The following is a 288,358-nucleotide window of genomic DNA, read 5'->3' as shown; positions in this document are numbered from 1 at the left end:
TGTGCACGTTTACGCAAATCAACTTTTCTTTGTATTTTATGATTTGGATGCCTTCCTTACGTAAAGAAAGGCATACAATTTTGCGGGCTAGTCATACAAAACGGGCATGAGATTAAACCAAAAACTGAATCATGAGAAGGGATTTGTTGTTCGAATTGGTGTCATAAAAAATGTTTAATTTCCGAAAATACGTGGGACTTAAAAACGCATCTTTTGCTCTAACGTTTACATGTGGCAAAATCTAGTACCAGAAATAGTTTTTTTCATATTTTTTAAAATATGTTTGTGTTTTTTTTATTTGTTAAGTTTGTTTCAAATATTAAAAAATGTTTTTCATCTTTTGTGATAAACTTTAGGATGGTGCAATATCTGGTACCGGAAATGGTTTTTTTTCATTAATTTTGGATCAAATTAAAAATATTGTTTAACATAATTCCGAAAATCATTTTTAAAAGCAAAATCAAATTTCCAATCGAAAATAACCAACAATTTTATTGATAAGATGCATCGTTTTCATTTTAATCATTTTAGTCCAATTTGAATAGCTGATTGCTTATGAAATAATAAAATGCATTTTTTTCAATATTTTGTCACTGCCATATTGGCCGCCATCTTGGATTACATAAATGATCATCACTTTAGCATAGTTGAGAGGTCATACTTAGCTCGGCAATCAAAAATAAGACAGCGAAAAAAAAATTTCGTGATTCGATTATCCGAAGTTTCGATTATTCGAAATGAAATTTTTCCGAGGTCTTCGGATAACGAGTCTGGACTGTATTACTTTTTAATTCAGAAAAAAAACGCTTGGTGCTTTCTTCAATAGCTTAAGAATTGAATTTATGGTTGAAAAAAGAAAATTATAGGTGTTCTTAGTTTGGACAGTGAAAATCTTTTTATTTAAATTCTTATAGAACATCTAACATTAAAAAAGATAAACTAAAACAAAATGTACTTATTAGGATGTAACAAAAATTACTTTTTGCCGGGCATTCAAAGGTTTGTTCCGATGGGCATACTAAGCCCAAATCCAAAATATGAGCTTGATTGGACGTAACAAGAGCTGGCGCTTTGTATTTGAATTTTAAACGGGATTTAACCCGTAAAAAATACTTTTCCAAAAATGTCCCTCTTGAGACATTTAAGCCACTGAAGCGTATATTTTCAACATCATTGGCGTGTAGGCCAGATCCTTGCGCATCTTTTGGTATATGTAACATTAAAATTTGGAGCACCCTGGAGCTCGGTACAGACCTTCAAAGTTTGTCATTTTTTCGAAAAATTAACCCCAGCAAAATCAAATGGCGTCTAGGGCGTCGCGAGGTGCGACGCATATCTTTTTTGCCGGGGTCGATTTTTCGAAAAAAAAAAGCCAAACTATGAAGGTCTGTACCGAGCTCCAGGGTGCTCCAAATTTAAAAAAAGTGACATTTTTGAAAAAATCTTTTTTTACGGGTTAAATTCCTTTTAAAATTCAAATGCAAAGCGCCAGCTCCTGTTACGTCCAATCAAGCTCATATTTTGGATTTGGGCTTCGTATGCCCACCGTAAAAAACCCTTGAGTGCCCGCCAACAAGTAATTTTTGTTACACTCTAGCACTTATGTTTATTTCTGAGCTCAACCTCACTTATAATTGAAAACAACTGATCTTTTAATTTGAAAATGTTTTGTGAAATTGCGGTATTTTGTGTTATTTTTTCAACAGAATTCAAAAATTCAAACACGTCTTCCAACACTGCTCACCACACAATGGACCTTTAAATACTTCATCTTTCGGATTGAATCGATGATGATGGGGCAGAAAAGCGCGTCCTCCCTTCGAACGAGAATCTGCTGGCTGACTGGCTAGCGCTACTGGCTGCTGGGATAAAAACGAATCTATCCCATGGTTCATGTCGCACGGCACATCTCCTCTGCGGACTCTCTCCAAACGATTCTTCTCCCGTAGTCGTCGTCGTCCTTCTTCACGCGTTGATCGCCGGTGGACCGTGAATGATTTGTAATGAGAATGAAATGCATGAGTAAGGAGAAAAATTGTTTGAATTTGCATAGCGAAATAAAGAAGAGTAACTGACTGTGTGTATAGAATCTGCGTCCCACTTTGCATACCGTCCAGGATTGACGTGACTGCGTTTTTCCAACCACCGACCGTTTTGATGGGAAAGATAAACCTGGGTCGATTCCCTGCGACCTCGCCCGGAGAGGAGATCCTTCCGGTTTATTCCTGGTCTTCTTATTTATGTGAAACTGAGAACGCCCCGGGGCTGGGACACTCCGGGAAAAAGTGATGACGATGATGACGAAGCCTGCCGGTATTTGCCTACACTCCTGCCGGTCGTGTAGATTTTCCACATTTTCCGGCTTTTATGATAATCTTGATGGTAGTATAAATAAGAAAGCGAAATGAATTGATTATGATTCGTCGTCAAAGTGGGGCTGGTGGTTGAGCTAAATTGAGTGCACGACACTCTACTTTTGGTGGGAAAATAGAAAAGAAAAAAAAGTTCCACAAGAACCACATTTTCCTCATTTCTCAAGTGTGAAACTTTTGATTAAGCAGCTGACATATTTCATTTGGCCTAATTTTCTCGCGTTTTCCCGCTCCGTTCGTGGTCTGCGGTCGATTTCGTCGGAAGAGAGTCTGCAATTGCAATTGGAATTGCACTCTTGCTGCTGAAGCTGCCAGCTGTAGAGATGGTGGGAAGAATCGTTTGGGAAACATTTGGCAGGACGAAATTAAAAAAAGTGCTTCTAATGGAAATAATTCAAGTGCACCCCCGGTAGATAATTTATAATGGAAATGAACTAATTTGTTCGCAACTCTGGCCCTAATGGAGTTTGGTGTAGTTTGATGATGTCGGGTTTTCATTTCTTGGAAAAATACACAATGTTAGGAAAAGTATTGCATTAAACAGGTTCATAAAATGTAAATACTGATCAGTGATGAGTACTTCAATAACCTTTAAATACGTGTCCTGGGAAAATCAAATATTTTATTTTAAAAAATATAATAAAAAAAATATTATTAAAAAATATTTTTTTGATATAAAAAAGAGAGACAAAGTTGAATTATTTTTCCAACAGCTTCATCTTACCAATAAAAATATCAAAAATATATTTCGAAGATTATATAGACTCAAAATTATTTAAAATGAACTAAACTAAATTAATTAACAAAAAATCAATAAAAACGTAGAAAATAAATTTTTAATTCTTCAGCTAACAATTGCTTCGTAATTTAAAAAGCAGGAAAAATATTTGCAGTTGAAAAATTCATTAAAAACATGTTCATGCGAATTTCAACAAACTTCTTCTTCTTTTTTTATTATGCCGTTCCTAAAAATTTAAGCATTCAAAAATAAAAGTTGCTCAACCTCCTGATTTGAAGAAAAATTTGAATTTCCAAAAAAATGGGCGTTAGCGGGTTAATATGACATTTCGGGACAAAATATATACATTTTTGTGTAACCATAGAGAATTTACAAATGTAGATATTGTAGGTATCCTTTTCTCATAATTTTCATGATTTTTTATCATGTTTGTTTTTTTTTGTAGCTGATTGTTATACTAAAACTTTACATAACTTGTTTCATGTTTAATTTCAATATTGTTAAATGCATTCTTTACTTTTTTTCTTCTAGCTTGTGTTCTACAATCTCAATCTGCATATTTTTTGCTTTTTGAAGATTTTTATTATTTTATTCATATTTTCACATTTTTTGCCAAATACCTTTAAAAAAAAAGTATCAACACTTTGTGTCAAAACATAGGGGAACAGCATCTAATTCCAGCGTGCCTCTAGTGTTGGCAGGTCAGAACTTTGACATTCAATTAAACTAATTAAAAGCGTTTTCAACTGAAATCGAGTGATAAATAGCTCAATAAGATGTGAGCAAGCAAGTTTCTATAAAAAGTTTTGCAAAATCAGTTGTTTAAATAGTGAAAATCAGCTAATTGGATGGAGTTAGGAGCGAGAGCTTAACCTGCCAAACATACGAGAATTTACCCTAGTATGGGACAAAACAAAAAAATGCTGCATTTTATTGGTTAAAAAATATTTGTTAGGACAATTTGACCTAACAATATCCAATCGCTGGCAAAGTCACATGAAACGAGGAAAATATTCAATTCCAAATTGTTTTTAAAAGTCACGAGCTTTTATTTTTAATGCTTTTTTCAATATTTGAAAGTTGGCAAAAGTCAATTTTAAAAATGTAAATTTTTTTTTGGTCAGAATTCTTGATGATAAAAATTAAGGCATCCAATTTCCTTAAGCTATTTTTTATATTTCCGGGACAGAAGATTAAACAAAAAACAAGAAAACTATCAGAAATTCTGAAACTGATTCGCTTTGACAATTGTTGTTAGAAATTGAAATATTCATAGATTTCTGAACGCCTCAAATTTTTGAAAATATTTTGAGAGATTTGTAGTATATTTTCCAGTATTTTTTTATTATCTTGAGTAAAACAAAACAATAAAAAATTATTAAATAAATTCATACACGTAATCTCGATAAATTGATTATTTAAGAATATCTATCGAAATGTATTTTTTGTCATTCAACAATTCAACGATTTGGATCTCAGGAAAAATAAAGAAATTTTCTTTTAAAGGATCATTGAAAAAATGTACAAAAGAACTAATAATAATAATTTGATAAAATTAAATTACAAAAAACAACTCACCACTTTTGTTGAAATCAAACACAAACACAATTCTTATTCATTGAAAACTTTTCCCATCCTAAAGTGCACCAAGAGAAAAATCTTAAATATTCCACCAGGTACAAACTCCGTTCGCATTGATCCTCTTTGCACCGTCGTCACCATTCGCTGCTCGATGCATTAACGGAAGCTGCTTCTCCTAGCCTGAAACAGCACACAGATAAGTGCACCAAACTCATCACCATCGTCGTCGTCACATTGTGCCATCGACGGAGCTTGTTTCATCAATAATTGAGATGCCCGAACCAATTGTAAAGTGTTTTTCCGTTCTCGATGAGGCTGCTACCGCTTGCTAATACGACCTTTTCGTCAGTTTCAGGAGCACCTGAATGGAGAGAAAGCGTCGTGACGCCACCTTTACTGGTAGAAGTATATTAGGGTGATACCATCGTGATTATTTTTTAATTCAATTTAGAAGTTTGTCATAATACATTTAATATAATGCAGATGTATCAAAAGAATGATCCACCCTAATATCACCAGACTCACAGACAATTGGATGGAGTTACTCCATTTCCTTTCGCCAATGAAGTTCAATTCTGCAATAAAGTAGAAAAGGGGTGAATCGAAAATGGAAATTATGTTGATATTGATGGTCCGGAACGTTGATTTAAATCGGACTCGATTTAAACCGTCTACCAGAAGGTGATGCGAAAAGCTTAAGCTAGAAGTGGGAAGTGAACGGCAAAAAAAGTGCTTCTCATCCAGAGAGCTGAGTCTGCTGCTGCTGCTGCAGCAGCAAGTGTGGCTCAATTAATTTGATTCATTCACTGCCGACGGATGGGGTCATAAATCAGAAAAACAGGGTTATTAATTAACATATGTTCTCTCCCCCACAATGGAAAGCCACGTGACATTCGTTCTAAATTGCCTTGCATGGCAGTTTGGCTTTTTGTGTGCCCTTCGGAGGTAGGTGTGTGTACAACATTTACTGTGACATTCACCCCCACAGAATGTCGAGAACCATATATCATAAAACTTCATCCTCCACCCCGTTCGCGACCCCCAAAAAGCCACTACAAATTGTGGTTCTAAGGGTGAAATTGGAATCCCCAGAAGCTTCCGGAGATAGTGTGCCACCGATTATCGGGATAAAACGTGTTCTTTATCCGCGCGAAATCGACGTCGAGGACGCGCTTTGGACTGAACTGAGGGGGGGGAGTCGATCGTCTCATGCTTTTCGATTTCAATTAGTTCGTTCGAGTGAAACCGACTTTCCGCTTCACGGAGCGTCTGCCGGTGTCTGATTTAGAGGACGATGGAGGGTCTATGACAGCGCTATGAATCGGGAGGACGGAAGCTGAATTGGCAATAAATGTTTTGGGAAGCTAAATGGGAATTGGCCTGCAGTTGGGGGCGCTGCAGATTTTGGTGACAAAGGCAAAAAGTTCTGGGGGTTTAAAATATTTTTAGAAGCATCAAAATTTGAAAACAAGGTTTTTTTTCAATGTATCTAATCTAATCTAATCAGTACCTAGCGCAGCCAATCTTTCGAAGGGATCCTGGAGAGTGCCTTAGGTTAGATGACGCCTAGCACTCTTCTTGTCATTTATTAACATTTGTAGTTCGCCATTGCATTGAAATGCATTGAAACATCACAAGCATTAAAGCGGCCAGGCCTACTGCGTAAAGCCGTATTGCAGAAATAATTCGTAATTGGGTTGAGTTTGAGCACTGAGTGTTCGAACAACAACACAATTCTGAATCGACAGGGAAGGAAGAAGCGTGGGGACACACCACCAAACGCTCCGAGATTTTGGTTTTATTCGTTGGGAGCACCATGCTAAGAAGGTTTGGTACTCCGTGACCCTCTGGGATGGGACATTGTATTTCCACAAATGCCCTGGACACTATTTGCCGTGGTTATAGCGCCACAACTCGCTCTGAAAACAAGGTTTTTTACAATGTATAACACTGAACTCGGGAGGTTTTTTCCAATAAAAATTTTAATTTTAATAACTTTTTTGCCCCCTTTTGTAAAAAAAAATGCAAGTTTTATTGATTTTTCACGAAAACGTGAAAGCCACGAAATTTATAAAATTAACTCTGGGTCAGAAAATTGAATTAGCACCGTAAATGTATACTAAAAAGATCGCTCTAATTTGTACAACTGAAAAGTAGTGAATAAACCTTGTTTGGTAAAATTAAGTTCCTCCCCTTATTGTATAATATTGTGTTGTTATTTTTATTGTAATATCCTTATTTTATATGAATTCAAAAAGATTCAAGAAAAAAACAAACAGAAAAAACAAAGATGCTGAAGCTCTCGAACTAATTTTCAAATGTATCCGATTCGAATAGAGTTTCAGTTCACTTAATACAAATTTATTTCAAAACGCTCTAATGCTGATTTTTTTTCTAAAATGTATCTTTCCCGTGTTTTGAGCAACTTTTGCCCTACGAAAATGTTTACTTCTTTTGTTCTATGTATTGCATGTTTTATTTTAAGTTTTTTATTTGCATTTATCTTGTTTGTATTTGTACCTGGCATATTTTACCACCTGATATCATTACCATTTGTTTATGTTTTTATACTTTTACAGCCACTTTTTCATTTTAGTTTTGTGCTTGTTTTTCACATTTTGACTATAGAATGCTACCATTATTATTGAAATTGTAAAAAAAAAACAAATGCATAGAGGCAAAGTTTGTGTAAGCGTTCAGTTACAAGATCCCTGGTATTATATGTTTATTTATGAATTTATTCTTAAATGTTCTTTGTGGTAAAGTCAAATAAAACAAGTCACACTTCTAACCCTAAAATTATCATACATTTTAGGAGTTTTTTTCCAACGATTTTTGAAGTTCAAAAATTGGTAGACAAATTGATCTTTGACGAATTTGGTTGGGTTTTCGAGGGTTTAAATACAACTTTGAATTTTCTAAAGTTGATATTGGAATAAAACAATAAACCTTTGTATATGTAATTCTTCCTTATCTGCTCAAACAACTCAAATTGTCGTTTATTTAAAAACTTTTAAGACATATATTTTCATTCAGCAAAATATTTTGTATTTTTTTTTGTAAGTCTTAAATCAGAAAATGATTACAAATTTGTCGTTCAGGATTTGTGGCGTTGTGATGATTCTGCGGCAAAAATTCAGATATTTCATTTGAAAGAAATCTTAAATGTTTGATTTTTTTTTAAATTGAGCTCATCAAAACTCAGTAAAATTCACAAAAATTATACTAATCAAATTTCGCAAAATGCATATTTTGTGTCACGATGCCACGTTTCGTGTCTTGGAAAAATGTCATTTTATAAAATAATTTTATTATTCTTTAATTTTCAAAATTAACACACTATTGCATTTATTTGACAATGTGTTTGGAAAAAATCAGTAAAAACCATGAGCACTTTTTTAGAGATTTTAGTGATTTTTCTTAAACACAAAAAACACAAAAAACAAATTGATAAGATTTCAAATTCATCAAAAACATGTACGATTATTTCAAAAATACATATACGCTGGTAAATTAATACCCGTAAAGGTGTTAAAAGATCTGTTTGTATAAACAGATCTTTTATCGCCCCTTGAAACAAATGTTTGAAAAATTATAAAAATTAAGATTTTTTGAATAAAAAGGGTTAATTAAAAACGCCACAAATCATATCAACTTTACTGGAGACATTTAATCGATCCGCAAATTTCATTCCAAGACTTTAGAATGTTTTATTCTACTTTTGTAAGATAGTTGCCAAAATTTTATGTAGACTCTTCTATACACGAACAACGATAAAAAATGCTTTTTTGATTATAAAAAACACCCCATAAAATTTATCATCAAAGTGGTCAATTTTGCATGGAGCTTTACACACCTGCAAATCTACGAAAGCCACTTCACCAAACAGTATCATATCCTAATCAAATTTCTTCCTCCCTTCAAAGGCCATCTCATTAGCAATGAATGAAATCAACATTCAAAAGCCAACAAAATGGGCAAACTCCACCACGAGAGTCGTTACGCATGTAAATTTCCTTTTTTGAAAATGGTGCAAACTCGTCGTCGCCCTCTCATCGTCATCAGTCAGTTCGTACGTTCCGTTCGTTTCTGCTCCCATTCAATGGCATGGAAAAGTGCAACACCCAAACTTTGCAAAACATCATCACCACCGTCGTTTCCATTCTGAGTTTGGTTGGAGTCTGAAAAGGATCCCCAGCTGCTGGAAACGACATGTGACTGAGGAGCAGGGCCACAAAAAATAGTGTTGATGTTATTGCAAGTAATTCGCCACACACTCCAAACAGACAGTTGAATATGAAAGGCACTGCTGGCTGGCTGCTGCTGTTGCATACATTCAGGCAACTCGAGAGGTACACCAACTTGGCTCAAGTGGAGCTTTTTTTTGTGAATTTTCATTGCAACCAGAAGGAAAGGTTCATGCACTCTCTGCACAAGTAAGGACCTCAGTTTTGTTAAGGGTACAGGAAAGAGCAGGATCGGCCTGGAAAGGAGGATCTCGCTGGTTTGCAACACTTCTCGTGAGAGAACTTTTCTTTCATTCGAGGATGATGCTTATTTTAAAGTCTAAGGCCGCTGCTCTTTTCATGTATGGAGATGAGTGTATGATAATGATGATGATGATTGTGTCCCTGACGACGTCGTTATTAAAATTTAATGTGCGATTATGATTACGATGATTACACTTTTCTTCGTGTGGGAGAAAAGTTTTCCTTCTTGGGGATGGATGGAAAAAGATTCTCGCACTTGGAAATATGTGTCACTATCTTCGTGCTGTATTCCACTTCTTACTATATGTAAGATCAAATTTGCAAAAGTTTAATAAAAATATGCTAATTTTCATTTTCAGAAAAAAAAATCCCAAAAAAATAAGTTTATATCAATACAATGAGAAAACTCTTGTTGAGCAAAAATGCATGAAATGAATACTTAGGTATTTACCTTTCCATTTCGTTTAAATTTTTATTTCACTGATGTTTTTTCTCTTGAGCAATTTTCTACCAAAACCGGAAATGAATGTTATTGGTATTTATTGATTAGACTCAGACTTTGTATGAGCCTTCCCTATGACCAAGGAAGTCACTTTATTCCATTGGTTCACCCATACCAGGCCCCATACAATTTGGTCAGCTGTTCATATAATAATGATACGTAAACAATCGAAAATCTGTAACATTTGAAGGAATTTTCTGATCGACGAAGTTGAAAATATCGATCGATCAGAAAATTCCTCCAAAAGATTCAGAATTTAGAATGTTTACGTACCATTTTTGTATGGACAGCTATCAAAATTTTATGGAGAGGAACACCCATAAACCCCATGGACACTTTTTTGTATGAAGCGTGGGCAGTCGAAAACCACTAAATGTTGCTTATATTTGGCTCATAGGCCTCAAATAGCCCAGAGAAAAAAAATTATCTTTTGACCAAAGTTTTGAACAAAAATCCCATATTCTGGGAACCTTAAAACACAAACATGATATTTTAGATATTTTATAAATTATGGAAAGTGACATGGGAACTCTTTATTCCAGTTTTGAGCAATGCAATACAAAACAGTCAAGTCAACATTATCCGATGTCCTAAAAAAATCACTTCAGTTCTTAAACTAAACCTAAATTTGACTTTAACAATTCATATAAACCATAGTGAAAAAGTATAAAAACTCACCTAACTACATTTTCAGAATTTAAATTTTTATAAAGCTTAGAAGGTTACCTGAGAAATAATCTTAAATTTCCTATGATACATATCGATTCAAATAAAAAGTAAACCTATTAATTGATCTATTAATTGAATATGAAAAATTTCAAATCGGTCAGAATACATTTAAAAAAATTACAAATTCAACTTTAAAGAACACGTGTTTTCAATACCGCCCTGTTCCAAGAATTCGTAGTACACTTGTTTGCATTTTCTGGTGAGATATATAACTCAATTATAGTGAATAAAACCTGAATTCCACAAAAAAACTGAAATCAATTAATTTAATGATCCTATCCAATAGAGCTTTATGGGGTCGTGCATAAACCACGTGGCCTTTTTTTGGGAATTTTTGACTCCCCCCCTACCCCCCCATGGTTTTTCGTGGTTTCTCGCCAATTTAATTTTAATTTTAAAACCTATTCTTGGCTGTTGTAATGTTTTTGTCAATTTTGCCATTCTTTCTAATATGGCAATTCTTTTTAAAAATACTACGTTTAAAATATTTTGCAAGTTTTTGATTTATTTATCAAAAAAAAATGGTTGGAATATTTTAGTGACTAATCCAATCTTCCAAATATAAACAGTTAAGAAAAATGAGAAAGTTTTGTTTCTTTAATATTGTTGCAAGTTTTTCATCCGTTCTCAATCTATCTTTCATGGTCACATAAGATCCTTAGAAAAATCTGACTTCAAAAATCGATCGCATTAATTTATTATTAAATATGAATTTTTCAAAAAGTTAAATTTGGCAAATGATTTATCCTTTTTTTTTAATTGAAAACAAAACTAGCTGAAAGATCAGGAAATTCTTTATAATTTTACAATTTTGATCATACTTTTGGTTGCTGAGATATTTATGTTGAAAAAAAAATGAAAGATGAGTTTTTTCAATATTAATAAATATTTCTTATTTATATTGATCGTTACATTAATATTTTATTCACGAATACTGCCCATGTTCGCAAAAATGTCCCACATGCAAAAACAGCATGCTGAGAAAAACGCTTTTGAAGTATGTCTCACACAAAAGGCTACGTGTTAAATTTTCGCGAAAAAATGGATTTCCTCTTGATTTCTAAAACAAAGTACTGGATATTGTAGGCTTTTTAGAGCGTTCAATTTCCCGGGGATTCAAATTGCCCGGGAAACGGGAAATTTGCAACAAATTTCCCGGGAAATCCCGGAAATTCTTGAGAAATTTGAAATTTATCCGATCCTGGTTCTGATTTATATTATGCAACAACATTGTACAGAATAGCAACTTAATTGGTTAGAATATGTGTGAGGATCGATGAGTGCCTTGACTGCTTGTAAAAAAAACATAAAAATATATAAAAACAGGAAAATATATAAATTTTCTAAATTTAAAAGCTGTTCTAAAATTCGTTCGAATGAATTGTTATAACACCCCAAATTATGTACTATCTCTTAAATCAAAATGCCAAGCTCATATTCACTTTAATCCTTTTCTCGGGGAGAAGAAAATGGCTTTCGCTCATACGAATGAATATCAATCAGAAAACAATTTTTCGGTGAATTTCAAAGTAGATAAGTATCGTTTGAAAAGAAAAATTGTGACGGGTTATTTTCTAATGTTAGGCAATTCACCTGCAAATGTAGTAGTGAAACCGAAATGTTGAGCGATAATCCTGAAATCCTGAATACAAGGTATCTTGAGATTGAAGTGTATGCATGTCATAAAATTTAATTAGCACAGTTTTTGATGTTTTTTTATAGAAAATATTTTTTTGAAAGGCCACGTGGTCAGCCGTCGACCCGCCCCCCTCCCCCCCATGGCTTTTCGTGGTTTTTTTCGGTCAGATTTTCAACCCCCTCCCCTCCCCCCTAGGGAGGCCACGTGGTTTATGCACGACCCCTTATGACGTTTCGCGTACGCACACTAGCGCACCATCTGATTTTGCTGGCCGGACAAAATTTAACCTCAATCTTTTTTGTGTACGTACACGCAATACATGCACACGTAGAAACCTCTATTAAGTCCATACACTGAAAAATTATTTCGACCATTTCAGCACTCTTCACGATCGCGCTTCGCCGAATCACCCCTCGCGCTAAAAACATTGCCCTGTCAATGTCAAAAAACACGGCCTGTCAAACTACGCTACCCTGCGCATTTCAGTGAGAGAGAATAACTTGGCAGACAGCAAGTTGCTCTGTTGCGCGAGAGTGCTGCACTCGGGCAAAATATTAAAACATCATCGAGAAGCCAACCAGTATGGCTGAACGTGATTTTAACAACAGGATTTCTAGTGTTTTAGCGTGGAAAACGTAAGCAAAACTCGGTTCCGTCAGTGCTTTCGGTCGTGCTCGTGCGGATTCACCGTGAGTGTTCCGGGTTGTGGTCGTTCGAGGGCCGCGATTTCAGTGCTGAAAGTGTGACGGGAAAATAATCGATTTTGGGTCTTTTTTCTTCCTCCGTTCGAAAAACAACACAAAATAGAGAGTTACGAGCTGTCGGTGGAGTTTTTGCGATTATTCACGGTGATATCTCGTGGGTTTAGTGGTGATTTCGATCGAAGAAGGCCACAGTACTGTTCCGGAATAGGCCGCTACGTGGTCGATTCGATTGCTCGCGGTAGGCCGTGACATTTGCCCCTCGTCGGCCTCTTATCCTGGCCTGCCTTGTTGGCCTCCTCCAAGGATTGCAAGCGCTCTCGGCACACTGCAATTTGTGTGAGCGCTGTTGATGTTTCAAGGGTGTGCGAATTCTAAGGTCCAAGGTAAGTGTTCGAACGAACGAACGGAAGCATGCAATTACAGGTTCAAAACCCAGACAACTGCTCGCATTTCCTTGAGAGTGACGGCGACGTCGACGACAACGGAGGCCACTTGGAGGATTTTCTAATGTGTCGCTTCCTCTATACACACTTTTTTTTATCTCATCGAAGGTTCCCATCTTGCGCTACTTTGTATTGGTTCTGTGTGTTTTTGCTACCTTCACGCAAGCAAAAACCAGAGTTGGGATTGTGGGAAAACATCGACTGGAGTGGTCAAAATTGGTAGGTTCGTAATTGCGCTCTCTTGCCCAGGGTTGTTAGGTTGCCAAATACATATTGGAATGCCAGATTTTTTAAGTGTCAGCTAGAATACATACAGATTTTTCATTATCTGTGCCAGATTTTGACATACAGTCCAGACTCGATTATCCGAAGGTTTGTATGGGACTTCGGATAATCGAATCACAAACAAAATCGTATTTTTTTATTTTCTTGCTTTTAACATAAAATTCGAGTTCTGCGACCCAATTCTAGTCAAATTTGAGTTGTTGATTGCCAATAAAAAAATAAAATGCATTTTTTAACATCATTTTAGCGTAGTCTAGGGGTCATACATAAGCTTGACGATCCAAAATTAGACAACGAAAACAAAATAGTTTTTCGTGATTCGATTATCCGAATTTTTGATTATCCAAATTTATTTTTTCCGGGGCCGAGTTCCGAATAATCGAGTCTGGACTGTATTTCGACAGATATTACATTTTCTGCCAATTTCGGACATCGGAGTTTAATTGAAAATCGAAAATTTTTACATGCATTTTATATAATGAAAAAGTAAACTCATCCGTTTTGAGACTGAAAACCAATTAAACCATCAAAATGTTTATCAGCTTTCGAATAAATTCAAGTTCTCCATTCATTATTGTTTTATTTTCGTCTGCCAGATTATTCATATGAAAAAAGAACTCCAGAAATGTTTTTTTTTTAATTGAAAATAATATTATTAGATTCTGCGATATCGGCATTTGAAAATTGTGTACTGTACTACAGCTTAAAATTAGAAAAATCTGGCAAAATAACAATTTAAAATCTGAAAAAAGAAACTAGCAGACGAAAATCTATGAATTTAAATTTTTCAACTGGTTTCAACAACGTGGAATTAACATTTTCTTAAAAAAAAACACATTCTATTTTTTTTATTAAATTTGTTTATTTTAATCAAAACACTTACAAAAAATCTTCAATTTTTTTTGTCATATTTGCGTTTGTGTATCTCGAGAACCAAAAGAATCTTCAATGTTTCTTCGACGAATTAATGGCAAATTTTCTCAGATTGATGTTTAGAGTTTAATACTCATAAGCTTTACTTTAAAAATCAATAAATTGATATTTTTCACAAAATCAAACTAAAAGTGGTTATAACTAAACGACGGTGCACTATTCCTAACAAAATGCAGTGTTAATACTATAAATTATTGTTTTAATTCAACTTAGATTGAAAAACAAAAAAAAACTGAAAAATAATGTATAACAATGATGAACGAAGATGATTTAGTGACCATTATCCTTTACAATCTTTGACCATAACAGAACTATTTATCCAAAAAAGCTTTATGGAACGAAAATAAAATAAATAGTCTCAATTGTTGTGGTACAAAGCGTTTGGATCTGTCAAACATTGGCCAATTTGTTTCACCTAGACAATCTCTGGAGCAACATTTGAAAGGGGCGGTACGACATTGCTCTTACGGCCTTTCGTCCCATTTAAACGCGTGTAATCAAAGGCCGTAAGAGCAATGTCGTACCGCCCCTTTCAAATGTTGCTCCAGATCTGTAATCTCGATTTCAATCTTCTTCTTAACATTTCTAAGGTAATTATTCAAAAAGACGTAACCTTGCTTGAAAACGTCCAAGGTTACGTACTACCACAGACAAACAGACGGGACACTCGAGTGCGGAACCATCGTCCTTCAATGACCGAGCCAAAAACGGTTATTTCAAATGCAATTTAGCTTCGGCATCCACTCACCCGGCGCTGATGGCGCTGCGGTCGTGACAGCTCGCCCGTCTTACCTCAGTGTGTGTGATGTGTTTTTGTTGTTGTAAAGTTAAGCGTGGAGCACGTGGCAGCAAATGAAAAAAATAAAAATAGGAGTTCTATCCACAATCCATTCTTTGCGGGACAAGATTGGGGCAGTCTCGGCAAGGGTCAGATGAGCGACTGACTAGCGAGGACATACCTTTTGCCCCACTATTAACCCGGTAGGCCTGCCGATGTCGAGGCTGCTGATGCGGCGTCCCTTCGGAGCAACCTGCTTATCCTTCATGGATTGCTGCTCAGATTGCTGCTGCTGGTCGTCCTTTTGGCGATGTTGCGTCGATCGTGAGTGCCACTGCCAATCTTCATCGACAGTTGTTCTGTTTCGATGTAAGATTTTGCGGCAGCGTTTTTTTGGAATCTTTGCGACTTTTTTCCATCTCATTCGCCACTTTTTGTTGTTGTTGTTTGACGCAACTTAACTGCACCGTGGACACGTTTCCCGCGGATGTTCCCAAACGCCCATCAAGGGGATCAATTCCGGTAGATTTGAATTGATTTTTTTGCTATTTTGGCGGCCACTACTGGTATTTTCATGACCCCTTATATCTTGGTTTCGAGGTTTCGGTGGAGAAGGAATGTTCGACAGAACTTGGAAGCAACGGGGAGTACCAGTAGTTTGGTCTCTGTCGTTGCGGTTGAGGTGCGTCGTTGCTTGTGCTGCCGCATGATTGGCTCATGAAGTTCTGCCATTGGGAACGGAACAGACCCACCGTCATCTTCGGCCGCCGGTGTTAATTTTTATTGTTTTCATTGAGTACTGACGATCAGCTACAACACAATTATTTCAATCAGCTGTTGATGTTTACAATCGTTAAGGCTTGATTGTCTCACGCATACACTGAAATGACACATGACAGTAATGGGTTTGTATTGGTATGTTTGGGCTCACCAGGCAGCGCTGGCATCGCTGTGATTTGGTGGTTTGATGAAGGACGATGGATTTCAAAAATAATTGGTATGGAGAGTCACGTCTGTTTGTCTGTGGTACTACTGTGAAGTTGCCTTAGATTTGTTAACTATGAATTCCTCAAGCGCACGGCTCGACCGACTTTTTATTCTTGACTCTTGTTTTACTGATTCTAGTTTTGGTGAATATTTCGTTTAGGATGTGCGTTTTGGCGATATTTTAGCAAATTAAATTGCTAAGATCTCGGAAATTCGGCTGATGAAAATTCAGTAAAGTTTTACAAAATAAGCTCATAAATTTCTTTTTGCTTTGAATATTTTTAGATCATGAACTACTTGCTAACCTCTGCTCACTTTCTCAGTAACTTTTCGGTACACAATTGTTATTAAATAATCAAAGAATAACACTTTTTTGTGTAATTTTAAGCAAATTTCATAGAACCGTTAAATTGCCGTAAAATTCCAATGTTTTGAAATTGGCATGCCACGAAATTTAATTTACAGAAATACGGTAATTTGAAAGTTATTAACATTATTTTGTATAAGTTTCTAGGTTGAATACGATCCTTACTAGAAAATACAATCCAAACTGGAAATGCGTTAACGTTGTATGGTATCCACCAACAAAACTCCCACTGTGCGCTGTGACTCACTCACTTCACTGCTTTGGGGAGCTATAATGTTGATGTGCTTCAATGAGCTTCAGCCGTGCCGTGCCGTGCCAAGCAACGTTGTGTGGGTGAAAACATCGCGCCAACATCAGAGCCGTACAACACCACCACCACAGACAGGCAGACCGCGGACCGAAAGAGAGCAAAAGTGGCCTGCCAAGGTGTCTGTTTCGAATCGGTCGACCAGTTTTTCGACTTGTTTGTGCCAAGTTAGACCCCGTGTGCAGTGTCAGTGCCAGTCAGGCCAGCCTACTGCGTGTGTTGTTTTCGTCGCTGCCTTTCGCGAACATCGAACCCCGCGAACGTCGGTCGTCCGAGAGTGCATTTCGAGTTGGCTTTCGATTTTTTTTAGTTAGTTTTGCCGAATCGTTTCTCCCTGAGTCATAACGTCGAAATTATCCCCGAAATCAGCTGCGAAAATGATCGCCCAGGTGCTTCCGGCGAGGAAAAATAGAAAACGGTAGGTGTGAGCAGGAATTTTCATCGCCCCGACATCCCGACAGTTTCGATGGGAGTTGGGAGGAAGGTCTGCCGCCGCCTGCCTGTGTGTGTCGATATGCCCGTCCAGCAGCATAACCAACACATCCTTGCGCAACCCAGCACGCACGCACACCCACCAATAGCCTACTGTGATGGTATTGGCGCTATGTTTACATTCTGCCAGCGCGGATATTATGTACAAATTAGGGCAAATCCATGCGAACCCCCCCACGTGTGAGAGAGTGGTAGTGTGAACGATGTTTCCTCTCCGGATGACAGTTCTAGCTGCAACAACAACAAAAACAATCATAACAACGTCACCGAGATGTCAGCAGCATACCTGACTCCTTGGACTATTTTTGTTGTGGTTTAGCGCTACCGACTACTTCGATTGGGGGGCCTACTCTACTTGTCTCTGGGGGAGGTGTCATTCATAAAATTCGACGTGTTCGATCGGTGTTTCAGTTTCGGCGGTGCTCTTCTTTTTACGTTGGCCAAGTTGTAACTTATCTAACAGTCAGTAGGGTAGCTTTCGTGCCAGATAGACACCCACGTTTCAAGGTTCCGAACCCAGGTCTCGTGTAACTGGTTTTGACGTTCGAGCGAACAGTTTGGCGATAACAGGTACATCTAAATGTGCTTCGAAAAAAGTACATTGTTGAACGAATTCTAAGCGTTTTTTTTTCTTCGTAAAATCTTCCTAAATCAGTTCAACCAGCATTCATGTAAGTCATTGCTGTTCATAATCTCAATATTTTTTATATAAAATTTGAAATTTTTACAAACTCGGAACAATTATAAAGATTCTAGAAAAATTAAAAAAATATTCTTATCATGTAGATTCCGACATAAAAGATAAAAAGTCAAAGAGTTTATGCCGTAGACATAACCGGAATGGCAATGAATAGGCCCAATATGAGTTCGAAACAACTATCCTGCTCACGTCAGTGGATGTTTACATTAGGAGTGTGTAGGAAACACTCTATGTTTACAAACTCGCATTGGCCCATTACATTGTTTTGCTTGAGATTATGTCAGTTTAGTTAATATCGAGAGGTAGGTACTAAAAATTAAATCATGTTACTGATTTTTGCCAGTTAAATGCATTTAGGGAGAGTTATTCCATTACGTAACGCATAAGTTGGTATTTTGGCCAAACGTCAAAAATCCAATTTTCAACCATTTTTTGATCTTTAAAAAAGCATTGGAAAGAAGAACTCCTAAAATTGAAGAATGGTTTAGGGTTGGAGGTTTGATTTATCTTATGTGATTTTTAAAATGTTTAAAAAATGACATCTTTGTCTGGGGTCAACTTTGGCTAGTTTTTTTGCCTTCCTCACCTAACTGAGGAAAGGCTGTAAAATCACTCGAACAATGAACTTCCTATTTCCAGCTCCTAGATGCACCTTCATGTATACATATCGACTCAGAATCAAATTCTGAGCAAATGTATGTGCGTGTGTATGTCTGTAAGTCCGTGCACCAAAAAAAAATCTCTCGATTATCTCCGGACTGGCTGAACCGATTTGAACCGTTTTTGTCTCATTCCATCCGTCTTGGAGTCCCATAAGACCCTTGTTAATGTTATAAAGTTTAAAAAAGTACTGCTAAAAGACGATTTTGGACAAAGTCTGGAAGATTGTAAAAAGGGTGGTTTTTGTAAGAAAACCCGTCTAGTTATACATTTTTAGAAAAGTATTCTATTCCAATGAGCCCAAAAGATGATCTCCAGATCCATTATGCAACCCGTCATTAGTTGGACAATTAAAAGCCTTTTAAATGAGCCTTAAACATCGAAGATCTGGTATCCTTATCAAAAGTTATGCGCACTTAAGTGCTTTTTGTACACTTGTCAGTAGCCGGATCTCAGATATTTTGATAAACAATTATTTTCGAATCAATTGAAGGATGTAAAGTGGTTTTCTTGAATAAGAAAAAAGATTTTTCAATACAAAAACCAATCGTCCCTAAATTTTGGGGACTTTAAAAAAGATTTCATAATTTGCTGTTCTTGGTAAAACAATTTTGTAAATACAACCTTATATACTATATGAATGTGAGAAAAGCACCGACCACTTTAAGGTGGATTAAGTAACGTTTTTCTGTTACATTTGAGCAATTCTCTACCAAAACCGGAAATGGTTTTTATTTGTATTTTTTGATTTGGCTCAAACTTCGTGGGGGCCTTCCCTATGACCAAATAAGCTGTTTTGTGTCATGGGTTCACCCATACAAGTCTCCATTTTTTTTAAATGGGCGTAATATTCAATGTTTGACCCTTTAAAAAAAATGGCCCTTGATTTAAAAATTTACAAAATATTTTTTTCAAAAAGATCGGAAAATTTCACGAATGTTTTATGTTTTAACATTAGTTAGTTGCTGAGATATCGACATAAGAAAATGGTGGGTTGTTTTTGTGAGACTTAGAAAACATCAATTTTCGTGTTTCTTTTTCTTAAAGCGGCTGTAGCTCAGCAACCCGAGGTCCAATCATCAATGTCTCTTAGACAATTTTATAGCAAATTTTGTGAACCTTTCAAAAAAATATTTTTAGAAATGGTCACTCATGGTCACTATTTTTAAAAATCGAAAAACTGCAAATATTTCGCTAAAATCAAACTTTCGGTGGCTATATCTTGAAAATAGAGTCCTTTATCAAAAAATCTGAAAAGTACTTTTCGATTGGAAATGCAATTTTACATTAAAAAAATTACGTCAAATTTGTATTTGCATAAAATTTCGATTTTTTCCAGAAATCACTATTTTTTCAAAAATTCATAACTTGGCGGTAGATTTTTTGACCATGTTTCTCTAAGGCTCAAAAGTTGCGGGTTTTTGTCCCCTGAAACATATAAAAAAATCTCGAAAATAAATAAAATACGTATTTTGGGAAATTGAGTTTTTGTGAAAAAAAGTTGATTAAAAAATCTGCAAACTTTTTTTCCGTGTACCTATTTTTTTCTCAATAGTCCTCAACAATACCTACAACTTTGCCCAAGACACCAAATTGATCAGAAAATTCACTCAAAAGTTACAGCTGTTTGAATATGTGCGTACCATTTTTGTATGGACAGCTGCCAAAATTGTATGGAGACTTGTAAGGGTGAACCAATGACACCAAAAAAAACAAGCAAAAGATTGAAAAAAAACATGAGAAAACTAAAAAGACAAAATAAAATGATAGAAGGAGGATAAACTAAACAATAATAATACTAAAATTATATTGAGAAAAGAAGTTGACCTCTTGAACAAGAGAAAATTAAAAATCTTTGAAAAAAAAAATTGAATTAGATGGTTAAGCTAACATTTTTTTAAACTAAACGTTAAGATCAGAACAGAATATTTTAAAAAGATATTGATAAGCGATTTAAAAAAAAACTAACAATAGCATGTTCAAACTAAATTTAAAAAATACACATAATTTTATACCCTTATTTTCAAAAGGATAGCAAAAGATCTTGTTTGTTGAACCAATTTTAACCAATATTCTTATAAAACGTTTCTTTGAAGCAATATCCACACGTATATTCTCGATTAATTTCAAGCCAAAAAATATTGTTTTCAGACGGGTTATGGCATGCGGTACCTAAACAAATTTGGCCAAAGATGTCCCATATCCAAAAATTCTGTGCTAGAGTAACAGCAAGTAGTTCCAATGATGTTTTACATAACAGTAGAAAATGAAATGATTTGAATCTTTAGAACAGATAAACTCAAAAGGCATGGAAAACCTGAATTAAAAAAAAAATCAGCTTTAAATTTTTGTTTTAAAATGTATACATTTTTTCAAAGAAACCAAACAAGTTTCTTCGAGCCCAACGAGTTCATCGCCAGCAAAAACACCACAAGTAGTTCAGCAAACTGGTTGGCACCCTCAATATTGAGTATTGTACACACCAGGCAACCAGCACTGACACTTTCATTATTTATAAGTGGTCCGCTCGCCGCCGCCGCCGCGCGATTTGTGGAGAGCTTTGTAATTTACACTTCTTTGGCTTTTGAGGCTCATCGGCTCAGCTGCCTTATAGTCAATACCCACAGTAGCAATGCTCGCCGTTTCGCGGCGTACGCCGCCAGAGTTCAAATTGAATCGTAATGAGCGAATCAATTTAACCGAAGCCGATTAGCTCAGCCGGCCTCAGCTCCTCGCGCGCTGTAAAACTCACTCTCGATCGATCTGTCTGTCTGTTGGTCCGTCTGTACGTTCCGATGAAGGAAAGCGATATTGGCGTCGATCGAGAGTTTTATTATATTGAGGTGTGTGCCAAGCAAGTAAGCAAGCGCAAACTCAAGAAATACCGCGCGAAGAAATCGACCTGCACGAAGAAACGGTATGGTACCGATCGATGCGATGCGTTGAGTTGAGGTATAGATGGTGTAAGGTTCAATTTTTCTTCATTTGTTTTTGGAATTGCGAGCAGCGTCTTCTCTACGCTTGCCTGAGGGTGGGAGGAGGTTTCTATTTTTGCCGGGGTGAGGCAAGAATGGCCTAGCCGACTCTGCCACTGGCCTGGCCGAGCATAACCAGATTACGCAAGATCCATGCCATGGGCTCTCTTTTTTCGTCTTTGCTTTGGTTATGATGTATGATAGGGATGTTTCCATTACTGGTCAATTGGATAGATATCCGGCGCCGGTGCTTGTTTGGTTGAGAGTTGTGATAATTTTAATATGAAAGCAGGTGTAGGAAAACACCTGAGCAACTGATTTTGTTTCTATTAGTTTTTGACAGGTTTGATTTTTTTGTAGATGTGAAAACACTGCATTAGTTTTCCAAGTATAAAAACGATTCTTTCGGCATGCTCTAGTAAGAGCTGAGGACGATTTTGACATTGTTTTACTAGATTTGTTTTAATGAATATATGGCCTCAGAAAAAAAACTTCATTCAATTAAACTAACTTTAAAAAAATGTACATAAAGCAGCTCTGTATGAGACCGTGGGAGGTTTTAATGAATTTAATGATGCAAAAAGCATCACAAAATTCTTCTTTATACATTTAAACAGTTATGTTAAAAAAAAATGCAAAACATCTATGAATTTATGGAAATACTTTCTTCCTGAAGTATTACGTCTTTCCCGATCTATTTTTTTTGTATTTCTCAACAACCTGGTCGAAACTTTTCGGATACCTTCCGTAAGCCCAAAAAAAACATTTTGCATCATCAGTTTGTCCATTCCATTTTACATAAAAAAAATATAGACATCTGTCCATAAAATCTGTATCTTTTGAAGGAGTTTTCAAATTATACCCCCAACTTTTTTGAAATTTTTCGATTTTCAAAATGGTGCCATGTTTGTTAATCTTAGGAAAACAAATTCGAAGCGCTGAGGAAATTCTCTACATTTGCTTTTTTGAACTTTGTTAAAACGGCCTTTGGTTACTGAGATATGTTCGTGCAAAAAAAAAATAAACAGGAAACAATATTTTTTTCAGTGTAGCCGAATCAGCTCTCGTTTTAAAAATAGTTTTTTTCTATAAAATTTTAGTGACAAAAAGTAATCTTTAAAATAAGCAAAAATAAATTTTTATTTTTTTGCATTTTATATTTTTATACTTATTCTGCCAAAACCATCGAATTGCAAATATTTTTCAAAGTTTTTGTCTCCTTCAAAATCGACTCAAAAATCGTGGGGCAAAAAAAAACATAAAACTTCATAAATCTTATTTAAATTCAAGTGTTATCAGTTGAAATGAATATATAATGCATTCCTCTGAGTTAAAAATCATATTTAACATGAATCAGGTTGTTAATCGTCGATAATATTATCGTCTAACCATAATGATAATGGCTATCGTTATCCTTATTTCGATAATTCTATCGGCGATAATCTTATCGTCGATAACTCATTTTAAAAATCTTTCTAAAATCGACTTAATTCAACCATATTATGTTAAATTTTCAATGCTTTCACTTAGACTATATTTTTTGAAAAAAGTAATAAGTTTCAAAGTATAAATACTTTAAAAAAATCACAAAATACCGTATTTTTTTTAGAAATACTTAAATTTTCAATGTTTGCAATATGGGTATCAAACGAAGCAACAATTCACTTTACAAGAGTTTTTCTGGAATATACCAAAATTTTCACAAAAAATGGTATTTTTTTTAAAGTAAAAAAAAAATCAAATTGGCTATATAGGTATAAAATGAAACGACATTTTGTATGCACTTTATTGGAGTTTTTTGTAAAACACTAAAATTTTCACAAAATATCGTATTTGTTCGTAAATCCTAAAATTTGCAAAATTTGCAAAATGTTATATGCTTTTTCACAAGGTTAAAGTTTTTTCTGAAATATACTAAAATTTTAACAAAATACCTTATTTTTTTCAAAAACACTCAAATTTTCCAAATATGCAATATTTGTATCAAACGAAGCGAAATTTTGCATACTACAAACATTCATTAAAATTTGGTATGCTTCATATAAAATTTAGCTTTTTGATACCCATATTGCAAATTATAAAAAAAAGTATTTTAAAAAAATAACGATATTTTGTGAAAATTTGTGTGATATACAAAAAAAAATAATAAAGTGAAAATGCATACACAATTTTGCTTCGTTTGATACCCATTTTGTGGGTCATGTGAACAAAATTTACTATTTTTTACATTTTGGATGTTTTTGAATACGCCTGACTCAATGCTGTTTCAAAAACACCCAAAAAATCAAATTGTAAATATTGTTTATATGACCTTAAAAAAAATAATCTCGAAATATGACTTATAACTATTGTCTGTTTTTTTAACGTGTTTTTCTAAATTGACCGCTAAATTTTTATCTCATCGCGGTTTGAACTATAGAATCTAGAGTAATTTACCGTTAGCAATAACCTTTCCCAGAAATTGGATAATTGGAGCCTAACATTTCAAAAGGGCACATACATTTTGTAAACAAGTGTGTATCCCTTTCACTGAAATGACAGTTTACATAAGGTCTACAAAAATTATGTGCCCTAATGCAACGGAAGGCATGAATTTTTTAGACCATTTCTTCCGATTTCGTTTGAAACGACAGAATTTAACAGAAACTTCCTCAGCAATATTCTGAAACTTATGGTTTAAAAAATAAAATTGTTTATTATAAACGGGCAATTTTAAAACAAACAACAATTCATCTTATTTTCTCTAGTGCAACTCTGAGATCATCTCTCGCAAATTTCACGATACTTTCAAAACTCAATCATAAACAAACCGTGACCATCTGGAGAGCAAAAGTGTTCGCCAATTTTTCTTTCCAAGCACAACAAACACTAAATTTTTTTTTTCGCGGCTCGATAGCCCACATACCGTTGTGGTTGTCTGGGGGGTAAAGAGTGGCCATATTCACATAAACCAATAAACAAGCAAACGCACAAGTGTGTTACACACATCGGCACGCGCCCATACGTGCCAGGTATTTCACTTGGCGACTTTGTGCCGCCTAACCTTTGCGAATTGCCCTCACACTCGGTTTCCTTTCACTCTCCACACATCTCACGCCGCGTCATCGTGTAAATACTCGGTGGGATTTAGTGTTTAGTGACTGCCACCTCCAAGTGTTGGTACTATTAGGTGTGTGTTAGTTTGTACTATAGGATCGACCTCGTTCCCTGCTTTTCAAGGGTCATCCGGCAGCCCCTTCGCGAAACCACCTCCCGCGCAAATCAAAAATTCTGAACTTGTGTCGCGCGCGTTCCAAAAATAGAACCTTTATGGGATGTTTATGTTTTCGTTCGTCGCGATCCCGTCGCAGTCGTTAAACCAAGCCGCGGCGATCGTATGTTATGGTTTTGATCTCTCGGTACGCTGTGTGACACTCGAACGATCGCTGGCTGTTGTCGTCAGACGGAGAAGGAGCAGCTGTGGTTGACGTTCCTCCCAATTCCGTGATCTATTGCGCACTTTGAGATCACTTGAAGTGGTTAAAAATAGGGGCTATTTATAATTTGTGAACCACCCTAAGAATTTTCAAACCAAGCAAAATCAAATTAATCAGTTTCAATAAATTTCAATTTTGACCACAAGAATCCCACCGTGCGAGATCGTGTGACTTCACGATCGGGAAGGTGTGTAACTTCGTCGTGGCACAGCACAGATTTTTATAAGTTGCTGAATGTTTTTCACGCGCGCAAATTACCTACGGTCAATGCCAGCTAGCCGCGCCGCCGTATCGTGATTATAAAGATAGACGGCCGCACAGACTATTTGGCGCACGAGAGGGGGAGGCGGTAAATATTCATCAAATGGGTTTATAAATATCGGGGATCGCCGTGCAAATAAAACCACTTCGTCGCGAGCATGCTATCTTGGGGCATGTCGCTTTTTAACGTTGCGAGGTTAATTCGTTGCAAAGTTCTATCCCGATTTTTTTTTGTTTTGCTGACAATTCTGAGAATTCAACAGAAAAATTGTTTCTGATGTTTCGTTTCTGAAAAGGTCTAATAAACAAAATTTTCATTTTTTGAGACATTTGCACATGCGACAAGATGCTTGTGAGTGCGAGGGAGACCGTGAACGTCACCGTGAAAAATAATCATTGAGCTTGAAAGTGAAGGGGAAGAGAGTACCGGTACTGGGGGGTAGATTTATAGATCACGGTGATATCTCGTGTTAATTTAAGCGTGAGGGTGGAAACGATTTTTTTTGGTAACGCGGATTGATGTAAGCATGTCAAATTTAAAGAAATCAAAACACATCGGTATCTTATGCTTTGGTTTGAACAAATTCTTGGGACAAATTTTATTTATTTTTTTTTTAATTTTCCGTACTTACTCTTATGTGCAGATCTGTATTGTTATAAAAAAGCTATGTATTTGTTTGTTATTTGTTTTGTTGTCTCCGTTATCTTTAAAAGATTTCATTCTACGTTTCTGTTCATAAACGCATAGTTGTACTGTGCGTAACTTATTTGGAGATACCGTGAAGATTTTCCCTTATCCCATTAAAAAAAGTGGAGCATCAATACTTCCTGTTTTCCAAATCCCTTTCCTTTTTACTGATGGAGATAGATGGCTGCCACATCACATGGCGAAGTTCAGTCTGCAATACGCTAAAATCACAGTCTTCTAGCGAAGCTAAGCGCATAATTGTACAGTGTATTTTTTGAATTTTTGAGAATGTTTTCTCCATTTATGTTCTTTAAAGATATAATAAGGATAAATTCAATTGAAATTTTCTTTCAACTCAAAAAAATATTTTTGATGCGAAATTTGCAATCAAAAATGACATTTAATGATAATTTTTTTTTCAAGCTTCAGCTATTTCAAGGTATTGTTTTCTACAAATGTTCACTTTTTTGCAATTTAAAAATACTTCATGAAGGAAAAATCCTATTTAAAAAAACCAAAAGCTGAGAAAAATTGACACAATTTTCTTTTTTTCTACTGAAGCAGTTTTAGGAAATTTCGATCACCCGCTTTTATTATTTTTTTTAAATCTAGTTTAAGCATTTTGCGTTCCTTCTTTATGCCTAAAAAAAGTCATTTTGCATCATCAGTTTGTCCTTTATCAATTTCCATACAAATTTGGCAGTTGTCCATAAAAATGATAAGAGAAGATTCAAAAATCTGTATTTTTTGATCGAAAATGTTGGAGGTATGGATAAGATAGTTGTTATAGTTCACCGAAATTGTTTTTGCAGATTTTTAAAATCAAATTTATTTTACTTAAAATAGATTTCCACAAAAACATTTTTATTTTTTATACATTTCAGAAGACAAAATGCCATCTTTTTAAAAAAAATCGTTATGGGCAAATAATGTTGACCAAATTATGAATGTGTTATTTTTTCAAAAACCAATTAAACCATATTTGTAATCATAAAGTTCTAAGTTTTGATAAAGTGCACCGTTTCCAAGTAAAACATTTTTGAAACAAAAAAAATAATTTGTTTTTTCTTGGTCGCTGTAATATACAAAGATGTTGATATGCCTTGCAAAGAAAAAAAAGGAAAAAATAGATTTTCTTAGTGTTGCCCAATCAGCACTAGTTTTTCTGATAACTCGGCAATTAATTATTCGATTTTGTGATTTTTTTGGCTCTTGGATAAAAATTATTTCGAAATTTTATAATCGAGAATAACTTTTCTAAGTGCCAAAAACACTTATTTTTGACATTGAAAAAGTTATTCTGGGCAAGATTTTAAAATTTCGAAGTTTCAGCCAGTTAAAAAAAATCAGATGGCCGTAATCTCAGAGAATTGTTCATCTGGAAACGATTTATAAAATTTGTTATTATTTTCTTTTTTGTTTTTTTTTACGATATTTTCATTTTTTCCGAAAATCATCATTCCAAAAAAATACATGTCTGACGATGCCAAAATTCAAAAATAAAAACTTTTTTGGTTTCAACTTGTACCAGCATAATCTTTTTGTTTTTAAATATACTTGATGACGTTTTTTACTTTAATTTTCAATGTAAAATCAAATTTGCAATCGAAAAGCTATCATAAAGTGCGTCGTTTTGAAAGGTTTAGCCTCACTGAGTAACAAAAAATAAGTTTTTCGATATTTTTCTTAAAAACATTTCATGAGTGGTCATTGTTTTAAATAAAAGAAGATAAAATAAAAGAAAACAAAAATATTGTTGGAAAATTTAGATTTTCTAAGTCTTACTCAAACAGCCCCCATTTTCTAATGCCAATACCTCAGCACCTAATGGTCCAATTCTAAAAGCAAAAAAAAAATTTGGTTTGAACCCTGAAAAAATGGAAATCATGACTATCATTTAAAAAGTGCGTTATATTAATTTTTTTGCTCTTTTTAAAACCTAGTCTTTTTTTTCTTTTAAATTTTTAATTTTTTTCGGAGGGGTCATTTTTTTGTATTCCTCTATAAGTCAAAAGATGCAGGTTTTTGTCCCCTGAAACATATAAAAAAAAAGTTAATTTAAAAATTTAATAAACAATTCTTGGCACTTTGCCGATGATATCAAATCGATCAGAAAATGCCTCCAAAAGATACAGATTTTTTTAAAAATATTTTCGTACCTTTTTTGTATGGACAGCTGCCAAAACTGTATGGAGCCTTGCCTTGTATGGGTAAACCAATGTCACAAAATGGCTTGTTTGGTCATAGGAAAGGCAGGATGGAATAATCGCAAAAAAAATCAATTTCGCTAGCGAACTTTCTTCACCCACGAAAGAGAGAGGAGGCAAATCACGCAAAAGAAAATTACTCCCGAAATTCTTCAAGAAAATCAATCTGCTGATGATTTTTTGTGAATTTCCTTGTCAGCACCAATTAAAAATATTTATTTCACTTTGTTTACACATATTGCCCATCTACAAAATGTGACAGGTCGTTTCTCAACGTGTGACGTTATACTTGCAAGAGTAGTAGTGAATAAGATGTTTCGCCGAATAATCGAGCTGATGATTTTTTTAGATTCTTTTTACCGATCTTTCGTGCGCGAGAGAGATGAGCCATTCTCCCTTCGGATTTTTTCCCCTTTATGGACGTCCAATGATTTTCTTTTGATGATGATTATTCCATCGCTGCAAGGCACCTACAAAGTTTGAGCCAAACTAAAAAAAATACAATTAAAATGCATTATTGGTGGAGAATTGCTCATGACCGGCCCGCAAAATTAAAAAAAAACTGTTAATGCAAAATGACTCTTCCTAACACCAAAATAAAAAAATAAAAAAAATCAAAAATCTTGAAATCGTGCTGGAGAATTACCCATTTGTATTGACCAAACTATCAAGAATGTAAGAATTGCGTGACCTTATTTCAAATTCCTGCGCCAGCATTGGCGTTCAATGTTGCCTCAAAGTTCTGAAGGTCCAACCTATCACAATCGCAAACAACGCAAATCCCTTCAGGCAATAACATTAAAAGAGATAAACGTTTCAACAAACTGCCTTTAACACACTACCCGTGGGACACCTGTTTGAAACAAATCTACTCTACACGGTGAAGGTAATTCAATCTGAGATTGTCATTTCAGCTCCATTGACCAGCAACGACCGAGTGTGAGTGTGGTCAGTGGTTTTTTGCCCCTGTTCCGAGTTCTCCCTTTTGGTTCAGTCCACACGATCATTGTTGATTTTAACGAACCTATCCGCTTGAAGTTCCGCCAATCTCCGCCCGTGAGGTCTAGCACATATTTTAGTCTATTCGCAGCATCCGTTCAGTCTATGATGGGTCAGTGTGCGCATTAAAAAAAAGACGCTGAAACTAAAACAAAAACAAGATCGCGTAAGTCGCGACTTCCTCTCCGCGGCGGCGTCGACTTTGACAAGGCTACTCTCCGGTGGGGCGACGGGGCCTGGCCACTGACTTGCCCGACTGCCTGCCTGCCGATGAATATGTAATTTTATTTATAGGCAAGTATGCAGCAGCGGCCTTTTTTGCTCCACTGACTTCCCAACGTCGTCGTCGTCGTCGCACTTTGCCATTTTAGGCGCGTTGCGATGCATAATCCTGTCCCGAGGTGTGTACGTAACTCCGTGGCCGTGTTCTACTGCGGCTTCCTTCGGTCACTTAGTAACTGCAGATTAGTGCAGTAACGTGTGGACGGGGTCAACGCATCCGGACTTGACGCGCGAAAAACTTGAACACCGTCCAAAAGCCAGCTGTCGGGGCCAAGAATTCATCTCGAAATATTTGGAGATTTCACGGCCAGACACGTGAACTCGGGACGGTTCACCACTTCCTTCCGCAGTGATCGAGCTCAAGTAAACACGGTTGAAATGAAATATTTTCGTGGAATTCGACCAAATACTCTGTACAGTATACATGAATCATTCCCAACTGGAAATCCGCTAATTACATCTGGTGAATGCCACACGACTCACGGCATCAAACTCAATCGTTTTGTAACAACATCAATCCAGCTAAAGGTTAGATCAATCGTGACTAAGTTGAGTGATTAACTCTGTCTGTTGTCTCATCAGAATTTCCGATTGAATCTTTTTACTCAGAGCTGGCTTTCCCGCTTCTTGGGCGCGGTTCAACAATCTGCGAAATGCCTTAAGAAATCGTAAGTTTCGCAAAGGACTATTCTCTTCTTTGTCACCCCCACATTCCCCGCGCCATCGCATTGTCTTGTGAATGGTTCTATTTTTAAAATCAGAAAAAAAATAGACTTAAATCGTTGTTGAACTAGTTTCTTTGTTGCTGTGCGAAAAAAACTTTCTGTCACTTTACATAAAACACACTTGAAAGTCAAGCGTCACCATCGTGATGTTGTGATGTCAGGTGTGTGTTGTGTACTCGATACTGGTTATCACCTTGATTAGCTTGTGCGTTGCTGTTGTTGTTATCGTTAAAGAGGACGGACAGGTTGTTGTTCGATAATATCGTCAAATGACCTGAAAGTTGAACCACGCACGTAGTCGCTGATGGGTGGGGCCAGTTTGTCTGCTAATTCCAGTTCTTTGATTTGCTTTAACAATGTACTGTTGCCATGTAAGATTAAAGATAAGCAATATATTAATTGTAATATTTTCCTGCTACAATGCATTACATTTATCCTAATTCCTAGAGACGAGATGCGATCTCCGAAATAAATCAATTCTTTTTACCATTTTGAATCTTTCTAAAGCATTAGAAAGAATAACCTTTGAATTTAAAAGTAATCTTAGGTTAAATGATTTTACTTGTTCCATATGACTTTTCTAATGTTTTGAAAAAATATATTTTTGTATTGTCTAGTTTGAATTTGTTAAAACTAATATTCCCTACTTTTTATGTCAAAATGAATATGTAGTAATTTTTGTTTTATCCTAGATTATGTTACATTTTTTTGCGACTTTGAAGCTAATGTTATCAGTTTTTATGAATAAATATAAAAATCGCTAAGAAATCGTCGCTTGATGAAAACATTAAACAAAATATTTACCAGCCAATGTTTCAAAATTTTAATGAAAAAAATATTCTAAAATGCTTTTTAACATCTGTCTAGTTGATTTTAAATTAACATTTAAAAAAAAACAAGTACAACGGATTTTTTTTTTGCAGAAAAAAAAACTTTTTTGCAGATTTGTACCTTGGAATTTCCCAAAAAAAATCAAATATGTTCAAACGAGCCCAAACATACTGAAAATGATTATTAACGCTAGATTTATATTATTATTCATCAAAGTATTTCTTTAAGTTTAAGTTTTCTTGAAAATATTTTTTTGCCTACTGATTTTCCGGCCCAAACTTGACATAAACTTTGAAAAATATTTGCAGCGGTCTTACACTCTTAAAAAAATACCAATTTTTTTATTCGACTTGTCACACAAAACATTGGATTGTGCAAAGTAACCATTTAAAAAAATAATAATATGTTTTAGATGTCAAAAAATGCCATCTTTTGAGCTATGGACGAAGCTGGTTAGATTTTTTTTTGACAGTGTTGCCAATTTTTTGGAAAATATCAGAGTTTTCCGAAAATATGGGAAAAAAGTCGAAGTAAATATTTTGAATTTATTTTTAGATGCCAGATCAAATTTGCATTGCAAAGTACTTTACATAAATTTCATTCAACATCTATAATTAAAATCCACATATTTTGATCGAATTTTTTTCACGATTTTCAAAAGTCATCTCTTTTGAGAAATTTGCAACATGTGAAAATAAATTTTTACCAATTTGTGTCATACCTCAAAATAAATTTCTTGACTTCGGAAACATATCCAAAAATGATATAAATTTCAAAAATGGTTATTTTGCGCAAATCAATATTTGTATGAAAACTCGAATAAAAAACCCAATGAATCAAAATTACTTCTATAGGACATTAGAAAAATTTCATCAAATTAAAAAAGAACAAAAAAAAATAATTTTCAAAATAAAGTTTATTCTTCGGTACATCTTCAGTTTATCCATACGAATCTCTTTCCTTTTTTGGGCTATTCTACAAAAGGGTAAATAAATATATTTTAAAAAAACACCATATGAATAAATATATTTTAAAAAAACACCATATGAAGGAACTTTCAGATCGATTTGGAATATTTGAAAAAATATGTATTGATTGAGACTATTAAAAAAACAACACTTCAAAAATCTATTTTATTTCATTTTAAAATTTTATCGCTGAAAGTTAAATTTTCAAAATATTTTTTTATTTTTTTTCAAATTGTTTAGGAGATTTAGTCTTTGTTTTGGTTGCTCATTTTAAAAAATAAGGGTTTTTTTAATGACAAAAAAATAATTAAAAAAAAATCAGATCTTTTTTATATCAACCTGGGCAGACGGTAATAACAAAATTCATGCCTTTTCAATAACAAATACTGTTAAAATAACAGAAAATGTTATGGATTCTTCTTGAAAAATCCATTTTTGAATGAGAGTTTAATAACAGTTTATGTTATCACCACAAAATTTGTTATTGGTCTGATATTGGTTGAGAGCCAAAACAACTTGGGAATAACATTTTTTTATGGAAGAATACCTCCAATTGTTATTGAGATGATCGGATTAGTTGTAAAAATAACAAAAAAATAATAAAAAAGATTTGTTCGAAGAAAAACTCAAAATGTTATAAATCTGTTATTACAATAACAATCCAATAACAAAAAAAAATCATAGCGACGAATAACAAATCTTGTTATAAATACCATAAACCATTGGCCTAGTATTTTCAAATAACAAAAATTGTTATTCCCAAGTTATTTCCGTCTGCTCGGGAAAAAAATTAATATGGGTCATTCATTCCTTCCAAAGTGAACACACGTCTGACATCGACCTTCACTAAATCTGTTCATATTTGGAATGGTAGTTGTTTTTGCCTTAAAAACAAAGTATCCCAAGTTTAGTTACATTACCCCACCTTCGTGGCACCCCCCTCTTTAAAAAAAACTTATTATTTAAAATGCATTTTTCTTAGAGAAAACTTAAGAAAAAGTCAACTTCTGTGTTAGCAAATTTGGAGAATTTTTGACATAGAATCAAAATTTACGTACAGCGTTGCCAAATATGAAAATTTGGCGTTTGAAGTTTTAGAAAGTACTTTAAACGCTCTGGATGAGTACTGTCTTGAAAACTTACAATTACACCCAATTGCAGAGAATTTTTTAAATTAAATTCACTTAAAACCTCTGGGTTATTTTAATAATTCTTGAGATATTACGTGTTTAATTTGGAACATGTTGTATTGCTCAGAAAATGTTTTAATATTCCATCCATTTTTTACAATACATTGCGTTAAAGCACGCTAGGCCGACAGATTCATGAAAAATAGTTCAATGCGAATTATGAATCATAAAAAAATAACACAATATTCTTTTGAGTCCAAACAGGCTTCAGAAATTAACTTCCATTTGCTGATTCGTAATGCTTTTGCCACAATTATAAAGAATACCACATTGTGATTAAAATGTCAACTTGATTACTAAAATATTTTTTTATTGAACAACTATGACTAAATGTAGTTGAATGAATTTTAAATAAATGTAATAACTGTATTATATTCCGAATTATTGACAACAAATCAGTGATTTAGCAAAATGAACCTCAAATTACCGAATTTCCGTGAATTTCCGGGAAATTGAAAAATTCAACTCTCGATTTTCGGGAAATTAAAAATTTCGGGAATGGTCATCCTGTAATCCGAATTGACATTTTACCGAGGACTTCTGATATTCACGGCAATAGATGAATGCGTGCTAATCGAGCTTAATCAGGCGATATGAGTTCGGTGTTTCATCAAGGTTATTGTTAAATCGATTAATTTTGCAGGAATTTTCATATTTGTAGATGTCATTTTAGTCAGTATTGAATAATTTTTTACTCTTGGTCTAATCACGTCACATGAACTTCAGTGCGCAGATAAACCATATTGAATGTATCCTTATTTGTACTGGATCAACCTACCTCAATTACGCCCCAACTATATCCTATTGTAGAAATACTTCCTAAACCTGACCCCGCTGTGCGCTACTCTCAGCCCAAGCAATTCCTATATTTGGCAATGTCCACAGCGCGCTCAAACCTCCAGACTCTGCTGCTGCAATTTCAACCCGTTTTTTTCCTCTTCTTTTGCGGAGGCTGCTGTTGACCTACTGACCAGGCTCTCTCGACCTGTCCAACCTAGTGGTGGGACGTGTTCTCATCGATTCTCCAATTCTTTGCTGCGATGAGTAATTTCCCTACACTCAACCGCATCACAATAATTACATCGACAGGTCGGTCACTTTCCAAAAAATCAAGCTAAAACTTGCAAGCGCCCCCTTCGAGGTAATGTGTTCAGTTCAACATGGTTACGCATGTGGATTTTCTATGAACTCATCACCTTCAACCACACGACCCGGCCATTGTCGGTTGTCGTGAGCCCCACAGGCACTTAGTCAGACACTGTGTGTTGGTCGTCGTTGTAGTTACGGACTTGCCTCAAGACACGCATCGCTAATCCAGTCACTGGCTTCTTTGGCCGGTTGGTGTCCCCTCATGACTCATAAGTCGTCGTCGACAACGACATTTGGATGACCGTGTAGAGTCCGGCTCTGACTCTTTGGACTGAGAGGCATGGCCCCAGCAAACGAAGAAGACCAAAATGAGATGCGTTTCGGTTGGCTGGTGCTGGCCAAATGGGAAATGCTCGCCTCGTGAGTAATGTTTATTGTTGCAGAAAGTGGCCACAAGAATGGAACAGCGTTTCCTCGAACGTAAACAGAACGAGATCGATTGTGCTTGGTGGGTTTTGAAACGATTATCTCACTCCGTTCCGCGTGCCGTGTGTTTCTGGTTGAAAAATTTCTTAAATAAACACAGACTTAACGTGGAGCAATTAAACGAATCTTCCAATTCGCACTCGTTGTTACACCTCCGCGCGCGCATAAGTTATCGACCTGCCCAACCCTCTGGGCGATGTGATAAGGAAGTTACTAACAGTCTGTGTTCTCTCTTTCTACCTTTCTGTGCATTACAGAGATGACGACGTCAACGAGGAAGGTCTAAGTCACCTCCGCAGCCACCACCAGCTTCGTGTGAGCCTGCTGCTGGTGCATTAGAACTGTCGCAGGTCAGAGACAACAGAGTAGCAGCAGAAACCGGTTCAACGCAACGCGACGACGATGTTATCGTACTACAGGTTAGTGTCCGCTTTTCAGTTTCCTGGCTAACGACTTGAGTTAAGTCTGTTGAATAAAGTCTAACAAAGTGTAGTTTCTAACACACTGTTTAAGTTGAAGTTAGTAAACGATCAGTTTTGTCAAGGTATCATAGTTTTGAGCTCCCTGAACTCCCTATAAATAAACGTGGTTGCGCATGGTTGCTTAAGGCGATTCCATAGCATTTATATCCAACACTTACAATTTTATTTATTAGCAGGGATCTCAATAAAATTTAAATCTGTCAATTATATTGTGTTCAGGAAGCCCAAATATATTATACCTTGACGAAACTGAAGCGTTTATTGACTTCGACTTAAAAATGTCGAGTTGTGGAATATAAACAAAACTGCATGATCCTGCTAACAAACCCCGTTGTTCCTGCTTATTCCGTAAAGTTCTGATGGCAACAAGCATGACCATCCGTTGCCATCGGACTCCTTGGAACCCAGTGAGTAATATCGCCTCAAACTCGCTTCAGATACTTTGATAACATCTAAATCGCGAGAGTCCTCGCGCATCTACCACCCAATCGAACGAACAAAATCCCTGCCAGCATGAGCAGTCAAAGGACGACGACGACGGCGTCGGCGCCTTCTAAAGCAACGATTGCTGCTTCCAGCAGCTCACCGGCTTCGACGACGACAACAGCAACCACGATGGCCAGCACGACCGTCGGTGCCAAAGTGACCGCGAAGCCCGTCGAGCAGCTGTCCACCAACAAGGAACGATGCCGATCGTCGTCAACGGTTCGCGCGTTGAACTTTGACGATCCAGAACTGGACAAGAAGACTACCGTCAGTCCAACGCGGGTGAAAGAGGAGCCCAAAGGGAAGACCTCCCCGGTAAAGGAATCGTCGGCAAAGCCGACGGCAGTGAAGAAGGAAGTCGTTGCGCCACCACAGCCCTCCTCGAAACCAATCTCTAGTCCTGCAGTGGTTTCGGCTTCGAAGCCACCACACAGCAGCAGCCCCAAGCAGACGGCTCTCGAATCGGAGGTCAACAAACCGCACGGAAGTCCCTCGCGGGGCAGTCTGAAAAAGATGCACCAGCAGAGTGCCGTCAAAGCGGAAGAGCCTCCCAAGCCAGCCTTGCTCAAGTCATCGTCCGTACCGGGACCATCGCCACAGGCGTCCGTTCCGAGCAGTTCCACGCAGTTACCATCCCACCCGATCAGCCAGCTGGCGACGCCCGTCATCACGACGGCCGCTGCCTCACCAACGGCAACCACGGCTCCTCCGGCCGCCGTAGTTCTGCGGCCCTCGTCCGGAACCAACCTGCAAAAGTCCGCCTCCTACCGGAAGTCGTCCTACAAGCCCCAGCACTCGCACTCGCTGCGATACTCGGGCAGTGGCAGCGACATCTCCAACCTGGTTCGTGTTCGAAACTCAACCCTCGGAAATTCGGCCCCAACGCTGTCGATCACCTCGAAGGAAGGTGGCTTCGGCCAACGCCGTTCGACGTCATCGTCGTCCGCACGTAGCGGTGCCGTCGCCCGGCATCGGCTCAGCTTTGTGGCCAACATTTCACCCCGATCTCATTCGCCCATTCCCGCTAGTCCGATAGACAGCCCTCGGATCAACTCGCCGAGCATCATCCACTTTCCGTTCATGCCGATCAAACGGATCACCAACAAGAACAGCGACAGCCGGCGATGGTCGGTGGCGTCGCTGCCAAGTTCGGGCTACGTGACCACCCCGGGCAGCTCCAACATCTCGTCCCAGTGCTCGAGCCAGGAGAAGCTGCACCAATTCCCGCCGGTTCCAACGAACGATGATCTGCACATGCTCTCGCTGCATTTTTCCAGCAACGACAGCAATCCCGGCATGGAAGGTCGCAACCCCCATCACCACCACGTATTTCATCACCATCATCATCAGCACCATCTACAGCAGCAGCAGCTCCACCATCACTCGTTGCAGCACAATCCGCCGGTGTCTCCGCTTGCCCCGCACTATCAACACTCGCCGCAACCGCTCAGTCTTCAATCGCATGCAACCCACTGTAACAGCCCACACTCGGTCAAATCCGGAACCGGAAGCTGCAAAGACGAACTGAACAACGTTTGCGGCTGCCGATCGCCAATCCATCGGCCACGATCACGCAGTCTCAGCAGTCCCTCGCACTCTCCAATAACCGACAACGAGATTTCCCTCATGAACACCTTCTACAAGGAACGCTTCCCCAAAGCAACGCAACAGATGGAGGAGCGCCTCTCCCACTTTATCAACGAGAACAAGAACATCATAAACGACAGCGCCCGCATCTCGCAACCGATCGTACGCTTCGTCCACCACCAAGTGCTCGAGATGGCCCGCGATTGCCTGCACAAGTCCCACGCCAAACTCATCACTTCGCGCTACTTTTACGAGATGAACGAAAACCTCGAACGGCTGCTGATGGAAACGAAGGAAAAGTCCCCGGAAGCCGCCCCAGAAATCACCGGAGTGATCAAGAAACTCCTGCTCATCATCTCCCGTCCTGCGCGCCTTCTAGAGTGCCTCGAGTTCGACCCGGAAGAATTCTACCGACTGTTGGAGGTGGCCGAAGGCCAAGCCAAGATCACCCAAGGCATCAAAGCGGACATCCCGCAGTACATCATCACGAAGCTCGGTCTCAACCGGGATCCGATCGCCGAACTGCAGGAAGAAATAATCGAATCCGCATCCCTAAATTCGTCCATCAACACCAACTGTGATTCATCGGATAATAACAACTCGACCTCGCCGAACGCATCCATTCTCAGCGGGAAGGGCACCCCGCTGAACCGAAGCGGATCGATCACGTGCAGCACACCGAAGAACGCCGGCTCGCTGAACAGCTCGCTCAACACGATCAACAACAACCAGTCGAGCGGCCAGAACGTCAACAACAACTCTTCGATTACCAGTGCAGGTGCACCCGGTGGCGTTTCCAAAAACTTCAAAGCGCGCACCAACAGTGCCATACCCAGTGAGAAGGACTACGACATACTCAAGCTGATCTCGAACGGGGCGTACGGAGCGGTCTACCTCGTGAAGCACAAGCAAACGAGGCAGCGATTCGCGATGAAGAAGATCAACAAGAACAGCCTCATGCTGCGCAATCAGGTTGAGCAGGTCTTTGCCGAGCGGGACATTCTGAGCTTTGCGGACAATCCCTTCGTGGTGAGCATGTACTGTTCGTTTGAAACCAAGAAGCATCTCTGCCTGGTGATGGAGTACGTCGAGGGGGGAGATTGTGCCACGTTGCTGAAGAGTATCGGTCCACTTCCGTCGGACATGGCGCGGTTCTACTTTGCCGAGACGGTGCTCGCGGTGGAGTACCTTCACAGCTACGGAATTGTGCACCGGGATTTGAAGCCGGACAATCTGCTGATTACGGCACTCGGGCATATCAAGCTGACCGATTTTGGGCTGTCCAAGATGGGGTTGATGTCACTGGCTACGAATTTGTACGAGGGTTATCTGGACAGCGAGACGCGGCAATTTTCGGACAAGCAGGTATTCGGCACGCCGGAGTACATCGCTCCGGAGGTGATCTTGAGACAGGGATATGGGAAACCGGTAGACTGGTGGTCCATGGGAATCATTTTGTACGAATTTATGATTGGCTGCGTGCCGTTCTTTGGCGAAACTCCCGAGGAACTGTTTGCCCACACGGTGAACGACGACATCGAGTGGCCGGATAACGACGACTGGCCGATCCAGGACGAGGCGAAAGATTTGATCACGGTACTGCTGCAACAGAATCCCAGGGATCGTCTCGGTACGGGAGGTGCGCACGAGGTTAAGGATCACTGCTACTTCTTCGGGCTTGACTGGAACAATTTGCTGCGGCAAAAGGCGGAATTTGTCCCGCAGTTGGACAACGAGGAGGACACGAGCTACTTTGACACGCGCGTTGACCGGTACAACCACGACATCTGCGGTGACGATACGGATGACATGGAAGATTCTCCGCTGTTTGGTTCGTTCAACTCGTACTCCCCTCAGTATCGCAAGCAGCAAAACATCAATGCAGCTGGTGGAGGATCACCCGCGATCATGGCCCAGCCAGAACCACCACTCGCATCGCCCCTCCCGGGCACGAACCTCCCCTTGGCGTTGACCAAGGAGAAGCAACAGCTGCCGTCGCTGTTCGAGGATAGCTTCGACGTCACCAGCAGCAGTCAGCAAAAGTCGGGTGACATCGGCAAGCTGATCATCACACCAGAGCTGCGCAAGTTCAACATCAATCCTTCCAAATACAAGATGCCATCGACGCCAGATCTGGAATACCTGCCAGAACTGGCCACACCCGATCGTGAAGATTTCATTAGCCATCTGAACCTGCGTCCGCACATCCACCAACCGGTGCCAACAACCCCGGAGACACCCGAGACCAACAAACGCTTCAGCGATTTCTACCCACTCTCCTCGCTGAAACAACTCTCCACCCCGGAATCCTCCCAAACGGACAGTGACGACGTTTCGCCGCAGATCCAGCGTAAGCGCAAGATCGTCCACAGCCGGGGCCTGCTGCCCAAGTTCTCCATTTCCATCGAGGACGACCAGAGTGGCCACGAGACGTCCTCGTCAACGCCGTCCCAGGTGGTGACCTCTTCTTCGCCGTCCAGCTCGCTGAACAACCTGAACAACTCGCGTCACATCGTCAAGAGTGCGTCAGCGCTGGGTCTTTCGCTGATGACCTCGTCGGACGACTCGTCGACGGCAATCACGACGATCGGAGGAGCAGGATGTGTTGGGCTGCACAACGTCACCACGACCGCCTCGAATCTGTCGTCGTCGTCTGGCTGCAGTACCGGCATCACCTCCACGATGCATTCCGCCGGCAACTGCTCGAGCACGGCCAGCTCACGTGATACTTCCCCGTGCAGGGAGCTCAGCCCTCTAGTCACTAATCTTAAGCCACCGCTGATCATCCGGAGGGGACCGCGCGGGTTCGGTTTTACGGTGCACACGATCCGGGTGTACTACGGCGATACGGATTTCTACACGATGCATCACCTGGTGATGGCCGTGGACGAAGGCAGTCCGGCGTTCGAGGCTGGCCTGAGACCGGCCGATTTGATCACCCACGTAAACGGGGAAGCCGTGCAAGGGTTGTACCACACGCAGGTGCTGCAACTGTTGCTGAGTGGAGCTGAGTTGGTCAGTTTGCGGGCGACTCCGCTGGAACATACCAGCATTCAGAGTGGAGGGAGGAAGCGCGAACCGTGGCAGAGTAAATTCGCCAAGAAGAGCACGCACAGCCGACGGAAGCAGAAAAAGGACAACGAGAAGAAGCGGAAAACGTCGCTGTTTAGGCGGATTAGTAGCAAACGTGCGAGTGCCGAGATGCAGCAGATGGTGGCCGGGATTCAGTCGCCGACGTCGGTTCCACCGAGCAGAAGCTTCCAGTCGTTCACCCGCTTCCAGGGCAGTCAACCCAACCTGGCTGGAGGCGTTGGAGGTGGTCCATCAGCAGCAGTTGTTGCCGTAGCTTCTGGAAGTGTGCTGCCTGCGGCCATCCAACCGGTGCCTTCGTCATCGCTGACGGCATCACCCGTCAACCGGCTCAGCCTTTCACCGCTGAACACGATCAACGCCGCTACGTACCAGCCTTCGCCGTCGTCTTCACCCAGCACTTCGGCCCCGAGCACGCCCACCGGGACGCTGACCTACAACGACGGAGCGCCTCTCTACCAGCGACCTTCGACGCTGCACGTGCTGAAACACAAGCTGCACTCGTCACCCTGTGGAGCCACCAGCAAGGCACTGCACACGGCTTCCGCCACGGGTCGTCCCAACCGGAGGAAATCCGCCGATCACATGCCGCTGTCGCCACTCGCCAGAACGCCTAGTCCATCCCCGTTGCCGGCATCGCCAACCCGTTCCTCCAGCCCGCTGGCCTTCCCCGTGGTCCACCCGTTAGGCTCCTCCAACACGACACAATCGTACAGCCCGGGCGTGCTCCCAAACGCGTCGAGCGTAACTCCCCCAGTCATGCCGGGTATCGTAACGCTCGGCGGCTCACCAACGCCACCCACGAAGAAAGGCTTCCCGCGGGCAAAAACCGCCGAACCCAGCTCACCCCTTCTGCGACGTGCCCTCTCCCCGGACCGGCTGCATCCACGAAGTGCCGAAAGCAAGTGCGTCCTCTCCCCCCTCTGCTGCAACACCCCACTAAAGACCCCGCGCCAAGTCCCCGGCATCTGGCGATCCAATCAAAACTCCACCATCACAACGGCCACGCCACCCTCGTCAACCGCTGGTCCGGTTACCGCCACTGCAAGCGCATCGTCGTCGTCGACGACTTCGACCCAACAGCAGGTCGTGACATCGGCCGCACCAACGCCCTCGTCAAACACCGCAACTAACACGGTCGCCTCGAAGGTGGTTAGCTCGGCGCCGCTAACGGCGACCACCAACACGGTATCGTCCACCGGGTCGTCCACGAAGCAGCTTGCCAGCATGATGGACAAGATGACCGTCAAGGAGGACAAGCAGTAAAAGGTACCGCGACCGAGTCCTGTTGTTCTTATCGACTTAAACAATTATATTTTATTATTTTGTTCCCAGATTGTTCGCTCGTAGTTTTAGTTATTGGTTATTGTTTTGGAAGAGTGCGGCGAGGGGCGATACGAATCCGCGCAAAAGAAAGCACGCAGGCTTATATTTATTTAATAATTCCGTGATACTCTATAGTGAGATGAGGAGAAGGTGAAGACGACCAGCTTGCGCGGGGGTAAGGTGAAGCGAAAGTGATTACGATGCACACAGAAAGTTAGTTAGCAAAAATTGCTGTTTTAGAAGAAAGTTTGGAACGAAAGGGAATGTGGAAAGGAACACAATTGTAGCATAGTTGCACTAAATTTTGAACATATATGTTGTAAGTTTTTTTTTCTGTCGATAAATTTTGAAGAGGGAGATAATATTAGTAAGCTTAAGCAACCAATTACGATTTATCGAGTTTAAGAAATTATAGGGTATAAAAGGCCCGCATTGAAATAAAAAAAGGATTTAAATTTGTGTGATATTTTGATGAAAAAAAATAAAACTATGTAAGATGTAAAAAAAACACTAAAGTTTACTGAACGTAACAAATTATAGATAATAAAAGTACACTAGTTCTGCAAGTTATGAATTAAAGCCACAACACACTTACACACGCTCTAAAGTCTACCGAAAAGCTACGCAAGAGATAATTTCACTTAGCCTATAGCGCATCAGCGGCAAAACTGCAAGCAAATTATTAAATGCTCGCATCTCACAACATTCCATGGTGAGTTTTTGATCGAGTTTGATTTGGAAATATTGTTTTGCAAAACTTTTGATAGAAACTTGCTTGCTCACTTCTTATTGAGCTATTTATCACTCGATTTCAGTTGAAAACGCTTTTAATTAGCTTTAATTGAATGTCAAAGTTCTGACCTGCCATTAGAGGCACGCTGAAATTAGATGCTGTTCCCCTATTTAAAAATATTCTTGAAAATACTCAAATTTAAAAATCTTCAATATGGATTTCGATCGATGCGGAATTTTGTTGTATTTTCATTTCACTTGAGTTTTTTTTTATAAAATACTCAAACGTTCACAGAAAACCGTTTTTTTCCAAAAATACTCAAATGTTTATAACTTGTTAATAAACGAAGCGAAATTTTGAGCTCATCTTAAATTTATTCAAGTGTTCCTCAAATTTTTGAAATAAAAATCCGTATTTTTTCGAAATCACTGTTTTTTTTTTTTTTTTTTGTAAAATACTCAAATGTTCACAAAATAGCTCTTTTTTCAACAATGCTCAAATTTTCATAATTTGCAATATGGTATCAAACGAAGTGAAATTTTGGATTCATCTTAAATTTATTCAAGTGTTTCCCAAATTGTCAAAAAAATACCGTACTATTTCGAAAACACTGAAATTTTTATTGATTTCAATACGGGTATCAAACGAAGCGAAAATTTCAATGTTTTATTTTCACTAAATTAGAGTTTTTTTTGCAATATACTCAAATTTTCACAAAATACCTTATTGTCAAAATCCGGATTTTTCCTTTAAAATTTGAGTAAATATTTTTTTAAATACAAATTTTGCCTAATTTAATACCCGTTGCATTGCGAATTATTTAAATTTGATTATTTTCGAAAAATACGGTATTTTGTGAAAATTTTAGCAGTTTACAAAAAAAATCTAATTAACAGAAAAAAAATCAAAAAATCAAATTATTCGCTCTTTTGCATTGCCTTGGCGTTCTCGATTGCGAGATTCCTACTCGAAACGAAACCTCTTTTGACACCTGAGCTTCCTTCCACCCCGGAATTCGAACTGACGACCAATGGATTGTGAGTCCAACTGCCTATCAGCGACTCCATCGAGACAGGACCCAGAGAGACGACTCCTGGACTGAGCTAACGACCTAACCTCTAGGTTAAACCGGGGCCAACCTTTACTTCCCCGTCCGACGGAAGGCGTGGTCAGACAAATCTTGTCTCCAAAATTGTCACCGGTACCGTCTGGGATCGAACCCAGGCCGACTGGGTGAGAGGCAATCGCGCTTACCCCTACACCACGGTTCCCGGCCATTAAAAGAAAATGCATACACAATTTTGCTTTGTTTGATAACCATTAACAAATTATAAAAATTAGTTTTTTTTCGAAATTTGAGTATTTTTGAAAAATTACGGCATTCTGTATTTTTTTTAAATGCATTATGCTTTGAAATTGACTATATTTTCAAAAAAAAATAATATATTTTTAATCACAGATTCTGTCATTATTGCGAAGAAAAGTAGGCACTTTCTTCATTCGAGAATGACAGGAAAAGTGAGAAGATTTTACAATGGAGTTGCAAAGAATCCTTTTTTTGCAATTCCGTTGTGAAACTACTTATTTTTCCTGTAGTTATAGAGCGACGAAAAGGCCTACTTTTCTCTACCAAAAATAAAAGAATTGAAAATAAATACCTTTCAATACCAGTGCTGAAAAGATCTTCTTTTCAGCACTAAAATGAGTGCTGAAAACTTGAACTTTTCAGCACTAGTATTAAAAATTAACATTTTTCAATATTTTTTTGTTTTTAACGGTGAATTCACTCAACACAAGGATGTTTGACATAAAATTCCATTCAAAAAGCGTTTTTTCGGAATTGCAATATAAATGTTGTGAGCCACTTGTTGCAAAAGTTGTTTTTTTTTCAGCTCTCGTCGTATTTATCCAACCTGGCAGAGCCTTGTTTTACGACTCTTGCTCATCATTTTCAAACTTGTTACAGAAACTATTATTTTGTACTCAGATTGCTAATACTTTTGAGTTAAAAATGAATGCAATATGAAAGGTTGTTTTTGTTCTTAAAATCGTCACATTTTCTAGTTTTCGAATTTGAGTTTATTGATTATCTAAATAAAACTTAATCAAAACACTCATCATAACCTAGAAAAAGACAAGCAAAGTGAATCTTCTGGAGGGCACGAAACGATATTATTATTTTTGATTTTCGTGTAGATTTGTACATAATTTATGCAAATTTTGAGAACACAGAAAATCTCAACCATGCCGAATCGAATCTAAATGTTAATGTTTTGTTGTCCTTTAGTCAGCTTTCAACCAATGCTGCTGGTAGTTGAACCCCCGAGAAACTGTTACAATTTTAAAGTTCTAATACTTTGAAAATATCACGTGCAATAAATCAGTCGACTATCGTGTGTTGTATAAATCACAACTCAGCGAATTTACAACTTTGATCACTCTGTGTGGTGCCCTCCGGGTGGGTTCACTTTGCTTGGCTTGGAAATAGTGACAAAAAGAAATAAAATACACTTCAGCTCTATATGTGTGGATGTTGCTCCCCCCAAAAACCCCCAAAATCCAAACGACAAAAAGACACTGCATGAAATGTAAAATTCGGATCCGAAACATCCCTTTTTTCCATCCCCCACTCCGCCCCGTGGAAAAACAGTACAGCAATAATAAATCCATACGTGTAACCGAAATCGCAAAATAATACAGTCCCTCGGAACCCCTTTTCTAGAAAGTTACAAGCGAGAGTGAGAGTCGTTCATCATAGATGCTAGGAAAACCGACAAATTATGCAAATTTTGGCAAATAGGAGAAGAAAGCTGGGAGAAGGGGGAGGCATAAATTTAGTAATCATCGTTTGCCTCCCTCACTCCGAACTCCACTCCCACTGCCTAATCATTAGAGAGCACAGTTTGTAGGAAAAGCGTGTCGGAAGCCCAAATCGGAAAACCCACCTTGCCCTCGGTAAAACGAGCTAGATTCTGAAAACGATACAAGGATAGTTGATAGTGTTCACACAACAGTAAACTAGAAAATTTGCACCGGTTTTTCTACCAATGAAACAAATTGCAGAAAACCATTCGATGTGAGAAGTAGGAAAGTATCTTTCTGATCGTTGTTAAAACCCACAAGCAAGTATTGTAGCCCCAAACTCCCCTAAACCGAAGAAATGCAGTGTTTCCAGTTTAATTTCGCGCAACGCGCCCAGCTCTTGTAGTGTTTGTTGCATACTTTAAGGCTTATTCCGAACCCTTAAACCTCTCCGTTTGCTGCTACTACTCAGCTGAAGAACAAACCTGTTCAGGGTTATTTTGTGATCTTTTTTATTCGTTCGTGTTCGCGTTTGCATCATTAAACTATTATTCTCTATTTGAAGTGATCTTTTTTCGCTAGCAAAAACTACAATAAAACAATACACAGAAAAGCAGAAACAAAAGTAAACAGTGAAATATAATAAAATTATAGAATATGTGGCGCAGTTAGCGAAATGAAAGTAAACTTGCACTAGAGAAGCGTACCTAGAGAGAGCGTCGAGCAATGAAGACAACCCTTAGTTTGTAGTAAGAGTTACACACACGGCCGTGGCGCAAAGAAGTAAAAAACGTCGAAGTAAAGAGAAAAGTATCCACAGTTGAACTATGAAAGATTTGATTCTATCGATAGTGTAAAAGGAAGCGAGTCATGATGGGAAACAGAACAGGGAGAAGAAAAAAACATAAACAGAGTAAGAAAGGGCAAACGGTCACACACAAAATACCATAATCACACTTATCAATGTTGCTGCAGTGTAATATGAAATAACAAAACAAAAACCCATAGTGAGAAGCGAAGCGAATAATAAAAAAATCATACAGACAGAAAAGAAAACGTTAATAAACCCGAATGGAACTTCGAAATGAAATGAAAAGTGTTTTTTAATTCTTCGAAAATCCTCTAATTACATCTTAACTATTCTATCGAATTTCAGGTATTAATACCTTTTTCCCATTCTAAGAAGCCGCAATCCTCCATCAATCTAAGAAAGGGAGATTCAAAGGAGGCGCTAGGTTTCTTAGAATGATTCCACAGCATTAATACCCTGAATTTGCTATGTTAACTAATAGCTATAAATTTACTAAAGTCTTTAAGATCCCCATATTAACAGATTAGATAAAATGATTGTACAAACTTCTAATTTTTATGAAAATGTTTTTTTTTTTGAAATTTGAAGGGAAGCGACAAAAAGTCGTAATAATGTTTTGTTCCAAAAATGCTTTAACATTTTCTTTGAAACTTCAGAATTGCCGTGGAAAAACAGTTTAATTAAATGAAAACTTTGTATGAAATTTCGGATAGTCAAATCATGAACAGATTTATTATTTATATTTTTTTTTTAAATATTTAATCCCTTTAAGTTCGACAATTTGAAAAAGGACCGACTATCCGAAGTGATTTTTTCCAGGGCCTTCAGATCGAATCTGGACTTAAGTGGTTTTGTTGAAACTACGGTCTACGGTAGATCTGTTTAAATCGTAGCGGTTATTTTAAACTATTTATCTCTTTGATAATCATAACTTTGTGAATGTGTAAGTATAATAAATTTTTATTTTTAAAATTAAAGTTTTACTTTGAAATATTGAAGATATTTTTGACATTTTTGAATATTTCTAGTTCCATCTTCATATTCTTTGGCCATTGAAACAATTCAAGAATATATATTCCATTTTGGTGATGAATCATGTCTTACATTCCGAAAAAATAGTGTCAGATTTCAAACACTAGTATCTCCTTCCGGACAAATCGAAATAGCATAATTTATGCACCATTCAATTCGAAATTGTGTGAGCACTTTTTTTTAGCAGCGACTCAATTGTCTTACTATTGAAGTAATTCAAAATTTCAAAATAATGTCCAGGTACAGGTACAGACTTGTTTCTCCTAAAAACGATTCTATGAAGGAACTTCGGATATTCGATTATGGACACAAAATGAATTTTAATTTTTTCAAGAATCAAGACTAACATTTCAAAAGGGCCGTGGCCCTTTTCAAACGTTAGTCCTGATTTAAAAAAAATCAAAATATTTTTCGAAAAGATCGGAAATATCACATTAGAAATGGATGGTTGTTTGGGTGAGACTTATAAAAAATCAATTTTTCTGTTTCTTTTTCTTTTATCCGCTGTATCTCAGCAACCAGTGGTCCAATCTTCAATGTTTCTCAGACGATTTTCTGAACTTTCCGAAAAAAAAATATCTGGAATGGCCAATCATGGACACTATTTGAAAAATTGTCTGCCTGTGTGGATCAATCGGACCGCGCACCGGACTCACAATCCAGAGGTCGCTGGTTCGAATCCCGGGGCGGACGCAAAAAATTCTAAGTGTAAATATAGGTATTCGGTGCCCTCTCCCCGTGCCCATACCTTCACACTTAGGAGACCCGGGAGGCGGAGTCTTGTCGCAAAAAGAACGATACACGCCTGTGGATCCGTTGACGAAACCGCAAGGTTTAAGAGGACCACATTATAAGGTGTTACGTCGATTCCGTCATTTGAAAAATTAAAAAACCAGAATTTATCGGACAAAATTTAACCTTCAATTGGAATATTTTGAAAAGGGTGCACTTAATCAAAAAAATTGGACACTATTTGAAAAATTAAAAAAACCAGAATTTATCGGACAAAATTTAACCTTCAATTGGAATATTTTGAAAAGGGTGCACTTAATCAAAAAAATTGTTGAGTACTTTTCGATTGCAAATTCGATTTTACATTTAAAAAAATCAGGTCAACTAACTTTAAGGACGAGATTCCAATTTTTTACAAAAATCACTATTTAAAAAAAAATCATAACTCGTCGGCAAAATTTTGGTTAAAACTTCTGAATGGCTTAAGGGATGCGGAGTTTTGTCCCCTAAAACATATAAAAAAAATTGGAAAAAAATATTTTTTGCGAAAAAAAGTTGATTTCAAAATCATTTTTTTCCTTGTACCTATTTTTGTCTGAATAGTCCACATCAATCAAAAAATTCCTTAAAAAATGGAATTTAGCATTGTTTATTGCTCAAATTTGCTTTTGGGATAAATATTGTTGTATTTTCAAAACAAACTGAACAAAGAAAAAAATTGTATTCGGTCATCATGGTTCTTCCAGCTTTCATTTTAAGGTCCTTTTAAAGAAAACTAAATTAAATTGCGGAAGCTTTTGTTTGACTTATTGATTTTTTTATCTTAATAATTTTGGATAATTACACCGTGAACGACTTCTGATTCATAATGATTTTCAGATTTTTTTGCTGTTAAACAATAATTGAAAAGATCATAATTTCGAGCCTTTCATTTTTGTCGCGAACCGAAAGAAAAATCTGAGCTGTCCCAGAAAACCTGCAACTTTAATCTCAACCTTTTAAAAATACATTTTAGAATGCATTAAACAATTTGTCAACAATTTAAAAATTGAAGCTGCAGATATCAACCTACAATCGGTTGAATATTACCTCTTTTATGAATAATATTACATAAAAAATGTGTTAAAAATGTGAACCTGATGAATCTTCATCAAAAACTGATGAAAAATCATCATTTTCTGGGGTAAAATTAATCATTTTTTTACGCAAAATTTGTCACCATTTCCTGATGAATATTACCATCATTTTTTTCTGTGTAGCCATTAAAAATAATGATAAAAAAAATTCTAAATAAAATGGTGCTGAGAACAAGCAAATGAATCCATCGAATGGCAATTGTTTTATATAGAAACATCAAATCAATTTTAAAATTCAGATTCTCTCCAGGTTTTAAAACGTTTAACTAATTTCATTTTCCAAAAAAAAAAACTTCTTTTCAAATTTACAGTACGAGCAGTACACATTTCACCACAAAAGGTCATGCCATTTTTTCGACAACGAGGTCCCATTTAACGCTAAATAAATTTTCCGCGCCAGTAAGTGATGTCACATTTTCCCACCCTTTCGTCCTTGCTGCTGCTGCTGCTGCTGCAACGCCATGCGGTGGAAAGTGATCCATCGTGAATTAACCCCACCGTTTATTCATGAACTGTCCAATCACATTTGGATTGACAGTGACCCCCCCGCCCCTGCTCTTGCATACCCTTTTCGCTACAATTTCCATCCGATATATTCGCCTATAAGTCGGCTATTATTTATCGCTTCAGAAGCGACGACCATCACTCCAACCCCTACTGGGTATTTTTTTTTCCGGGATTCCAGTGGAATTTGATGACGATGGACATTTTTATGGCACTCAACCCCTGGACCGGTGGCCACCACAATTTTCACGCCGCGCTCGCACAGCCCCCAAAAGCCAAAGCCTAAATTAATTGATTTATTCTCCTGTCATGCACGTGGGGGCTGACCAAGTTGGGGCGACTTTTTTTTTGTTATTTTTTGCACTAGTGAGGAATGGGTTGGAAAAACAGCGCGCTTGAAATTCAAAAACCGATAAATTAAAACGGAAAACGATTTTGTCAATTTGTTGAAACGTCACCTCTATCGGACTGGAAGAGGGGAAAGCCACCCACCAGTCAGGTGGAACGAAAGTGAGGGAGAAGGGTATTATCGAATCTCATCAGTTTTGCATCAATTTCAACGATAATGACACCCAATCAATAAAAATAAAGGTGTAATGTGGTGAAACGGGGACTCTTTTTTTAATCGAATCATCCCCCGCTCAAACGCACCTGAAAAAAGAAGAAGAGGGGAACAAATTATACACACTTCATCTATCAAATGGAATCGCTTGGTGGGTGGTCGTTTGGATTGGAATTGGTGGCAACCGAGGACGTCAATCGACCTGCCGTGGTGGGTGTATCGGAATCATTGGGGCAAATAACCATTTTAACCGATCATCAATTTTAACGGTGAAACAATTTGTCAGATTATCCCCTGCCCACCACACATGCTTGCGTACTTTTTTAGCTTAATTTAAGCCTGTTTACGTGTGATGGAATATGGGGAGGTTGAGTAGAGTTGGGAGTAGCCTTTTATCCTGCATTAATGAAACGCTTTGGTTTTTGCGAATGTAGAAACAGCACCTTCAGTATTAAAATCGGATAGAATTGCATTGCATAATTGTAATCGTATTGCAAAGACTTTACTTTTTTGGCAAATCAGTGCTAATCGCATCTTATTTTGAAAAAAAAAATCTTTTTTTGTGGGTCATTATCCACAGATTAGAATGTTTTATAACATAATAGAACTCATATTTTCGATATTCATATGTTAATAACATATTTTGTGTTAATGTTTAGGATGGTGCAAATCTGAATCTCGTATTAGGGAATGCCAAGGCAATGGTATAGAGCGAACAATTTGATTTGATTTTTCGCTGCCAAAAAAAAAAAACCAAAATAATTTCGCTTTTTGCCAGTTATGTACCAAATAACAATCATCCACATTTCAAGGCATTCTAAAAACTGATTGAAATAAATGCAAAAATAGTAGTTTATGCAACAAGTTGCATAAAGAGGATTTTTTCAGCACGAGAAGTGCTAAAAAATCAAGGTTTTGCAACGAGTTCCATACAACATTGTTTGCAATTCCAAAAAACACCCATTGAGTGAAATTTGATGTCAAATTTACATGTATTTTGTCAATAAATCGTTTAAATAAAAAAAAATGTTCAGTGCTGAACAGCGATGGCATAATCATCATTAAAAGAAAATCTCTGGACGTTCATCAAGAGAAAAAATCCGAAGGGAGCATGGCTCTCCTCTCTCGTGCACGAAAGATCGGTAATCGAAAAAAATCATCATCTTCATTATTCGGCGGAACATCTTTTTCACTACTACACTTGCAAGTGTAACGTCACACGTCGAAAAATTACCTGGCACATTTTGTAGATGGGCAATGTGTGTAAACGAATTGAAATAAATATTATTAAGTGGCGCTGACAAGGAAATTCACAAAAAATCATCAGCAGATTGATTTTCTTGAAGAATTTCGAGAGCGATTTTCTTTTGGGGGATTTGCCTCGCGGGTGAAGAAAGTTCGCAAGCGAAATTGATTTTGTTTTTTGCGATTATTCCATCCCTGGTGCTGAAAAGTAGAACTTTTCAGCATTTATTTTGAAAAGTGTTGCTATTCGATTCTGTTATTTTTGGTACAGAAAAGTAGGCTATTTCATCGTTCAAGAATGACAGGAAAAGTAAGTTGTTTCAAGACTGAATTGCAAACAAAGTTATTTAAGATTTTCAAAAATAATATGATTTGTAACGAAATCGAAATTTTTAATTAAAAATGAGAACAGAAAACAAAAAAAGTGTTTTTTAATCACGGGAATCATCCGCCCAAATAATCAAATATAGTTAAAATAAAACAGGACTCAGAAAAAATCTGAAATGTATTTAAAAGGCAATTTGAAAAAAATACTCTTCATTTTATTTAGAATAAAACAAAGCTGGATTATTTGAATTTCTATTGAAACAATACCATTCAAATAAAGTAGAAGCAAAATGTGTATTACAACGAATGAAAATATTACTAAATTGAGTTAGTTGTTATAAAAAAACTGAAAAAACTGAACAAATCAAGAGTTTTTTTTTTTGTAAAGGTCCAATTAACCAAATTTCTAGTTTTTGCCTTTTGGGTGTTTTTGAAACCGCCTTCCCGAGCAGGGGTAAATAACACGGGAATACCAAATTTTGGTATTACTTAGGCATATATCAGGGACCAAAATGTGCCCTTGGTTGCCCAGTAATAGATGGTAAAATACCATGAAATCATACCAAAGTCTTGTATGTGGAAGGGCACAACAATACCAAACCATGTTATTCCAAGGGTATAATAATGCCTCAAAATAAAACCATTTCAATACCAAGTTGAGGTCTTCTGGATTTTTGAACATTGCTTGAATACCAAAACTTGGTATTGCCATGGTTTAATTTTTAGGTATTCCCGCGCCCTTGGAAAATCAGATTTTGGTATCCTGTGGTCTTCCAAATACATGATTTTGGTATGATTTCATGGTATTTTACCATCTATTACTGGGCAACCAAGAGCACATTTTGGTCTATGTTATTTGCTCAAGTAATACCAAAATTTGGTATTTTCATACCATTTTTAGTGCAGCAGTTGCAGTTAGTGAAAAAACGGAAATGATCCATATGCAACAGCCAAATCTACTCACCTGATGATTCCATGTTGTTCTTGGTGATATTCTTCACCACATCGAATGCATTTGTCATTGATGAACGGCCTGTGCTTGAAGTTCTTGAAGATTCTAAAAAATAACAAGATTGAAAAATAAGTGTTATTAAAATGAAACTAGATTGAAATTCACCAAAATTTAATAATTTGTCGATTAACTCGTTTTTCGAAGTATTTGGTCATCCCAACGTTTTAAAAAAAAATCTTAGCGGATATATAAAAAAATTGAAAATCAGCTTTAACATTTTTGGGTTTAAAGTCATTTTAGCGCAAAATTAATTATCTCATCAAAATTTAAAAAAAAATCCCATAGTTTCAGAGGAATTTGATGAAACCTTTCAATACCAAAATTATACCAAAATGTGCCATACTGACTTAGAAAATTTTCCACAATTTCAAGTCATTTCTTTAGGGGGTATATCAAAAATGTTTAAAATCAAGTTTGAAATTTCCGGTTTTCAATGAAAGCATTCGCTTTGAGACATCATTTAAGCGCAAAATTAATTAATTTGGCCAAAATTTTCTCATAGTTTCAGAGGAGTTTTATAAAACACTTTAATACCAAAAGAATACTAAAATGTGGTGTTAGACCATTGACAAATTCTGCAATTTTGCAATATCAAAACAATACCTTAAACTTATATGATAATACATTTTGTTCTTGCATAATCCTTAAGACACATTTTAAAGGGTCCAGGAATACCAAAATTTGGTATTGATACCAGAGAAAGGTATTATTACGCATTTCCCTTGTTATTTACCCATGCTCGGGTTGAGTCAGGGGTATTAAAAAATACCAAATTTTTATTCCTATTTGAGTTTGATAAATTATTTTAAGAAATATCGTTACAGTTTAACACACACATACAATTTCACGGGATTTCGCGGAAAAAGCAAAATTTCACTATTTTTTTGTGGATGATGAAAACTAGCCCTTGGGCTTTTCAATACTCAGTAAAATTTTCATAGGTTCAATGTCAATGTATTCATTATTTGTAAATTTAATTTATTATTTAGGTTGATAAAACCAATGCTCACGATTTCAAAACACTCTTCTAATGAATTAACTGAAACGATTTTTCCTGATCCTCAATTGTTCCGTTTACTTCGCGCAAAGCTTCCTTAATGTTGTTTGCGTTGCAAATTTAGGACAATCACTGGAAATCCAGCATTCCGATCTTTTTTCCCCTGCCAAAAGTAAACCCAAAGTAAATTGAGCCCACGGCCCTGAATCCGTGTATGTTTTTCAGCCACAAGGCGTCTTTTTTTTTGGGGAGGCGTCCCAAATGTCGTGTACATCACCACCAAAAATGGCCCCGGAATCCCAATGAAGACTTTTCACCCCGTGGACGGCACAAACAAGGTGAAATCCGATGTAAAATTGCTCGTACGCGGGACTTTGAGGGACGAAATAATCAGAGGTTCAGGTGTGCACGTCCTCGGTGACGGTGACATTAGGATGGACGACACACCGAGAGCACGTTCGCATTTGCATAAATTTAGAACCATTTGTGATTTGTGTCCGTTCTCGTCGGAGGCATTCTACCCCGGGTGGATCGTGTCAACCAGGATGACAGAGGCCTTCGCGTCGCGTCGAAGTCTCTCTAGAGGAGGAGTGCACCACCGGTTTTATTGCACTTCTCAAGTGCGAGTGCGATGCTGTAAAATAGTCTCCAGAGAGAATGGGTCGAGCGGCGGAACGTATAATGTAATTACCATCCGGGGCCAAGTGATGATGGCTGGGATAATTGTGGGTTAAAATCGTTGAAAATGTTTAAAGATAAATATATTTTTTAAACATGTAACATTTTGTTTTGTGAATATTAGTTTTAATATGTTTTAAAAATAATATTCAAAGAATTTTTTTAAAAACTAAGCTAATGAATAGGCCAGAAATAATTGAGCCCGAAATTTTAAAGGTGTTTACGATTTTCTTTTCAACTAGTACAAATTTTCAAAATTTTCTCCCACAATGCAAACGCACTGAGTTCAACGACGACGACGACAGGGGCGATAATGTTCTTATTGACACGAACGACAATCCGTTCAGCGCGCGGATGTTCGTCGTCCCCTCCCCCTAGCGTCAGCAGGCCCGATTTGCAATTGGCCCCGGACGGACCGACCTCGCCGGCCCAAGGATGATATCTTATTCCTCTCACGCGACACAACGACGCGCTCTGGGCTGGCCTTCGCCGGGGATCTGCCACAGCTCCCACGGGCATCACTTTCTCGACCTCCCTGCTCCATTGGGGGGCCACATAATCATCATCAAAATTCATAGCAACTCAACCTCCACTCCGGGCCAAAGCCACCAACGACTCTGGGGAAATCCTTCATCGTACCATGAAAAGGATTTAATTCAATATTATTTAACAATTTAACATAGAAAGAGGATTATCTCTCCAGCCCCACGACTCGACTCTTTTTGTCTTGTTCTGGCTGACGTCGTCATCGTCGTCGTCGTCGTCGTCACTGAAGCAATACAAACCAGGAGGAACTCCGCCTTGCAGGAGTCGCAGATTGGAAGGGATCATATTAAATTTGAACAAAACCTCTGGCGCAGGGGGGTGAAATCGTACAGATGCGGATTCCACATGGCATGGCGAAAGGGCATCCTTCGAGGATCTAGAGTTGGAGCCGAGAGAAGCAGATATTGCACTGAAACTGCTTCTTTCGCATCCACAGATTATAGGGAAAACTGGGAGCAACTAGTCAGAGGTTTTTTTTTGTCTGGGGGTGGAAAGCTAGACGATGATGATACCCGAGTGAGATCTGTGTGTCCTTCTCCCGGGAGGAAGAGAGGGTTAGAGAGTCCCAGGATGGATTCCCGCTGGTGTGGAAGTAATTCCTTACAGCCAGAGCAATTTGCTGGCTTTGTGGGTTCCTGTTGAAGCGTTTGTGGAATTAAAGTAATAATTTGGTATGGTTTTCTGATCAGCAAGATGAAATTGTAAAATTTAGAGATTTATTTTGGATTTTTTTTTCACTTCAATGGCTATTGCTTCCTTAAGTACCAAGTTTAGACAAATAAAGAAAAGAATGCAATTTGAAAAAGATTCGGCTAATGACGTAAGCCGGATTTTTCAAGGCTATAAACCTGCTCTGAAAATGATTTTTTCTATAAAATGATCTGAGACCCACATTCCGAATCATCCGGATCTTATAAAATTTGATAAAATTTGTGTGCAAATAGTGAGGAAGGCATCAATCATATAAGTGAATTAAGTTAATTTTTAGATGATTCTTCAAATTTCCAATAGGTGACAGCACTTAGCTCGTAAGCCTAATCTTTTATGGCGTAAGTAAAGGCACCAAACACTGAGGTGGTTTAAGTAACGTTTTATGCCTTCCTCACCTTACTGAGGAAAGACTATAAAATCACTCGAAAAATGAACTAATTAATTTGACCTCGTAAACCCACCTTCACGTATACCTATCGACTCAGAATCATGTTCTGAGCAAATGTCTGTGTGGATGTGTGTAGGTGGTTTTGATAGAAATATTGTCTGAATCTTCCTTCGAACTATTGTTGGATAGGGTTTTTATCAGATCTTGCGAAGAGCCAGAAATATTGAAGGTCTGCGAACCCTATCAAAAGAAATTAGTAATAAAGTTGATTTGTCAAACATGTTAAGAGGGAATGTTGCTATTTTTACTGAATGTATTGACTAGAGCAATTCTCTACGAAATCGGTCTTTTTTCTTCAATTTTAATTTTTGTATTTTTTAATCCGGCTGAAACTTTTTTGGTGCCTTCGGTATGCCCAAAGAAGCCATTTTGCATCATTAGTTTGTCCATATAATTTTCCATACAAATTTGGCAGCTGTCCATACAAAAATGATGTATGAAAATTAAAAAATCTGTATCTTTTGAAGGAATTTTTTGATCGATTTAGTGTCTTAGGCAAAGTTGTAGGTATGGATACGGACTACACTGGAAAAAAATGATACATGGTAAAAAAAATTGATGATTTTTTTATTTAACTTTTTATCACTAAAACTTGATTTGCAAAAAAACACTATTTTTTTTTATTTTTGATATGTTTTAGAGGACATCAAATGCCAACTTTTCAGAAATTTCCAGGTTGTGCAAAAAATCATTGACCGAGTTACGAATTTTCTAATCAACACAATTTTTTTCAAAAAATCGAAATATTGGTCGCAAAATTTTTTCAACTTCATTTTTCGATGTAAAATCAAATTTGCAATCAAAAAGTACTTTAATTTTGATAAAGTGCACCGTTTTCAAGTTAAATCCATTTTTAGGTGACTTTTTTGAAAATAGTCGCAGTTTTTCATTTTTTAAAATTAGTGCACATGTTTGCCCACCTTTGGAAAAAATATTTTTGAAAAGCTGAGAAAATTCTCTATATTTTGCTTCTTCGGACTTTGTTGATACGACCTTTAGTTGCTGAGATATTGCAATGCAAAGGTTTAAAAACAGGAAAATTGATGGCTTCTTTGGGCATACCGAAGGCACCAAAAAAGTTTCAGTCGGATTAAAAAATACAAAAAAAATCAAATGACCGAAATCCTAGAGAACTGCTCTTTATGAATGTGAGGAAGGCACCAACCACCTAAAGATGGATTAACCTTCCCTTGGCATTAAAAAAAAATCACACATAAGGTATTGGGGTCCTTTTCGACCCCAAACTTTAAAAAAGCGTCAAAAATCCAGTTCTTGACCGGTTCCGGTTCTTTTGGTCACAAATGAAAGCTTAGAACATCCCCTTTCCGAAACCGACCTGGAAAACCGGATTTGGTCACTGTGGCCACCGGGAATCGACTACAACCGAAAAAGGACCTTTTTGAGACCCCAACTTTGACGACCTGTATCTCCGGAAAATTTCAACCAATCAGGATGCTCCGGTTTGCATTCAACAGGTATTTACCTGTACTTTGACCACAAATATTAATATCAGGGCCAGGTGACCTACCGGTTCCGGAAATCCGGAACATCCGAAAAGTTCATGTTTTACTGTTTTTCACATATATTTGATACCAATACTCTCATGATAGTTGAAATTGATCCATAAAACTTACTAAAAACACAATACACGATTGCCAGAACCACTCTGGAGTGTTAGTGGCCACTTCCGGGTAACCTGGAACCGGTTCCCGGGTATCCGATAAACGGCCAACTTGACTTTTTTGGTGAAAACCCATCATGTTGCACATCAAACTCCATGAAATTGAAAGATATGTCCATCTTTGGTAATGCCGTTCTTCACTGAGCCATCCTGGCCAATCTGGAACCGGTTACCAGTGGCCCCTTGGGGACACTTCCGGAATATGAGAGAAACCTTATCATCCGACATATCAAACTTCATGAAATTGAAAGATATGTCAATCTACGGTCATGTCATTGTTCGCTGACCCATTCTGGCTAATCTAGAGCCGGTTACCGGTGGCCCCTTGGGGACATTTCCGGAATATGAGAGAAACCCTATCATTCGACATATCAAACTTCATGAAATTGAAAGATATGTCATTCTACGGTCATGCTGTTGCTCGCTGATCTATTCTGGCCAATCTGGAACCGGTTACCGGTGGCCCCTTGGAGACACTTCCGGAATATGAGAGAAACCCTATCATCCGACATATCAAACTTCATGAAATTGAAAGATATGTCAATCTACGGTCATGCTGTTGTTCCTTAATCCATTCTAGCCATTCTGGAACTGGTTCCCGGTGTCCTTTGGGGACATTTCCGGAATATGAGAGAAACCCTATCATCCGACATATCAAACTTCATGAAATTGAAAGATATGTCAATTTACGGTCTTCGTCCCGCCCGTGTGGATCAATCGGACCGCGCACTGGACTCACAATTCAGAGGTCGCCGGTTCGTATCCCGCGGCGGGTGCTCTAAAATTCTTTGTGTAAATATGGGTATTCGGCGCCGTCGCTCCGTGCCATACTTTCATACACTTAGGAGCCCAGAGCGGCGACGTCCTTGTAGATAAAAAGGAAGACACTAGTGGTTGTTACTAGCAACGGTGGCCGACAGCTATAAAGTCAACTTCGTTTTCGTCAATCTACGGTCATGCTGTTGTTCGCTGATCCATTCTGGCCAATCTGGAACCAGTTACCGGTGGACCCTTGGAGACACTTCCGGAATATGAGAAAACCCCTATCATCCGTCATATCAAACTTTATGAAATTGATAGATATGTCAAGTTACGGTCATGCCGTTGTTCGCTGACCCATTCTGGCCATCATGGAACCGGTTACCGATGGCCCTTCAGGGACACTCTCGGAATATGAGAGAAACCCCATCATCCGACATATCAAACTTCATGGAATTGAAAAATGTGTCAATCTTGATAAGTTGGATGATAGGATTTCTCTCATATTCCGGAAGTGTCCCCAAGGGGCATGTCGGATGATAGGGTTTCTCTCATATTCCGGGAATGTCCCCAAATGGCACCGGGAACCAGTTCCAGAATGGGCAGAATGGATCAGGGAACAACGGCATGGCCGTAGATTGACATATCTTTCAATTTCATGAAGTTTGATATGTCGGATGATAGGGTTTCTCTCATATTCCGGAAGTGTCCCCAAGGGGTCACTGGTAACCGGCCCAGATTGGCCAGAATGGGTCAGCTAACAATACAATGACCGTAGATTAACATATCTTTCAATTCCATGAAGTTTGATTTGTCGGATGATAGGGTTTCTCTCATATTCCGGAAGTGTCTCCAAGGGTCCACCGGTAACCGGTTCCAGATTGGCCAGAACGGATCAGCGAGCAACGGCATGACCGTAGATTGACATATCTTTCAATTTCATGAAGTTTGATATGTCGAGTGGTAGGGTTTCTCTCATATTCCGGGAATGTCCCCAAGGGGCCACCGGTAACCAGCTCCAGATTAGCCAGAATGGGTCAGCGAACAATGGCATGACCGTAGATTGACATATCTTTCAATTCCATGAAGTTTGATATGTCGGATGATAGGGTTTCTCTCATATTTCGGAAGTGTCCCCAAGGGGCCACTGGTAACCGGTTCCAGATTGGCCAGTATGGATCAGGGAACAACGGCAATACCGTAGATTGACATATCTTTCAATTTCATGAAGTTTGATATGTCGGAAGATAGGGTTTCTCTCATATTCCGGAAGTGTCCCCAAGGGACCACTGGTAACCGGTTCCAGATTGGCCAGGATGGGTCAGCGACCAATGGCATGACGGTAGATTGACATATCTTTCAATTCCATGAAGTTTAATATGTCGGATGATAGGGTTTCTCTCATATTCCGGAAGTGTCCCCAAGGGGCCGCTGGTAACCGGTTCCAGATTGGCCAGGATGGCTGAGTGAACAACGGCATTACCAAAGATGGACATATCTTTCAATTTCATGGAGTTTGATGTGCAACATGATGTGTTTTCACCAAAAAAGTCAAGTTGGCCGTTTATCGGATACCCGGGAACCGGTTCCAGGTTACCCGGAAGTGGCCACTAACACTCCAGAGTGGTTCTGGCAATCGTGTATTGTGTTTTTAGTAAGTTTTATGGATCAATTTCAACTATCATGAGAGTATTGGTATCAAATATATGTGAAAAACAGTAAAACATGAACTTTTCGGATGTTCCGGATTTCCGGAACCGGTAGGTCACCTGGCCCTGATATTAATATTTGTGGTCAAAGAACAGGTAAATACCTGATGAATGCAAACCGGAGCATCCTGATTGGATTCGGAGATACAGGTCGTCAAAGTTGGGGTCTCAAAAAGGTCCTTTTTCGGTTATAGCCGATTCCCGGTGGCCACAGTGACCAAATCCGGTTTTCCAGGTCGGATTCGGAAAGGGGACGTTCTAAGCTTTCATTTGTGACCAAAAGAACCGGAATCGGTCAAAAACTGGATTTTTGAAGATTTTTTTAAGTTTGGGGTCGAAAAGGACCCCAATACCTTTAAAGTAACTTTTTTTATGGACGCTCCCTTAGGGTTCGTCCAAGGCTTGTTTGTTTTGTAAAATGTGTATTTATACTATAAATTTAATGTCAGAAAATTTCAAGGCTTTAGCATGTATATAGCAAAAGTTATGGCAAATTTAATTTTCAAAAAGGCCGAAAAGGACCCCAATACCGTAGGAAGGTTAAGTAACGTTTTTTATGTTACTGTGCTTGAGATTGGTCAGTATTTCATATAGAGGTATTACTGGTTAATTTTAGCACCTACAAAATTAAAGCCTCCAATTGCTATAACCGGAATTTTCATTATCCGTCTAAAAGACATACGGAGAACAACTAATTTTGTTTGTAGTTACAGTCTGAAAATTGACTTATCAATTTACAGGCTCCTGATAATTAGTTAATTTAACCTGAACTTATTTTTTTTTGTAGTAAATAAACTGCCAGCTTCTTGCATCATCGTTTAAAAAGCTTCTACCTCATCGAACCTATCCCAAGCCCAACCCACAAAATCTCTTCAGCAATATAAATACATTTTCATTATCCTGTCGTCAATTATCGCATCGATGCTCACCAGAAGCTACGGGATTGTTTCGTTTTGTAGCCAAACTCCCGGAATCCCCCTAATTTATCTACCGGAAGTCTAATGAGAATAAGATTGCTGTTGGCTGGCCCGTCGATGATCGTCTTTCCCATTTCTTCCTTTTACGTTGCTCCCCATGAGGAACAAAAACCATTCAAGAGAGAAGGAAAATCTAATTAAGATTTTTCTCCATTCTTCACCTGACTTTTGGCACCGGACTCGTGCTACTCCTCTTAAGGAGTTGTACAACTTGTCCAAACCTTTGTTCTTTTGTACCTTTTTTTCAAGTGTGTTTGACCGTGCTTCATTGAGTCGTAATTTCTGCCCGCTCCCCCAATTCATTCTCTGGACTTCATAAGAAATATGATTATTGTTATTAAATTCCTCCTACAACACATTATTATGAGCGGCGAAGAGTTCACTTGAAAATTTCCGCAAGTCGTATGAATGTGTGTGTAGTCGTTAGTTATACTTACCATTAGTGAGGAAGAGAAACGTGGCAAGACTGCATGTAGGACGATGCCATTGCTCTCTTGTTAGAGGGCGGCGAGTTTCCTCTTTGCCACGGAGACCGTAAATTTTTTGATGATGGGATTTAGGAAGTGAAGTGATGAGACATGAAAAGAAAAACTGCCTCACTGAGCTCGGAACGCTGCCAAGATGTTGCGTTCTGGTGAGGAATGCTCCCTAACGATCTCGTATATATGGGGTTTCTTCGAGAGAAACATATTAATCCTGCACACCTTAGTTAGTCTTGAGTCCTCTTGCGCCGAGTCCAAGCACTAACCCAACTTCAGCCAGGATGAAAAGAAATGCTAATAAATCTGTCTGAAGTACTTTCTCATTATTCTTCTGATCGTTTTCTTAGCCCTGCTTTGCCTTTTGCCCTTCCCACCCAAAACGAGCTCAAAGCCACTTCGTTTATCACAAAAGTCAAATTGGTTTTCTCTCGACTGAGTTCCCCCATTTTGAACTGCTCAATCTTTGCTCTGGCAAGAAAAAGGAATTAAAACAAATTTTATTCTTGCCCTGCTTCCGCTTCAAAATTTATACAATTTTTAAATGTCTCCTCGACCCTTTTCCTTGGAACTGCTCTACCCCCTTAATGATGACATCCTCGCCCAAAGACGGCATCATCTTCCGTTCTGGCAGTTGCAAGAACTCAAAGGCCTATTAGGCCGGAATCCTGTCTGTGTGCAGCATAATCGTTAGCGGCAGTCAACTCCAGAAGGAGTCTTACCTGGGCGTTCAATTCTTCGAGTTACGGAGAGTTGAGGGGGTGTGACACCCCCCCCCCCCCCCTTCACCATTATCAACTGTCACTCAACTGCGTCACCAAATTGGTGATGGCGTCGTCGTGATTTTCTTCGTTTCTATTGTTATTACGATTATGGTGATGATTATGACGATTATTATTATGAGTCTACTTTTTGACCTGCCTCGCTTTGCTTTTATATGGGGGTAAAGGGAAATTTTGCTGAATGATTCCTTTTTTTTCGTTTTGAGGACAATCAACAGAGCAAGAGGAAACAATTTGGAAGACAATTAGCATCATTAGGAGCACAGCTAAGCAGGCCATGGCAATTGTGCTTAAGGGACATTAGATTCAGTTTATTAATTTATTTCAATTTCGCCGTTGTAAGCTTCACTGACCTGAATGTGGATGTTCTGATGGATAAACCATTGAATTATATGCGTTAAAAACATATTGACAGCAAGACTGTATCGAAAAAGAAACGTATTTCGAGTAGTTTTAGATTGGAGCAATTCTCTACGAAATCGGTCTCTTTTCTTAAATTTGAATTTTTGTATTTTTTAATCTGACTGAAACTTTTTTGATGCCTTCGGTATGCCCAAAGAAGCCATTTTGCATCATTAGTTTGTCCATATAATTTTCCATACAAATTTGGCAGCTGTCCATCCAAAAAATATATATGAAAATTCTAAAATCTGTATCTTTTGAAGGAATTTTTTGACCGATTTAGTGTCTTCGGCAAAGTTGTAGGTATGGATATGGACTACACTGAAAAAAATGATACACGGTAAAAAAATTGATGATTTTTTATTTAACTTTTTGTTACTACAACTTGATTTGCAAAAAAACACTATTTTTTTTTTATTTTTTGATATGTTTTAGAGGACATCAAATGCCAGCTTTTCAGAAATTTTTCAACTTCATTTTTCGATGTAAAATCAAATTTGCAATCAACAAGGACTTCAGTGAAATTTTGATAAAGTGCACCGTTTTCAAGTTAAATCCATTTTTAGGTGACTTTTTTGAAAATAGTCACAGTTTTTCATTTTTTTTAAATTAGTGCACATGTTTGCCCACTTTTGAAAAAAATATTTTTGAAAAGCTGAGAAAATTCTCTATATTTTGCATTTTTGAACTTTGTTGATACGACCCTTAGTTGCTGAGATATTGCTATGTATAGGTTTAAAAACAGAAACTTGATGTTTTTTAAGTCCCACCCAAACAACACATTATTTTCTAATGTCGATATCTCAGCAACTAATGGTCCGATTTTCAATGTTAAAATATGACACATTCGTGAAATTTTCCGATCTTTTCAAAAAAAAAATATTTTCAATTTTTTTAAACCAAGACATTTTAAAAGGGCGTATTATTGAATGTTTGGCCCTTTTGAAATGTTAGTCTTGGTTTAAAAAATTTGAAAATATTTTTTTCGAAAAGATCGGAAAATTTCACGAATGTTTCATATCTTAACATTGAAAATCGGTCCTATAGTTGCTGAGATATCGACATTAGAAAATGGTGTGTTGTTTGGGTGGGACTTAGAAAACATCAATTTTCCTGCTTTTTAAACCTTTGCATGGCTATATCTCAGCAACTAAAGGTCGTATCAACAAAGTTCAAAAGTGCAAAATATAGAGGATTTTCTCAGCTTTTCAAAAATATTTTTTTTAAGTGGGCAAACATGTGCAATAATTTAAAAAAATGGAAATAAAAATGGATTTAACTTGAAAACGGTGCACTTTATCAAAATTTCACTGAAGTACTTTTTGATTTCAAATTTGATTTTACATTGAAAAATGAAATTGAAAAAAATTTGTGACCTATTTTTCGATTTTTTGAAAAAATCAGTATTAATTCAAAAATTTATAACTCGCTCAAAGATTTTTTGCACAACCTGGAAATTTCTGAAAAGTTGGCATTTGATGTCCTCTAAAACATATCAAAAAATAAAAAAAAAATAAAAATTGTGTTTTTTGCAAATCAAGTTTAAGAGACAAAAAGTTAAATAAAAAATCACCAAAATTGTTTTTACCGAGTATCATTTTTTCCAGTGTAGTCCATATCCATACCTACAACTTTGCCGAAGACACCAAATCGATCAAAAAAAACCTTCAAAAGATACAGATTTTTGAATTTTCAAACATCATTTTTGTATGGACAGCTGCCAAATTTGTATGGAAAATTATATAGACAAACAAATGATGCAAAATGGCTTCTTTGGGCATTCCGAAGGCACCAAAAAAGATTCAGTCGGATTAAAAAATACAAAAATTAAAATTTAAGAAAAAAGACCGATTTCGTAGAGAATTGCTCCCATGCTTATTGGTTGCTGTGAATTTCAACAAAAAACTTATAAGCAATTGAGATGCTACCGTAAAACCTCAATAAAACTAGGTGGTGGCTAGTTGGTTTAAAATGTTACTTGGGCTGTCCAGTTGTTTTGCAATCATTCCAAAATTTCAAAGAACATTTTATTTTGTGCAGGAAAAAATGTTTTTGCTTTGCTTTACATTGTAATTTCATTAAAGTTCAAAATATTTTTAAACGAACTCAAACTTGCTAAATATGATTGTCAATACAAAAAAGGCATTTTAGATTATACTTTGATACAACTTCTATTTATATTAAAATTTTGATTCTTTTTGAAAAAATATGTTTTTTGCCCTGATTTTCGGACTAATTTTGAGGAGGGGGGGGAGGGGGGGGGGGCTTTTGAAATGTTAGTCTTGATTCGAATTTTTGAATATTTTTGTTTTGAACAGTTCATAAAATTTCACAAAATTTGCTAATTGCTGGGATATTGGTATTTGAAAATGTGGGAATACTTTGGTGTGATTAAAAAAAAATCTTGTTTCTTTTTCATTTACTTGTTGTATTTCAGCAATCAGAGGTTCAATCTTCAATGTCTCTTAAGCAATTTTATTGGAAATTTTCTGATCCATTCGAATTTTTTTTTCCAAGAATGGACAATCATGAACACAATTTAAAAAAAAAAATCTAATACGGGAATTTTACATTTAAATTTAAACTTAGAGTGGCTATATCTTGAAAATGGTGCACTTTATCAAAAAATCTGTAAAGTACTTTTCAATAGCACATTTGATTTTTCATCAAAAAAGTAAGTAATTTTTTACTGAAATACTTCTCTATTGCTCACAAGTTGCAGGTTTTGTCTCCAAGAACATAACAAAAAAAAATCTATAATTAAAAATATGTTTTTTGGGAAACTTAAATTTTGTGAAAAAAAAGTTAATTTAAAAATCGTGAACCTATTTTTTCCCGGGCAGACGGTAATAACAACATTCATGCCATTTCAATAACAAAAACTGTTAAAATAACAGAAAGTGATATGTAATCTTCTTGAAAAATCCATTTTTGCATAAGGGTTTAGTAACAGTTTATGTTATCATAAACTATTATTGGTCTGATATTGGTTGATAGAAAAAACAGCTATGGAATAACATTTTTTGTTACGGAAGAATAGCTCCAACTTTTATTGGGATGATCGGATTAGTTGTTAAAATAACAAAAAATAATAACAAAGATTTGTTCGAAGAATAACTAAAAATGGTATAAGTTACAATAACATTCCAATAACAAAACAATCATAGCGACGAATAACAAATCTTGTTATAAATAACATAAAATGTTATTGGTCTAGTATTTTCGAATATCAAAAATGTTATTCCCAGGTTATTTCCGTCTGGTCGGGTTCTGAATAGTTCTCATCAATACCTACAACTTTGCCGAACTCATCAAATTTGTTCAGAGAAAAGTAAGGGTTTTTGAAGTCATGTTTCCTCATCAAAAATCATATTGTTGAATAAGGCAAAAGAATTATAAAGTCAAACATAAACATGTGAGAACATATCATGATTTCTCATCCCGCAGTTTTGAAAATCGAAATTGCTATCGAACAAACAACCGAAACAACTTTATTCGCGATTCATGGTTTGCTTACTTTCACAAACAACCGCTTCCTCCATGTTGCGTGTGCGTAAAAAGTGATGAACCATGCTGTACCAATGTTTGTCACTGTATTTTATTACACAAGTGTCACCCACTAGACACCACCATGGTAGGCGGTGCTTAATTGAGTTAAACTTGTTATGAGATTATTTTTGGCAAAAATCATGTTATTTTTCATTTGAATAAAAATTTGTCACTACCATTTTTACAAAACAAAATCGCTGTATTCCAGTCACAAAATGTCACTTTTTAAAAAATCCAAAAAAGAGTTGAAACGCGTCCATAAATATCGGGGCTGGCCCAGGCTGACGCTTCTTTTTTTTCCAGCTGGGATGTGCGCTCATGTGCCCTCGTCAGGTCGCCCACTGGTGTGTGTAGAGCAGGATTTATCAAAAAATGCAAAATGACATGATTTATTTGCAAAACTTAAGATATAAATTTTAAAATGGCAAATGCGGGTGAACCCGGGCATCGCCAGCATCGTCGTCGTCGAAAATTCCGTTGGACAGCAACAGTGTCTCTTTTTTTTTTAGTTTTTGTTCCAACCCGACCAATCCCTACGGCCACACACATCCAAACTTGTCGTTTTTTTTTCGTTGTTCTGACAAAGTGGCGGATTGTGGTGGTGGTTTCCCGAAGCCTGTCAAGAGAGCCCGGAAAAAATTAGTTTTTTTTATTATTTGACAATAACCGGTTGCACTCTTCTTTTGCTGCTGCTAAAAACTGTCAGAGTGGGTGGTTGAGGAAAAAAGAATAAAAAACACCAGGACGCGCAAATCGTAGCAAGCGGTGGAAAATTGGCTGCAACCGCCTCAAGAGGGTGTGTTGTCATGGCGCTTTGCATTTTCACGGGTGACGTGTGAAACTTTCCCACTGGGGGTCGTTTCGGGGGAAAAACTTTTAAAACCAAGGTGTGTGAGCAGATTTGGAGCTTGTTAGAAGTTATCTTTTGCTTCCGTGGAAAGCAATCAGTTTATTTCAGCAATAGAATATAAATATTATTTTACGAATTCAAAAACTTTTTCAAGGTCTAAAACATTAATAATGTTATGCTTTACAAAACTAAAATAATTACAATTTACTATTCAGTTTGAGCTGAAGCAATTCTTTACGTTTTTCAAATTATTTTGAAATCACTTTTTTTTTGGTTTTGAATTTTTCATAAATTTGTTTTTCGCATTTTTTCATTTCCATTTTAAGTTTTGCAAAAAACAAAATTATTTTGTGTTCATATTCGAAAAGAAATCCTTACTTCAAGGTGAATCGAATCATCATTATTTTTCCAAAGATTCAACTTCATTTGGGTTTTGTCGGTTGACGATGGCATGTGCAGTGCTCTAAAAAACTACACTTTGGAGAAAATAACAAAGTGCAGCGGGAAAATTTGCCTTTCCTTGAGAGACAGTTGCGCAAATTGCATAGGTGACAAAGGTGGCACAAAAATAAAAACACCCCCCGGTCTTGTTAGTTAGACTGTCGTGTGTGTTGGTGGCAGTTCCGGTAAGTGAGTTTGAAACATTTTCCAAATGAGATTGGCTGATGGTGTGACATTTAATTTTTTCGGTTGCAGATGGTTTTTAGTTTTTAATTTGTTTTTCAACTTCAGAGTAGATTCCAATGGCTTTTGAATAATTCAATCTAATCAAAGTTTATTAAAGCAATTCCCATTCATCAAATTAACTCAACCGTGATCAGACGGTAATCGACCGTTTGTAAATTGTTCTTCCAATTTTCCATTTAGCACAAAACTCACCTGCTCGATTCGCTTTCTCCGCACTACGACGAACGATGAATCAGAATTTAATTAAACGGGAATGAGATAAGAAGTTTGAAACTATGCAAGAAGCATTCCAAAGATGCTGCGCCTCCTTCCTCCCCCAACTTCATCCCTGACCATTATCTCGTGGAGGAGTCGAGGCCGGCAAAAAAGTAGCACGAGCGCGGCAAATTAAAAATCAAGTGTTTGAATCCAATTAATTCAGCCAGATCGTCGCTGTTTGCCAATATAATGGGTATAACGTTGAAGGTGAACTACCCCCTCTTGGCGCCGCCAAAGAAGCAATAGTTTTCCACCGAGCCGAAAATTCAGCTCATTGTTTGCCCTGCTTGGATTCGAAAACGAACCAAAAAAAATTCGAAAGCAAGCCATGACTCGAGGAAGCGAACAAACGAAGAAAACTCTGCCAATTCTGCCAAGGACTCCTTGGATCGTCGTCGTCTTTAATGGCCGGGGCCGTCGCCGTTGTTCTTCTTCCGGATAATCCAGCGCTTGCTTCGAGAATCGGGAATCAATGGCTTTTCGATTTCTAATTGTTCTGCCACCCCTCACTCCCCCCTAAAACAGGAGGTGTTGTTTGCACCTGGAATTTTGCCGCTTTTCGACGCTTTTAATTTCGTTTCTTTTGGTGCGACTGGAGGACGCAAGATTGCTCTGGTTGAACAAGAAGAAGGAGGAGAAACGGTTGGAATTCCGGGAACGTGGAATGTGCTACGGGGTCCGTTAATCGGTGAGGTGTGGAGGAAAGCAATTAGGCAAGTTCTTAAATTGTTCGCACTAAAGAGATGAAAGTTTGCTGGATTTGGGGATGGTGGGGGAGTTTCAATTGACAAACTAAGATGTAATAAAAAAATTTAAAAAAATCTTCAAAATTATTCAAACATTCAGCTATCAACTCTGAACAGAATTTAAAAGTTGAAAATGGATTTCTGTTTAAAAAAAAATGCTTGGATATTAATTTCAAGCATCAGATAAGCTATAAACTCATTAAATCTAAAAAGTATGCGCTACTATACATCATAATTTCACAACAAAAAAACATAAATGTTTCCAAATTAATCCAAATAGATTTCAAAACAAAATTCAATTTAGTTGTATGTTCTAAAAACTTGTTTGAGTTGGTTGCATTTGAGATTGGTTTCTAGAAAAAAATATTACATTATAATTGGGGATTCCTTCATTTTTTTAAGTTTTCCTTAGGTTGGTACAAATTTAATTTAATGTTTTTGTCTTTCAGCTCTGGTTGAAGTCAAGGGAGATGAGGGGGGCAGTCAAACTTATTTTCAATTTTGAAGCCAAATTTTCGAATTTTTTAAGTTCAAATTATCACTAACTGCTTTGAACCCTATCACATTTGTCAAAACTTTGCTAAATATCAATGAATTCATAGAAAATGTATGCTCCCTGATTTTTTTAGAAATAATTAAAGAGGGGGGGGGGCAAAACCTTTAAATAAAAATTTCATTTGCCTTATTTAACACAAATTTGCTTTTTAATAAGTTATAAGGCTGGTACAATTTATTTTTAAATTAAAAAAAACTAAATTACAACCCTCATTACTGCAACTTTTTTTCTTCAGCTTTTACGTCTTTTTTCAAAATGTTTAAAAAGCCTAAAAAGTCATTAATAGATTCAAATACTTAAATTTAAAATTTTTAATGTATTCTGTAAAGTTTACAATCGATTTTACAAGTTTTTTCATGGAAATTTTAAATTTTAGTGAATAATTTTGTTGGTCCTCTATTTTTTTCGGGAAAATTTTAAGGGCTGGAGCAAGATAATATAAACCGAGAATCGGCCTGAATCAAAATCTGTATAAATAAAAATATTCTATCGGTGAAAATAGCGTTTTTTAAAAAAAATAGGTTTTTGGTATGGATTTTTAACTGACCTGGTCTTGTAGGTGAATCAATCAATTCCAAAATTCCAAGTTCCGTGTTTAATTGATTCGCTTTCGAAATTTTATATATATATAGATACAGCTGACTTTTTTTATAAAAACTTTACATTTAAATTTTTTTTTTAGGAATTCAAAGAATAATCCAATTCTATCTAAAAAAATCATCAAATAAACTCATGTTGAAAAAATGCGAGTAAAAAATCTTCCTTCAAATATCAGGGAAGGGGAGAAGTTTATAATTAAAGTTGAAATTTTCATCGAATGAAGTTGTTGAGAAAACATTTTGCTCCGCTCACAAAAAAATCAAATTATTCGCTCTACAGCATTGCCATGCCGTTCTCGATTGCGAGATTCCTACTCGAAACAAGGTGTCCGAAGGCTTGATTGTTGAGGCAATTGCATACCTCTTTTTACACCGTAGCTTCCATCCACCCCGGGATTCGAACTGACGACCTTTGAATTGTTAGTCCAACCGCCTACCAGCGACTTCACCGAGGTAGGTCCCAGGGTGACGACTCCTACAGCTGGACGGAACTAACAACCTAACACCTCTAGGTTAGACCGGGGCCAACATTTACTTCCCCGTCCGACGGAAGGCGTGATCAGACAAATTTTGTCACAGAATTTGCCACCGGGACCTTCTGGGATCAAACCCAAGCCGACTGGGTGAGAGGCAATCACGCTTACCCCTACACCACGGTGCTCCGCTCACGATTGAACATAAAAAACGGATCCTGTTTAACAGCAGGAGCTACAATTTCAGAAACTGTATATAAAGCTGTACTTCTTTGTTTTATGTATTTATTATTTTAGTGTTTGGCGTTTATCTTGTGAGCAATTCTCTACGAAATCGGTCTTTTTTTTGGAATTTTAATTTTTGTATTTTTTAATTCGACTGAAACTTCAAAAATCTGTATCATTTGAAGGAATTTTTTGATCGATTTGGTGTCTTCGACAAAGTTGTAGGTATGGATATGGACTACACTGAAAAAAAAATTATACACGGTAAAAAAAATTGGTGATTTTTTATTTAACTTTTTGTAACTAAAACTTGATTTGCAAAAAAAAAACACTTTTTAACCAAGCTATGAATTTTTGAATCAATCTGATTTTTTCAAAAAATCGAAATATTGGTCGCAAAAAATTTTCAGCTTCATTTTTCGATGTTAAATCCAATTTGCAATCAAAAAGTATCTAAGTGAAATTTTGATAAAGTGCACCGTTTTCAAGTTAAATCTATTTCTACGTGACTTTTTTGAAAATAGTCGCAGTTTTTTCACTTCTTTAAATTAGTGCACATGTTTGCCCACTTTTGAAAAAAACATTTTTGAAAAGCTGAGAAAATTCTCTATATTTTGCCTTTTAGAACTTTGTTGATACGAACCTTAGTTGCTGAGATATTGCCATGCAAGTGTTTAAAAACATGAAAATTGATGTTTTCTATGAAGCACTGATTTACTATTTTCAAAAAATTCACCTGAAAATGGATTTAACTTAAAACGGTGCTCTTTATCAAAATTTCACTAGAGTACTTTTTCATTGCAAATTTAATTCTACATCGAAAAATGAAGTTGAAAATTTTTTGCAAAAAATCAGTATTCATAACTTGGTCAAAAAAATTTTGCCCAACCTGGAAATTTCTAAAAAGTTGACATTTTATGTCCCATAAAAAATATCAAAAAATAAAAGAAGAGAACTGCTCTTGTTAGATATTAGGAAATTTATTTGGCAAATTATATCTTCAACCTCTAAAACAAACATTGCCTTTTTAAGTTGTTCAAATTTGCTTCATTCGCTCGTTCTTTTTTGCTTGACTTTTACATTATATGTAACAAACATCCAAACCCATAAAATGCTTGAAATTGTAAGTTTGTCTTTTAGGGAGGAACAGCAAACAAGCAAGTTGTTGTCTTCTTATTCCAAATTTGCCAATTTCCTGCAAGAATCTGATTGTAAATAACTTTGAAGACAGTAATTTAGGGGATGAATAAAAATCATATCGATAGTTCCTGTAATTTTGAAGATACTTAAATGTCTGAAGCAAAATTCTGGGTGAAAGCTTTGGATGATGTGTACCGTTAAATGTTTTTTAAAGGAAGAAAATCAACATTTAAAAAAATCAAATCCGTCTTCAGTCGGCAAATCTACAAATGTTTGGCTAATTTCGAATAACCACCATGAAACTACAGTAAGTTGTACATAGTAATTTCAATCTCGAATATGGATTCCTGCGAACCCAGTGAACTGCTTCAAAGCCGCTATCAAAGCAAACCCGAATCATATTCGGAAAAATAAATGAAAAAACTTTCCCCTCAACGACACACACACAGATGAAGGGGAGAGGGGCCCACGCACACTCACTCACGTCCCAACAGTTAACGGACAAAGTTTTGGCGCAAAGCCGGCTTCCGGTGGAACTGATCCTCAGAAAAAGCGAGAAAAAAAAAGATTCCAGGATGAATTCCACCCGAGAGATGAAAATCGCCTAAACGAAGTTACTTCACTTGCGCGGATGATAAATTTAAATCTCCATAATAATTAATATGGAAATTTGCCATCAAATGGCATTTGGCTTCCAAACTGTGGGTGTGGCCGGATCACGCAGCACCGGTGGAATGTTTGGCCCCCCGAGGGAATTCAACCGGTCGACCGACCGCGAGTTAAACGACCGACGCCGAAAAAAAAAATCCGTGCCGCACACCGTGGAATTTGAGGTGGGAAATTTTGCGGCCACCGGAATATGGGGACAAAAACGTGACGAAAAAAAAACCTGCCTGCCGGGCGAGTCTCGTAATCTACTTAAACGTGAAAATAAAGCCAATTTTTTGGAGATGAAGCCCGGGAACCTTTTTGCGAGTTGATACTTGGTGTTTTGTGGAAGGATAGTAGTTGAAGAATTTGTTGGTTAATTTTTGCTCAATTGTTGCACTCATTTTTTCTTCTTTACAAAACATTGTTCTTAAGCTTTGGTACACACAAATTTTTGAAGATTGAAAGGGGAAAAAATGTCTTTTAGTTTTGAAATGTCATCTCTCCATAAATTTCAAAAAGGCTGACACAATTATCTTCATGAGTTCATATTAATCAAGAATTATTACGTTCTGACTTGGCAAAATCTTGCTGAAAATGCAAACCAGGCAAGTACGAGTGCTTCCACTTTCTCACATATGAGCACATTTTCTCACAATCATCACGCTTTCGGCGCGTCTTACAAGAAGCAGAGCACGGACAAATTGGACGCTTATTTGAGGCTCGGTGAGAGGTGAATTTATGTACGCCGTACGACTGATTTAATCAAGCTCAAGCGAACCCACTTTATGCGAAATTTACCGCTCAAATGCACGAGAATTGCATACAAGGAAATTCCATCTCGTTATACGAGATGCTGGGGTGAAATGAGTATCTAATGATAAATCACTTCCATTTGATCATTTGCATCCCCAATTTACGTTACGTAATCAGCAAACGACAAAGTGGCCAAGCAAGCGTTCACCTCCGTCTCCATTTAGTGCCAATTTGAAGCAGCCTCCTTCAAATGCATCACCATCGTTCATCAGCAATTCGCAATTGAAAATGAGACAATTGAACATTTTCGCCCAGCCTCGGTCCCAACGGGCGAACGGTGAAGGTTTCCATCACTAACTAGCCAAACTGGTACCGAATGTTCAGAGTTCTAACTCGCTCTCTCTCTCTCTCTCTCTGGGTTGGATGTTGAATTAACCCCCCGCGGGACATCTGCTTGATCTGCGGCTTTTCCAAAAGGCGAGCACCAGTGTCCTCGGGGGAGAAACGGGCTGCATTTGGTCCTGATGTGGCCAAGTGCCAATGGTTGTGCTGTTTTACACACTCCCTTTGGCCTAGGCTGGCTGACTGGCTGGATGTTGGTTGGATAGTTTATTCATCGCCTCCCCGTTGAGTGTCACACTTGGTTTGGTTGACCCTTTAGACGTAGGATAGGTCTATTTTTAGCTTGTTCCTCAAATGTTAAAATTACAGAAAGTATATTTTTGTCTTCAATAAATCCATGCCTGAACTAACATCCTGATCTGAGGTGAATAATAAACCCAATTTTAATTCTACATATCTTGTGAAAGTTTTGCCAAAATCTAAAATCTGAAATGAGGAAGATTATTAATTTGTATACTAGAGGTGGGCAAAAAAAGAACGAGACGCTCAAAGAACCGGTTCACTGAAAAGAGCACACGAACCGTGGCTCACCAAAAAAGAAGCGCGGTTCTTTTTAAACTCCGGTCTTTTGAAAGAACCATTTCAAGACGGCATGATTTTTGGCATGAATATAATTTATTGAATTTCCAATAAAAATAAAGCATTCAACTTTTTTTTGAGAATTGAAAATGCAATATCATTTATTTCAATGCTTATAAAAAATCATCCCAAAAGTAAATGATTTTCTAAACACAACAATACAAATTTGAGCATTTCAAATTGCATAATTTGTAAAATATTACCAAATTGCATAATTTGTAAAATATTACCAAAAATCTACTGAATAGTTTAGAGATTTAGGAAAAAATATTCTTTTGTCCGATTAAACTTCAGCATTTATAGAAAAGAGTTCATTGAATATTTTCTTCAAATAAAATATCAGCATTAGTTCAATTCTTGCCGAAATAAACGCAATTTCAAAATTAATTGCATTTTTTCCAGCATTCAATTACTCGAATGTTTAGGTTCCGGAAAAAAATTGAGATAGAGACCACCAAGACCTACACGGAGAAAAAAGAGTTCCCAAAATCGTGAACAAGCGTTCATGAAAATGGGAACCACGAACAAAGTGTTCAAATACCATGGTACGTTTTTGGAAATCGTACCATGGGATTTGAACACTTTGTTCGTGGTTCTCATTTTCATGAACGCTTGTTCACAATTTTGGGAACTCTTTTTTCTCCGTGTATGGTTTTCAAGGGCATCTTCTAGTTTCAGTTTTATTTTTTGTTAATCGAATAATTTATAGAAGTCCAAAGTGAAATAACTTATAAAATTACACGATTCATTAAAAACCCCCTTCCATCCAAATTTTGAAAAAGAGCAAAAAAGCCGATCCAAAGAGCGGCTCTTTTTAATGAACGAACGAAAATGAGCGGCTCCTAAAAAGAGCGGTTTTGCCCACCTCTACATTGTAAATCTTTCAAAGCTTGGCTATCAAATTATCAAACTATTTTTATTGATAGTATCAGAATATTCATTTTTTAACATTGAAAATTGAAACAATAGTTTTCGAGAAATCATCAATTGAAATTACAGGCTAGCAAGGTGACACTTTGAAAAACCAAATATCATCGATTCGAATGCTTTCTGTCCGATTTTCAAAGTCTCAGGGAAAAATTTGTAGGAAGTTTTCTCAGCTTTCAAATAATATTTTTCAGCGGTTGCTGTCACTCATTAAGTTGTTTTTCCAGAACAAAAATAAAATTTTCAAGAATTATAAACTGAAAGTGTATATAACTTCAAAACAGTGAAGTTTCAACAAAAACGTTACTTTTCGATTTAAAATTTGATTAAGCTCTAATTTTTTCAATGTTTTATTTTCGATATTTTTTAAAATTCTGAAACATAAAAAAATATTTTGGAAATTCTATTGATTCTTGCACTGTAACTTGGATTTGGCCCGCACTTTTCTCTCGCACTTTTGACAACAAAATTTCCAAAAACTAGGCAACCAGCAGTTATTTATCTACATTTCCAGTCGCAGCTCTCACCAAACTGGACATTCGCACTTTAAAATTGCGATTGACAGGTGATCAACATCGGCTCGCTTTGATCATTTTTTGAGAAAATTAAAATTTCCCAAGCCAGTTTGAAAAGTCGTAATAGTGCGAACGATAGCAATAATTTAGTGAGAAGTCCAAGTTAGTGAGAATTGCGCAATATTTTTCAGAAATCTATTGCGCAATTCTCACTTACTTGGACTTCGCACTAAATTATTGCTATCGATCGCACTATTGCGACTTGTCAAACTGGCTTGGGAAATTTTAATTTTCTCAAAAAATGATCAAAGCGAGCCGATGTTGATCACCTGTCAATCGCAATTTTAAAGTGCGAATGTCCAGTTTGGTGGAAACTGCGACTGGAAATGTAAATAAACAACTGCTGGTTGCCTAGTTTTTGGAAATTTTGTTGTCAAAAGTGCGAGAGAAAAGTGCGGGCCAAATCCAAGTTACAGTGCAAGTATCAATACTAATCCTACAAAATTACCTACAAATCTGCCGACGGTACCAAAAATCGATCACGGGCCCATTTTATATTACCAGACCACAAAATTGTATTGAAACTTGTATGGAAAAAAAATTATGCAATTGCTTTTTTGACATACGGAATGTATGGACAATGTTTCATCCAAATTAAAAAATACTAAGAAAAGTCGGTTTGCAAAATGCACAACCCACCATATTTCTTCTATTTTGGCCTTTTGAGGCAAGCTACATTTTCCAAGTCTTGTTTTCATTACTACATACTGCATTTTTCACTTCATCGAAAAAAATCAACTTAAGTTAGTTTATTACTTCAGATAGGTCCTTATAAGATTTCTGTACATTAGAATTCAATTCAGATGTTAAACAAAATTAAAAAATGTGAACAAAACACCATGTTTTTATTGATTTTATAGGTTTTTTTTTATTTTTACTAAATGTACTAAATTTTCTAAAATTGTTTAAATAAAAAACGAACATATTTGTCAAATTTCTCAACAATATGTCTTGAAAGACTAAAAAAAAAAGATATCTAGAGTTCTTTTCAAAAAGTCCTGCATGCTATTGTGCTGTGCTCAATATATTTTCATAAAAAAAGAGTATTTTTTGGTTAAATACTCCATGTTTTATTTCGCTGTCATTTTAAGCAAAAAAACGTCAAGTCGTCGCCATCGTGCTAACTTGTCGTACGTGTATTTTGGGCCAAATTGAGTTAAGAACGCCATTTTGTGCAGCTCACAATGCCTCATCTTTTGACCTTCACAGATCCCCAAAATTCGATTTCAATCCTGAGATATTCAACAAAAACCGAAAAAACTCCGTGCATTTTTGTCACTTTACATATGAAAGTAGTTTCAATCTTGTCGTGCTATCTTGTCACTCCATGAAAATTGATGTAAGTGCGACAAAAGGCCAAAGGGATTTCAGGTCAGGAAAGTCAGGATGCGTTTGTCGCACGTACAAGCTAGACTACCGTTAACATTTGTAATTATAACTCGGGACTCCAGCAACCAACTTCAACCAAACTTTGGGACAATGCACAGAATGGTGAGCCAAACAAAACGTGTTTTTTATTGTTTACATTGCGTGCTCTCGTTTTTGAATATTCAAGGTCAAACATTAAAACGCGTTTTTCTCGGAACGTCAAAATGGCGGGTGCGACAAGATAGCACGACGACGTCGAAGTAGTTTCGGCGAATTTGAAGATTCGGAAACGATCAAATGGACAGAAGCCGAAAAACCATGATTTGGTGAGATTTTTGGTTTGAATATCACAAGATTCTTACATTAACACTGACATACACACATTCCATTTAAGACAATCCACGCCAATATAACATTATAAATGACTAAAGTATCGAATAAATGTCTATATTGATGTCTTTGTGAGGGGAGAGTCCACTTTGCTCTCCATCCACATTGACTGTTTCTACGTCCTGTTTTTCTGTTCTTTTTCACTCTGTCTACCTTTCTGCCTCTTTTATGTCCTTGTGATGGGATCATCGATCCATCCGCATAGAGCTATCTAAGCCCGATCTCACGCACACTAGCTTACCATTTGTTTTTGCTGGCGGGTACAAATTATAACCTCACTTTTTTCGTGTACGTACACGCAATACATGCGCACGTAGATAACTCTATTGACAAGTTATCTTTTAATTTTTCTACTTGTCTTTCTTTACATTTTTCATTGCTTTTTTCACACTTGCTACCAGTCTTTGTGAGGGGATACTGAGCTCGATGTGCTCTCCTTCCGCATAGACCTTTTCTCATCCTTTTTTCTTTTTATCTGTAGTTAGAATCAATGCCGGCGATCGGAGAGAGAGCAAGCGATTCGCCTCGCAATATCTCGGGAAAGAGTCCCTTCTTTTAGGTGTATATTATCAGACTATTTTTTTTTTCTAGAACAACAGTTTGTCATTTAGGAAATTTTCTTTGCTTTCATTATAGATTTTATTTCAGCTTTTTAATGCTTCTAAAAGCTAAGATTACAAGTCGATTTTTAAATGTAAAAAAACTTTAGCCTGAGTTTTGCTGTTTTTAAATATTTTTTTATTTGAAATATTTAATTTGAAATTGCTACAATTCGCAATTTTTGCTTGAAGAAATTGACAATAGAGTAGATTGTATTTAAGAATTCATTGTAGGAATAGTTGTTAATAAACTGTTAATAAACTGAGCCTAAAGGGTTAAATTTTCTTTGCCAGCAGCATCTGTGTGCGGTGGCTAACTTTCGTTCAACAATCCTCAAATGTGTGCGAAGCACTGAAACACACCCCCAGAACACGAACACGAACATACACACTTTGAGTTAGCCACCAACACTCAATCAGTCGACTTAGGTCCCCCCTCGAACGGATGAACCAAAACCTCACTCACACCACACACCAAATGCATGCAACAGTACCCAGGCAGCAAGTTGATAACGAGTCCTCCCAGGCAAGAGAATAAATTAAATTTCCTAAACAATAAATTGCGAAATTTTCAATTAGAACTGCCCGGCTAAACCAGATGTTACACTGTATTTATCTAAATAATTTTTGTTTTCGGAACTAGGCTGGGAGAGTTTCTAAATGCTAAATGACACTGTGAAAAATTGGATTTGCAAATAAATTAAACACTCTTGGTTGAACTATTCCAAGTTCGAACTAAAAGCAAAAACAATTTTTTTTATTAAAAAAAACACTTACCTACTGTGTCAAAAACCCTTAAACAAGTGAAACCGGTGGACATTGTTTTTCGTCCTCGACCACGTTGTGCCCGGAAAATAAACGGCTGATGAGCTAAAACCGAGCCGTCGTCGGTCCTTTTCCGATCCCGCAACAACTGTCCCTTCTCACCCCACGTGTGTGCGCAATTCACATGGTTTGACCGTCCATCCTCAAAATGGAACTTGAGAGACAGAATGAGTTATAGTTTTTCAATTTTCGTCGCCAACGGCCTTGGCGCAAAATATGGTTGTCGAACGAAAAGGGACACCATTTGGGTCCTTGAGGGGAGTTCTGAAGCCAAAATCAGGAAGAATAAACATCACCCTGCACTGGAGGAGTGTGTGTCTCTTTTCGTATTGATTCAAAAGTTTGGCTTTGAGGTTTCTCGGTCTGCGGACAAATGCCAGACACTTCTGGTCCTGGAAGCTACCGCCGGAACGGGTCGGACTAGATCTGCCCCTCTTGCCTATTGTTGTCACCGCCCAAAAGTTTACACAATATTGGCGCAGGCTTGGGCTTCTGATTGCGGTGAGCGCGCAAGTTAGACAAACTGGGTGGTTTCTGATTTATTCCTGCACAAGTTAGTTATAGCGAGTTGGATCTTAAATTAAACCATCACCGCATAATCTGCCCTTTACCCAGCATGAAACCACTCTCAGTTGGTGGAAATCGCCGCGACCAACCGCTTAATTAAAAAGTCCCGCCCGAAACCCGTCAAGTAACCGATGGTCATTCCGGAATAGTTTGGAGGAAAAAAGGAGAGAAAATTTTCATATAATAACGAAACCAGCTGGCACGCGGACATTCCACAGCCAAGCTGTCACCCGACCTGACCAGCATCCACGACCCAGCGTGATGTAATATATCATAGAATACTTACAGCACAGCGTTAATTTAAAGCAATTAATCATATTAAAAAAAATCGTGGGTGTTCTTTTCGGAAGTTGAAGCTAATAACTTTTCAGCAAAAAATCCTAAAAATATGGTGTATTCGGGAAAATTGGAATTTAGTCTAGTAATGGAATTTATGATTTCAGGGGGTAGCCCCGAAAAAGGCCAGATTTGGACCACCCTAGTGTGTATACTATGAAAATGTGAAATTGTCATTTATTTGATACTATTATTATATGCTGCAAAATTTTCTATACATCAGAGTTTTAGGAACAAAATACTAAAATTTTCATTAAGGAACGTATTTCATAAAAAAAACACTAATAAAATGAAAATGCATACTACATTTCGCATCATTTGATACCCAATGCAAATTATGGAAATTTGAATATGATCATGAAATTCTGAATTTTGAGAAAATTTGAGTATAGTCCAGACCAAGGTTGTTAACGATATGATGATCAAGGCTCGATAATTCTATCGTTATCGTCGGGACGATAACAATAACCGATCGCAAAATTGTCCAAAAAATACTATTTTTTCGAAAATACTCTTATTTTATGAATTATAATATGGGTATCAAACGAAGCAAAATTTTGTTTTTTCACTTTTTTAGTTTTTTGAATATTAAAATTAACACAAGATACATCTTTTTTCGAAAATACTCAATTTTTTTAAATTTGCAATAGGGATATCAAACGAAGCAAAATTGTGTATGCTTTTTCACCTTGTTACTGTTGTTGTTGATTTTATTAATGGAACATTAACCCTATGGGTCATTCGCCCCCCGTTTTTCACCTTATTAATGGCAATTTTGTATGGGTTTTTCATTTTATCAGAGTTTGTGTTGTTGAAAACTAAAATTTCCACAAAATTTTGAAAATTTAGGTATTTTCTAAAAATACGGTAGTTGTGAAAATTTCAGTATTTAAAAAAAATATTATAAAAAAGGTGAAGAAGCATGCAAAATTTCGCTTCATTTGATAACCATATTTCAAATTATAAAAATATCAGAACTTTTGAAAAAATATAGTATTTTCTGAAAATTTTAGTATTTTTCAAAAAAGACTCTATAATTGGAAAATGCATAACAAAATTCTCGAAAAAACGGAAACTTACTAAAATGAGAAATCGTAGGCTATCATAAATAACGGCGTCATCCATAAAGTACGGCACGCTCTAGGAGGGGGTGGGAGGGGGGTGGTTATTGCAAGCGTGACAAAGTGTGACAAGGGGGGGAGGGGGATCTGTGAGACTGTGACGTCACGCTAGACTATTTCTTGAATACTGAAAATTCAGTATTAAAATTTATTTAATAAAAGTTTAATGATTGATAAACTTTACTCATAAAAGAACCACGATACAAGGATTTAAGACACAGAGTTTTTTTATAATAATTAAATCATCATATTTTGAAAAAAAAAAATTAATACACAACCTGTCAAAATAAAAAAAAACTTCCTCGATTGAACACCGAATTAAAAAATAATCCTACATTAATAAATCATGCAAATTTTCAAAACAACCTATGAGTCATGGGTTTTCTATGCAGATAGGACCTTTTGAAAATTCAAGCTAAATTGTACAAAAAAACAAGATGGGGGAGGGAGGGGGTCCGATAAAACATGACGTGTGACATAGGGGGAGGAGAGGGGGGTTAATTTTGGCCGATTTTAGCGTGACATACTTTATGGATGACGCCTAAGGTTATCATCGCTTACGGAAGAGCCGTATTTCAATAACGATGAAGATAATTATCGTTGTCGTTCCGACGCAATGATTGATATTTTTTCAAATTTGGTGATTTTTAAATTGGGCTTGAAAGTTTTATGTATGCAATAGAATTATTTATTTTCCCTCTGTTGTATGTTGAAATTATTTGTTGGTGCCCAAAACAAGATTTTGCCCTATAAGCTTATGTCTGCAAGAAAACTGCATTATCCGGGGGGACTTTCCAAAATTTGTTTAAATGAAAGCTTTCACAAAATTTCCATTATTTTCTATTATTTTAACAATGACAATTTTGTATCGTCACAAAAAAACCACAAAAAAAACCCGCACACTTGTTGTGACTCAAGCCAGGATCAGTTCAGCCAGGTCGTTACCTACCTGCCTGCCAGAGGAAACAACTGCAGGTCATTTACAATTACGTGTATTGACTGCCGTATGAGGCGGGTTAGGAGAAGATAAAAAGCGCTTAATGTAAACAGAGTAAATTGTTTTAAATACTGTCGAGAGAGCCCAAATTGCCAGACGCTATCAGCATCAACGAGGTGAGAGCAGTTTTAGTTGGTTTGTTGATTGGAGTGAACACGCACTGCTTAAAATGGGTGCGTTTTGGCGTAACAATTTCGGTTCAATTTTACTGCTAATGGCAGTTGTCGTAGTAGGCGTTCTGGCGGTGAATAATATGCCCAAAAGGCGATGCGAGCTGGAGCACTTGTTCCCGCTTACTTTGGTGCATTTGAACGACTTCCACGCGAGATTCGAAGAGACGAACCTCAAATCGAACAATTGCACCGTTTCGGAACGAAGTGCCGGAAGTTGCATCGCTGGAATCGCACGGGTCTATACGGTGATTAGGGATCTGCTGCACAAGTACAAGCACAAAAACGCCATCTATCTGAACGCCGGCGACAACTTCCAAGGCACACTGTGGTACAACCTGCTGCGATGGGAGGTTACGGCCGAGTTTATTAAGAAATTGCGACCTGCTGCGATGACGTTGGGTAATCACGAGTTTGACCACACGCCGGCCGGGTTGGCGCCGTATTTGGCCTCGCTGGACCGGGCACGTATTCCCATGGTGGTGGCCAACTTGGAGCTGAACGGGGAGCCTGCGTTGTTGAATTCTCAAATTAGGAGGTCGGTTGTGCTGGAGGTGGACCGGCGCCGGGTCGGCATCATCGGAGTGCTGTACGATAAAACTCATGTAAGTGCAAAGTTGAGTTAGAGTTAGTTTTTGAGATTCTTAAGGATGATTTTCTTCCTCAGACGATCGCCCAAACCGGAAAGGTGACCTTTTCGGATGCCGTCGAAGCGGTGCGGAACGAAGCGGCAAGGTTGCGCCAGCGTGGAATCAAACGGATCATCGTTCTGTCGCACTGCGGGCTGGACGACGATAAACGGATCGCTGCGGAAGCCGGAGACAACATCGACCTGATCGTTGGAGCCCACTCGCACTCGTTCCTGTACTCGAACGACACCGGAGCGCCGTACGATGCCAAGACGGACGCCATAGTGGGCGAGTATCCGGTTGTGGTTCAGAGCAACAACACCGGGAAGAAGGTAAAACACGTTTGGTTAGGCTGTGACTGGATTCATAATTGGTGTAGATTCCAATTGTTCAAGCGATGGCGTTCGGCAAGTACGTTGGCCGAATCACGGTCTACTTTGATGAGCGCGGAAATCTAAAGTACTGGGAAGGATATCCGGTGTACGTGAACGGCTCGATCGTACCGGATGCGCAAATCGTGCAGGACATGCAACCATGGCGACAGAAGCTGTGGGCTCTCGGATCGACCGTGGTGGGTGAGACTCGAGTGCGGCTGAACCGTGACACGTGCCGATCGCTGGAGTGTTCCCTGGGGATTGTGGTGGCGGATGCTTTCTCGGATTCGGTAAAATTTCTGTTCAAGAATTCGAAATCTTATATTTTCAACCATCTGAATTTTTAGTGGACAAACGCCACCTTTAAACCGCTGGCAATAATTCAAGCAGGCAACTTCCGGAATCCAATTCCGGTGGGATGTAAGTCCCGTAGCAATTGATCTCTTGAGAAGCTTATACTAAAAACTTCAATTTTTAGCAATCACCAACGGTCAAATCATCGAGGCGGCCCCGTTCGGATCCACTGCAGACATGGTCAAAATCAGCGGAAAGGACATCTGGTCCATGGCGGAGCACTCGTTCACGTGGGACATTGAGGGCCGCACTAATTGCTTGCAGGTGTCCGGATTAAGAATCCGGATTGATACCACCAAGCCATTCTACAGTCGTGTGGTTTCGATCGACGTTCGGGATTATTCCAACCCGAGCCAGGAAGTTTACAGCCCACTGAACCCTAGCGCGGATTATTACGCGGTCGTTCCGTCGTACCTGGCCGACGGCAAGGATGGCTTCGTGTGGATGAAGAACGCAACCCGGCGCTGGTCAGGTCCACTCGATTCGGATTCGTTCACAAACTACGTAGCGAAGGTGAAAGTCATCGACAATCTGCAAACTGGCCGAGTTCAGGTGTGTGGAGTCAACTGGGACTGTGTCAACAATGTTGCCTTACCGTTGAATGACGATGGAACTCCGAAAAAAGCTTGAAAATTACCTTGTTTTGTTTTCGTAAATTTTGTTCAAATAAATTCCCGTTTTGAAACTCAAAAGCACCAGACCCATATCCGACAAGCCAATTTCTCCCTCAAAACACATCATACCGGCGGTGTTAAAATTGAAAGCGTTGCCCAAAATTTGCATTTTAATTGAATCAAGTGAATGTTGCTACTATTGCATCTTTTGCCCACCTTCACCCTCCCCTTGGTGCATCTCATGTCGGTGCTCTAATCCTGGCTCTGCCAAAAACGCTGAAACTATCCCCTGTACCGTCGAAGTTCTAAATCTGCAGCGTTTAGCAAATCCCTTTCGGAATTCGGTTCACATCATAGTAGGCACCATGCAGGTCGAACAGGAAAAAAGCCGGGTCGAACCTCTGATAAATGAAAATGAAAATGGATTTGCATCATGGCAATCTGCGATGCAAGGGAAGGTTCTGTAGGTGGTGGGGGACGAACACCCCACGTAGGTACGGGAGGCAATTTTTTCAAACGTTTGAACTCGCTGCTCCTCACGTGGTGCGTCCGATATTTCATATTCATGCGATTGCCTTTATTTCGGGATGGTCAGCAATTTGTCGGTTATTATTAAAATTAGTTGAACCGTGAAAAATGTTGCATTTTGGACGGGGTGGGTGCGTGGAAAGTGCATACTGCAAAGGGGTTAAATTTTCAGGATTGGCGTTGAGTGATTGGAAAATTGCAATATTTTTAAGCTGAGCTTTCAATTACTTTTTGCTCTGCTGGTGATTTAAATTCAGATGCAATTTAATAAGTTAAAATCATAAACATTATTTGTACAGTTAACAATTTTAAAGTTTTTATTTCAAGCAAATAACCTAAATTAATGATCAACTACAAAAATGTTTGCATAAAACTCAATACCAAACACTGGAACAAGCACCGATCTGTTTTCCGCCTGGTGCTTAACATCGATTCCCACGCGGTACTCCCCGGGAGGTGCCAGTCTAATCAGCGTGTTGTTCGTATCGATGTGGAAGTTTCGAACCGCGTAATTACCCTAAAAGAGATGCGTTGATAACAACAACAGTTTCAGAAGCACTCTTTGTGCCGCTGCCAACACTCACCGTTTCAAAGGGGCACTCAATGGTCAGGTTTCTGTACTGGTTCATTCCGTCCATCATCATCGACACGAGCAAGTCGTCGGAGCTGTCCCGCGCGCAGACATCAACGGTTGACTCGAGCAGCGTTAGATACTGATGGTCGGAACCGGCCTCCCGGGCAGCCAGATCCATTCGCAGCTGCAGACCGGACGAGATGTTCTGGTAGATCAGTGCGTCGATATCGACCACCGTACTGCTGCGGCTGCTGCCGCCCGTGCCGTTCCGCAGCGTGATAAAGACCTTGGCGTAGTCTGCGTTGTTCTCAAAGTGAACCTCGCGGATCGCGATACCGATCGTGGCTTGCGATGGCGGCTAACGAAGTGTTGTGTGTGAGAGATAAGAGTGAGTGGTTGGAGTGGGTGTCCGAGATGTGTTCATCGTTGTTTGTATTTTACCGTTATAGACGCGGTGTGCCAACTTGGGATATTTGTCGAATAAGTAATAAAAATTAACTTGAAAAAATCTTAACAAATTCTGCTTAAACTAGGTAGAAGTAATCCCGAGAAGTTCAATTTTAGCACACTGATTGCAAAGTTCCCCGAAACCTAGTTGTGGTTTGTGGGTACCGTTCATTCAACTCACAAGCAGTTCGTGGACGTTTTGTTTTAACGGCCGCCTCTTCAGTGTGCTTCCTCATGATGCGTATTTCACAAACTTGCTGGGTTCCACCGAGCTCGGACGCACACGTGCGGGTTATTCAGCTGGCGACCACTCGATCAGACTGAACCCCGTTAGTCCATCTCTTGGTCGATTGTACGGCAGCATCTTGGTTCTCGTGAAACAGTCTCGAGTGAAAGTTTGACCGATCGTCGCAGAATGTGGAACGCGTTTGGTCTAGCGGCACTGGTGCTGCTCGCGCAAATCGAGCTCAATTTCTCGAGAATTGCACTCGAGACGTCGACGGTTGACTTTGGCGGCAGCACGAGCGAAGACTACGAGAAAGATTATGGTGAGTTGGGCAACCACTTGGTGTTCGGCAGAATTGATAAACGCAAATTTCTCCCTCCTTGTTGTAGGTTGCAAGATATCTATGAACAAAGATCTAAACCTCAAGCAGCCACTGTTTCTCGTGCCGGGGACGAAGCAGTTCATCACACCGATCACCAACACAACGGATCTTTTGTTCCACCAGGGGGAACAGTTGGAACTGTTCTGTACCCGAGGCTTCGGTCATACCGGGGACAAATCGATCGTCACTACGTGTGACGACGGCAACGAGTTTGTCCACAACGGTAAGATCTACAACATTTCGCAGCTGGTCTGCAAAGCGCCCGTTTATCACGTGGCCAGCCGCACCGAAGAAAAGTGCTTCAACAACGCTAGACTCGTGAAAGTCGGCTTCGAACTCGACGATCGCTTCCTCAAGCTGTACGAAGTATGCTTCGACGAAGAAACGCTCGGAACCCACTACGTGAAACACGCCCTCTACCCGTGGAACGTCAAACATCAATCCTCCAAACGGCCCAGTTTCATCCAGGGCGACTACTTCCCGGATCTTAAAATGTCCAAACTCTACTCGTACGACTCCCAACGGGACGCTCTCGCCAGAATCCTCGGATCCCCCGAGCACGCCGACACGTTCCTGAACAAAAAGAAGGACATCTTCCTCGCCCGCGGCCACCTCGCAGCCAGGGCAGACTTCGTGTACGGATCGCACCAACGCGCAACCTTCTGGTTCCTCAACGTGGCACCGCAGTGGCAAAAATTCAACAGCTTCAACTGGCAGCGGGTCGAAACGGGCGTCAAAGATCTCATCGCCCAGCGTGGCCTCGAAGTCACGGTCTACACCGGAACGTACGGAATCCTCGAACTGCCCGACGCCAACGGAGACATGCAGCAAATCTTCCTCGACTTTGATCCAAACAACGGCGGACGCGTTCCGGTGCCCAGAGTGTTCTACAAAATCCTACACGACGAGTGGCACGACGCGGGAATCGCGTTGATTGGCGTCAACAACCCGCACGCGATGCCCGAGCAAATCCAGCAGGATTACGTGTTCTGTGAGGATGTTTCCGACCAGATCAAGTGGCTCAAGTGGAAGCCGGAGAACATCTTGGGAGGATATTCGTATGCTTGTGACGTAAACGAGTTCAACGCGGTGACGAAGCACTTGCCGCTGGGGAAGGTTGAAAAGTTGCTAGTTTAGGATTCAAGTAAGACTTACGGATGATAAGGCCAGTAGAAAACCCGCTAGGAAATGCCGAAACATTGTGACTAAGCTGGACCGGGTTATGTGTTAGGTAGTACTGAACTAAACTGTTGGGTTCGTTAGTTGTCAGTTTTAAATAATCATTTCACGCTTGGAAAGACTTGAAGTACTATCTCAGATGTTCAAATTTTAATGTGTTTCTCGCCTCGTTACCTCTAGATAAATGTTTAGTTTATGTTTGTTGAGAAGTCATTTTTGGCAAATACATTTTATTTCTATTTATTTAACTCATTCACTTAAACGGACAAATAACTTGCTCCTGCTGTCTTCCTTCACAAGCAAAATAACGTTTGACGTTGCAGTTCTTGTCGTTTCACTGCCAGGTAACATTGAGTGTCGCATACTTTTTTTTTTTTTTTTTTCATAAAATTATTTTTATTAGGTCCTTTTCGGTACTGGGACCTGGTTAGGACCGAGTCGGCTTTTGTAATTACATTTGACTTAATAATTACAGAGGATCTTGTGTGTAAATCCAGACTTTTTTTTGATTAGGTCTTATAAACATATGAAACACAATAGCTTATAGGACCTTTTCAAAAAAAACTCTAGAAATGTTAGTGGGAGGGGAGCCGATTACCCGCGGCCTACTCGGGGTTAGTAGGGAAGGGATTGATGTTAAAGACAAGGCGTGGGAAGGGAAGGGGGATTGTGTAGGGGTCTTGGTTGGCTCTGCTGGCCTTTGCGTTTTGTCCTCAGCCGCAACTCGGTGTCCAGCTGCTGGGGCGTTCTTGCTTTGCTTCCGGTGCAACCAGAAACGACGGCTTTGTGCGAAGGCGAGTTATACTAACAGAAGGAAAACTAACTGAAGGAAAACTAACTGGAACAAAAACTAAATAGATATTTTGGAATCTAAGAGGAACTGATAGATCGGATAGAGAACATCAAGGTCTAGTTGAGATAACGCGTCTCGCATCGGAATTTCTGGTGGTCTTCCTCGGGCCCTGAGGGTATCTTTCAACTTAATTCTGTGAACATGGTGATCTGGACACGCCCATACGAGATGGTCGATGTCCTGATAACCATGCCCACAGTCGCATAAGTTCGTATCACTCATGTTGATACGGTACAGATGAGCCTTGGACGAGTAATGGTTCGACATAAGGCGGGACATCGTTCTGATGAATCCACGCGTCAAGTCCATTCCCTTGAACCAGGCTTTTCTTTGCACCTTAGGTCGTATGGAATACATCCAACGTCCTTTGGTGTCGCCGTCCCATTGTGTTTGCCAATCCAGAAGCGCACGCTGCCTCGGAAAACCATAGCATTCTTGTAGGCTAATTGGCCTTTCAAAAATGTCTCCACTCTCAGCACCCTTCTTGGCGAGCAAGTCCGCTTTCTCATTACCCGGAATCGAGCAATGAGCGCGGACCCATACCACCGTGATGCTGAAGAACTGAGCCGCCAGGTTGTTTAAAGTCTTACGTATTTCCGTGAGGAAAAACGTAGACTCCCTGGTCGGCTTCAGAGTCCGGATAGCCTCAACAGAGCTAAAGCTATCGGTGAAGATGAAGTAGTGGTCAGGTGGCATGGTCTCGATGATTCGCAGTGCGCAGTAAACCGCGGCTAACTCTGCGACGTAAACCGAACTCGGGTCCTTCAGCTTAAAGAACAGCTGATAAGATTCATGATAAACACCGAAGCCCGTACAGCCGTCAAGCTTGGAGCCATCGGTGAAGAATCTGTTGTTTGGAGGAACATGGTTGTACTTTGATGCGAAGATCGACGGTACAACCCCCCGCAGAAGATGGTTTGGGATACCGCGAGTATCGGCTTTCATGGACGTGTCGAAGCCAATCAGGGTGCTGCTAGTTAACGGAGGCGTGCGCTGTACCGTTGTGCTCGGGCTCCACTCCCACGATGACATAAAGTCATAATATAGAAGCATGCGCCGAGACTCAACGTGAAGGTTCAGCAACGTTTCAAAGTTGTCAATTACCAGTTTATTCCTGTAATCACACCGGATCAGGAACCGGTAAGACAGTTCGTAGTAACGAGTTCGCAGAGGCAACACTCCCGCCAAGACCTCGAGGGTCATGTTGTGAGTTGAGTGCATGCATCCCAAGACAATGCGAAGACTTCGGTACTGTATCCGCTGGAGAACCAACAAGCGTGATTTCGCAGCTGTTTGGAAGCAGAAACTGCCATATTCCAGCACCGAGAGTATCGTTGTCTTGTACAGTCGAAGCAGGTCAGAAGGATGAGCACCCCACCGGTTGCCAGAGACGCTGCGCAAAAAATTAGTTCTTTGCAGGCACTTTTGCTTCAGGTAGTTAATGTGCTTCCCCCATGTTCCCTTTTGATCGAAGATGGTACCCATGTACATGAAGTGGTCCGACTGCTCGATATTCTTTCCCGAGAGAGAAAGATTGAGCTGCGGCGGTTCATGCTTCCCCGTAAAAACGACCAGTTCCGTCTTCTCCGGAGAGAATTCAATACCCTTTCCAACTGCCCAATGGGCCAAGTTGTTCAGGGTATCTTGCAAGGGTTCTAGCAGATCGACTTCTTTCTTGGCAGCGATTGAAACCACTGCGTCATCTGCGTACTGTATAAGGGTGCAGCCTCCGGTCAAGCAATCATCGATATCGCTGACGTAGAAGTTATACATGGATGGGCTAAGGCGTGAGCCTTGTGCCAAACCCATGTAACTTATCCGGGTGATTGCCAGATCACCTTGCACAAAGTGCATGTGTTTTTCTGACAACAGGTTGATGAGGAAGTTGCACATCGTCGGATTGAGACCGCTCCGCCGCAGCTTTACTCCCAACACCTCGATGGAGACTGAATCGAATGCACCCTTGATATCTAGGAAGACAGAAGCCATTTGCTGTTTTTTACCACGGGCTATGTCGATTCCTGTGGCCAGCAAGGCTAGACAGTCGCTTGTTCCCTTGCCTCTCCGGAAGCCATACTGCGTGTCTGACAGCAAGTGCTCTCGTTCCATCCATGGTTCGAGGCGGTCGAGGATCATCTTCTCCAGCAACTTGCGTAGACACGACAGCAAGCTGATTGGACGATACGAGTTGTGGTCGGACGCCGGCTTACCGGGCTTTTGAATGGCAACCACCCGGACCTGTCGCCAATCGTGTGGAATTATGTTCTGCTCCACCAACGTGTTGAACAGATTCAACAGACGCTGCTTGGCGACGTCCGGAAGATTCTTCAGCAAGCTGAACTTGATCTTGTCCGGACCAGGAGCAGTGTTGTTGCCCGTCAATAGTGCTATGGAGAGCTCTACCATCGAGAAGGGAGGATTAGCATCGCTCCCAACAACAACGTCGAATGATGGTTGTGTCGGCACCGAGTCCGGGCACACCTTCTTGGCGAAATCCAATATCCACTTGTCCGATTTTTCCACACTCTCGTTCGGAACGGAACCTCTTCGCATGGCCCTCGCAACGCGCCACAGAGTGCTCATGGACGTATCTGCTGGTAATCCTTCAACGAACTCCCGCCAGTACATTCGCTTCTTCCGCTTCAGAGTATTACTGTACCTGCGATCAAGAGCTCTGTACTTTTGGAAGTTCGCTCGGATTCCACACTTGCAGAAGTCCACATAAGCTTCAGACCTGGCCGCCGAGAGATCCGTACACTCCTTGTCCCACCAGGGAAGAGGAGGGCGCGTTCGGATGTACGGTCCCGGGACGGGTTTTGTCTGAGCTTGTAATGCACTGTCATAGATCAAATTAGCCAGAAACGCATATTCTTCAAGCGGTGCCAACCCAGCTCGCAACTCAACTCCAATGGAGACTGCCTCCGCGTACTGTTTCCAGTCGATATTTCGCGTCAGATCGTAAGGCATCTCCACCGTTGTCGATTGCTGTGGGCCATGGCTAACCAGAATAGCGATCGGCAAATGATCACTGCCACGAGGATCTTGAAGCACGTTCCAGTCACAGAGAACTGCCAAACTGTTGGAACAGAGCGATAAGTCGATGGCACTCGCCTTCGTACCGGACGTAGTTGGCGTTGGTGGTGTTGCAATCCGCGTAACTTGCTTGTCCCTGTTTAGGAGGGTCATCTGGAAGTCGTCGCACAGTTCATGAATCAGATATGCTTGAGGGTCTGTCTTGTGACTTCCCCACTCGGTGCTGTGAAGATTAAAGTCACCCAGAACCAGTCGCGGTGCCTGCAACAGCTCAAGCATACCCCACAACTTTTGTCGAGTTAACGACACCTGTGGGGGAACATAGACGGACACAATGCAAATGTCCAGTCCTCTGATCCTGGCCTGTACTGCGACTGCTTCGATTCCTCCTAGATTCGGGAGCGTGACCTTTCTAAAAGTGTGGCATTTCCTGACCCCAATCAGTACGCCTCCACCTCTATTTGGCCCTGCCCTGCTCTCTGTGATGATGTTGTACCCCCGGAAAGCTGGCGTCTCATCTCCGATAAGAAACGTTTCGCTCAGCGCAAACACATCACAGTCTCGTTCGAATGCGAATTGTTGAAAATCGTTTAACTTGGGGGTTAAACTTCTGCAATTCCATTGTAGAAAGGAGATGCCGTTTTTCGTTTTTGGTGTATTACCCATCAAAGGAAATGAACGACAAGAGGGGCGTCGTGCTAGCAAGCTGTTTCCCGATGTGTCTAGCGAGAGGCTCAAACCGCTTTATGATTAAACGCGTCGGTTCACTCACAAAAGAGCACAGCCATTCCACGATTGTGGAAAAAGGAAGGACTCCTTTGAAGGCATCGGTGATCGGATTCGGTTGAGGAACCGTTTTTAGGGGGATCTTTGGCAGCTTGGGAACGGGCTTCAGCGGCTTGAGAGGAATCGGTGCCGGCTTCGGTGTCGGCTTCGGTGCCGGCTTCGGAGCGGGCTTACCCGACGGACCGAAAGGAAAATCCTCCTCGAAGTTCAACGAGTCACTTTCCTTACCCTTGCCGCCCGCGGCTTTTCTGGACTTGGAAGCCTTGTTGCGCTTCGGGTTTGGTCCGGAAGAGTCACTTTCCTCGTCTCTCTGGAAGAGGACCTCCACATCGGAATCTTCGTCCCCCGAATCTTCGTCCGCCAAAGGAGCGAAGCGATTGGGGTGGGTCACCTGACTAAGGATTTCCGCGAAGGACTTCTTGGAGCGTTCCTTCAAGGATCGCTTCATCTTGTCCTCGCGCTCCTTGTACTTTGGGCACTGTCGAGTTTTGTGCGGTTCCCCGCCACAAAGCAGGCATTTTTCAGCCTGCTTTTGGCAATCCACGTCCTTGTGGGGGCCGGCGCACTTTGAGCACTTGCTCTTGTTGCTGCAGTAGGTCTTGGTGTGTCCCAACTGCTGGCAGTTTTCGCAGCTCATCACTCGCGGAACGTACAATCGAACTGGAAGCCGAAGCTTGTACAGCTCAATGTAGTCCGGCAGAGCTGACCCTGCAAAAGTCACCCGGAACGAGGCAGAAGGAATGAACTTCTTCTGGCCACCCTCGGTGGTGACGTTGCCCAGTTGCCGGCACTCGAGTACCTCCACAGCTGGAAGTTTAGGGTTCTTGAAGCGTCCCACCGCCCTTGAGAGGTCGACAAGCGACAGACTGTCATCGGTCACCACGCCGTCGATCTCGACTTTGTGGGCCGGAATCCAAACACGGTACTCAATGCTGAACCGCAGATCAGTTACGATCTGATTAGCTTGCACCGCGGAGTTCACGATCACGCGGAGCTTGCTCTTGTTCAGCTTGGTACATTCGACCACCCCAGGATAGTGCTTCTGCAAATCCTTGGTGATCTGTACAAAGTTTAACGGCTTCTGTTTGGGCCGGAAGAAGACCACCCATTCCGTTTGCAATCCCTCTTGATACTGACGAGGACGAGGAATCGGTTTTTGGGAATGAGGATTCAGGAGCGGTGGGGGATTTGGATCCGGATTCGGCACCGGTGTTTTAGGAGGAATTGGATCTGGATTGGGAGAAGGAATTGGGTTTGGAGTCAAGGGGGGAATCGGGTCTGGAGTCAAGGGAGGAATCGGTGGTTGAGGGGGAACCGGATTCGGATCTGATTTAGGACGCTTTCGCTTCTTCCTCTTAGACCCGTCCGTGGATCCCCCTTTACCGTCAGCATCCTTATCCTTCAGGAAGTGGTCCCTGTTGGTGGTGTTTGAAGGAACTCCCGAGACAGAGTCCTTCATTTCCACGTCCTCGTCACCATCAATGGATGAATCGAAATCAGATTCCTCGTGTTCCGACTCGGTCGGATCCATGATTGAGGAAAAAACGGAAGAAAACTAATCAAACCAAAAATAAGACTAAAATAACGCAGAAGAAATGAGAAAAAAAATCTAACAGGAAAAAAAAAAAATATGAGAAAAAAAAAAAAACTAAAAAACTCGCCTTTCGCACTCACCGCCGAGCTGGCCGCACTGGCTGCCGCCCGCAGCGGGATGCGCGGGAAGCTCGTTTGCGCGCGCTTGTTGTTGTTGTTGTGCTGCCTGCTGCCAGCCACGTAAACAACGGGGTTGTCTCCGACCTGGCCTGGCCGAAAACTGGTCCGCCGACCGCAGTCGACTCTCCGGGGCCGATTCCACCGACCAACGACCGTCTCTCGCCTCAGCTGCCTCCGCGGCCGCTGCTGCTCACTCCTCCTGCTGCTGCTGCTCGGATGCAGGAACTCGTTCCTCTTCCGCTGCTGCACCGCCGCCGTGTCCACGACGACCAGATTGTGGCCTCTCTGACCACCGGAACGGGCTTGTCCGCTCGCACACGCCTCGGAATCGCCGTGAAAAACGCGCCAAACACACCGCGAAAAAACACGACTAACCGCTGAGACTTCTGCCGGAGCAATGGAGTGTCGCATACTTGATAACACCAAACTCGACGCAACTTTCGTTTCCTCCTTTGTTGTCCGGCTGGCGTGTACGGCCCAATTCGTCCAAACTAGCTGCTTCCCAGAGCCATGCCAGTAAAAGTTGCCCTCCTCCGCCAAATCACTTGCTCCCACCCAAATCATTGTGGTTTCTTTTTTGAAGATATCCGAAGCTACGATTGCCTGTTGCAATTTAGTCTCCACTTCCAGACTGTCAATCTCCGCTAGTCGCATTCCACGATGGTTGCAATACTCAACTGCTTTGAACTGCTTTGCTTTAGCCTAAAGGTATAACAAATAAAAATATTTTCAAAAAAAATTAAGCTTGTACTTACCTGATATTTTGTTATTAAATAATTAACTTCACATTTCACTATTTGCTGTAAGTTAAGCAAAACAACTAGATTCACTAACAGAACATTCGCTTTCTTCATCCTGTCTTGAGAAACGCTGGTATGAGAATGCCATTAATGGTTTAAAGTGCTGATTAGTTCTGTTTTGTTTTGTTGTTACAAACACAATCTCAATTCTGGTGAATTTTGGTGATAAGAGTGACGTTGTTAAAATTCACTAATTCAAAATAGATTTAAAATTGCTTACATAAAAAGAGATTTATAACTGTGTTTACAAACTGAATAAATGTTCTGACTTTGCCAATGCTTTGAATTTTTTTCTGGGGTCAACTTTAGCTGTTTTTTCATCTTATTTTCTTTCAAGCTTTCATCTTTCCTTTCCAAGCGCCGGAAATGTTTGCGGGTGTTGGTACACTCCGCATAGACGCCCTTGCTCCAAACCGCTTCAGACAAGCCAGTTTACAACCAAATGTGCTGATATTTGGCTTAAGAATCCCTAAGCAAATGCGTTGCTATAAAATTCATACCAGAAACCATATCTTTTTTAGAGTAGGTTTACAGCCTTTCCCCAGTGAGAAAGGCAAAACAATAAAAATAATTCACAGAATTGTATAAACTCATTCAACTTTCCTATAAAACCATATAATAATACACAATAAATCGGAAAACAAATCTCAAAATCACTTCTTCGACCCGTTACTCTCAGACTGCTGCTCCTGCTTCTTCCCATCCGAATCCCGAGGCACCTTAATCTTCAGGTTGAGCACGTACGTCTTGGGATCGCACTTGAGCACCAACGATGGCTTCATGCCGTCCCTCCGACCATCGCCATTATCGTTCAGGGAAGCCCGTATCCTTTGGGTGACGGTGGCAGTCGTCGTGGCGTCGCGTGCACCATCCCGGGACAATTCATCAATGCTTTGAATTTTTTTCTGGGGTCAACTTTAGCTGTTTTTTCATCTTATTTTCTTTCAAGCTTTCATCTTTCCTTTCCAAGCGCCGGAAATGTTTGCGGGTGTTGGTACACTCCGCATAGACGCCCTTGCTCCAAACCGCTTCAGACAAGCCAGTTTACAACCAAATGTGCTGATATTTGGCTTAAGAATCCCTAAGCAAATGCGTTGCTATAAAATTCATACCAGAAACCATATCTTTTTTAGAGTAGGTTTACAGCCTTTCCCCAGTGAGAAAGGCAAAACAATAAAAATAATTCACAGAATTGTATAAACTCATTCTACTTTCCTATAAAACCATATAATAATACACAATAAATCGGAAAACAAATCTCAAAATCACTTCTTCGACCCGTTACTCTCAGACTGCTGCTCCTGCTTCTTCCCATCCGAATCCCGAGGCACCTTAATCTTCAGGTTGAGCACGTACGTCTTGGGATCGCACTTGAGCACCAACGATGGCTTCATGCCGTCCCTCCGACCATCGCCATTATCGTTCAGGGAAGCCCGTATCCTTTGGGTGACGGTGGCAGTCGTCGTGGCGTCGCGTGCACCATCCCGGGACAATTCATCAATGCTTTGAATTTTTTTCTGGGGTCAACTTTAGCTGTTTTTTCATCTTATTTTCTTTCAAGCTTTCATCTTTCCTTTCCAAGCGCCGGAAATGTTTGCGGGTGTTGGTACACTCCGCATAGACGCCCTTGCTCCAAACCGCTTCAGACAAGCCAGTTTACAACCAAATGTGCTGATATTTGGCTTAAGAATCCCTAAGCAAATGCGTTGCTATAAAATTCATACCAGAAACCATATCTTTTTTAGAGTAGGTTTACAGCCTTTCCCCAGTGAGAAAGGCAAAACAATAAAAATAATTCACAGAATTGTATAAACTCATTCTACTTTCCTATAAAACCATATAATAATACACAATAAATCGGAAAACAAATCTCAAAATCACTTCTTCGACCCGTTACTCTCAGACTGCTGCTCCTGCTTCTTCCCATCCGAATCCCGAGGCACCTTAATCTTCAGGTTGAGCACGTACGTCTTGGGATCGCACTTGAGCACCAACGATGGCTTCATGCCGTCCCTCCCGTCATCGTTCAGGGAAGCCCGTATCCTTTGGGTGACGGTGGCAGTCGTCGTGGCATCGCTTGCACCATCCCGGGACAATTCATCTGAAAATCATTAAATTACGCGCGCTCAAATTTTGTGCACTCGCGCTCTCTCCCCGATAAGCTAGACAGATCATCGACTCACGCTACGTGACACAATGGAGACGCGGGGTCTCCCACCCTCCCCTCTAAAACAGGTGACAATCATTCAACTTACAATTTATCGTCCTCTTCCGGCCGGCGTCGTTAGTCCCGCGAGGGCTTAGCTGATGCTCGAAAATCTCCCGCCACTTTCTTGGCTCGTTACTGTCATTACTCGCAGCACGACCCCCCGGTGTCCTAATTGGCACCGACGATTGCCGCATATCGTCAATTACCAGGATGCTGCTGCAAACGCTGCTCTCGCTCGAGTCCCACGCGGCAGCAGTCTTGTAATCGGACTCCTCGTGCGCCGGTGTCGGTGGTCGATTCTGGTGCTGGCCACCACCCTCGGCCACTATTAGCCGCTCGCCCAGTGCATTTTTATAAATGACGACCGTTGAACCTCGCTCATCAATTTTCGAACCGCCGCCACCGGTTTTTGGTTTTTGTGGCTTCTCGTCGTCGTCGGCAGCTGCAGACGGAACGGATGCACTTGGACCAGGACCAACTTCCGATGTGGGAGAGAGGGAAAGAGTGCGAGAGAAGCAGCAGCAATATTGATCCCTTTTATTAATGAGCAACGATTAGTTGAAAAATGAGGCTTTTCCCGGGGGGAAAATGTGCTCATGAGTGTAGAACGATTAACCCAATTGCCAATAAAAAGACTAATTTGTTTTAAAAACGGTCGTTAAAGTGTGCTCACCACTCGTCGTTTGGGAAGATTTTCTTTCTGCTGAACTGGCCGGGACAGATAACGACGATGCTTTCTTGTGGCTGTTCCGGATTAGACTCTTCCGGAACTCTTCATAGCCTTTCTCTTGAGGTTTTGCTTGACCGTTGAGTGATTTTTCTTCACTACTTTCCAAAACCGTCGATTCTAGATTTGTGCTTGGTTCTGCTTCAAACAAAAATGTAAAAAATGTAGAATAAAACTTAAAATAAAATCACTTTGAACCGCAATACCATCTCGTAAAATCGTCGGCACTTCCAACGCGCCAGGGGTGCTCGCCTTGGAAAAATCCAACTCGGGCAGGGTTCCCACACGATTGAAGAAATAGCTACTAGCCTCGCGAACCAACAAATCGGGTGAGTTTTGAAGAGACCCCGCGACTGGCTTCAAAGGACTTGGAGTTTTTGGTAACCTTGGCTCACTTTTTCTTCGTGAAAAGGAACCAATTCGAGTTGGCACAGTTAGTCTTGAGGTATCTAGGCATAATTTATGATAGGGATAAGTAGTGCCCCAATATTTTAATCAGTAAAAAGTACCTTTCTGTGGAATTTCTTGCAATTTTCTGTTTGAGTTTACATTGTCTTTCTTCAAATTTGATCCGTTAGGGGTGGTGACCATTATTTTAGGATTGCTTGATTTTTTTCCCGTTTGGATATTTGTTGCTAAAGTAATTCCAAACAAAATAGACGCAATTAAAAAAAAAAGAATTCGTTGCTAACATTTCAAATAATGTCACGCGATATTTTGAAATGTAAAAGGAGAATTGTCAAGCGAATGATAACTAAGTACAGTCCAGACTCGCTTATCCGAAGCCCCGATTATCCTATGTTTCTATTATCCGAAAGTTTGTTTGCGACTTTGGATATTTTTCATTTTCTTCGAGTTCTGCGGCCCAATTTTAGTCCGATTCTTGGATTAAAAAATTCTAAATCATTCTTAAACTCGAAAAACAAAAATATGAAGTTCGATTATCCGAAGGTTCGTATGGGACTTCGGATAATCGAATCACAAACAAAAAACATTGTTTTTTGTATTTTTTTTCTTACGAGTTCTGCAACCCCATTTTAGTCAAATTTGAATAGTTGATTGCCTATTAAATAAAAAATGCATTTTTTTCTTCAATAATACAACACCGCCATTTTGGCCACCATCTTAGATTAAAAAATTCTAAATCACTTTAGAGTAGTTTAGGGGTCATTCTTAAGCTCAATATTCAAAAATAAGACAACGAAAAAAAATCGTGATTCGATTATCCGAAGTGAAATTTTGCCAAGGCCTTCGGATAATCGAGTCTGGACTGTATTCAGGATTACACTAAGATCTGCGTGTTTTTCAATGGTCAGGCCTACTGCGTTAAATTAACCCCGACAATTTTAATGGACTAAGACTGGAAGCTTCAACAACGACTAGGGTACTGTAATGATTCGTAGACTGTTAGTATGTGATCTGAGAATGCGTTATCTAAAAAAATATCAAAGTGATCAAGGATGAATGAATCGGAGATGACAGCTTATACATTTTGATAGCTATTTTGGAATGCCTATTTTCAGATAACATTTGAGCATTTTTTGAGCCATAATAATCTCAGTTTAGACTCAATTATCTGAAGGCCTCGTATAAATTTTACTTCGAATAATAATATCACGTATACAAAAAATGATGTCTTTTTTTATTGTCGAGCTTAAGCATGAACCCTAAACTTCTCTAAAGTAGTTTAGAATCATTAAATCCAAGATGGCGGTCAAAATGGCGATAACTTAATATTTAAAAAAAATCTTGGAAAAAATGGATTTTGCTATTTTTAAGGATTCATTCAAATTTGACAATAATTTGGGTCGCAGAAGTAGAATTGGATTTGACAAGTACGGCCGTTGCAAATATTTTTTGAAGTTTATGTCCCTCGACTCTGGTCGGGATCGAGGGGGGGGGTCAAAAAAATAAAAAATATATAAAATTCAAATAACAAGCCATGGTCTCAACATTTGAATGAAAAAAGTGTTTTAAAATGCATTTTACACCTGCTCAGTTGTTTTGCAATCATTAGTTTTCAAAATATCCAAGTATTAAAGAATTTTTTTTTTTCGTCGAAAAAAAAAAACTTTTTGCGGTGCTGTACATTGGAATTTAACAAAAAATAAAAATATTTTTGATCGATCACAGACATGCTAAATATGGTTTTAAACGCAGGAAAATGCATTTCCAATGGCTTTCAGTGGGCTAGACTTCTATTTCCTTTAAAATTTTGAAGTTTTTTGAAAAAATATTTTTTTTGCCCCCTGATTTTTTGGACCGATTTTGAAGGGGGAGGCGACATAAACTTTGAAAAATATTTGCACCGGCCAAAGAAAATAAAAAAAATGTTGTTCCTAAGTCCCATACAAAACATCGTCATCGAAATTCGATAATCGGATTCTGATATTCGAGTCTGGACTGTTATAGGACAATGCAAATGCTGTGAATTTTCCAATGATTCGATTATTCTAAGAGAAATTTCCATTGAAGACTTCGGATTATTGTTACCGCTAATAAAAATAACGTACTTTTCGAGTTGACATTTGATTGCTGTCGCAATATAGATCCATTTTTCATATCCGGCGAAACGTTTGACAAGTTGATAACACTAATAACTGATGTGTCGGATGAGGATGGTTTTCGGCTGTTTTGTCGCACAAGTTTATTTTTTTCTGCTGAACAAATAAAAACAAATTTAGAAGTTATTTCAAAGTTGAATAAATTACATCCGCATTACCTGGTTGGACAATACCGGGTTCAATGGATGAATGTCGTCTTGCAGGTTTGGAGGAAGGCATTTCTTTAGAATTTTTTAGGTCCACATTTGTATCTGGACTTTTCGTTTTAGAAATGAATTCTTTTCTTTCAGAAGAAAACCTTCGATCTTGAACAATGTTTTGTGGAGATTTTCTTGTTTCTTGAATTTCTAGAAAAGATTTTTCAAATAATTTTCATAATTTAAATAAATTGGACGCTTGATATTTAAACAAGACATACTTTCAAGTGACTTATTGGAGCTCTGAAAATTCGAGTTTTGAGAGTTCCGCTTTTCATCTAAATACAAAATTAAAATCCAATGAAAGAAATTTAACAAAAAAATGCTTTTAAATGAGGTTCAACCTGTTAAACGATTAAGCGTTGCATTGCTTTTACCTTCAATTGATTGTTTTCTTGATTGTTCTTCTGGAATCTTGTTTCCAAGGGTGGAATCTTTTCGAATAGGACTCACTAAATTCATATCCGAATTTGCAGGTTCGACAATGATTGAAGAAGATTTCCTTAGACCCGTTAGAATTTCTTGAGAACTTTGATTATGCTTTGTTTTACCCGACTTTGAAAAAAGCCTTTTTCGAACACCTTTTGCATCACCAGCCTTCGAAGGTGACGGATAGTCGAAAATTTTCCAACCGGGAGGTGCTTCCGATTGCTCTGGAAATCACTTTTTTTAAAGAACTAAATAATTTAAGATTTAACAACAAACTTACCTGAATCGATTTGAGTGTTGCGATCGCAACTTCGTTCGTCCGATAGAACAATCTGATTCCTATCGAGCAACACTTCGATATCGCTTGATGGAACAGGTACGAGCTGATTCTGATCGCTACTCGGAGCCAAGTACTGTCCCATCAGTCTTCCAGTTTCAGATTCTGTGTAAATCTTGCCACTTGCATCCAACATCCAACGAGGATAGCTAGTATCGCTTTTCTCACTAACTTGAATGTCCAGCTCACCCTTCTCCGAGTGAGTCGAGTTTAATTGAGGGCTTTCGGATACTCGAGGATCACATCTTGAGGACACGACACTTACCGCACTGGACAGCGTGCTGAACGACTTCTGCACAGCGTTCAAATAAGACTTGATTCTTGTGGTAAAATTGAGTTATTTTTATTAATCGTAGTAAAATGGAATAAAAGTGGCAGTGCAACCGCTCGAGATTGTCGCTTAAATTACTAAAAAGTGGAATACCTGTTGTAATCGTCCTCCTCTCTCGACTGCACCTGCGCAAACCGATCGTCCGTAATCATGCGGCGCAGTTCCTGCAGCTGAACGCTGTACTCGTTCGCGGTGACTTCGCTCCGCGTGGCGCGATCACGTTCCTGCTCCAACTTCCGGCTGAGATCCGAAACCTGCTCCTTCAATGACTTCACCTGCTGGTTCAGCTGGCTCGTCACGATTCGCTGCTGCTCAACCTCGGACCTGCTGGCGGCCAACAGCTCCTGCAAACCGTCCACGGCCGCCTTGTCCCCGGTGGTCGCCAGCGTCAACTGTCGCTTCAGGGTGGCATTTTCCCTGTTGAGCTGCTCGCGAATGTTGGAGTGCTCGTTCAACTCCTCGTTCAGCTTGTCCTTTTGCAGGTCTAGCTTGTTACAGAGGTCCTTGGTCGCTTCGAGGTCTTCGCGCAGGTGTTGGTTTTCCTCCTTGAGGCAGTCCACTTCCGACTCGAGCGCAACAATGTTTGCGGACAGCTCGTTAATCTGCCTCTCGTATGTCTTAATTTCCGACTGGCGCAAGCCCACCTGCTCCTGGAGACCGTTGATGCGACCTTCCGCTTCCTGGAGTAGCTTTCTGCGCGAGTGGGCAGTGGCGAATGTTTCCAGAGGTGGAAATTCGTTTATTTTCACGAGAAGAACGGGAAATTGATACGGGAGAGAATGGTGATATAAGTATAAAAATAAATTGGCTATAAAACAATAAACGCTGGAAAAACTAATTATCTTCTACGGCTGTATTTATACCACCTACGAGGGAAGGACCAACCGTACGAGTGGACAGACAGGATGTGTGGGCGGATTAGAAGGAAAAAAGAGAAAAACCAACAACCACATAGTGTGGGAGAGGGCAAAAAGTTAATTCCGGTTATTTTCTAATTTATGACACCAAAGTGCAAAAGGGTTAGTGTGTGGTGCATCTCCAAGTGAGTGGCTGCAGCTCAGAGCAGATGCAACTCTTGTACGGCCACTCCAGCACAAAAGTTGCTGCCACCACTCACTGCTAGGTGTACAATAAAACATGGTGTTTTCTAAAAGAGTTTGATAACGGACGAGTGTACTCACTTGGCCTCAGCACTCTCAACTTCCAGCGTTTGGTTACTAACTTCCAGCATGTTGACGCCCTCCGACAGTGACTTGTAGTGCTCGAGCATCTCTTCACGTTCTCGTTCCTAAGAAGAAGAGTTGGGGCAAGGGTACAAATTAAAGTCACAAAATTAGCCAAATAAACAACAACTCGTTGCCCGCGAAAAGAAAACTACCAATTAAAATTAGACAAGTCTGTCTCAAGGAGGTTAAGATAAACACTCCCACCCCAACCAACTGTGCGAGCTGTCTCTATTTATAAAATCAACTCAACAGGGCGGCGACGCAGAAATCTAATTACCTTAACACACAGCAACTCCTCGGCGCGCTGAATCTCCTGTACGTACTCGCGTAATTGGGACTTCATCCGTTCCACCTCCTGCTGGCAGTCGGCGAGCTTCCGTTTCGTTAGCGTCAGCTCCGACCCGGCGTCACTCAGGTCGTTCGACAGGCGGCTGACGGGGAGAGAGGGTGGTTGAAAGAAAAAGAATGAGGTTGAATGCTAAGTAGAAGAGAATTTGAAAGACTAACGAGATGGACTAATGGAGGTGCATGGTGGTTCAAGTCATATGCAATTCTTAGACTAGCGCTTAAAGACGATTCATGATGCAGCATGAAATTTTCAGCTTATCCCTCCAAATTAAAAAAAAAAAATAATGCTGGTGCACCTCCAAGCTGAAATAAATACAAGTTTTCTTCCTAATTACCCACCCAACCCTTAAAAACGAAAAAAGTAACGTTAATTTTGATTTTCCCTTTGTGTTCTAATTGAAAGAATACATGCGAAACAATGAGGAACAGGTGGAAATATTATTTGAATATTTGTTTAAAATAAACTTCAAAGTTTTCTAATATTTCAGTATAAAATCTTGGAAAAGTCATTTTGGGGTTCTTACAAACATATTATGTGAATTATTAAATTATCTTTTTCTTGGCGGATGGGATTGATTTGATTTTTTTTTATTTTAAGTTTTCTTCGAGAATAAAACTCGGAGGAAGAAGAATTTGTAGACTCAATTGGTCAACCATCAATGGGAAGTCATTTTGGGGGTCCTACAAACATGTTCTATATAGATATAGACGATGGACGTGCGTTTGGTCATCTAAAAACCAAAACAGTATCGAAAATGATTACATTTCGATACAAGTGCTGAAAAGTTGAGCTTTTCAGAACTAAATTTGTGCTATAATAAACTGTTCAGCATTTTATTGTTCAGCAAAATCTGACTAATGAAAGATTTTTTTCTAAATATTGTCTTTTACTCCGTCAAAAACGTTACTTAATCCACCCTTAGGTGGTTGGTGCCTTCCTCACATTCGATAGAAAGGTCATTTAGTTACCAATGCAAAGATAGGTCACATGATATATTTGGACATCGTTTTCATCAAAATATCTGCGATCCGGCCTCCAAAAAGTGCATAAATAACACTTAAGTGCTTACAACTTTTGATAGGGTTGTCAGATTTTCAATGTTTTGGACGCGTTGGAAAGGTCTTTTGATTACCTGTTCAACGACAGGTTGCATGATAGATCCGGACAACGTTTTCATCATGATATCTGAGATCCGGCTTCCAAAAAGTACATAAATAACACTTAAGTGCTAATAACTTTTGATAGGGTTGTCAGATCTTCAATGTATTGGTCGCGCTGGAAAGGTCTTTTAAATACCTTTCTAAAAATGTATAACATGCCAGGTTTTCTTACAAAAACCACCCTTTTTACAATCTTCCGGACTTTTGTTAAAATCGTTTTTTTAGCATAACTTTTGAAGTACTTAACTAAAACGCATAATTTTTAATAGCGACTTATGGGACCCCAAGCCGGATCGAATGACGCCAAAACGGACAAAATCGGTTCTGCCAATGTCAAGATAATCGAGTGACAATTTTTTGATCAACATCCCACCACACACACAGACATTTGCTCAGAATTTGATTCTGAGTCGATAGGTATACATGAAGGTGGGTCTAGGAGGTCTAATTGAGAAGTTCAGTTTTCGAGTGATTTTATAGCCTTTCCTCAGTAAGGTGAGGAAGGCAAAAAGTTAAATGCATAACTCCACTCTACGCTTCGAGAGTTACGCTTAGTCAGCAGTATGTGATGCTTACCCGTTCTCTGCAACGGCGTTGTCGTGCGAACACTTCAGTGTCGCCACCTGTTTTCTCAGCGTGTCGGTCTCGGTGGACACACTGCGCAGGGTGCTTTCTTTTTGGATGTTGTCTGTGCTAGCGTTTCTGCAAGAAAAAAAGAAGGAGAAAATCAGTGGTGATTTAAATGACCGAGGAGTGATGAACTGAAAATGATAAAAAAGAAATAGTTTGAAGTTTAACACAGAAAGCCCATAATATTACCTACCACATATTAATTATTGTTTTTTAAGGTTGTTATTATCTATAATATTTCATTTCAAATCATAAATTTTTATGAACTCAATTAATCTGTCAGGGGTTCTGCTCAAAAAAGCAAAAGCGTTTATTGATACTGCCAAAGATAACTATAATTTCCACCAATTTCCCCTGTGCCCATCGTCAATCATTTTGACGAATCCATCGAGCTCAGGATATTATTCAAATTCCTTTCAACTCCACGTCCTAAGCCCGCAAAACAAAGGAAGCACGCATCGCATGCTCAAGAGGGATTTCCCAGCAGTTTATCCACCTTCGCGGTGGCGCGGAACTCCTTCGGAATAACTAATTCAATCAATTTTAATCGCCTGCATGCTACGCCACCGTAATGCCGCGATCAATGACCGAGCGAGCATCCAACCAAGTGCCACCACAAACCGTCACCACCAAGGTCAAAGCCACTTCCCCGTAATCTATTGCGCAAGCCTACAAACTTCCTGTCCTCGACCGTGGATCACGAAAACCGATGTCGTCATCGTTCGGCACGTCCAAAGTTGTTGTCATTGACATTGTGGCCATCACCACAACAGCACCGGTGAGCACCTAAAACCACGCGAAATCAATCAACCCAAGATGACGACGACGACGCCATGGGACATCAAGCGTTGCAAGTTCATTGCGAAAAAAGTTAGCGTTTTAAGCGGAGAGAGAGAAAAAAACGATCACGCAAAAAAACACGACGCGCGCGAACGTTGGCGCGTGGTTTGATCGTTATCATATTTGTCACATCGTTTAACGCGGACGAACGATAGTGACTTTGGAAGTGAGTAGCGGCTTCTGGTTCAGCTTACGATGGAGTTTGTTTATGCATGGCTCGTGTGACTGACACGTAATTGTGGCATATCAGTGCAGCATTGAACTCTGCGTACAATCAAAATCGTTTAAATTACGACATGTGCTTGGATTTAATCTGCAAGTGATTATGCGATTATTAGACGCACGATGAATGTTTTGAACAGCATTTCTAGACTTTTTTTATCAGGTCCTATACTGCCCATGTTCGCATAAATGTCCCATATGCAAAAACAGCAAGCTGAGAAAAACGCATTTGAAGTTTGTCCCATACATAAGGCTACGTGTTAAGTTTTCGCGAAAAAACTGGATTTCCTCCGGATTTCTACACACTAAGAAAAAAACGTGTAATTTTCGGTCAAATTAGATGCACATAACTGGAGCATCTAATCAGACCTAAATTTGTGTTAAATAAGACGTAAAATTACACGACCTACAATCATCTAAGTTCGTGTAAAATTACATTAACATACTGTTTGGTGGAGAATGATTCTAATAGGAATCTTGTTGGATAAAAAGAAACGTTTGTTTATCTGATGTTTATGGTTTTATTGCAACACATTTCAATTCATCACACTATTTCACTCACAGTCACAAATCGTCTTATTTTTCTTCCTCGCATTTTCACTGAAATTTCATCTATGGCTTTGTTCCATTAAAAATTTTCCGGCATGCCGTTTGTAGTGTGTTGGCCACACAACTGGAGATGTTGCCATGCTTGAAGGAACTCACTTCTTGGGCACTACGATTTTGGTCCAATTCGGGAAAATCCTCTTCAGTGGACAGAACTGGAACTGGAACATCGCCGATTTTTTCTTTGAACTCGATGATTTCGACATCCTGCGACAAACCGCAACGAAACGGAAAACGTCAAAACTATTAGTGATCTATTTGGCCACCTCAAGAATGCTTAAACTTACCTTTCTCGTAGATTTGAGTGCCCAAAGCAGGTCCAGGCCAGTAAAGAAAAAAAAAATAAGATAATCTTGACGAAAAACGCTGATGCAACAATATTTTTTGCGGCGTTAAACATGGCGAACGTTTTGACGTTTCGCCACTCAGACAAAAGTGTAACGGCTAAAGCGCCAACCTCCTGTGGCCGAATGGTTACGGGTTTCGCCTCATAAGCGGAAAGTCATGGGTTCTTCTCAGGGTGGCAGCCTTAGGTTTAAGTTCAGAGGTAGCAGCAACCGCATGAGTATAAAACGGTTGCTTCACGTGCTCTTCAAGCATGTGATCGATCTTGGGATATTCCTTTGCGCCTCTTCCCAAAATACTTTCCTCGTGTCTTCGCATGTAAATAATGCCCAGCCGATCGGTATTGCACTGCAGTCCAGTCGCATTGTCCAGATCAGAGCAAAGGGAACACCGCAAGAGTAGCACTGCAAAAAGACAATTGTCTTTACAAGAACCCGCGCGGCAAATAATAGCTGCTGGGAAGAGCTTGAAAAATGACACGTAAAAATTGTCACCGCGGTTCTAGCGATACATAGCGCACAAGGCACAAGGAATGGAGTTTACAGCATCTGGATGGAACAGCACTTTTCCTCTCAATAGGAACTGTGTTATAGATCTGGAAATGCTTAATAACAGTAAAAATGGGTAACACGATACAATAGTCCTTGTAATCAGGATTCCGTGTCTTAATACTCAAACAGAAAAAAAACGGCTAAAGCTCGTGAAATTAGGTTTCGTTTGATGTAGAATTACATCAAATTTGATGCTCCAGTTATGTGCATCAAATAAAACGTGAAGTTGGGTTATAAGTAATGTAATTTTAAGTTTCGCATGAGGTTATGGTATTCCAACGAGAATTTCGTCAGTTTACGTCAAAATAAACATAATTTTACATCAAATATACGATTACATGTTTTGGTATTAGGTTTAATATACGATCACGTCAAATGTAAAATTCCAAATTTTTTAGTGTGTAAAACAAAGTACTGGATGTTATAGGCTCATTTGAAAGAGCGCACAATTTTGAACCAAACTGCATCAATAACTCGAAATCGATGAAAATGCATATGGGACATTTATGCGATCAGGGGCAGTATACTGCCCACCATTGAAAAAATGGCTAATATCCACTTTTGGCAAAAACGAGATATTAGCACCAGGCGGTAAAGGATGTTCCAACGCATCTTCTGAAACTTGAATTTCATTAAAATAGTGTTCAGATTTGGCTGCCCATGCGAAAAACCAAACGGCTAATATGCCAGTCTTATGGCCTGACGAAGATTCGATGACAAACACTAAAACGCGTTTTTCTCGGAATACTTGATTTGGCATAATAGCCGAATTTTCAATTACGGCAGTATAAGGCTGGTACAAATTGTATTTACAGTTTTTGTTATTTTGTCAATTTTGTCAATTTTGTCAATTTTGTCAATTTTGTCAATTTTGTCAATTTTGTCAATTTGTCAATTTTGTCAATTTAGTCAATTTTGTCAATTTTGTCAATTTTGTCAATTTTGTCAATTTTGTCAATTTGTCAATTTTGTCAATTTTGTCAATTTTGTCAATTTTGTCAATTTTGTAAATTTTGTCAATTTTGTCAATTTTGTCAATTTTGTCAATTTTGTCAATTTTGTCAATTTTGTCAATTTTGTCAATTTTGTCAATTTTGTCAATTTTGTCAATTTTGTCAATCTTGTCAATTTTGTCAATCTTGTCAATTTTGTCAATTTTGTCATTTTTGTCAATTTTGTCAATTTTGTCAATATTGTCAATTTTGTCAATTTTGTCAATTTTGTCAATTTTGTCAATATTGTCAATATTGTCAATTTTGTCAATGTTGTCAATTTTGTCAATTTTGTCAATTTTGTCAATATTGTCAATTTTGTCAATTTTGTCAATTTTGTCAATTTTGTCAATATTGTCAATTTTGTCAATGTTGTCAATTTTGACAATTTTGTCAATTTTGTCAATTTTGTCAATTTTGTCAATTTTGTCAATTTTGTCAATTTTTTCAATTTTGTCACTTTTGTCAATTTTGTCAATTTTGTCAATTTTGTCAATTTTGTCAATTTTGTCAATTTTGTCAATTTTGTCAATTTTGTCAATTTTGTCAATTTTGTCAATTTTGTCAATTTTGTCAATTTTGTCAATTTTGTCAATTTTGTCAATATTGTCAATTTTGTCAATGTTGTCAATTTTGTCAATTTTGTCAATTTTGTCAATATTGTCAATTTTGTCAATTTTGTCAATTTTGTCAATTTTGTCAATTTTGTCAATTTTGTCAATTTTGTCAATTTTGACAATTTTGTCAATTTTGTCAATTTTGACAATTTTGACAATTTTGACAATTTTGTCAATTTTGACAATTTTGACAATTTTGACAATTTTGACAATTTTGTCAATTTTGACAATTTTGACAATTTTGACAATTTTGACAATTTTGTCAATTTTGTCAATTTCTTCAATTTAGTTTTTTTTTTAATTCATGTCATGTTATCATTATCTTAAGCTGGACTTTGGAAAATATGAAAATTTAGAAGTAACAAGCCGTCTGAATGCCGAATTAAATTTTCATACAAACTTTGACAAAGGTGGTATTCAATAATGTATAGCCATAGTTTGTTTTAAGAATGATTTCCGTTTCAAATCTGTTTTTGCAAAAATAAACAACTGAGCGTAAGATAATAAGTTTAATTTTTCCAGAAAATCAAGGATTTTTAGGTGAAAAAAATGTTTTCGATAGTTCATTTGCAACAAAAAAATGATTTTAATAATCTTCCAAGGTAAACCAAAAAACATCAAACTTGCATCAACGTTATCTGGTTTCCAAGTTGAGTAACGTATCAATTTCCGACTTGATTTCTACTTCCGAAGTGACCCTGTAACACGGAAACCCAATACAATAATTTTCACTCCATCCAAATCCGACAGGCAGGTAATTAAAATATTACATCAATTCCATACGAGCCCCAATAACTAGCAGGGCTTCCGATCCTTATTGTTACCGGAGGCCGTAAAATCATCGCCCGATTGAATCCTGCGTTAACCAGTTTAGCCGGCATAACTTTTCACTAATACAGTTTCTTTTACAAATCAACACCGCGAAGGAAGGTAAAATACGAAACGGTTACCACTGGTCTGTGTAAGAGGAGTTGCACGCAAACCCATATTCAAAAGAGCACCAATCAAAGCTGATCGATCGATAACACCACCAACCAGAGAAAGATTGAAGAGAGGGAGACTTGAACCACCGGCAAGTGACGAACCACCAAATCTTCAAATCTGTACCATTATGGAGCAATTACATCATCCAGCTGCAGCTTCATTGCAAGAAAATTGATGTCAACGCTGAAGATCCCCCCCCCCTCATCCTCGAAAAAACCAAACACTCATTAGTTTGCAGTGGCGACCTCTACGCGTCGCGAACTTGAAACTCGAACCTGGCCAATTAGTCACGCGCGGTGCTTAAACTGCGCACTGCTAGACCTCCAATAATCGAAACAAACAAAAACAACGACCACGCGGAGTCCATTAAACGTAGCGGAGAGCGCTCCTCATTATGCAACCGGCGCGGTTCTGTGTTCTGTGTACGCCAAGGACGCTTCCACACGATCAAGGCAAAGAGTCAACAGTTCGTTTCCTTCGGAAAGAACACTTCTGAAGCGGCGAATGCATCGTGCCGGTTCTCCGAGGTTCCTCCGGCGTTGGCACTCTCTGCTTTCGACTCTCCTTCTCTCATACCTGCATACGATCAAGGTGCGATCGCTCGATCTGCTCCGCACTCAAGGCATGCCTCTCACAGATCCCAAAACAGTCTACCAGCGTCGAGTCGAGTTAGTTTGTTTCGGTCTTTCGTTTGGTTCGGTTCGTTAAGGTGCAACGTGACTGGCTGATCGTCGCGAGCAGGTCGTTAAGAATTTTCAAGGTTTCCACTTCCGAAGTGGATGCGGAGGAGCTTCAATGAAAGGCAACTCCTAATTCAACGCGCATAGCGGATCGTGTGACAAGTGATTTGAAAAAAAAACGAGTGACACAAATCACACCGAGGAAGAATCCACTTAAGAACCAGCTCTGATTGATGGAGTCCTGAAACTGGTTTTTCTTTGTTCTGTCTGTACGGGCGCGTTACGCCTCCGAGGTTCTCCCCAAGTGTACTGTTGGTGTGTGTGAAGTTCTCTACTTCTTGGTCGCCGCTCTGCATGAAGACGACGAATCAATAAACGCAGTTCTAAGCCTAGCCTGGAAAACCTAGAAGAGGTATGGTGGACGGTGTGCACTTGCACTGCACCAACAACAACAACAACGCACCGATACACATCTTAAGCCGGAAGAGCACACAAATCAAGAGTCTACGAGCGTGTTCGAGCCAAGCCCAGCAGATCAGCATCTTTTCTTGGCCAGCTAATGTTTATGAAAACTGGTAGGTAGAACCCGGAAGAATCGCAACCTACAGATCATCCCCACACTGATTGCATGACATTTCTAGCGCTCGAACACGCTCAATTTTCAGCGAATCGCGCACATCCGCTGACCTTCTGGTCAGATTACGAGGCGGGTTTTCCGCCCTGCTGTTTATTGGAGGGGTTAAGACAAAAGACAATGGAGATCTTGACCAGCACGGTCAGTGGCGGCAAGATTTAATTAGTTGGGGCGCCCCCACTGACTGTGGGTATTGTAATGAGCTTTGAACGAACGGATGCTGTACACCGTTAGACGGAGCAGAACGTTGTGATTAACACTTTGAGAAGTATTGTTTTAATTACAGACGGTGAATTGCTGATTTTGGAAACTTTAGAGGCTTTAAACTATTATTGTTGTAGAATACTCCCAACAAAGAGAGCTGCAAATTACAAATCTTTTAAACTGGTTTATTAAAGTTTTAAAGCACAGGAAAAGGAAAAAAATACTAAATGTAATTAGTCTGAACGTCCATCAATTTTAAATGCCTTTGAGCAATTATTACAGAAAGAACAGATCTAATATTATGGTATCTTACATTTCTCGACTTTTTTTGATAAGGTCCTATAAACATATGAAAGACAATAGGTTATAGGACCTTTTCAAAAAAACCTCTGGATATGAACAACTCGATACAACTCGTACTTAAACCATTTTTTAATTTTATGAGTTTTATCCTCTTTTTTTTGCTCCCGAAAAGCTTTTTTTTTTATTTATTTATTTATAACTTTTTATTTGGATGAAACTTGGTCTATGCATTTCCTGTCAAAAGAAATCATTTTGCATTGAAAAGATTTTTGATATGAAAAATCTCGAAAATTAAAAAAAATCGTACTTTGGTAATTCATTTTTTTTTTTTTTTGATAAAAGGTTAACTAAAAACGTTACTTAATCCACCTTTAGGTGGTTGATACCTTCCTCTTATTTATAGAGTGATTTCAACCCTAAAGTGTCCATATGGTTTATGGTTGCCCTCAACGTGATCGCAGCATCTAAGAGGTCCTAATAAAAATAAGTGATGAGAAAAAAAAGGAATACCTACATACTTTTTGTCAGGATTGTACATACACCGCCGTGGGGAAATAGATTGAGGTTATGTTAATTCAGGCCATTTTTAAACTGCTTGTAATTTTGGATAGGTAAGTCAGATCTTTAAAATTCTTAATCCACAAGAAAGGTAATTTCAGAACCTCTCAAAAATATGTAATATGGCAGGTTTTCATGCAAAAACCACCCCTTTTTGCAAATTGAGAAATTTATATGCAGCAGTTTTTTAAGCATAACTTTTGATGTGCTTTACTAAATCTTATAAATTTAAATAGGGACTTATGGGACCTCAAGACGAATCGAATGAGGCCAATACGGTCAAAATCGGCTTAGCCAGTGTCGAGATATTCCAGTGACATTGATTTGGTACACATGTCTACATACAGCCAAACACACAGACATTTGCTCAGCTGGTGATTCTGAGTCGATATGTATAAATGATGGTAGGTCTAGGAGGTCTATTCAAAAAGTTCATTTTTCGAGTGATTTTATAGCCTTTCCTCAGTAATGTGAGGAAGGCAAAAACTCTGATTTTTTTTACGTGTGCCAATTTTTTTTTTTTTTTTTTTGGGTTCTAATCGTAACGTACAATTTTGCCCAAGGCACCGATTCGATCAGAAAATCCCTTCTAAAGATACAGAATTTCATAAATTTACCTAGGCTAATAATGCAAAATGTTGCATAATGTTTCATATAAATAACAAAAATTAAAATGCAAAAATCGTGAAAAAATTAGAAGAAAAGATCCTTATTAATTTTTACGTTTTTATGTAAAAGTTACAAAATGGCAAACCATGTGACGTTTCATTCAAATGTCCTTAACGACGTCTCTCAAAAGAACAGCGCAATTACCAAATCTGCAGTCATCAAGGCCCAACAACAATTTAACAGCTGTGGCTAAAGGCCAACACCAAATACTGCATGCAGCAGTCCACCAACTCTCCGGATGCCGGTTATTATTCAACCCCTTCTAGCCACCAAGCCAAGTCAGTGCCAACGAACCTAACTGCAACCAAAGTGGCCAAAGTGGGTGCCGGGCGCGCGCGCGCAGAAAGTAAACTTGCTAACCTACATTTCTAGATCTCTGCGCAAAAACGAAATGCAAACAAAAACGAAAGGGGCACCCCTCCGCCGCACTCTCAAAGCCCGCATGTCAACTTCAACTATCCATACCACGTGCACGGTTGTCTCAAACGAATAGCATACACATTTTGTAAGTCACCTTACAACATTTTCAGCTGGCTTGGCCAGCTACCCTACTGACCAGAGCCACTTTGGTCCACCGCAGATCGGACAGGTCTTAAATTTCAGCATCAACCAGTTTTGCCTTCTCCACACCTCCACACCTTCACAGAAGAATGCAGGCAAAATGCATTTCCAGCTGATGGATCTCTCGGCAATCTGTGGATCTAAGCCACAAACTTCTGTCATGATGACAAAATCCCCCCTTCCAACCTCCCCTACTTCTTCTTTCTATGCACACTAAATGATGATGCAGGGTTAAATCACACACAAGTCGTGATTATGCTGCAATAGCACTACACCAGCAGAGTACAAGAAAAAGAAGGAAAAAAATCATATTTGATAAAGAGCCTTGTCGCGCGGGAGTGAATAGAGCTTGAAGGTGCCAACCAGCCGAAAGGTGCCCCCCCACACCGATAAATGACATTTCGCCGCAATTGCATAATTCTATCTCGGCTCAAGTCTGACTGTACTGAATCGCCGTTTGCTACTAGAGTGTAGAAGTATAGCCAAAAGGCATCTATAATCGTTTGGTGAGCAACTACCTACTTCTTCTGGCTGCTGCTGCTGCACTGCCATTAACTTCTGTACTGGTCCAGTACGGGGCATGATGAAGACCATGGTAATGATTGTTATTCCAATGGGGGAGGGAGCTTTTGCACCTTTATTTTAAGATTTGATAGGTGATTTTTCCGTTGTCGTCAATTTAATACATTAATGTTGAGCAATGTTAATAAAACTGATTATTAGAAAAATGATGAAAAAATGAACCACAATAAAATGAAAAATAAACTGAAACGATATTTTTTTATTATTAAAAACAGGTAATGATAAAATCTCCACGATTAACTTTCAAAAGTTAAAGATCCCTTCTTTTCTTGGAACCCAGAAAAAAAAATTGCAACATTATTTATTTCGTTTTTAAACCATTCCTATTCGAGCAAGGTATAGGTTTTACTTTTAGCAAAAATATCACTTCTATTTGCATAAATAAAAAATTTCACCGAAAAAAATCGTCGAAAACTCGCACTACATCGTTTTTCAATTATTTAATTTAAAACATGTTTGTGAAGCTAGATAATTATTTATAAAGAGTAACTTTTGGAGATTTTAGCCAAGCATAAATTCTAATATTGATTTCTTTTTCAATTTTTTAAAAAACCTTTTTTTTACTAAAAGTTGATGTTAAAAAAATGTAAAAAAAAATCATTCTGGTGAACAATAAATAAGAAAAGAAAGATTAGTAATCCCTGTATATATTTAAAAAATACAAATTAGCTAGGAATCAAGACTAACAATTCAAAAGAGCATATATTTGGATTTTTTTTTAATTGTGATTTCAAAATAATAAAAAACTGATGATCATAGAAGTTTGGACCATTAGTTGCTGAGATATTGACATTATAAAATGGGGGGCTATTTGAGTAAGGCCCAATCTTCAATGTTTGTGAGATAAATTTATAGAAATTTTCTAAACTTTTCAAAAATAGATATTACAATAGATGGACAATTATAGACCCTTTTTTAAATCAAACCAACTTAAAGCAGCCTTATGTCGAATACGGTGCACACAAACAAAATTTCATTGAAAATTATGTCAAACAAGTAGAAAAAATTTTTATTTTTCCATAAAAAATCACACTTTTTTCAAGAACAAACATAACTAGACGACACTATTTTTAAAGTTGTAGGCTCCATGAAACATATTAAGAGGCAGTATTTGTAAATATTGCTCGGTTTGTTCTAGAGGTCGTTGGATGTTGTTTGTTATAGAAAAATCAAAAAACTATGAGAAAAACTGCGATTGGCCAAAAAGTTAAAACCGTAGGCTTATAGTCCATGAAATTACCTATCTTTTGACCTAAAGGAGTATGGGTGCTGGAGGCTGTTGGAAAAAGATATTAAGTTTTTAAAAAATCAATTTTTAACATAAATTTGCAAAAGCTAAGAGAAAAAGTCAAACCAATCTGGATATCTATGACTCATTTTGAAATGCTTCAAAAGACCTTTCGAATGCATCTAAGAGAGTTGGAATTGATGAAGTTTTACGGAAATGCGAGCAATTTTAAGATTTTTTATGTTTTTTCGACCTTAAACTTCAAAGCCCGTTTTACCCTACTTCCCTTTGTCGTAGAGGACTCATATTTGGAGCACCTCGATACGACCTGTTACACATTGGTGAACTCGCTCTTAAAAAAATTAAAATAAGTTGTTTTTTCCGTGTATCTTCTTTCTGAATAGTCTTCATCAATACTTCCAACTTTGCTGAATATACCAAATCGATCAGGAAATCCATTAAAAAATACACATTTTCGAATAGTTACGTAACATTTTTGTAAGGACTGCTGCCAAAATTGTATGGCTGACCAGTAACACAAAATGGCCTTTTTGTCGCCACTAATTGTTATCGAAATTTAAAAATACGCAAAATTGGACGACTTCGCAGAAAATCTTTAGAGAATACTATTCGGCCTTCGGACTTTTTTTGCAGAAATTCAAAACACTCTGGAGACTTTCTTATTAATGAATCTTGAATTAAGAAGGTGCAGACATAAAATGTTGGACAGTGTCATTTTGTTTTTATCCCATTCTATAGAATACCATCCTCTAGAATTCCATTAGCCAGATTGAACCATTTGTTAGATTTCCATTCCCTAGAATAACCCAAACACCAAAATGTGGAGGGGTTACACAATGAATTATATCCCAGAAGTGTGAATTTTTGTTGTTTTATCAGAAGAAATAACGTATTTTCAACAAAAAATGGGAAATTCATAAAGATTTACCCTTCTCTTGGATAAGATTTGAAGATATCAAAATGAATGGCAACGAGAATAATGAAACTCATAGAGATTTACCAATCTCTTTAAATATTTTTTTTACATTTCAGAAAGGGAAGATTTTTTTATATTTTACCTAGTATTATAAAATTCAGGAAATGCATAGAGATTCACCCTTATACTTATTTTTTATGAGATTTGAATGAATGAATTTAATTGTTCTAAAGACATCAAAAAGGGTATATTTGTACGCGATTTATAAAATTCATAAAGATTCCAAGTTCTTTTTAATAAGATCAAACAGAATGGTATTTTTTTACGAGAATTATGAAATTCGTCGAATTCAACCTTTTCCTTTAATAAAATTATAAGATTTATTTTTTTATCAAGTGTAAGAAGGGTAAATCTTTTTGAATTTCAAAATTCTCATAAAAGTTTACGCTTCTTTGGTGAAACAGTACAAACAATATTTCTGGGGAATGGTGCTGTCTGAAGAAGCCATTCTGGCGAATGGATTTCTGTGGAATAACATTCTGGAGAACGGTCTGTTCTGGGGAATGGCATTCTAGACAATTGATTTGTAAGGAATGGTCATAAACCCTTTTTTTGGCATAACATTCAATGTTTTAGAGAGATTTGAAAAATAAGAGATGATTATAGATTTACTTCTACAAGGTCTACATTTTTGTGAGTTTTTTGCCATAAACTCGGCTGTAAACAATTAAACCAATTTGAGAGATTTTTCAAATGACTTAGGAAAGTGCTAAATGGCATAAACTCTAAAAACTTTTAACAAAAAGAAAAATCTTGTTTCTGTTCACCGTGTACCAAAACAAAATTAAAAAAATATTGCCGAATTGCATCATCCTCTTATTTACAGCTAATATTTTTGCAAATGAGTAATTCTCGCTGAAAGTGGACCACTATTTACACAAGGTGCTCAAAAATCAAAAGCAATGTACTTTTCCAATAGCCCCCACCAAGTTATGAAAGAAACCATGTTTGGTTGGTTGAATCTGTCCTCACCTCGGCGCCACGAAGCTAAAACTTTTTTTTTAATTGGTAATTTTTTGACTTAGGCGCGTCTACAAAATTGCTAATAACTTTGCAAAACTTCAGCGAACCCTTGATGTTTAGGGGTGTTTTGGAAAGGAAATGAGCAGAGCTTTCGAATGCACTTGTCAGAAAAATACCGTTCCATACATTTTTTAGCCATAAAACAACAATGTATTTTTAAAAGTCATTTTTGAAGGCCGGCGCCCCGCTTTATCGAAAAACTGACAAATCCATTCGAAAGCTGAGACGATTTCACATAAAGGATCAATAAATCTAAGGTGTATGTTCCTCCTATCTTTTTTAATCTAATTTTGACTCTGAGAGCGCAGCGCTCCGTTCGTATTTCGGGCGCCCAAAATGTTGCATTAGCTTGCCCCAATTTAAGGTTTTGTCAAACTATATAGGTGCTCACTTTTTAAATGATAGTTTATTATCCAAGGATCAAGATGCACTATCGATAATTGACCAATATTTATGTTTTTGGGTTCTGCCAGGCAATGTAATGTCGAAAAGTTGTTTTTGTTTACTTTTTTTGTTGTTAAATGCTTATTTACAATTGGGTGGACATTTTTACAGTAAAACTAATGAATGTAGCATGTAGGAAATTTCACCACGAACATTTTTCTCGAGGAGAAAACGTAATTATGATACTCCAACGCAAAGATATTTGAGTTTTAGTGAGAAAAAAGTGCCAATTTTACAAATTTCTCAGAATTATTGGCCTATTATTTACATGCGGCATATGTTTTGAAACCCAAAGTATGGTTTCTCATAGTTATTTAGGTCGCTTAATTCGGATCTGCAATCAAATTTCAGATAAACAGTGAAATTTCGAGCCACACCCAAAAGTTATTTGCGGTAATATGCTGTAATTTAAATCGCTAGTGAATTCGGTCATATTTCATCTTTTGCTCACCTTTAATTGATATTTTACTCACGGATTTTTTTTATGGAGAATGTTTTCTCCTCGAGAAAAATGTTCGTGGTGAAATTTCCTACATGCTTCATTCATTAGTTTTACTGTAAAAATGTCCACCCAATTGTAAATAAGCATTTAACAACAAAAAAAGTAAACAAAAACAACTTTTCGACATTACATTGCCTGGCAGAACCCAAAAACATAAATATTGGTCAATTATCGATAGTGCATCTTGATCTTTGGATAATAAACTATCATTTAAAAAGTGAGCACCTATATTGTTTGACAAAACCTTAAATTGGGGCAAGCTAATGCAACATTTTGGGCGCCCGAAATACGAACGGAGCGCTGCGCTCTCAGAATCAAAATTAGATTAAAAAAGATAGGAGGAACATACACCTTAGATTTATTGATCCTTTTTGTGAAATCGTCTCAGCTTTCGAATGGATTTGTCAGTTTTTCGATAAAGCGGGGCGCCGGCCTTCAAAAATGACTTTTAAAAATACATTGTTGTTTTATGGCTAAAAAATGTATGGAACGGTATTTTTCTGACAAGTGCATTCGAAAGCTCTGCTCATTTCCTTTCCAAAACACCCCTAAACATCAAGGGTTCGTTGAAGTTTTGCAAAGTTATTAGCAATTTTGTAGACGCGCCTAAGTCAAAAAATTACCAATTAAAAAAAAAGTTTTAGCTTCGTGGCGCCGAGGTGAGGACAAATTCAACCAACCAAACATGGTTTCTTTCATAACTTGGTGGGGGCTATTGGAAAAGTACATTGCTTTTGATTTTTGAGCACCTTGTGTAAATAGTGGTCCACTTTCAGCGAGAATTACTCAAATCAAATAGGAAACACTTACAAAGTTTTCACAGATATTCAAGACGTTCGTTCCTGTTTCTCCAAAATACTCTCAAAAAGGGGAAAAACTGCAACTACAAATTTGTTTTCTCTCAAACCAAACCAATCTGTTCCACCACATCGACGGAAAACAAAAGTGCTATTTATGAAAATTTGCAACAAGCGAAAACAGTCAAGATTAATGTGTATTTTCCCCCAACACCGCTAATCGATGCGTTTTTCCTACCACTCTCAGTCTCAGAATAAACCACCCGCTGGTTTTCGATACGGCCCGATGATTATCTAATTGGCCAGTAACGACCCGGAGCCGTCGATTCAATGTTTATTGGTTTTCTTTCCAACGGCGTGGCCACACTAGCCACCACCGAAACCAGCAGAGGAGGAACAAGCCTCACCGCGCGCAAAAAACCGGCGAAAATTTCCATGTCTTTGAAGATGCTCCTCTACCAAGCAGCAGCAGCAGAAGGGGGCTGGTCAACATTCATTAGAGCTTACACCGCTGGCAGCATCCCCGCAGCGGATCAAACCAGCACATTACCGAATAATTGCAAAATCGGTCTCGCTAACAGAGCAAAAATAAGCACTAGACAGAAGAGCATTCAATTAAGCCGTTTTCGCGCGCGGTTTTTTTTCTGTTGTTGCTCTAAACGAGATGCCTTCGCGAGACACAAACCAAAACATTGGCAAAAGTGCACTCCGGGGGTGGATCCATCCAAAATGACGAAAAAACTCTGTATAAAATAAAAAGACATTTTAGAATAAAAAACAATTCTGCCACAAAAAAAAATATTTTTGCAAATTTCAACTAAAAAACTTGTAACAATCTTTTGCAATTTTCTCTGGAATTCCCTCGCAAAAAAAAAAGTGAAGACGATCCGCTACAACATCGTACCAAAAACGCAGACCAAACATGCAACTGTGTGTACAATAGAGGATGGAAAAAAAAAAACAAAAACACCAAGTCGAGCGTGTGCAAATTTGAAACCTTCAAAGTGGACCACAACGCAGCAGCAGCAGCTGATGCAGAACCGCAAAACGGTTAAACGGAGCGTCGCCGCCACGGAGAAGAGCGCCCGAGAGAGATGGAAGGCTAACCACTTTCGATGGACGCTCACGAAAATGATGAAAGTAAATCGTGCATCCGCGCGCAAAGCAATGAAATCGATAGTTTAACGAAAAGTGAAAACCACGCCAATGTTTCGCGACCAAAGCGATTGTGGGGGTGGCGGTGGCGTGTGCGGTTATGGTCGATTTTGGGTTGGTGGAAAATGAGCCGTCACGAGAAGGACGGGACTCGGAGCTAGGGCTTGCCGCAGAGTGTTTTGTCTTGTCTTGTTACAGCGAGATTGACAGGGATACAAAGTTACAATGGGTTTGGACCGTCCATTTACGATAAATTGTAATACTATGTATTTTAAAAACAAATTTAAAATTATCAATATTTTTTAATTTCAACTCCCATTCTTGAAAAAAAATATTTATCGTTGTTTTACCAAAAGACTAATACTTATAGAGGTTCAAATCATCATCTTCAATTATCAATGTTTAATCTTCCAATCTAAATCTTAATTGTAATGAATATCTTAATTCATCCTTTTTTTGTCATAAAATTTTATTGAAAGAATGTGGGTAATCTGTATTAATTTCATAGTTCTCGTCCAAATAACCTTTTTTTTTTGTTGGTCCCATAAACAAAGTATAAAAAGAAGGGTGAATCTCTATAAATTCATATTCTAGTTAAAAATCTACCCTATTTCACTTTTTGTCACTAAAACTTGATTTGCAAAAAAAAACATCAAATGCCAACTTTTCAGAAATTTCCAGAATGTGCAAAAAATCTTTGAACGGGTTATGAATTTTTGAATCAATACTGTTTTTTTTTTTTCAAAAAATCCAAATATTGATCGCAAATTTTTTTCAACATTTCATATTACGTCCTTTTGGAATGTTACTCTTGATTTAAAAAAATCGATTTCGGAAAAAAAAATTCACGAATGTTTCATATTTTAACATTGAAAATAGGACCATAAGTTACTGAGATATCGACATTAGAAAATAGTGACTTGTTTAGGTGAGACTTAGAAAACATAAATTTTCCGGTTATATCATTGCATATCAATGTCTCAGCAACTAAGGGTCGTATCAACAAAGTTGAAAAAAGCATAATGTAGAAAATTTTGTCAGCTTCTCAAAAATATTTTTTTCAAAAGTGGGCAAACATGTGCACTAATTTTAAAAAATTAATAACTGCGACTATTTTCAAAACAAGTTACCTAAAAATGGCTATAACTTGAAAACGGTGCACTTTATCCAAATTTCACTAAAGTACAATTTTTGATTGCAAATTCGATTTCACATTGAAAAATTAAGTTGAAAAATGTTTGCGACCAATATTTCGATTTTTTTTAAATCAGTATTAATTGAAAAAATCATAAGTAGGTAAAAGATTTTTTGCACATTCTTGAAATTTCTGATAAGTTGGCATTTGATGTCCCCTAAAACATATAAAAAATTAAAATTGTGTTTTTCAAATTAAGTTTTAGTGACAACGAGTGAATTTTTTTTACAGTGTATATTTTTTTTCAGTGTAGTCCTTATTCATACCTACAACTTTTTTGATTTTTGAATTTTCATAAATCATTTTTGTATGGAGAGCTGCCAAATTTGTATGGAAAATTTTATGGACAAACTAATGATGCGAAATGGCTTCTTTGGGAATACCGAAGGCACCAAAAAAGTTTCAGCCGGATTATAAAAAACAAAAAAAATCGAATGACCGAAATCTCAGAGAATTGCTCAGTAAGAATTTTTGAACCAGCGATCGGAAAATGAAATAAAACCTCAGGAAAAAAAACATAGATTCAAAAAATTTTAGATACTTTTTGCTACAACATTTTGAAAGTTTGGCTTACAATTTTAAATTTAGCTTTTATATTTTTTTTTGCTTAAAAATTTTGGATTCGCTTTTTTGAGTTCGACTGAAAACTACCATCGTTCAAATTATTATGTTATTATCCACAATAAAAATTGATATAATAATCTAGAATTGCATCATAGGGCCGAATCTCAAAACGCAGAATCTCGAAAAGCCAAAAAATATAAGGACGTTTTTTTGTGCTTTGTTCGGAATGAGGTGAATCAGAGGGAAAAGCCGTAACAGTAAACTTTTAACTTTGGCAAAAAAATTAAAAAATCTGAAAATTGGGAATGAAAAAAAATAACAATTTAAAAATTCAATCATTAATAAATTCTGATATTTAGAAATTCATCATTTAAAAAACATATATTCAAATAATAGAAAATTTATAAATTAAGAAAATCAGAAACACAAATCGAAAAAAAAATGTTAAATATATAAAATTTTAAAATTCAAAGATCAGGGAATTTCAAAAATCGCAATATTCAAAGATCAGGGGATTTGAAAAAAAAATACAGTTCGTACGCGATTATTTAAAAAAAAATAACCAAAATTTCACTGCAAAACATGACACTCTAATTTTTCTCAATTTTTTTCTAAAGCTGGTACAAATATTATTTATAAAGGTTTTGTCAAATCTCTCGAATTTTTGAAAATTTTCGATGTACAGTAACGCAAAAACTTTTTTTCACATTTTTTTGTCAAATCTTGTTTTTTTTTTAAACTAATGATTGCAAAACAACTAAACTAGTATAAAATGCATTTTAAACACTTTTTTCATTCAAATTTTGAGAATTTATTTATTTTGGACAGTTTAAGAAAAATGTTATTAACCACAAATATTTGAAGGAATTTAAAAAAATATATTATAAATTAGATTGCATTCTCATCCCTAAAACCCCCAACTCACGGTAAACCAATCCCCAATTCGATTCGACCTCTTCTCGCAAGATGAAAATTGCGCAACTTTGACGTTCTCTCAAGACATCTGCTACCAAAAAGGTAGAGGCTCTGTTCCACATTTGAGTCGTGCGCACAATGCGAAACAACCTTTGTCGCTCTAAAGGAATATCGCAGATCAACTCCCACTCCCACTTTTAGGTGTATGAGACACCCTCGAACTTCTCGGTGGTGCTAACAAAGTTGAATGAATTGTTTATTGACACCTTCTTCGCTGTGATGCTTCTTTCAGAGTAGAAAAGAACCTCCTCAACATTTGCGTTGGTTCGCGACGACGAGAGGACCGTTACGAGGTGTCTGCATAGAAAGGTTGGGTGGGTGAAATCACTGAGCCAGCAGCGTGCAAATTACATGGAAATTTATTCAGAACTGGTGCCGGATGATGCGTTGTCGCTTTTTATCGCATTCTTTGTGGTCGGACTGTGGCGACTGACGACGGCGACATGTGCGGAATATATCCGTACCGGTGGGCGGAGTGGTCAACTCCCCTTTCGTTCTTTGACCCAGGAAATTCCAAATGGTGGTATTGTAGTGAAATTGTTGGTACTTAGTCAGCCTAAAAAGGGATTTCAGGTTCATTAGTTTACCGTTGTGTAAAGTTTTGAGCATGTCGTTAACCTGAATTTGAAAAGCTTCTAACTGATTAGCATTTAAATTACGAATTTTGCTTCCTTAAGCATTTCTCATTGAAAAAAATATACAGAGATAAAACTGCAGAATCACGCGACTTTACATAACATAAAGTGACAAATGACCGTGTAATTTTTCACAATTCGTCAAGAAGTGCACCGAATGCTACCTCAAAACCCGCGCGGAAATAAATTAAAGGGCTCAAACCGCAGACGAAAAAAAAGCAATTTATACATTCAATTGTACGCTTCCATTATTCGATTTCGCGGCTGTCATACTGAATGTCGCCCAGCGACCGCTTCCTTCTGTCAATTTTGAAGGTACCTATACCTGCCTCAGTAAATATTGTCACACCTTGTAAACTGTACTTGCGCGAGCCTGCACAACACTTGTGTTTACACTTATGCTTGCAACCGCCGCCGATATTTCCAAGGTACGCGTGACAATTTGCACACAGCCATGTAGCATGACAATGAAAAATTTGACTCAAAACAACCACACAAAACGGCGGTTGTTCTTTGTTTGGTTTGTGTTTTGGTTAGGGTAGTTCACGATTTTTTTTAACAATCATAAATGTATCTCATTCATTAAAAAAGGCTTGATTTGTTGTTTAGTTAGAAAACATACTATTAATTGTATTTACTTCAAGACCCATCTCAATGATTTTAGATGAAAATTGAATTGGTATCTGCTACCGAGTAATTCTCTAGTTTTTTTTTCATGCAAGGCTCCATACAATTTTGCGGACTGGGCATGTGAATATTCAAAAATCTGTATCTTGAGAAAAGATTCTCTGATCGATTTGGTGTCGTCGACAAATCTCTAGGTTATGATCAGATTTTTTCTGAAAAGTAAAAATCTAATATTTTTATTTGAATTTTTATAAATATTATTTATTATTTTGAAAGTTTTCTTTATTTTTAAATATACTTGGAGACTAGAAAAGGCATTTTTTGCGCTTGAGTTTAGAATGGTGCATAATCTGGTACCAGATATGTGAATTTTAAAAAATGTGACTGAAAAAAATGGGAAGAAATATCGAAAAAAAAGTTTTTCAATTTCAATTCAATTTATTTTGTTAGTAAATAATCAATTTACAATTCCGTATTTCTTATAACCTAATAGAGTTTTGGAGTTCCTTTCAACTATGATTTGAACTATAATTCATTTTGATGTAATTGGATATTCTAACAACGGATTTGGCAAGAGAAGGAAAAATTAAAAAAAAAACCTTCTAGATTTGCTAAGGAAAAGGATAGAAATAGAAAAGCTTAAAACTAAATCACAGTATGTTTTGTCTATTGACGTCGAAAAACTTCGCTGCATAAGGCAGCTTATCCGTTGTAGATGTACTTCATCATCAGCTCACTGAGAGCTTGGAATTGTTCTGCCTTGTTCCGGCAGGCACGAAAGCGCGTGAGCATCTCTCCAGCAAGGGCGAAAAACTCAGGAAGCGTGAAGAGATCATCACCGGTAACATCAGCTTGTCCCGGGGGAGAACCGCCCCCAGAAGCGGCTACTCTAGCGTACGAACCTCCCCAACCGGGAGGGAACGCTGGGTTGGTCGATGGAACCGCTCCGCCGCCAGCTGCTGCAGCGGTCGAGCTTGAAGTCTTCGGAGGTTGGCGGGACGCTGGCGCTTTCTTCTTCTTGTCCTGCTCCTCGATGTACTTTTTCCGCGCGGCACAGCCACGGAAATTCGCCGTGTGGTTTCCACCACAATTGGCGCACTTGACACGCGCTTTGTGCTGCTGGGCGTTTTCCCCCAGTTGGTCTTTCCGCGGAAGACTGCACCTTTCGGTGAAGTGGGTCTCACCGCACTTTACACACCGGGGTGGGAGATTGCAGTTTCTTGAGCCGTGTCCGAATTTCTGACAGCGGTGGCATTGGGCTGCGTCGGCCGGATTCTTCGTGTAGAATCGCCACGTCACAAAGAAGCCGTCCAGTGCTTTGATCCGCCGTAGGTCCTGGATTTTGACGGACCCGCGATCGAAGTACAGGAGGTACAAGGTGTACGTACCTGTCACCGTAGTCGATTTTGAGAGCACCTTTATCTCTCGAGGCTTAACCTTGACGCCCGTCAGGTGTTCTTCCAGGTCGGAGATCGGGCGGTCCGGATATCCCTGAAGGACGATCTTCACTGGGACCTTCTCTGCAGGGTCAAATGTAAAGAATTTGAAGTTTCGCAACTTCAACTTCTTCACCACCAAGTCGAAATGCAGCTTTTTGTGGGTAATCACTTGCACAGAAGTTTTGCTAATTTTGAGACAATATTGGAGTCCCTCAAGCAACTCGTCAACATCGTCCACCAACGTATCCAAAACAAAAACTGGAGGTGGTCGTCGTTCCTTCGGAGAGTTACAATTTTTCTGCTTTCCTTGCTTGCGCGCAAGTTCATCATCGTCGTCGCCAGCACTGCTGCTGTCACTGGCGGTGTTGTTTTCTTCTCCACTCAGCATCTCAAATTCGTTGCTGGTGGGAACGTTGGAAGTGGTTGTTGTCGTGGTGCTTGTGGACGGCTGCTGCTGCTGCTGCTGGCCGGAAGTGCTTCCGGATGCCCGGGTCGATTGTCTCGTCCGTACAGGGGACTCACGTGGACGGTATGACACGTGTAAAAATGAAGGATCGGTGACGTCACCGGGCACGCTCCCGTGCGCGATGGCGGTCGATGCGGCATTGGTGTGTTTACCTTTCTGCACTCTGCCGGTAGATGAACTTCGCGGGTTTTTCGAGGCCGCACTCGAACTGCCTCGGCCACGGCTGGCCCTTGGCATGCTGGAGGAGCAAACTCGCGGGTAATCACGGTAAATTACGGCGAAAAAATCGATAAGTCTGAAGAGCTCCGAACACTTGACTGTTGCTGGCTGGTGTTGCCAGTCCCGATGAAAAAAAAAAAAAAAAAAAAAAAAAAAAAAAAAAAAAAAAAAAAAATTTTTTCAAATTAAAAAAAAAAACAATTAAACAAATATTTAATAACTTTGAAAAAAAAAACATTTTCGAGAAAAATATTTTTTCTAATAAAAGATTCTTGAGGAAAAAAATCTGAGATAAAAATATTATTCAAAGAAATATACAATTTTTACATACCTTATGAGATGATGGTCGACCCTGAAATTATCTTTATTTTTTTTGAAAAAGCGAAAAAAAATCCTTTTATTTTCTGTTATTGACCTTGCTGATCGGACTGCTAATTGCTGAGATAAAGACACCTAATGTTTAAATTTTATGAAAAACAAGCAAAACCCGACAAACTTCGTCCTGCCCTTTTTTGGTTTCCTGACGTTTCTTGCTTGTTTACTAATTCAGCCTCCTGTGATCAAAATTTTATTTTACGCAGCTTTTCCCATACAATCTGCAGATTTTCCGGAATCGGTTCCAGAGTGGCCGAAGTTGTCACTTTTTGGCGTAAGAACCTTCCTTGGACTTTTACGAACCCAACGCAACAAAAAGCACCTCGAAACGACGCTCCGTATTGAACTGAGACGCGTCCGAACAAAACCACGTAATTTTTTATTTTATGAAAAATATTATTTCTCCGAGAAATCAAAATAGCTCTTAGTTTTAAATTTTCTGCCTTTTTCATAAAATACTTTCGAAATTTAAAAATTAAGCCCTTTGCCTTTTGAAATCTGGATTTTTTTAAAGGTAAAACTAACCAATTTTTGTTTTTTTTTTGTGTTTTTTGTGTTTCCGGTTATAAAAAAAAACACCCAAAAAGCTAAAAATTTATAAAACTTTGTTCATTGGATCCTTTAAAAAAAACTCTGGGAACAGTCTAAAGCCTTTTCAAAAAGCATGTCTTGATTGAAAAAATGTTTAAAAAAAAGGCAGAACATTTTCCATTCAATAACATTGCAAGTTTAAAATATCGCGATTTCCAAAAATTAAAGCTCATATTTACAAAATTTTAACTTTCAGAGGCCGAATCTTAGCAGATCAACAAAGTTTAAAACAGAAAGGTGTAAGATTTTTTTAAAGACTCCGAATATATTTTGTGCAGGGGTTCTTTCCCTTTATAAAGTATTTTTAAATTGCAAAAAAATAACATTTAAAAAATACATAAAATGGCCTACAACGGAAACGGCGAAATTTATCCAAAAAAAAATGATTGCAAAATTGAATTTTCATCTAAACATGGTTTTTGAATTTTTCATGAAAATCGAGAGTTTTGCTTGTTTTGCGCGATCAGTAAATTTTTATTTCAATTTAGCACTTTTTTGTGCGCGATTGAAGTAAAATGACCCATGAAATTACCGTATTTAAGGGGTTACATTACATGAAATCATAGAATTTCATATTACAAAAAAATATTGAATTCACTAAAAAGCTGATTATCAATCATTCCTGAAAGTGTCATGCAGATATTTCATGATTAAACTGAGTAAGAGACGATTTAAGCTCAAAATTTTACCATGCGCAAAGCGGACTGTCAAACTGTCTGAGCGTTTTTCTCGAAACACCGAGTTGATCTCGAGATGGGATGTACCAAATTGGCTGAAATTTTAGGTGAAGACTCTCAAGATATATCCCGTGTGCATGACGAAGCACGATTTTTAAATTTTGCTTATTAAAAAAATATAAAAATCAAAAATTATCGAATTTTTATACGAAAAACATCAAAAATATTTTTATTTTTTTTTAAATAAACATTTTGAAAATCGCCCTTCGTCATGCACACGGAACTATTTTAACGAGTCTTCACCAACATTTTGAGCCGATTAGGTCAAAGTAGTGTTGAGATATCGTGGCACCCGTTTATTAAAACTGCAAACTTCAAATAGCTATATCTCGGCAAAGATTCAACCAAATGTGTTCAAATTTAATTTATTGATAGATGAAAAGGTATATTTTAATGCCCTGAAAACAGACTAAAAAAAAGCTTAAGTGTGTGCTCAAACCAAACTCTAACAATTTTGACGATTTACATGTATGTAACTCCTTAAGGAGTTTAAGTTAAAATCAAATTAAAAAAAAAATATTTTAACTTAGGCTGTTGCGAACATTTTTCAAAGCTTATGTCAAATGTTTTTATATTTTATTTATTTTTTGGATTATTTTCGGATTAAAAATCTTTAATTGGTACACTTTCTGTCAAACATGTACCACCCTAAACCCGATTCAATGGCGTGATAATTAGAAGTAGGTGGCGTGAAGCTAATTTTATTACCGCTTACTTTTACAACCAACAGCCAAAACCAGCGAACAAACTTCCAACAAAACCGTTTTTGTTTGCTTCTTTTCTGCTTCAAAATCGATTTGATCAACTCGACGGCAAAGACAACCCACTCATTTTATCGCGTGAGTAGCAGCAGCTGGTTTTCAAGGTTGGATTTTATTATTGTGGCACGACAGACTCGATACGCCCTTTCAAACTGGGTACAATCACCTTTCTGGTTGATCGAGAGACTTTTCGGTGCATCATAATGAGATGCATGCAGCGACAAATCGTCATCTTTGATTGTGATAAAAAGGCTTGTTTTTCTGGAAGGGACTTATCTTGTTTTACATAAGTCAAATCTTTTAATAGGCGTCAATGCATTAGTTTGACACACTAACCTAAAGCCGCGAGCCGTTCCAGCCGTGGTGGCCCAGTGCCCTTTATGCTTCATTTAAGCCACTTCACTAAGGCAATGTTTAGCAGAAAGCTTTCGACGTGCAAACAATTTGCAAACACAATTTCGCCTTTTCCAATCAGGTACTGCTGCAGGCTGAGGCAATAAAATACACACCAAGTTTGCAATTGCCTCTTCTCTGTGGAATTTCGCATGAGTTTGCACATTTCTGCCGGCCAAACAAGACTGCAATTGGATGCAGTTCACCCGCGCGCCGGAGCTTTTTCGCGCCAAAAAGTTGCACCACCACGTGCTCGTTGGCGACCGGTGCTTCCACTAGCAATTAGCCAATTTCGTGGAAAATGCGCGATTTTTCTCATCTTCATTGTGTGCGCTGGTTTTTCGACACAAAACAACAACAAAGAATCGCCGAAATGATTCACCCGCCCAGAGCAAAGGTTGCTGACGAAAACCAAAAAAAAATACATTAATAAAATTTGCTCAAAAAAAACTTACAAACTTTGAGCCTTTGAGGATCGACATGGTTTGTTGTGATCGTGAAACCGGTTCTTCGGTTTGCTGAGGAAGACCATCGAGCATACATTTCGAATGCACTTTTTGCTCCATCACCGCTTGCGCGCCCCCCACAGCAGATCAGATCTTCAGAAGGTTGCTCTTGTGGGGTTGGCCGAGTTAGATTAGCTTTTAGCATCTCTCGATCTCTCAGGGCAAGCAAACAAGTTGAGCCATCTCCCAGCATGGTAGACAAGCAAGCACTGGGAGATTGTATACGATGAAGACTTGGTGGCATAGATTTGTTTGATTTAGCACTTCAACTTTGGGCAGGCTTTTATTTATGCGCGAAGCGGACTAATGTTTGCGCTGTTTTGGTTCTGCTGGTAAATGAAGTGAATGTTTGCATAACTGTTAATAGTTCGTTGGAAAAATATGAGTTATTTAAACTAGTTTAACTTATATTTATTTGAATCTATTCTTAAATATTGTTCAAACTTTGAGATCCCAAAAGAGGCATTTATAGTCTAAGCATCGCTATAAAATTAGAAAAAAAAATCCTTTCGACATATTCCTTAACAGTTCTCAAACTTCACCAATGAATTATCAAACCGAATCAACCACCTGAACCCGACTCGAATTGCGCCTGGCATCGAGTTTCACTGGGTCACTGGGAAACCACAGACCGACCACAGTCAGCTGATGTGTCTCGTTTTGGCACATAAGTCGAGTACAATTACGTTAGTTCAGCCTAATCTCGTTTTTTAGCCTGTATTACGTCACCGGCATCGGCAAATGCTCAACAACAACAACAACGTGAGCTGCTGCTGAACATATGCACCAGCAAAGGCTAAAGCCAAGCAAATATCTCCCCGTGAGGGAGAGAGAATATTGAATTTTATAAACACTAACAGCGGTGCTTGCAGGAGAGGCAGAAAAGACCAAACACAGAGCGTGTAAAGCGTGGAAGATTTTTAAACCAACTTAGGAGGATTCGATTTTTCGTGCAGAGAAGTAAGAAGAAAAAAAGATCAAACTAAGTAAGTGGGCATGAAGGAAGCCCAAGAAACCACCTCGCAGAAGAAGGTTATGCAAAACCACCACTAAACCGCGCAGAAGCGTGTCAAAAGATCGACGACGACCACGTGGAGCGGGATTTTCGGGGGGAGGGTGATGTAGAGATTGAAGAAGTTTAAAAAAATGGCAACAACTATAAGCATTCAATTACACAGCTGCAGTGGCCTCGGGTACGGTGGTGATGGTTGCCGTTTTTTTGTACAGGTACGATACAATTCGTACTTGAAGATTTTATAGCCACAAACACACACACACTTTGTGGCCTTAACATCAATGCAAACATCATTACTATTCCCATTCTTGTTTTTGTTGCGGCCTGTTACGGGGTTAATCGAACGCAACGCGTCGTCGTTTTTCTCGTTGGTGGGTCAAGCGTGTGACCCGACGATACACCCAAACAGGGAGCCACCAGACTTTGACTCTTCGTCAGAACAGCATGATAGCAGGCAGTAAGCCTTCACTTGGGTGTACCAACTGCAAGCACTGATGCATTTGCACTGGACATTATTGGCCAATGCTGTGCAGTAAATTTAGTGAATGACACTTTTTGACCCGCTGGTCCATTAAGTGTCGTTGATTGGTCGTTATGACTCCAGCAATAACATGTTTGGAATGCTGTTTTTTTTTAAATTTACTTCTTTTATATTTCCAGCTGACGAACAAATTGCACAATAACTCGTATGTTTGTTCAACATGAATAAATGTTAGTAAATGTATGACAGTTTTTCAATATTTCGATGCCGGTGTGCTCTTTTGAACTAAGCTTGCTGGGATTCCTATCTAGATAGAACATGAGAGCACACGGGCATCGATTTGTTGACGAAATTAAGTCGAAAAGATGTTTCGAAAATAAGCACCACTGCTTATGAAAGGTTCTCTACCTTCCCCAGAATTCAAATCCCCTTAATGCCATTCCATAGAAATCCATTAGCCAGAATGGACCACGGCCCAGTTCTTTTTTTTTCAAAACAAAGTTTCCTTTTATGAGAACAATTACACTCATAGAGATTTTATTTTCTATCAGTTTAAAGAAATCTAAAAGAATGATAATTTTTTTTCGAGACGTAAGATAAACCCATTCTTTTCTATACAAAATTAAAGATATGAAGGTATCAACGAGAATTTTAGAGATCATAGAGATTCTCCCTTCTTTTTGTTGTAAGATTTGAAAACATTATAAAGAAGGGTACATTTTTAGAAAAAAAAAATATTTTTAATGGCAAGCGGAAAAATTTGTATTGAGATTTGAAGGACAACAAGTGATGCAACAAAAACAAAACATGATATTCGAAGTTCAGAAGAATTACTCAGATTGCATTTTACTGCCAGAAGGGGTGAAATTGCATCGATAGTTCGTCTATAAAACCTACTTGCAATTTTGGAAGTTGTCCATACAAATACTATCGTTATCTTGAAAATTGATGATTTTATTTTTCTAGATGTAACCAAAATTGATGTTCAGGATTATTAAATGAATGAAAATGTTTTCTTTCAAGTTAAAAATCCATTTGAAAGTGATGAGATTTTTTAACAAGTCGTAATTTTCCAATAACGTCTGAAATATAGTCAAACCATTTTTTTACTTAATTTCCAAAAAAATAGGAATTATTTTTTTCCTTTTATGTCCAAAATGTGAAAAGTGAATTTTGTCCAGAAAACCTCATAATCAAAAAAACTCAAAAAAACATATGTTTTTGAAAAATAATACAATATTTCTAATAAATTTTAAATTGAAGTTTTATAAATACTTTCACCGCAATTTGTTTTATATATTTTGACATTGAAATCAAAATGCATCACAAGTTTTGATGGGTATTTCGTATTTTAGTAATAAAATTCTCCTAAAAAAAATATTGCAAAATATCAAAAACACCAAATATTTCAGAAATTTTAAGGCCGTTGCAAATATTTTTTGAAGTTTATGTCCCTCGACTCTGACAAAAGTCGAGGGGGGCAAAAAAATAAAAAAATGTATAAAAATTGAAATTACGAGCCATTGTTTCAACATTTTAATGAAAAAAGTGTTTTAAAATGCATTATACACCTGTCCAGTTGTTTTGCCATCTTTAGATTCCAATATTTCTAAGTATTCACGAAAAAAATATTTTTTGCGAAGAATAATTTTTTTTCGGTGCCGTACATTGGAATTTCATAAAAATTCAAAACATTTTTAAACAAGCCCAAACATGCCTGATTTTTCAGACCAATTTTGAAGGGGGGGGGGGGCGACATAAACTTGAAAATATGTTTAAGAAAATTACTTATAAAAAAAAGCAAATTCAAAAAAAAATAATAAAACAAAATATATAAAGCAAGAAAATTGATGTTCTCTAAATTCCATCAAATATTTTATTTAAAATTATATAATGCAATTATTTTTAAATTAATATTTAAAAAACGTTACTTAATCCACATTAGGGTGGTTAATCGTTCCTTTCTAACGACGGGTCGCATGATGGACCTGGACACCATTTTCATCGAAATATCTGATATCCGGCCTCCAAAATGTGTATAAATAACACTTAAGTGCTAATAACTTTTGATAGGTTTATCAGATCTTCGATGTTTTGGGCTCGTTGGAAAGGTCTTTTGAATATTTTTTTGAAAATGTATAACATGACGGGACTTCCTCAAAATGGTTTTTTTTGCAATTCCGTCATGAAACTACTTACTTTTCCTGTCATTCTTGAACGACGAAATAGCCTACTTTTCTGTACCAAAAATAACAGAATCGAATAGCAACACTTTTCAAAATAAATGCTGAAAAGTTCTACTTTTCAGCACTGAAATGGGTGCTGAAAAGTTGAACTTTTCAGCACTTGTTTTGAAAAGTAACACTTTTCAACATTTTTTTGATTTAAACGATTTATTGACAAAATACATGAAAATTCGACTTAAAATTTCACTCAATGGGTGTTTTTCCAAATTGCAAAAAATGTTGTATGGAACTCGTTGCAAAACTTGATTTTTTCAGCACTCGTCGTATTTATCCAACTCGGTGAACCTCGTTGGATAAATGTACGACTCGTGCTGAAAAAAATCCTCTTTTTGCAACTTGTTGCATAAACTACTATTTCAGCATAACTTTTGAAGTACTTTACTAAACTTGCTGATTTTAAATAGAGACTTATGGGACCCCAAGACGGATCGAATGAGACCAAAACGATCAAAATCCGTAAAGTCAATCCGGAGATAATCGAGTGACAATTTTTTGTCCACCCACCTATACACCTCCACACAGACATTTGCCCAAATCATGATTCGATAGGTATACGTGAAGGTGGGTCTACGGGGTCGAATTAAGAAGTTCATTTTTTGAGTGATTTTATAGCCTTTCCTCAGTAAGGTGTGGAAGGCAAAACATTTTTTTAAATAAATATAATTATTTTTCGGTTGTGAATAATGATTATTGAATTCTACAAAGGGTTGATTTTTTTCAAATTTGATTCTTACTTTTGAAACCCAAATTTGTTGGTAAATCTACTATCTTATTAGAAAATTCGTATTGAAATTTTAAAAGCTATTTCACAGTTCCAGAATTATTCATTTAGAATAATCATAATTAGATTTTTGTGAGAAAAAAAAACACACATTAAATTCATTTAAGAAAATTTGTCTAATTTTGACTGAACTTACAAAATAAGTTTTCGATTCCCGAGTTTTCCCGGCCAGTGGGATAAAATTCCTGTCTCAAACTTCACCATATTTCAAGAAAATGTTGATAAAATATCTTATAACACTGCCACCATAAAAGATCTTTAATATTAAACATCAGATATTTCAAGTCATCCACTATTTCCACAATTAAAACCAAATAATATCTGTTGCGATATACAGTCCGGACTTGATTTGGATTTGGACTTGAAGGTCTTGGCAAAATTTCACTTCGGATAATCGAATCACGAAAATAAAAAAAAAATCGTTGTCTTATTTTTTGATTGTTGAGCTTTTTTTTTAACTACTCTAACGTGATTTTCAATTTCAATATGGCGGCCAAAATGGCGAAGATGAAATATTGAAAAAATGATTTTTTTTTAATTTACAGGCAATCAACCATTCAAACTTGACTAAAATGGGGTTGCAGAACTTGAGTTTAATATTTAAAGTAAGAAAATTAAAAAAATACGGAAAAAAATTGGTTCGTGATTCGATTATCCGAAGTCCCATACAAACCTTCGGATAATCGAACATCGGATAATCGCAACTCCGGATAATCGAGTCTGGACTGTACATTGATTTTGCAGTAAATGCAACATCCATTTTCTACTGCCAAAAGTCTCTTACACAATCGAAACCGTTTAATTTCAGTTTGTATAACTTTTGACCTGCACGCAACCTTTTGTTGTGATTTTTGAAAATTGTGTCACTATACTTCATTCCCCCCAAGTTCCTCTACCAACTGAAGCCCCAATTATCCAAACGATGTGTCAGAGTCTCGTCGAGTACAACAAAACACGGAGCTCTTCGGTAATTGTGTATGTTTTGCATCTGCACCAGCACGTGAATCAAGCAGCAAGAAAAAAGGGACAAAACCGTGCGATAAATCTCTTGATTTTCGTCAAATCGCACTTTAAACAATGAGCAACGAATTGTGTTGCATGACCCAGAAAATTGGCCGAACCTGTCAGTTGAGAGCATGCCTTTTGCGTGTGCTCTCGTTTAATCATATCAACCTTGCATAATAACTAGGGCCAGGAAATTTTTGCGTTCGCGTTGTCACACGACAAAAATTTGCGCACTAAACATTTCGAGACTCTTCTCTGCGCAGCCTATGGCTGCATATCGAAATCAGCCCCGTATTGGCTAAAGACGGTGTGAACTGGGTTTACTCGCTGTAATTAGAGAACAATGGTGGTTTATGGGACGGGGCCTGGAAATCGTGAGGTGTGCTTCAAAGTTGAGCGGCGAAGAATCACGAAACGTTCGATTGAGCAAATCCTGTGGATGCGACGACGGTTTGCGGCAAGAATTTTGAATCGTGAGAAAGTTTGTGGTAAAACTACTATTAAAGTTACAGCGATGAACAGAAGCGTTGAGTTAACCTTGAACGATGCATTGTTTGATGGCGTTCTAGGCCAGGGTGGCGTCTAGAATCTGTACATTGGGGTCAATCAGCATGTTGAACTCTTCTTCGCTTGATTGCTCAAGGTAACTCGTAACTATTCGCTGAAGGTTTCACCTTAGTCACGCCTAACGATAAATTGCTGCGAGATTTTTCTTTTCTGAAGTCTTCTAGTATTTCACTCGAAACAATTAGTAACGAAGCTAATTGACCTGCCCCTTGGGGCTGCAACGGCCAGTCAATGACCATGGTAATTGCAACTACCCCGCCTTTGGGCAACGACATTGTCTTACACTCCGCCGATTGACTGTGTGAAATTCTCGTCGCAGCAGCTGGGCGTTCGCATGCACCCCCAAACACCAACTCTACCACCATCCACCAACGGATGGACAGTGACTAATTGGAACCCATAAATTATCACCCCGGATCGGCTGAGCCACTAATGGCTTAGTTTGTACTTGCGCACGATTACAATCGGATTTAATTGCGGCACTTCTTGTTCGTACGCGAACCAATTGGCGCGTAAATCAACGCAAACAAACGCCGAGACTACGACGATCTACGGCCGGACCTACCGCTGTGAGATTAATAGTTGAAGGTGTAAATTAGAAGGCGATTATCGCCTACCCAACTCGCAGTCTCCTACTGTGCAACATTGGTTGGATGCAAAAATGTCGCAAAATGTGACCATCGCAAAATACAGGGTCCTTGACTCATTCGATTAGCGCGAGCTGCTGCTCAACGACGCGCTTATCACCATTGAAAAAATCTCACCAAATGTTAACGTTACGCAAGCGCCCAAAGTCGAACCTGCCGCCAGGGTCAACCGGCACCGCACTATATGGGTCAGTAAACTATTGGTGGCTCACACTCTCGCGCGCAGATCTCCGTCAACCCCAGTCAGCGGGTCAACACCACCAAAAGACGGGTTGTTTGTTGGTTTTGGAGACCGGCAAAATTCGCCATTTATTTTGGTTTCTGTCTTCCACACACACCTCGAACCTCGAGAAGAGTAAAATGACCCGCGGTGAAGGTGGTTGTGGTGGCATTCGGCGACGACCGGCCACTGTTTATGCATGCATTTGAGCGGACATTGGCCTTCAAAGAGATTGAAAAGAAAACTCGTCCGTCGTCGACGCCGCGGCAGTCGTCGCTAACAGCTGAAATTGGTGGAAGAAGTGGGGTGTGAGAAGCAAAACAAGCGAAATTTCTTGAGGCAAAATGTAGGTGATAAGATAGTTGCACCCACAGACACAGACGGCGCGTGGCTTTTGGGGCAAGATTCAGAGCAGCTTAGTCGATTGCGTTTTGTACCCTTTCAAGATTATTGTGAATTAGTGCATAATTATCAGTTTCTTGTGGAAACTTAAGTGACATTTCAGCTTTGGATATCTAGAGCATATGTTTTGTGTTGCTTTTTGGGTGTTTTTAAATGTCTCTTACTTAAAATCTGTTCTAAATGTAAATTCGTTCAACAAAAACAATTTCCAGATAATATTGAAAAAACTGTGAGTTAGTTACAGATTCAAAGTAGTATCTAAATATTCTAGAATATAAATATGAAAAAAGGAAAATTTTGATCGATTTAGTGTCTTCGGCAAAGTTGCTGGTATTGATGAGAAGTATTGTTGTTTTGAACAAAAAAAAAGATTGACGAGGGGATCGTCAACGCTTAAAAATTATTTCACAATTAAAAAAAAATATCTAAGACTAACTATTTAAATTTCGACGGTAACATTTCAAAAGGCATCATGTACATTTTGACACTTTCTGGGTTATTGCATATTCTGAAAGTACTCCTAATAAGCTACCTCTCCACCAAAAATGAGCAAAAGTTACTTCAGTAAAGACTGTTTAATCATGATTTTAAATAAAGTAACATAAACGAAATCTCTGCCATCAGCAGTCCCTGTTTATATAGCCCTGTCAACCTGTCAAATAAAAGACTACATGAATCTCGTGACGAAAAAAAAGCATCATGAAAAAAGCGCCATGTACATTCGGCGAAGAAAAACGAATCATAACAAAGCGTCCCCCTCTATGACAGCAGGGTGATATAGACGTTGGTGATTTCAAAAGAAGTTATGTTTGTTTTTCTCAAATAAAATTACAGAAACAATGTTTTATTGAATTAGGATGATCAAGTATCAATAAAAGCAACGTTTCTCATCGTTTGTTACCATTAGAACATCTTATTTAGCTTTTATATTAAAATGGGAATTGAAAATGGATGCTCAACATTCAAATGCGTTTTTCTCAAAACGCATAGTTTGTACATGATGCTTTTTGAAATGTTGGCATCGATTTGCTTTGAAGCTGACAGGTAATTTCACAAAAACCTGAAAAACAAAATTTCAATTTGTTGATATCGAATTTGGCATCCACTAACCCCTTGATCATTTGTCTTTGTTATTGTTATTTGAGGTTTGACTGTTTTTAAACATGACTACAGCCAAATTATCGAGCACCCAGTTACCAAACAAGTACTCTGCCCATGTTCGCATAAATGTCCCATATGCAAAAACAGCAAGCTGAGAAAAACGCATTTGAAGTTTGTCCCATACATAAGGCTACGTGTTAAGTTTTCGCGAAAAAACTGAATTTCCTCCTGATTTCTAGAACAAAGTACTGGATGTTATAGGCTCTTTTGAAAGAGCAAACAATTTTGAACCAAACTGCATCAATAACTCGAAATCGATGAAATATATGGGACATTAGGGTGTAATATGGTTGTATGGAAAAAAATAAAGTTGTCCAAATTTAGCGAGCACAACCATTTTTCAGTTCCTTTTTGGGTCCTAAACAACTCCCCAATGTTTGGGAACGATTGGTTTAGTCCTCACTTTGCGCAAAGCGATTCAATTTTCCATATAAATTTGTATGGGAAAAACATCCACGTTTCACGCTGTACTAAAACCGGATTCATATTCGGATGCTCTGGAAGTTGCTCTACAACTTTCCCGAAGAGATTATGGTGCTAACTTGCTCCTATAAAAAGATACAGCGTGTTCAAAACTCGTCTAAAACGTGTTTTTTGCTCGAAAATCACGTTTTAGACGAGTTTTGAGGACGCTGTATCTTCTTTCAGGGACAAGCTAGCACCATACTCTCTTCGTGAAAGTTGTAGAGCACATTCCAGAGCATCCGAATATGAATCCGGTTTTAGTACAGCGTGAAACGTGGATTTTATAAATATCAAAACTCAAAAAAATGTGTTTTCCCATACAAATTTATATGGAAAATTGAATCGCTTTGCGCAAAGTGAGGACTAAACCAATCGTTCCCAAACTTTGGGGAGTTGTTTAGGACCCCAAAAGGAACTGAAAAATTGCTGTGCTGGAAAATCGATTTTGATATTACACCCTAATGGGACATTTATGCGATCAGGGGCAGTAACTGTAATTTACATTATTTTTTTGTAATTTTTGTTCAAAGAAGCTTCAGGAATTTCTGGGTGATTTTTTAGGTTTTTTTTTGTCTAAAACTTGATGATTTGGGTTGAAAAAAAGCATTGAATTGGAAAGCAAACCTATACCAACAAACTATATTATTTGCGATAGAATATATCTTCCAGCCAAATGTAGAGATCCCAGAAGATACAGTCCAGACTCGATTATCCGAAGGCCTTGGAAAAATTTCGCTTCGGATAATCAAATGACGAAAAAAAAAATTATTTTTTTTGTCTTATTTTTGATGTTTGACTCATAAACTACTCTTAAATGATGAAATACAGTCCAGACTAGATTATCCGAAGCCTCGATTATCCGAAGGTTTGTATGGGATTCGGATAATCGAATCACAAAAAAAAAAGTTTTTCGTGTTTTTTTTTTTTACTTTCTTTCTTTTAACATCAAATTCGAATTCTGCGATTCCATTTTAGTCAAATTTGAATGGATGATTGCCAGTAAAATAAAAAAAAAATATTTTTGCCTTTCTTACTAAAGAAAGGTATAGGTTTTACTTTAACCCTCTACTGCCCAAATTTTTTTTCCGAAAATATTTATTTTTCCCGTATTCAGGAGGTCATTTTGAGCAACTTTTGTTCTACAAAAACTTTACTTCTCTTGTTTTATGTTTTTCTTGTTTAATTTTTATTATTTTAATTTGCATTTATCTTGTTTAGTTTATGTTTGTTTTTGGTAGTATTTGGCCTACTCTACCACCTAATATAATTACATTTCGCCTATCTAATTTTTTCATGTTTTTACAGTCACTTTTTCATTTTTTTGCATGTTTTTCACATTTTCTGCTATAGAATCGCACCATTATCCTTTAAATTGCAAAAAAATGCGTAGAGGCATAGTCTGGGACACCACAAAAATTACTGCATACTTCTTTTTACTGAAAATATAGGAAATGTTAGTAAAAAACACAGCCAAAGTTGACCCCTAAAAAATGATATTTTTAAAATCATTGGCAAAGTCACTTAAAACAAGTTAAACTTCCAACCCTAAAATTTTCTAAAATTTTAAGAGTTCTTCTTTCCAATGCTTTTTAAAGATCAAAAATCGGTTGGAAAATTGATTTTTGGCGATTTTTTAGATCGAAGCCCGTCTAAAGGCGGGGTTAGGTTGTAGAGGGTTAAGGCAGGACGTCATTTCCATCTTCGTAAATATGTCGATTCAGCATCAATTTTAATCGGAAAAATCGACAAAAAATCACACTCCATCGATTTTTGACGCTCTATCGATTCAGCTTGACAGAACTCGTCTATCTCCAACCCTCGAATTTTGAGAAAATAAATTCCGTGGAGGTCGAGTGATGTTCGTATGTGGTAAAATTTTGCAAAATTTTGTGTCGCGCCGTTCTCAGCTCCCATATATCCGATTTCGATTCTTCTAAATGTAGATGAAAGCTAGTTTGCTGAACCTGGGCGAGTTGCCGCGCAAATTTCGAAATATCCATCTGTTTTCGGATGCGGCCAGACTTTTCAACAAAATACACAGTTTTCAAATGAAAATATGGTAAATTTTGTTCATTTTCATATCTTTTATTTATCTCAAAAATTGCATTTTCGAGCCCTACAACCTCCCAAATTTTTATCCAGATTCATTATATGGTTCTGGAGTTAGAGCCGTTTGATTGACCTACCATAAGAAAAAAAATCCCTAAAAAAAGGTAAAAGCCCACCTGGTGCCTTCGCCAACATTTTTCATTTCTGATTTTATTCGAAATTTCTTGCTACATTCATAGTACAGACCATGAGTGAGCATCTGAAACAAATTCGACATCGATCGGCAATCCCGATCAATTTTTAGAACGATTTACTTTTTGCCTTTCTTACTAAAGAAAGGTATAGGTTTTACTTTAAGGCAGGACGTCATTTCCATCTTCGTAAATATGTCGATTCAGCATGAATTTTAATCGGAAAAATCGACAAAAAATCACACTGCATCGATTTTTGACGCTTCGTCGCCAAGTCGACAAGTTGTCAAGTTGAGCTTCGAATACTGGCGCGAGAATGCTGGCGCATATATTTTGTGGCTCGACTTATACTCATTTTGTAGTAGCTTGTCTACCGATGTTTCCTTCAATATGTAAGATATCGTAGCTTTTCGGTTTCTTTTGCCCTGTCCGTTTTTGCATAACTGTCCAATGTTTATGCAAAAACCTTTGTGACATAGGACATTCATCCGGCTACAATCATTTTGTTTCCCGTGCGCTCCTAAAATCGCCTAAATGTAGACTTCATTTTTTCGTGATTTCGTAAGTTTATTTAACAGGGTTCATTGGATTTCAATAGGAGCTTTCTAAGCTTTTCATCGTTTATATCGTTTTCAAAGTGTTCAATGCTGGCGACTCCAATGGCTTTCTTCCTAAGGTTCTCGCGATTGAGTGTGTAGTGGTGCGGTTGTTAAAAATAGCTATCTCTGACTCTGTCACTTTCGTAGAAGCTGAATGGCTAGCTTCCATGCACCGTGCGGCACACGCGGTTCACTTGTACCGTAAACCGGGGTGACTTTGATAGGATTTCCATTTGTTTTTAGCATATTTTCCAACAGGTAAGGTTTTTCTCAAGATTGTTATTTTTAAAACATGTACTGGGGTAGACTACACAAAGTCCATGCACTATTTCGGAATAAAAGTTTTTTCAATAATGTTTAAAAAAATAGTTACGTTAAAAATTCTTAGTTTTAATTCCGGGGTGACTTTGATAGTCATAGTTTTTCTTGTTAAAATCATATTTAAGATGTTCAAACTTTATTTGTACCCTAAATGTACCATCACTAAAGTAGCTGATATAGTTTTTAAGAAAAAAAAAACAATGTTTATATTTAGTTAACTAAGTGTATAAGCTTTTAAGCAAAATACATATAAATTTAAGGTAAAATTGTTAAAAAGTCGAAATTTCGCCTAAAATTTGTTAAAACTGGTTTTGTTTATAAAATTATCGATTTATTTTGCATTTTTTACAGAATTTGAAGCACGAATCACAAGTTTTCACATTTTAGATGAAATTTATTTAACTGAAATTGCTTATAAATTTGGAGATTTTTTTTAAATGGTGTTTCAAAAACACATATTATTTATTATTTACAAATTTATTTAACCTTCTCCTAGTGGAAAATTGTCCAAAGAATCCGAAAATGCATTCCGTTTTCCGATTCAAAATCATGTTCATTGAGAAAATCATGACACTTTGAGAAGTTTAAAATAATGACTTTCATCAACATTTTCTTAACTATAGTTAACTAACTATTTAAACTTGTTAAAATTTTATGAAAAGTTCTTCTTGAGATACTTTGAACACTTCTCTACCACGGTCAGTATGTTTCTAAACCATTCCTTACGTATTTTAATTGTACTCTTCATTTTGCGGAAAAATCGCAAACCTATCAAAGTCACCCCGGCTATCAAAGTCACCCCGTTTTACGGTACCTCGGTTTTGCTAGTCTTGGTGCGCTGGTACGATGAACCAAAGCACCAACACAGTCACACAAAAGGGCTCGTACCAAAACTAGAAAACCACAACCGCGGTGTGCGTTGTTAGGAAGCTTGCTATGATCGCGTTTGTCATAAACGCTTGTTTGATTAGAAACGTACAAACATATTGTACGATCAAAAATATTCTTTTGGTGAAAATTGCGTTTTTTATTTCTTTTGGAAATCATATCATTCATAATACTTCATATAAGACTAAATAAACAAAGTCGATGTTTTTAATTGAAAGAAGTTCTACCATTGTTATATTCTTTAGTAAGAAAGGCTCTTTCTCACCCCAGGTGGGATTAAATCGGGTTTTTTCAATATTTCATCATCGTAATCTGGCCGCAATCTTGGATTTAAAAATTCTAAATCACTTTGGATTTATTTTGCCAAGGCCTTCGGATAATCGAGTCTGGACTGTATAGATTTTTTTTTGTAATTTAAAAGGCAATCACATATTAGAATTTGACTAAAATTGGGTCGCAGAACTCGAACTTGATGTTAAAAGTAAGAAAATAAAAAAACCTCGAAAAGTTTGTTTTGGTCATGAATCGATTATGCGAAGTTCCATAATCGGATAATCGAGTCTGGACTGTACTTCCACACCAAGCCAATACTAATCCACACTCTTCTCCTTTCCCCTCCCCCTCTCCCTAGATCTGTGATGAGGCATGCATCCGTCTGGGTGTGCATCCTGACGTTCTACAACCTGCAGTCGTCGTCGCTGGCCGCAATCGTCCCCCCGCCCTGGAGTGACCCCAACAAAAATCCCTGCGCCAGCCAACCCGGCGGCTGGCAGCTGCTGTACTGGCCACCGCTCAAGAAATGCTTCAAAATCTTCCAACTGGGCTATCCCTGCCCGGACACGATGGAGCTGAGCCCGGTGGGCTCGGGGACGCTCGGGGGCGGTTCCGGAGCGGAGTGTCGGTGCCCGCCGACGACGGCGCAGTCTCCACTGACCAAGCGCTGTCATCCGCTGTTTGAGCGCGGGCCGTGCGACTTTGGCCAGTACTTTGCGCCGATCGCCGACTCGGAAGTGAAGAGTGCCATGTAATTGCTGGGTTGGGTTGTTGTCGAAAGATTGTATTGAAGGGGTTTTCTTTTCAGACCAAAGCAACGCTGGGGAATCTGCAAGTCGACGGAAATTTGCCAAAGCGGAATGGTTTACTGGCCGCAGGACAACAAGTGCTACCAGCTGCATACCAAAGGGCCGTGTCCAAAGGGGAAATTGCTCAGCTTGGACAACGATGGGATCGCCAAGTGTAGGGTGAGTGTTCTAGAAGGTAACCGAGTTCAAACTAGTTCATCGACGCTTGCTCTTTTTAGTGTGAAAATGAGGGTGAGCTGAGCAATTACTTCTACAACGAGACGGAAACTTGCCACGAGTTCTTCACCAGAGGACCATGTTTGCGGACGGGGGAGTTGTTTCTGCCGTCGAAGAAGTGCGCTTGCCACCAGAGATTGCCGCACTTTCACAACGAGACGAACCAGTGTTACGAGCTGGGGACGATTGGACCGTGTCCGATTGGTCACACGTTCATCATCGCCGACAAGCGGGGCCAGCAGGAAGTGAGCTCGATGCGGGCCGAGTGTCGATGCAAGGACAATTACGTACCCTGGAAGGACGGCTACTGCTACAAACTGTACACGCAAGGGCCGTGTGAGTTTGGATCGTTCGTAACGGAAGCGAACGTCTGTACGCCGAATCCGTGCGAAAAAGGTCGACTTTACTTCGCAAAAGAGAAGACCTGCTACCGCATAGGATCGCAAGGTCCCTGCAGTCTGCACCAGGTTGTGATATTTGACTTTACCACGCGGCCTTCGCTGGACGGAATCTCGTACAACGGCATCTGCGGTTGCTCCGGAGTGATTCACAACCTGGACCAATCGTGCTCCGAGGACGAAGTCCCGAAAAGTGCCTGCGACAGCACTCCGGACATGGTCGAGATCAACAAGCAGTGCTTCAAACTGTACACTCGAGGTCCTTGTGGGCCCGGCCAGTGGTTGGAAACGAAGAAGGGTCCCGCAAAGGTACGGGGCGCCATTTGCGTTTGCCGACCTGGTTTCACCCCGTACGAATCGCCGCTGCAGAACGGCGTCATCGGATGCCAACCGCCGGCCGTCGGATTAGCCAGGTATTTGAACGAGCTGCTTTCGTTCAGGATCGGCAACTTTACGCTTGCCCCATTCTTCCCAACTCTAACGTAGTAGCATCCACAACCAATCACTAACTACCTTACCAAAACCTGCGCGCGCTAACTTACTCCTTCCCTACCCGATTTAACAGCATGAACCCCGCAGCAAAATTGGTACTTGTACTAAACAACCTCATCTAAATTCGATAGCAACTAACCATCTCTCATTTTCAGGTGGTTCATGAGCCTGTTGGGATTCGGACCGACCGAACCGGAAGAGTACTAAGTTACCAATTGACCAGGAAACATTCACAGTATCAATGGTTCCTGCCCCCACCTCCCCCCCAACGAGAGCGACCGTAGAATCGTGAAATAGGCACGCACGCAGTAGGGTTAGTGAATAAGTATTGTGATTGTGCCATAATCGCGCGGATGGTTTAAGATTACAATAAAGAAAAGAAAAACACTAGTAGCACGTAAGAGTTTGCAAGTAATGCCACAATGCCGACTGAGTAGGTTAAACAGTATTGTATCGTAGAGTAAATAAATGCAAATAAAGATCGAAAAATACAGGGTGTACTTACTCGAGTTTTCGTTGAAGCCGATCGATGGTGTCCCTCATGCCGGATTTGCTCGCCTTCAGGTTGCCCAGCTCGGTCTCCACCGTGAACAGCTTCTCCGTTTTTTTGTCCAGTTCGATCTGAAAGCCAGAACACTCAAAATTTTGACGAACCTACTTTACTGAGAGCATTCTTACCAACAATTTGTCCTTCTCGCGCTGCAGCGCCGCATTCGAAGCCTTCAGCACGCAGACATCGCCGCGCAGCTTGCCAATGTCCTTGTTGGCGCAATCGATCGTTCCGTCGACCTGGTTCAGCTTGGCCTCGGCACTGCCCAGCTGGCTTTCGTAGCACATCAGGCGGTCCTGGTGCTGCGTCAGCGCCCGTTCCGTTTGCTCCTGCAGAATCTTCAGCTGCGAGTGCGCCACCCGCAACTTGCTAAAGTGACTCTCGACGTCCTTCAGCCGCTCCTGCAGGTCTCGGTTCTCCTCGCGCAAAAGATGCACCGTCGTTTGGGACGAACTCTGACCGCACAGCAGATCGCGCTTCTCCGCCTCAAGCTTCGCAATCTGACCGCTGTACCCGATGATCGTCTCCTCGTGCTTGGCCTGCTCGTCGATCTGGCTTTTGGTAGCCAACTTGAGTTTGTTCCTCAACGAGTCACGCTCAATCTCCAACTGCTGAGCTTCCCGCTTAGCTGCGTCACGCTCTCGCTCGACCCGGTGGAACGCGGCCTGCACCGAAAGCGACGTCTGTCCAGACCCCGTAGAATCCGCCGTTCGCAACCGTCCTGTGTTCGAACTCGTACTTGCCTTCTTGTGCAGACACAACTCACTTTCCAACTGTGTGATTCGCAAGTCCTTCTCCGTATTTTCACCCCTCAACTTGGCTATGCTATCACGTAGACGTTTCGACTCTCCACAGCAGCGATCACGTTCTTCCTGAACCTCCCTCAAGCGACCCTCCAAGCCCGCCAGCTTCTGTTTCATCTCACCCAAATCCGCACCCTCACCAACAACATTTTCAGCCCCAAACGCAATCTGGCTCGACAATTTAACCTTCAACTTGGAGTACTTTGCCTTAACCTTTTCGTAGTCACACAGCAACGCATGTTCCCGCTGCTTCAGCTCGTTCAGCTGCTTGTACAGGGCACGCTTCTCCTCGTTCGCTTGCTTCAACGCGTTCTGCAGCGTCGAATCCAGCGAGCACGCCGAAGCCGACGAACTGATCGGTGTAAAACCCCCAGAACTCTTAACCTCCAGTATCGTCTCCAGCTCTTTAATCCTCATGCTGGACTGCTGAAGCCGGATCTGCAAGTCCGAGTTGACCCGCTCCTTGTCCAGAATGTTCAGATTCGCCTCCGACTCCACACTCAGCGCCACGTTTTCAATTTCCTTCAGCTCGTGCTCCAGCTGACGGTTGCGTTCGGACAGTTTTTGGAGCTTTTTGCTCGCGCTCTCCTGGCTGGCCATCGCCTCCGACAGTTTGTTCTGCATGGCCAGCTTTTCCTCCTGCAGCTTGCCAACGTCCTCGTTCAGCGAGTTGACACTCCGGTAGCAGCAGTCCTTGGCCAGCGCCGCTGCGGGACGACCCCCGGCAAATAGGGCGCCCAGGCGCTGGATCTCGCGATCCCGGTACTCGATCTGGAAATGGATAGTGAAAATTACTCTCAATATTTTTCAATCTTATTATTAGAACCTGAATAAATGTCATGACCGTCGTGTTTGCCTTATTAGCTCTCATTACGTGTCATAAAGCTATAGTTTTGATAACAACCAGAACTTGGTGTCCTACCTTAATGAAGCAATGGGTCGCAAAATACCCGATTTTCGGTATGTTTCAATAAAAGTTCGTTTTGAGCAATTGATACATTTTTTTTTACAGATTCATGCGTAAAGGTCAGATTGGATCATACAAGGATGAGCTACCAGAAGAATACGTAAACAAGTTAAAACTGTTAGTTAATAGTGAACTGAAAGGAACCAATTTTTCATACAATGAATAAAATCATTATTTTTAATATGTGACAACCAGAGATTACTTTAAAACACGAGACGAATTAGCTTGCGCAGCTACCTCACAGTTGATGACATTGCATTGTGTACATGCAACGGCCTCTCCATGATCAACACCATCGTTGGCCTAGGCTAGTCACGCGATTGATAAGATAGTAGGGAGGAGAGATTTTCAATGGAATGGGTTACCTTTGTGTTTACAATTTATTGAAAGCATCGATGACAACATCGCTAAGGTAAAGCATGATAAGTTTATCCTTAAATCCGACAGTTATCTTACTTTGGTCGAAATTACTCACCCTACCTCAACATGACTAACGGAGAGATTGCAAGCGGTTCGACACAACAGAGTCTGTTTACTTTGCGCAATCCTTCAAACGCGGAAATGAGTTGCAGGACGACAACCTGCTGCCAACGCCAGGTAACGATCAGTGTACCGTTGACCGCGCTGGACACGCGACACAAAATGTTCTCCTACAGAGTGATTGATTCGCAACTCACAACGGACCTGCACCACCAGCAGATCGAGATCCGACTCAACGATACGTCCGCCATTCCGGACGGGCAGCAGAAACGAACTCCGGCGCACTGTGTCATCACGCCCACGTACCTGGATGCGGCCGCAAGGATTCGGAATCTGACCGTGTACGAGGATGACGTGTGGATTGTGACGTTCCCCAAGGCGGGGACGACCTGGACCCAGGAAATGGTTTGGTTGATCGATCATGACCTGGATTACGACACGGCTAGCAATGTGAATCTGCTTGAACGATCGGTGTTCTTGGAGTAAGGAAGCATCGTGAAAGTAATATCCCCGATATTGATCGATCAATGCTACTTTCAGACTTTCTTGGGTGATCCTGGGATGTCCCGGTGATACCATTCAGCAAGTGGAAGATCTACCGAGACCTCGTCACATCAAAACACACCTCCCGTTGGCCTTTCTACCCTCCCAACTGTGGACCGTTAAGCCCCGGATCGTGTACTGCGCTCGGAATCCCAAGGATGTGGCCGTGTCCTACATGCACCACTATCACCATCTGCACGGATTCACCGGACCAAAGGAGGCGTTTCTCGACGGATTGCTCGCCGACAAGGTGCTGTGGTGTCCCCAGGTGAAGCACGCGCTGGACTTTTGGAACGTTCGCCAGCTGGATCACGTGCTGTTTTTGCACTTTGAGGAGATGAAGAAGGTTGGTATTGCGTTGGTATTGAACTCGATCAACACAAGTAAGTTACGTTTTTTCTTCAGGATCTAACAAGCGTACTTCTTCGAGTAATCAAGTTCTTCAACAAACAATACAACGAAGCACAGTTGGAACAGCTTGCGGATCATCTGTCGTTTGATACCATGAGAAGTAAGCGAAGCAAAATCATAGATTTTATGTAAAACAGTCAAGAATATGTTTTTCAACGCAGAAAACCCATCCGCCAACAACATGGCACTGTGCAAAGGGATAGAATCGATTTCGGGACGGAAGGTTGAGTTTGAGTGAGTTTACCAGCTTGTAGACTATTCCAAAGATTGTATCAATAAATGTTTTGTTTCCAATAGGTTCATGAGGAAAGGTCAAGTTGGATGCTTTAAAACTGAGCTATCGCCCGAATATATCGATCGCTTTCAACGCTTCATAGACCACGAACTGGATGGGAGTGACTTCCGATACTATGAATAATTTAGTACGCACTGATAAACGTAACTGTTGATTTTGAGAGTCTCTTTTTTTACAAAACGATTAGGTTCCGTTCCATTTTATCTCTGTTTCAAGATTCGCTCTTTACATTTATATTCGTTTCAATCAGTCGTGGTTTGCGGCTAGTCCATCGTTCTACTACCCCACGAACAGTTACTCTTGACAAGGTCGTTAGCAGCAGTCACTGGTTGTGTCGTTTCAACTTTTGCTTTCAGTCTGGTTCCGCGAGTTCACGACGAAACAAGTGCGTTTGAAAATGTTTGACTTTAAACCTTTAGAATTTGACGAGGCCGACTCGCTCGGCTGCCCTGGAGCTCCCACATTCGTCGAAGTCCAGCTGAAAGACTCCCCAGAAGAGGCTAAACCGTGCGTCCTGCCAGCAAAGTTCGTCGACTACGCCGACCGAATCCGCAACTTCCAAGTGTACGAAGATGACGTTTGGATCGTGACCTTCCCCAAGTGTGGCACAACGTGGACGCAGGAAATGGTTTGGTTGATTGACCACGACTTGGACTACGACACGGCGAAGCAAGTCAACCTAAACTCGCGATCGGTGTTTTTCGAGTAAGTCTCCCCATCATTAATCAGCCCGCCAAGCTTCTCATCGAATCTCTACCCACAGACTCGGTGCCGTGGGTCACAACATCCCAGTGGACACCGTCACCACGGTTGAAAACTTGCCCCGCCCTCGCCACATCAAGTCCCACCTTCCCCTCCCGCTGCTCCCCCAGCAGCTGTGGACCGTAAAGCCTCGCATTGTGTACGTCTCGCGTAACCCAAAGGACGTGGCAGTTTCGTACCTGCATCACTACCAAATGATCATGGGATTCCGCGGGTCCAAGGACACCTTTCTGCGCCAGCTGGCGGCCGACAAGGTCATGTACTGTCCGCAGGTTCAGCACGTGCTCGAGTTTTGGCGCGTCCGCGCGGAACCGAACGTTTTGTTTCTCTCGTACGAGCGCATGAAGCGGGACTTAAGAAGTGTGGTGGCGCAAGTGTGTCAATTTTTTGGCAAGGAGTTTACCAAGGAACAGTTGGATACTCTGGCCGAGCATTTGTCGTTTGATCAGATGAAAAGTGAGTGGGGTGAAATGCGTATTTAAAATGTATTTCAAAATGAACTTTCTTTTGCAGAAAATCCTTCGACAAACAATGTTCAAATGACCCAAAATGCCATGCGGATGAATGGAAGAGCTGGTGAAAACTTCGAGTTTGTATTGCTTACTTATTAGGAAAGCTTATCATAATTAAACTCCTTCATATTTTAGATTCATGCGAAAGGGGCAGATTGGAGACCATAAAAATGAACTTTCTGATGAATTCATCAAACTTTTCGATGAATACATTGAACGCGAACTGAGTGGATCCGACTTTCAGTTTGATACTTGAAGGCCATGTAGTGTGCTGGAGATATTTTTACGAAATAAATTGAGCAATTCTGCCCGAATTCCGGAATTGGTTTTTCTGTGTATGTTTTGATTTGGCTGAAACTTTGTGGGGGCTTTCCCGTTGACCAAAAAAGCCATTTTGTGTCATTGGTTCGTCCATACAAGGCTCCATACAATTTTGCCAGCTGTCCGTACAGAAATGGTACGAAAATCTGTATCTTTTAGAGGAATTTTCTTAGGTATTGATAAGTACTATTCAGAAAAAATAGGTAAAAAGAAAAAAATTGCCGATAAAAATTCAATTTTTCTTTACAAAAATTTTGATAAAGTGCGTTGATTTCGACTTTAATCTATATATATAAAAAATTTCGACGGTTTTGTTCGAACGCGAATCAATTCAACACGGAACGTCGGATCGAGGTGCTCTTTGTTGCGTTGGGTTCGTGTAAGTCCAAGGAAGGTTTATATGCTGAAAATTTGCCACTTTTACCACTCTGGGACCGATTCCGGAGTATTTGCAGATTGTATGGGAAAATTTACGTAAACTCAAATTTTGATCACAGGAGGCTGAACCAGCAAACAAGCTATACGTCAAGACGAAGTTTGTCGGGTAAGGCTTGTTTTGATCTAAAAAGAAATCTTGTTTCTGAGAAACAACGAATAAAATAAGGAGATTTTAGACATTAACAAACAAACAAACAAATTCGCGCTTTTTGACAGTTTGATTTGTTTGCATACATTTAGCTTTGTTTGCAAGTTTGCGAGATTGGCAAACTGGCAAACACGAACAAGAGCGAACTTGTTTGTTTGTTTTTCATATTCTAATGCCTCCTTAAGTCTTACCAAGACAGCCCCCCATTTTAATGTGAATATCCCAGCAACTAATGGTCCAATTTTAATGTTAGGAAAATAATCATTTGTAAAATGTTCAGATCTATTCGAAAAAAAAATTGAATTTTTTAAATCAAGACTAACGTTTCAAAAGGGCGAAATATTCAATTCAGTCCTGACTCGATTATACGAAGTTTCGATTATCCGAAGGTGTGCACACAATATGTTTTAATATTTATTTTATTTTCTTATTTTAAACATTAAATTCGAGTTTTGTGACCCCATTTTAGTTTGATTGCCTTTTACCATACCAAACACATTTTGGCCGCCATCTTGGATAAAAAAATTCTAAATAACTTTAGAGTAGTTTGTAGGTCAAACTTAACCTCAAAAATAAAATAAAAAATTGAAAAAAAAATTTCGTGATTCGATTATCCGAACATTTGATTATCCGAAGTGAATTTTGTCCAAGTCCTTCGGATAATCGAGTCTGGACTGTATTACATTTTTAGACTCGATTATCCGAATGCCTTGGGTAAATGTATGATCAATTATTATGTTAAAAGTAAAAAAATGAAAAAAAACACGATAAAATTTGTTTTGTTCGTGTTTCGTTTTCGAGTTCAGCCATTTTCAGAAAAAATCCCTCAATTTTCAATCCATGATTGATCCGATTTTTGATGTTAAAAAGTGAATCCATGTGAAATTTTCTCAACCTTTTGAAAAAAAAATCGGATAAAACGAATTTTTGGCCCTTTTGAAATGTTAGTAAATATTTTGAAAAAAACACAAATTACTTTTTCAAAAAAAGAATTTTCTGAAAATTTTGAAAACTACCACGAATTAAAAAAAAGTCAAGGCCCTACAGTTCAGCAGCTAAAATTTTGAAAAAAAAGAAAATATTTTTTTCATTTTTTTTTCCTAAAAAATTTGAAAAGTGCCGCGAATTTAAAATAAAGCTAACAATACTTTCAGAAACAAAACCAATAATTTGACGTTCAGTACCTCTCGGTATTACTTAATTGGCAGGAAAAACGTTATGAGCAATTCTCTACCAAAACCGGAAATGGATTTTATTTGAATTTTTTGATTTGGTTCAAACTTTGTGGGGGCCTTCTCTATGACCAAAGAAGCCATTTTGCATCATTAGTTTGTCCATATAAATTTCCATACAAATTTGGCAGCTGTTCATACAAAAATGGTACGTAAATATTCGAAAATCTGTAACTTTTGAAGGAATTTTTTGATCAATTTGGTGTCTTCGGCAAAGTTGTAGGTATTGTTAAGGGTGCACAGCAACGAAGGAAGTTGTTGTCTTCTTATTCCAAAATTGTCAAACTTACGGACCCAATCCTGCAACAATGTGATTGTAAAAATAGTCAAACTTTGTTGTAAACTACTTTGTGGACAGTACTTTAGGGGATGAATAGAAAAATTATTTCGATAGTACCCGTAGTTTTGAAGATACTAAAATGTCTGTGACAAAAATCTGGGTGCAAAAGTTCAGGTTGATGTGCACCGTTAAGGACTATTTAGAAAAAAATAGGTACACGAAAAAAAAAATTTCCCGATTTTTTTATTAACTTTTTTTCCAAAAACTCAAATTCCCAAAATACGTATTTTTTTAATTTTTGAGATTTTTTGATATGTTTTAGGGGACAAAAATCCGCAACTTTTGAGCTATAGAGAAACATGGTCAAAAAATCTGCCGCCGAGTTATGATTTTTTGAAAAACTGGTGATTTTTGGAAAAAATCGAAATTTCATACATAAAAATTTTTTGACCTCATTTTTTTATGCAAAATTGAATTTGCAATCGAAAATTACTTTACAGATTTTTTGATAAAGGGCCCCGTTTTCAAGATATAGCCACCGAAGGTTTGATTTCAGCGAAATATTTGCAGTTTTTCGATTTTTAAAAATAGTGACCATGAGTGACCATTTCTAAATTTTTTTTTTTGAAAAGTTCAGAAAATTTGCTATAAAATTGTCTAAGAGACATTGAAGATTGGACCTCTGGTTGTTGAGATACAGCGGCTTAAAGAAAAAGAATCACGAAAATTGAAGTTTTCTAAGTCTCACCCAAACAGCCCACCATTTTCTAATGACGATATCTCAGCAATTAATGGTTCAATTTTCAATGTTAATACATGAAACATTCGTGAAATTTTTCGATCTTTTCGAAAAAAATATTTTGAAAAAAATTAAATCAAGACTAACATTTTAAAAGGGCCAAACATTGAATATTATGCCCATTTAAAATGCTAGTATTGATTTAAATTTTTTTTCTAAATAGTCCTTAACAATACCTACAACTTTGCCGAATACACCAAATTGATCAAAAAATTCCTTCAAAAGTTACAGATTTTCGAATATTTACGTACCATTTTTGTATGAACGGCTGCCAAATTTGTATGGAAATTTATATGGACAAACTAATGATGCAAAATGGCTTCTTTGGTCATAGGGAAGGCCCCCACAAAGTTTGAGCCAAATCAAAAAATACAAAAAATAAAAATGGTCGAAATCGGCCGGTTTTGTAGAGAATTGCTCTTATGCAACGCTTTTCCAGTTACGTCTATGGCATAACTACTTTTACTTTTTTACTATCCAACAATGTTCTTTGTCGCTCTGGTCATGTCTGTAACATAGCCACCTGCACAATTTGTTGCTCATCTTTGGCCTGAGTTCTTATGTTTCGACTTACTAAAACTGTATTTTTTTATTTAAATTTCCTAATACTCAAAAAGCGGTTATCAACACAAACTTAATTATTCAACACTGAAAGTTGTTTTTTCCCTAAAAGAAAAACGGTTTTGTTTAAGTAATTTAAGGAAAAAATGCAATTTAACTCGACCTCCATTATAACCCAATCCAAATTAGAAAGCCAAGTTATTATAGCCTGAAGAAATTTTACATTTTCACATTCTACTCACGTCTCAATAAATAAGCAAAATCGATTCTAGTTCACTTGCCTCTAGGCACTCATCTCAACACCAGCACTGTGCAGCAAGTGGTGAGTGCAAACTGCATTCGCGACATAAAAACTGCAACTTGCAGAAGGAGAAACCGCGGCTCATGTTATTCTATCGCCGATCGTAGTTGCGTGCAGATGTTTTCTCTCTATTCCGACCATGTTCCACTTTGAAAAGCTCGCCAACGAAACGCTCGACCGGATCGAGTGCCCTGGAACGGAACACCACTACCGGGTTACGCGACCCGGTGGATATCCGGATGAGGCACCGGGCTTTCTCAGGGACCGAGGTTCGTCGAGGTTCAGCGTGATGATCGAGACGTACTTGCCGCTGGCCGAGCGGGTTCGAACCTTCCAGGTGTTCGAGGACGACGTTTGGGTGGTGACCTTTCCCAAGTGTGGCACGACCTGGACGCAGGAAATGGTTTGGCTGCTGAACAACGGACTCAACTTTGAGCGCGCCAAGAAGCTGTCGCTGGACGAGCGATTCCCGTTTCTGGAGTGAGTATGAACCGTTAGAGAAGTGATGAAGGTTGGTTAAAAGCAACCGGTTATTCAGGCTAACCGGGGCTTTGACCCTGTACGGAGGGGACACCGTAACGGACGTCGAGCGGCTACCCCGGCCACGTCACATCAAGTCGCACCTGCCGGCAATGCTGCTGCCGGACGCCGTCTGGACCGTGCGACCAAAGATCATCTACGTCTCGCGTGGGCCCAAGGATGCCGCTACCTCGTTCTATCATCACTACCGGAACATTGTCGGTTACGACGGACCCCGGGAGGACTTTTTCAACGCCTTTCTGAGTGACAACTTGATCTACGCGCCGTTCGGGGGCCATGCTGCGGACTATTGGAAGTTGCGCGACGAACGCAATGTGCTGTTTTTGAGCTACGAGCAAATGAAACGTGATCTGAAGAAAGTGATTGCGAAAACGGCTGCCTTCTTGGGGAAATCGTACAACGGGCAGCAAATTGCAGCACTAGAGCAGCACTTGTCGGTCGAGTCGATGCGTGGTAAGTGCAATGACTTTTAAACGATGGGTTCTTAGGAAACCTGTTTAGTTTGTGGTTGAGAATTGTGTAAATTTTGCACAATATAAACTAACTTGAAATTGAATTAAAACATTAACTTTCAAAATTTACAAAATTTAAAATTTGTGAAAAGGAAATGTTCTATCAAATAAACCTGTCATATTTGTTTAAAATAGTTCCATTTTTTTCAAATTCGGATTTTTTTTTCTTTCAGCGAACAAATCATGCAACATGGATAACTTAGTCCAGTGGGCACGAAAAACCAACTACAGTTACGAAAGGAAAAGGAATGATGCTAACCAGTTTCAGTAAGATGCTTTTGAACAATTCTCCCGAAAGCCGAAAATTGATTCATATATGTATTTATTCATTTGGCTAAAACTTTATTGGGGCTTCTCTAAGACCAAAGGGCAATTTGCACCATACAAGATGTGAATATTCAAAAAAATCCTTTCTCGGGAAGAAATGTTTTGATAGATTAATTGTCTTTAGTAAGTTGTTGGTTATGATAAGGACAATAATTATTCAGAAAAAAATACAGTGTGGACTCGATTATCCGAAGTCTCGATTATCCGAAATTTCGATTATCCAAAGATTCGATTATCCGAAGCCTCGATTATCGTAAGTTTCGATCAATCGAAGCCTCAATTATCCGAAGTTTTAAATAAAATTTCGGATAATCAAAAATACGATAAAAATATTAGAAATTCGATTATCCGAAGAATTATGAGAATTCGGATAATCGAATCATGAACAACATTTTTTTTTTTCGTCGTAGAGAAACTCTAACAAAGTTGATGCAAAATAAAAATATTCATGAAATCCGACGATTTTGGAGAGAATTGTTTTTTAACCTTTTTCTACCATTTGATGCAATGCTACGCTCTAATTTCAGATTCATTCGCAGCGGAAAGATAAACTCCTTCGAACAGGACATGAGCGAAGACTATGTGAGCCGATTTGATGAGTACGAGAAGACGATTACCGAGGGAAGTGATTTCAAGTTTGACTTTTAAACTGAGAGTGATAAAGTATAAGATAAAACAAATGTCTCAAGTTATTCTTTATCACACTGTGACTCTTCAATCCAATCAAGTTGAACGAACTGGTTCACCTCGATAACGTTCCGCTATATTGTAGTGTAAACCGTGGAAGATAAGAGAGAAATTGCGATAGTTGCTTGTGCGTGAAGCATCCCTGTTAAGCGCACAGCAGAAGATAACACCTCAATTAATCTGGACGCTGCTGCACTGCCGGTCAATGAACAAGACGCGATCATGGCCAATTGCAGCTGATTGGAGAATTGTAATTTCAGTGCAGTGCAAGGGGGGTTAGTTTGTTCTTTTATATAGTATTTTTTTGCAAGTTAAAATATAAATTAGTTCCAAGAAAGCTTAACAAAGATAGATAAAATGATTTGCATAATGATAACAAGATAGTAAATAGTTTGCGAAAATTAAACCAAGTCCACAGCTAAGCCTATTAGTATCAAACCAACCACTGCACAATGAGCTACGAGTACAGCGAAATCACCGATCCCACCTATCTGGCGACTCGCCAGGAACGAAACGAGCCCGACTACGTCTTAGTGAGACCAACGGACTGTTCCCAGGTTCCCATCCGGGATCCAAACTGGAAGTCAAAGCCAACTGTGCTGACATCTGTGTAATACTTATAAGTTAATTCATTTTAGTTTGATTTGGATGATTAGCATAATTTCCTTTCAGTTTCAAAAACATTGATTCCGCGCTGAAAAAGTTTCAAGTCCTACCGGACGATGTATGGGTGGCGTCGTATCCGAAAAGTGGAACCACTTGGTGCCAGGAGATGGTCTGGTTGATCTGTAACGATCTGGACTACCAGCGAGCGGCCGATGTCAACTTGGTGGAGCGATTTCCTTCCATGAAGTGAGGAATCTGTTTGATACGTGATGATTCTCAAGATAACTCTGTAGTTCATTGACAGATTGAGCGGACTATTTAGTCGTCCTGACGACCATCGTCCTTTTAAAGAAGTGCTGGAGATGCCTAGACCACGGTTCATCAAAACCCATCTGCACGTTGGACTACTTCCGGAAGCGATTTGGACGGTGAAGCCAAAGATTGTGTACGTCCATCGGAACCCCAAATCGGTCGCAGTGTCCTTCTACCATCATTCGGCGTCGTTCACCGGATATAAAGGAACGCTGGAGGATTTCACCCGCTCATTCATGCGAGATTTGCAACTCTACTCCCCCTACCATGAGCACGTTATCGAGTACAGCCAGCTGAGTCACCTGGATAACGTGCTAGTTTTAAAGTACGAAGACATGAAGCAGGTATCAACGGACTAATCGGACTATCAACAATTCACGATAAATACAAATATTCTTAAATTACAGGACCTACTTCCAGTTCTGAGAAGAGTCTGCACATTTTTCAACAAGCGCTTCAGTGACGAACAGTTGGCAACTTTGTCCAAACATCTATCCTTCGAATCAATGAAGGACAATCCGGCGGTTAACTTTAGCCGAATGGTGAATCCGCGGACTGGTTTGAAGGTACCATCAATGGATGCTCTTCCTGAGAATCAACGGTAAGAAATGGTGTAAATTGAAACAAATTTTCAAAATACTTAAACAAGGTTACGTTACAGATTTATGCGCAAAGGAAAAGCGACCAGTTACAAAGAGGAACTTTCTTTGGAACTGCAGACAGAGATCGATGAATGGACACGAAATAAGATAAAATTCTCTGAACATCTTAAACTATTCGTATAATCCAAGGATATTAAATTAACCTAAATTAATTATAATAACAAAAGTGTTTTTAAATCAATTGGTCCTTTCTAATGGATCTTAATAATAGAAAAAAAAAAACATTACCAACACTTCGAAACATCTGAAAATTTCAACAGGGGCAGCTTACAAATACCAACGCACGAACTAGTTACAGGCAGGGACTAGTGGACTACCTCTTTGCTTTGTCGTCATCCCCTTGGTTCGTCACCAAATCTTCGTTAAGGTAATTTCCCATTAGAATTTCATATGAGTTGTTTGGTTTTTCGCTTCGGTCTACACAAAAGTGAGCATCTCTAGACTCTCTGCTCACTTATTGTTAAACTGCTGCGCACCCTCCCTTATCTTGTCGACAGCTACAACTACAACCACGACAAATTCAGACAAATTTACTACAATCCTGCTCAGTACCAAACTAGCCAGCACACGATGAGCTTCGAGTACAGTGAAATTACAGATCCCATTTATCTTGCGACTCGGCAGGAACGCAACGAGCCAAACTATGTCCTAGTGAGGCCTACGGATTGCTCCAAGATTCCCATCCGGGATTCTAGCTGGAAGCCGAAACCAAGCTGTCTTACAGAAGCGTAATACGTCATAATGTGAGGTGATTGTTATAAAAAGTATCTCTTTCGTGCAGTTTCAAATCGCTTGACAACGATTTACGAAAGCTGGAGATTCTTCCGGACGATGTTTGGGTGGCGTCGTATCCGAAAAGTGGAACTACCTGGTGCCAGGAGATGGTTTGGCTGATCTGCAACGACTTGAACTACGAACGAGCAGCGGAAGTCGATTTGATGCAGCGATTTCCTTCCATAAGGTGAGAAAACCTCGTATCATTAGCTAATCCAGTGCTAATTTATCAATTCCCCAGCATAAGCGGACTCTTTAGTCACCCCGGTAAGCATCGTCCTTTCAAAACAGTTCGGGAAATGCCCTTACCACGGTTCATAAAGACTCACGTGCCCGTGGGACTTCTTCCGGAAGCAATTTGGACTGTAAAACCAAAGATTGTGTACGTCCATCGGAATCCCAAATCGGTCGCAGTGTCCTTCTATCATCATTCAGCTTCGTTCACCGGATACAAGGGAACGCTGGAGGATTTCACCCGCTCATTCATGCGAGACCTTCAGCTCTACTCTCCCTACCATGAGCACGTTATCGAGTACAACCAGCTGAGTCACCTTGATAACGTGCTAGTTTTAAAGTATGAAGATATGAAGCAGGTATCAACGATCTAAACCGACTGTCAACAATCCATATAATTAAAATTACGTTGCAGGACTTACTTCCAGTTCTAAGAAGAGTTTGCAAATTTTTCAACAAGTGCTACAGCGACGAGCAGTTGGCAACTTTGTCCAAACATCTATCCTTCGAATCAATGAAGGACAATCCGGCGGTTAACTTTAGCCGAATGGTGGATCCGCGAACCGGTTTCAGGATACCTTCAATGGATGCTCTTCCAGAGAATAAACGGTAAGGAATTGGCATAAAATTTGACAACTTTTTAAGTAAAAATATTTTTAAATGTTACAGATTCATGCGCAAAGGAAAAGCAGACAGTTACAAGGAGGAACTTTCACTGGAACTGCAAAAAGAGATCGAAGAATGGACTCATGATAAGGTTAAATCCCCGGAACAACTTAAACTATTCCTGTAATCCTAGGATATTCAAAATAATTCAACAAAAATCATAAAAGTGTTTAACTTTAACTGAGTTAGTTATTAGATATAAGCATGGATATTTTACAAATTTGTATTATTTTGTGTACCAATATCCAATCGGACTGATCGGGTCGTTGCATTTCTCAGTGGGTGGTAGCGTTCATAACTCGTCCAACGAAGAATATACAGGTTTCCATCATCAAGGATTACTGACCAGTCTGAGTGTAATAACCAGAATTACTAGAAATATGTCACGGATTACTTTTGATTTCCCAAAATTACTTGAAATTACCAGAAACCACTCGGAATTACACAAAATTAAAATTAAAGGTTTCCATACAAAGTCCTTTAAATAACCGAGTCTGGACTGAATAATATTTACTTGTTTACCAACAGTTACTAAAACACGCACTAACCTGCTTCTTGTACGCGTCGATGACCTCCTCCTGGTTCTTGGTTTCCGCCTGCAGTCGCTCAATCTCGTGCAGCACGTCCGTCTTCCGCGGCTGATTGCACGGACAGTGACACTTGCTGTCCTGGGCCTGGGCGTCGCAACACTTGGGCGGCTGATAGTACCCTGCCCTTACGGTCGACACAAACGGTTTCCGCTGCATGTTTACACCATTCTTGCGCGATTTACTGTCCGCCGAGTGCAGCAGTTCCCGAATCTTTGCCTCGGCCTGCAAACATCGCTCGTCGAGCTGTTTTTTGTCCGTTTGAAGCACGCGCACGCGACACTTGAGCTCGGTGTTGGCGAGCACGAACTTGTCCCGCTGCTTAACCAGCTCCAGATGCAGGCCGTTCACTTCGGACAGGAGGCGCGAGTTGTCACACTTGTACGGTTCCACGCCGAGCTCCCAGGCCACTTTTTCCTGTTGACAGAATTGAATTCAAAAATCAAACCAAAAACCGTCGATTGCTTCGATTGTGCTGCTCTCACCTGCATAAGTTGCTCGATCTGCTGCTTGGAGGATTTTAGCTTCTCTGATGTTTTGATTAAATCGGACAGAATTGCGGACACGATTCCGATGGCACCGAGCGGAAGTGGGTGATTGAACCCAAGGATGTCCAATCGCTTGCGCAGGTCGGCGTGCAGCGTGTCGATGTCCATTTTGGGAAGGAATTATAATCTTAGCTAAATTTAACACACAAATTAATCTGAAAAATCAACAAATTGGGCCATTTTAACACGATTTTCGCGACGGAACCGACGGAACAGAATATCCGCGAACGGGTTAGCAACGGTTTTCTCGGATTTGTGTACAAATTTTGACGTTTGGGTGTAAACAAATCGACTGCGAGACCGCGCGCAGCAGTGTTGCCAGAACGGTGGATTTAGCGTAAAAACAGTTTGTACACAGTAATAAAATCTGCTAATATTTTTATTTATTTCAATATACAATAACCCTTTGTACGACCACAAAGGTTTTAAATGGTTTTTTAAATTATATTAAAACAAATTTCGCGACCCTTCTTGACAGAAAAAAATCCTGCTGGACAGCTCGAAAAAATGTTGCCATTTTTTTTTTTTCATTACAATGAATAAAAATGACCAGACATGATTTTTAATTGTGTTTTTAACCGTACAACGTACGGTAAACGTTGTTTATAAAAATTTTCCTAGCTTTAGGACCCTATTGTTACTTTGTTCTTCGAGCATTATGTAACCCAGTGGGCATTCCAAAAACCTATTTTTTGGGCATTTATTGTGACAGCTCGTTTGACACAGATTCTTTTCACCACACCACCGAGAATAAATTCACCTCAAAATCTTTTTCCTTCAACAAGTTTGCTTCACTCGTCCATTTCTATTTCAACTACAGGAGAAGACGGTCGCACAAAAATTAATTTATAAAAATAGTCTGATCTTTTACAAATTGTTATCGAGGCTGTTGAAAGCATTTAAATTTGATCAATAATGTGACTAATTTGCATAGGCTGCATTCTGCAGCAGCTTTGAAATGTGAAACTTCGATTTTCCAAGGGTTTGGAGATGACCACGTGGAAAACACTGGACTCTTCATCAGAATCTGCTTGGTAAGTTAGTTGCAAGTTAAGTTCATGTTATTTTGAGAGTTATTACCATGATGATTCAATTTAATTTTCTTCACGTTGTATGAATACCGTTGATTATACTAGCGTCTGACGAACCACTTCCGGTTCCCCCAAGAAATGCTTCCTTGATTTGTAGGTTATGTTTCATGGTTTGCTTTCTCCTCTCGTTCATAGGTTACTTCGATGAATCGGAGGAATTAGGTTTTACACCGTGACGTCATTTGACAGCTCGTGTGCACTGTTTACATGGTCTTCGTCGATTGTCGACGAATTTCCCCGAACAAAATCGACGACCGCATCGAACTGTGCTAAGTCCATGTAAACAGTGCACTCCTTTCTAACCTCCAAATCGAGTCAGCGCAAAACCTAATGGCGGCAAAATTGTTCCATTTGACCAACATGATTTCAATTTGAGGTAAGAATTTTAAAATTAAATCATTAAAATAGCTTTAGATTTCACTGATGATAAAAATCCTTAACAATTTATGAATCCTATGATTCAACAACGATGCACCACTATCTGAAATGTTGAAATATTTTTACATCGCTTATTAAAATTTTTCAATAGTTGCTAACAAATGCTTTTTTTTTGTTTTACAGAAATGGTTCAACCTGCTTTTTTCCAATACGAATTTCACTGTCTTTTAATTAACGATAACAAAACAGGTAAGATTTCGTTTTTCTTAAGCTCAAATTTCTCAGACTTTTTGATGATAAAAATCCTTACCAATTAAATGAATCCCAATGATTCAACAACGATGCACCACTATCTGAGACCAATCCTTTTAAACCATATTAAATTAAAATTAGGACACAAATTTTAACCAATTTTTGTTTGCTTTTTTCAGAATCTCGAATGGGATCTGGCAACTTTGAAGGAGCAGGGAAATGAACACACAAAAGGTTGGTATTCAATAATTAATCAATTTCTTATCATCTTCTTCATGATGATAACAATCCTTAACCCTTTATGAATTTATTCATGATTCGACAATTTTATGCACCACTATCTGATGCTAACTAAAGAAATGTCGAATTTGATTGCTGTTCGAATGTTTAACTGATTTTAATGTTCTATTCTTTTCAGGTGCCTGTCCTCTTCCAGAGAAGGTGTTGGTGTTTGCAAGTTTTGATTTAGCACGACAATAAAAATGTTTAAAAAAAATGCTTCCTTGGACTTTTATAATTAATGATTTCCGAAAAGGTCAGATTTAGGAACTTAATCAAAAAGCAACATTTGGTTAGGAAACGTAAATCAACTTTAATAACTCCTTAGTATTACAAATAATCATAGTCAACGTAACTTAAAACACACCGCAGTCCTACTCCGAGAAATAGTTCTCATCCTCCAGCCCTTCCGGCATGTACACCAACCCGGACTGGTCCTTGTGCAGCAGGTTGTACCCCGCCCCGTACTTCATGTCCTTCATCAGCTTCGTGGTGGCGTTCCGCAGATGCATCGGCACTCCCGGCATCGGTCCCTTCACCTCCTTGAGCGCGGCCTTGCACCGACCAAATGCGTTGTAAACCTCCCGACTTTTGGGCGCCCTCGCGAGGTAAACGGCACAATGCGCAATGATGCAGTCCGCTTCGGGCATTCCGACGGCTTGGACCGCCGCCAGCGTCGAAGTGGCCACCGTGAGGGCGTTCGTGTCCGCGATACCAATGTCTTCGCTCGCCATCCGGATCATCCGCCGAACGAGATAGCGCGGATCTTCGCCGGATTCCAACATCCGGGTGCACCAGTACAGGGCAGCGTTGTCGTCCGAGGCGCGAACAGACTTGTGCAGCGCGGAGATCAGCTCGTAATGCTGGTCGCCTTTGCGATCGTACAGCAGGTGCGACTTTTTGATCCCTTCCTGGATTTCGTCCAGCGAAATCAGTTTGAGGGCGCTGCCTTCCTGCTCCTGGCGGGCGGCCACCGTGTTGAGGGCGAGCTGCAGACTGTTGAGGCCGATACGGGCATCGCCGTCGCAAACCTCCGCCAGCCAGCGGATCGTCTCCGAGCTGATCATCATTCTGGAAGTAGTTTAAAAATATTTGAAAAAGTCGACTTAAAAAGCCTTGAAAAATGTCTAACCTTGGAATAAACGGAAGCTTGCCAATGTCCGGGGTCTGGTTGTTATTCTCAAACATGACCGTCTCGTACTGTGGCAGGGCACGCTCGAGGATCTTCACCATCGGTTCCACCGCAAGCTTCTCCAGCACAATCACCCGACATCGACTGAGCAGCGCGGAGTTCAAGCTGAACGAAGGGTTCTCCGTGGTGGCCCCCAACAGCGTCACCGTTCCGCTCTCCACGTGTGGCAGAAAGATGTCCTGCTGGAGCTTGTTGAACCGGTGAATCTCGTCCATAAACAGAATCGTCTTCCGCTTGAACTTCAGCTCATTTTTGGCCACTTTGACCGCTTCTTTCACATCGTTGACTCCGCTCATCGTGGCCGAAAGCTTCACAAATCGCATATTTTCGTGTTTCTTACAATGTGCCGCAATTATGTGAGCCAACGTGGTCTTGCCACACCCAGGCGGCCCCCAGAAAATCATACTCGGAATGCTGTTACTCTCAAACAACGTCCTCAAAACCGTATTCTTCCCAATAATCTGCTCCTGACCAATGTAATCCGTCAACTCCACCGGCCGCATCTTCTCCGCCAGCGGCACCTGTGAATCTTCCTTCTCCACCACCTTAACCTTCCGCCTCTGCTCCTGCTCCTCCTCATCCGACAAATCTATAATCGCCCGCTCCATGTCCTCGACCGTCCGCACCGAAGAACTCCCCACCACCTCCTCAACCTTGCTCCTCTTTGAAGCCACCGACGGACTCTTCTCGAAAATGCTGTAACTCCGCTTGGCCTGCACCTGGTTCTGGCTGTTCTTCAGCTCCTTCGACGACGACGACGACGTAACTCCGGCGCCGTTTTCCGTTGAGTTCAAAAACAAGCACCGGTCCACGTGCGGCTCGATTTCCTCCACCGTGAACAGCTTGTCGCACACCGGGCAGACCGCCTTCGCGCTGGACGACGACGGCTGCGGTTCGTCGGACATTCTGCTAGGACTGGGATCAAATTTAGGGCAAAACTTTTCCTGGATTTTCACGAAAATGTGACCGAACGGGCGGGAGTGCGCGAAATTGCGTTGTTGATCAACAGGAGATGAGCGCGCGATGACAAAATAATTATTTGCATCAGGCGCGAGAAAAACAAACAAAGCTGGCTGGGTTGCCAGAGTTGTGGAAGCGTGCCGCTGATGTAAAATCTGGACTAGAGTTTGGAAAGAACGTAATCGCTAAAAAAAAAGTTTGTACGCAACTCGCAAAAAACGCAAAACTCCAAAAATATAAAAAAGGTAAAGAAAATTGGCTATGAAAAGATTTGTCTCACTATATGTGAAACATAGTTAAAAAGGAACAAACACGGAAAGTGGCGTTTGACGTTTCTTTACGCGGTAATTTTTCTATTCGATACATAAAATTATAAACTCAAAATTATCTCGTAAGGAAATTTTTGAAAAGTAATGAAATTTTTAAAATTAATAAATAATTAATCATTATTTTTTTGAAAAATTCCAAAAATCTAAAATCTATATATTCTGTTGTTGAAAAAAATCATAACATGAGAAAATAAAACATGTAAAAAATCTAAATTGGGTCCTAAAATGAAGCTTAGATTGCTGATATTATTGTTTACAGCGATACAGCTTATTTTTCTGAGTACAATGACCCTTTGTACGATCACAAAGAGTTTAAAATGGATTTTTAAATCAATTTTGAAAAATTAACCTCGCGGTTCTTCTTGACAGAAAAGTTCCTACTTGACAGCTCGTTCCAAAAGGACCATAGTTGATCCATCGAAAAAATGTTGTCTTGTCAAAAAAAATTGCATTAAAATGAAAAAAAGTGATCAGAAATGGTTTTTGATCGTGTTTTTTACCGTTGTACATAAAAATTGACTTAGGGCTTTAGTACCCAATTCAAAAAATTTAAATATTCTAAATTTTTAAACTATCAGAAAAAAACAATAAATGTTCTACAAAACCGGAGAAAATCCACTTTTTCATGAAATTCTAACACGTAGCTTTATGGGAGGGACAAATTTGACATGCGTTTTTCTCGGCTTGCTGTTTTTACATATGGGACGGAGTCGATTAGAGCGGCAGTACAAAATCAAAACCCAAAAAAATCTAAAATATCAAAACAGGCAAATTCCAAAAACCTTTAAAAACCTAAAATTTCAACAATCTAACATTTTCAAAGTCCAAAATTATATAATTCCTATAATTGAATATTTCAAAAATTTATACATTCTATTATTAAAAAAATATAAAATAAGAAAATCCAAAAAATTAAATAATAAAGAAATAAAAAGTCAAAGTCAAAAAAAAAAAATATACAAATATTTAGAAACTAATTACTCCAAAATTCAAACATAAAAAAAACAAATGATTCTCAAATTCCAGAATATAAAAATTCAAAAATTTAAGAGTTGAACTCAAACCAAAAATTCAAAAATGTATGATCTTTTGTTTAAATTTTGAAAATTTCAAATATCAAAAAAACACAAAATTTTGAAATCAAAGCTTTCAAAGGGTTTAAATTTTTAACGTTTTAACAAGTTTATTAAATTAAAAAAAAAAATAAGTTAAATAAAACATAAAAAACTATAATTCTAAAATTAATGATTCATATGATGAATCTAAATGATGGATTCAAATAATTCAAAATTAAAAGTTCAAATATTGAAAAATCACGAAATTTTCAATTAAATTTATTACAAAATGATGAATTTAAATTAAACAACTTTAAATTTATATATTTAAAAATTTCTAATTTCAAAATTTCATAATATCAAAAATTCAATTTAAAAATTAAAACAAAATCAAAAATAAATACAAAAATTCCAAAATTTATACAAAAGCTTAAAAATTCCAGTAAATTTCAAAATTCAAAATTTTTATGGTTCGAATATTTATAAATTTTGTTACTGAAAAAATCATAAAATGAGAAAATTTATAACATTACAAATATCGAAACAAAACAAAAATCAACGTTCAAATAATAAGATATTTAAATGTTTAAAAATTCTATGTTAATAATTCATTAACTCAAAAAAATCGAAACTTCAAAAATTCAAAATAGAAAAAATCATCCAAAAATAAATAAAATCATAAAATTTGAAAGTCATACATAAAGAGAATTTAAGAATTTAGGAGTTTAAGAATTTAAGAATTTTGAAGATTTTAAATTTTTTCATTGCAACCAAAACAATGTAATTGTGCCAGTGTGGAGATGTTAACAAGCAGTCTGACCTAAAAACTTCAGAGGATTCAGAATAAAATTCTGAAAATGATTCTGAAACTTCCTCCCTGGTTCAGCACCACTGAACTTCATCAATTAGCCGAAGTTGACACTTTGGATGTTATGTCCAATAAGATAATTGATGCATTTCGACAGAAATCATTGCAGTCTTCAGCTGCATTGATCCGCTCTTTATATAGTTTATAAGTTAGTTTTAAGGTATCCCTATTCCCTTTTGTACATGTAGGACCTCCTACATTTGAAATCACTGAATAGCGAAAGCTACAATATTTCATAAATAAATGAAAGTTGCTAGTATTTAAAATTGAGGTGAAAAGTCATCGATTGTGATTGGACACTCAATAATATTTTAACTGAATGAATGGACATGGAAGAAAAAAATCTGAATAAATATAAATTAAAAAAAAGCAGTCTGTCCTGCTCACGTCAGTGAATGCTCAAATTTAACATGAACTGGTTAGTTTGCTTTTTAAAAAAAAAAATCTACATTGCTCGGGTGAGTTTTCAAAAAGCCGTAAGAGCCATCGTGACCTCCGGCACTAATTTTCGTTTTTCTCCAAATTGAAACAATATTTCATTTGTTTTATGTTTAGGGCGATTGAAGGACGTGTAGATGAACAATCACAAGCATGTTTGAAATTGGTTTTTTGTAAGTAGGTCGAATACCGATGCAAAAAGAACTTCGTTTACCAATGGCTCTTACGTCTTTTTGAAAACTAATCCGAGATTGGCTCATTTACATTTGGTACGTTCGATTGAAGAGCCGGTGCGGCACTGAGTGCCGCACTCGTCGGTGTCAGTTTTGGTTCAATCGAACGTCATTTGTCAGTGCGCGTGGAACTCGCATGAAACTGAAAAAATATCGAGTGCGGCACTAGAGTTTCAGTTCCAAGATGGCGGCGAAACTCGTGCGGAACTAGCGCGAGTTTCTTCAAAGAAACACTTTGGCAGCTCTGAGTGCGGCACTCAGTGTGGCACTAGCCATCAAACGAACGTACCAATTGTTTTGCTTGAACTTTTTAAAGTCCATTCCATGTTTCAACCACAAACTATTACCCCACTGGGCAATCTCCCATCAACGACACTCGATTTTTTCATAGACCGGCTTTGGGCATTGATGCTCTTTGACAGCTGTCACCGTTTTGACAGTCTCCCTTCCACCACCATTCGTCGTCTCTCGCGTAGTTTCTTTTGTGCTTTGCTGCTGTCCACCCTCAATTTAGAGTGTAAAATCGTAGTAGCTTTTCATTGCGCGAATCTTTCAAACCCGATTTTGTGTCTCCCCGCTGCGGTCAGTGCCTCTCGGGAACCTGTGCGAGCGTCCGGATTATTCGTCAAGATTAGTTTTTTTGGTTGGTGGTCTCGCGTATTCGATGGTTACCGTTGGATAAAGAGTGTCTGGAGCTGGAGTAGTCTGCGGGTTTTTTAAAAGGTTCGTCGAAGAAAGGATTTTTTTTGTTTTTTTTCTCCCCCGACATCCGCGCCTTCCGAAATCCGAACGGACCACTATTACTGTGGCCATCGTCGTCGCCGTGTGACCCCTCCGGAAGCGCCCCTGCAATTGGTTGACCAATTGCTCACGCACCAGGAATAGAACCCAGTTTTATTTTTTTCGTCGATTGCGAAACCATACTCGGGTTGAACGGGGTTGAAAAAAGAGGAGAGAAAAATTATCCGTCGTTCCTCCTCCTGCCTGCTGCTGCTGGGTCGAAATGCTAATGGTGTCTCTTCTAATGCATCCACAGTTTGGTGAATTTTGACAGGAAAAAGCGAAATTTGCACTGCACCCGCAGGAAACAGGAAACGGAAGTGTCACGAAAGTCAATGTCCCGCAATCATCCGAGTAGGCTGTGAGCAAATTGGATCCCCGAAAGAAGAAAGAAAAAAAAGTCGACACAAATCGGTTTCCAAGGTGAAGGAAGGGAACCAGAAGAGAAGGGGGTTTGTGAAAAAAAAATAAAAAAAGTTCTTCAAATTGTGGCCAAAGTGAAAGGAAGTGGCAGTGAGTTGTGGGAGGCAAAACCACCAGCTTCAAGTGCAACGACGACGACGAGATGTGCTGAACGGCCAAAAGTTCTCGCTTTTTGAGAGTGCTTCTTGAGTTTAGAGTGCGAGCAAATAAATTGGAGGAAAAAAGAATTAGGAAGCGAAAAACGTCATCGACCCGAAACAGCCGTGTTCGCCTACTTTGTTTTGGATATCGAATTACTACAACAACGGAACGAAGGAGCCTTCGCAGGTGAATGTCGTCGAAACGGAAAGGATAACCGCAACGCAACACACACCGCGAGAGAAAGACCTGTCGGAGAAGTAACGGAACTCCGGAACGGCTCCCCTTCTCCAGGTGTGGTGTCGAAACCATCGAGTCCCATCTCTCCCGCCCACGCACCCACCCCACCGATCATCGCGGTGATCAGTTCAGGTAATTTTGGAAATTTATGCGGTGCATTTTTTTTTGCTACGTTATTGATTGCATACAAATATGTAACTAAATTTTTGAATATTTATTATAATAAATTATAAATTATTGCGATTTTTTTTTAAATGGTTCAGTAAACATTTTATTCCGGTTTCTTGTTTATTTTTGGTACATAGTATTTTCAAAACTAATAATTGCAAAACAACTATACTGCCCATGTTCGCATAAATGTCCCATATGCAAAAACAGCAAGCTGAGAAAAACGCATTTGAAGTTTGTCCCATACATAAGGCTACGTGTTAAGTTTTCGCCAAAAAACTTAATTTCCTCCTGATTTCTAGAACAAAGTACTGGATGTTATAGGCTCTTTTGAAAGAGCACACGATCTTGAACCAAACTGCATCAATAACTCGAAATTGATGAAAATGCATATGGGACATTTATGCGATCAGGGGCAGTATACTGGTATAAAATGCATAACAAAAATATTTTAAAACTATTTTTTTTCTGCGTTTAACCTACTGTATCAGTTTTCCATTTACAGAAATTTAAAAAAAAAACATGAAATGAAATTTGCAATTGCATTACCATCAAATTAAAAAAAGCACTTTAACCCTCTACCACTCTAGTAATTTGTAATTTGATTGTTTATTCGTGGCAAGAGCCTTTTAGTTTACAACTTGTTATGATATTATAGTTGACTCTCTGGTTGTCAATATCCAAAGGACCACTCGATGAAAAAAAGAGCTTCACACCCAACCTTTGGATAGGTTCAAGACAACTTGCCATGTAGAACAGACAACATTCACAAAAGGAATGTTTTTGCAGAGGAAATGAAATCGAAGCGACCATCGAGGAAGGCTGCCATCGAGCTAGAGATAATTTCGAGAAAAGGAGAACATCAAAGGATGCAATTTGAAGGAATTGAAAAAACCGTCGACAGATGGAGAGATTTTAGAATCGACATTAAAAGACATTTTTTTTCGGAAATGAAATTGCCTGGATTTGACATTTTCTGAAATAAACAATAACCAGAAAATATTATTTTTATATTTTTCCTCAAAATTGTTATTTTTTTATAATTTTAAACTTAATTTTAAACCTTCCTTGTCATGTTAACAGTGATATTGAGCAATTCTCTGAGATTTCGGTCATTCGATTTTTTTTGTATTTTTTTAATCCGGCTGAATCTTTTTTGGTGCCTGCGGTATGCTCAAAGAAGCAATTTTGCATCATTAGTTTGTCCATATAATTTTCCATACAAATTTGGCAGCTGTCCATACAAAAATGATATATAAAAATTCAAAAATCTTTAACTTTTGAAGGAATGTTTTGATCGTTTTGGTGTCTTCGACAAAGTTGTACGTATGGATAAGAAATACACTGAAAAAAAATACACGGTAATTTTTTTTGGTGGTTTTTGATTTCACTTGATTTGCAAAAAATACTATTTTTATTTGTTTTCTGATTTGTTTTAGGGGACATCAAATGCCAACTTTTCAGAAATTTCCACTTTATGAAAATTTCACTAAAGTACTTTTTGATTGCAAAATCTTTTACATCAATAAACCAAGTTGAAAAAAAATTTGCGACCAATATTTCGATTTTTTGAAAAAAATAGTATTGATTCAAAAATTCATAACTCGATCAAAGATTTCTTGCCCGTTCTGGAAATTCGGAAAAGTTGGCCTTTGGTGTCTCCTAACCCATATCAGAAAATAAAAAAAATAAAATAGCGTTTTTTTCAAATCAAGTATTAGTGACAAAAAGTGAAATTATAAATCACCAACAAAATTTTTACCGTGTATAATTTTTTCACTGTAGTCATTATCCATACCTACAACTTTGCCGAAGACACCAAATCGATCAAAAAATTCCTTCCAAAGATACAGATTTTTGAATTTTCATGTATCATTCTTGTATGGACAGCTGCCAAATTTGTATGGAAAATAATATGGACAAACTAATGATGCAACATGGCTTCTTTAGGCATACCGAAGGCACCAAAAAAGTTTCAGATGGATTAAAAAATACAAAAAAATAAAATTAAAGAAAAAGACCGATTTCGTAAAGAATTGCTTTATTGACTTATTTTTTACCAATAAAAGGTCCTACAGATTTACCATAGAACGAAAATGCAAAGGAAATTAAAACAAATATTCTTAGAATTTGACAAATACTTGCTTTTTCTAATATCCTAATGGAGTTCTAAGTTTGATTGGAAAAATTTCATTTAGATTGATTAATTTTTATTTACAATTTGGTGGATGAGCAAAGCAAACTAATTTTTTTGTTCAAGTGTTTTATTACATTTTGTTCTCAAAAAAAAAAAATAAAAATAAAAAAAACCCTACTGAGGAGCGATGCTTGAAAAGGGATCTGTCACTGAATCGGACTGCTCGATATTGGATAGAACTAGAAAACGAAATTTGATCGCTGGCACACAGCGTCTATCATGATCGTCATTGCTTAGCGACGGTCGATGAACGTAAACACAAAGACGAAATGAACGAAAAATGAGCACCACTCAAGCAGACGTCCGGGTCCGAACGAGACTGCGTGCTCTTTCTCTCGTTTTTCGTCTCTCTCTTCCTCGTGTTTGCTGCGTGGCGACAGAAGTCATTTGAATGCGATCATGGGAGAAATCGACGGTAACATTTCAAAAAGCACATTTTGACACTTTCTGGGTTATTGCATATTCTGAAAGTACTCCTAATAAGCTACCTCTCCACCAAAAATGAGCAAAAGTTACTTCAGTAAAGTCTGTTTAATCATGATTTTAAATAAAGTAACATAAACAAAATCTCTGCCATCAGCAGTCCCTGTTTATATAGCCCTGTCAACCTGTCAAACAAAAGACTACATGAACCTCGTGACGAAAAAAAAGCAACATGAACAAAGCGCCATGTACATTCGGCGAAGAAAAACGAATCATAACAAAGCGTCCCCCTCAATGACAGCAGGGTGATATAGACGTTGGTGATTTCAAAAGAAGTTATGTTTGTTTTTCTCAAATAAAATTACGGAAATAATGTTTTATTGAATTTGGATGATCAAGTATCAATAAAAGCAACGTTTTTCATCGTTTGTTATCATTAGAACATCTTATTTTGCTTTTATATTAAAATGGGAATTGAAAATGGATGCTCAACATTCAAATGCGTTTTTCTCAAAAAGGATGGTGTGTACATGATGCTTTTTGAAATGTTGGCATCGAAATGATCGGAATCTCGGTAGAATGTCAAACGACCGTTCTCTGAGCGAATGAATTTCTAGAGGGAGGTCAATGACTGTGTGAGTGACTTTGCGTAGCACTCATTCGTTTGTGTGTGTGAAACGACGAAAGTAGAATGTCAAAATCAGATTGTGTCACGTTCCCCAGAAAACCATTCCCCCGAATACCATTCCCCAGAAATCCATTCCCCAGAATGTACTATTCCCCAGAGAACTAATCCCCAGAATGTACCGTTCCCCAGAAATATTTATCGTGTTTATTATTATTATTTCCAAAATTTCCAAAATTTCCAAAATTTCCAAAATTTCCAAAATTTCCAAAATTTCAAAAATTTCCAAAATTTCCAAAATTTCCAAAATTTTCAAAATTTTCAGTTTAGTTTTTTTAGATTTTTTTTTTTAATTTCAAACTTTTAATAATTTCTTTTTATTTTTGATTTTAGATTTTTTTTAAATTTTGCTTTTTTTTTGGGACAATTTACGATCGTGATATGAGAAATAAAGATTGAAATATTACGCCCGGGTGCAATAATCATCACGTTAACTTGTGTCAGCAGTTATTATAAGGCTAGAAAGTTTTCCCTTCTTTAAAGAAGGGAAAACTCTACTGACTGACATAAGTTGAATTCTACCTTTAAAAGGGAGGAGGAGAGTTTTCCCTTCTTTAATTTTAATTTCTTCTTTAATCTTCTTGAATTTTAATTTTAAAAAGGCATTTTTCTTCTTTGCAAAATAAAAATACCATCAACGAAAAAACAAAAAATAAAAAATAAACTGCAATTTATTCGGCATTTGTATAACTAAATGTGTTATACAAATGACTGAAAAAGAAGGGAAAATATCTTAGAATAATAGAACGAGTCATAGCGGCCTAATTTACATTTTCTGTTATTTTCTCAAGAATTGTTGTCAAAAAAGAAAGGAAATTTCTTTGCATGGATAAAGTCCAATTTTTATATTTTCTAAGAATTTCCTAAAAAATCTTATCTTTGAAATTACTTTGCATCAATTCCTAATATTTTTCGAGAAAAAAACTTTTCTGGGGAATGGTTTTCTGGGAAATGGTACATTCTGGGGAATGGTTTTCTGGGGAACGTGACACAATCCAAAATCAGGTTGTCGTGGTGAAGACGATTGGATTGTTTTGTCACCTATCACAAACAAAGTTGAAATTTCAAAATCACTGCTGATGAGTCAGGTAACTATTGCAGCGACTCCACTTCCGGCTTTGATTCCGACTCCAACTGTCTAAAAAGCGCAAACTGTCATATAAAGTTTTCCAACGACTGCTAACGGAATAAATAAGGGAGCGTTCTTTTATTACGTAACACCAAAATTGATTTCAGAACTTTCGTCTAAAGTTCTGGAACTACCTAAAACATATCACAACTCAATTTTAGATTCGACGCTATAAAATAAAAAAACTTTTGCTATCTACGCTACCTGCTTCACGATCTCGCCAATTCTTGGAAGGACCCAGCTCTGGTTGTTTGAACAAAACCGTATCATCATCAACCACGAAGTTAAAGTTAAAAACTCCCTGGACGATTCGCCGCGAGGGCGAACATTTCTTTATCCATGCTTATTAAATTTGTGACTGGTGGGTTAATTGGTCAATTGACCATGTCACATCCAGCAGCAGCTCTCAATTTCACTTTCTATACTTCTTTTTTTTCAACAAGTTTTGTTTGTCTCAAGGGGGAGGCCACTGTGTGACACATTATACCGATGGCTGCAGATGTCACGTGCTGATACTGAGTTTGGCAAGCATGAATAATAAATTGAAGATTATGGTTCACAAGTTTGGATTTGAATTTAAGATTACTTGGGAACCATCTGGCTTTGCCATTTTTTTTGTAGCCGTTGGTGGTTTCGGTCCACATGTTATGTATACAAACAAAATTAATAAATTCTGAACCTCGCGATGGACGTGCAGTTCTCACCTTTGGTCAATATAAACAAATCAGCAGAAAAAGGAGCAACTTTCGACCGATTTGCACGTTTTTCGTGTGCGGTTTCAGTTTTCTGCATACCAGCACACGAAAAATCGCCACCACCACTACGTCGCTCAATGTATTTGTTGTATTGAAATTGCTGCTATAAATTTCCGAAATTGTAAACCGGCAGTTTACGCGTCGAAGGTTGTGGGCCCGCGAGGTGTAACCAATTTCCACAGTTTGCTCAAAATTATTGTTTATTTGATATCATACGAAAGCCATTTTTTTGTTGCTTTTTGGCTTGTTTGGTGCAAATTGATGGTTTTTCTTTGCAGACGATCCGCTGAATTATGGAAATGATAGAACAGCTTATAGCTACTTGAGATCGGCTCGGAAACACAAAGTCGTTGATGTGGTAGCGAAATGTTTCAAGAGTTGCAGCTATTTTTGGCCCCTCCTCTCGTAACGCATTAGGTGGATCAATCATCTTCTTTGATTCGCCCAGCTCAGCTGGCTTTTCGTTTGTTACGAAAATATATGTCTATGGGCGATAATTCCACGCTTTCAAGAGGCATCCATTAATAAATTTATCAGACTTTCTTCAGCATTGTCTTCCTCTTTTTCTTCTTTTCTCCACCGTGTCTGTATGGAAAAATGTGTTTGTGTGTGTAAGTGTATGTGTGCACAATCACAACCAAACCCCGTGGTGAGGAAATGAATTTTTCCGAGCAATTATTCCACACCACTACTGCTGCTGCTGTTGTTTGGTTCAATTTCTCGCGTCCACCCGATGGCCACCGCACGGAAAGGGGATCGATCGCCAAACCAGCGACCGAATTTTGCTGGGTTGGTTTTGCTGATATCAGCGAAATTTTTCTCTAAACCAGCGAAATTTTTCGCTGAAAAAGGTGGCTGCGCGAAATCAAATCCAGCAACTTGGTTTCGCTGGTTTGTTATTTCCGAAACGGCTTCTTTTCCAGCGAAAGTTTTCGCTGGTTTGATACACATCCTTCCGACAGCCGTCATAAATGTTTGTTATTGTTCACGTTTGGAAGCGATTTGTGGCAATCGAATTGCTTTAGGGGTTTTTCAAAACAAAAAAGCATGAAAAAGTTCTGCATCAAGTGTTCAGCATTAAAATACATACTCAACAGGTGATAGTTCTTTTCAATGAAAAGAAGCACGTTTCCATAAAGTTCTCGCAGCAGAAAAATACGGTGCAGTGAAGCTGGAGATGTATTTGTACTGCTGCATAGATGAGTGCACAAATTGTCGCAGGTGGCAGCAAGAATCGTAGGCGAGGAACTTGACCATGGCCGCGGAGCAGTCTGTGCTGTGGCAAGTAAGTACAACCTGGCTGGACTTTCTTTTAACTCTGCTTCCGTTACTGCGAAATCTTTTCTGACGATTGTTCCATCCGTAAACCTCCGTCAACCGGAACGGAACTTGAAGATTTTTAGGTCGGTAACCGGTCACGCGCTGGGAAAAAACAACATTTGTTCAAAACTGTGTCTTTGAGATTGAGCGGGATACACTGAAGGTTAATTGAAAAAAAAACAAAAATAATAAAAAATGGAATTTCATTTTCATTTGCCACACCACAAACATTAAATTCCCACCGAATCTGCCATCACTGGTCGCCACTGTCATCTTGCTGTCATCCGTCGTCTCGCCGCTCGCGGGCCGCGTAAACGTCAAACGTCGTCGTCGTCGTCGTCAGAATTTCGTAGCATTGCTCCATCTCATCGCTAATTGTTTTTCTTTTTGGTGCGCGCACCCGCGATTCCCTGTTTGTTTTTCCGTTTTTAATCCGTGGCCACGCCACCAAAGGTGAGTTTAGTCGGGGTCCGGTGGCAGTTTCCTCGCGGGGCTATGGTTTTAATGTGGAATTTCTCTTCTAGCTGCCGTGTGGTGTTGTGGGTTGGCGTTCGAAGTGCCAAAAGGTTGTGCGTTGCGGAGGACCATGCTCATGCTCATGCTCATGCTCAAAAGGTTGTGCGTTGCGGAGGAGGACGGAGTGGCCATTTGGCGGCGGTTTGTAAACAAAGCGGTTGGGCGACAACTTGGAGCTGGACGATGATAACGAGTCGGAGGCGAGGTTGCAGCTGGATCCGAGCGTGTGGACGATGCCGAGCAAGCCGGAGACGCCGCGGCCGCAGTTGCCACATCCGGCGATGCAGCAGCACCATCCGCAGAGTTCGTTGATGGCGGCGATGCAGCACCATCAGAGGATAGGCGGGGGACCAGGTAAGGGTGGGGAGATTTTGTGAGAAGGGAGTTTGTTATCATTTGGCTTGTTTTAGGTGGCCCCTTTGTCGGTCTTCCGCCCAACTTCCCGCTGCCGAATCCGGCTCAGATGCGCATCTGTTCGGTGGAGGAGATCGAGCAGAACATGATCAAGCAGCAGGCGCAGCACTCGATGCCGCCGGAGGTTCCCCAGCAGCTGCCGCCGTTTCATCATCCGGACATGGGACTGCCTCGTCCGCCGCCCGGATTTCCCGGCATGATGAATCACCAGCCGCCGTTGACAATTCCGGTGAACTTTCCGCCGCCGTTGAACATGGTTCCCCCGTTGCCACCGTTGCACCTGCTCCAGACGAACGTCCCGCCGCCGTTTCCGATGAATGTGCCGCCGCCGAATTTCCCCGGAGGTGAGAGCCACGCGAATTTCAACCAACGGCTGGTTCAGGAGATTCAGCAAAACCATCCGATGCTGAACCAGCACCGTCAACACCAGCAACAGGGTCAGAATCGCTACCAGCAGCAGCACAATAACCGGCAGAATTACCACTAGAACCAGCAGCAGATGCAGCATCACCGTGGCAAGCTGAACCGGTCGGGCGAGTACGACGAGTACGCGAACCTGATGAGCGAACGGGACAAGCAGTGGCTGCTGGCCTTTGTACTTAACGCCCAATACCCACCTGAAGCCAAACCCATGTGGACGTTCATCCATAAGCATGCGTATGGCCTGGTTTTTGACAACGATACAAAATACGCCTGCGTTGTAAGCCTCCTTGCATATTTATCTAAACCTCCCGCTAAGTAATTTCTATCGTATTGTATTTATTGTGAAGATTGTGAATTATTTATTTATTTTTAATGTGTAAATTTATGCTTTGACTGAATATATTGTCCTATAATTTGGTCTATTGATTGAGTTTTTATTTAATAAGTAAAGAAAGTTAAGCAATAACTCTACTTAAAGTTCTCAAGGTTCAATATATGTAATAAAAATTTTTTGTAGTTTAAATCATTTTTTAAACGTAGACGTAATAAATGCTCCTAATGAGTTCAATTTCTTTGATTTATTTAAATCACCATTGAATGATTGATCAAATTCTCCGCCTGGTTCTGCCAGAATCCTGTTAGAAGGGTAGAACATTTCTTCTAGAATGCTGTTAGAATATACAGCTCTGTAAAAACTCTGCAAGAATCCTACAAGAACTTCGTTACTAGGTAACTGCACACCAAATATTTGCACATTGAAAATGATACCATCTATCCCCCGCTCGCCAAACCGGTTTGTGTCTCCACTGAGTGCTTTCGACCACTTTAGAACAGTTTCAAACTACCCGCTGAGAAAATCTGTGCACTTTGTTTGATAAATTTTTACAACTTTCACAATTGTTGCAAAATCTATGCAAAAATATTTTAACACCATTAGAGAAGCGTTGTTTTTTTTAAGTAACGCAAAAAAAATGGAAAAATTGTAAAAAATGTTGAATGAAGCGTGCGACCCCCCTCCCGTTCCGTAATAAAATAACGCTCCCAAGGCGTGTTGAAGTTTCTGCTCGATTCAAAAATCAACTCAATTTTGAGTGGGCATCATTCGAGCAGTTGATCTCTCTGTAATACCCCGTTCGCACGGGCGAGTTATAACCGGTTATAAGACCAAAAGTGGTTATACCTCTTAAAACCGGCTATAACTCTGGTTTTGCCCATACAACGAGCTGTCAGATTAAAACTGGTTTTAAGAGTTATAGCCAAGTTATAACTGCTCGAAAAGGGAACTCGACTACTTGAAAACTCATAGTAGCCTTTGGAAACATTTGAAAACGTACAACATTGACAGGAACAAAACAACATTTTTCGCGACGGCTGCTTCATTTAACTTTGCTGAAAACGTTCAACGAACCGGCCAGCCCCAACTCCACGGAACGGATGGATCACCGCGGGAAACTATACAGAAGAATCCCCGGGAGGTGAATTTGTTTGTGTTGGCGAAACTACTCTGGCTGAAAATTCCCGCAACGGAAGATTGGCTCGAACGCTGGAGTATTGGTTTGTGCTAGGGGTTTCCGGTTGAACCTGGCGATTCCGGAGGTTAGTGCGATTTGAAGTCTTGTTAGAACTTCCCATTCGCCCTTCTGTCTTTTAGGTCACATTGACGCGCGAAAAGATTCCCTTCCATCCAAACCCGGATGCTAATTGACTTGATGGGGATCACCAGAATCGAGGGCACCTTCCCGGAGAACCTGCAAACGGCATGCACGTCCTTCATCGCAACAAGCAAAAATCTTATGGTTGTCCTGGAAGCTTTCGTGTACAATATCGCGTTCCTGGAACAATGGCTACACGCGTCTAGCCTCCGGGACTCGGTCGGACGGGGCGATACACTTCTTCTCTCGATCTGCGACCACGGGTTGCTCTTCTCTCGACCGGCTTCGGTCAACTGCTGCTCTTGTACTCTACCCTCTTCTGGGCCACCTACCTCAACGCTGTGGGGTGGGGGAGATCATGCGTGTTTGGCTATTTGACCCTAATTTCTGCTCGGTGATTGTCAGTCGTCCTTCCGCAGGCTGGAACAGATGATCTCGGTGGCAGTCTGGTTTCCACTGGGGAGCAACTTGAACTCCGCCCTTCAGGCGATGGAGGGTGTGCTGCTGAAGGATTGCGGCAAGAGGACGACGTTTTCAGCTGGCTCGATGGCTGCCGACGGATGATTGTTCCCATGTGTGCAACTCCTACGGTGTTGGGGCAGATCAACTCCACTTGCTCAGGGTTGACCCCTACAGATGACCCACTAGCATACCACGGTTAGTGCGCCGCCACGGTAGCGTCAAATGACTCGGAGACTTTTGGCGTGTCGTCTCCTACGGACTGATCCATGTGATGCGTTCTGTCCCGGTTTCGAATAGGCGGCACCAATCGAGAATCGGTGTGGTCTGCGGAGTCGCTGACAGGATTCTCAGGAACTTTAGCACATGCGCAGGTCGGTCCGACAGGATAGCAATGTTTAGTAGCCCAGCGTTGATCACGACGTCGCTGGGCATGATACACACTTAGTCGCGTGCGCTGGTGGTCCCCAGTCAGTAAATGGATCGCTGTCTGTGCAGGTGACAATGTATAGTTTTCGCTCTACAGCGGTCGGTAGGCGTGCAACACGGCGTCGAACGGAAGCAGTTCGGCTGGCAGGGCACAGGTGTAGCGTACACCTCGCTATTCCACACGCGAATCGATGCCGATACCCAGGCGTCTTCTAAACGCTTTGAGAACTAATGTGATCGATCTCTTCACGGTCTTGCAATGAGCTCCAAAAGGCTCGCGTGATCGCGGATGGCGATAAATGGGGGAAACGCGAAGCACTTGATCGTGACCAATAATGATTAATCCACGTCAATTTTTTTTTTTTTAAAGGTTAAAAGCAGAGCAGGCCCCAGGCCCGATCTACAGGGTACGACGGGAAGGCGGGCAAGTTATTCAAAATTATCTCAACCCAAAAGGTTACAAGTATCTCCACGTTAGTACCTGTGATGGTCGTCGTTTCGGGAATGTGGACGCGTACTAGCTAGTACTTGTCGTTCAGATGTGCGTTTTGCCTCTCAAGACCAAACACAACAAAGCGATAGAGAGAACACAAGCGCTCGCCGGGTGCCTCGTTGGGCCAGGAGAAAAGGAGAAATTTGAAAAGAAATGTCCGTATCAGATGTGTTGGAGATGTCTCGATGCACGTGAGTCGGCATCCAAGACGCGCAGTCTGTAGTTTAACAAAAACCTTTTTTCGTCATTAATAATTGAAACACAAATGGGAGGGAGGGAGAATGGTGGGAAGGGGGGGGGGGGGGGGTGAGGAGATGTTTAATTGGCTTCAGAGACGTCCTTTTATGGTCTTTCTCATGACGCGACTCGGTCGGCCAACCCCGAGCTTGTAGCGGGCGTAATGGTAGAACTTGACCAATTCCAGCTTAAACATTCGGATCTTCAGGCGACCTTCCAGAAAGCTGTCGATCTTGAGGCCAAGCACGTAACACAACACTCCGAAGCAGGGCAGAGCAGGAAGTCTTGCCTGTCTTGTCCTTTGCCGTTAGCAGTACACGGGCCACCTTCCGGATTTGCAGTAAACCTGAACGAATCGCGAAATTTTGGACGGTCTAGGGGGCTTCAATTGGTTCGTGGAGAACACAACACAGCAGTTTTCCCAGATCGTCCTGCTTCAACGCAAAGCGATTCCCTGAGTGACAAAGTTCGAATCCGGAGTCAGCGGACCAGCTTCAGCCCAAACGGAAACAAGTTCTGTAAAATAAACGTACATATTCAGAATACTTCGAACTTTTTAAAATTTGATTTCAAGATACCTTAAATTCTGCTCAAATCCGAAACCGATAAAAAAGCAACAAAAACCCGGCCCTTACCGCAAGAGTGGCCACGATTCTCGAGATCAATCCGTATCACCGTAAAAAAATGAAAATTAATGACAACACTAAATAATCACAGCTTGCTGTGATCTGTCAAAATAGTTAAAACCGTTAAAACCTTTCGAGCCCGTGCGAACGGTTTGGTTTTAACTTGGTTATAACTTATAACCATTTCGTTAAAACCGGCTATAACTCGCCCGTGCGAACGGGGTATAATGGTACCCAATTTTGATTAGAAGCTGCGTGTTGTCGATCTGTCACAAAAAGCGTTTTCACAATGGAGCATTTCCATTCGAGCAGTTTTTGCTTTTTTCTACAATGTATTTCTTATGGAGCGAACTGTCAAAACCTGCTCGACTGCGGGTGCTCCATTGTCAATTAAGCTAGGAAATTCTAATCGAACTATAATTTTTTGCTAATTTTTTTCTCAAACAAAATCCGATATTATGTGCCAATGTGTCGGAAGGAAACCCAACACGCAAGGTAAAAGATTTTACATCGTTTCTATAGAATATACAAATGCAACGATTTTTTTACAGCCCAAGCACAGGTCGAGCTGGAGGTTCAACGAGATCATCGACAAAGGCTTCTAGATAAAATTCCAGCGCAGACACTGCCCACACCCAAAGTGATTCACGGGGGTCAATCATTCAGTGTGACCGTCGCGGGATTAGTAGGCCATGCTGCCATGAATCAACGTTAGTCAAAACCCCGCCATTCATTGCAGCAGAAAGTGGTAAGGTTTTTATCCACTAGGAAAATTTAATTAAGACTGGTAATATGAAACTGTGCACAAATCAACACATTCACAAAATTCAGCTTATAACATGCAAGACGGTTTTAAACAACCACTTTGCCACATGATTCCCAATAAATCTCTGGTTCTCAAATCCTCTGGTTTATTTTGGCATAGGCTTCTGCCGCCAAAACAAAAAAACAAACGTCGGTGATAAAAAACGCTGATCCAGTGCAAAAAAACACTGGTCCAGTGGAAACATTCGCTGAACCAGCGGATTTTTCGCCGAAACCAGTAGAATAATCTCCTGGTTGATTTTGGTACGAGCTGCTGCCGCCGGAAAAAAAACCCGGACGTCAGCGATAGAAAACGCTGATCCAGCGTAAAAGAACACTGGTCCAGTGAAGAAATCCGCTGGACCAGCGAATTGTTTCCCAAAACCAGTACAATAATCTCCTGGTTGATTTTGGTGCCCTGCCGCTTTTTCCAAACCAGCGAGAAAATTTTCTGATTCTAGCAAAAGTGATCCCCCAAACAGCGACATTTTTCACCAAACCAGTGTTTTTTTTCACTGGTTTGGTAGAATTTCATCGGTTTCCAAACCAGCGAAAAAAATTAGCGATTCTAGGTAATTTTTGTGCAGGCTGAGAAATTAGTGACATTTTTCGCTAGTTTTAGCGAACTTTATCGCGATTTGGCGATGGATCCCCTTTCCGTGCGGGAGGTCCGATCCGGTACGGTCAGCAGGTGCCCACTTGGCTCGTTCCGATGATGCACCGTCGTCGTTGGATTGGCTTTGTTATGCATTAATTGGGATCAAACGAACGTGTGATTTAATCGGCGGGGGGGAGGGATCGAAAAAATTGGATTGATTTTCTTTGGTGGGTTGTAATTGAATAATGACCGTCATGGATACGGATCTGTCGGTTATCGAAATTTGAAAATGATTTGCATAAATTTTGTCAGCTCAGCTCAACTCAACCACTCGAATTTGACTGATTTGGATTTGAATTCTGTTTTAATTTATTCGACTTAAGGGGTTACATACATGTAGAAAATCTCATATTTCATAATTCCGATTTGAGTTTAAACTTTTGCCATGTGTAAAGCGGACTGTCAAACTTTGTGAGCATTTTTCTCGGAACACCGAGTTGATTTGCGGGTGCCACGATATCTCGATATGGGATAGACCAAATTGGCTGAAATTTGTAGACTCTCAAGACATATTCCGTGTGCATTACGAAGCCCGATTTTGAAATTTTGTTTTTTTAAAAAATACAAAAATCAAAAACTGACGAATTTTTATATGAAAAACACAAAAAAAATATCTTTTTTTTTAAATAAACTTTTTTTAAATCGGCCTTCGTCATGCACACGTCATGAGTCTTCACCTAAATATTTAGCCGATTTGGTCAAAGCAGTGTTGAGATATCGTGGCACCAGTTTTTTTAAACTTCTAACTTCAAATAGCTATATCTCGGCAAATATACAACCAAATGTGTTCAAATTTATTTTATTGATAGATGAAAATGTATATTTTAATGCCCTGAAAACAGATTTAAAAAAAGTTTAAGCGTGTGCTCAAACCAACCTCTGAAATTTTTGCCGATTTACATGTATGTAACCCCTTAAACTCGACCCGAAGTCTGAGGAAAAATTTCACTTAAAACTAAGACATTTCGGATAATCTAACCACTTTATTTTCATATTTTGGGTCAGTCTAATGTTGAGAATAAGAATATAAAAAATAAACAATTTTTTTTTAGTTTTGATTATTGGAAAATATTTTGAAATTTTTGGATATTCGAACTTCCTATAATCAAAGATTGGTATTATCGATTCTGGACTGTAAATATTTATTTTATTTGATTTTCTTGGGCACATGAAAGTGACAAATGTATAAATATAATAATTCGTCTAGTATTTAATCCGATCATAATATTTACCTCATGGTAAAACTACACCGCCTTACTGTCAAAAAAGGTAAATATTATGATCGGATTACTTGACGAATAGAGTTTTTTTTAACTGGTGCTTTTTCCTGAATCGAAAATAAATATAAATACTTTCAAAAAATACAAATATTGTTATGGTAGGCAAATATCTTAAAAAAAAGCATTTTTCTTTGGCATTCAAAAAATCGTTTCAGAAAAATTATAATAAAATGTTATAAATCAGGGTGGCTACCATTCGAAAAAAAATGTTATCAGTTTAGTTAAAATCCGACAAACTTCTCTTAAGAGGCAGTTTTTGTAAATATTGCTCGGTTTGTTCTAGAGGTCGTATCGAGGTGCTCCGATTTGGATGAAACTTTCAGCGTTTGTTTGTCTATGCATGAGATGAACTCCTGTCAAATATGAGCCCTCTACGACAAAGGGAAGTGGGGTAAAACGGGCATTGAAGTTTGAGGTCCAAAACACATGAAAAATCATAAAATTGCTCGCATTTCCGTAAAACTTCATCAATTCCAACTCTCTTAGATGCATTCGAAAGGTCTTTTGAAGCCCTTCAAAATGTGCTATAGACATCCAGGATTGGTTTAACTTTTTCTCATAGCTTTTGCAAATTACTGTTAAAAATTGATTTTTTTAAAACCTTAATATCTTTTTGCAACAGCCTCCAACACCCATACTCCCATAGGTCAAAAGTTAGGGAATTTCATGGACTATAAGCCTACGGTATTAACTTTTTGGCCAATCGCAGTTTTTCTCATAGTTTTACGATTTTTCTAGAACAAACATTTTACAACGTTAGTTTTTGCCCTGTAGGCCAAGAAGACGGCACTTTTTGGTCTCAATTTTGTCATATTCGGAATCCTCGGTCAATTTCACGTAAGTTAGAAGTATTAGAGTTGTAATTTTGATTTAAAAAATAATTTAAAAAAACATTTTTGAAAAAAGAAATAGATCTTATTTACCCTATGATCAATACGTCAAATGCTGTATCAAGTAGGCGAAAACTTGTTTTACCCCTAATCCGACAAAATTCTAAATAATATTTTAATTAATTCTAAATGGCATTTTTTCCAATAAAATTCAAAATTCCAACACCTCAATCTAATGTAAAATTTTCTGAGGATTCCGAATATGACAAAATTGAGACCAAAAAGTGCCACTATGGAGGCCTACAGGGCAAAAACTAACGTTGTAAAATGTTTGTTCTAGAAAAATCGTAAAACTATGAGAAAAACTGCGATTGGCCAAAAAGTTAATACCGTAGGCTTATAGTCCATGAAATTCCCTAACTTTTGACCTATGGGAGTATGGGTGTTGGAGGCTGTTGCCAAAAGCTATTAAGATTTTAAAAAAATCCATTTTCAACAGTAATTTGCAAAAGCTATGAGAAAAAGTTAAACCAATCCTGGATGTCTATAGCACATTTTGAAGGGCTTAAAAAGACCTTTCGAATGCATCTAAGAGAGTTGGAATTGATGAAGTTTTACGGAAATGCGAGCAATTTTAAGATTTTTCATGCTTTTTGGACCTCAAACTTCAATGCCCGTTTTATCCCACTTCCCTTTGTCGTAGAGGGCTCATATTTGGCATGAGTTCACCTCATGTATAGACAAACAAACCCTGAAAGTTTCATCCAAATCGGAGCACCTCGATACGACCTGTTTCACATCGGTGAAAAACTCGCTCTTAAGGTGAAGCCTTCAATCATTTTCAAAGAAAAATGGTCATCACTTAAAAAGGGGCTTTGTATTTCGATCAATTTCACAAATTTCTGCACCAAAAGCTGAAGGTATTTTTGTTCTAAATGAAATGTCTCTCACATTTTGTATAATTTTGTGAAGCAGTAATTGATTGGTTGATAGTCATTGATTAATTATGATTTTCATTACTGTAGAAGGAATAGTGAAATTGTTACCAAAAATTATCAACACGTGTAGTGGACTATTCTGAACCACTCGTAGAAGGAATGTTGTCAAAGTTGTAAAAAAAAAACCAAATTTTCATTGTCCAACGTAAAATCATGACAATTATGGAAGTTGTCACCTTAAATGAATTAAAATGTTTTTTCTTAACAAGAATACTTTTCTTATTAAAAAACCATGTTTGACATTTTTAAATGACTCAGGCTACTTGGTTTTAGTTTTTTTTCTGATAAGTATGAGATTTAAAGGAAATAGAGATAATTGAATAATGCTGTCATAAGTGCAGTGCTTCTGGGGACGCGCAGTCCTGTTTTTTCGTGATAATTTTCGTCTCTTTTGTGTGGCTGTTTGTGTGCATGGGGTGATTGGTCAGTATAATTGAATAATGCCGTCATAAGTGCAGTGCTTCTGGGGACGCGCATTCCTGTTTTTTCGTGATAATTTTCGTCTCTTTTGTGTGGCTGTTTGTGTGCATGGGGTGATTGGTCAGTATAATAATAGCATCATTGGTGCGCTGGAAGTGGAGACGCGAAATCGTGATTATGCAGGTTAATTTTTTTGTGTGCTTTTGTGTCGTTATTCGTATGGGGTGAGTGACTGTGGTAATTGAATAATAGCATCATTGGTGCGCTGGAAGTGGGGACGCGAAATCGTGATTATGCAGGTTATTTTTTTTGTGTGCTTTTGTGTCGCTATTCGTATGGGGTGAGTGACTGTGGTAATTGAATAATAGCATCATTGGTGCGCTGGAAGTGGGGACGCAAAGTCGTGATTATGCAGGTTAATTTTTTTGTGTGCTTTTGTGTCGCTGTTCGTATGGGGTGAGTGACTGTGGTAATCGAATAATAGCATCATTGGTGCGCTGGAAGTGGGGACGCGAAGTCGTGATTTTTCAGGTTAATTTTTTTGTGTGCTTTTGTATCGCTATTCGTATGGGGTGAGTGCATAATTTGTAAAGGTGGTGTAAAAAATATTCGTAGTGAAAAGTGATTTTTTTTGTGTGCCTTTGGTCGTAAATTGTGTGTGTCTTAATTTATTGTTTTGTGATTTTCAAAGCCCTTCCTATATCATCGTTGATCGGAAGGCACGGCGTCGGGTAAATTGTGTATATTTTTTTCGAATAAGGTTTTATTTTTTATTGGTGAAAAAGCCATTTCATATAATGATCGAAAGACGCACTGACATTTTGGATTAATTAATAGTGGAGTGAAATAATTGTGTGTGAGTAACTTTGTGTGTTAACCAGAAAGACCTTCCTATAGCATCGTTGCTCGGAAGGCTCGCCGACGGGTTTGTTATTTAAGTCCTCCCCATAGCGTCGTAGCTCGGGAGGCATCGAAAAGCCAATACCTTATCCTACTAACCTCAAAAAATATTAATCACGTGATGCTTGAAGGAGATGCTGCGGATTCAACGGTCTCAAGCGGTATCAACAAGTATATAGTGAAAAACTGTGTGCTTGATGAGTCTGCAACTTCAACTATCGGACTAACATTCCTCCCTTTCGTTGAACTGCAGGCTTCTTGGGAGGGCGCCGGTATTGACTAATAAAGTCGGGATCTTCAGAGGTTAAACAGTGAACGGATGGTTGGCTCCCACTGATCATTTTTGATTCATTGTTTAACTTCAACTGATCTGTCAATAACGGAGTAGCAGCTCATTGGCAGTCAACCATGCTCATGCTCTTGCTCATGCTCATGCTCATGCTCATGCTCATGCTAAGTATGAGATTTAAAGGAAATAGAAAACGATTTTTAACTTCCTTTCGAATTTACGAATTTTTGAGTATTTTTAGTTGATGATAAATTCTTGAGAAAAATGTGCAATCGTGTTTTTTTTTTATTTAAGATTTAAGGGTGCACATCACAGACTTCTTTTTACAAAATTGTCTGAAAAATTATAATTTTGTAAAAAGTTGTATGTGTTAAAAAATCTTGGTGCAAAATGTTCTGGTTAATGTGCACCATTATGTTTTTTTTTTTTAATATTATATTCCTGAAATATTTGATTCATAAGATATTTTGATGTATTTTTGAAGGAACTTTTCACAGTAATAAATGACATATCTATTATATTTATTTCAATGTAAATAAATAAAACATTCGTAATTTTTTTCTATTATTCCAGTCAAGGTTTTTCTAAATTTCAATTTTAATTTTTTTTATTTTGATTTTTTGTTAGTTTCTAAGGAATAAATATTTTTTACAGTTGGCAAAAAATCTTCATTTGAAAATAAAGTTAAAAAAATGATTTGGCTATATTTTTTGCGTTTTCCGAAAAATACGATTTGTTAAAGAAAATCGTAGCACTGCCAAATTAATTTTTAACATCTTATATTTTAATTCAAGTTTACATTTTCAATAAATAAAAACAAATACATTATTTTTTGTGCAGTTCTGTTGATAGTTGAATTTTGGATGGTTGAATACATATTTGGTTGGTTGAATATAATATCTATTTTGAGTAATTTTACCAAAAAATGTGTAAAAATGTGAAATTCAACAGAAACTAATTAAAATTTAACCAGTTCCTCATGTAAAATTACCATCACTTTTTCTGTGAACTTTTCCATAATTTAAAACAGTTTTTTTTCCAAAGAAGGAGGCATACACATTCAAGAATTTGACATAAATGTTTTAAACTTTGTATTTTTACATTTTAATTAGGACTGAAAACCGATAAATTGATTTTTTTTTTGAAAAAAGAAACGCTGGGAAACCCCCTTTTTGAACTCGGAAGAAAACTGAGCAGTTCTCTAGGATTTCGGTCATTCGATTTTTTTTTTGTATTTTTTAATCCGACTGAATCTTTTTTGGTGCCTTCGGTATGCCCAAAGAAGCCATTTTGCATCATTAGTTTGTCCATATAATTTTCCATACAAATTTGGCAGTTGTCCATACAAAAATGATGTATGAAAATTCAAAAATCTGTAACTTTTGAAGGAATTTTTTGATCGATTTAGTGTCTTCGGCAAAGTTGTAGGTATAGATACGGACTACACTGGAAAATAATGATACACTGTAAAAAAAAAATTGGTGATTTTTTATTTAAGTTTTTATCACTAAAACTCAATTTGCAAAAAAACACTTTATTTTTTTTTTTGATATGTTTTAGAGGACATAAAATGCCAACTTTTCAGAAATCGGAAGAAGAAAAATATAGAGAATTTTCTCAGCTTTTCAAAAATATTTTTTTCGAAAGTGGGCAAACATGTGCACTAATTTAAAAAAATGAAAAACTGTGACTATTTCCAAAAAAGTCACCTAAATATGGCTATAACTTGAAACGGTGCATTTTATCAAAATTTCACTAAAGTACTTTTAGATTGCAAATTTGATTTTACATCGAAAAATGAAGTTGAAAAATTTTTGCGACCAAAATTTCGATTTTTTGAAAAAAATAGTATTGATTCAAAAATTCATAACTCGCTCAATGATTTTTTGCACAACCTGGAAATTTCTGAAAAGTTGGCATTTGATGTCCTCTAGAACATATCAAAAAATAAAAAAAATTAAAAATAGTGTTTTTTTGCAAATCAAGTTTTAGTGTTGAAAAGTTAAATAAAAAAATCACCAAATTTTATCCATACCTACAACTTTGCCGAAGACACCAAATCGATCAAAAAATTCCTTCAAAAGATACAGATTTTTTAATTTTCATACATCATTTTTGTATGGACAGCTGCCAAATTTGTATGGAAAATTGCATGAGCATGAGCATGAGCAGCATGAGCATGGTTGACTGCCAATGAGCTGCTACTCCGTTATTGACGGATCAGCTGAAGTTACACAATGAACCAACAGATGATTAGTGGGAGCTAATCATCCTCACTGTATAACCCCTGAAGATCTCTGCTTCAAGTCAATACCGGCGCCCCCCCAAGGAGATGCAGTTCAACAAAGGTAGGAATGTTAGTCCGATAGTTGAAGTTGCAGACTCATCAGACACAGAGTTTGTCGCTCTATACCTGTTGACACCGCATGAGACCGTTGAATCCACAGCATCTCCTTCAAGCATCACGGGAAGTGGGGGAATTGTGTTAGTAGGGGAAGGAAAGGGAAGGTCAGGATTCATCTTGGTAGATGATATGACCAGAAAGTGAAACATAATCGTTGCCTTCCGAGCTACGACGCTATAAGAAGGACTTTTCACATCTTACCGCCGGCGTGCCATCCGAGCAACGATGCTATGGGAAGGACTTTCAAAATTAAGTGTTATTGTATTTATCGATTTATTCGGCGACGTGCAATTTTAAATAGATCAGGGAAACATAATCGTTGCCTTCTGAGCTACGACGCTATGAGAAGGACTTATCAATTCCTCAATCGCGATTTTTCACATCTACCGCCGTCGTGCCATCCGAGCAACGATGCTATGGGAAGGACTTTCAAAATTAAATGTTATTGTATTTATCGATTTATTCGGCGACGTGCAATTTTAAATAGACCAGGGAAACATAATCGTTGCCTTCCGAGCTACGACGCTATGAGAAGGACTTATCAATTCCTCAATCGCGATTTTTCACTTCTACCGCCGGCGCGCCATCCGAGCAACGATGCTATGGGAAGGACTTTCAAAGTTAAATGTTATTGTATTTATCGATTTATTCGGCGACGTGCAATTTTAAATAGATCAGGGAAACATAATCGTTGCCTTCCGAGCTACGACGCTATGAGAAGGACTTATCAATTCCTCAATCGCGATTTTTCACTTCTACCGCCGTCGTGCCATCCGAGCAACGATGCTATGGGAAGGGCTTCCAAAACTAAATGAAAGTGAATATACACACGACGACGTGAATCCCTTTTTCAATGAAATCCAGAAATCTCCACCACTTTCTCGCGGATTCTCGCGCGCAACGTCACACACCGATCCCCCCGACGAACACCACACGACTGATGGCCCAACTTCCAAGGCCTCGACGCGAACTTCTTTTCAATGGTTCCAGAATCTTCCACCACTTTCTCGCGGATTCTCGCGCGCGACGTCACACACCGATCCCCCCGACGAACACCACACGACTGATGGCCCAACTTCCAAGGCCTCGACGCGAACTTCTTTTCAATGATTCCAGAATCTTCCACCACTTTCTCGCGGATTCTCGCGCGCGACTTCACACACCGATCCCCCCGACGAACACCACACGACTGATGGCCCAACTTCCAAGGCCTCGACGCGAACTTCTTTTCAATGGTTCCAGAATCTTCCACCACTTTCTCGCGGATTCTCGCGCGCGACTTCACACACCGATCCCCCCGACGAACACCACACGACTGATGGCCCAACTTCCAAGGCCTCGACGCGAACTTCTTTTCAATGGTTCCAGAATCTTCCACCACTTTCTCGCGCGCGACGTCACACACCGATCCCCCCGACGAACACCACACGACTGATGGCCCAACTTCCAAGGCCTCGACGCGAACTTCTTTTCAATGATTCCAGAATCTTCCACCACTTTCTCGCGGATTCTCGCGCGCGACTTCACACACCGATCCCCCCGACGAACACCACACGACTGATGGCCCAACTTCCAAGGCCTCGACGCGAACTTCTTTTCAATGATTCCAGAATCTTCCACCACTTTCTCGCGGATTCTCGCGCGCGACTTCACACACCGATCCCCCCGACGAACACCACACGACTGATGGCCCAACTTCCAAGGCCTCGACGCGAACTTCTTTTCAATGATTCCAGAATCTTCCACCACTTTCTCGCGGATTCTCGCGCGCGACGTCACACACCGATCCCCCCGACGAACACCACACGACTGATGGCCCAACTTCCAAGGCCTCGACGCGAACTTCTTTTCAATGATTCCAGAATCTTCCACCACTTTCTCGCGGATTCTCGCGCGCGACTTCACACACCGATCCCCCCGACGAACACCACACGACTGATGGCCCAACTTCCAAGGCCTCGACGCGAACTTCTTTTCAATGGTTCCAGAATCTTCCACCACTTTCTCGCGGATTCTCGCGCGCGACTTCACACACCGATCCCCCCGACGAACACCACACGACTGATGGCCCAACTTCCAAGGCCTCGACGCGAACTTCTTTTCAATGGTTCCAGAATCTTCCACCACTTTCTCGCGCGCGACGTCACACACCGATCCCCCCGACGAACACCACACGACTCCCAAATTTGTATGGAAAATTATATGGACAAACTAATGATGCAAAATGGCTTCTTTGGGCATACCGAAGGCCCCAAAAAAGTTTCAGCCGGAGTAAAAAATACAAAAATTAAAATTAAAGAAAAAAGACCGATTTCGTAGAGAATTGCTCAACTGGAAAACCCGGAATTTGAAAATTGAAATCGGGTTGCCATCCTGTTATAAAGACAAACTTAACTTTAGTTCAACTTTACACGGTGGTTAAATGATTAAAAAAAAATAACAAAAGATGCCTCAGAATGTCTCCCAAAGTGAAAATTAAACGAATCACGCGACACTTTCCAACCCCGAAGAAGGGCACACGTCCTCTGGAGTTATGCTAACAATCTGGCAGAGCAAAAAAAAAAAAAAAATACGCCCTCTTTAATTACATTCTTCCGTGGCCCTTCATTGACCGCGCGCGGTAAAACCATTAAAAAGCCAACCATTTCGTGTGGTTTGAGCATTTTCTAAATTCCAAATTAAGCCATTCCATTGTTGGTGTGATTGTTTACATTTCGAAATTGATACCAGTTCGTGTTTGCACACTCGTCACGTGACGATTTGGCTGTTAATTGGCGAAGGACAGAACATCGTCAAATAATAAAAAAAAAAAGTTGGAATATTTCCGGTCAACCGGATCGAAAGTTGGCGGCGCCGCAATCACAAGTCTTGTTAGCACCATGCGAATCGCGAATTATTCGCTTGAATGAAACTAGAGAGAGAAAGAGAGTGAGAGTTATAGTAAATTTTCACAATTGAGAATTCTGCTGAAAATAGGTTTGTATTTGTATAAATAAAGCAGTGGATCGAAAACTGACTTCGACGAAGTGCCCCCTGAGCTGCGTTGCCAAGAAGGGTGTTTGTATGATGGTTGAATTGTTAACTGCCCTCTTTTAAAACAACATTGAGCCAAGTATATACAAATTAGCATGTTGCAAAAGTTCAGTTGCATAGAAAAGGTCTGCCTGAAGGGTAAAACACTCGCAGTCGCTACTCGCAGTTGGACAGCATAGAAATCTTGGAGAACTTTAATTCACAATAATGGTCGAGTCGTCGCACAGTCGAGTTGCTCTCGGTTGATGCAATATGCATCATGAAGCAGGTAGCTCCAATTGAGCACATTTAGTGTGACGTACACACACTCACACACATTTTGTAGCGAGTTAGTCTTGCAGTATTTTGCGGTTTGTTTTCATTTGCAACAACCCCTTTTCGCATTTTGCAGAGCTTGTCTATGCGAGACTAAACTGACAAAGCGGATTTTTTTTTTTCGCGTTCGCCGAGAGTCGCTGAACCGCGGAATATGCAAAAGATTTTATGTTTTCCGACCGCGCGTGAGCCTTTTTCACCGCGTCGTGAGCAGCATCGTGAGATGGTTGTTTTGCCTTCGGAATGACGTAGGTTACGTAAGAACCTGTGCTGACTGAGCGTTGGAGGAGACTCTTTAGAATTTCTTGGCACGTTCCGTGAGCAGAATCTCCAGCAGCAGCTGCTGGGTGTTGTGTGTGTTTTGTACCTCGTTGAGGCAAGTCTTCACGATATCATCGAAAGTTCACGCGCCGCAAAAGTGGGACACTCGACGAAGGAGAACCGGTAACCCACTTTGAGGAAGGAGGTTTTACTTTTTTTGTTCCTTTGCCTCGTCGTTTTGGTTTGGTTGGTCTCTCTAATGTTCCTGCGTTTGAGCTATCTGTCGACTCTCGGATGACGGACTCTTGTCAGAGTGACCATATTGGATTGTCTGGGCTTTGCGCACAGTAAGAAATCTTTGAAGTGGTTTCGATTTCAGAATGTGGTAATTTTCAGTGTAGAAGCACTTCCCACTGTGCCTCTCTTTGTCGCATTACGTCAAACGCCGAAACGTGAACGAAATTAGAGACAAAACACCATTAGTCCCTGTGAGTGTGACCGCTGGACCATTTTCGTGTGGGCCTCTTTGGCGACTGATCGTAACGTGCGTCGTAGCTGCCACTCGAAAATCCATTTGTGACCCAACCGAGCAGACGCCAGTTTGAAAGCTGGTTCAGCTACTTAGGTTTTGTGATATGAGTCATGTGATTAGCGCAGGGTTGTACATAATAAGGGTGAAAAAAAGAAAGTTTATCAAAAAACTTCGTTTTTTTCATTTTTTGCCATAAATATCCATAAAACTAAACTCTTTGTTCGAAATCAATCCTAAACAAATCACGTTCCTTCAAATAGACTTAAGTAGCAAAGTGAGAAATTCTATCCTCGCGAACTCACGATGTGACAAAGCGATAAAGTCGCTAAATGAACACAACAAATCCATAGTTGCATGCTGCGCTTCAGCATCAGTTCCAATACCAACTCAAACCCAGGCAGGCAAAGCTGTAGGATTGACTTGCTCAAATAAAGCTGTATAGATACAGCACACTGCGACTTGGCGATGATGATTCAGATCTCGTTGCGTTGCATTCTGAGCTTAGAAAGGGATAGAGAGAGAGACAGAAGTGCAGTTTTCAATTATAAATACACAAAGCCTTGCATTTACTTGGCTGTTGCATCAGAATGCTCACACACAAGGAACGTCTTCTCTAAGTGCAATCGAAGCAATTTGCATAAATTTATCTCGGGAGAGAGAGATATTACCCCAATTAACATCCCCCGGCTAATAGGGTTGTGTATTGCGTGTAGTTGAGGTTGAACTCGTCTTCCCGCAGGATTCTTGCTATAAAATTTACTTCGAATCGTAATGTTTAAAAATAAGTGCACTTAAGACGAGTATTTTGACCTGCCGGACAGCTTGCTATGAGATTCGTTGATTACGTTGAAAATCTCAAGATTCCTACAAATACTTTGTTTAAAAAAATGTTATTTCTAAACCTAACCTCAAAATTAATCAAACAAACTCGGCTTCGTGCCCATCCAACCGCAAAATCTTCCACCATTCATCTCTCAACTGGGGCTCCAGCTACCAAACCCATTTCAATTCGCTGTATCGACACGCGTTCAGCCGGAAAATGTCACGAAAAACAACATTGCCGTTTCGAAGACGGGGGCACCACCCACCCCTTCGAGCACAACTTTCGAACCTAGTTCACCAACGACGGGCGAACGAACGCGGCTTTGGTTAACAGGCATCGCGCTAGTTTGTTGAACATGGAACAATATTTGACAAAAAAGGAGTCAATTTCCAAAAAATGTTTCATAGGTTCAAGGAAAACAAATCCCGATTTTTTATTACTTTTTATTATTTAGCTCCTAAAATACGTATTTTTAATTTTCGATTTTTCCATGTTTTGTTCATTAAAAAAATGCGTTTTTAGCGCCATTTGCTTTCGAGTTAAGATGTGTCAAAATGTGGTACCGTTGATATATTTCTAATAAAAATAGAGATTTTTGTAAAAAATCTAAAATATTGTCAAACAAAAAAAATGGCTACACATTTTTCGACAAAGTGCACAGTTGAAAAGTATAGGCATTTTCTGGTATTTTTTTTTTTTTTGCAGATTTAAGAATAATTTATGAAAGAAAAGCATCATCTCAAAGGTAACATTTTGTGAAAAAAAAAATATTTTTTTCCTAGTTAAAAAAAAGAAACTTTTGTATTTTTTTCTATAAAATATAAAAAATTGAAATTTGGAAATCTATCCCAACATTTAAAAATATCCAAAATAGGGTAGGGTAGTTATCAATGAGACACTTTTGGTTTTCAACTTTCAACGATTTTTGTAGTTTTTTCATCAGCATTTTTCAATTAGCTTTTTGTTGCATTTTCTTTATTTTAATATGCTCTAACATTGACCAAAATATAATTTCTGAATTGTTTTTATATAGAAGAAAGTAGAAAATTTCATTAAAAAAACATTTTTCTTACATTGAAAATTGAACTAAAAGATTCAAATATATCGTGACTTGAAAAATGAGGGATAGTTCAAAGAATCATTTTTCATAAAATAGTTATAAGGTTGTAACTCAGTAAACAGCCGACCGATCACCAATGTCAAAGACTGAAAATTGAAGGAAATATCCTCAGTTTTTCAAAAAATGTCTTGCAGGGGTACTTTTCCATCATAAAGTAAATAATTCAAGTAGCAAAAAAAAAAACTTTTTTTTACTTTATTAAGGAAAAGCACCCCTGCCAGCAATGTTGAAAATCCAATGACTGTGTTTACACTGACGAAATGATTTTTTTGATCATCTCTCTAAAAATTTCACCTTAAAATAAAACGGTGTAAAAATGTGTATGGTTATTTTCGATTGCAAACTTGATTTTTCATCTAGAAAATGATTTTTAAAGTTTTGTTTGGCATTATTTTAGATTTTATTCTCCAAAAATCACTATTTCTTTTTAAAAATAATCATATCTCTGGTACCAGATTTTGCACCATCTTAAACTCAAGGGCAATAGATGCATCCTCTAAACCATAGTTAAAAAAAAATCATAATTAAAAATTACGTATTTATGAATTCAATTATCAGTGATAAAAAGAAAAAGAAAAAAGAGGTTTTTTTTTCGCATACATATTTTTCCGAAAAGTTATAAACATAACATACAACATTGCCGAATACACTAAATCAATCAGAAAATCCTTTCTCAAGATTCATATTGTCGAATATTCACAATTTTGTATGACCGGGCTAAATCAAGTTCACAGCTAATCAAAAAAAAACTAAATTGAAAATCTAGATTTTTTTGCGATATCCTAGAAAATGACTCATAGTAAAAAAGGCCTAAATCTTCACTGAAATAAAAATCGCCTATTTTTCAGTGTACCAGATTAAATGAACAAGATCCTGACGCAAACATATAAAAAATCAAAAAAGAAAAGACCACAAAAGAAATAGGGTTACAATTCCACCTAAAAATTGAGTAAAAATTTAAACGTCGAAAGGTGCTCGAAAATCATTTAAAAATGTGTAAGTTGTTATGTTGCAGACATGACCAGAATGACAAAGAACTGAAATAATAAGATACGAGGGTTTTTAATATTTTCAATAATGCATTCTCTAAAATTCCAAACCGCAATTGGTCACCAGATTTAGACCGATTTTATTGAAATTGCGATTTTCATGTCCTGCATCAAACCCCATATTACTCAAACTCCTATGATGCTGAGTTATAATGTGCACATAGCAACCTCCACGTTGTTTGTAAAAAAATCTAAATAGTTGTTTGTAGAAAAACCTTTAAAAGTGTTTCAAAAACGTCGGAAGACTGTTTAATTTTGCTTTCTTCCCTCAACTCGCGGCGCGCGCAATCCATGCAATGTTAATTACAAATTAAATTAAAAGATTACCACACCGGCATCGTCATCGTCGTCGTCGTTGTCTGCGTCGCAGTCGGATGATGATGTTGCTCTATAGAACTCCCGTGAATGGTAACTTTGTCAAGCGATGTTTATAAAAACCGGCGGATTATACCGACCATGCATGGATGGGGGAGGATGTAATATGCGCAAGGTTTTTCTTTTCTTTTATCTTGTGTAAAAATGAATGCGAAAAAGTTCGTATCTTTAGATCTGTTGCAGATGATATCAGGAAGTATGCTAATTTGTTTCATGTGTTTATGAAGATTTTTTTAGTTTTGAATAAATTTGAGTCGCTGTAATATTCTCGTGAAATTTTTTTCACAAATATAATGAATGATTAATTTAGAAGCAATGCACGATAGCAATTATTAGTCACCTTCACACCACTATTTGGACGATTGGGTCTAAATTGACGCATCAATGGAATCGCTCAAGGTTGCCATCGATTTTCCTTCACTCAATTTATTTGTTTTTTTCCTATCGATTGCTGTGCCGTGAATTTGTTGGTTCTGCCTTTCCTAAAATTTCAATTATTTAAAATCCAACAAAAGCGCTACGGATTATTTGACCTAGCCCCTTTTTCTCCATCAATTTCCCTCGAGAGACAGAGAGAGGGAAAAAAGGACCACAAAAACCAAAAACGTCGTACCGATTTAATACTTCCTGTATCGTTAGGTCGTTCGTTAGTGTATCCCAAAAATTCAAAGTATTCCTCGTCCCCAGGTTCAAACACGATGTGTTGCTCCCAGAAAGCATAAACTTAGACACATAGTAGAATAGCAGAGCATGAGGAAGAGCATCGAAACCACTTATATGCCGTTTAGTCGTTGACGACGACGCCGCCGTCCTCAACGGTGAATGTGCGATTTATATATAGTTGGGCCAGAATAGAACGGCAACCAAAAAAAAAAAAAAAAGAATTCCCCAAACAGAAAAAAGCGCCAAAATCAACCAAAGTCGTTCACTCGTTGTCGTCGTCGGCTGTCTGTCTTTCGACGGAACGGGAACGACCGGGGTAGTTGCTACTGTTGGGGCCAGGGTTAGCAAGATATGTTTTGTGCTGCTTTGTGCCGCCGGATTTGGTGATGATGCCGACGATGACAAGCTAATGCAACGACCTCTGGCGGTGGCGCTGGCTGTCAGCTGTCGGAGCATTTTTTCCAATTTTGGGAGAAAAGTTGAGAGCGGTGTGTCATGGTTTGGGAATATTGAAATTGTTTCTTTGAAATATTCAACACACTAAACTGTAACGGACGATCTTAATTGGTATTGACAGAATCTCTCACGATTTGCGTGATTTTCAGTCTAAACGAATACTAAATCTCCGCCTTGTAACTATTCAGCGTTGCATGTCTGAGCTTCAACAGCTTAAATACAAAATGTTTCTCAACCTGTTGAATTTCTTTCAACGACATCGATAATCTCGCCGCGGTGCGAGGTCAAGCAATTGTTGCACCGAGACCAACCGAGGTACGTAATCTATGCACATTGAACACGGAAATGGGGGTAATGGTGAAGAGATGAAAGGAGCCGAACGGCGCAAATCGATGCCTGTCATGCCAGCAGCGAAATGGCGCTTTTTGCATCGATGATCGCCGGTTGCATCAGGGGGGTGGTTCAGGTATAATGCACCGCTAATTGTTACAATTTTCGTTTTTATTTGCTTCGGTGCCACTCTCACTTTTATTCGATTTTACGATTTTATGTGGGGAAGTAGATGAAAGTATTGTAACAAATGATCGTAATATCAAATCAAGCGAAACCGTGTAAAATTCACATTGTTTTTCTTGAATAATTGTAACACTTAAGATAAAACAACAAAATCTCTGAAAAAAAAACTTAAAACACCTGAAATGTGATAGAAGGGCTAAAATACTCACTATTTTTTTTCATATGTGCAATTTTAAATACACTTGCGGAACAAAATATTAGAAATCAATCATTACAAATTATCTGAAAAAAGCATATTTTCAGATATTTGAATTTAAGGATTTCGTTCAATTACCAATCCAAAATTTCCTTGTCTTGAATTTTGTTTACCTACTTTTAAAATGAGATACCTAGTTGATTTGTTTAAATTTTTTCAAGGGAAACAATTTTCCAAATATTTTGTGCATACTGTTTTCAATACAATTTTACGGGCATGGTAAAATTCAAGTTTCTTTAATGCAAAAATAGTAGTTTGCTAATTTACTTTTCTGTATTTCTTTGTAAAAAAACAAGATGTTAACAAAAAAAAAAAACAAAATTTTTGTGATTAAAACTTGTGGCTGTAACTTGAAAACAGTGCACCATGTAAATTTACTTTTGATAGTACTTTAGTTTTACATCTAAAAATATAATCAAACAAGTTTTTTTTTACATTTTCAACGTTTTTGAAGATACATTTTTTTCGAAAAACTGGCAACACTGCCAAATGAATCTTGTACCATATCTCAAAAGATAATATTTTTATCCAAAAATAGGATTTTCCAAAAATCGTCATGTTGCGCAATCAATTTTCTGTGTGGAAAAAGTCGAATTACTAAAAACGGGTATTTTTTAGAGCGTAATTATTCGTGGTCCGAAGTGTCAGAAAATTGCTCACATGAGCAACTCTCTACGAAATCGGCCGATTTCGACCATTTTTATTTTTTGTATTTTTTTATTTGACTCAAACTTTGTGGGGGCCTTTCCCTATGACCAAATAAGCTATTTTGTGTCATTGGTTCACCCATACAAGTCTCCATACAATTTTGGCTGCTGTCCATACAAAAATGGTATGTAAATATTCAAACAGCTGTAACTTTTGAGTGAATTTTCTGATCAATTTGGTGTCTTCGGCAAAGTTGTAGGTATTGTTGAGGACAATTGAGAAAAAATAGGTACACGGAAAAATAATTTTTTATCAGCTTTTTTTTCACTAAAACTCAATTTCCCAAAATACGTATTTTTTTGATTTTCCAGATTTTTTGATATGTTTTAGGGGACTAAAATCCGCAACTTTTGAGTTATAGAGAAACATGGTCAAAAAATCTGCCGCCAAGTTATGAATTTTTGAAAAATAATGATTTTTGGAAAAAAAATCCAAATTTCATGCAAAAACAAATTTGAAGTTATTTTTTAATGCAAAATTGAATTTGCAATCGAAAACTACTTTACAATTTTTTTGATAAAGGGCTTCGTTTTCAAGATATAGCCACCGAAAGTTTGATTTTAGCAAAATACAGTCGACTCTCTGGCTGTCGATCTTCTCGATATCAATATTGCTCCATCTATCGATGAATTCTTCAGTCCCTTCAAACTGCATACTTCGATTGTCTTTATTCCTCGATATTTTATCTTGCTTGAAGGATCTCTTCCTCGACGGTCCCTTGGATTCTGTTTGCTTTAAAAATCTCTTCCGATTGTCAATATTGTCATTATCTCATGGCTTGCATAGACATTTTTCTTTGCGAAACGAAGCTTTGAAGGGTGTTTGACATTAGCTTGTTTTTGTTTGCTGGACGTTGCCATGATTCTCTCCCATAGCTGGGTATCAAGAAAAACATATTTTCAATCGAGTCTTCATTTTACATTGTTCTGTAAACTGATGATTCTCTTCCTCGACGGTCCCTTGGATATTGACAACCAGAGAGTCGACTGTATTTGCAGTTTTTCGATTTTTAAAAATAGTGACCATGAGCGACCATTTCTAAAAATATATTTTTTGAAAAGTTCAGAAAATTTGCTATAAAATTGTCTAAGAGACATTGAAGATTGGACCTCGGGTTGCTGAGATACAGCCGCTTTAAGAAAAAGAAACACGAAAATTGAAGTTTTCTAAGTCTCACCCAAACAGCCCACCATTTTCTAATGACGATATCTCAGCAACTAATGGTTCGATTTTCAATGTTAATACATGAAACATTCGTGAAATTTTCCGATCTTTTCGAAAAAAATATTTTGAAAAAATTAAATCAAGACTAACATTTTAAATGGGCGTTATATTCAATGTTTGGACTCGGCGGCAGATTTTTTGACCATGTTTCTCTATGGCTCAAAAGTTGCGGATTTTAGTCCCCTAAAACATATCAAAAAATCTCGATAATCAAAAAATACGTATTTTGGGAAATTGAGTTTTAGTGAAAAAAAGTTGATGCAAATTTTTTTTCCGTGTACATATTTTTTTCTCAATTGTCCTCAACAATACCTACAACTTTGCCGAAGACACCAAATTGATCAGAAAATTCACTCAAAAGTTACAGCTGTTTGAATATTTACGTACCATTTTTGTATGGACAGCAGCCAAAATTATATGGAGACTTGTATGGGTGAACCAATGACACAAAATAGCTTATTTGGTCACAAGGAAGGCCCCCACAAAGTTTGAGCCAAATCAAAAAATACAAATAAAATCCGGTTTTGGTAGAGAATTGCTCACATACAACTTGGCAGTTGCTTGGTAGAGCCTCGTTGGATGAAAAATTCGAGTTTTGCAACTATTTTGCATTTCCAAAAAAGGCAATTCTAAGGATATTTTTTTCAATTTTTTGAATTTGTATTTTTTTATTTGGTTGCTATGAAAACATTCGAAATCTTCTTGAGAAAAGTATCTTCGGCAAAATAATAGGTTATGGTTAGAACTTTTTAGAGAAATGCGGGTACATGGAATACAAATTTGTTTATATTTATTTTTTATCTTAACAACTTAATTTTGATAAACTTTTTACCCCTTTCGTTTTTTTTCTTATTGTTTGATATGTTTAAAAGGGCCAGAAATGCCAACTATTCACGAACGTTTCAATTAGGCCAAATTATAAATAAGAGTGATTGATTGTCTGTTAAATTAACAAATGCTTGTTTCAATATTTTATCACCGCATCTTGGACTTAGAGCATTTTTGGGCTCAAAGACCCAAAACAAGACATCAAAAAAGAAAGGTTTAGATTCGATTTTCCGTCGTAAAGTGTTTCGGAGGACTTCAAATAATCCAGTCTGAATTATATTTAAATAGAATATTAAAAAAAATGTTCTGGGTTGGTTAAAAATTGTCTGTAAGTATTGTTTTAGGAGTGCAAAATTTTCCATAGTTGTTTTGAAAACTTTATATTAATACCAATTTAAAACCATTGATCTAGTAACAATATGAATTCGAAAATAAAATTACAGTATATTTAGTACTTATTGTAATTACAGTCCAGACTCGATTATCCGAAGGCCTTGGCAAAATTTCACTTCGGATAATCGAATCACAAAAAAAAATTCGTTGCCTTATTTTGACCCCTAAACTACCCTAAAGTGATTCTGAATATTTAGATCCAAGATGGCGGCCAAAATGGCGGTGATGAAATATTGAAAAATAAAACAATTTTTAATGTTATTGGCAACCAATAACTCAAACTTGACTAAAATGTGGTCGCAGAACTCGAATTTGATGTTCAAAGTCAAAGTATGAAAATAAAAAAATACGAAACAGTTTTTTTTTTGTTTATGATTCGATTATCCGAGGTCCCATACAAACCTTCGGATAATCGAAACTCTCGGATAATCGAATCACAAACAAAAATCGTTGCCTTATTTTTGATCCCTAAACTACCCTAAAGTGATTTTGAATTTTTAAATCCAGGATGGCTACCAAAATGGCGGTGATGAAATGTTGAATAAGAGCAATTTTTAATTTTATTGGCAACCAATAACTCAAATTTTACTAAAATGGGGTCGCAGAACTCGAATTTGATGTTAAAAGTAAGAAATAAAAAAAAAAATTGTTCAAGGTTCGATTATCCGAAGTCCCATACAAATCTTCTCTGGACTATACTAAATAATGACACATCGATGTTTAGCAAATATTAGCAAAAAAAAAAAAATGTTCATAAATTATTTTAACTCTGATACTACTATATATTAAATATTACATTAGGTCATTAAAACGCAAATCAAAGAAAAATCCAAATTATTCAATTTGCAATTTACGTTCCCTGTCTTTGCACTGCTAGTGGAATAGACCAATAACTTTTTGTTGTCATTTCACTCCAAACTATGCCATGTTCCATCATCTGATGAGATCGTGCCAATCACGCAAATATATACGTTAGCTCAAGCCGAGCACAACCCGGGGATAACTCTGTCCGTTTGCGTTGTTTCTCTATGTGTACTTGCACCACCGTGCGCTGGCTGGCCAGTGTTTGTACATGTACCCCGAGACAAAGTGTCTCTGTCCGGGTTACCGCGTCATACCGAGGTGAACAACTACAGTGGCAGGTAAAACAACGGACCGACGAAGACGGCGACTCATTGCGGAGTTATCAATCACGAGTTTTTCCACCTCCCTTGGACTCGTTGAACTCTTGGTCTGCTTCCAATGCAGACATCGGCCACACTTCTCGGGTTGTTTGTTTCAGAGTTCAACGGTTTCGTTAATATTTGCCCTGTGCGCGGAGTCCCTCAGAAAGGCGGAGAGCGTGTCTTGGCGCGATGAACGGACAAGGACACGGATATCCTTGGGTTCGCTAATTAGAACAGCGCTTTGCAGGTCATGCGTTTTCGTTTGTTTGTTTTGTAGCACAAGGAGACCACGCCTTAGACTCAGTTTCCTAATTGGACGTACAGGTGCGGGTGGTGTCAGTAGCAGCGCGGTCACACCTGGTCCACGCTAGGAATGAGTCATAAACTACCGGTTGGGGAGTCTACTACTCGTAATAAACGAAATCCAACTGCCTTTGAACAATGAGAAAGTGTAAGAATTAAAGGTGACAATGTGTGCAATTTTGACCATTAACGACGCCGGCCATGTCGTATTGTAGATCTCGGTTTTCAGAACATTATTTTGTTAACCATTTCTTAGTAAAACTTTCTACTGTGCTAAAAGCGTCTGAAGGCGTCTGCTCTCTGTAGGACAGTAGAACCAACAAACCAGCGTAGGAACTGCGCTATCGATTTTCCTTTGGCCGACGTTCTGTGTCGAGTTTTGTTTACCTTTTTTGCACCTCTCGACTTCTCTCCGGCCGACTGAAGTTGGCAAGTGTAGGCCGCTGATACAAGCCTAAACAAACTCCGCCCGGAAGCTAATAAACTGTTCTCTTTTTTTTCTCATTCGTTTGCTCGCCGAGCTCGAAAGTACTTGCTACATGTCACAACCATAGCGCGAGTTGCGATTAAAGCGCAATCATTCTCGCTTGAACTCGTGACCTGGAAGCTGTCGCCAGAAGGGAGACTGTCGGAATTTGGTCACCAACCAAAAACCGTAGACAAGCCTCGCACACGCAGCCAACATAATAAACATTATTTATGAAAACACAGTCAATGCGACACTGACTGCTGCTGACTGGGTTTTCAGTACATCAGTTTCGTCTCCTTCGGCTGGATGTTGGATTGGTGCCAACCGCGACCGGCGTCGTCGTCGGATATGGGAAAAGTTGGTCTTTTACATCGAGAAGAAGAAGAACTGCGGGGAATCTGAATCTATTTTTCTGTTTCTGGTCGGAGAGCGTTCACCTTTCTGAGAGAAGTTCCGGAGTGCTTTCGAGATATCGCCGACCGTGCTGTATAGAGAAAGTCGAGCATAAGTTTGTGGATGCACTGAATCGAAAAACGTTTAGATTTATGATGCCATTTTGATACTGGCGGTGAGGGGGCCACTTTAAGCGATAAGGTTTATGCATGGTAGTTGAAAGGAATTTATGATTAAGATAATATTGGAAGAATTTTATTGAATTACCCATAACTGTGGAGTTAGGTCATTTTAAAGATCTTGAAACATAGTTTCTAAATCATCAAAGGTCGGACTTGGAAAGTTTTAGAATTTTAGGGATTTCAAATAGCTCACAGTTTAGGAACGATTTTGGGTAAAACCTTCTTCGTTAACCCTCTAACGCTCATTGTTATTCGATCTTGCTATTAAAATTTCATCCATTTTGATCAATTTTGTTTTTATGTAAGGGACCATCCATAAACCACGTGGACACTCTGAGGGGGGGGGGGGGGGGGTATGGCGATTGTCCACGATCCATACAAAAAAGTTTTTTTTTATATGGACAATTGTCCACGAGGGGGGGGGGGGGGGGTGAGATTCCCAGAAAAGTGTCCACGTGGTTTATGGATGGTCCCGTAACAATGTAAAACGTTAAAAATGTTGATTTTGCTCTGTGCGGAAAGGGGTTACATTTATATATGTTGTCATCAAATTTCAATAACTATTGCTGTCTGTAACACATTCTTAGTTTATTTCAATATTTACATGATTCGTTACTTTTTTCCACTATCTTTTTAATATCGACAAATAGAGAGTCGCCCGTAATTTGCTTTCATTTTTATTCCAATATATATATTTAAAAAAATTAAATCAAGCTTAATTTTTGAAATGATTCAAAAATAAATAATTTTCCTTATTTCATATTTAAGACCAAATCACACATTGGGTAATTCTCCGCCAACTCACACAGCAGTTGCCCCGACCCCTCTTCGATTTGCGTGAAACTTTGTCCTAAGGGGTAACTTTTGTCCCTGATCACGAATCCGAGGTCCGTTTTTTGATATCTCGTGACGGAGGGGCGGTACGACCCCTTTCCATTTTTGAACATGCGAAAAAAGAGGTGTTTTTCAATAATTTGCAGCCTGAAACGGTGATGAGATAGAAATTTGGTGTCAAAGGGACTTTTATGTAAAATTAGACGCCCGATTTGATGGCGCACTCAGAATTTTGAAAAAACCTATTTTTCATCGAAAAAAACACTTAAAAAGTTTTAAAAATTCTCCCATTTTCCGTTACTCGACTGTAACAATTTTTGGAACATGTCATTTTATGGGAAATTTTATGTACTTTTCGAATATACATTGACCCAGAAGGGTAATTTTTTCATTTAGAACAAAATTTTTAATTTTAAAATTTCGTGTTTTTTCTAACTTTGCAGGGTTATTTTTTAGAGTGTAACAATGTTTCACAAAGTTGTAGAGCAGACAATTACAAAAATTTGGATATATAGACATAAGGGGTTTGCTTATAAACATCACGAGTTATCGCGATTTTACGAAAAAAAGTTTTGAAAAAGTTGGTCGTCATCGATCATGGCCGTTGATTGTCACCCGCGACAGACACGGACGACGAAACAAAGAGAAACGCAAAAAGTAACTTTTTCAAAACTTTTTTTTCGTAAAATCGCGATAACTCGTGATGTTTATAAGCAAACCCCTTATGTCTATATATCAAAATTTTTGGAATTGTCTGCTCTACAACTTTGTAGAACATTGTTACACTCTAAAAAATAACCCTGCAAAGTTAGAAAAAACACGAAATTTTAAAATGAAAAATTTTATTCTAAATGAAAAAATGACCCTTCTGGGCCAATGTAGATTCGAAAAGTACATTAAATTTCCCATAAAATGACATGTTCCCAAATTTTTTACAGTCGAGTAACGGAAAATGGAAGAATTTTTAAATTTTTTTTAGTGTTTTTTTCGATGAAAAATACGTTTTTTCAAAATTCTGAGTACGCCAACAAATCGGGCGTCTAATTTTACATAAAAGTCCCTTTGACACCAAATTTCTATCTCATCACCGTTTCAGGCTGCAAATTATTGAAAAACACCTCTTTTTTCGCATGTTCAAAAATGGAAGGGGTCGTACCGCCCCTCCGTCACGAGATATCAAAAAACGGACCTCGGATTCGTGATCAGGGACAAAAGTTACCCCTTAGGACAAAGTTTCACGCAAATCGAAGAGGGGTCGGGGCAACTTTTCCCGATTTCGTGTGAGTTGGTAGAGAATTACCCATTCAAAATTTTTTTTTTTAAGAGATCAAAAATTTTAGCAACAATTTCAATTATAATCAGTGAAAATCGGATCAATGCAATATTTCTCGAGATAAATTCAGTTGAAAATTACAGGCTGATTATGTGACACTTAGAGGAACTCATTTTCATCGATTCAAATTCTTTTTGAGGCTGTTTCACAGAAACTAATTGCCCGATCTGCAAGGTTCCAGAGAGAAAGTTATAGAAAACTATTCTCAAAAAAAAAAAAAAAACAAAAAAAAAGTAGAAATAACTTGAAAACGGTATATTCTATCAGAAACATTTGGAAGTACTTTTAGATTTCAAGTTTTATTTTGCTTTAAAAAGTGATATTTTTTGTCCAGATTTTCGAAATATAAAAAAAAAACACTATTTTTCCAAAAATCATATCTCCTAAACTAGATTTTGCACCATCACGCACCATGACTCAAATAAAAAAAATCTTAAATAGTAAAATACGTATTTTGGGAACTCACCTTTTGGTCATGAAATATTAAATACAAAATATTGGATTTTTTTTCCGTGTAGGTACCTTTTTTTCTGAAAAATCCTTATCATAACCTACAATTTTGCCAAAGACACCAACTCGATCACAAAATTTCTTCTCAAGATACAGAATTTCATACATTTACATACCCATTCTGTATCACCAGCCCCCAAAACTGAACTAATGATGCAAAATGACTTCTTTTGACATTGGGAATGCATGAACAAAGTTTCCTCCAAATCAAAAAATGCAAATTTAAAAACCGTGGAAAAAAATTGCGAAATCATAGAGAACTACTCAAATGAATTGCAAGGGACTATCGAGGTAGAGAAGCTTCGAGCAATAGAGGACATTTGCTAGCTCCAAAGCAAAGCTGTGACAGCTTTCAAAGTATCATTCTTCTTTGAGGTTACCTCGCAAGATTTTCTTCTTTATTGAAGAAAGAAGAGCAATGCACTATGCAGTTTGAAGGGACTAAGAAATGTAGTTCTAAAATGTGGCTAAATGTGGCGTTATTTGGCGACGCCTTCCGTTCCGCCGGGTGTGCACTTTGAAACCCTTTTGATGAAAATTCTTCTGACACTTGTTATCCTAGTTAAGGTGGTATTAGACTATGGCAAACAAACAAATTCGTACTTTTTCGTGTCTGACAGTTTGCCACACTCTCAAACAAAGCAAAATGTATGCAGGCTGACATTTCCGAAACAAATGTAGGATAACAAACAAAGCAGGCAAACTGTGAAACTGTAAAAAAGTGCGAGTTTGTTTCTTTATTTGACTATACTACAGATGTTGGGCACGTTAGTTATAACAATAGATATTTATACTGAACCTTCCTGTATCTATTCGAAAGCTTATTTAAAACAATCCAAATATCGAATACAACCTCAAAATTGTCATTGATTTCAACATTCGGATAGTTTTTTTTTGTAATTCCTCGCAACCTTTTCGAATCAACATACAACGCCACTAACAATCGATTCCGGGAATGTCGTGTCCCTGGCGGGGCGGGGTCGTTCGTTTCGCAGATTCTAATGAACACGTTTCCTCAAGACGACATCATTCCGCGAATGCTCGTCGATTGGACAAGTTTATTTTTCCGTTCCTCACATGTGTCGCCTGTAAGTATCGTATGTGTGCATGTATTTGAAGAGTTCTTGATGAGCAGGCATCAGCCAGTACACACACAAGAATGATGACGATGGGGCACACGCCCTTTTGGAAGTTTTGCCTTTCTCTCAAACTTTATACGCCGCCGGAGGAGCAATCGAAGCGCAGTCAGGCATGGAGTAGATACGGGGGCGTCCCGTACTTCCTAGCCAGATATCTAACAAAATAAAATTGACAAGTCATAAAAAATTACGACAACGATTGGATTGGAGCTGGAAAGCTCGTGCCCTGAAGGAATGCACATCTGTTGCGCTTCGTGAGCCAAGGCGATTTAGTCAGCGCACGTCTGGAGCAGTTCCCCCCTTCTATTACACCTTAGTACCCTTTAGTACAACTACTACTGAAGGTAGGGAACATGGCGCGGGAACCGCGTTACAGTTACAGGAATGCACTCTCTTCCAGCCAAGCCAAGCCCTTGTTGTACACGAGTCATGCCAGAGAGTTAAGTGGAGTGAAGTTGTTAAACGGTATTTACTTTATATGCATTGCTGGTTGTTTGCTTCTGTGGAAGATTTGGGCCATGTATGTAGATTTCCAGATCGTTGGTTGGTGGCAGGCCCCGGTTACGTTCTGCGTGCGTACACCATTTGAATACAATTGGGGCGATTGTGAAGGGCTACCACAACAACAAAGGTATACTGCTGATATGGCAGGGCAGTGGCGGCGTTTGGACGGGAACTCCGTGTGCGGTCTAGACGATTGTAGCGTTATCTTTGGAACTCTGCGTTTGAGGGGGCTTAATGGGAACATTAATCATTAGCTAGAGCTGCCCCTTCTAATGAATAGTTAGGGTTAACAATTTCCAGTTGACTCAATACAAACTTGGAGATATTAATTAATATTTTATCTTTATATTATGTCTTTATCAAATGTATACAAAGGGGTAGTACTCCTCATTAAACGGTGTTCAATTACAATAAAACTTTCTACGGGCGATAAAGTTTATCACGGCCCATTCGGCTGCATTTTGTACCTCCTACCCAGTTATCGATTCGATACGACTAAACCGTTCAGTTTTCACTGCCTCGTCCGCCTTCATCACTTCATTTTAAGAGACACCATATCATAAAAATTAACAACCTTCCTGGCGCAGCGGAACCCGCACCCGTTTGCTTCTCAATTTACACCCAAATGATTTGAGCGAGATTTACACGATGCACTTGCGACGAACAGCTGTTTCTTTCAATAACAACACAAGGCATTCCTTTCAGTGGTGAAGCAAAATAATAAAAACGAGAAGCCTTTCGTCGACCATTGATAAGTATCAGATTTCAGCGTGGCGAAATTTCCGGCTGTTGTAGATATGTATAACGTAACTTGGTGAAGATCTCATCTGCTCGATTTTTTCAAATCTCGAAAATTACCCAATAAAAATGTCGCTGTATCGTATCGTAAAATTTTAGGGTCAAACTCATCTGATTGCCCTTTTCCAATGCAACGAGAGACTAACTTTAGTAGTGACGTGTGTGACAGCAGCATCAGTGTAGGTAGGTCATCGTTATTAGATGAACTATACGAATGTGTAGGAGGGGAGAAACCCCTCGACCTCGACGATTCGTTTTGAAACAGTGCTCCATTTGTTTCAGCGTAACTTGATTCGACGGAATTTGCCAGATGTGATTTTAGTTCATGGGTTTTAGTATTTTTAGTATACGACATCGAAATTGAAGACGTCGTCTTCCTGTTACGTGATTCATACGTCCTAACTCAAAAGCACACAATTTGCTCAATTCTAGTCAGTTCCTTTTTCCTATATGCAGCTCAGCAAACTCAAACCCACGACTTCGTCGCCGCAGACTATGTATGTTTGTTCTTATTTAACTTATTTATTTGCTTTCGGGGATCGATTGCGCGTTTTACACGGGCGTATTCTTCGATTTTGTGAAGTTTGCAGACTACTCTAACCCCGATGTATTGTATTCTGTTTGATTTGAATCATCTTTCGAAACTTGTCTCTTTGTAAGAATCTTCAAATCTGAAGTTTTACTTCTAAATACACTTCACAAATCGCTCTGATAAAGTAATTTTCAAACTACTGTTTTACATCTCCCCTCTGGCCAGTACCAACCAGACCAGTGAGAGCACTCGCATTCTGGCTTATCCGCGCACGCTAGCCTACATACATGTTTTTCGCAGTGTTTTATTTTTACCCACATTCGACGACCTCCTTGCCCGTAGCGTAAACTCTGCTTCCACCTCGCGCGTCCGTCCACTCGCCGCCACAATTTGCACCGCGAAATCGCGAAACTCTGCTGGCTGGTACAAGATATCCGACGTCCAGCCTAATTCTGTCTTAATTTCTTCTCTCTTGGGTTGGCTTTCTTAACCCTGGGATGCCCCTTTTTCATTTATTTTTGCAAACTCGACTTTTTCAGCACTTTTCGTATTTATCTAGCTCGGCAAAACAAAATTGTTTGCAATGATTGTAATGCTTGCTTAGGGCGAATCCTGGACTAAAATTGTCCAATGCCTAATTAAGGGTTAAACCGCTTAATCTACTGCTCTCTGGGGAGCTGCTCTCCTGGCGAGAAGCAAAAAATTAATAAACATGAAAACGAACAAGTTTCGCTTGGCGAATAAATGCTCCCCGAGCCCAAGAGACGGTATCGATGTTATCATCCACCCCTCTTTGGTCTCACCTGTGCTGGGTGTTTGTGCCCCAGGGCACGACGATTACCGGTTCAGGTGTGTCGGGAAACTCTCTCGCAAGTGTCTTGTGTTTGTTTGTTTTTGTTTCCATTTCCATTTCGAGCCGCGGCGCAATCTAACTGACTTTCTTTCTACCCTTTTTTCTCTGTGCAGGTCATGGTGATTATAAACAATAGAGATGATTATTTATCCTTCCTGAAAGTGCCAGGAGTAAGAATGCAAACTGCTGTAGTGAGCAACAACAACTCCTCGACGACGACACTCACCAGGGACTCGCAGGTCCAGCAGCAGGTTCAGCAACAGCAGCAGCAAAACAACAACAATAACAACAACAACATCGCGTTGCAGAACAATACTAACGGCAGCAGCAACAACAACAACGGCATCAACAGCAACGGAGTGAATGTCAACAACAACAATAACAACAACAACATTAACAACAATAACGGCCTCCCGGGACTGGCCAAGGCGGTGCTGATCTGCCGGCAGAATTCGCACCCCTTCAATGTAAGTATGAAGCTTTGGTAATTTGAAATTAGTATTTTAGCTCTATTAGAATATTTTTATATCACCTAACTAACTGTTAAAAATCGACGGTAACATTTCAAAAGGCATCATGTACATTTTGATACTTTCTGGGTTATTGCATATTCTGAAAGTACTCCTAATAAGCTACCTCTCCACCAAAAATGAGCAAAAGTTACTTCAGTAAAGTCTGTTTAATCATGATTTTAAATAAAATAACATAAACAAAATCTCTGCCATCAGCAGTCCCTGTTTATATAGACAAATCCAGCGAAAGCTCAACGCTGCTTTTTGATGGTGAGAGATTTGACAGCTCCCATACTAAATGTCTCGATTTTCATACTTTTTGTTTATTTTCTTCTAAAATAAAATACTTAACATATGAAAACTATATATTTTTGGTGCCCAAAATTCCTGCTGAATCGAATGGTGTACTTATCTCAATTGCAAATTTTTCGAACAGTTTTCATTTTAGTAATATTCTAGACACATTTTGTGCACCTAATCAATCAATACTTTTATCATAAATAATCATTTTATTGCTTAAAAATTGAGTTTTCCTGAGCTCCCATATTCAAATACATGGAAGCTGTCATTTTTAACACCATTAGCCACCTAGCGGCCATTTCAAACTGGATACGTCTATAGCCCTGTCAACCTGTCAAATAAAAGATTACATGAACCTCGTGACGAAAAAAAACATCATGAAAAAAGCGCATTCGGCGAAGAAAAACGAATCATAACAAAGCGTCCCCCTCAATGACAGCAGGGTGATAAAGACGTTGGTGATTTCAAAAGAAGTTATGTTTGTTTTTCTCAAATAAAATTACGGAAATAATGTTTTATTGAATTTGGATGATCGAGTATCAATAAAAGCAACGTTTTTCATCGTTTGTTATCATTAGAACATCTTATTTCTTATTTTGCTTTTATATTAAAATGGAAATTGAAAATGCTCATCATTCAAATGCGTTTTTCTCAAAACGCATAGTTTGTACATGATGCTTTTTGAAATGTGGGCATCGAAATGTTGCACTTGATTTAAAAAAAAATCATTTGGATTTTAAATTTAATTTTAAACTTGATTTAAAAAAAATCATTTGGATTTTAAATTTAATTTTACAACAGCAATAATAATTTATTTATAATTTTACCTTCTTTTCAAAGCATAAAAAACACATTTTTTAAGATCCATATCCGGGAACTACAGATTACACCAACATGCAAAGTTGCGCAAAATATGCCTTTTTTGTACCCTAAAACACAATTAAAGTGAAAAAAAGTATTTTATGGCCTAAATTTTTATTGTTATAAGTGATATAAAATAACGGTTATTTTTTCAAAGGTTCATTTTTTTTCTATGAATGAAATACATCAACAACTTTCCAAAAAAAATCACATGCTTTTTTTTGGGAAATATTTTTAAATTGAGTAGTTTCCTATAATTTCGCAACTGTTTTCGAATTTTTGAATTTTCATTTTTAAATTTGGATACAATTTTGTTTGGAACCCTATGTCAAAAGATGTAATTTGCGTTATTTTTTTCATACAAGTCTCCATAAAATTTGTGGAGCTGTTCATACAAAATGGGTAAGCAAATGTATGAAATTCTGTATCTTGAGAAGAGATTTTCTGATCGATTTGGTGTTTGGACTTTTCAGTAAAAAAAGATTCACGAAAAAAGAAATCAATTTTAGATTAAACTTTTTTGTTTGGCTATAAGTTAAATTCCAAAAATACGTACTTTAAAAAATATTTTGTATGATAATGGATTAAAAAAATACTTCTTTTTTTCAAGTTTTAAATTTGGGTTTTTTTGTTTTTTTTAGTTTAAATTATTTTTCAGATGAACCACTGAAAAAAATATGTTCAATGTTTAAAAATGGAAACTTTTGCGAAATTTTCTGATAAAAATATTTCAAAAAAAAAATCATTATTTAATCTAAAAAATTAAATAAGGAAAATTATGTATTAAGCCCGATTTTAAAATTTTTGGATAATTTTCATTGAAAAGATCAGAAAATTTCGCAAAATTTTAAATTTTTTCTAACGAATTTAAAAAAAATACTTAGTTTGGGAATTTAAAATAAAAAGTAAAATAAAGAAAAAGCCATTTTAATCTCCGCGTACCTATTTTTTCTGAAAAGACATCAAATATATCAGAAAATCCTTTCTCAAGATACAGAATTTCATACATTTATATACCTATTTTGTATGACCAGCCTCCTAAATTGTATGGAGACTTGTAAGGAAAAACTAGTGATGTAAAATGACTTCTTTTGACATAGGGTTTATCCAAATAAAAAAAGCAAAGAAAAGTCGATTTGCGAAATCGCAAAAAAAAAAACAACTTTTGCTTTTTTAAATTGGTTTTAAACATATTTTTTTTATATTATTTTCTCAAAAACATATTTTTGCGCAGCAAATTTCATATTAAAATGATCGATTCAAAGCATTAATCTTTCAAAACATTTGTGATTTTGTCATGTTTTGGTATTCCAAATCTAATAAACTAACTCATAGCAGATCATTTTTCAGAAGCATACTAAATAATTTTGGTTCGATCAGCCCATTTTTTGTTATTTTCAATGGACAGGCCTACTGTGTAAAAATAACCGCAAAGATGATTCGTAGAAATGGATTGAGTTATAAATCTCATCCGCATCATCCGACTGTTTGCCTTGAGAATTCATAATCCATCACACTATTAAACAAAATTTATTGATAATTGGGTCGCATCATCATCCTCTATGATGAATCCTGGCCATTACCTAACAAAATCCCAAGTAGAAGTAGTTTTTCCGGCACACGTGGGGGTGTGGATATCGTATAGAACCCACCCTTGGTAGCAACCTGTGCTAACTAACATTCCCGTCCCAATCCCCTGAGATCTACAAACTGACATGGCGGGCGCCGTTGGTGGCCAACGACTGTTACCTATTTGCTCCAGATCTAGTTTTGATGATCTTGATGTTTTATCTTTTCAGCGCATTCATACATGCTGTTGATAAGGGAAACACCATTAGATCGTTTAAGCGTATGACCGGTTGTATTGATAGAATATTACGGTCCTGTTCAGCAACGGAAAAGGACAACCATGGGTGGTCTCTCATGCTCATGCTCATGCTCAATGGACAGGCCTACTGTGTAAAAATAACCGCAAAGATGATTCGTAGAAATGGATTGAGTTATAAATAACAAGATTGTTTAAACTTGTTTTAACCTGACTCTAGCATAACTATCCAAACATTGCAATGTCTGTTGACGTTCATTGACCAATATTTCGAAAGATATCCAATAAATTTATTAAGGACTTATCTTCAGCAGCCATACCTTAACGGATGCCAAATAAATTAAGTTTATTTTGATGATTCTTTGGATCGATAATGGAAATTGTCTTTCTGATCTGCATTGTTCAATTTGAGAAGGAGGGTCATTGCCATCTTAACGAGTGAATAAATCATGTTGATGTTGGTTGTTGTTGTTGTTCCAGAACCGCACCCTATTTCTCGAACCCCACCAGGAGGTCAAGGTTGGCCGGTCCGTCGCGCGGAACCGCGTCTCGGAGAACAATGCCATCTTCGACTGCAAGGTGCTGTCGCGGAACCACGCCGTCCTGTGGTACAACGACGGAAAGTTCTTCATCAAGGTGAGAAGTCCAAAGAACTCTTGAAGAAGTGTTGAAGACTAAATGGTAATTTCTTTCTCTGTTACAGGATACGGGCAGCAGTAACGGTACCTTCATCAACAATGTGCGCCTCAGCCAGACGAGCACCGAGTCGGAACCGTACGAGGTCAGCTCGGGCGACATTGTCCAGTTTGGGGTGGACGTTATGGAGAATACGCGCCGCGAAACGCACGGCTGCATAGTGGCCACGCTGAAGCTGTTCCTGCCGGATGGGCGCGAAACCAAGGCGAGCCAGTCGATCGGGGTGGGCGGCCAGAGCACGAAGATTCCGCCGGTGGATCTGTACCGGCTCAACCAGTACATCCAGGAGGCGAACCAGCGCGAGCAGATTCTGGAGACGAAGCTGACGAGTCTGCAGAAGATGGTGGAGGCGACCAAGTACTCGATTGCTGGCTGCTGGCTTTGAGCGTAGATATTAATGCTTCTCTTGTTGTTGCAGACAAAACTCGGCCCTCGGCTGGCAGGCCATGATCGACGAGGACCGGCTGCTCAGCCGCATCGACATGCTCGAGAAGAAGCTGCAGTACTTCCAGAAGGGCATGACCGACGACAAGCTGCGCGAGGAGGTGCTGAAGCTGCAGGACGAAAAGTACCAGTACCAGAACTCGGCCAAGGAAACGCTGTGGAAGGTGCACCAGGAGCGGCTGGACGCGACCCACAAGCTGACGGCGATCGAAAAGGCCCTGTGCAGCAGCGAGGACGAGTGTTCGTTTTTGCGCGAGCAGCTCAGCAAGACGCAGCTGCAGTTACAGGTTTGTGGCGTGAACTCGTGCTGGGAAGACACCCAGAACTAAATGTTGACCTTTCAGGAAGTAACTGGCAGACTGGATGCACTGCAAAATCAGTACGACGAGCGGGTTTCGGCCGGCGAGGAGCAGCTCAAGGCGAAAGAATCTGAAGTGTCGAATCTGAGCCACGAGATCAACCTGCTGCAGGAGAAGATTAGCTTCTACGCGGTGAGTTGTGGTCAGTTGTTCGCCATTACGTTCAGTTACTAATTTGTTGACAATTTGTAGTTTTACGCCTCGGACGAAGACGATCAACAGCAGCAGCAGCAAGAGTACAACAACTCGGCGGTCTCGGATTGGCTGCTCAAATCTGATATTAAGAAATTGGAAGGATCTGAAGATATTATTAAGGCTATTTGTAACGATGCCGTGAGTTTGACTTCTATTTAAAATTCCTACAGTTGATTGAAGTAAGTTTATTTTTCTGAACAGGAAGCTGATGCGAACTCGGACGAGAAGGAGATCAACCTGGAGGACAGCGTGATGCAGCTGCAGAAGCGGATCATGACGTTGGAGCGTAATATCTCACTGTTTATGGAGAACGACAGCAGGGTCGAGAATGGTGCGTTGAATATCCAACGCCCTCGAATTTTGTTCTAATTCCTCGCAATTTTCCAGAAAACAACGAGCCAAACGACAACGCCAGCGTGACTTCGACGTCGACGACCAACACGACGGTTCCGGGTGCCGTGTCCAACGACAACGCCGCCGATCCCGCGACGATCGCCGACGGCGAAGAGTGCGACGGAAATCAGAACGTGCAAAACGCAACCGGAGAGTCCGACTCCCAGCCGTCCACGAACGAGACCACAACGACGACGACGACAGCGGCGGTCACCATTGCCAACTCGAACGCGGATCAGCCACAACAAAACCCGCCAAAGCGATCCTCGTCCGGCACGAAACTGCCGGCCCACCTGAGCTGCGAGCTGAACCAGAACGTGCTGCGACGGAATCTCAAACACATCAAGAGCGAGTGCGCGCTGCTGCTGCGGCAGGTCAGCAAGGTGCGCGAGGACAACCGCAAGAGCGACGACAGCGTGGTGGCCAAAGTCAAGTACGACGAGCTGGAGGGCGAGGTGAGTTGGTTGGGCAGCTTTTCGTCTTTTGGGATTTTTATGTTGACTTTTATTTGTAGTTGCGAACGCTCAAGCAGGAGCTGGAGTCCCGGCCGCGGTCGGACGAGCTGGACAAGAAGCAGCAGCAGTGCGATAGTCTGAGCGAAAATCTGGCCACGTTGCGGATCGAGGCGGACGAGCTGCGGGCATTGAACGATCGCTGCCAGGACGAAATGGAACGGATGGAGAATGAGTTGCTCAAGCAAAAGAACATGGAGAACGAGAAGCACAGTGCAATGGCGGCGCTCCACAAGCAGGAGGCGTTCTCGGTTGAGGAAGTCGTCGCCGTGGGGAAGGCTGAAGAAGAGGCGGTGCCAACGAAAGCGATCGAAGTGGCGTCCGTTGAGACGCAAACCGAAGTCGAGGAACCGGTCGTTTTTAGCGCCGATGTTAGCGAGAGTGATGTATCGATATGTTCGAATCTGGGCGAGTTGGACGAAGACGATGACGACGATGAGGAGGACGACGACGAGAAGACGGAAACAATCGACACTACCGAAATATTCGTGGGCCAAAAGTTGCTACAGCTGAACGAAAGTGGCCTCGAAACGACTGACTCAGCGACCAGCAATAGCCATAGCATCAGCATCAGCAGCAGTCCAAACGATAGCAATCTCAGTGTCGAGGATGAGACGACGCCAGTGACGGTGACCGGCGGCGGAGAACCCAACGGAAGCATCCTGGAACGGGTCGAGAATCTGCCGCTGGAGAGCAGTAGCATCGAGCACGAGCTGGAGCTGATCAACCATCCGGATGTCCAGCGGGAGGAGGAACTGATTGCATTCAAGGAGAAATATACTCATCTCACGCAGGAGAACATCCGGCTCAACCAGCAACTGCAGAAGCTGAGCGACGACTTTAGCCACTTCAAGAGCAAATCGGTCATGAATCTTCTGATGTACATAGCGCCCGTTATTGTTATCATTGGTTATTTACTGTTTAATCGTGTAGTATCGTAAAAGCAGCACTAGCAGATATTATTTTGTTCAGTTTAGCTCAGTTGCAGAGATTAGAGAATTTATAAATATTTATTTCAACTTCAGCTAAAAGCAGAGCGAGAGAGCCAGAACAGGATCTTCATTTTCGTACTTTATTTCGCGCGCCTTAATCACACGAGTTAAAAATTCAACGCACGATTTGCAAAACTTCCCCTTCCTTTTTCGGCCAATAGCTTTAAAATTTAGGTTTCTTTTCTTTTAATACATGTGTCTGTAGTTAAAATGTATTTATTATATCGCCCAGAACGAGAAAATGTACTAACAGTTATTTAGAGGAAACAAAAACATGAAAATCAGACGTGGAAAGTCGTGGCGCAGAAGGAGAAAACAGGATCAACTCACTCTTCTTTCTGAACGCACGCGCGTGCATAATAATATTCAAGTAACGATAGCAAGAATCACTCTCTTTACAACAACAAAACCACACAACCGTACGAGTTTTAGAATTACACACATACACACTTTCCAAGTCCGGTGCGGTGTGGAAGTGGACGCGGACAATTATTACGCCCTATATCAGGTTAGCTTTTATAAACTCACAACACCCACACAAACAAATACACACACACATTTAATCTATAGAGAATACACGCGCTCCTAAACTAACGTAAAGCTTGAGAAATTTGCGAAGGTGGTGAAAATCAGGTCTTCAAACGCGATTGAATTGTGGTGTCGTCCTGAACAAGATCAAAATCTACAAAAAATCCCAACTGTACATTCTCCACACACACAAAAAAAAAAACGCCATCCCGAAAAAAAAGAAAACTCGAATATGAATCCCGAAGCTCGAGCATTACACACGTTGTAGCATATATATTACAGACAAGAGTACAAACCCAGAGAGACGACCCGTGCGCAACACACACGACCTGCACGACACATGACACGAGGGACAAATAATCGCGTGCGTAAGATTTCTGCGTTTCAAGAGGAAGAGAGAGCCACGTAAATCGTAATAATAATATGCCAATGAAGAGAGTTGCTAAAACGAACTGCTAATAACTGAGAACCCGTTTGAGAAGGAGAGGGCTCGAAATGTGTTTTGATCGTTGCAAATAAAGAAGTTAAGCAAAAAAAATCAGCCAAGTTGAAGGGCGAGCGCTTGAAGTGAACAAATAAAACAAACAAAAAACTGTGTACATTTATAAAATATACTTCATGAATGATGAACGATGGTGTCCGATGTCGGGGCACCGTATCAACTGCAAATAAAGAGAGAATTACAATAATAAATGCTGATTGTTTGTTTCTATGTTTCCGACAAATTTACTGCTGTTAAATTATTTATAACCTTGGTATTTCTTTAGCTGTTTTTAATTAATCTTTTTATCGATTTGATTTTATTGGTGAATGATCAGCATCTCCCCCGCGAGAGCGAAGAACTTCGACATGGTGAAAAAAATTCCACCGATCGTCTACAACCAGGTGGGACGCTGCGGATTTTTTCATCCTATTCTCCTGCTCCTCATGGTAGGTGTTGCGTGCGCTGCATTCACGGTAGTTGCTGGTATGATTACCATCACAGTTGGCACACTTGATGCGCGATTTGGTTTGCTCTGCGATGTCCTCCAAGACCGCCTTGTATGGTTTGTCTTTTCTAGGACAAAAGTTAGTAAATTTTAAGGCCTGTGTTATTAACTTTTTAGCCAATTGCCGTTTTTCTCATAACTTTACTATTTTCTATAACAAACTTTAAACACCGTTAACTTTTGCCCTGCAGGCCATGACAGGACTTTTTGGACTCTGGAAACGATCATTGAACTCTGCTGAGTTTTAATCATTTTATCAGTTACCGTATTTTTTGCAGTTGGTCTAGAAACCCTATCCAAGTTAGTTCAATTCAAATTCTGAACACGAATTCGATTCGAATCGTATACAAATTCCGTTTCAACTAAATGGCAAAATTACGTGCTAAACTTGGCAGAGCCTCGTTGGATAAATGTACGTCTCATGCTGAAAAATTCTACTTTTTGCACATTATTGCATACACGGAAAACCGGGATTAATCTTTAAAGACTTTTTTTGAGACATAATTGAAGTTCGGTCAGGATTGTCAGAAAAAGGGCTAAAATTTAGTCTTTCTTCAAGCCTAAATTTTAGGTTTTTTTTAGAACAAGGTAGGGAACTAAGAAAAAACTATATTAAGGCTTTTTGTCCAAGAGGTAGAAGAGGAGGCAGATGAAACACCGAATGTTGAATGTTCCGCACAAGGGAACAGGCCGATTCAACTCCCGGCGGCTGTTTTTTTAGACAGCAGAACCTGGCAGTGCGTGGCCGAATGGTTACGCTGTCCGCTTTGTAAGCGGATGATTCTGGGTTCGATTCCCATCTGCTCCAACCTTCCATCGGATGAGGAAGTAAAATGTCGGTCCCGGCCTTGGTTGTTAGGCCGTTAAGTCATTCCAGGTGTAGGAGTCGTCTCCATGCCATAAGTACAAACAACACACCAAACCAAGCCTACTCCGGTGGAATCGCTGGCGGCGGTTGGACTCGCAATCCAAAGGTCGTCAGTTCAAACACTGGGGTGGAAGGTTCCTTGGAGTAGAAAGAGGTTTGGGTGCTCTCTCCATTCAAGCCTTCGGACTCCTAGGTTCGAGCAGAAACTTGCAATAGAGACCACAAAAGACCCGGGGGTCGTTAATGTGGATGGTTTGATTTTTTTTGAAACTGGTGCGTCGTTGGAGGAGGTGAATTAGTGCTGAAGGGACGACGGAAAATCACGGAATCAATCCGCCGGGGATTGATGTCGAAAGTGGAAGTGTAAACGGAATACCACGGAGAACGGAATTGGGTGAGGACAACCAACGGTTGCGGTGATGGTGGTGTTTATGTTTGTGTGTAAATCTTAATTAATTATCAACCTTTTTTCAATTTGTTTCAATATACTCTTGCTCCAGGATTCTTCAATTTAAAAATTCTACAACTCCAAAATCCAAGATTCAACTTTTGAACTCTAAAATTCTAAAATCCTTATTTATAAAACTAACACATTCTAAAACTGTAAAATTTTCTAAATCTAAAATTCCAAATTATAAATATCTCAAATATCTAAAATTCTAAAGCTATACAATTATAATATTCCTCAATTATAATATTCTTAAATTATAATATACTTGAATTTTAAAATTGTGAGTCTCTAAAAAATACCCAAATTCTTAAATTTTTCCCTCCTTAAATTCTTAAATTCTTAAACTACTATTAAATGTCACATCCGTCATTTTGAAAAGTCTCCCGTGACTTTGTGACATCTCTCTCCATCGCATATCTTTTCCAGTGGGCACAGAACTGTCATCTTCGGGTCGCGGTTCAAATTTCAATGTTGTTGTTTTTGCGCTTTCGAAACGCCGCCAAATTTCCACAATCCCAATACCTCGGCCAAATCCGCTCGAAAATGGACTCAAAAACGCTCAAAGAGTGCTTCATAAAGCCGCTGACGGACTGCCATCCGCCCATCCGGATCGACACCGAGCGCAAGTTCATCGGGCGAAGCCCGGAGACGCAGATCCAGGACCCGTGCTGCTCCCGGCAACAAGGTTGGTTGTAGGTTTTTTTTGTACTGATTTGTTTTAATGATGATTTTGAATTTAGTTTGCTTGAAGGCCAATTTACCCGGTGGTTTCGTGCTGGTCAAATCGCTCGGGTCGAACCCGTCGGTGCTGAACGGGAAGCAGCTGGAGAAGGATTTGGGCTATGAGGCTTACGACGGGGACATTTTGGAGTTGCTGCCGGGGAATCACCAGTACACGTTTGAGTTTAAGTTTGAGGAGAAGAAGGTCAAGCCGACGAAGGAAAGGAAGGACTCGAAAAAAGAGGAGCGGGTGAAGAAGGACTCTAAAAAGGAGGAAAAGCGTGAATCTCACAAGAGGAGCCTGTCCAAGGATGAGAAACGTGACGATGGTGAGTCGGGGGAGAAGAAGACGAAGAAGCGGAGGGAGGAGCGAACCGGAAGTAGTTCTAGTTCCGCTAGCGTTGAGAAGGTTAGCAACGGCGGTAGTTCAAAGAAGACGTTGGTGCCCACCAAAGAGTGCAAATGGGAGGATCTGGACGGGAAGCAGTTGTACATTTACACGAGCAAAGATTTGGTGGCGTCGGAGAAGGTTGCGTCGTATGACATGGACGGAACGCTGATCAAGACCAAATCGGGGAACGTGTTTCCTAAGACGATCGACGATTGGCAGATTGCCTTCCCCGAAGTGCCTGGCAAGTTGAAGACGTTGCACAAGAACGGGTTCAAGATTGTCATATTTACAAATCAAGCTGGAATCTCGAAGGGAAAGCTGAAGATCGAGGAGTTTCGTACGAAAATAGAAGCGCTTCAGGCGAAGCTGAATTTGCCGATGCAGGTTTTCATTTCAACTGGCAAGGGCAAGTACCGGAAGCCGCTGACCGGAATGTGGGACACGCTGTGCCAGCTGAAAAACGACGGAGTTAAGGTGGACAAGGCGCGCAGTTTCTACGTCGGTGACGCTGCCGGTCGTCCTGAGGTGAAGAAGCCGGTCAAGCGAAAAAAGGACCATTCTTGCGCGGATCGGTTGATGGCACTGAACGTTGGAATTCCGTTCCTCACGCCAGAAGCACACTTCCAGAACGCCAAGGAGGCCGACTGGGTCAAACCGGAGTTTGATCCGCGAGTTGCCCTCGAAAAACGTCAACAACTCGACCCTCCGGGCAGCAAACTTACCTCTTCCCAGCAGGAAGTGATCGTAATGGTTGGTTTCCCGGGTTCCGGCAAGAGTCACTTTGCCCGGGCGCAACTCGAATCGAAGGGCTACGTTCACATCAACCGGGATGCGCTGGGTTCGTGGCAAAAGTGCGTCTCGCTGCTCGATAGTACGCTGAAGAGTGGAAAGCGAGCCGTCGTGGACAATACCAATCCGGACGTGGACAGCCGAAAGCGGTTTGTGGAGCTGGCAAAGAAGCGGAACGTGCCCTGTCGGTGCTTTGTCATGGGCGCCACCTACAAGCAGTCCCGGCACAACAACGTGTTCCGCGAGTTGACGGATCGATCGCATTCGTCGATCAACGACATGGTGTTCAATATGTACAAGTGAGTTTGGCTTTTGGGATCTTTTAAAATACCATTTTTGACGTGATTATTTATTTCAGATCGAAATACCAAGAACCTGCCCTCTCGGAAGGATTCGACGAGATAGTTAAGGTAAATTTCGTTCCCAATTTCGAGTCTGAAGCTGACGAAAAACTGTACAAGTTGTATCTGTTGGAGAGTTAAGTTGAATTTTACGTTAAGTTTTAAATTGTATTTATATCGAAGAATCACTGAACAAATTACGAAACCAAAAAGTTTAATCTCTACAAAAGAAACTCCCCCCCTAAAACGGCGCCACACAATCGCACGGCACCTCCTCGCACACAAAATACAGTGACTGCCCCGCGCACTGGTTATCGTTCCAGTGCCAAAAGTACTCCCAGCCCGGAATGTACGCCAACTGCAGGCAATCCTCCTCCCCGTGCTCGTCGTTCGGTTCGCCCCGGCGCCAGTTGGTAAACGTTACGCGTTCTCCCGTCCCCGTCCAGATGAACGTGCCCTCCTCGGCCAGGTCGCTGCCGCCGATCCAGAAGCTGCAGTTGTCCTCGGAGAACTTGTCCGTTGCGCGGATAAACTCGGCCAGGGCGTTGTTTTCGGCTGCGGATTTTATCGTGACCAGCCGCATTCGCAGCGAGTTGCAGAACTCGTTCGCTTTGAACCAGTTTGCCTGTTTGGAAGAATCTAAGTTCAAACAAACATTTGACTTACGGTTTTTCTTGATTTTACGCGAATACTCGGAATGTGGTAGGTTTTATTGGCACTACAAGCTAAAACAATTAAATTTACTGCCACGAACACTCCTAGACTTCTTTTCGACAACATTTTGGAAGCATTGATCACTGCTTATGTTGAGTCGAAGTCGAGTCTCACATTTAAATTGTGTTTGTTATTGATAAGAGCAGAGATTCGAAAGTTCACAATAAAAAAATATAATAATTGTGATAACAAGCCATAGTCTACACATTTTAATGTAAAAAGTTGTTTAAAATTCATTTTACGCTCGAACCTCCAGCCGTTCCTGGTCAAGATCGTCGAGTCGTTCCTGACGAATCGGTCGTTTACGGTGACGGTGAATGGCGAGCGTTCCTCCGTCCACAACATCCCCTTCGGCGTGCCCCAAGGATCAGTGCTGAGCCCGACTCTCTACAACAGGGGTGCTCAAAGTTTTTGAAGGCCGGGCCAAATTTGAAGCTCAAATGAGCTTGCGGGCCAAATTTACAAAAAAAAAAGGTTGTTAAAAAAATAAATTACGTTATTTTAATGTAAATAATCGGACATTTCTGTTATTAAAAAAAAATCTTTTCGAAATAATAGAAACCACAAAATATCGAGTTTCTATCGGTATTGTTGTTTCTGGTATTTGAAAAAAAAAGTTCTTAGCTGAATGTACTTGTATTTAAAAAAAATAATGTTTTGTTTTTATATTTCGAAAATTGTGGTGACATTACATGTTGAACAATTCTTCTATAAGTTAACTGTGGCTAATGCAAAATCGTTGATATCCAGAATTTCAACATTTCAATGAAAAAAAAAAAAAAATTGGAAAATGTTTTAAGGTTCCGTATAGTTAACCTGCAATCATTATTTAAACAAAAAAAGCGAAGCAACATTTATTTATTTCATCGAAAATTCACTAAAATTCAAATTATTTTTAATAAACCCAAACATGCTCAAATGATTTTAAATGTAAAGGAATGCATATTTAATTAATTTCAGCTGAATGCTCTTAAATTTCATTTTTCAAGTTTTTTGAAAATATATTTTTGCTCCAGGTTTTTCGAGTCAATTTTTTAATAATGGTGGAGGGGTGGGTTGATCGACGAAAGCTTTGTAAAATATTTGCTGCAAACTTGATCCTCCGATTTCCACATTTTGTCTGCCTGAATCAGTTGATAGTCAATCAGATTCGTTATCTAACTGTAATGAGTTCGAATCCCTAATGAAGTGCAATGTAAGTTTGAGGGTGACTTGCAAATTAATAAAGAAAACTTTTATTTTTGCAACTATTACAGAATTCTACCTAAGTCAAACTTGAACGTCTTTTTGATATTTCTAAAAATGTTTGATGAAAGTTTTGACGACATTTACTAGTTTCACTCACATTGAAACGTGTGAAATTGTTTTAATTATAAAATATTTTGAACATATTATTTGTATCCTAAAGTGGGGATCTAAATATTGATAAATCATAAGATTTGTTATTAACAAAAAAAATAAAAAAGATTACCATATAAGAGCTTAAAATAAACCATAATTTTGAAAAAGTAAAAAAATCATTTTACAAGTGGTCAACGGGCCATTTTACATGATCATTCAAAATGGGTCCGCGGGCCACAAAATATCACCTCGCGGGCCACGTTTGGCCCGCGGGCCATACTTTGGGCACCCCTGCTCTACAACATCCTCACCTCCGACGTGCCGATGATCGATGGAGTGTCGTACGCATTCTTTGCGGATGACACTGCATACTTGGCATCGGATAAGGACCCGAAGATCGTCGTCACCCACCTCCAAGCGGCACAGAACAACCTCGAGGAGTTTCAGCGGAAGTGGCGCATCAAGCTGAATGCTGGGAAAACCCAGTCCATCTTCTTCACCAGGAGGCGTGCTGCTCGGCACCTTCCCCGCAGATCGATCAGCGTCAACGGCCAGCCTGCGACGTGGGACGAAGAGGTCAGGTACCTGGGAGTGGTGCATGACAAGAAGCTAAAGTACGACAAGCACGTGAACTACATCATCGGGAAGGTGGATCGTTCCACCAAGGCGCTCTACTCCCTGCTGAATCGGCGGTCGAAGCTGAGCATCAAGAACAAGTCGCTCGTGGTCAAGTGCATCATCCGTCCAATGCTGACCTACGCTGCTGCGGTCTGGGGCAACTGCGCCAAATCGCACCGTAAGCGACTCCAGGTGAAGCAGAACAAGCTGCTCAAGATGGTGCACAACTTGGACCCGTGGTACCCGACCGACGATCTACACGAGCTGGCCGGCGTCGACACCATCGACGCAAGCATCGAAAAGGCAACGAGAACCTTCAGGACTTCCTGTGGGATGTCAACGAATCCGCTCATCGAAGCACTCCTCCGTCAACAACTGTGATATTAGTCTTAAGCCAAACATAGATCTAGGGTTTTTTTTTCTCAAAATTAATTTTCCCTAAAAGAGCACGCAGCTAGTAACATCAAAACTTAGAAACATGTACCCTCCCTGTAAAGGCTAATGAATTGATCTCAGTTGAAAGGTTCTCCAAATCTCTGAATTGCAAATGTAACATCCTGGAGCAGAACTGTTAAATTCTAATAAACACCAATTGAATTGAATTGAAAAATTCATTTTACACTGGTTCACTGCCGTTTTACGCATAATTGCCCATTTAAAAAAAAAAAAAAGTGCAACTCCAGAGTTTTTTTTTTGAAAAAGAACCAATAAACTATTGTCTTTCATATGTTTATAGGACCCAATCAAAAAAAAGAACTCTAGAAATGAGAAAAACGCGATTGAATTTTTTCGTTCATTTTTTGTGTTTCTACGCATAATTGTCCCGTGGGTCCCTATTCACCCCATAAGTCCCTAATCATCCCAGTTAGCAGTTTATCACTCTTATTTGTAATCCTCTTGCTATACAATAGGTAAACAAGACACAATACGTCGTAAAGTGTCTTGTTCGAGAAAGAAAATACAAACAGACTTGGTGTTGTTTTCAATGAATTTCCGAACAAAGTACTAGATTTTATGTTTTTTTTCTCGAAAAGTAAACGTCAAACTAAACCTAAAAATGACAAAAAGTCAGAATCGACCAAAAATGACATGGGACAATTATGTGTAGAACGGCAGTTCAGTTGTTTTGCAATCATTAGTGTTCAAAAAATGTAAGATTTGACAAAACCAAAAGTTTTAGCGAAAAAATACTTTTTGCGATACTAAACTGCCGTTCTACGCATAATTGTCCCATGTTCAAAAAAGTGCAACTGAGAAAAACGCGATTGAAATTTTTCGACCGATTTCTGTGTTTCTACGCATAATTGTCCCGTGGGTTCCTATTCGCTCTATGTGTCCCTAATCGCACTGGTTAGTAGTTTATCACTCTTATTTTTAATCCTCTTGCTATACAAAAGGTAAACAAGTCATAATGCTTCATAAAAACTAATGGTTCTGGTATAGAAAATACTTGGTGGGACACCTATGCGTAGAAGTTTAACGATGGGACAAACAGACTTGGTGTTGTTTTTAATGAGTTTCCGAACAAAGTTTAAAACAACACAAATTTTCAAAAATTCAAAAGATTTTATAATGAACCCAAACTCAAAAATTGATTTCAGCTGATTTGACTAAAATTTTCATTGACATTTCAAAGTTTAAAAAAAAATATCTCCCTGATTTTTCGGGCCGACTCGAATGGGGGGGGGGGCGGAGGGGGGGGTTTCGCAACGCCATCTTTGCTTTAAAATCTGGATACAAAATCTCGAAAATAAAAAAATACGCCTTTTGAGAAATTGAGTTAATAAAAAAATCGCCATTTTTTCCATGTACCTATTTTTTGTGAATAGTCCACACCTTTGTCGTAGACTCCAAATTGATCAGAAAATTCATTCAAAAGTTACAGATTTTCGAATATTTAGGAACCTCCAGATTTTTTATCGAAGATGGCGTTCGAATGTCAAAATCACGCACTGGTACCAACATTACGAAAAAAGTGTGCCATGGCATGACAGTCATACTTTTTTTTTTTCTAATGTTGGTTCTATTGCGCGATTTTGACTGTTCGGGTGTTCACCATTCGAACGCCATCTTCGCTTAAAAACCTGGACAGCTTCTTTGGTCATAGGGAAGGCCCTCACAAATTTGAGCCAAATCAACAAAAAACTTAAAAATAAATATGGTCGAAATCGGCCGATTTCGTAGAAAATTGCTCTACTGAAATTGATACTTATCGGATCAAGCTCAAATTTTATAGGGAGCTATTCAGAGCTAGGGGACATCAGCACAAAAAAAAAGAAAAAAATGCATCGTCATAAAAAACAAATCTAACTTTTTGCGTTCTAAAAAATGATAAAGATATTGCTCCCAAAGTATTTTAAAATCCCAAAGTTGTTTGAAAAATTGCCCACTTTGATTTTTATTTAAATAGATTGAAGACCGTCTACAAACGAGGATGCCGAGGGTTAGCGTGGTGACCTTTGCGAATAGAGTGTATGTATAATGATAGATTAGAGCTCGGCCGTATGATGCCTGTCCTGCACTTTAGTGAGCTCAAAGATGTTGCAGGTTAAGCATCCCGAATAAAATTATATGATGATTTGTATTGTCAAAACCATGAAGTTACAATAGATATTATAATATTTATGGTAAGTTTATGGTTGATTTTTTTTAACTTCATTGGAATGACGATAAAGTTATCGTAGATTTCATGGTTACAGCAAATTTCATGGTTTTGTTATTGGAAATGTTATAAATTGAAACAATAAAACTACTGTACATTTCATGAATACAGCAAATATTATGGTTTTGTTATTGGAAATCTCATGATGCATTTTTTTCAATTTTTTGTTACAGTAAGTTTCATTGTAATGTTATAGTTGCATAGTGTGAACTTTTTTTGAACGATTTTTTTTAAATAATGCGAATCATGTAATAAAAGTATTGAAAATATAAAAATATTAAAATATTAAAATATTAAAATATTAAAATATTAAAATATTAAAATATTAAAATATTAAAATATTAAAATATTAAAATATTAAAATATTAAAATATTAAAATATTAAAATATTAAAATATTAAAATATTAAAATATTAAAATATTAAAATATTAAAATATTAAAATATTAAAATATTAAAATATTAAAATATTAAAATATTAAAATATTAAAATATTAAAATATTAAAATATAAAAATATTAAAATATTAAAATATTAAAATATTAAAATATTAAAATATTAAAATATTAAAATATTAAAATATTAAAATATTAAAATATTAAAATATTAAAATATTAAAATATTAAAATATTAAAATATTAAAATATTAAAATATTAAAATATTAAAATATTAAAATATTAAAATATTAAAATATTAAAATATTAAAATATTAAAATATTAAAATATTAAAATATTAAAATATTAAAATTTTAAAATGTTAAAATATTAAAAAAATTAAATATTAAAATTTTAAAATGTTAAAATATTAAAAAAATTAAATATTAAAAAATTAAAATATTAAATATTAAAAACATTTAAACATTTAAACATTTAAATATTTAAACATTTAAACATTTAAACATTTAAACATTTAAACATTTAAACATTTAAACATTTAAACATTTAAACATTTAAACATTTAAACATTTAAACATTTAAACATTTAAACATTTAAACATTTAAACATTTAAACATTTAAACATTTAAACATTTAAACATTTAAACATTTAAACATTTAAACATTTAAACATTTAAACATTTAAACATTTAAACATTTAAACATTTAAACATTTAAACATTTAAACATTTAAACATTTAAACATTTAAACATTTAAACATTTAAACATTTAAACATTTAAACATTTAAACATTTAAACATTTAAACATTTAAACATTTAAACATTTAAACATTTAAACATTTAAACATTTAAACATTTAAACATTTAAACATTTAAACATTTAAACATTTAAACATTTAAACATTTAAACATTTAAACATTTAAACATTTAAACATTTAAACATTTAAACATTTAAACATTTAAACATTTAAACATTTAAACATTTAAACATTTAAACATTTAAACATTTAAACATTTAAACATTTAAACATTTAAACATTTAAACATTTAAACATTTAAACATTTAAACATTTAAACATTTAAACATTTAAACATTTAAACATTTAAACATTTAAACATTTAAACATTTAAACATTTAAACATTTAAACATTTAAACATTTAAACATTTAAACATTTAAACATTTAAACATTTAAACATTTAAACATTTAAACATTTAAACATTTAAACATTTAAACATTTAAACATTTAAACATTTAAACATTTAAACATTAATAGAAACGGCAAAAAATATTAAAGATCACAAAACGAACACACCATGACACCTAAACTGGGCGACGCTCCCCTAACGAACGCACCATGACACCTAAACTGGGTGACACTCCCCTAACGAACGCACCATGGTTGATCAAGCTGTCTTTTGTTTTCAACCGCACGCGTGTTCGATCCTGCTTGTGTGGCGCAGTTGAAATCGAAAATTCTCGAGTCGAATCGCGTGTGCTCGTGAAGGAACAACATCCGGCGTTCGTTTAACATGGTCCTGATGGACATGTCACCCGGTGGACCGAACCGGAACGGCGGGATGGCGGAATTTCCGCATATTTGGGTGAGTATTTATAGTTTTGTTGAACTTGCCTAGGGCGGAATCCCACCCGCAACAGCAGCAGGCATTTTCAGGCAAGTAGTAGGTCATGTTCTAAACAAAACATTTGTGTTCCTCTCTTTTACATGGACTTCTTCCACCGGGTACGGTTACGGGACAAAACCCACCAGAAGCGCTTGATTGTGAGAGGAGGTCCGGCGCCTGCTGCGGACACTTTCGGCCGGTGTGTTCCGGATGGTGAGCTCGTCTCGTCTGGAGGCGAACATTGTTAGGTGAGTTGTGAGTTGAGGCTAGTAAGTAGTTCAGAAAAAGTTTCAAAATTAGGGCCACGAAATGATTTTTCTTAAACGGTATTCAGCTGAAAAGTAACTGAAAATGACAGTAACTTTGGACGTTTTTTCGCGTGATGCTTGTTTACATTTTGTTTTGTTGAATAAATCAAACAATTTGGATATACAAATTTGAATGCAATTTAAAATCACAAACGTTTGAGTAATGCTGTAATAATTAATGTTGCATTTCATTTATTTTAAGTTTATGCAAAAAGTTTTATTGAATTTTAGAAATTAAGAAATTAAGAAATTAAGAAATTATGAAATTAAGAAATTAAGAAATTAAGAAATTAAGAAATTAAGAAATTAAGAAATTAAGAAATTAAGAAATTAAGAAATTAAGAAATTAGGAAATTAAGAAATTAAGAAATTAAGAAATTAAGAAATTAAGAAATTAAGAAATTAAGAAATTAAGAAATTAAGAAATTAAGAAATTAAGAAATTTAGAAATTAATAAATTAAGAAATTAAGAAATTAAGAAATTAAGAAATTATGAAATTAAGAAATAAAGAAAATAAGAAATTAAGAAATTAAGAAATTAAGAAATTAAGAAATTAAGAAATTAAGAAATTAAGAAATTAAGAAATTAAGAAATTAAGAAATTAAGAAATTAAGAAATTAAGAAATTAAGAAATTAAGAAATTAAGAAATTAAGAAATTAAGAAATTAAGAAATTAAGAAATTAAGAAATTAAGAAATTAAGAAATTAAGAAATTAAGAAATTAAGAAATTAAGAAATTAAGAAATTTAGAAATTAATAAATTAAGAAATTAAGAAATTAAGAAATTAAGAAATTATGAAATTAAGAAATAAAGAAAATAAGAAATTAAGAAATTAAGAAATTAAGAAATTAAGAAATTAAGAAATTAAGAAATTAAGAAATTAAGAAATTAAGAAATTAAGAAATTAAGAAATTAAGAAATTAAGAAATTAAGAAATTAAGAAATTAAGAAATTAAGAAATTAAGAAATTAAGAAATTAAGAAATTAAGAAATTAAGAAATTAAGAAATTAAGAAATTAAGAAATTAAGAAATTAAGAAATTAAGAAATTAAGAAATTAAGAAATTAAGAAATTAAGAAATTAAGAAATTAAGAAATTAAGAAATTAAGAAATTAAGAAATTAAGAAATTAAGAAATTAAGAAATTAAGAAATTAAGAAATTAAGAAATTAAGAAATTAAGAAATTAAGAAATTAAGAAATTAAGAAATTAAGAAATTAAGAAATTAAGAAATTAAGAAATTAAGAAATTAAGAAATTAAGAAATTAAGAAATTAAGAAATTAAGAAATTAAGAAATTAAGAAATTAAGAAATTAAGAAATTAAGAAATTAAGAAATTAAGAAATTAAGAAATTAAGAAATTAAGAAATTAAGAAATTAAGAAATTAAGAAATTAAGAAATTAAGAAATTAAGAAATTAAGAAATTAAGAAATTAAGAAATTAAGAAATTAAGAAATTAAGAAATTAAGAAATTAAGAAATTAAGAAATTAAGAAATTAAGAAATTAAGAAATTAAGAAATTAAGAAATTAAGAAATTAAGAAATTAAGAAATTAAGAAATTAAGAAATTAAGAAATTAAGAAAATTTGAAAATTAGGAAATTAAGAAATTAGGCAATTAGAGGATATTACGATATTAGGAAATTAGGAAATTAGGAAATTAGGAAATTAGGAAATTAGGAAATTAGGAAATTAGGAAATTAGGAAATTAGGAAGTTAGGAAATTAGGAAATTAGGAAATAAGGAAATTAGGAAATCAGGAAATTAGGAAATTAGGAAATTAGGAAATTAAGAAATTAGAAAATTCGGAAATTCGGAAATTCCGAAATTAGGAAATTAGGAAATTAGGAAATTGGGAAATTCGGAAATTACGAAATTAGGAAATAAGGAAATTTGGAAATTACGAAATTAGGAAATTAGGAAATTAGGAAATTAAGCAATTACAAAATTAGAAACTTAGAAAATTAGGAAATTCTGAAATAAGGAAATTAGGGAATTAAGAAATAAGGAAATTAGGAAATTAAGAAATAAGGAAATTAGGAAATTAGGAAAATAGGAAAATAGGAAAGTCTGAAATTCGGAAATTACGAAATTGAGAAATTAGGAAATTAGGAAATTCGGAAATTACGAAATATGGAAATTAGGAAATTAGGAAATTAGGAAATTAGGAAATTAGGAAATTAGGAAATTAGGAAATTAGGAAATTAGGAAATTCGGAAATTTGGAAATTAGGAAATTAGGAAATTCGGAAATTAGGAAATAAGGAAATTAAGAAATTAGGATATTAGGGTATAAGGAAATTAGGAAATTAGGGAATTAGGGAATTAGGAAATTAGGAAATTAGGAAATTATGAAATTCGGAAATTCGGAAATTAGGAAATTAGGAAATTAGGACATTAGGAAATTAGAAAATTAGGGAATTAGGAAATTAGGTAATTTGGAAATTTGGAAATTAGGAAATCAATAAATAAAAAAAATTAACAATAAAGAAATTTAAAATTAAGAAATTACAAAATTTGAAAATTAGGAAATTAATAAATTCGGAAATTCGGAAATTAGGAAATTAAGAAATTTAAAAATTTAACAATTAAGAAATTACAAAATTAGAAAAGTAGGAAATTAGGAAATAAGGAAATTAGGAAATCAGGAAATTAGGAAATTAGGGAATTAGGAAATTAGGAAATTTAAAAATTTAACAATTAAGGGTGCACAGCAACCAAGGAAGTTGTTGTCTTCTTATTCCAAAATTGACAAACTTACGGACCCAATCCTGCAACAATCAGATAATAAAAATAGGCAAATGTTGTTGTAAATTGCTTAGTAGACAGTACGTTAGGGGATGAATAAAAAATTATATCGATAGTTCCTGTAGTTTCGAAAATACTAAAATATTTGTAACAAAAATCTTGGTGCAAAAGCTCTGGTTGATGTGAACCGTTAAGCAATTACAAAATTAGAAAATTAGGAAATTCGGAAATTCGGAAATTAGGGAAATAGAAAATTAGGGAAAAAGGAAATTAGGAAATTACAAAATTAGAAAATTAGGAAATTCTGAAATTCGGAAATTAGGAAATTAGGGAATTAGGAAATTAGGAAATAAGGAAATAAGGAAATAAGGAAATTAGGAAATTCGGAAATAAGGAAATTCGGAAATTAGGACATTAGAAAATTAGAAAACAGGAAATTAGAAAATTAGGGAATAAGGAAATTTGGAAATTTGGAAATTAGGAAATTAAGAAATTAAAAAATTTAACAATTAAGAAATTTAAAATTAAGAAATTACAAAATTTGAAAATTAGGAAATTAATAAATTCGGATATTCGGAAATTCGGAAATTAGGAAATTAAGAAATTTAAAAATTTAACAATTAAGAAATTACAAAATTAGAAAAGTAGGAAATTAGGAAATAAGGAAATTAGGAAATCAGGAAATTAGGAAATCAGGGAATTAGGAAATTAGGAAATTTAAAAATTTAACAATTAAGCAATTACAAAATTAGAAAATTAATAAATTAGGAAATTCGGAAATTCGAAAATTAGGGAAATAGGAAATTAGGAAATTAAGCAATTACAAAATTAGAAAATTAGGAAATTCTGAAATTAGGAAATTAGGGAATTAAGAAATAAGGAAATTAGGAAATTAGGAAATAAGGAAATTAGGAAATTAGGAAATTAAGCAATTACAAAATTAGAAAATTAGAAAATTAGGAAATTCTGAAATTAGGAAATTAGGGAATTAAGAAATAAGGAAATTAGGAAATTAGGAAATTAGGAAATTAGGAAATTAGGAAATTAGGAAATTAGGAAAATAGGAAATTCGGAAATTAGGAAATTAGGAAATTAGGAAATTAGGAAATTAGGAAATTAGGAAATTAGGAAATTAGGAAATTAGGAAATTAGGAAATTAGGAAATTAGGAAATAAGGAAATTAGGAAATTAGGAAATTAGGAAATTCGGAAATTACGAAATTACGAAATTAGGGAATAAGGAAATTCGGAAATTAGGAAGTTAGGAAGTTAGGAAATTACGAAATTAGGAAATTAGGAAATTAGGAGATTAGGAAATAAGGAAATAAGGAAATTAGGAAATTAGGAAATTAGGAAATTAGGAAATTCGGAAATTTGGAAATTTGGAAATTTGGAAATTTGGAAATTCGGAAATTAGGAAATTAGAAAATTCGGAAATTAGGAAATTAGGAAATTAGGAAATAAGGAAATTAAGAAATTAGGATATTAGGGTATAAGGAAATTAGGAAATTAGGGATTTAGGAAATTAGGAAATTAGGGAATTAGGAAATTATGAAATTCGGAAATTAGGAAATTTGGAAATTAGGACATTAGGAAATTAGAAAATTAGGAAATTAGGTAATTTGGAAATTTGGAAATTTGGAAATTTGGAAATTAGGAAATCAATAAATTAAAAAATTTAACAATAAAGAAATTTAAAATTAAGAAATTACAAAATTTGAAAATTAGGAAATTAATAAATTCGGATATTCGGAAATTCGGAAATTAGGAAATTAAGAAATTTAAAAATTTTACAATTCTCGATTAAATTTTCAAAAGGTCCTATCTGCATAGGAAACCCATGAGGGATAGGTTGTTTTGAAAATTTAATCTAGAATTAAGAAATTACAAAATTAGAAAAGTAGGAAATTAGGAAATAAGGAAATTAGGAAATCAGGAATTTAGGAAATTAGGGAATTAGGAAATTAGGAAATTTAAAAATTCAACAATTAAGCAATTACAAAATTAGAAAATTAGGAAATTCGGAAATTAGGGAAATAGAAAATTAGGGAAATAGGAAATTAGGAAATTAAGCAATTACAAAATTAGAAAATTAGGAAATTCTGTAATTCGGAAATTAGGACATTAGGGAATTAGGAAATAAGGAAATTAGGAAATTAGGAAATTAGGAAATTAGGAAATTAGGAAATTAGGAAATTAGGAAATAAGGAAATTAGGAAATTCGGAAATTCGGAAATTAGGAAATTCGGAAATTCGGAAATTAGGACATTAGAAAATTAGAAAATTAGAAAACAGGAAATTAGAAAATTAGGGAATGAGGAAATTTTGAAATTTGGAAATTAGGAAATTAAGAAATTAAGAAATTAAAAAATTTAACAATTAAGAAATTTAAAATTAAAAAATTACAAAATTTGAAAATTAGGAAATTAAGAAATTCAGATATTCGGAAATTAGGAAATTAAGAAATTTAAAAATTTAACAATTTCAGAAATTACAAAATAAGAAAATTAGGAAATAAGGAAATTAAGAAATTTAGAAATTAAGAAATAGCAAAATTTGAAAATTAGGAAATAAGGAAATTAGGAAAATAGTAAACTAGGAAATCAGGAAATTAGGAATTCAGGAAATTAGGAATTCAGGAATTCAGGAAATTAGGAAATTAGGAAATTAGGAATTAGAAAATATAGAAATTAGGAAATTTGAAAATCAGGAAATTTTAGAATTTTAGAATTTTAGAATTTTAGAATTTTAGAATTTTAGAATTTTAGAATTTTAGAATTTTAGAATTTTAGAATTTTAGAATTTTAGAATTTTAGAATTTTAGAATTTTAGAATTTTAGAATTTTAGAATTTTAGAATTTTAGAATTTTAGAATTTTAGAATTTTAGAATTTTAGAATTTTAGAATTTTAGAATTTTAGAATTTTAGAATTTTAGAATTTTAGAATTTTAGAATTTTAGAATTTTAGAATTTTAGAATTTTAGAATTTTAGAATTTTAGAATTTTAGAATTTTAGAATTTTAGAATTTTAGAATTTTAGAATTTTAGAATTTTAGAATTTTAGAATTTTAGAATTTTAGAATTTTAGAATTTTAGAATTTTAGAATTTTAGAATTTTAGAATTTTAGAATTTTAGAATTTTAGAATTTTAGAATTTTAGAATTTTAGAATTTTAGAATTTTAGAATTTTAGAATTTTAGAATTTTAGAATTTTAGAATTTTAGAATTTTAGAATTTTAGAATTTTAGAATTTTAGAATTTTAGAATTTTAGAATTTTAGAATTTTAGAATTTTAGAATTTTAGAATTTTAGAATTTTAGAATTTTAGAATTTTAGAATTTTAGAATTTTAGAATTTTAGAATTTTAGAATTTTAGAATTTTAGAATTTTAGAATTTTAGAATTTTAGAATTTTAGAATTTTAGAATTTTAGAATTTTAGAATTTTAGAATTTTAGAATTTTAGAATTTTAGAATTTTAGAATTTTAGAATTTTAGAATTTTAGAATTTTAGAATTTTAGAATTTTAGAATTTTAGAATTTTAGAATTTTAGAATTTTAGAATTTTAGAATTTTAGAATTTTAGAATTTTAGAATTTTAGAATTTTAGAATTTTAGAATTTTAGAATTTTAGAATTTTAGAATTTTAGAATTTTAGAATTTTAGAATTTTAGAATTTTAGAATTTTAGAATTTTAGAATTTTAGAATTTTAGAATTTTAGAATTTTAGAATTTTAGAATTTTAGAATTTTAGAATTTTAGAATTTTAGAATTTTAGAATTTTAGACTTTTAGAATTTTAGAATTTTAGAATTTAGAATTTTAGAATTTTAGAATTTTAGAATTTTAGAATTTTAGAATTTTAGAATTTTAGAATTTTAGAATTTTAGAATTTTAGAATTTTAGAATTTTAGAATTTTAGAATTTTAGAATTTTAGAATTTTAGAATTTTAGAATTTTAGAATTTTAGAATTTTAGAATTTTAGAATTTTAGAATTTTAGAATTTTAGAATTTTAGAATTTTAGAATTTTAGAATTTTAGAATTTTAGAATTTTAGAATTTTAGAATTTTAGAATTTTAGAATTTTAGAATTTTAGAATTTTAGAATTTTAGAATTTTAGAATTTTAGAATTTTAGAATTTTAGAATTTTAGAATTCTAGAATTTTAGAATTTTAGAATTTTAGAATTTTAGAATTTTAGAATTTTAGAATTCTAGAATTTTAGAATTTTGGAATTTTAGAATTTTAGAATTTTAGAATTTTAGAATTTTAGAATTTTAGAATTTTAGAATTTTAGAATTTTAGAATTTTAGAATTTTAGAATTTTAGAATTTTAGAATTTTAGAATTTTAGAATTTTAGAATTTTAGAATTTTAGAATTTTAGAATTTTAGAATTTTAGAATTTTAGAATTTTAGAATTTTAGAATTTTAGAATTTTAGAATTTTAGAATTTTAGAATTTTAGAATTTTAGAATTTTAGAATTTTAGAATTTTAGAATTTTAGAATTTTAGAATTTTAGAATTTTAGAATTTTAGAATTTTAGAATTTTAGAATTTTAGAATTTTAGAATTTTAGAATTTTAGAATTTTAGAATTTTAGAATTTTAGAATTTTAGAATTTTAGAATTTTAGAATTTTAGAATTTTAGAATTTTAGAATTTTAGAATTTTAGAATTTTAGAATTTTAGAATTTTAGAATTTTAGAATTTTAGAATTTTAGAATTTTAGAATTTTAGAATTTTAGAATTTTAGAATTTTAGAATTTTAGAATTTTAGAATTTTAGAATTTTAGAATTTTAGAATTTTAGAATTTTAGAATTTTAGAATTTTAGAATTTTAGAATTTTAGAATTTTAGAATTTTAGAATTTTAGAATTTTAGAATTTTAGAATTTTAGAATTTTAGAATTTTAGAATTTTAGAATTTTAGAATTTTAGAATTTTAGAATTTTAGAATTTTAGAATTTTAGAATTTTAGAATTTTAGAATTTTAGAATTTTAGAATTTTAGAATTTTAGAATTTTAGAATTTTAGAATTTTAGAATTTTAGAATTTTAGAATTTTAGAATTTTAGAATTTTAGAATTCTAGAATTTTAGAATTTTAGAATTTTAGAATTTTAGAATTTTAGAATTCTAGAATTTTAGAATTTTGGAATTTTAGAATTTTAGAATTTTAGAATTTTAGAATTTTAGAATTTTAGAATTTTAGAATTTTAGAATTTTAGAATTTTAGAATTTTAGAATTTTAGAATTTTAGAATTTTAGAATTTTAGAATTTTAGAATTTTAGAATTTTAGAATTTTAGAATTTTAGAATTTTAGAATTTTAGAATTTTAGAATTTTAGAATTTTAGAATTTTAGAATTTTAGAATTTTAGAATTTTAGAATTTTAGAATCTTAGAATTTTAGAATTTTAGAATTTTAGAATTTTAGAATTTTAGAACTTTAGAATTTTAGAATTTTAGAATTTTAGAATTTTAGAATTTTAGAATTTTAGAATTTTAGAATTTTAGAATTTTAGAATTTTAGAATTTTAGAATTTTAGAATTTTAGAATTTTAGAATTTTAGAATTTTAGAATTTTAGAATTTTAGAATTTTAGAATTTTAGAATTTTAGAATTTTAGAATTTTAGAATTTTAGAATTTTAGAATGTTAGAATTTTAGAATTTTAGAATTTTAGAATTTTAGAATTTTAGAATTTTAGAATTTTAGAATTTTAGAATTTTAGAATTTTGGAATTTTAGAATTTTAGTAACAGCTAATTTAAAAGCATTTGTACCGAAACAAACATATGAAAATATTCCCTATGTCTAATTTAGTGTGTTTCTCTTTTACAGGGGCCTATTCCACAGAGGATTGTTCTTCATAAATACGCGAGAGTTCATCCCAAGTACGAAGCAGTAGTTCCGGCACCGGCTACAAACATTTCGAACAACGTCAGAAAGTTCGGATTGAAGCAGAATATTAAAAGAAAACGACGCGGAAAAAAAGTACTATTTTTTTAAATCAACGAAAAAAACTATAAAAATACAATAAAACTTACCGTATTGACCATTAATTTCAATGTATAAATATATGTTTTACAGTACAATTTAGTAGAGAGAAAAAAATAAATACAATGAAAATACAATGAATCATACTGTCGTTATTATTTATTTCAATGTACGAATATAGTTTAAACCGTACTATTTAGGAAAAATCCATGAAGAACTGTGAATTTACTGTGCAAACCATTGTATTGATTACTGTTTTTATTATAAAGGTATTATGTTTTCTATGGTCAGGGTAATTTTTTGGACGAAAAAGGCATCAATGAAAATACGGTAGAATGTATAGTATTTGGTTTTTTTTTGTATGGGGAAAAGTCGAAATTTTTATGGTGACTGTGCCTAACAATACCCCTTTTTTATAGTAAATTCCCAAAATAAGATATATTCTATGGTAAAAAAAACATAAAGGCTACTGTAGAATCATGGTAAAAATAACCATATAATTTATCGTGTGATAACCATAAAATCTACTGTTGGTTTATAGTAAATCTTTATGCGGGATACGCTAACTTTCAAATCTATTCTCATATTGCTTTTAATTGTTCATCATGTGTCCCCAAATTACGTGAAGAAATATCAAATCCCCAACATAAGGGTAGGTCGTTCATTGAGGAGCAAAAAAAAAACCTGTTCAAGCCCAAATCGTCCCTTCCAGGCAAATTGGTTCAAAGCGGTCGAGTTTTGCCACTCGATCGGGATGCAACTGGCCACAGTAGATTCCCGCGCAGACAGTGAGTCCCTAATCAGTTTCATCAAAAGCACGGACAAGTTCAACGAGCAAGCGTGTGCGTTCTGGCTCGGCGGGAGTGACCTATCGGAGGAGGGCACCTTTTCGTGGCAGGGCACGGGAAAGCTGGTCACGTACACGAACTGGTCCCCGGGAGAGCCGAACAACACCAACGGAACCGAGGACTGCATCCAGCTGGTGTACATTCCGCGGTTCGAGCAACGGTGGACCTGGAACGATAATGCGTGCAAGCGAGGCTACATGTACTTTGTCTGCGAGAGTCTGCCACAAAATTGTATTCAGGAGTTCAAATAAAAACATCGCCGGGATCGTGATTCTGCGATGAGTACGGGGAATTTGTGCGTCATTTAATCACTTTGTTTACCCTTACAGCTTAGTATTTGTTGTTGATTTTGAAGATGGTTGAGCTAGGCAACAGATCGTCAAAACATGGACTGATCAGTCTTTGGAGCAAACCTGGTCGAGCTAGATCATCTAGATTTTTTTTCTTTGGTGAACTCTCTTTGAAAATTGTACGACTTTCTGTAGAAAAAATCGCAGGTATCGCAATATCTTAATAGGTAACGGTTTTTTGTGGCTCACTAGTCGAATTTTAATTTATAAGTCGTAGAAGCAAACTTGGACAAGCAAGTTTCCTTCTTTGGATTCCATAATGAAATTATTTAATTTATTTCTGACAATGCTTTGCATGCTGTTTTGCAAAAATCTGGGTAAATATATTAAATTTGGTAAGATTTTTCAATGATTTAATTAAGAAATTTATTTCAACAGTTGGAGTGCACGGTGGGCCAATGAGGGCTAAAATTTGCGAACCGAGAGTGATTTACATGAAGCGCTGCAACGTCTGTGTCTGCTCCGATGATGGCTTCGATGAGGAATGTACCACGCTGCTTTGCCTAAATAACAATGAAGTTTTGGAATCAGCGATTCCACATATTTTTCCTAAGTTGTAGTAGAGGTATATAAACGCTTTGTATTTTTGCAATTGTACAAATAAATACATATCATCAGCTGTGTGCTATCTTGTGACATAGACCATTTTGGTCGAAAATGAGTTAATGATGACGTTTTGCTATACTTGACAAACACTACAAGATGCTTTAACCCGATTTTGGAAACTCGCTTCCGTTTCCCGGATATCGCAATACACACTTGTGACATAGACCAATTTATCATCAAAATGATCGTGCACACTTGTGACACGTCATACATGTTGTTGGAAAATGTGGAATTTTTTTCTTGTTTTTCACAAATTTATGTTGATACACATTTTCTGAAGGCAATGCAATCTTTTGTTTTTGAAAATATACTGATTAAGTCGGTTAAACTATTGATTTTAGTCTATTTTAGTTTGTATGGAAATTCTGTGCACACTTGTGACACGTAGTACAATTTTACTTTCGAAACACACTTGTGACACGTGCTTTTCAGATTTTGATTACATAATTTATTGTATCTTTTAACTGGTGTAACCAAATTAGTTGAAACTTGGAGCGTTTGTTAAGCAATAGTATACGAACCGATTGCTTCAAAAAGTTTGGCTCTACCATTCATAGTTTTGAAAATATTTATCATCAAACTTTAAAAATCGATTTTCTCGAAAAGTACTAAATGGTCGTTGTCACAAGATAGCACACAGCTGACGATATGTCGATGTCATGAATCATGCTATTGCTTTATATTTTAGTTTTGAAGTTTGTTGAGTTATTTAAAAAAAAAGAATATCAGGTCACGTGTTAAAAGTTAGAATCCTACAACGTCCAATAAAAAAATGATTTTTTTTTGGGAAATGCTAGAAAAAATCTATGGTTTTATTTGAAAACGTTTTATTAACATAGGGGTGTACCCCATTTGGCATAATGGATATTTGGAATAACGGGTTTTCCATAGGAACATTTGGCGCAATCAGGGTTGTTAAATTATCAAAATATCAGCTCTCAGCAACTACAATTATCCCGCCTGAATATTCATGCCTCAAATACAACTGCTCTTCTCTCCTTATTGAAACTCTCAGCGCCGAACATAGCCGAACACGTTTTCGTGTTTACACACTCGCGATTGACATTTTTCTTTTCTCTCTCATTCCCGCTTCCACGATTATCCTACCGCAACAGCGTTTAACCACAAAAGCCGCCACAAAACCCATTTCGCAGACGCAGTTTAACGGGACGTCATGCGTGGTCGGCTCCTAATCGCCATCTCGCGCTCTCTCATTCCAGTTTTCGGAGAGATTGAGAGACTCAGCGGTGAGAGCACATAGTCGAGAAAAAGGGGAGGAGTGATAGAGAGAGAGAATGACATCGCTGGGAATCACGAGACACAAGAAGAGATCTCACAAGCTACAGTGACGGCCGCTATACTCTCGGATGTTTTTGGTGCAGAGATAATCAATTGATAGCTTTTCTATCACTCATTTGCAACACTGGGCGCAATGGAAGTTTGGCATAAATGGTTCAATGCATTAGAGACGTTTGGCATAATGGACTTTTGGTATAACTCGTTCAATAACCAAAAAAATATGCTTTTTTTGTTTTGATTATTTTTTTTAAATGACAATTCATAGTTTTTTTTTCTTTTTAACAGATAATTTCACTTTTGGAGATGATTATAAATTTTAACAAAATCAAGTATCTCTGTATTATTTTCTCAATGGATGTATTTTTTGCCTTTTTTCATTATTTATCAATAAATTTTTTAATGTAATTTTTCATACATTTATTAAAAATTTTAATATAAAAAAGAAAAATTTCTTTAATTTTTTACATGTTTACCCTTTTATATTTTTTAGTCACATATTTAGGTTTTCAATGCATTTTTTTTCATTTAAAATTCAACCGGATAAAGAGATGTATAACTCTCGAAAGATGTACATTTAGCTTTTCTTTCAATATATTGTATTATTTTTTTAATATTTGACAATTGAGTTTGTTTATGACATTTTCCCTTCTTTTATTTAAAATTAAATTTATAGAAGGAGAAATCTCTTTGAAGATTAATATTTTGCCATTATTTTAATGCTTGAAATGTGCGCTATTTTTATGTATTTTCCCTATCTTTATTTAAACAAAAAAAAACAATATATTTCAGTTTTTTTTACAATTTACCCCCAATCTTAAAAAAAAGCATAAACAATTTAATTGCATTGAAAAATTCAACAGAGGAAAGTGTGCAGATATCAGGATCTTCAGGAAATTTTCACTTCTTCAAGTTGAATTTAAAAAAAGAAGGGAAAATTGTATTTGAAAACTTAATTGCAAAATATTAAAAGAAGTGCGAAATCTGCATCCCTTCTAAAGACTAAGCTTAAAAAAAGAAGGGAAAAATTTGAATCTTTCGAGAGATTTTTCCTTCTTCAAGTTGAATTCTGAATAAAAGATGGGAAAAATGCATTGGAAAAGCTCAATTATAGATAATTTAAACAGTACATCTTTTAGTTCATTTTTCACTTTATTAAGTTGAATTTTACATAAAAGAAGGAAAATTTTCAACAGTTGAAGCTACTAAAAGATTTTATCTTATTTTTTTTTTAATTTAAATCGCACTAAAAAGCTTTTTTTTTGTGAATTATAAAAAAGAGAACAATGTACATCTATTACGGCGAAAATATTTTTGTTTTCCCCTGCGTTTAATATTATTTTTAGCATGTTAAGGCTTATTAAAAAAACTTTTGAATTTTAGAAAAAAAATTGAAAAAATGTTGAATTTTTTTTTTTGACCATACTTTTCAGGCAGACGGTTATATCAAAATTCATGTCATTTCAATAACAAATACGGTTAAAATAACAGAAAGTGTTATGGAATCTTCTTGAAAAATCCATTTTTGCATTAGGGTTTAAAAACAGTTTATGTTATCATAACAAAATTTGTTATTGGTCTGATATTGATTGAGAGCCAAAACAACTTTGGAATAACATTTTTTGTTATGGAAGCATACCTTCAACAGTTATTGGGATGATCGGATTAGTTGTTAAAATAACAAACAAAAATAACAAAGATTTGTTCGAAGAATAACTTAAAATGTTATTTGTCTGTTATTACAATAATAATCCAATAACAAAAAAAGCATAATGACGAGTAACAAATCTTGTTATAAATAACACAAAATGTCATTAGCCTAGTATTTTCAAACATCAAAAAATGTTATTCCCAAGTTATTTCCGTCTGCTCGGGTTCTCTTTGGCTCAAAAGTTGCGGGTTTTGGTCCCCTAAAACATTTAAAAAATGTATTTGTAAAAAAAGCTGATAAAAAAAATCGGAAATCTTCTTCTGTGTATCTATTTTGTTCGAATATTCCTCTTCGATACCTAAAACTTTGCCCAAGACTCCAAATTGATCGGAAAATTCCTTCAAAAGTTACAGATTTCGAATATTTACGTACCATTTTTGTACGGACAGCTGCCAAAATTGTATGGAAACTTATATGGGTGAACACAAAATGGCTTTTGTACAAAAAAGTTTTTTTTCCAAAAAAACGTGGTGGATGGTTCCAACCATAATTTAGACTTTGTGTAATGAATAATGGAGACGCATGATAAATCAACACAGAATCAACAAAGTTCATCATAAACTTGCACGCAACCTTCAATCGCAAAGCTTTCCAACCCGTCCAACGAGAGCGAGCTTTTTCCACCGCACGTTATGCTCACTCACTCGCCCCTGGGCTTTCAATGCTCAGCTCACAAAGGAAGTCGCGACGCCCACTGCTGTGGAGGCTTCTCACCGCCGCCGTGATGTTGTGTGGTTTGCCGCGCCGGTCAGTCCAGCACAGCTTGCTACGTTCAGTCGCGAAAGTTATCTCGTCGAGTTTGCACGTTGTTTCTGCTGTCTTCTCTTGAGGTGTGTGTTCTGGCGCGCGCGGGTCTTCGGGTCTATGGACTTGCTGTTTACCGTTTCTCTGCTCGCAAGGAGAAGTATAGGAAAGCTCTCTTATTTTTATGTAATGTATTCGCGCAAGGAGCCGTTCTAAACAACCATCAGCTGGTTTGTGTAGTGCTGGGGTGTTTGGTTGGGTGGTGTGGTGTAAAAAGCCAAGAAGTTTGATTGGGAGTTGTTGCGAAACCTGGTTGGAGTAGGCTGTGGAGAGTACGCGCAAACGGAAAATGAGCGCGCGATTGCTGCGATTTTCGGGGGTTCAGAGACTGAGAACGGACTCTTCAAGCTGTTCTGAGAGTTGAACACGCGAAGCAGTCGATCAAAACAGAGGATCGAGGAGAGTTGCTCTTAAGCGGCTCCGGCAAGTTGATGGTGATTAAACAAAGACCCCGGAGTTCCTTGTGTGTGCGTTGATTGAATAGTGCTGCTGTGCTGATCTTCTTCTGTTTGCCCGGCAGTGTGTGGTTTCGGACTTCTGTCTCGTGTGTTTAGGCGGCTTCGTCGGCAGTGATTTTGTTTGCTCTCCAAGTGCTCGTGAGGCTTGTCTGATTGGATTGAAGTTCGCTTCCGTGTGAGTTCGTGATAAGATTTGATTTCGCAGCGTTCCTCAACTACAGCAAGGTGTGAATTTGCCTTGGATTCATTGAGAGAAAAAATAAGGTTTACATATCTTAGCAGAGAGTGAGAAAAAAAAGTGAAAAATCACATCCAAGGCAAAAATAGCAAAAAATAAATAAAAAAAAAGTTACGAAGGAGAAGAGAGAAAAAAAAAACGATATTACCTCGCGCGAGTGCAGTAGTAAAGTGTTTGTGTATGGGTGTATAAAGAGTTTTTGCTTCTTACAACAAACATTTGAAGCGAAACTTGTTTGCCCGCCCTCGTGTGTCCTCCACGTGTCTCACCTGGCCGGTCGGTCCGTGGAGCTGGAGGGCGATCATCATCATCGTCGGTCGTCATTGGGCTCGTCGAGAATTGCTGGGGTGCTTCGATTTTGTGTGCTTTTCAGCGTCAAACGCCGCAACCCACCCCGCGATAGACAGAAAGAGTAAGTGAAATGTAATGAAAACTAATATTAAAAGTAACACGATGCCAGGGGGAGGAAAATGGGAGTGAGGTTGAGAGAGGGGTGATTTTTTTGTTTTTGCTTTGCAATTGTGCACGTAATGCCTGTTGCCTGTGCGATTGTCATTCAGATTTTCTGTTGGCTTTGTGGCCGCAATGAAGTGATGGTGGTGTGTGCGGTCTGTGCGGAGAAGCATGAATGGAACTAAGCTTTGATCTATGAGCTTTGGCGGAGAGAAAAGTGTCACCCGGAAAATGGTGTGATGTTTTCTCTTTGATGCTGTTGAAAGGAATTGATTTTACTGCTTTTTGTGTTTACAATTTGATTTTTTTTACCGAAATAGCGTGGGGTTCTAAAAAATGCGACAGGAGTCATTTTCCAAAAATCAAAAAAAAAAAAAAAAAAAAAATCATCACATTCCTTAGAAAATGGCATATGTTCTGAAAATTAATAACATAATTGTTTGTTTTTTTCTTCCCACACCATGGAAATGATACAAAAACTTTCGAAATATTTACATCTTAATAAACCAGCAAAATTTACATTCAAATTTCTGAGAATGATCTCATCTGACTGTAAATTGGTCTTTCCACAACATGTGAAAGTTTATATTTAATGATAAAAACCCGCATAAAAAAGTACCATATAAAAACTTTTTTTCATATGGTAATTGAACTTTAAACTATATTGTTACTACCATTCCCAAAAATGTTTGACTACTATTTTAGAAATGGTATTTATATGGTTGGCATGAATTTTTACTATCTCACAAATGGTTTAACCATCTGGCATAAGGGTGGTTAGCAATGGTAACCTTAAAAAACTCAGTACTATTTTCGTCAAAAAACTGTTTGTTGTATGGTAAATAAATGGTTTAAGTACTATTTGGCAAAAAGTAACCTTAAATCAAACAGTTCACAAATAGTTTAATACAGTTAAATTTTAATTTTGGGAAATTGAAAAACGATTTCACAAACAGTTACCATTTCTCAAAGTGTCATTGTATGATCCAATATGGTAATCAAATGGTAATTTTTTATCCGGGAAGTGCACTAGTGACGATTTCAGTTTGAATTTTTGAGCAAAGCAAACTGTTTAAACAAATAAAAAGCGATTTGGTCAACGCAGTGGCATCCGATTTTTGAAACTGTATTGCGTGTTAGCAAGTTTTGAATAGTGGATTTTTTTTATTTATGTGTCCTGAAAACTAATTTTAGCAATATCCATGTGTTAGCTCAAACTGATTCTTTGAATTTTAAAATTATACGAGTATGTTACTACTTAAATGATTACCCGGGCAGACGGTAATAACATAATTCATGCCATTTCAATAACAAGTACTGTTAAAATAACAGAAAGTGTTATGGAATATTCTTGCAAAATCCATTTTTGCATAAGAGTTTAATAACAGTTTATGTTAACATAACAAACATTGTTATTGGTCTGATATCGGTTGGAAGCCAAAACAACTTTGGAATAACATTTTTTGTTATGGAAGAATACCACCAACTGTTATTGGGATGATCGGATTAGTTGTTAAAATAACAAAAAATAATAACATAGATTTGTTCGAAAAATAATTCCAATAACAATCCAATACAAAAAAAACATAGCGACGAATAACAAATCTTGTTATAAATAACATAAAATGTTATTGGCTTAGAATTTTAAAATATCAAAAAAAATTATTCCCAAGTTATTTCCGTCTGCTCGGGTAAGGTTTTAATAAACGTAAACAATGCAATGTTTTTTTTTTATTTTCTAGTGTTTGGGAAGTATTTTTGAGCAACTTTTGATCTACGATTAACCTTATACTTTATAGTTGAAGACACATGACATTTCTGAGTTCCCAGTTAGATGTATTAATCTACCAATTGTGAAACAAAATCGCTAAAATGTTTAAATGCGTAAGGTGAATGATTTCATTTTTTTTGAAAATTAATTTTATTTATTTTTAAACGCGGTTTGTTTATTCGAACAGGCTACGTCAAGAATAATTTTTATAATTTTGACTATTTATTCAAAATCTAAAACTTATTTTTAAACAGTGGGAATTTGTTTGTAGTGTAGTTCTCTAGATTTACGAAAATTATTTCGCGATTTTAAAATTAGTATTAGTATCGAATCTCGAAAATATGTATTTTTTATATGTTTTAGGGGACTGAAAATGTATATGTGAGCCACAGTGTATGGTGGTACAAAATCTGGTTTCAGACACAAGAGTTTTCAAAAAAAAATGATTTATGAAAAAATATCGAAAATGCTATGAAAAAAAAAACTATAATTCAATAAGTTGGAATTGAAACTTGCCGATTTTTTGCTATATTGCACTGTTTCGAAGTTATACTCACTTTTACGTTATGATTTTTGCAAATTTGAACAATTTTCGTTTTTAAAATACTTTTTGGAGGAAAACCAACCCAGAAAAATATTTTTGAAGAGTTGAGAAAATTTCCTACACTTTTTCTCTGAAACTTTGAAAATCGGACTATTAGTTTATGAGATACAGCCTCCCAAAGAATTCAATTTCATGAAAATGAGTTTTCTAAGTGTCACCTTATAATCCTGTAATTTTCAACTGACGATATCTCGAAAACTATTGGTTCGATTTTCAATGATAAAATAGTAGTTTACCGAGTTCGATAAATACAACGAGTGCTGAAAAAATCTTTTTTTTGCAACGAGTTGCATACAACATTTTTTGCAATTCCGAAAAACGCTTCTTGAAAGGAATTTTATGTCAAACATTCATAAAAAAAGCAAAAACAAACATCAATAATTCATGTGCTTAGTAAACATTCATGTGTTTAGTAAATTTACCGTTAAAAACAAAAAATATTGAAAAATGTTACTTTTCGATATCAATGTTGAAAAGTTATATTTTTCAGTAGAACTTTTCAGCACTGGTATTGAAAGGCATTAATTTTCCATTCTGTTATTTTTGGGGAAAAGTAGACCGTTTGCAATTCCGAAAACACCCATTGAGTGAAATTTTAAGTCAAATTTTCATGTATGTTGTCAATAAATCGTTTCAATCAAAACAATGTTGAAAAGTGATACTTTTCGAAACAAGTGCTGAAAACTTCAACTTTTCAGCACCCATTTCAGTGCTGAAAAGTAGCATTTATTCTGAAAAGTGTTGCTTTTCGATTCTGTTACTTTTGGTACAGAAAAGTAGGCTATTTCGTAGTTCAAGAATGACAGGAAAAGTTAGTAGTTTCACGACGGAATTGCAAAAAATGATTTTTTCTATCTTTTCAATAATAATTCATAATGCATAATTTTAAAAATTCATAATTTTAAAAAGATTTTGTTAAGTTACTCAATGATTTCAATGTCATTTTCGTAAAGAGTTAAAAAACAAATATCATCGATTTATACAACTCGAATCTCAAAATTTACACTACTTTACTTACGAAAAATTGCAACTATTTACAAGAAGGCCGCAGCTTGATAGTGAAATCGATGAACTTAACTTTTTGCCCATAACAAAAACATTGTTATTGATGGGGATCGATTGATATTGAACTGATATTGAGATCAGTAGAATTTGTAAAACATAGCTCAAATTTTTTTTTTTCATTTATCATGTTTCCGCATGCTGTACTCAAACATTCGCATGCTGTACTCGCAATCTTTCGTTTGAATAGATTTCAGTATATTTTTTTTTTTTAACAAAATACCAATAATCAGTTCACGCAGCTGCTAAATGGGTCATGGTCGAGATATTCCAAATCCCACCGTACGACTACTTCACCATCAAACGCAGATACAACTCACACATCTGTCTAACCCATCGATGCAAAATCCGTCAAGATTTGCAGCGCTACAACGCGTCAGCCCCTTCTAGTCCGGATCTTCACCGCCATATCTACACGTCAAACAGGTACAATTGAGGGGAGAAGATTTCAAGGCGTTCGTCAAAAAATGACGAACCGCGAGCAAAGATCGTGCAAATTGTTGTTGAAACTGCTCAACTCACTGGATTTGTGGCGACCGAGCTCTGATGTGTGCACACGGCAGAAGCACTTGAACATCTTGAACATCGCCGCAGTGTGTACGACTCTGCTGATGATGATCTACCAATTGAAAGGCAAGCTCTTCAATTAGGGCGTTTGCTGGTGTTGGTGTGCGCGATGGGGCAAAGTTGGGATGTTTTGAAGGAATCATTCAAGTTAAAAGATTTCGAATGACCAAGTTGTTATTTCCCGTAAAATCGCTCCAGAACGCCTGTTGCAAGCCGATTGAAAGTAATATTACGGAGTGTACGCAGCATTCCTCCGTGCATCGTAAGCCGATCGTGTGAACATTATGTAATTCAAATATAATGGAAATGCTCGCCAGGCGAACACTGCTTTGATCGATAGCAGTAACAGCGGCAGTCTCGCCAATGTCTGGGTGATATGATGGGTATTTTTTTGCTGCCTTTCAGTTTCACTCCAATGTAAACTATCGGGCAATTACTTTGAATCAGGCAGCTGAATAATTTCCGAAAAATCAAACAAACTACACGGCGTGCACTGTACGTGACCTTAAAACCCATAAAATGGCGAGATTTGAATCGATCGCTCAAATTACATCTCGAATAGTACCTCCGAGACTTACGACGTAGCAACAGCGTGTAGATATGACGTCACTGAAAGTAATTTTTTGGCTCCGTCTTCGCTCAAATTGAGCTATTAACAATCAGTGCTTGGCGCGCACAGATTGGTGAACATAATTCAACCTGTTGTGTGCGAGTGCGGAAGGCTTTGTTTCAATCGAATGCTTTTACGATTTGATTCTCCAAGTTGAAACAAAGAAAACAACGTTTTGTGAGAGGGTTTGATGAAAGGATAATCTCATTTTAAATTAACTGAAATTCTTTCTTATGAATATGGAATAGAGCAATTCTCTACCAAAACCGGCAATTGATTTTATTTTTATTTTTTGATTTGGCTCAAACTTTGTGGGGGCCTTCCCTATGACCAAATAAGCTATTTTGTGTCATTGGTTCACCCATACAAGTCTTCATATAATTTTGGCAGCTGTCCATACAAAAATGGTATGTAAATATACAAACAGTTTTAACTTTTGAGTGAATTCTCTGGTCAATTTGATGTCTTCGGCAAAGTTGTAGGTATTGTTGAGGACAATTGAGAAAAATAGATACTCGGAAATGATTTTTTGCAGATTTTTAATCAACTTTTTTTTCACTAAAACTTAATTTCCCAAAATAGTTTTTTTTTTTCGAGATTTTTTGATATTTTTTAGGGGACAAAAATCCGCAACTGTTGAGCCATAGAGAAACATGGTCAACAAATCTGCCGCCGAGTTATGATTTTTTGAAAAAACAGTGATTTTTGGAAAAAATCGAAATTTCATGCAAAAACAAATTTGGCGTTATTTTATAATGCAAAATTGAATTTGCAATCGAAAACTACTTTACAGATTTTTTGATAAAGCATTTTAAATGGGCGTAATATTCAATGTTTGGCCCTTTTAAAATGTTAGTCTTGAATTAATTTTTTTCAAAATATTTTTTTCGAAGAGATCGAAAATCGAACTATTAGTTGCTGAGATATCGACATTAGAAAATGGTGGGTTGTTTTTGGTGAGACTTAGAAAACTTCAATTTTCGTGTTTCTTTTTCTTAAAGCGGCTCTATCTCAGCAACCCGAGGTCTAATCTTCAATTTCCCTTAGACAATTTTATAGCAAATTATCTGAACTTTGAAAAAAAAAAATTGGAAATGGTCACTCAAGGTCACTATTTTTAAAAATCGAAAAACTGCAAATATTTCTCTAAAATCAAACTTTCGGTGGCTATATCTTGAAAACGGAGCCCTTTGTCAAAAAATCTGTAAAGTAGTTTTCGATTGCAAATTCAATTTTGCATTATAAAATAACGCCAAATTTGTTCTTGCATAAAATTTAGATTTTATCCAAAAATCATAACTCGGCGGCAGATTTTTTGACCATGTTTCTCTATGGCTCAAATATATAAAATATATCAAAAAATCTCGAAAATAAAAAATACGTTTTTTGGGAAGTTGAGTTTTAGTGAAAAAAAAGTTGATTAAAAATCTGTAATTTTTTTCCGTGTACCTATTTTTTTCTCAATTGTCCTCAACAATACCTAAAACTTTGCCGAAGATACCAAATTGATCAGGAAATTCACTCACAAGTTACAGCTGTTTGAATATTTACATACCATTTTTGTATGGACAGCAGCCAAAATTGTATGGAGACATGTATGGGTGAACCATTGACACAAAATAGCTTATTTGGTCATAGGGAAGGCCCCCACAAAGTTTGAGCCAAATCAAAAAATACAAAAAATACAAATGGTCGAAATCGGCCGATTTCGTAGAGAGTTGCTCAATAGTCAACTCTCTGTTCCCGGGCAGTTGTTAAAATAACAAATATAAATAACAATGATTTGTTCGAAGGATAACTCAATGTGTTATAAGTCTGTTATTACAATAACAATTCAATAACAACAAAAAAATCATAACGGCGAATAACATATCTTGTTATAAATAACATAACATGTTATTGGTCTAGTATTGAACAATATCAAAACATGTTATTACAGAGTTGTTTCCGTCTGCTCGGGTTTACATTTTAAGCTTACATGTTATGGTTATTTTTTGCATTTGACCAAAACAATATTTTAAAATCCTTTTCAAAAGAAATCTTGACTTAAATTTTACTTGAACCTCGTACCGTAATTATCTAATTGTTTCCATATCAAAGCACCAAATACATCAATGAAACAAGCAAGTTCCTTCGAACCATGAAATTCAATCAGAAAAGTTCTACCTCGCCGTATGGTACACCAGTTGATGAAATTAAGCAGCAGTAGCGCGTGCATCCATTACCGGCTCTTCAAATCCATCAGAGGAGGAGTGCTCAAAGCCAAGAAAAATTACGAAACTCCCTACGCAATCAGAGAGATTTATCGGGGAGCCGGCAAAGTGGTGGGGTTCTAGAACTTGCCGCCACACACCGCTGCAGCAACTAATGAGCCGGAACGACGATTGACAAAGGCGACGACCTGCCTGGGTTGGAAGTTCTTTGTGAAGCTAGGAGAACTTGAAAATTTCAATGAGTGAAATTAAATTGAGTTGGGAAAAGTATTTTATTCGTTATCACAAAAGGCTCCTAATTTCGGACCTTCTGCTTAAAATAAAACTCACTTGGATAGTTTCTGCGAATTTCTCGCAAAGAACTTGAGCCTAATCAACCGAGGATAAAATCAGCTCAACCATGTCTAAACTAAAACCAGACACGATGCATGCATGTGAAACACAAAGAGTTCGCGCGCCGGTTCTTCATAATAAACCACAGGATTCACGTCACGTCCTATGTTGGACCACGAAACTAAGAAAGGAAAAAAAACCATCCTACCCTTAACTCGTGCCCGGTGATGTCTGGCCGAGGGCACACGTCGTCGTACGGCGAGCGATTAATTTCCGAGGATGTTTTTGTTCAACTTCTCAACGCAACTCTTCTGGTGCGCGGTCTGATGCTGATGAAGGTAATTTAAGCGTGGAAGATCTGACAAATGGGCAAGTCCACGCCTTTGCGAGGCGTCGTCGTCGACCTTGGTGGTGGCGGCGACGGCGGTGAATTTTTTAACTCTGACTCTGGATGGGGTCACAATGACCGATAAGGTCAACGCGATGTTGTGAGATTCTTGTTGATTTTTTTCTGAGATTTTTCCTTCCCAACGACCTTGACCAGAGTTGAAGGACATGAACTTGAATATATATATGCAACGGGATTATCTAAAAAAATACTTCATTAAATATCATAGTGATCGTGAACGTGAACCTTTGAAATGTGAGAATCTCCAAAATTCGATTTCAATTCTGAAATATTCAACAAAACCCGTGCATTGTTGTCAATATTCATTTAAAAGAAGTTTCGATCTGATGGTGCTATCTAGACGCAGCCTGCAAATTGCTGTAAGTGCGACAACTGGCCAAAGTGATTTTAGGCCAGAACGCATTTGACACACGTACATGCCCGACTACTTTAAACATTTTTAATTATATCTCGGGACTACGGCAACCAAATTTAACCAAACTTCGGGACAATGCACAGAACGTCCATTCAAACAAAACGTGTTTGTTATTGTTTACATTGCGTGCTATCGTTTTAGTTTATTCAAGGTCAAACATAAAAAAGGAGTTTTTCTCGGAACGTCAAAAAGCGATGCAAGACAAGTTAGCACTACAACGTCGAGATGTAACATAACCATAATATTTTTTGCTGTGTAGTTTCGCAGTCATCAAATCTTGACGGTGTCTTGGAATTTCCGCTAGTAACTTAACAAAAGCTCAAGTCATCACCAAGTAAACTGCACTACAATAAAAACTTTAAACACATTTGTGACGCAATTTCACATCTTCCTTGAAGCTCGACCTCATCTTGGGCCAATGTCTGGCCATGATTCTTCTGTAAAGACTGTGTTGTATAGTTGTAGTTGTATCCTGGCACACACACACACGCGCACGCAGCCAGGTAAACCACCTTAGGTGCAAATCATCCGATGATTGCGTACAAAGTGCACACGCCGCAAAAGCGTTGAACGCCATTTTTTGTGCCGCTGTGGCGATATTTTAGCGAGATGCCCGACGACGGTCAAGGTTGGTCACAAATACTTCGAAATCTCCACTACTCCTCTGAGCTGAGATCGGATTATTTCTGTGAAGATGATGACAACCCCACCACACTAAGGTTAATTGATAGCCGATATTGGCTGCTGGGAGGATGTTTTTCTGACTTTCTTCTCGGAAGAATCTCCATCACCGTAAGTTGGGACAAACGTTCGTCGTCAGCAAGTTTGTCGTAATTCGAGTCAATGAGATCGGACAAAAAGCGGGACTGAAGTGGAAACGTTTCCAGCAGCACCTTCTGCTGACGTCAAAGGATGGAATTCATTAACTCGTTTTTTTTCTTGTGCACGGAGAAATCCACTCTAGTAACATTCCGTACGCTCGAATTACGGTGTGTCTCCGCCCGTTCAGGTTGACTCAGAATTTCCTTCGATTCGTTTTGCAATTACATTTGCGCGGGGGTGCCTACCTACCTACTTATCCAACGAATGTCGTCTGCAGACTTGACCAAGTGCAGCTCAGTTGAATAAACCCGTTTTCTGGGCCATTTCCTCAACTGCACTCGGCCGACTAGTTTGGGCAGGTCGACCAGCTGGTGGTTTTTGGGGTTTTGTTTCGTCACTTTGAATCGATACAATGAACCAAGCCCCGCACAGTACTTGTTGATGTTGGAATTAAGAGCAAGCACAGGAAGGACAGCAATAAAGAATAAATAAATAATTCATAAACAATTTCCTGGCACTTGCATTTCAATTTGCAATTTTTGCACGTTTCAATTCAAGACCCAAGGAGTGTTTTTAATGCCAAATTGGTCCTTTAATATAGAAAATTTGGCTAACTCACTTCATAAATCAAAACAAACAAAAGTTCCCAATTTTTTTTTAACAAGGGCCAACATTCTTAAAAATAAGATCCCAAAAATTGTGAACAAGCGTTCATGAAATTCAAAACCACTATCAAAGTGTTCAAATTCCATGGTAAAACAATCGTTCCGTGCAATTTGCTTTGTTTGTGGTTCCGAATTTCATGAGCACTTGATCATGATTTTGGGAGCTGATTTTTCTCCGTGTAGATGTAAGAAAATAGGTCCAGCATTTGTAGAACCTTTACAAACACATAGTGCTACCAAATAAAAAAAATGAGTAGTACATCAGAGTTGTGGCCATTTTTCCATTACAGGGCACAATCTTGGCGGAATATAGAACCCGAATCTTCAAGTTATCCCTCCAATGCCCAATTTTTTTTCGAAATTTTTTCTTCTTCCCGTTTTGCGCAACTTTTGTTTTACGAAAAACTTTACTTTTCTTGTTTTATGTTTGTCTTGTTTGATTTTTAGTATTTTTATTTGCATTTAAATAGTTAACTATATTCTTGTTTTTGATAGTATTTGGCTTAGATGGTAGCACTTCAATCATTACTTTTTGCTTGCCTAGTTTTTCCTTTTCCTATCTTTTTACTTTTTAGTCACTTTTTCAATTTTTCGCTTGTTTTTCACATTGTCTACTGTAGACTTCCATTATCATTTAAATTGTAAAAAACACTGCTTATATTGACCCCATATTTTTTTTAAACATTGGCAAAGTCACATAAAACAAGCAAAATTTCCAACCAACACATTTCCTTAACTTTTAATAGATCAGTTTTCCAATGCTTTTTAAAAATCGAAACATGGATTTCTTAACTTATAACAAGTCACTTTTCCAATGATTTTTACAGATCAAAAAATGGTTGAAAATTGATTTTGGCGAATTTTTAAATCAAAGCCACAATTAGATTTGTTTTAACTGAATTTAGTATTAAAAAAAAAACGATAAAGTTTAGATTGCTAAACTGTCAAAATGATCATAACGGCTGTAAAAAACCGGTTGTAAAAAAATTCTCCCTAATATTAATTTAAATTTACCGAAATCGGTTGTTTCCAGTTTACCGATTGTTTAACAGTTAGAAAGCTCGTAAAATTGGTGCAATTTTGAGTCGCTTAACGGTACACACCAACCAGAGCTTTTGCACCCAGATTTTTGCTACAGAATTTTAAGTAGAAAGCAACTACGGGAACTATTGATTTATTTCTGTATTCATCCCCTAAGATACTATTTCCATAAAGATTAACAACAAATTTTTCTAATCAAATTATTTCTGGATTGGGTTTTGGAATAAGAATACAACATCTTCCTTGGTTGCTGTGCACCCTTAACGATGTAATGTTTTTTTTTTAATCTTGAGAGCTATAAACTCTTGTTGCAAAAAAAAAAAAACGTTACTTAATCCACCCTTAGGTGGTTGGTGCCTTCCTCACATTTAGAGGGTAATGCTATCCAAAATAGATACAAAAGGGTGGACCTTTCAGTGTTCTAACAACTTGATTACTTATTCATACCATCAGATTGGGTAGTCAGATCTTCATAATTCAGGGCACTTATGTGCTTATAACTTGTCAGACATTTAATCTTTTGAACTCGTTGAAAAGGTCTTTTAATTACCTATCCAACGAAAAGTCGCATGATAGATCCGGGCAACGTTTTTGTCAAAATATCTGAGATCCGGCCTCAAAAAAGTTCATAAATAACACTTAAGTGCTTATAACTTTCGATAAGGTCGTTAGATCTCCATTCTTTTGAACTCGTTGGAAAGGTCAATTGAATACCTTTCTTAAAATGTATAACATCACGGGGTTTCTTACAAAAACCACCCTTTTTACAATCTTCCGGACTCTTGTTAAAATCGTTTTTTAGCATAACTTTTGAAGTACTTAACAAAATCGATTCAGCCAGTGCCGAAATAATCCAGTGCAAATTTTTTTGATCAACATCCCACCACACACACAGACATTTGCTCAGAATTTGATTCTGAGTCGATATGTATACATGATGGTGGGTCTAGGAGGTCAAATTAAGAATTTCGTTTTTCGAGTGATTTTATAGCCTTTCCTCAGTAAGGTGAGAAAGGCAAAAAACAACTTTTCCGAAGACATCGGAAAGATTTGTCATCTCTGAAGAATCATAAAGTCTAGTTTATTCTTCTAAGCTCTTTACAGATACTGCCATTTTAATTTGGAGGAAATGTTGGAAATGTTAAAATTATTTAAAATTCTTAAGAGTAGTCTAATCACTTCGATGTCTTCGGTAAAGTTGTTCCTTGTTGTCATTTCACCTTGAAAGAAATGTTAACGTTTTGGGGGAAAATAAAAGTCTTCAGCAGATTCTCTTCAATAAATTCGGTAAAGTTATACCTCGTAAAAATCCAAAAATCCTCAAAAATGGCAAATCCATAGAGCACTGATTTACAGGTATCTCTTTTAAATGTCAAATATGGAGCGCAAGTTGCAGTGCTCAGTACACCTTGGCTCATTTTGTAACATACAAGTACATAAATGTAATTTTAGATTTTACTAACTTTTAGGTAAAATTCATTCCAGAAAATACTCCTATCCTCTCAGTTTCAAAGTATTTCAAACAAAACTTGTTTTGTTACATCATCTTCTAAAAATAACAAAACCAGCTCGACCAGATCATTCTGCTTCACGTGGTATATGAACCCATAACATCCGGTTATTAGAAAGACATCAACTCTCCACGATGTTATCAGCCACGTGTGCTGACTACACACCTAAACCAGAACGATTAGCGCTGGACCACCAACACGAGCACTGACACCAACACCAGCAGCCTGAACTAGTTTTCCAACGCAAACAACACCCGAGAGGGGGCTCGATCGCGCCACATTCTTGCGGGCCCTTGCCAGCCTTGAAAGTGTCAGTTCCTTCTAAGTCCACGTTGTCATCGAGTCTGTCAACCACAGGAAAATCAAATTACCACTCAAACCCTACCCTCTGTTAAGCTCTTTTGCAAAATGTATACAGTTTGTTGGCGGTTTTTTTTTCTTCTCTCTCTGCATGAAAACTTGTTTCTGTCGGAAAACCTACAGAATGTAACGCTCTCAATCAGCCCCCCCGTCGGTATAGCTGGAGTCGAGTCAATCCGGTTGTGGCATTTGAGAGTGGTTTTCCTTCGAAAGGAAAATCTTGCGAAATTGTACAACTTGTACAGCGTTGTAGACGAAGCTTGAACGATCTTTGAGTTAGTCAGACTTACTGAAGTTGAGGTGTGCTGCGTTGAAGACAGATTCTTGTGCAGATCATATCTTCCTGGTATGCTGGGTATGGACAATTTCCACCTGTCCGGCATAAATCATAAAATTGATATTGGTTCATTCTGAATTCGTGTCTTAAGAAGCGGTAAATAAAAGCTACGTTTACTTTATTTATCATCACATCTACAAAACAACCACATCACTTGCACTGCTTGATGCATAATTGGCATCGTTGGTATGCAAGTTTAACGCTTGAGGACAAATTTTCCACCTTGATGTTTTCGCAACATCGCGCACAGTTGCGCACTTATCTGTGCGATAAAATTAGCATAGCAAAATTACGACTCAAAACTCAATCAATTGTCCTCCCTGGGATAACCGTGACCGATGACACGCATTGTTCCACATGTCATGAATCGTCCCTCGAGCTAGTCGTGTCACAACATGAAAACCTCAACCCCGGTGGAACGTCTCAATTAAAAAGCAATCCTTTGAGATACAGAGAGCTTGAAAAGGGCAGGAGCACCACCAGACAACTATACGTTGTCATCACGGCGCGGAATGACCTAGGCCGTGGCACCGCGTGTCGGCATCTCCTTGTGACGCCCAGTTCATGTGACTGCAGAGAGTGAAGCCTCCGCAGGCTTGGACCTTTGTCAGTGGTTACCTTTAACCCAGCGAAGGATAGCGACTGAACTTGATAATTGAGGAGGTGTGCCATTTTGTTGATTTACAAGTTAAAAAGGTTATAAAAACCATAACTAAGAGGTGTTCGATAAAAAAACGAAGTTGACTTTATAGCTGTCGGCCACCATTGCTAGTACCAAGCGACGGCGCCGAATACCCATATTTACACAAAGAATTTTAGATTCGAACCGGCGACCTCTGGATTGTGAGTCCAGTGCGCGGTCCGTTTGTCCACACGGGTGGGACAAGAAGTGTTCGATAAGTTATTGTAATTTTTGTCACTTTGAGAAGTTATATTTGTTTACTGTTGGAAATGAAAATTGAGTTACGTGTTTGTTTTAGAGTTTTACTAAAATCATTTAATCTAGGTTGTCTGATGTCTTAACAGCAATTGATGCCATCATTATGTCGCCTGTGTGCTATATTGTAACACGCCATATCTTTAAACAGCACACGTGTAAGAAGCACACAAGCGTCGATTAGAATAATTTGTTAAAATAAATGTTAAATTCAAAACCAAGTTCAAATCACACATTTGAAATCTAGATTTTTTTTTTATAAGGTCATTTAACCCTTTCAGTCCTGATGAGTCATATATGACCCAACACTCATTTTTTTAAACTAACCTATAATGTTCATCATCATTTCATCATTCATCATTCATCATCATTGTCTCATCATTAGAATACAAAATATTTTTTTGAAAACTCTGGCCTTGAAGGGTTAAACAAATGTAAAGTATCTCCCTAAGAATATCCCCCTCATGTCCCTTATGTCAATGTCCATAGGAGTAAGTGGGATACACTCAAGGTTTACATTTGTCTATAAGACTTTATACAAAAAGTCTAGAAATGAACATAACAAAAATTTTGAATAATTTTTCATGAGAAAATAATTTTCTGGCTTTTTTGTTATTTTTTCGCCATTGACAAAAATAAATTTTATAATTCTATTTCAGCAAAAATAATGATCATGCTTGTAAGTTAGTTCGAGCTAAGCGTTTGAACTCTTTTTGAAAAGTTTGAAAGGGTCAAAGGCTAGGCTTAATTTTGAAATTTGGAAAAATCCAAATTTCAAAAATTTCAAAAATGTTTCATATTTTGACAGTTTAAAAATTCAATAACAAGTACTATAAAAAATCACTTTTGTCAAAAAAAATTTAAGGTGCTGTTTCTAAGCAACCATCTGTTTAATAGAAAATGTCAGAATTTTTATCAATTTGAAAAAAAAGTAATAGAAAACTTTTTTTTTTGTTGCGAGTGGATTATTGATGTCCCTAAAGGTATCTATAAAATTTACAAGTTTTGTATCATTTTTAAAGTCAATGCAGTGACTTCTATCGGATGGGGAAGTAAAACGTCGGTCCATTTGCGTAAAAGAGGTTTTGGGTGACTTACCACACATAACCTTCGGACGCCTAGAAATGAGCAGAAACTTGCAACAGAGACCACAAATGACCCGGATTGTGGATTGCTTTGCTTTTTTTTGCAGTGTCAAATATGTTATTTTTATTTTTAACTTATTTATTTAATTCAAAATAAAACCAGATTTTCATGCTTCTCAAAAAAAAAAAAAACAACTTCAGTTATAAAAAATCATGATTATGAGTAAAAATGATTTTAAACATTATTTGATGAATTTTGTCCCTTTGTTAAAAAAGTTAATTCGCATCTTTTATTTTACTATACAAGTCGACTAACAATTTTCCGGACAAACAATGTTTAAAAAAATGTATTATGCGAGTTTCTGATCGATTCAGTGTCTTCGGAAAAGTTTCAAATACTGTTTATGACTGTTCCAAAAAAATGCATCAAGATTTTTTTTTTTAAAATGAACAGTGATGTAAGGCTAAAAGCGTCAGTTGAAAAAATAATAGTTACGTATGAACTTTTTTTTTTTAATGTGGATTATTGGAACCAGATTTGGACAGCACCTGCTTTTTCTAGTAATGCAGCGGCAAAGAAAAAAAAATATGTCTAATCGGTTTAAGGTTTTAGTCTTAATCGCCTAAGTCAATTTTAATATAATATTAAAAACAGTTTGATATTAATTGGCGTTTACGTCACTAAGGATTATTTTACAAAAGTCAATTAAAATCTTTGACACCGGTTTGATTTCAATCAAACACTTACCCTGAAATTTTGTTTTATTCGGAAAGGCTTATCCAGTGTTGTAAATGAGTGATAGAAAAAAACTATCATTTGATGATGATGGCAGCAAGACCATGCTCTTTCAATCACTCCTTCTCTTTTCTTCGTTCACAAACATTCGCCGATTTTTTTTATGTTTTCTCCGAAAACTGCAATTAAAGAACGCGAGAGGGTGATTGTGAACCGACCACGCACTACGTTCCGTTAAACTGCGTTGGCAAATTTTGTTTTGTGGCGGCTTTTGTGGATACGCTCTATTCAAGGGAGTGAATGCGGGAATGAGAGAGAAGAATTTGTCACACGGGATTGTTTAAACATGAGAAAGAGACCGGCAATACTTTTGGCTGAGAATATTGCAACCGAAAGAAGGACAGTGAATGTTGGGAGAAGAGATTTCAGGCATGATTATTGCAGTTGCTGAAAACTGATAGTTTGGCATTATTGTTACTGTTGGCTAGTCTAAAAAAAAAATTTTTCGTGTCGATTTCCTGATAAAATTTATAGTCTGGTTTTAATCAAATTTTCTGAATATTGCTGACATTTCTAAAGGATTACTCTGTATTTTTCACTGATTCACCGAAATTAAAGAGATGATGTTCATATCTGGTTGTTTCGTAGAAAATAGAAAACATGGTCGAACACAGTTTCCAGAAATTGTATCGTGAACATTTAACATGGTCCATTCGCTGGGCTAGCTACAACTTCCAAAAAATCGCAAAAATCCAAAACATAATCCGCCCTCTAATGACTTCTCCAGTGCCCAGCTTATGTCTACACACATTCATCAAACATGGCAAAAAAGTGGCATTCCGCGCCCGTTTCGGCTTTTATTTGTTCCGTTCCTTAATTGCCAAGCTTCTTCTTTTCTCCGGGTGGTTCAGCTCCTTGATGGTCGCTAGATGGTGGTCCCACACACACCCGTATTTGTCCAACACTGGCAGACTCACACTCACAGGGGTAGAGAGATGACCAAGCAATAAAATTATTATGCAAACGGGCACTCTCACTTTCCGACAGGCTGGGGGGGAGGGTTTAGATTTACGAGGAAACGCCGGGGGAAACTTGTATGCTGCGCAAAACGAGCACTTGCTGTAGAGTTATGTCTGGGTCGAGATTATGTTTTGTTATAAAAGAGATTGTTAAGTTTTTCGCTGGTGAGGGGTTTAATTAAAACTTTAATGTTGAAAGTTTTTTTTTACTGTCTTTATTCGGACCACCTTAATGGTTTTATCATGGGTGGAAAGGTCACGTGGTGATGTCATGCAATTTTTAACGATTTAATTATTCCTGGAAGCCAGATTAGAAATGACGTCTTTCCACCGACTATTTTACACATGCCAAAAATAAACTTTCACCGTCGGCTTTCCATCATCGGTCGGTGACTGAGCCATATATCGCAAAATTAGTTTTATGACCCCCTCCGTCATTGTAGTATATGGTTGTTCTCCTCATTCTCACCTTCTTTCCCCTTTTTGGTTCTGATTTTCCAGAGACCGCCCCTTGATGACGCAGCCTTCGACGTCGTCTCCGCTGTAGGACGTCACGAGACTTCGACGACCTTCCCGCAGCCAAAGGAAGAAGGGAGAAGAAGAAGAAACAGAAGACAGTGCGTCGCGACGACCCCGAAGAGTTCAGGGTAAAATGTTTCAACGATGTGGCTTGGTTGGTTCGACGGGCAAAAGCACCGGCACCAGTTGTGTATGTTAAACGACGACGACGACGACGGTGGGCTCCAGTTCCTCTGAGTGTTGTTTCGCTTGGGCTTGGGTGAATCTACGAGGACAGGTAAGAACTGTTGCATTTTGTCAGTCATTAACCCGAAAGTACTTGACTCTAGAGAGTCTTTTATGTCTAAGCAATATTTGGAATTCTTAAAATTAAGTACCATTTGAAAACCTAGATATTTAGAATTTAACCATGGGGAGTTGCAGTTACCAACTTGATTAAACGATCGACAATCGATTGCCAAGTACATGTTCTACCAGTCTTACCAGCTAATTGATTTTGAATAATTGATCAATCGGTTGAACGCAGAACGCGAGCGCCAGGTTACACTGTTGTTTGTGCGCTCTTTTTTTGTTTCTGCTCTGCGTGTAATAGATTCTTTCGTGATACTTAACAGCGCTTAGGTGGGGCTAGAGCGGAACCGGTAGTTCATGTTTGCAATAGTTCCCCCCTCCCTTTTGCGTTCTATGGGTACGGTGTGTCAGCTAAGTGATGTTAGGTAACTGTAAACAGGAATGTTGCTTTTATCATTCAGGAAAAAAATCCTAGTCGTTCTAGAACGATAGGGATTGAATCATCATGACAGATCGTTTGTTTTATGTAACGATAATAATTTGTCTTGAAAGTGAAAAGGATTATTAATGTTCCCGATAATGTATTTTTATTGGCCTAGCAAAAACACATCTAATTTTTTTTGTTTTTTCTTGACGTTAGATTTACATTCTAGTTAAAAAGGTGTGTTGCTATATTTTATTTTACAAAACAAAATTATTTTTGAAGAAAATTATTCACTCCTTAATGTGTCCAATTTTTTGTCTTTTTAATGATTTGATTTTTTGTTTGTTGTTTGATAAGAGAAAAGTTTACTTATAAATCGGCATATCGGATCTTTTTTGTTTATGAAAACTTTCATGTTTATAAACTTACAAAAAACATTACACAGAGCTTTTAATTTGTTTATAAGTTGTAAACAAGCAAAATCTGTTTTAATTTTTTTTTATATGGATAAAACTTAATCCATTGATTCCTTAGGTCGAAACTAACTAAAGGGAAAAACAAATGATGCAATGTTTTTCCCTCCAAGTTTCCATACAAATTTGGGGACTGTTCATAAAAATTTATATAAAAAATACTATATGCCAATATTCGAAAAACTGTGTCTTGATGAAGGATTTTCTGATCGAGTTGGTGTCCTCGGCAAATTTTTAGGTTATAATTAGGAGTATTTGAGAAATAATGGCACACGGAATAAAAATTTACACTTTTTCAAATAAACTTTATATTACAAAAACTTGAGGTTGGCGATCTCCTTCGATTTGTTATAAGATTCAGTGTAGAGACAGTACCAGTGCAGGTGATTTTTTTAAAGTATCAAAAATTCACCATAAAAAGCATCCCAATCCATTTTTCATCAGAAAAAAAATCGTTACTTTTTTTTCAACTTTTGTAAATTAATTTAAAAAAAATACAACCGAGTTAACATCGTTTCTAGTTTTTTTTAAACGCTAAGGAAATTAATTTTTTGGGCATTGTTTATCCGACCTTTGGTTCTTGAGATATGGCCTTGAATAGAATAAAAATTAAGGAAAAAAAACGAAACCAATTTTCAATCGATGATATCTAGAGTATTTTTTTTAAATGTCCAATATTTTTTTTTCAGTTTCAGCTTTCGAGTTCACCGCCGAAGTATTTCAAAAAGCAAAAAAGGTGTTTATAGGACCTTTTTTTTAACAAAAGATTCGAGATTGAAATTTATTTTTTTTTGTGAAAATTCTCAACCTCCTGAAAAAATATTTTCATCATTTGAAATTCACGATTTACATTTCAAATCATGTTATTTGGCCATATTTAAATGTACGTTTTGATTTCAAAAATCAAAAAATATGTTTTCAAAAAGTTGAGAAAGTTTTTAAATTGAAAATCTGCTTAATGGTTTCCAAGATATCATCGATTGTAAATTGAGGGTCAATAGGTTTGAACTAAAAAAAAAAACTTGTTTGTGGTGAAAAAGGCCGGATCAAAAAGGAAAATTGTTGAGAAGTTTTTTTTTTAAAGGTGGACCATAATGGACACTATTTTCAAAAATAAAAAAAGACAAAGATTAAAGTTAGTCGAAATCGAGTTACTATTTTTGTCCTGTCTCGGTAGAGTCGCTGGTAGGCAGTTGGACTCACAATCCAAAGGTCGTCAGTTCGAATCCCAGGGTGGATGGAAGCTTAGGTGTGAAAAGAGGTTTGCAATAGCCTCAACAATCATTCCTTCGGACACCTAGTTTCGAGTATGAATCTCGCAATCGAGAATATCAAGGCAATAATGTAGAGGGAACAATTTGATTTTCTGAGTATTTTTTTTCTAGATAGACCAAATTATAACATATAATTTTGCAGAATATAACAAAACGATCAGAAAATCCCTTCTCGAGATACAGATTTTCGAATGTTTTCATAAAACTTTTCTATGGACAACCCTCAAATTTGTATGAAGATATTAATAAAGCAAATTGGCTTGTTTGGACGTAATGAATTGATGGACATGGTCTCATACAAATCAAAAGATTCAATGAAAAGTCGATTTGCGAAATTCTAGAGAATTGCTCATATCCAAACCATTATCGTAGAAAGATTTAACTATTTAGGATTTTTTTTTTATCGAATTCTGAAAAAAATAGTTTAAGCATTTTACACTTAATTTAATTATTTGATTAACTGTTTGAAAAAATGTATTGCTGTCCCTTCTTGATTTTCATTGAATAGGACAAATAATAATTTTGAAATGCCAAAAATCTGTTTGGATTAAAAATATGATTTAAATAGCTCTTAAATTGAGTTGAAAAAATGTTACCTAAATTAAAAAGAATTGAAAACATGACATTTTGAACTATCTTGATAACTTTTTTTAAAAGTCAAACATCCCTACAATTCTGATGCACAACACATGCTCTTTCCTGCATCAGGAGAAAGTTCATAAGCCATGGTACAGACTGAAAAGCTCACCCACGCCCTATTCGTTGGGACACAATCTGACAAAAGCCGGAGCAACTCTTATAACTCGTCTGCCTGTATGTGCTGGATTCAATATTCTCGCCCGTGCTCTGTCTATTCAGCACGAATGCAGAACTAAAAGTGTCGAAAACTGCCACGTAGCAAAGTTTTAGAAAATTTCATTTCGACAGAGATTTTGTGAATGCAGCCACTGTGAAACTTCAAATTATTTGGTTTGAGTTAATTTTATGGCAACACTGCCTCGCTGCCGCGCCATCCGTCAAACCCGGTGAGGGAATCGATTACGTCTTTTTATAGTGCGCACTCAATCGACCCATGCTAATGGCATCATCATTACCAACCGGCCACAACGCTCTTCCACCTGCCTCACGTTTTTCACAATCATTTTTCTTTTGTTGCATGCAAGCGTTCTGGCGGTGTCATTTCGCTATATGACGAGAGTTTTCCCTCCCTGTGGGATTCGCCCCGCCCTCTCATCGAACCGCTCCCAGTGTGTGTGTAATTATAACGGAAGTGGCCGCTGTGGCGATATAATCAACCCTCTAATTGACCGCCTCTGCCTATAGAGGTCCCGCGGAATAGCCTAAGCCTGCCCACGGTGGCGTGATGATTAAATTGCAAGTTCAAAGTTCAGGCTCAATTTTCACCCGGATTGGCAAAAATGAAAAGGAAAAAAAACCTTGATGCGACGTGCTGCTGCTAAAAGTAGCTTAAAAAGAACCGCTACCAGTCGAGATAATTCCGATAACAAATTCCAGTCACGCTCGGATACCGCTCCTGCCCCGAGACTCCGTCAACCATGCCCCCTTCCTCAAGGGATGCCACTTATCTTATCGGAAGGAAATCTATATCGGGGGCGCCCAAAGGCGGTGTCTTTTTCTCAGCCGGCGTTTCCTAATTAACTTTTTCTGAAAAGATTACTCATGAAGATGCCTTTTCTTCAAACTTCATCCTCCATTCGACACGCCGCCAACTGGCCAGCAATATCGGTAGCTGCTGTTTGCAAACAAAACAAGCGAGTGGTGCGCGCTGTTAACAACATCAATTACTCTGGACGCCATGTTTCGACGGCCGGTCAATCGATCTGATTTGGAGGGGCAGTCAGTCAGTCTAGTAGTGGTTTAGTGCCATGTATCTACTTGACTTGTGAGTGGGTTTTGGTTCCAGCAAAGCAACAAGATCGATCACAATCGATGACCTCCCGTGAGAAGTTGACAGGAAGTGACAGGGAATCTGTACCGCTTTGAAAAAAATGGGTTTACGACTAAGCAAAATTAGCCTCAAATCTTATCGGTTTCGGACAGAGGTGAGGTGAAACTAATCTTACGAAAATGGGAGTGACATTAATTTGTATCAGTTGACGTCTTTATGAGATTGATTGAGCGACGATTGTTGGCAAATTGAGCAATTCATTTTTATTGTGGACCGGCTTTTGCAATGAGTTGCGAAATTGGAAAAATCTGAGATTTAGATTGAATGGTGTAATTTTTCTGAGGTTCTACATTATATTTGTTTGTCTAGTATTTTGCTACCCTTACTGAGAAAAGATTTTTTTCTGTTTTAATATAATCCTCTCAATTTCGTTACAAAAAATGCTTGTTATTTTTTTTCCAAAAAACTTCAAAATAACAATCGAAGTAAATACGTTTGACAGCATTTTTGATGATCTTGATGAACCAGTTTATACGATATATTCTTTCAGATGATTAATTTATTTTGAACTAATAACAGTGTCTGAAAAAAAAAAACCATAAAAAATAAAGCAAAATTATGTATATGTAAGGCTACCAACTCTTGCTGCGCAAAATTCCGTACACTTTGCCGATATGACACCATGGTATAAAAAATGCTGTCAAGGAATAATTTATATAAATTTGAAATTAAAAAAATATAATATAAAACATTTTACAAATTTCACTTTGCTAATGCTGAATCAAATCTTCATGTTCTTCCATTTTTTTGTTAAACGTTTAATAGTTTTTGAAATGTCAAGTTTGCTTATAAAAATTATATCGTTCTCATGAAAACATTTCGACAGTTTTTTTTCCTATAAACATGTGAAATACAAAAGCTTATATACCTTTTTTTTAAAAAAAAACTCTAGATTTGTAATTACAGCAATAGAAAACCTTTGGATCTTTTATTGGATAAATATGTTTTGTAAGGAATTTGAAAAGAACAATAATTGTTAACAACTGTGAACTAAGGAAAACCTGGAAAACTATTAGAATTATGCCTTCAAAACAAATTGACTTATAAATAAAATTGTCTTATTAGAAAAAGCTTTGGCCAGATCAGAAAAGCAAATCAATTTTAAAAAGTTGTCAAAATTCCGTACAAATCCGTATTATGCGACAATTTCGTACACAAAGTCAAGAATCCGTACGGTAAGGAAAAAATACAGTTGGTAGCCTTATGCATATGCAAATTTAAAAAAAATATCCAAAATAGTGTTTTCAGGATTTCAATGCAAAAAGGTGGTAACAAATATACTGTTTTACGTTCCATATTTTTTTAAATTTATGTGGACTTTTTTTAAGAGGAGGGGGGGGATCCAACATTTTGCGTTACGTAACAAAAGAACGCTCCCATTGACCTTGACCAGAGTCGATGGACAAAAACAACCTTTAGTTTTCAATTTTTTATAATCCGTATTTTTGACTTAAAAAAATATGTTTAAGGGCTATATATTCAATATTACGCCCTTTTAAATTTCAGTTTTGATCCAAAATCTTGGTCTAAAATCTTCAAAATATTTTCATTCGAAGGGTGAGAAATTTTTCCAAATGTTTCAATTTTCAACATTAAATTTAATTTAATTAATTTTAATCAAAATCTGATTTGGGAAATTTTTATTTTGCGATAAAAAAAAGTTGATTTAACCCGTTCAGACCTGAATTTCGAAAAATATATTTTTTGATTTAATGGTGGGAAAATGATTTTTATCACCATACGAAAATTATAGGCTAGTTTTGGAAATTTTGATTTTTGGGTCATATATGACCCATCAGGCCTGAATGGCAATTTTTTAGTCAGTGTATCTATTTTTTCTGGGTATTTGTTTCAATGCCTGCAACTTTGGCGGAGACACTAAATCGAACGGAAAATTCATTTAAAAGATATTCATTTTTGAATATTTACTTACAATTTTTGTACGAATAGCTGCCAAAATTGTATGGAGATTTGTATGGATGAACTATTTATACAAAATGGCTTCTTTGGTCGTAGAGAAGCCCCACAAAGTTTGAGCAAAAAAATGATATAAAATAAAAATGCACAAAATTAGCCGATTTCGTAGAGTTGTAACACAGATAAGAAAAGCTCTATTTTTCATCATTTTTATTCTTTTTAGTTTTTAAGTTTTTTATGCTATTTTTACTAGTTTTTAATCATTGTTACCAGTATTGAAGTCTGCTGGTATCAGAATGCCCCTCAAAAAGAAAAATAGAAAATAACTTATGCTCAATGTGAAATAACTATGTTTAACATTTAGGCCGTTGCCAAATATTTTTCGAAATCGGCTCGAAAATCAGGAGGCAACAAAATACTTTTTCGAATAACTTCAAAATTTTAATAGAATTAGAAGTTTAAACAGTAGAAAACAATTTGAATACATTTTCATTAGTTTAAAATCATATTAAGCATGTTTGGGCTCGTTTGAAAATATTTTGAATTTCTGTGAAATTCATTCAATGAACAGCTCCGCACAAAGTTTTTTTTTCGAAAAAGAAATTTTCGTTAATTTTTAGAAACGAAGTTGACTTTTATAGCTGTCGGCCACCATTGCTAGTACCAACCACTAGTGTCGTTTGAGTACGGCACGGACGACGGCGCCGGATACCCATATTTACACTTATAATTTCTAGAGCGCCCGCCGCGGGATTCGAACCAGCAACCTCTGGATTGTGAGTCCAGTGCGCGGTCCGCGGTTGCAAAACAATTGGGACTAGTGTAAAATGCATTTTCAAACACTTTTTACATCCAAATGTTTATATCATGGCTTGTGATTTAAATTTTTATAATTTTTGATTTTAATAATCTTTTGCGACATATTGAAATTAAATTGAATAAATTAATCATTGATTTTTAAAATTTCTGTATTTTTTGGAAAAATATGCAAAATAAAAAACAGTTGGAATGATTCCATTATTGCTGCAATTATATAAAAAAATGAGAGATGTTTTGTTTGTTTGGCATAAGAAGTTGATTAGATGCGGACAAATTTATGTTGCAACATTATGACTTGCATCGTAGCATAAAGTGAATGGAATATCTTTCCCTTCTAAACGCTAGATTGTACATAAGTCAGCTCGAATCAGTCAGTGACATCAGTTGTTGAACCATGCGTCCTACTAAACACATTATCAAGCAGTGACATCTGTTTCCATCAAACATAAGAATTGTTTAGCTTCACGTTCCACGGTCCATTCTCGTGACCAGTAAATGCATCGAATCAATCTTTACAGCTGAATAAATTGAAAAAGATGCGCTTCTCATTCTCTCCGTTGGTATATCTGCATTAGCACCCAATCGCAAGCTTATGCTGGCTGGAATCATCTGCTTGTCCAACCGGTTTGGCCGGCCGCCCAAGCTCCAGCCCAGCCAGAAACCCGTTACGGAACGTTTCGACATTCACAGCAGAGGCAAAGAATTCTCACAGGGGCGGCTTCTTCGTGGACAATCCTCCAACCTTGCGGATTCGATATGTTTCGCCACATAAACCTCAGATGCAATAATGAACGCGGATCGTCACGAGTTGACTCTTCAGCAATATGCTCAAACAGCTGGTGCTTTGTTGATGCAATTGGAAGAACGTCGATTGACTCAATTGGCATCGCGGTTAACCTTTTGCGGAAACCCACATAAGTGCAGACGCAGAAAATGTCTTGATCCGGAGTGGGGCTGATGAATGTGAGAAGGCGAAGTCGTCGTCTCGTCACCGTTAATTGATTGTGAGTTGATCAATGCATAGCACCGTCAGTCTTCAAATGCCGCACTCGTCCTTGCAAGTACCAAGCAGTCGTGCTTCAAGCTCTTTGCAGAGATTCTTTCGAGTTCTAACTGGTGCACGTCGTGTTTGTGTCACTGGTACAAACCGAGCTGTAGGACAAGTTGTGAAACGTAACATAGACTCGGAACGGTTGGCGTGGAATTCAGCCTGAATACCCTGACCTCAACTACTGCGGCTGATTCGCGGCAGCGTTTAATAGTCAGTACACATATATGCAAAGCAAACGGATGGAATTGCCATTTTCCTGTACATGTTTGAGCACCCAAACTAAGTGTTTAAACTGCCAAAAAAAAGCGACGACGATTTGCCAGCGAAGGTGTGGCGAATTTTTGGATTTACTGCCGTGATGCTGTCTAAGGTGCAAAAAAACAGCAAATCAAGTAAGGCCAGAATGCTGGTGGCAGAGATTGAGTATAACGATAGAAGTTAAAATACGCCACAGACTGAATGACAGAATGAATCACTCGACTCGCTCTGGAAGGTCAAGTTGGAATGCTAATTAAAAACTATAGGCATGAGACGGCGTAGGAAGAAAACAAATCCGTGAAAAGGTGATTCCTGGGGGATAAACTTGATCGTGAGTAATCAGCAGGTTGCGGGAGCGGCTTGGTCCAATTGCATGAGTTTCATCCAACAAAGGTGGCAATTTCCATTGATTTTGACCCGGCTTGATTACACACGCGGAGTGCGGATATTGAATAACACATGAATTACTGTCATAAAGAGATCGCAGCCTTGAATTGTGGGTCAGTTCAATCTTGGAAATCCATCCCGGTTTAATGGCAGGTATGAGGAAATTAATTAAACATTTTGCTCAATTTCTTGGAAGGGATTGTTGTTTGTACCCTGCTTAATATGTCAAGTGCTTTGAAAGGAACATTGAACATTGCTTGAAAAATGAACACAGTTTACTTTCATTTCTTCATAATATACAATAAATGTGTCTTCTAACAATTGGTCGATACCAATGGATAACATTATTTTCGATGATATTAGTGTCTAACGAAAACGATAATGGTTAACGTTATCGTCAGGACGATAATAATAACCTATCGATATCGTTATCTTTATTCCGATCATTCTTTCGGCTATAAAATATCAAAGTATAAATACTTAAATCTTTTTGTAAAAATGCCGAATATGTTTAAAAATACTTAAATTTTCATAATTTCCAAAATGGGTATCAAACCATGCGAAATTTGGTATGCTTTTTCACTTTCTTTAGTGTTTTTTCGTTAACTACTTAAATTTTCACAAAAAGCATATTTTTTCGAACATATATTTTAATAATTTACAATATGGATACCAACAACAAAATAACATTTCACCTTAGGCCGTTACAAATATTCTTTGGAGTTTATATCCCTCGACTCTGGGGGGGGAGGGGGGGAATGGGTTTGGGAGTGTTTAAAATGCATTATACACCTGTCCAGTTGTTTTGCAATCATTAGTTTTCAAAATACCTATGTATTGACGACAATTTATTTTTTTGCAAAAAAAAGTTTTTGCGGGTGCTGCACATTGGAATTTCAAAAAAAATCTAAATATTTTTAATCCAGCTCAAACATGCCAAATATGATTATCAATGCAGAAAAATGCGTTTTAGATTGTTTTCGGTTGATTTCACTTCTATTGTCATTTAAAAAAATCAGTTTTTTGAATAAATATTAAAATATTGATTAAATATAATGAATGTAAACTTTGAAAAATATTAGCAGCGCCCTTATTTTTTTTGCAAAAATCAAATTTTCCTATGTTGCGACGAGAATCACGAGTTTGTTTATCTCTGGAGGCTAAGTGGTTATAAAACTTTAGCAACCAGCTATTAGTACTAGATTCATTTGCCAACTGTGAAGAAATGTATTAGAACAACACAAAGTAACCGAAAAAGAAGAAAACTAAAAGATGATCCGGGAAGCCGAGGCCAATTGAGATTTATTAAAAGGCAGTTTAAAACTGAATAATTGTAAGTTTACCAAACAAATTGAATTACCCAAATCTAATAAAATAAACATAGTTTTAGCTGATCTACCACAACAATTGGAGTTTGATCTGCTCAAAGAAATTCAGCCCAATTACGCCTTCTCAAATATCAACACCTAAATTACCGTGTTTTGTAAATACAGTCCAGACTCGATTATCCGAAGTAAAGATTATCCGAAGTAAAGATTATCCGAAGTAAAGATTATCCGAAGTTCGAAAATCCAATGTTTTGTATGGGACTTCGGATTATCGAAACATGAACAAAATTTTTTTTCGTTTTTTTTAATTTTCTGTTTTTAACTTTAAATTCGAGTTCTGTGACTCCATTATAGTCAAATCAACCCTTCAATGATTGCCAATTAAACTAAATAAAATTAAATTTTTCGTCCCCGCCATTCTGACCACTATCTGGATATAAAAATTCTAAAGCACTTAAGAGTAGTTTAGGGGCTTAAGTTCGACAATCAAAAATAAGACAACAGAAAAAAAAAAAATGTGATTCGATTATCCGAAGTGATATTTTGCTAAGGCTTTCGAATAATCGATGTACTAAAATTTCCATAATTTGCAATGTGGGTATCAAACGAAGCGAAATGTTACGTGCATTTTAATTTTATAAGAGTTTTTATGTAATGATAAAATTTTCCTAAAATTACGTAATCTTACGAAAATACTCAATATGCAATATGGATATTGAACTTAGGAAAACTGTGTATACATTTTCGTTTTATTTTTTTTGATCTTACGAAAATACTCAATATGCAATATGGATATTGAACTTAGGAAAACCTTTTATTCATTTTCGTTTTATTTTTTAATTTTTTTTTATTTTAACAAATAACATTATTTTTACCTAAAGACTCTAATTCTTGTATTTAAAAAAAAATTAGGGAAAATTTTATTATTTTGTAAAAGAAAAATTAATATAGTAAAAATGTATACAACATTTCGTTTGATTTGTTATTTTGCGAATTATGAAAATTTGGGTATTTTCTAAAAATACGATATATTGAGAAAATTTTAGTACTCTACAAAAAAAATAACCTTTAATAAAGTGCAAATGCAAATGCGTACAATAATTCGCTTCGATTGAAATACGGTATTTTGGTAAGGGATCATCCATAAACCACGTGGACTTGTTTTGAAAATCTCTTAATGAAAATAGAAATCTAATCAACTGGAAACAATCCAAAATGCATTTTTAGCATTTTTGGGGAGGATTAAAAATATTTTATTATTTTATTTTTATTAACCAAATTTGGAGTGACTGTAGTGATTTGTAAAAAATATATAAAGATTATGCATGTTCATACAATATTCCCAATAGATATTATATCATCTTCTAAACTAGATAAATCACACGCAAAATTAGTCTCAGTGGACTCTGTTCTACAGAACAACACCCACTTCGTGCAGAATGCCACTCAAAACATCGTTTTCGTGCCATCGAAAAAACATCGTCAAATAAGCTCATAATCAAAACCACAACACGACCAGCACCCGGCGCCATCCACCTGCGCCACACACCTCTGGCCATCATCTAAGTGCATTAATGTTTTGTGTGTGTGTGTTTTATTTTCTTCTTCTGACGTCGTTACCTCTGGGTTGTGCAACTCTAACGCCACCACCCCCCGGGTTACGACCAAATGCATAACGTCTCGATTTTTGCCCACTGTGCTGCTGCCGGAGCTTTCGATGACGAACACACACGATGATTAGATGATAATTTACGAGCAGAACGTTTGGCCTGGCCCACGGGTGTGATGTAAATTGTTTTTGTGAGCCTAAATGGTGTGCGGTAGTAGCCGTGAAATCAATGCCAAAAAGAACGTTAGAATTGCAGTGATAAATCTATTTTTACGACAATTGTGAAGAAATTTGCAGTTTCGAAGGTGACTTTTCATAACTTATTTTGCAGGATTTTATCAGTAGAAATGCTTTATTGCTACATAAAACTGAACTTGGTTTTTTGTGGTTTTGATTAAATGGCTTTTTTATGATTGTTGTTTGGTTGAAGTATAAACCAACCTTTTTCTTCATAGTTGAAATTCCAATCAAGTTCTCAACCAGTACCAATTTTGGTATGCATTCAAGATTTGCTGGTTGTAAAACCATCTGAGCAATTCTATGAGATTTCGGTCATTGCATTTTTTGTATTTTTTAATCCGGCTGAAATTTTTTTGGTGCCTACGGTATGTCCAACGAAGCCATTTTGCATCAATAGTTTGTCCATATAATTTTTTTACAAATTTGGCAGCTGTCCATACAAAAATGATTTGTGAAAATTCAAAAATATATATCTTTTGAAGGAATTTATTGATCAATTTGGTGTCTTCGGCAAAGTTGTAGTTGTAAATAAGGACTACACTGAAAATAAAAATGATATACGGTAAATTTTTTTTATGATTTTTAATTTCACTTTTTGTCACTAAAACTTGATTTGCAAAAAAACTCTTTTTTTATTTTTTTATTTAGTGATATGTCCCCTAAACATCAAATGCCAACTTTTCAAAAATTTCTTTGACTGAGTTATAAATTTTTGAATCAAACTGATTTAAAAAAAATCGAAATATTGGTCGCAAAAATTTTTCAACTTCATTTTTCGATGTTAAATCAAATTTGCAATCAAAAAGTACTTTAGTGAAATTTTGATGAAATATTTTTGAAAAGCTGAGAAAATTCTCTATATTTTGCTATTTTGAATTTTGTTGATACAACCTTTAGTTGCTGAGATATTGCCATGCAAAGATTCAAAAACTGGAACATTGATGTTTTCTAAGTCTCACCCAAACAACCCACTTTCTAATGTAATCTAGAGTTTTTTTTTATCAGGTCCTATAAACATATAAAAGACTTGTGGTTTGGTTGAGCGTTTTAGCAGAATGCATTACTATGAATACAAAGAGACGAGTTGTTCCTTTTAATTCCGCTATATATTTTAATATCTTGACAGATACGTATTTCGTCTACTACAGGGGTGCCCAACCTTTTGGCCCTGCGGGCCAGATCTGATTTTGCTGAAGCAGTAGCGGGCCGGAATTAATATTTGATAAAAGTTGAAAAAGTAAACACATTTTTTTTTCAATTTTCTTATGATTGGGTTCTCTTTTAAAGCAAATACATAAAAGAACTAGTGTTGCAAATATGATACATATACCTTGATTTTAAGAATGAAAAACATAATAACATTCAAAAATGTGTTTTTGCAATTCCGTCGCGAAACAACTTACTTTTCCTGTCATTCTTGAACGACGAAATAGCCTACTTTTCTGTACCAAAAATAACAGAATCGAATAGCAACACTTTTCAAAATAAATGCTGAAAAGTTCTACTTTTCAGCACTGAAATGGACAAGCACTTGTTTCGAAAAGTAACACTTTTCAACATTTTTTTTGATTTAAACGATTTATCGACAACATACTTGAAAATTTGACTTGAAATTTCACTCAATGGGTTTTTCGGAATTGCAAAAAATGTTGTATGGAACTTGTTGCAAAACTTAATTTTTTCAGCACTCGTCGTATTTATCCAACTCGGTGAACCTCGTTGGATAAATGTACGACTCGTGCTGAAAAAATCCTCTTTTTGCAACTTGTTGCATAAACTACTATTATTTGATTTATTTTAATTTTTGCTTGTTTAAAATTGTACAGCGATTCCCCACGAAAACAGCATGATTCGAAAAAAAATATTTTGGTCGAAATAATAAGACCCGTATTTTTTTTTGTTTGGCCATAAGGATGACCTACGCCGTGTTAGGGTGGTCCGAAAAATGGCAATTTTCGTCATTTTTCGCAAAAACCACTTTTTTCAAAAAATCATATCTCCGCGCCATTTCATCCGATTTTAGCTGTCTTAGACGCAAAAGAAAGGTGATTTGGGAAAAATAGTAAGAAGTTTCAAAAATCTAGCTTAACATTTGAAAAGGTCGTATGAAAACTTAAAATGCTGTTTTGAAGGTCTCGGGACCAAAGAGCCTATGTCTGAAAATATTTTTATCAGATTCCTCGGAAAATTTCACATAACATATCAAAAAATGGTGAAGTTATGTTTTCGATACTCTGAGATACGATTTTTTGAAAATAAAAACTGGGGTTTTCGACGCGCCACGCGCAAAAATGGGAAAATGACGAAAACGGGAAAAAATCGACTTTTTTCACTAAAACTGCGATAACTTAAAAATTTCAGCGATGACCTATACATGTTAGGGTACCAAAATTTTCGTAATTGAAATACGCAATGATTTTTTGAAAAAAAGTAGTTTTTACGAAAAATGGCGAAAATTGCCATTTTTCGGACCACCCTAACACGGCGTTGGTCACCCTAATGGCCAAACAAAAAAATACGGGTCTAATTATTTCGACCAAGGAACCCCCAGAAAAATTTTGAGCCCGATCGGAGAACTTTTTTTTCGAATCATGCTGTTTTCGTGGGGAATTGCTGTGTATAGATATTGTTTTTGACGATTTCAATTTAATACCTCGACATATTAAAAAAAAAGAAACATTCAAATTTCAATGATCGTTGCAAGTTTTTAAAGTTTTTGTTACATTTTTCAATATTTTAAATAATAAATTTTAAGACAACAATCCAAGTTTTTTCATAAATTGCACTTTTTTACGAAGTGGATAATTTTGTTATCCTGCACAATTTTTTCAGCTAAAAAATATCAATATAAAAATTATAAGAATTAAATTCAAACATGAAATTAGATCTCAAGCTTATTTTTTTTATTCAGACAATAATTTTATTTATTTAATACATCATGAACAGCCTTAAGGGCCGGTCATAGAAATATTTAAAAAAGCCGTCGCGGGCCGGATGAAATGGTTTCACGGGCCGGATCCGGCCCGCGGGCCGGACGTTGGGCAGGCCTGGTCTACTACTTGCAGACTTCATCAGTGTTCTGTTCTCTATATATAAAAGACAATAGTTTATTGGTCCTTTAAAAAAAACTCTGGAATTGTAATTGTAATTTGTTCATTTATTGGGTACGATAACTTGTTAGTTAACACTTTTGATCAATGTCGATATCTCAGCAACTAATGGTCCGATTTTCAATGTTAAAACATGAAACATTCGTAAAATTTTCCGATCTTTTCAAAAACAATATATATATTTTTTTTAAATTGAGACTAACATTTCAAAAGGGCCAAACATTCAATATTAAAGGATTCGCTTTTTAACACTTAAAAATTTATAATAAATTTAGGACTATTGATAGATAACATGTTTTAATTTTTTGGTTATAATCACTAAAAGAAAGATTTAAAACTATTATGGTTCAAATTGATTTTAAGAACATCACCATTACAAACTTTGCTATAACTCACTTCATTTCTATCGTTCTCTAGATTATTTCATCGAAAACTAAAGCTGTTTGGTCATCATCGTGCCATTCTATAATTTTCGCCGCCCACGCTCACATTATGCAACGAAATTTCATCATTTTCCCGCTCCGATAACAGGTCATGGGATGAAATCGTTGGTTTTCTACCCACAAACTCCCTCGGCAGCGTTCGTGGGTGGAAGTGGTTCCAACTGGTCTGGCCATAGATTTCATAAGGTGAATCTAATTACGATCGCTTTGCATGCGAAATGATGCATTTTATAGGGCCGAGAGAGCCGCCACAATTAAGTGCTTGGGGGTGCGCATTCCCACATTGAAAGCCGTACAACTTAATTGAATTTGACCCGCCGAGGTGGGGGGCTTCCCAGATTGAAAGCGAAATCGAAAGGCCATTTCACTTAGTTTTGATAGCCGGTGGGAATGGAGTTGCATGGTCCGGTGCAATCTCGTCGGCAATTGAGGGTCTTCAAAGAAAACAAGGTTAGTCTGGGGTCACTGAAATTCAAGCTCTGAACTGCTCAACAACGTGTTCAAAAGTTCAAAGTCGAACCCCCTTCGGGCATCTCGCAAAACTCATTGACTGCTCGCGCCACAGATGAGATATGTAATTGTGCGAATGTCGAGGTGATTTGGTTGAAGTTCAGTCTTAACACCCCAGCAGCAAATGAGCGAAGTGTCGTCGTTAAGCAACACAGCAAACACTTGCGCAGGTGAATAATTCATTACGATTTAATAAGTGGTGCCCCGCGGGAGAGTGGAACACAATAGCAGATTGTAATTCTATTTCGCACGGTTGGCAAGCTGCACTCGGTTGCTTGCACTTGACACTGAACCAATTGACAACCGTAAGATGAATTGCACGGCGATGCACGAACTGTCAAATAAATCATGCTAATTGCCTCGACTCGAGTGCCCCGATGGAATCTATCATTCACTCGAATGCATAATCCTAAAAGATTTAATCGCAAAACAATCACAGCTTCCTCCCTCACCCGTAAATACCATTCAGCTTAATTACAGTCCGAAAAGCAATTCCGTCAACGCCAACACCGCAGGTTCTCGGAAGGCGCGCAAAGTTGTCATGAATCGCGCCAATTCCATTTAAAATTTTCCATTCATTATTTGCGTGGAAAGAAACCATTCCGGTTGGATTCCGAGTGTCCTGAGCTCGAATAGATTAGTTGATAAATGAGACAAACTAACAACCAGCAAGCCCAGCATCTCCCGGAAATTGTTTGTGCGGAAAACAGTTTTTCCCCTCCCCCTACATCGTGTTCGGGAAAGCGTGGTTTGGATTATCCCCACCATTCGTGGAGTTCTATTTCTGGCGTCCGGTTTGCAACTCAACTCTTCAAATGTCTGGTCGACGCGGATGGGACTTTTTTCTCTCCACTCTGACTGGAAGCGTTGTCATAGTTTCACACTTCCATCAAATCTGCATAAAGAACGATACATTTTGCTTGAATTTACATGAGATTTGCGCTAAGTGGTTGCAAGAAATATAGCTCATTTTTGTATTTCAGACATTTCTGCAACTGGACTGTTATATCCAATGGAGCGAATTGGGAATATAGTCTTAAGGTCGTACACTGTAATAAAAAAGTACCAAATTCCTAAATTCTGGGAATGTTGCCTCCTTTCTTAATTTACAAATTGGGGTTTTTGGATTACTAAATATGGAAAGGAGGCAAAATTCCTAGAATTCAGGAATTTGGTACTTTTTTTAGTTCTTTTAGTTCACTCCTGGGCAGGGGTTGTGATGGATCGACATTTTTTTCTGACAGTTGATTGAGTTCTTCTCTCATTTTCGCTACGTCTGCCTGACCTAGACATTCTGCTTTCGCTCAAACACACACGAATGAATGAGCGCCACACAAAGTCACTCAAACGCTCAATTGACTCTCTCCCGAAATTCATTCGCGTATCACTAGTTCGTTTGATATTTGATCGGAATTTCGATCAATTTTGCAATGATAGCTATCAATCCACAGCTCTTTTTCTCTATCACTGACTGTTGCTAGTCGAGTGCCCGGCGGATAATCGAAGGCAGATTTTTTTGAATTTTGAGCTCGGTTTTGAGTTTGATTTTTTTTTTGCTCGAATTGGAAATTATCCGCGCGCCTAGGGACTATCCATAAACCACGTGGCCATTTTTTTTAAATGTCAGACCCCTCCCCCCCCTCGACGAAAATTACAAAACAAATCCAAGGACTCCCTGAAGTTAAGATCTGTGGGTCTACCGCCGTAACAAGCCAGAGGTCGACGGGTTTTGACCCCGGAACATATCCGCATAGCTACAGTGAGTATTGTAGACTACTTTTCTGATGAGTTGGGATGTCCTGGGTCATCCAAGGACTCACTAAAGTTAAGATCTGTGGGTCTACCGCCGTAACAAGCCAGAGGTCGAAGGTTTTTGACCCCGAAACATATCCACAAAGTTTCAGTGAGTATTGTAGACTACTTTGCTGATGAGTTGGGATGTCCTGGGTCATCCAAGGACTCACTGAAGTTAAGATCTGTGGGTCTACCGCCGTAACAAGCCAGAGGTCGATGGTTTTTGACCCCGGAACATATCCACAAAGCTTCAGTGAGTATTGTAGACTACTTTTCTGATGAGTTTGGATTTCCTGGGTCATCCAAGGACTCACTGGAGTTAAGATCTTAGGGTCTACCGCCGTAACAAGTCAGAGGTCGACGGTTTTTGACCCCGGAACATATCCGCATAGCTTCAGTGAGTATTGTAGACTACTTTTCTGATGAGTTGGGATGTCCTGGGTTATCCAAGGACTCACTGAAGTTAAGATCTGTGGGTCTACCGCTGTAACAAGCCAGAGGTCGACGGTTTTTTACCCGGAACATACCCAGTGAGTATGGTAGACTACTTTGCTGATGTGTTGGGCTGACTTGGGTCATCCAAGGACTCCTTGGAGTTAAGATCTGGTGGTCTATCATATCTCCAGAAGAGTCCTTGGATGACCCAGAACATCTCAACATATCAGCAAATTAGTCTACAATACTCACTGAAGCTATGCGGGTATGTTCCGGAGTAAAAAACTGTCGACCTCTGGCTTGTTACGGTGGTAGACCCACAGATCTTAACTCCAGGGAGTCCTTAGATGACCCAGGACATCACAACACATCAGCAAAGTAGTCTACCATACTTACTGAAGCTATGCGGATATGTTCCGGGGTCAAAAACCGTCGACCTCTGGCTTGTTACGGCGGTAGACCCACAGATCTTAACTTCAGTGAGTCCTTGGATGACCCAGGATATCCCAACACATCAGCAAAGTAGTCTACCATTCTCACTGGAGCTATGCGGATATGTTCCGGGGTAAAAACCCGTCGACCTCTGGCTTGTTACGGCGGTAGACCCACAGATCTTAACTCCAGGGAGTCCTTGGATGACCCAGATCATCCCAATAAGTTGTTACAACAATGCACTGTAGCCTACCGCACTCTTGAAGCCGTCTGGGTAGGATCCGTTGACAAAATTTTGAAGTTTCAACTTGTTTCTTTGGTTAGCCTGTTGCACAAAATTTCCGGATGTTTCGGATGGACTAGAACATCCCAGGTGTTCCAAAACCATGCAAAATGTTTTTATATCATAACTTAACAAAATACTATTGATACATTTTGAAAATTCTCCGACAAATTACGAATTCCCAAAGATTCTTAATTTAAGTCATATTCTCAATTTAAGTCACGGACATTCTTTTTTTAAACGATTCTCGATTTAAACACCCCCCTTTCTGTGTGTAAATCAAGAATATGGTGTATTATAATAATATAATATTATTGATAATAATATTATTTGCAAAATCTGGATGGGTTTGTTTTTGTTTATCTCATCCAAGTAAGCAATGAAAATTAAAGAGAGCAGTGAGCAGCAGAGAGAGAGAAGGCAAGCCGTCAAGTCAGAGTAACTCTTTGAGAGTCAAAATCGGCAATCTCTCGGTTTAAATACATGTGAGCTCACTGAGTGTAACGTTCATGCGACCGGCCCTCTTTTGAGCGATCACTTAGCACTGAATTCATGATAGGCGTTCTGAGTTCTCTATCAACGATCAAATGGAAAATGACAGCTGATAGGCTAGCTGTGTCAAATATCGTGCGATCACTATCAGTGATCGATCCCTTTTAGAGCCCTGCTCCTGGGGTTATGACTGTCAATGATGGTTCTGAATTCAGGGTCCAGAAATAGTAAATTTAAACTGAAATTTAATCACGATCTGTAAAATGCTTCTACAGACAACATAAAACAAATCATTTTCTGATTGAAACATTTGAATCAAGATTATAATGTATTTCTGAAACAAACATGGCCGCCAAGTGGCTGACCGGGAATGATAACTTTCAGATCCTTAATAGGGACGGCAGTTTTAAGAGCACTTAGCTTCAAATTTGGAAATGGATTTTTTTTAATTTTCAGATCAACCTCAACATTGAAGAAGCACAAAAGCACGTATTTTCAACAATTTTAAAATTTTGGGATGCATTCAACCATTTTAAAATTTTGGGATGCATTGAAAGTAGAGGGTGACGTGTCTCGAGATGTTCAATTTCCCGAGAATCGAGAGTTAAATTTGGCCATTTCCTGGGAATTCCCGGGTCCCGGGAGTATTTTTTTTACTATGCCAATAGTGCCAAAAATTTAAAATGAAAAGTATTTTTTTTTTCTTTTCAGTGAATTCAGTTACAATTAATTCATACTAATTCTATGAAACGTTAATTAAGTAGCCTGATGATTTTGAGAAACTATATAAAACCTTTTGATTTTTTCTGAATCTGCTTTTTAAGACTTAAAATTGTAGTTTAAAATGCTTACTAATCTTAATTCGCACTGAGTGATTTTTCTAAAGTTGCACAAACTTGTTTTTAGATTTCGGTAAAAAGATAAACTCATATAGCTCTTATATATTATTTCCCAGTATCGGGGATTTTGCAATATGATAAACAACGACTCAAAACAACAAATTAAACTTTTTTTTTTGTAATTTTAAAGGTCAACTGTAAATCGGGAGTTTTTTTTTGAAAAGGTCCAATAAAACAAATTTCCAGTTTTTGCTTTTTGGGTGTTTTTGAAACCGCCTTTGAGTCAGGGGTATTAAAAAAAGAAAATTTGGTTTATTGGACCTTTAACAAAAAAAAAAACTTCAGAAATATTAATTGAAGAAATATTCACAGTTATTAGGAAAATCCAAATTCTCTCAAAACACTAGATCATGAGGATTGCTTTGCTCGAGAGAAGATATGGAATTTGAACTTGACTCGAAAAAGCTTTTCCCTCTTAGAAACAAATTAAAAATATTTGAAAATAATAAAAAAAATATTCCATTTCGGGGTTTCACATTTTTTTGACAAATTAAAATTTACACTTTCCGAATAAGAGGATTAGAGAAGCATTGGTTTATTCGAACTTGAACATCGAAATTTAAACATTCAAAGTTCTAAACAATTTTGAATTTTTCAAATGTTTTTCTGATAAGTTTATTTAATTTTGCTTCAATATTTATAAGTTTAAAAATTTCCCGGGAGTCTCGACCGAATTTCCCGGGAATCGAGAGGTACAAAAATGGTCGATATCCCGGAAATTCCCGCTCGTCACCCTCTAATTGAAAATTTCACGTATCATTTTTTAACATTGAAAATAGGACCTTTAGCTTGAGATATTGGTACAGTCCAGACTCAATTATCCGAAGTTTTGACAGACAGACAAAATGGTGATGATTCGATTATCCGAAGAGACATTTTTCCGACGCCTTCAGATAATCGAATCTGGACTGTACTAGAAAATATAAGACTGTTTGGGTGAGACTTAGAAACTTTTATTTTCTGGTATGGACATTTTTAGGAATGGACTATCAATGACATTTATTTATAGATTATAAAAAATAAAAATATAAATATTGAAATAAGAAGACAAATACTTAAAATAAAACATTAAATAAAAGAGATAAACACTACCAAATATGTACGTACCATTTTTGTATGGCTAGCTCCCAAAATTGTATGAAGCCTTGTGAGAGTGATCCATCGACACAAAATAACTTCTTTGGTCATAGAGAAAACTCCCAAAAAGTTCACACAATGTTTTGTCCAAATAAATTAAAGACAAAATAAAATTAAAACTTGAGAGAATCATACATGGATAAGTAAAAAATATTGATTAATCGATGCCTCCGTGCTCTCTTGTACTAAACTTGCTGGTTTCCCTATCTAGTAAGAACAATAGAGCACAGAGGCATCGAAATAATAAAATAAACAAATAATTTGAAGATTTTTTAAAATGAAAATTGAAATAAAATCACTAGCTATTTCGAAGATTATTTTGAGACTTTTTTCCTTCATTTGATTTACTAGATTTTTTAAGCACCCGCCAAGTCTGTTTCCAACTTTAAATTTAGGCTGTGGCAAATATTTTTTAAAATTTTTGTTCAAGTCAGAGGGCAAACAAATATTTATTCAAAAAACTTCAAAGTTGCAATGGAATAACAAAATGAACAACACTTTATAACAATATTAATGAATAATGATATTTTTGATTGGTTTCGGTTAGAACAAACACAGAACAACAAAGATAGTAGGTACATTGCATTCCAAATTCAATGCTTTTAATTTCTCTAAAAAAAGCTGACCTTATTTTGGCTGTAGTTGTTATTTTCTACAAACAAGGTTCACATTTTGCAATTTTTTAAACACAAATATTTCTTCTCCGTTTTCATATTTGCAGGTCATGCCAGCGCTGCGTTTGTTCGGCCGGAAATGGTTAGCCGCGTCGGACGACCTTGTGTTTCCGTGCCTGTTCGAGATCGTGTTCCGTATCGTATGGTAATTATACCGCCTGAGGCTCTATGCAAGTCGGCTTACAGAGTTACAACTTGGCTGCCCTAGCAGATACCGCAGCTTCATTCAATTTAATCAGTTTCACTAGCGCACGTCACTCTCACTTGACTTTCCCACCTGAATTTCATTGAAGTCTTCTTTTTCCACCTTTGCTTTGCTCAATTGTTGTTTTAGGCTCGGGCTGATATCATGCGTAACGTCGACGTACTGGAGCGTGACCGCGGAGTGCGATGAGCAGGCCGGGCTGGCCGTGCGGATCTACCTGGCCGGCACCCTAGTGTTAATTAGTGTTAATATGGTTCTACTCGTGCTGCTGGTGAACCGCAGCGCCCAAGGTTGCATTACCGAGGTGCAGAAACGCACCCTGGTGGCGCCCCTGCTGGTGGTTAAGTGAGTCGACCTAAATACATTTTGTTTGTAACAAATCAGCTAATCTAAATGTAACTTTTCAGAATTTTGCTAATTTTGCCAGAAACCGGACTGAACGTCTTCGGCACCATGTGGGCCTTCTGCGGAACCATCGAGTGTAAGAGTGAAGACAAAATATCTCAAACTGTGATTGAAGGTGAGTTTTCTAACAAAAGCGTCACGTAATCCTAGCTTGAATTGAAAGCCCACCAGGTGCGGTGCGTTATTATTATTCTGCACTTGTATGCAAATTTGCCGATAAAGTCGCTTGATATTGCGTATTGTCGATGGTGCAGCAGCAGTTGGTTAAGAAGGAAATTGCTCCAAATGGGAGCGGGATACTTTGTTATATTCAGCACAAATATATGCACTTATCAGATTTGTATGACCGGTTTCGCAAGCATTTGGAATTGATGAAGGAAATTGCAAATGGATTGAATTGATTGGGTCAAATTAAATCGATTACCTTTTTGTTGATGTAGTCTTTGAATGATTTGATTCACTGTTAATAGCCTTAATCTTCTAGATGAGGGGCCAAAGTTCCTCGTTTGTGTTCAGCATTCAATAATAGTAGACCTAAATATTTGTACTTTAATGGATGAATTTTTATGGAACTAATCCATTTGCTTGAGATATCATTTAGTTGTCATTAGATCAAATCGAATTTGCAATCGCAAATGACTTTTTTTTTAAAGTGCACTGATTCAAATTAATTCAAGGTGAAATCTTTTGAAAAATGTTCAGTTTTTTTTTGCAATTTAAAAATACTTTCTTAAGGAAAAGTATCCTGCAAAAAATATTTTTGAAGAGCTGAGAAACTTTCCTACAGATTTCCTACAGACTCTCTAACTTTGTTGATAGGACTGCTTGCTGCTAAGATACAGCCTCTTAAAGTATAAATTTTTTGGAAAATGATTTTTCCTCAGTGTCATCTAATCTTCATTTTTCAACACACGACATCATGGAAAATATTGGTTTGATATTTAATGTTAAAAAGTAAAACTTTTGTGAAATTGTGTGCTTTGTTCTTTAAAAATAAAATGTAAGTTTTAGAGCCATGTTTAGTTTGTTTTTACTAATTTTTATTTTTATTTTTTTATGTTAGGCTAGATTTTTGAATTTCATAATTATCATTTTAGAAAAGAACAGAAAATTTAACAAAAGTTTCATTATATAACATTGAAAAAAAAATTACAATATTATCTTGGTAATTATGTAATTTCGCGAGTTGAAAAATGAGGGCTAATTAGATGACACTGAGAAAAACTTCATTTCACAAAATGTAAGCATTAAAAGTAACCAGTTCGATCAACAATGACTATTAAGGAAGGATGTAGGGAATTTTCCCAGCTTTATCAAAATAGTTTTTAGGAGGGCTTTTACTTCATAAATTATTTTAAATTTCACAATACTGAATATTTTTCGAAAGTTTTCACCAAAAAATGCCTAGAATTTGAAAATGGTGCACTTGATCAAAAA

At 37.7% G+C, this 288,358-nt stretch overlaps 17 protein-coding genes, 2 long non-coding RNA genes and 1 pseudogene across 25 annotated transcripts in view; 15 read left to right on the top strand and 5 right to left on the bottom strand.

Annotated features, from left to right (window-relative positions):
• Positions 1-12,550: 12,550 nt before the first annotated feature.
• On the top strand, positions 12,551-42,442 carry LOC120416711 (microtubule-associated serine/threonine-protein kinase 3). Of its 5 annotated transcripts, none has more exons than XM_039578531.2 (5): positions 12,551-12,687; positions 12,860-13,139; positions 35,143-35,304; positions 35,805-41,799; positions 41,866-42,442. In XM_039578531.2, exon 4 carries the CDS (start codon positions 35,881-35,883, stop codon positions 41,794-41,796), a length of 5,916 nt encoding a protein of 1,971 aa, XP_039434465.1. In that variant the 5' UTR covers positions 12,551-12,687; positions 12,860-13,139; positions 35,143-35,304; positions 35,805-35,880; the 3' UTR covers positions 41,797-41,799; positions 41,866-42,442. The 5 variants fall into 5 exon arrangements, with proteins under 5 accessions (XP_039434465.1, XP_039434464.1, XP_039434462.1 ...); XM_039578530.2 differs by having other exon boundaries at positions 12,558-12,741; XM_039578528.2 differs by having other exon boundaries at positions 12,558-13,139.
• Positions 42,443-82,016: 39,574 nt separating this feature from the next.
• LOC120416685 (apyrase-like) lies at positions 82,017-84,307 on the top strand. Its single transcript, XM_039578503.2, has 5 exons — positions 82,017-82,869; positions 82,932-83,225; positions 83,273-83,557; positions 83,615-83,687; positions 83,746-84,307. Exons 1-5 carry the CDS (start codon positions 82,264-82,266, stop codon positions 84,249-84,251), a joined length of 1,764 nt encoding a protein of 587 aa, XP_039434437.1. The 5' UTR covers positions 82,017-82,263; the 3' UTR covers positions 84,252-84,307.
• Positions 84,308-85,094: 787 nt separating this feature from the next.
• On the bottom strand, positions 85,095-87,738 carry LOC120416699 (uncharacterized). The gene is made up of 3 exons (XM_039578515.2): positions 87,548-87,738; positions 85,348-85,695; positions 85,095-85,280 (listed from the first exon to the last, which is right to left on the bottom strand). The coding sequence occupies exons 1-3, from the start codon at positions 87,590-87,592 to the stop codon at positions 85,104-85,106; spliced, it is 570 nt and encodes a 189-aa protein (XP_039434449.2). The 5' UTR covers positions 87,593-87,738; the 3' UTR covers positions 85,095-85,103.
• Positions 85,839-87,541, top strand: LOC120416676 (uncharacterized). Its single transcript, XM_039578495.2, has 2 exons — positions 85,839-86,332; positions 86,400-87,541. Exons 1-2 carry the CDS (start codon positions 86,200-86,202, stop codon positions 87,527-87,529), a joined length of 1,263 nt encoding a protein of 420 aa, XP_039434429.1. The 5' UTR covers positions 85,839-86,199; the 3' UTR covers positions 87,530-87,541.
• An 8,875-nt stretch (positions 87,739-96,613) lies between the features above and the next one.
• On the bottom strand, positions 96,614-101,304 carry LOC120416700 (uncharacterized). Its single transcript, XM_052707097.1, has 4 exons — positions 101,163-101,304; positions 97,639-97,830; positions 97,012-97,443; positions 96,614-96,857 (listed from the first exon to the last, which is right to left on the bottom strand). The coding sequence occupies exons 1-4, from the start codon at positions 101,302-101,304 to the stop codon at positions 96,634-96,636; spliced, it is 990 nt and encodes a 329-aa protein (XP_052563057.1). The 3' UTR covers positions 96,614-96,633.
• A 260-nt stretch (positions 101,305-101,564) lies between these two features.
• LOC120416701 (centrosomal protein of 135 kDa) lies at positions 101,565-161,230 on the bottom strand. Its single transcript, XM_039578517.2, has 8 exons — positions 160,914-161,230; positions 160,390-160,845; positions 145,797-147,242; positions 145,624-145,739; positions 104,862-104,987; positions 103,054-103,207; positions 102,732-102,838; positions 101,565-102,243 (listed from the first exon to the last, which is right to left on the bottom strand). Exons 1-8 carry the CDS (start codon positions 161,082-161,084, stop codon positions 101,628-101,630), a joined length of 3,192 nt encoding a protein of 1,063 aa, XP_039434451.2. The 5' UTR covers positions 161,085-161,230; the 3' UTR covers positions 101,565-101,627.
• On the top strand, positions 110,748-145,618 carry LOC120416675 (uncharacterized). 2 transcript variants are annotated; one of them, XR_005605373.2, is made up of 5 exons: positions 110,748-111,327; positions 143,562-143,954; positions 144,012-144,171; positions 144,231-145,213; positions 145,274-145,618. XR_005605373.2 is itself a non-coding variant. In XM_039578494.2 (5 exons), the coding sequence occupies exons 2-5, from the start codon at positions 143,569-143,571 to the stop codon at positions 145,323-145,325; spliced, it is 1,407 nt and encodes a 468-aa protein (XP_039434428.1). In that variant the 5' UTR covers positions 110,748-111,327; positions 143,562-143,568; the 3' UTR covers positions 145,326-145,618. The 2 variants fall into 2 exon arrangements, 1 of the variants encoding a protein (XP_039434428.1); XM_039578494.2 differs by having other exon boundaries at positions 144,231-145,039.
• On the top strand, positions 147,593-150,763 carry LOC120416679 (uncharacterized). Its single transcript, XM_039578498.2, has 6 exons — positions 147,593-148,400; positions 148,459-148,844; positions 149,524-149,872; positions 149,931-150,385; positions 150,443-150,518; positions 150,577-150,763. The coding sequence occupies exons 1-6, from the start codon at positions 147,925-147,927 to the stop codon at positions 150,695-150,697; spliced, it is 1,863 nt and encodes a 620-aa protein (XP_039434432.1). The 5' UTR covers positions 147,593-147,924; the 3' UTR covers positions 150,698-150,763.
• On the top strand, positions 154,611-156,599 carry LOC120416677 (luciferin sulfotransferase-like). The gene is made up of 4 exons (XM_039578496.2): positions 154,611-155,001; positions 155,060-155,514; positions 155,747-155,840; positions 156,428-156,599. Exons 1-4 carry the CDS (start codon positions 154,661-154,663, stop codon positions 156,546-156,548), a joined length of 1,011 nt encoding a protein of 336 aa, XP_039434430.1. The 5' UTR covers positions 154,611-154,660; the 3' UTR covers positions 156,549-156,599.
• LOC120416680 (luciferin sulfotransferase-like) lies at positions 157,002-158,324 on the top strand. Its single transcript, XM_039578499.2, has 5 exons — positions 157,002-157,197; positions 157,260-157,439; positions 157,498-157,849; positions 157,913-158,106; positions 158,167-158,324. The coding sequence occupies exons 1-5, from the start codon at positions 157,040-157,042 to the stop codon at positions 158,288-158,290; spliced, it is 1,008 nt and encodes a 335-aa protein (XP_039434433.1). The 5' UTR covers positions 157,002-157,039; the 3' UTR covers positions 158,291-158,324.
• LOC120416678 (luciferin sulfotransferase-like) lies at positions 158,702-160,369 on the top strand. Its single transcript, XM_039578497.2, has 5 exons — positions 158,702-158,895; positions 158,949-159,128; positions 159,183-159,534; positions 159,591-159,784; positions 159,845-160,369. The coding sequence occupies exons 1-5, from the start codon at positions 158,738-158,740 to the stop codon at positions 159,966-159,968; spliced, it is 1,008 nt and encodes a 335-aa protein (XP_039434431.1). The 5' UTR covers positions 158,702-158,737; the 3' UTR covers positions 159,969-160,369.
• Positions 161,231-162,393: 1,163 nt separating the features above from the next.
• On the top strand, positions 162,394-163,212 carry LOC120416690 (uncharacterized). The gene is made up of 4 exons (XR_005605375.2): positions 162,394-162,443; positions 162,629-162,694; positions 162,877-162,931; positions 163,116-163,212. It is a non-coding gene; the product is annotated as an uncharacterized LOC120416690 (long non-coding RNA).
• Positions 163,213-163,264: 52 nt separating this feature from the next.
• Positions 163,265-165,198, bottom strand: LOC120416689 (ATPase WRNIP1-like). Its single transcript, XM_039578506.2, has 2 exons — positions 164,109-165,198; positions 163,265-164,047 (listed from the first exon to the last, which is right to left on the bottom strand). The coding sequence occupies exons 1-2, from the start codon at positions 165,071-165,073 to the stop codon at positions 163,351-163,353; spliced, it is 1,662 nt and encodes a 553-aa protein (XP_039434440.1). The 5' UTR covers positions 165,074-165,198; the 3' UTR covers positions 163,265-163,350.
• A 3,364-nt stretch (positions 165,199-168,562) lies between these two features.
• LOC120416712 (sarcolemmal membrane-associated protein-like) lies at positions 168,563-219,778 on the top strand. 2 transcript variants are annotated; one of them, XM_039578534.2, is made up of 11 exons: positions 168,563-168,774; positions 169,088-169,764; positions 211,823-212,176; positions 215,688-215,843; positions 215,911-216,260; positions 216,322-216,634; positions 216,692-216,838; positions 216,899-217,039; positions 217,103-217,232; positions 217,289-217,749; positions 217,809-219,778. In XM_039578534.2, the coding sequence occupies exons 3-11, from the start codon at positions 211,826-211,828 to the stop codon at positions 218,745-218,747; spliced, it is 2,988 nt and encodes a 995-aa protein (XP_039434468.1). In that variant the 5' UTR covers positions 168,563-168,774; positions 169,088-169,764; positions 211,823-211,825; the 3' UTR covers positions 218,748-219,778. The 2 variants fall into 2 exon arrangements, with proteins under 2 accessions (XP_039434468.1, XP_039434467.1); XM_039578533.2 differs by having other exon boundaries at positions 168,563-169,764.
• On the top strand, positions 176,503-178,084 carry LOC120416702 (protein PAT1 homolog 1-like; annotated as a pseudogene).
• Positions 219,779-222,158: 2,380 nt separating the features above from the next.
• On the top strand, positions 222,159-224,072 carry LOC120416713 (uncharacterized protein F21D5.5-like). Its single transcript, XM_039578535.2, has 3 exons — positions 222,159-222,319; positions 222,375-223,833; positions 223,893-224,072. Exons 1-3 carry the CDS (start codon positions 222,178-222,180, stop codon positions 224,014-224,016), a joined length of 1,725 nt encoding a protein of 574 aa, XP_039434469.1. The 5' UTR covers positions 222,159-222,177; the 3' UTR covers positions 224,017-224,072.
• Positions 224,073-224,116: 44 nt separating this feature from the next.
• On the bottom strand, positions 224,117-224,711 carry LOC120416714 (perlucin-like). Its single transcript, XM_039578537.2, has 2 exons — positions 224,560-224,711; positions 224,117-224,500 (listed from the first exon to the last, which is right to left on the bottom strand). The coding sequence occupies exons 1-2, from the start codon at positions 224,653-224,655 to the stop codon at positions 224,117-224,119; spliced, it is 480 nt and encodes a 159-aa protein (XP_039434471.1). The 5' UTR covers positions 224,656-224,711.
• Positions 224,712-229,065: 4,354 nt separating this feature from the next.
• On the top strand, positions 229,066-242,103 carry LOC120416684 (perlucin-like). The gene is made up of 4 exons (XM_039578502.2): positions 229,066-229,104; positions 240,842-240,934; positions 240,995-241,797; positions 241,859-242,103. Exons 1-3 carry the CDS (start codon positions 229,087-229,089, stop codon positions 241,379-241,381), a joined length of 498 nt encoding a protein of 165 aa, XP_039434436.2. The 5' UTR covers positions 229,066-229,086; the 3' UTR covers positions 241,382-241,797; positions 241,859-242,103.
• On the top strand, positions 231,020-240,423 carry LOC120416691 (uncharacterized). Its single transcript, XR_005605376.2, has 3 exons — positions 231,020-231,214; positions 231,382-231,483; positions 240,127-240,423. It is a non-coding gene; the product is annotated as an uncharacterized LOC120416691 (long non-coding RNA).
• Positions 242,104-245,867: 3,764 nt separating the features above from the next.
• Positions 245,868-288,358, top strand: part of LOC120416681 (diacylglycerol lipase-beta-like) — a 54,936-nt gene continuing 12,445 nt past the window's right edge. The window contains exons 1-5 of the mRNA XM_039578500.2: positions 245,868-247,005; positions 264,045-264,339; positions 286,359-286,456; positions 286,646-286,861; positions 286,924-287,036. Coding sequence (XP_039434434.1) covers positions 286,362-286,456; positions 286,646-286,861; positions 286,924-287,036 — 424 coding nt within the window. The 5' untranslated portion in view covers positions 245,868-247,005; positions 264,045-264,339; positions 286,359-286,361. The remainder of the gene's footprint in view (positions 247,006-264,044; positions 264,340-286,358; positions 286,457-286,645; positions 286,862-286,923; positions 287,037-288,358) is intronic.

This window comes from Culex pipiens, chromosome 2 (assembly GCF_016801865.2).
Source record: "Culex pipiens pallens isolate TS chromosome 2, TS_CPP_V2, whole genome shotgun sequence".
NCBI classification, from domain to species: domain Eukaryota; kingdom Metazoa; phylum Arthropoda; class Insecta; order Diptera; family Culicidae; genus Culex; species Culex pipiens.
This window is presented reverse-complemented; position numbering and strand designations above follow the sequence as displayed.

What these genes read in the sequence shown, in the direction of transcription:
- LOC120416711 (XM_039578531.2), top strand. Translation starts at nt 35,881, where the DNA reads ATGAGCAGTCAAAGGACGACGACGACGGCGTCGGCGCCTTCTAAAGCA.
- LOC120416685 (XM_039578503.2), top strand. Translation starts at nt 82,264, where the DNA reads ATGGGTGCGTTTTGGCGTAACAATTTCGGTTCAATTTTACTGCTAATG. An exon ending in GCAACAACACCGGGAAGAAG is followed by an intron (nt 83,226 to 83,272) that starts GTAAAACACGTT and finishes TAATTGGTGTAG; the next exon opens with ATTCCAATTGTTCAAGCGAT. An exon ending in GAATCCAATTCCGGTGGGAT is followed by an intron (nt 83,688 to 83,745) that starts GTAAGTCCCGTA and finishes TTCAATTTTTAG; the next exon opens with CAATCACCAACGGTCAAATC.
- LOC120416676 (XM_039578495.2), top strand. Translation starts at nt 86,200, where the DNA reads ATGTGGAACGCGTTTGGTCTAGCGGCACTGGTGCTGCTCGCGCAAATC. An exon ending in AGACTACGAGAAAGATTATG is followed by an intron (nt 86,333 to 86,399) that starts GTGAGTTGGGCA and finishes TCCTTGTTGTAG; the next exon opens with GTTGCAAGATATCTATGAAC.
- LOC120416699 (XM_039578515.2), bottom strand. Translation starts at nt 87,592, where the DNA reads ATGTTTCGGCATTTCCTAGCGGGTTTTCTACTGGCCTTATCATCC. An exon ending in TTCTACTGGCCTTATCATCC is followed by an intron (nt 85,696 to 87,547) that starts GTAAGTCTTACT and finishes ACACTTCGTTAG; the next exon opens with CCGCCATCGCAAGCCACGAT. An exon ending in TTGAGTGCCCCTTTGAAACG is followed by an intron (nt 85,281 to 85,347) that starts GTGAGTGTTGGC and finishes CATCTCTTTTAG; the next exon opens with GGTAATTACGCGGTTCGAAA.
- LOC120416700 (XM_052707097.1), bottom strand. Translation starts at nt 101,304, where the DNA reads ATGGGACAGTACTTGGCTCCGAGTAGCGATCAGAATCAGCTCGTACCT. An exon ending in CAACACTCAAATCGATTCAG is followed by an intron (nt 97,831 to 101,162) that starts GTAAGTTTGTTG and finishes TGTTTGAAGCAG; the next exon opens with AACCAAGCACAAATCTAGAA. An exon ending in CCGGAAGAGGACGATAAATT is followed by an intron (nt 96,858 to 97,011) that starts GTAAGTTGAATG and finishes AATGATTTTCAG; the next exon opens with ATGAATTGTCCCGGGATGGT.
- LOC120416675 (XM_039578494.2), top strand. Translation starts at nt 143,569, where the DNA reads ATGAGGCATGCATCCGTCTGGGTGTGCATCCTGACGTTCTACAACCTG. An exon ending in TCGGAAGTGAAGAGTGCCAT is followed by an intron (nt 143,955 to 144,011) that starts GTAATTGCTGGG and finishes TTTTCTTTTCAG; the next exon opens with ACCAAAGCAACGCTGGGGAA. An exon ending in ATGGGATCGCCAAGTGTAGG is followed by an intron (nt 144,172 to 144,230) that starts GTGAGTGTTCTA and finishes TGCTCTTTTTAG; the next exon opens with TGTGAAAATGAGGGTGAGCT.
- LOC120416679 (XM_039578498.2), top strand. Translation starts at nt 147,925, where the DNA reads ATGACTAACGGAGAGATTGCAAGCGGTTCGACACAACAGAGTCTGTTT. An exon ending in GTCGTTTGATCAGATGAAAA is followed by an intron (nt 150,386 to 150,442) that starts GTGAGTGGGGTG and finishes TTTCTTTTGCAG; the next exon opens with AAAATCCTTCGACAAACAAT. An exon ending in AGAGCTGGTGAAAACTTCGA is followed by an intron (nt 150,519 to 150,576) that starts GTTTGTATTGCT and finishes TTCATATTTTAG; the next exon opens with ATTCATGCGAAAGGGGCAGA.
- LOC120416677 (XM_039578496.2), top strand. Translation starts at nt 154,661, where the DNA reads ATGTTCCACTTTGAAAAGCTCGCCAACGAAACGCTCGACCGGATCGAG. An exon ending in GTCGGTCGAGTCGATGCGTG is followed by an intron (nt 155,515 to 155,746) that starts GTAAGTGCAATG and finishes TTTTTCTTTCAG; the next exon opens with CGAACAAATCATGCAACATG. An exon ending in AATGATGCTAACCAGTTTCA is followed by an intron (nt 155,841 to 156,427) that starts GTAAGATGCTTT and finishes CTCTAATTTCAG; the next exon opens with ATTCATTCGCAGCGGAAAGA.
- LOC120416680 (XM_039578499.2), top strand. Translation starts at nt 157,040, where the DNA reads ATGAGCTACGAGTACAGCGAAATCACCGATCCCACCTATCTGGCGACT. An exon ending in AGTACGAAGACATGAAGCAG is followed by an intron (nt 157,850 to 157,912) that starts GTATCAACGGAC and finishes CTTAAATTACAG; the next exon opens with GACCTACTTCCAGTTCTGAG. An exon ending in GCTCTTCCTGAGAATCAACG is followed by an intron (nt 158,107 to 158,166) that starts GTAAGAAATGGT and finishes GTTACGTTACAG; the next exon opens with ATTTATGCGCAAAGGAAAAG.
- LOC120416678 (XM_039578497.2), top strand. Translation starts at nt 158,738, where the DNA reads ATGAGCTTCGAGTACAGTGAAATTACAGATCCCATTTATCTTGCGACT. An exon ending in CCAAGCTGTCTTACAGAAGC is followed by an intron (nt 158,896 to 158,948) that starts GTAATACGTCAT and finishes TCTTTCGTGCAG; the next exon opens with TTTCAAATCGCTTGACAACG. An exon ending in AGTATGAAGATATGAAGCAG is followed by an intron (nt 159,535 to 159,590) that starts GTATCAACGATC and finishes ATTACGTTGCAG; the next exon opens with GACTTACTTCCAGTTCTAAG.
- LOC120416701 (XM_039578517.2), bottom strand. Translation starts at nt 161,084, where the DNA reads ATGGACATCGACACGCTGCACGCCGACCTGCGCAAGCGATTGGACATC. An exon ending in AGATCGAGCAACTTATGCAG is followed by an intron (nt 160,846 to 160,913) that starts GTGAGAGCAGCA and finishes TTCTGTCAACAG; the next exon opens with GAAAAAGTGGCCTGGGAGCT. An exon ending in GTTGAGAGTGCTGAGGCCAA is followed by an intron (nt 102,244 to 102,731) that starts GTGAGTACACTC and finishes CCACTCGCGCAG; the next exon opens with AAAGCTACTCCAGGAAGCGG.
- LOC120416689 (XM_039578506.2), bottom strand. Translation starts at nt 165,073, where the DNA reads ATGTCCGACGAACCGCAGCCGTCGTCGTCCAGCGCGAAGGCGGTCTGC. An exon ending in AAGCTTCCGTTTATTCCAAG is followed by an intron (nt 164,048 to 164,108) that starts GTTAGACATTTT and finishes AACTACTTCCAG; the next exon opens with AATGATGATCAGCTCGGAGA.
- LOC120416712 (XM_039578534.2), top strand. Translation starts at nt 211,826, where the DNA reads ATGGTGATTATAAACAATAGAGATGATTATTTATCCTTCCTGAAAGTG. An exon ending in AAGATGGTGGAGGCGACCAA is followed by an intron (nt 216,261 to 216,321) that starts GTACTCGATTGC and finishes TTGTTGTTGCAG; the next exon opens with ACAAAACTCGGCCCTCGGCT. An exon ending in ACGACGAGCTGGAGGGCGAG is followed by an intron (nt 217,750 to 217,808) that starts GTGAGTTGGTTG and finishes TTTTATTTGTAG; the next exon opens with TTGCGAACGCTCAAGCAGGA.
- LOC120416713 (XM_039578535.2), top strand. Translation starts at nt 222,178, where the DNA reads ATGGACTCAAAAACGCTCAAAGAGTGCTTCATAAAGCCGCTGACGGAC. An exon ending in GTGCTGCTCCCGGCAACAAG is followed by an intron (nt 222,320 to 222,374) that starts GTTGGTTGTAGG and finishes TTTTGAATTTAG; the next exon opens with TTTGCTTGAAGGCCAATTTA. An exon ending in ATGGTGTTCAATATGTACAA is followed by an intron (nt 223,834 to 223,892) that starts GTGAGTTTGGCT and finishes TATTTATTTCAG; the next exon opens with ATCGAAATACCAAGAACCTG.
- LOC120416714 (XM_039578537.2), bottom strand. Translation starts at nt 224,655, where the DNA reads ATGTTGTCGAAAAGAAGTCTAGGAGTGTTCGTGGCAGTAAATTTAATT. An exon ending in ACCACATTCCGAGTATTCGC is followed by an intron (nt 224,501 to 224,559) that starts GTAAAATCAAGA and finishes TCTTCCAAACAG; the next exon opens with GCAAACTGGTTCAAAGCGAA.
- LOC120416684 (XM_039578502.2), top strand. An exon ending in ATCAAATCCCCAACATAAGG is followed by an intron (nt 240,935 to 240,994) that starts GTAGGTCGTTCA and finishes CGTCCCTTCCAG; the next exon opens with GCAAATTGGTTCAAAGCGGT.